The sequence below is a fragment of the Pinus tabuliformis genome, chromosome 9 (genome assembly GCF_031772625.1).
Source record: "Pinus tabuliformis cultivar Carrire ecotype Pingquan chromosome 9, CPIR1, whole genome shotgun sequence".
Taxonomy (NCBI): Eukaryota; Viridiplantae; Streptophyta; class Pinopsida; order Pinales; family Pinaceae; genus Pinus; species Pinus tabuliformis.
The window spans coordinates 1,412,099,120-1,412,387,477 of record NC_142307.1 but is presented as its reverse complement, the minus strand read 5'-3'; the positions used below and the strand labels follow the sequence as shown (position 1 = coordinate 1,412,387,477).

General features: G+C 38.5%; 1 protein-coding gene across 2 annotated transcripts; it reads left to right on the top strand.

The window, feature by feature from the left end:
- The first annotated feature begins 99,839 nt into the window (after positions 1-99,839).
- Positions 99,840-278,900, top strand: LOC149153837 (protein transport protein SEC24 C-like). Of its 2 annotated transcripts, none has more exons than XM_089438519.1 (27): positions 99,840-100,230; positions 100,630-100,716; positions 100,833-101,834; positions 140,156-140,437; positions 140,629-140,703; positions 140,926-141,024; positions 141,409-141,520; positions 151,061-151,188; positions 174,580-174,699; positions 181,200-181,280; positions 196,718-196,795; positions 196,943-197,035; positions 197,138-197,192; positions 201,009-201,085; positions 217,790-217,861; positions 218,048-218,131; positions 218,239-218,358; positions 218,477-218,545; positions 267,761-267,838; positions 268,056-268,194; positions 268,439-268,603; positions 270,917-271,062; positions 271,188-271,370; positions 277,795-277,883; positions 278,054-278,085; positions 278,331-278,478; positions 278,803-278,900. In XM_089438519.1, the coding sequence occupies exons 3-26, from the start codon at positions 100,902-100,904 to the stop codon at positions 278,435-278,437; spliced, it is 3,417 nt and encodes a 1,138-aa protein (XP_089294645.1). In that variant the 5' UTR covers positions 99,840-100,230; positions 100,630-100,716; positions 100,833-100,901; the 3' UTR covers positions 278,438-278,478; positions 278,803-278,900. The 2 variants fall into 2 exon arrangements, with proteins under 2 accessions (XP_089294645.1, XP_089294646.1); XM_089438520.1 differs by having other exon boundaries at positions 278,753-278,900.
- The last annotated feature ends 9,458 nt before the right edge of the window (positions 278,901-288,358 follow it).

The following is a 288,358-nucleotide window of genomic DNA, read 5'->3' as shown; positions in this document are numbered from 1 at the left end:
CAGCTCCAGTTTCTACTGTTCCTGCATCAACTCCTCAAGCATCTTTACCTCAGTCTGGACCCACAATTCAGACTTCGGTTCAAATATCTGCAAGACAACCTGGTCCAAGTACGGTTGTCACAAGTCAACCTCAATTTACTTATCAACCATACCAAGGACAATACCAATTCGGTCCTACTGTGCAGAACCTAGTCTATCAGTATCAACCGTACCCTGGATATACTTATCAGCAACCTCAACAACCCCAGTACGGTCCGGTTAATCCTGGTTTTTCGGGAGGATATAATATCCCAAATGCAATTCCAATTCCAAGTTATCCTGGATATCCTCCTCCTGGGGCTGGTCTTATGACCCAGGGTTTTCGAGACCCTAATCGTCAGTTACCATTCATTGCAACTTTGGACTTGCCTGATTTGTCGTGCCTTACGAACGATCCGATTAATTATCTTCCGTTTTGGCCGCCAATGCCGAATAAGTTGCCCAGTGATATCCCAAAGTTTGAAGGTAAATCAGGAGAGGATCCGTCAAACCATGTGATGACTTATCACCTCTGGTGTGCATCTAACTCCATTACAGATGATTCAATTCGTTTACGTCTTTTTCAATGCACTCTGATTGGTCTTGCGGCCAAGTGGTACATTGAGTTACCGCGAGCCTCTTTTTATAACTTTAGTCAGCTAGCTACTTCATTCTTAACTCATTTTCAGTTGCCAGTCAGATATGACAATGGCACGGAATTATTAACTTCATTAAAACAGTCAACGTCCACTTATATTTCAGATCACATTCATGAATGGAGACGTCGACAGCATTTAGTGAAAGTTTTTATTCCGAATCAAATCTTAGCAAAATGGTTTGTTAAATCATTATTACCTAAAATCACTGAGGATGTAGCTAAGGCGGGAGTTGTTATTGAAGAGCAAGTAATTGCTCAAGCTCAGTACCTTGACCTCGTTTATACGCAGTCGGGTACTTTACACGAGAAAATCCACGACCTTCCTAAACAAAATCAAATAACTGCAGCTCCTTCAGGGTCTCATGCCGCTGACGGTATGATTGGTTCAGTTAACACCAAAAGTAAGAAGAAATCTTCAAAGAATACTTCTCCTATCATAACTTTACCAGATTCCCCAACATGAGACTTTTCCGCGGAAATTCCCGCCGATATTCATGTCGTAGAATCATCTACGGCCAAATCAAAATCTGGCGGTAAAAAGAAGGAGAAGAAGAAAAATAAGCAAAATTTGAAAGAGAAATCGGATAAAACAAAATCTACTGATGAGAAACGTGAACCTCGTTATCCTTGTCTCATTTGTGACGAAGAGAATTTTACAAGAGACTGCCCTCATCGCGCTGAGGTTGCGAAAATCGTCAAAGGTTCTCAAACGCCTGCTGTCTTGAAGGATCCTTTTCCTAGTCAAGACAGTAAGATGATAGGTTCTTCCTCAAATGCCTCAGAAGAACCCATAATGATGATGTCCCATGTTAGGATTGCGACACAATCGCAAGATTATGAAAGTAAAAGTCCTGTTGAGTAAGGAAGCAGAATCTTCTAATTCAAACCCATCAACTTCAACTCCTGGTTCTGACCCGCTATAGATCGAGAAACCTAACCCAGACTTAGTGATCAAACCACCTGCAAAAGGTATACTTCGAAAGTCAGCTTTCAATCCGCATGCGAGAGCTGCTCAGAACTATAACATTGTTGAAGATTTAGCTATTTCACCTTCAGCAATGTCGGCTTTGGAGGTGCTGCAATCATGTCCATCACAACATAAATTGCTATTGTCGGCTATAGGAGCTGTTGATATTCAGGACTCGAACCTTATAATCTTCGATTTAGAAAATAGTACACCTCGCTTACCTCATCAAATGGCTTTCCAGATTCTAGTGTTAGTCAAAAATAGACCTTGCTTTAGGACTGTAATTGATGAGGGAGCCTCAACGTGTATTATGTCGATCCAGTGTTGGAGATCGCTTGGTTCTCCTACACTTAATCAATCCCCGATGATTCTAAAGGCTTTTGATGGCCGTGGGTTCCATCCTTTTGGCATTCTACAGGATTTGCCTATAGGGGTTGAAGGTAAAACTGTTAATCTAGATGTGGAAGTGGTTGATGCCCCTCTAGATTACAACCTTCTCTTGGGTCGTAGTTGGTCTTACGCTATGACTGTTGTTGTTTCATCGATATTTCGGCTTATAAATTTTCCTCATAATGGAAAGATCGTAACTATAGACCAGCTAACCTACTTTTCGTCTGACCCAGCCTCTTCTGAAAGTATCCAGCATGTCGGCAAAACAACTATCCCTTATAAGGATGTTGGGATAGGATTGGTTAAAGATTTTGGTTTACTAAGAACTTTTTCCTTTCCTCCTCCTAACGTATCACCTTCTACTGCAACCATTCATATGATTTCATCAGACACTATTGTTTATGATGATCCTTGGATCGTACCTTCCGAATCTGAGATAGATTCATTTGGCGATGCTATGCCTTTGAGTCCCTATGAAATTGCGTATCAGGTTGTACAATCATTTTCCGACCCTTCTTCAACCAAAATTGACCTAATGAATGTGGTCCATGAAGAGTCACTTTCAACATCAAACTCAGATTCAACAACTTTTTTCGAACTTGTTCACACTGACAAGCAGACTCGTGAAATTTTGTCTGTTGATGATTTACCATGGGAAGATCTTCATCATAGATCTTCATTCTTACCTGAGATTGATCATTTTGAAAATGATTTTTCATCTATTTTTACTACTGATTTTGTCAAAGAACCTCAAAATCCATTGCAAAATCCTGATTCTAAGTTAAATTTGGGAAATATTTCTCGAACAGTTCCTATTGATATTTCGGTTAAACCTGGAATTGTTGAAAACATTCATATAGGTGCCTCTTGTACGGAAGATGAACTTCAAACATATAAGGTCCTATTTCAAGAATTCTGCGACGTGTTTGCTTGGTCATATGAAGAAATGCCAGGAATTGATCCAGCAATTGTTGTTCATGAAATCAAAACTTACCCGGATGCTAAACCCGTCCGGCAACGTTTGCGTGAGATCCACCCGTGAAAAGTTGTTGGTATTAAAGTAGAAGTTGAAAAATTACTTAAAGCAGGTTTCATTTATCCAATTCCCTTAACGGATTGGGTATCAAATATTGTTCCTGTTAAAAAAAAGCAAGGAATGATAAGAATATGTATCGATTATAGGGATATTAATCGAGTCTGTCCAAAAGACAACTATCCAACGCCCTATATCGATCAAATCATTGATGAATGTGCCGATAGTGAAATATTCTCCTTTATGGATGGTTTTTCGGGTTGCAATCAAATCAACATTCTACCTGCTGATCAACCCAAAACGGCTTTTATTTGTCCATGGGGGACATTTGCTTATTGAAAATTACCTTTTGGGCTGAAGAACGCCGGAGCAACTTTTCAAAGAGCTATGTCTTACGCGTTTCATGACATCAAGCCCATTGGTCAACCTTATCTCGATGATTTACCTGCTCACTCATTACGTAGAGCCAATCATCTCATTCATTTATGAGCAATCTTTATGAGATGTAGGCATTATCGAATTAGATTGAATCCACACAAATGTGTTTTCTGTATAGAAACGGGTCGTTTACTGGGATTTGTTGTTTCGAAAACCGGCATTCGTGTCGATCCCTCGAAGGTTAAATCTATTTTCAAATTGCATCCTCCTTCGACTCTGTTAGCGCTTGAAATTTCACCTCAGGCTGAGAAAGGTAAACCTCAAGGCAACATCAAACCACTTAGCCTCGTAGCTAGCCCTACGGGGCTGGAGAGGGCTCTCTCTGGTCTATCTCGATAAAGATCTTCAATTGGTGAGATGACCAATGGGGTAACACTGATTTTAGGCTAGTAAACTGATAAAAGGGTTGATTTGGGATTTTTAGGGTTTTTGGTGGCAAATTGAGGAGTGGCAATTTGGGTGCGGGGATAGGACACAGTTTCTGCAGGGGGTTCTTTGGGGCGAGATAGGATACAATATTGATGCCTTAGATTGAGGTGAATGGATGAGAAAGACAGGTGAGGATCTAAGGAGAGCAAACAATAACTTTGAATTCTCCTTAAACAGTAGAAAACATTGAAATTAAACAAACTTAAAAGCAGAGCATGACAGTCATGAATTCTACTTTAACACTTCATTTGTTTAATGTGCAGAAGGAAAAGAAAGGAAATGATTCACATAAAACACTTACAAGTACATATAGAAACACACCATCAATACATGTAACCACAAGAATCCCAAAAAGGACTGCAAAACCCTGGTCTTCCTTAGGCAAAAATTGCAGAGATACAGTGAATAATACAATGATAGCTTATCCCTCAAAAGTCCAACCGTGAAAATGAGCAAGAAAGTACATAATATAGATCATCTAACCTCTTTCCCTGCCTCCATGGGTCGAGCTCACTATCCTAGGAGTTGTTTCAACCACTTCTAAACTAAGCACTACAAACTAGGCAGTCAAAACAGCTTGCCTCTATAAGCTAGGAAACCAATTCATTCATTTAATTTTCACCTTTTTCATGAATGAATCTTCTAGAAGAGGTACATAAGTGTAAAAGTGTCATAAAAGTACATTAATTACATCAAAGAGGATAATAATCCACCCCAAAAAGTCAAACAGGGTCAAACTGCGTTTTTCTGAGCTGTACACTGAAATTTGGAGAAATTTGCCTGACGGGTCACGCGCCTCTGCCTGACGGGTCGCGCACCTTTGGGACCGCTTTTGGGGCACTTACAGGTGTCCAAATTGAGAAAGAGTAGGTTTTTTAGAAAGGTTTGTGAGTCTACTTTCCCACCCAACTGGAATTTCTCAATTTGGTGGTCATTTGCCCCTCCAAAATTGCAATCTCCCAAGACTGCTTTCTGTGTCTCAAAAATGTGGCAGAAAGTCGATTTTTGCTTGTTTTTTGACTTTCTGGAGGCCCAAAACTTCATAAAATCTCTTGTCCATGGATGAGCATATGTAACTTCTCATGACAAATCTGGAAATGCTGAGTTTTTGCAAAATGGAGTTGCCAGGATGAAGGGTCGCACGGGGGGTGAGACCCGTTAATGGACAAAACCTGTAAATTGCCTGAAAAATCAAAATTTACCCAAAATGCTCAAAATTTCTTGGGATTTGTGCTGTGGCTAGGCTATTTAGTGCCTTGGTCCTTCAGTGAAGCCTCGGCCAAGATATGGAGGGGATCGGGCCTCTTTCTCCTTTTTGGTGCCTTGGCCAACCGCCTTTGGAACATCTTCATCTTTGCCTTGCACACGTGCATTCTCGCCCAATAGTGGTTTTTCATGTTCCGGAGCAGGCTCAACTTCTGGTGTTGACTCATGGTCATCACTTTGCTCATAGTCGATTTCGGTTTCTGACATGGTTTCAGGGGCAAAGTGGTTGAAATGTACTACTGCTTCTGCTTTGAAATCTACTTTTTAACTGTTTTGAAATGTTGTTTCAAGGGGACAAGTAGCACAAGGGAAATGTTAGGGAAGGGAGACTTGGAGGGGAAATTGGGAAAAATATATGAAACAGGGGTTAAAGAGAGGAATCATGACATCAACATCATCATACAATTTCATTTGCAAGGATGTTATGGAAGGTAGGGTTAGGGTTTGATTTTTACTTGTTAGGGAAGAGGGGTAGGGTTTAGGGCTTTTCACTAATTTTGCAAGGGAAATTTACATGGAATGTCAAGGAAAAAGAAATGGGAATGGGGAAAAAATGATTACAAGGGAATACCTTAAAACAGCATAAAACCCTAGCCACTTTTACAACTTTAAACCAAAGCAAAGTGGAGCTTTTCATTTGCAAATGAAGGCCTTTGAGAATGCAATCATGATTTCCTTTAACCATGGCAAGCAAGAATTGTTTAAGATTGAGGGCCTACCTTACGAAGTTTGGCGATTTGTGGCTCCTTGATGAATTTGCAGGCGGTTTTACAAAGAGGGCGCTGACGGGTCGCGCGCCTCACCCAACGGGTCGCGCGCCTCTAACAGGTCGCGCGCCTGGTCTGACGGGTCGCGCGCCTGTCCAGCTCACAAATTTCGCCCAATCTCTCTTGCAATCACTTGCTCTATGATTTAGATGCACAATGAGGCTCGATGGAGGGAGATTGGAACTTTTATAACCTTATTTGAATTAATTTCATGCCCAAACCCACTTTATAATGTTTTTTCCTTGACACTTTATAAACTTGACTTTTTGGTTTCCTTTTGCCCTGAAATTGATTGATTTGATGCGTTTCTTTGATAATTTTTGCAGGGATAGCATCTAAGGGATCTTGACAAGGGAGCCAGGGTTACATGCTGTCTTTTGAATCATTTTGAATATTTACAATTTTTACAAAATTTTGAGAAATGACCTTGGCTTTAAAAACAGGGTTTTTAAGTCCAAGGTCAAAATTAGCTGCACAAGATAGAATCTTTCAAAGAAACACTTTGAAAATCATCCCTCTGGCTTGCTGGGCACTTATTGACCTTCAGAGACATGACCTTGAAGACAAATTTGACCTAAACCCTAGACCTAGAAATTTTGACCTCAAGACAAGACAAGTAACCTTGAAAAAGTTTAATGACTAAAACAACTTGATCCAGCAGTGCCAAGAGGGGAATAAAGACACCAGCTCCTCCATCAGGGTTATGGCATGCCTAATGGAATGCAAGACACTGATGAGACACCTATTTATGCAGATGCAAAGAGCTTTGATCGCTGATGGAGGGCTACTAGACCGACTCTAACATTGGCTCCAATGGGGATGGTAGCTCTTTGGAGGTACCAAGAACCTCAGACCTCTGGGAGAGCAGACCAGTGTTTTCAACCATTGGGCAATGGAGTCAAAAACTCAAGCTGCAATGCATGACTAAAAACTGATGACTTGACAACACAAATTGGCTCTCACTCAACTAAAAACTGACTCAATACTTAAACACAACCGACCAACTGAAAATGATGCTCAAAGGGGAGCTTATTCATCAAAACCTACTCTAACAGTTTCATTCATCACCTGATCAAGTGAAATGAAACAACCAATGCAACCAAGTAAGTATTATGTCTGTTGGTTGAATTCTCCACAAGTTCTCGCTTATGAATAACAAGAGAGAACTACTGAAAGGCAACTCCCATGACAACTTAGAAACAGATCCGTTGAAAGATATCAATTCTCTATCCACCTCCAAAAACACTGCATAAGGATCTTGAAATTCAAGCACACTGGAACTTAGCTCATCCAATGGATTACTTCTCTTTCCTTCATACCATGAATGCAAACTTTGATCTGAGCCTTGTGATGAGACCTCTGTTGAAAATAAGAAAGAAACTGGCTGTCGGATCAAATTCATATCAGCACATGTTTCAAGCTCACATGTAGTCAATGGAGAAAGACTTTGACTGCAAACCTCATCCAAAACATCAGCTATTGGATCATGAAAAACTTTAAAAGACTGCTGCAATGTATCCATTGAAAATGTATGACATCCTTCTAGTTGTTCATATTTTTCTTGAGAGATTTTTCGAAGTTTCTGCCTTATAAACTGAAATGCTTCGAAACAAAATGGTATGGAATCATCTTGCTGAACATATGTTTCAGCTTCCAAGTCTTTATTTGCAACTTGAAAATCAAGGGCATTCGGGGACTGCAAATCTGGATATGAGAAGTCTTGAACAAGATTTTCATTGCTCTCAATATGATTCAAATCAAGACTTGTTGACATTTGATTTCTGATTGCATGGTAGTTATCTCTGATGAACTGAAACGAATCAAAACAAAAAGGCAAAGATCCTTCACTTACTTCAAACTTTGATGCACTTTCCTTGTCAATGTCATAGCTGATATGTGATGGCTGAACATTGTATTCAAGCTGCTGAAAATGAACTTCCTCCTCCCACAAACTAACTGCTGATTTGTCTGCAAGATTAGCTTCTGTTTGGAGAACATAATCATCATCATACTGATCAAATCGAGGCAAATCATCAGTATAAAACACATCATCAAGCATACATGTCATATCAACAGTTCTTTCTTCTTCACAATGATCTATAAAACAATCACTATGACAACTAGGATAAGAAACAAAATAATTTGGATCAGCAACTTGTTCTTCTTCAATCAGCGAGCCATGGGCTTGAACATCATAATCATTCCTTGCGGTGATCCTTTGCATCATCTCTTCCACTGCACTTACCAAAATGTCAAGCTTTACCTCTAGAGATGTCGATTTTTCCGGATCTATGGTTTTCATCTCTTCTTCCTTCATTCTTGCCCTTCGGATCAGCAGATGAGCCTCTACATTTACCGCACTGTTTTGCATCTCGTGAAGTGTTGCAATCTCCCTTTCTCTCAGCTGAAACTCCATCTCCGGATCAAAGGCACCCAGATAGTGCAAGAGAGCAGATTTAGGAGTAGGCCTTATCTCAACTGGCATTGAATAATAAACTTGGTTAAATCTGGCTGAAAATTGTTGTACTGTCTCCCCTGGTAGTCTTTTCAGCTGGTTATACTCTTCTACAATCAAGAAAAGGTTTTGTCCGATCATCCACCTGTCGAGAAAAACTTTGACGAAATGCTGGAAATCTGAGATGCTCGCATCAGGCAGGGCTTTGAACCAACTCTTCACTTTGGCTTGCAAAGAAAGAGCAAAAAGCCTTATACTGACATCTTCTTCATCAACTTCAAAAAGATCTAGAAAATTCTCAAAATTCTGCACATGTTGCTCAGCGTTGACATTCTTACTTTCACCATCAAACCTCGGCAAGTATAGATCATAGTTTTTGGGGAAAGCATGGAGAACAGAAGGTAAAACAAGAGGTTTATACCGATCTGGAATTTTACAAGGTGTAGGGGTATGTACAACAGGTATAGAATGAGTCGTGGTCTCTTGAGACTCATCAATCTGAAGATGGTCGTCACAAAATTTAGAAGAAAGGTCTTGATCAAGCTCAAAGGTATGCAAATCTTTGGTATTCACAATATTCAAAGGGAAAGAATCAACTGCAGGCCGAGGATCTCTTCTCAAATACAATATACTTTGCAAAGCCTTCTTGACATTCTTGGGAAAAGAGAAGAAATAATTTATGACAAAGAACAAAATGTCTTGGATGAAATTCCAACTTGAATACCTGGTCTGTCCATGTTGTCCTTTCATGTTTCTGCTAGTCAGGATCATCCTCCAGTGGAGTCTTTGAATCTGATCTCGAAAATGATTTAGAGTCGCCAAGTGAATGATTTCAGCCTTTCAAGTGTCTGATCGTTGTCCACTATCAACAATCAGATATAAACTTGATACATGTACTGGGGTAAAATGCAAATGAAGTGGTCGTATTCACAAGCTCACGGAGATGGACTGAAGCAGCGTTTATCTACTTCCGCTTATGCAAAGCAAAAGCGTTTCGAAGGCTACCTGGCATAACTTCAGGCTCCGTCTAAGACTTATGAAACCAACACATCAATCGATAAACAATTTGTTCTCCCCAGTATGGTCGCCAATATGTTAGCGCTTGAAATTTCACCTCAGGCTGAGAAAGGTAAACCTCAAGGCAACATCAAACCACTTAGCTTCGTAGCTAGCCCTACGGGGCTGGAGAGGGCTCTCTCCGGTCTATCTCGATAAAGATCTTCAATTGGTGAGATGACCAATGGGGTAACACTGATTTTAGGCTAGTAAACTGATAAAAGGGTTGATTTGGGAATTTTAGGGTTTTTGGTGGCAAATTGAGGAGTGGCAATTTTGGGTGCGGGGATAGGACACAGTTTCTGCAGGGGGTTCTTTGGGGCGAGATAGGATACAGTATTGATGCCTTAGATTGAGGTGAATGGATGAGAAAGACAGGTGAGGAGCTAAGGAGAGCAAACAATAACTTTGAATTCTCCTTAAACAGTAGAAAACATTGAAATTAAACAAACTTAAAAGCAGAGCATGACAGTCATGAATTCTACTTTAACACTTCATTTGTTTAATGTGCAGAAGGAAAAGAAAGGAAATGATTCACATAACACACTTACAAGTACATAGAGAAACACACCATCAATACATGTAACCACAAGAATCCCAAAAAGGACTGCAAAACCCTGGTCTTCCTTAGCCAAAAATTGCAGAGATACAGTGAATAATACAATGATAGCTTATCCCTCAAAAGTCCAACCATGAAAATGAGCAAGAAAGTACATAATATAGATCATCTAACCTCTTTCCCTGCCTCCATGGGTCGAGCTCACTATCCTAGGAGTTGTTTCAACCACTTCTAAACTAAGCACTACAAACTAGGCAGTCAAAACAACTTGCCTCTATAAGCTAGGAAACCAATTCATTCATTTAATTTTCACCTTTTTCATGAATGAATCTTCTAGAAGAGGTACATAAGTGTAAAAGTGTCATAAAAGTACATTAATTACATCAAAGAGGATAATAATCCACCCCAAAAAGTCAAACAGGGTCAAACTGCGTTTTTCTGAGCTGTACACTGAAATTTGGAGAAATTTGCCTGACGGGTCGCGCGCCTTTGGGACCGCTTTTGGGGCACTTCCAGGTGTCCAAATTGAGCAAGAGTAGGCTTGTTGGAAAGGTTTGTGAGTCTACTTTCCAACCCAACTAGAATTTCTGAATTTGGTGGTCATTTGCTTCTCCAAAATTGCAATCTCCCAAGACTGCTTTCTGTGTCTCAAAAATGTGGCAGAAAGTCATTTTTTGCTTTTTTTTGACTTTCTGGAGGCCCAAAACTTCATAAAATCTCTTGTCCATGGATGAGCATATGTAACTTCTCATGAAAAATCTGGAAATGCTGAGTTTTTGCAAAATGGAGTTGCCAGGATGAAGGGTCGCACGGGGGGTGAGACCCGTTAATGGACAAAACCTGTAAATTGCCTGAAAAATCAAAATTTACCCAAAATGCTCAAAATTTCTTGGGATTTGTGCTGTGGCTAGGCTATTTAGTGCCTTGGTCCTTCAGTGAAGCCTCGGCCAAGATATGGAGGGGATCGGGCCTCTTTCTCCTTTTTTGTCCCTTGGCCAACCGCCTTTGGAACATCTTCATCTTTGCCTTGCACACGTGCATTCTCGCCCAATAGTGGTTTTTCATGTTCCGGAGCAGGCTCAACTTCTGGTGTTGACTCATGGTCATCACTTTGCTCATAGTCAGTTTCGGTTTCTGACATGGTTTCAGGGGCAAAGTGGCTGAAATGTACTACTGCTTCTGCTTTGAAATCTGCTGTTTTAACTGTTTTGAAATGCTGTTTCAAGGGGACAAGTAGCACAAGGTAAATGTTAGGGAAGGGAGACTTGGAGGGGAAATTGGGAAAAATATATGAAACAGGGGTTAAAGAGAGGAATCATGACATCAACATCATCATACAATTTCATTTGCAAGGATGTTATGGAAGGTAGGGTTAGGGTTTGATTTTTACTTGTTAGGGAAGAGGGGTAGGGTTTAGGGCTTTTCACTAATTTTGCAAGGGAAATTTTCATGGAATGTCAAGGAAAAAGAAATGGGAATGGGGAAAAAATGATTACAAGGGAATACCTTAAAACAGCATAAAACCCTAGCCACTTTTACAACTTTAAACCAAAGCAAAGTGGAGCTTTTCATTTGCAAATGAAGGCCTTTGAGAATGCAATCATGATTTCCTTTAACCATGGCAAGCAAGAATAGTTTAAGATTGAGGGCCTACCTTACGAAGTTTGGCGATTTGTGGCTCCTTGATGAATTTACAGGCGGTTTTACAAAGAGGGCGCTGACGGGTCGCGCGCCTCACCCAACGGGTCGCGCGCCTCTGACGGGTCGCGCCCGTTATAATTTTGCACTGGCGGAGGGCGCCTGACGGGTCGCGCGCCTCTGACGGGTCGCGCGCCTGGTCTGACGGGTCGCGTGCCTGTCCAGCTCACAAATTTCGCCCAATCTCTCTTGCAATCACTTGCTCTATGATTTAGATGCACAATGAGGCTCGATGGAGGGAGATTGGGACTTTTATAACCTTATTTGAATTAATTTCATGCCCAAACCCACTTTATAATGTTTTTCCTTGACACTTTATAAACTTGACTTTTTGGTTTCCTTTTGTCCTGAAATTGACTGATTTGATGCTTTTCTTTGATAATTTTTGCAGGGATAGCATCTGAGGGATCTTGACAAGGGAGCCAGGGTTACATGTTGTCTTTTGAATCATTTTGAATATTTACAATTTTTACAAAATTTTGAGAAATGACCTTGGCTTTAAAAACAGGGTTTTTAAATCCAAGGTGAAAATTAGCTGCACAAGATAGAATCTTTCGAAGAAACACTTTGAAAATCATCCCTCTGGCTTGCTGGGCACTTATTGACCTTCAGAGACATGACCTTGAAGACAAATTTTACCTAAACCCTAGACCTAGAAATTTTGACCTCAACACAAGACAAGTAACCTTGAAAAAGTTTAATGACTAAAACAACTTGATCCAGCAGTGCCAAGAGGGGAATAAAGACACCAGCTCCTCCATCAGGGTTATGGCATGCCTAATGGAATGCAAGACACTGATGAGACACCTATTTATGCAGATGCAAAGAGCTTTGATCGCTGATGGAGGGCTACTAGACCGACTCTAACAGACTCTTCGCCAACTCCAAAGTTTGCAAGGGAAAGCAAACTTTTTACGTTGATTCATTCCTAACTACGCCGAGATAACAAAGGGTTTTACCAAGTTGTTGAAACAGAATACTCCATTCTTTTGGGATGAGATAGCTGACAAATCTTTTGATGCACTTAAACACACGTTGACCCATGCACCGTTATTGCATCCTCCCAACTACAACCAGGACTACTTCTTATATCTCGCCGCCTCTCATTCTACCATTGGAATGGTGTTAGTTCAGGAAGATGAATTTGGTAGTGAACATGTGATTTATTACCTTAGTCGAACTTTGAATCTGACTGAGCTAAAATATTCGAATGTGGAGAAATTTGCCTTGGCAGCTGTTCAAGCTGTCCAACAATTTCGTCATTACATTTTACTATGCAAAACTACCGTAATTTCCGACTGCAACCCTATGATCTATATTTTGACCAAACAATTACTAGGGGCAAGTATTCCAAATGGATTGTTATCCTACAGGAATTTGACTTGGAGTTTGAAAAAACTAAGTCAAAGAATCTTTAGTTTTTGCAGAGTTGATGTGTGACTTCCCGCGTGCTGATACTGAGACTGTGGCGGAAGAGCCCATTGCGGACAAATCCTTGTTTCTTATCAGCACTCTTGATCCATGGTATGGGGATATCATGGATCAAGAGGCTGATAAGAAACAAGGATTCTTTTGGCCTGAAATTTCAAGATCTCAGCGTCGGAAAATACGTTTCCAATCCCAATAATACAAGATTATTGGAGATACACTTTATTGTCGTAGGGTGGACTTTGTTTTCTGACGTTGTTTAACTCATGAGGAAGCTGAAAGGGTTCTAAATGACTGTCACTCTGGAGCATGTGGTGGTCATATGTCTAGGTATGCCACAGCCCAAAAGATATTGCGCGCTGGCTATTTCTGGTCGTCTTTGTTTAAAGATTATATTGACGCGGTCCGAAAATGCCACAATTGTCAAATTTTTTATCAAAAGATACGTGCTCCACGTACTCCTCTCCACCCTATAATTGTCATCAGTCCTTTTGCAAAGTGGGGTATCGACTTTATTACAGGTAACCCTCACTCGGCCGGGGGGCATGCGTATATCATCCTTGCGGTAGATTATTTTACCAAGTGGGCCGAGGCGATGCCTACATTTTTGGTAGACGGCAAAACTGCTGCGATTTTCGTTTTCAATCATATAATTGCTAGATTCGATGTTCCACAAGCGATTATCACTGATCATGGGCGTCATTTTCGAAACATCATGATGACTGAACTAACAGATAAGCTTGGCCTGCGTCACGATAGTTCAACTCCATATTACCCACAGGCTAATGGTCTAGTTGAAGCCATCAACAAAGTTCTAGTCATTATGATCCGACGAATCATTGGGATTCATAGGTCGAATTGGCATAACATGTTATTTTCAGCGCTTTGGGCGTATCGAACCTCAGTAAAAACATCAACTGGTTTCACTCCTTTCCAACTAGTTTACAGTTTGGAAGCTGTGTTACCCATTGAATGCGAAATCCCGTCATTGCAAATTGCCATAGAGTTACTTCCATCCACTTCCGAAGAGGAGAAACATTTGTTGTATTTGGCTCAGCTAGATGAGAATCGATGTGATGCTGCACTAGCAATCGAAACTCATGCCAAACAAATTAAAGCTCAGTACGATCGAAATGTTGCACCTCGTAATTTTTCAGAAGGAGACCTAGTCTTACTATACGATCAAGCAAATGATAAGCTAGGCACTGGAAAATTCTACCCATGTGGCATGGCCCTTATGTTGTTAAGCGAAAGCTGGCAAAAGGGGCCTATGAATTGGTAGATTTTGATGGTGTCTCTTTAGGTAAACCCAGAAATGGTCTTTACCTGAAGAGACATTATGCTTAAATCTGGGTGTGGAGATTTTAGTTAGACTAGTTTTCTTTCTAGCTAATGTGTTTTAGATTAGAAAAGTATACTTAGGTTAGAGAGTGTTTTTGTCATTATTCCTGCTTATCTTGACTTTACTCTTGATATTGCATATGTCGACGTCTCTTCAAACATACATTGGTTTTGTTGATGGTGCTTGTCGTAATACACAGAACATCTCTTCTGAAGTTTGGGTTATCTATTCACCCTCTGATGAGTTGGTATCTATGCATGGGGTAAGCCTCGGTCAAACAACGAATAACATTGCAGAGTATAGTGCAGTGATTGAGTTATTATCTGAATCCATTTCATTTGGGATTCAGAGTTTGATTGTGAGGTTAGATTCTTAACTCATTGTATTGCAGCTTAATAGAGTTTATGCCATTAGAAATTCGGTGTTATTAAGATTATTTTTGAGAGTTCGTCTCTTGGAACGTGAATTTGACTATATTGAATATTAGCATATTCCGAGATATTTAAATACATTAGCAGATGCAATTGCTTCTCGAATGTTAAGTAGACATTGTTGAGCCTCAAACATGCACCTTCCTATACACCCTCTCAGCCTTCTTTTTCCACTTACTTCATCCACCAAGCTATTAAAATCATTGCATTATAGTCTAAAAAGAGCTTTTTACATGGTTTTCTGACTATGCTTATGATTGTTGTTTGGTTTAGATTTTTGTTCAGACAGCTACGGAAACTTGTCAGTTTCCGCAGCCAACACAGGTTTCCGCAGCCAGCACAGGATTCCGCAACTATTTTGTTAAAAGCTATGCTACAGGTGTCCTATGAAGAAATGAGCCACATGGGCAAGCTACAGGTGACGGGTACATGGAACGTGTCCCTTCAAATCATCCAAATCATCCATAGAAGGTCACGGTCAACAAGGGTCAAAGGCAAAGCCAACCAAGGATTTTAGCGGTGGCACGTCTCTATTTTGAGCACGTGAATGTTTACGTGGCACAGTCCTCAGCCCACGAAGACACCGGCATACCTGGAGATCATCCCCGTAACCTGCTACCACTCCGAAGCTTTAATAGACATGATGACAGTTACGTTAGATCTCGGCTGAGGAGATCTACGCATCCTTGGCAACACAGTTAATAGCATAGGATTCAGTTAGTTAGTTTCAGTACTTTTTCATTATAAATAACGCGTTGATGAACGCTGTGTAGAAGCTTTTGCGATGTAATTTTTGGAACTGTTTCTATTAGCACCCCACTGTACTTTGTTTTATATATGTTGATGTTGCTTTAATACATGAGAAGACTACTTTGTTGAGCTCGTTATTGTGACTGTTCGTTGACTGGCTGAGGTGGCAGAGGGCCCCTGCGCACTAAAGCCCTGTATAGTTGTTTTCATTATGTTTTTGTCTTCATAATCATTAGCTTGTATATAACACGTTGTTTAGATGTTTTTAAATTCACTACTGTTTACATGCTCACTTCCGTTTTTATAGCTGTCAGCTGATCAATGTTTTTCTGCAGGTTTTCTTAGGCAGCCTGGGCAAATTTTCATCTTTTTCATAACTATTGACATATGAGATCATCTTGTCCTTCCTGCTAACTTTCATTTTCTGAAGTTTAATTCCAGCAATGTTCTTTTTTTCAAGTTGTGATTTGCTTATTTATTTTTCTGTTACTTGGACATCATACTACTCATCAGTTTATGGTTTCTTTCTATAGTCAAGTGACTCTATTAGTAAGAAATCAGAATATTACTTATTGTAGTGTGATTTAATTATCATATTGCTTAAACTCGTTCATGATTTCTTCCCATAAGGTAGATTGAGCTGAAGGGTAAAGGATCAGAAGAGTTGAAGTAGTGTGATTAGTTTCCTTTTCTGCAATTTAATTTCTTGCCATCTAAGATATCATATTGCTTGACTTGTTCATGATTTCTTCCCACAAGGTAGATTGAGCTGAAGGGTAAAGGATCAGAAGAGTTGAAGTAGTGTGATTAGTTTCCTTTCTGCAATTTAATTTCTTGCCATCTAGATATCATATTGCTTGACTTGTTCATGATTGCTTCCCACAAGGTAGATTGAGCTGAAGGGTAAAGGATCTGAAGAGTTGAAGTAGTGTAAATTAGTTGCTTTGCTTTTAGTTTGAGTTGCTTTAAGTTCAGTTTTTACTTTCTTTTTCATTCAGCAGCAAGGATACTGGGCCATTGTCATTAGTTCACTGTTTAATACATTGATTTCCTCTTAAGAATTGATTTCATTACAGTTGTTTTAAAGCTTTCTTTTTGAGCACTTTTAAGTTTTGGAAAATCACTGTAGAAATCACCATCACCATCCATAATTAACTTTCATTTTCGCCATCACACATTAGGGAAAGATAAATCCAAAAACAAACTAAAAAACTCAAAAACGACAAAAGATTAAGGAAATGGTTATCTAGTACATATAGTACACTTCACTTCGTCAGTTTATGAACCCCGGATTGACATTTTAAATAGCAATTTAGAACACACTAAATCAACCAAACAGACATTTGCAATAATCAAACAGTAAATTTAAAAACATTCCATAACATGTTTTACAAGATAGCCAGTAATAGTGATATAGAATAGCATAGAAGTGTGTCAAATATACATCGTCTTCGATCATAGGTTGAAAAACACCTTATGATCGGCAAAAATGATAGTACAAAAAGCAAAAATGTCATATGAGTCTACAACAGGCGATCATCCTATCACTGGTGATGATCACGATAAGAAACCACTGCACGGGCCACCCTACAGAGGAACCTTCTGAAAGGTCCTGGGACCCCAATCACATAGCATTGTAGCCTAAGAGGAATGTCATCTATGCTAGTCTCTGGAATATCTGCTGTCAAACGCTCTAGATGGTTTTCCAATTCGGCCAGGGTCTCTGTAGATTCGTCCCGTGGGGCTGGTACTGTTGCAGCTGGATGTTTCCTCTCATAAGGCCGGAGAGTGGTTAGTCGTCGTGGATCAACATCTACATTTGAAACTTTTTACTATCAATTTTGGGACAATTAAAAATAAAATAAAATATAATTAATTAATTAGTTAAATTAGAAAATGTTGAAAATGATTTTACCTGAGTCATCCCTTTGCTCTCCTGGTGGAAGAGCCATGTTTGGGTCACCACGATAATCCATCCCAGCATAAGGAAAATCCTGAATCGCGAAAACTTGGTTCTCCAACCAATGAAAATACTCAGGAGGAAATCGAACAACCTCTGAACCCTCCTCAGGATGACGGGCCATAACTGCAACCCAACGCATCAGCTTGGGCTCTCGGGGAAGTCCAGCTTCAACGGAAAGATGTTGTGGGACCAACATTGGGACCCTCTCTAGACCAAAACTCACAACTAAGAAACCATATCCAAAGTTTTTCAGTTGTCCGTTCTTTGCTCTAGTCAGTTGGCCTTTTACATTAGCCAACACAGCTTCGCACCAGTTGAAGACGGTGCCTCGATAATAGTCTACTGCCATCCGCATCTGGGTTCCACTTGCCATATGTAGTGCTGCGCTTCCGCATAGTCTGGTGACAGTAAATGCAATCACTTTGAGTTCAGGACGGGAGATGGTTTTGATATCAATCCCCTTGTCCTTGGTTTGGTCGTTACAAAACTCTAGCCGGAGGCTATCGACAGACTGGCCACCTGGCCTAGTCCCGAATAGAGTCAATTTTTCACCTCTCTTGGGCAAACCAGTCAAAAAGTAAATGTCCTCTGGCTCCATTTCGAGCTGGTGGCCACCAATAATGAAACACTGGTCCTATATATTCCATCTGTCCACCAGCGACTACAGAAAGTCTACTTGGGCCCTCATGCCAGGTATGGCCCAGAATTTAAATAACCTGCATGCCTTCAATGCATCTATTGAAGGTTGATGATTAATTGCGGCAAGATCCACATCTTCGTGCTCCTGTTCCCGCCAACTAAGCATGGTATATATCCTACATTGAAAGAAAAGGCGGATTAGAACATTTTAAATCAAATTTTTTGGGCGGAAATTGAAGAATTTGGAATTGTAAAACCTATGTCGCGGGGATCGCACTCTCCAGTTAGAGACAGTGCGTAGGTCTGCACTCCGCCCAAATAGCAGGTGCGGGCCCCTAGCTCTTTCCCGTGTAGGAAAAAGTCGGGGTCCGCAAGTTTCGCATGCGGTGCCTGCGAACCCCCGCGAGCGGACTTTTAAACAAAGTTCTTCCTAAAAATCAAAATAGAAGCTTAAAAACAAAATTCAAACAGTTGAAATGCAAGATTAAAGTGATGTGGATTACCTGGAGGTGATTATTTTCGATTCCAACGGACGGATTTTCCGCAGTCTTCACGGGAAGTTTCTTACCCAAAAGCTCTCTTTTCTCACTCTGAAGTCAAACGGTACAAATGAATTTACAAAAGCACTTTTTATAAGCTTTTTTCAATAAATGAATTTTTAATTTGTTTATTTTTCACTTTAAAGAGGTAACTTTTTGATGCATTTTTATTTGTTTTAAACATGTATGAGTAATGTTTCAGTTTTTGTGCAGGATATCGGATTTTTCAGGCAAAATTGATCATTTTCAACAAAAACATTAGAGTCATCTTTAAGCTCTTTTCTGACTCCTAAAATATGAAAAGATTGTCGAGTTTTTCTTTTTAAGCTCGTTAAAACGGAATTAAAAGGACGGTCCACTTACAGCTTTTTTCTGATCGTATAAACATGAAAAGATTGCCAGCTTTTTGTCATTTCAAATTCGATACTCGTTATAAAACGACATGTCGTTGATCGCTTTTCACTTTTTCGGATCAGAGACACTAATTATGAAAAGTACTCCTTGATTGTAATGGTCAAGCGGTTCTCTCAAGTATTATTTTATACTTTCTCGGGCTTGGGAGACACAAATTTACGAAAAAAGACAACCATGGAGTTTTCTTAAGTTTTTCTTCTGACTCCCTAAAATTGAAAAACGCCGAGTTTTTCCTATACTGGACTCGTTAAAATTTAACAGTAAAGGACCTGTTCAATTACAAACATGAATGGACCACTCCTTCTTAGGGTTCGAATTTAAACTAAGTTGGACTCATCCAAAGGATGAGCTTATAATCAAGCAAATGTTATCCTCCTCAAGCTTGTTAAAAAATAAAGAGGTACTTGCCAGAAATGGTGGGGGAAAAGGGAGGAAAATGAACCTATTTGTTATACTTTGTGTCTGAGAAAAGAATTCAACCACTCTTGAACACGACACTTTTTGTTCACTTGGGTTGGGAAATCCTTTGCCTAATAGTTAATCAAACCATATTGAAAGTCTTCAGCCGGTTTCTGGGTATTACCTTTGGGTCAATTGTCACCAAACCATCTGCAGTGACGTTATGTGTTCAAGAGGTCAATACAAATAAACCATTCATCTGCAAAATATCTGTCATCCATCTTGACCATCCCTGAGTCAGTCCTTGCAACTATATTTCTTCAAACTTGATCTATGATTTTGTGTTGTGGGCCTGCCTACGACGGATCGCTTTCTATCGACTTCAGCTCATTATCTAGAAAGATGATCTAGAAATCGTCAGTACCTTGGAATCTGCATGCCTCAATGGCAGGTTTCTCGCCTTCGACGACAGGTTGCATCATTGACCTTTGATCAAAGGATTCTGTGACATGTTCGACATCAACTCATCTATTCACATTTCATGGATTGTACTGAGTACTTTGAGAGCCATTGACATTACTAGTGGTTTCTCTCACACTTGTTAACAGTTTACATCATTGACTGGTAATCAAGTGGTTTCTACCATGTTCGACTTCGACACATTCATTCACATGGATAGAATCGTACTATTTTGGGAAGTAGAAATCAAGACCCTGGATCTAGTTTCCACCATCCAGGCTGCGAGGAATTTTGTTATTCATTATACAGTGGACTATTCATAAACAGATGGTTGCGTCCATACTGTGTTTACATATGTCTATACTTGTGATGTATTACAAGATCATTCCTATATCAGAGCAGTTTAGTTAGTTTTCTAGTCAGTTTTGATCTGAGTATGGGAATGCCTACCTCAGCGATGATATGATCTCATATATATATTTTGTATTGAATGTTTTTATAGGTTCCAACCAGGCTCTCCACAAGATGATCCTCGAAATGATAAAGTACTTCACTCTTCTTAGATGACAAATACTATCTATTACAGACTTCACACTTTAGGGGGCAATCTATTGCACAAAATATTGTCACCATGACATTCTGCAGTCAGTGTGAGTCTATCACCACTCATACTTTCCTCCTATGCAAGTCTTAAACCTCAGCTCTTCATGTCAAGCCTTAAAAATGAGAGAAAGTCCTTGAAAATCTCTAAAACTCTGGTTCCGCACTTTCTCTTAGCATTACCTGCGGTCCCGCACTCCTTGGTCATGTCCCCTGCGGATCTGCCCGCTCTGTCTCTAAAGGAAAGGGTGCGGACCCCTGTAAAGGTAAAAAAGGCGCAAGTTTATTATTAAAAACTCACTTTGGGTTAATTCTGGACGCTTCTAGAAGGAATCTTGAGGTGGCAAGTTCGCTCCTAGGTGGTTCATGCATCCCATAACTAAAGGAGCTAACCCCTTGATGTGAGGAGCTTATCCCTTTGAAGGAGGACTCTATCCCTTTGAAGGTGGACCTGGTAACTTCCTTCCTCTACACTATAAAATGAGGCATTAGGCTAATTGCTAGAGAGGTTGAAAGTTGAATATTTTTTAGGGTAAATGCTGTTAGAATTTAGACTTCCTAATTGAGCTTGAGAGGAGAGATTACATACCTTTTGATCTCATTGGGAAGAGTGTGAAGCTTGTCAAAGTAGAGGAGATTCCTGCTAGACCCTGGGAGGAGCTTGTACAACATCAAGGCACCAAGGTTGCAAAGTTCTTCTTTGTTTAAAGTTAATACAATCAAGTTCATTTTTCTCAATAAGTTGTCTTCTATGGTTTATTTCATGAATTCCTTGATCATCATGATAAATATGATTTATTATATTGGCTATGCAGGTGTTATTTGATGTGTGCTTGTTTGTGTTTGCAGGTTTATTAAAAGGAAACTCATTTGGACGGTCGGAGCGTGGCTGCCACAAACTAGCGTTGGACTTGAGGTAGGGTCTAAAACATCTCTTGGCTTTTATTTATAAATCGCAATATTTAGAGAAAGATAGAATTTTCTTGTTTTGCTTGTCGCTAAATATCTGTAGATACTAGGGAGATCGGTCTTGTCCGTAAGAACGATTTATCCGGCCGACATGCACTTAGGAATGTGCTATCCTAATCTCAAACGATGGACTGTGGGATCCCAAAGTGTACCCATACTCACTCAAAGAAGAGCTTATCAGTGGCCTCTACTGGGATACTCTTCTTGCAAGCTGCTAAAATGGGCATCTTAGAGAATCTGTCGATGACCACAAAAACACAGTTGTTTGATTGGTTTGGCAATGGTGCAGGCAGTGCAGGATTTAATGTACCTCCAAACATCCTGACGAAAGTTTGACACATAAAAATACTTATGCATTATTGTCTTTATTTTCTCTACTCCAAAATGTCCAACAACCCGACTGTAGTGCACCTCCCAAATCATCTTGGCACGCTCGCTTGAAGGAACACAGATGTGTCCCAGGTGGCATAACAGTGCACCCTGAGGTGAAATTTTGGAACTTGCTTACCTTCCAAGAGTGTCTGGTATGTGCTACCAAATTCTTGATCGATCTCATAAAGATGCGTCCACCCCGAAATATCGTGCCCACAGTGGTCGAGCACAGTGATTAACGCCATGACTGGTGGTCGGCTGAGGTAGTCTGCAACATTATTGGTGCTGCCCTTCTTCTACTTAATGTTCAAAGGGAGTTGTTGTAGGTATGTGGACCATTTCTAATGGTGATCGTTCTGCAACTTCCCTTGTGGTTGTATGAACTGCAGGGGTTGGTGGTCTGTGTGGATGACTGTTTCCTTCCCCATAATGTAATGCTTCCATTGATGATAGGCTTGCATAATGGAATACATTTCTTTGTCATAGGTGGGATACTTTTAGACTATGTCTGAAAGTGTCTCACTATGGTAAGCCACTAGATGCCCCTTTTGAGTAAGAACTACACCAATAGCATAGTTGGAGGCATATATCTCGATCTCAAATGGTTGTTGCAGGTCTGGTAATGTGATCACTGGTGTAGAGCAGAGGTGTTGCTTCAACTCGACAAATGCCTTATGTTGGGTTTCAGACCAAAAGCACTTTGCTTTCGCTTCGCCCTTGGTGACTTGACTTAAAGGGCAAGTGATATGAGAGAACCCCAACAGGAACCTGTGGTAGAAATTGGCAAGCCCAAGAAAGCTGTGGAGGTCTGTTAAAATGATCGGGCCTAGCCAATCCCGAATGACTTGTATTTTGGTTGGATCCACATGCACACCCTTCTCATAAATGGTGTACCCCATATATTGAGTGCATTTCTCCAGATTGGCACACAACTTGTGTTACCGCAAGGTTTGGAGGACCTATCGAATATGGTCGAGGTGCTATTCCCAACTCTAGTTGAAGATCAAGATGTCATCTAAATACACCACCATGAATGCATTAGTTAAGGGTCGCAAGATGTCATCCATCAATCTAATGAAGCTTGCGGGGGCATTCGTCAATCTGAAAGGCATGACCAACCTTTCGAAAAGGCCCTCCTTGGATTTCAATGTAGTATTCCACATGTCGAGGGGGTTTGATTGGAACCTGGTGATAATCAAACTTCAAGTCAATCTTGTTGAAATATTTTTCCCCCTTGAGCTAGTCCAAAAGGTCATCAATCTGTGGGATTGGGTACCTATTCCAGACAGTGATCTTGTTCAATGCCCGATAGTTAATATAGAGTCTCCAGGTCCCATCCTTCTTCTGTACCAATACTATCAAGCTCCCATAGGGTTACGAGCTTGACCTGATTATCCCTTTCTGAAACATCTCTTGAATCCACCTCTTGATCTCATTGTTCTCTAGAACAGAGCGTCGATAGACTGGTCCATTGGGTAGCGGCACGCCCGGGGTTAGATCGATGGAGTGCTTGATCTTATTTTTGTTGTGCGGAGGAGCCCTGTTTGGAAGTCGTGGCCACAGTATTCTTCTTGCCCTAAGGGAGAATCATCAGGAAAATTAATTTCCTAGTCTGTGAAATGATCTTACTGCATTGCTTTATTGAGATCAAAGAGATGGCGGTAGGAGGGGCTACCTCCGTGTACAACTTATTGTCCAAAGAAATAATCACAAAGCAAGGTATAGACTCATATACAACATTTTGCTTCCACAAGTATGGTTGTCCTAATAATACATCACAAACTTCAAGAGGAGCAACATCACATAATACCTCATTAGTGAAGGGCTTAATGTTGTAGGGAAGGCAACACTGTTGGCTGACGCAGAGTTCTCGTCCCTGGTGAAGCCACACGATGGTGTACAGTTAAGAATGTGTTGTAGTCAGTAGACTCAACCGTTTCACAACCTCTTATGAAATGAGGTTCTTTTGGCTTTCGCTATCGACAATGAACTGCAACAGAGAACCCTTCACCCACATCTGTGAGTGGAAGAGGTGTTCCCCCTCCTCTGGATCTTCAGGCTCATTCTTTTGGATCTTAGTGATGACCATGGTGGCACTGGGTTCCGCGTCAATGATCTGCTTCTCTTTGTCATTCCCCTTGTCGAGTTTTTACTTAGAGTCAGAATATGCATTTGATTCGAAAGCCTTCAACTCGACGACTAGTGACTACTTGGCCCGACACTCACTTGTGTTGTGAGTGGATCTCTTATGGAACTCACACCATTTTCGCGTGTCCTTCTTTGTCTTCAGGGTGTTGTTCTTTACTTGCGGCTTTGATAGGTTGTCCTGGGTCACCCCGCCTTGTCTTTGTCCTTTGCTCTGCGTTTGGGGGTGCATTTCCCTTGCTTTGGATTCGCTGATCCAAAGTCTCACTTCTTCTATTTAAACTTATGCTCAATCTTGACAGCGTATTGGTTCGTCGTGTCAACCAAGGAGATGTCCAGGAACTCCATCTCATCTTGAATGTATCTGTGTAGACACCCACGGTACTTGAGTACCAATTATCACTCAGAATCCTTGATACCTAACTTCATGCAAAGGGTATGAAAAACATTGGTAAACTCTGGCACGTCTTGGTCCCTTCCTTGTCGCAGCGTGGTCCACTTTATGTATATATCCTCGTAGCTACCGAAAGGGTATTACTTCTCCTTGATGGAGTCCCAGAACAAATTCTAAGTGGGTGCAGCTGAAAATAGTGAGGGTGTACTTTAGTCCTTCTTCTTGCAATAGGTTTCCCACCAGTCCTTGACGTGGGGGCAGCTTTGAGAAGTGCAAAAGTAATCTTTTCCCAACTGGAAAAATCATGAACAGAAAAATATCCTTCTAGCATATTTAACCATTTATCTACAACGTCCACATCTATCTGACCTTCAAATATGGGGATGTCAAAGTTAACTTGTACCTTAAAGGGTGTGGCGCTTCCAGAGTGGTTGTTGGAAGAAGATGTGTCGCCTTTAGGTAGTCGCTGAAGGATTTGGGCAAAGTTGTCCATCATTAGGTTCCTTTATCACTCGAGGTCTTCTTCGAGCAATATTTTGAAATGATCTCCTTCCCCCTCGTCTTTCTTCTCCCTGCCATGGGAGGCCGTCGAGATTTGCGAGGTTGGTCTTGCAAAGGTTCAACTAGTTCGAGCCCTAACTCCTTATATCCCGACCTCATTGGGGACATGCAAAAAAAAAACAGAGAAAGAGAAGACTGCTCTGATACCATTGATCCAAACTTACATAGGAACGCAACAAATCACATATATAACCATAAAAGATGCAACAAAAATAACACTTCATTTCATTAATATCACATACTGAAATATGCTTACAAATAAAATGGCAACAAACTAGCTTTTAGGTGATGGTAGCTTATCTTTGAGAAAATATTTGGTGGCTACATGCCTCTGAACTATGTTAAAATGAGGCTCGAAGGCCTATTTATTATTGAGGAACAATGGAAAACCCTAAACATCCAAAAACCTAACCCTAAGAGATGAAGCGCCAAAACTATGGGCCTTGTTTGGGTAAATTGGTACATCAACTTCTCGAGGTCATAACTTTGGCATACAATCTCTGTTTGATGCACATAATACCTTTTTAGAAATATCTATCCGAGGTCTACAATTTTCGAATGCAAACATCAATCAAATACTCATGTTTCCTAGTTTTCCCAAAAAAACGTTGTTTAGGGCCTCAAAACGACTCTGGAAGTTTAGGACCTAAAAAAATGCCAAAAATAGTAAATTGTGGTATAGTTAAGGATATTTAAAAACTAAATGAGGCAGTGGTGAGGATCCAAGTGGAATATATGGGTGGCCACCAATATCCACCTGGATCATGTATCTGCATTTTACTCATGACTAGACGACATCAACCTAAAAACCTCTTAGCCTAAGATGGTGCCTTCTGGTCCAGGGGCTGAACTGGAACTAAGTTTCAAGTTGGGAAGGGAGGCTCAGTGACTGTGCATTGTGCAGTCCGAGCAACCAGGGCTGAGGCTTGAGGTCTGGAACTGCGTAATGCGCAGTTCAGGCTGGGCTGAGAGGCTGTCTTCTGCACAGTTTTGGAGATAAGTGAGTTCGACTGAAGGAGAGGCCATTATGGAAGATTTATGCGCAGTTTTGGAGAGGAAGGTTGACTGAACTCTGCATAGTTCTAGGAGACAGTGGGTGAGGATGAGGGGAGGACTACTAAAGGAATCTTTTGTGCAATTCTGGAAGGGAATGTTGACTGACAAGATTGTGTAATTCTGGAAGGGAATGCTGACTGACAATATTGCATAATTCTGGAAGGGAAGGCTTGGTCTTGGGCCCAAGAATTTCACAATGCAGCAGTCCTAAGGGGCAGGAACTGCACATTGTGCAAATCCAGGGGTCAAGGTCATAGCTTGCTGACTCGAACTGCACAATGCGCAGTCCATGCAGGTTAGGTGAAGCCAAGTTGAAGGGTTAGGGAGCTTCTTCTTAAAACGCTTAAGTTTTGGATCAGTGAGACTGATAAGTGAAGTGATGAAGCTTCGATTATGTCCTAACACTTAGAATACTTGATTACTCAAAAGCATTGATCACCCATGACACATGAACAACACTTTCTCTTACGTGTGACTGCTTCATGACCAGCTATGACAAGACAAGTGTGACACCTAAGATAGACTTTATGACGACACTTGTGCGACAAAGCTCAAAATTTTGTGAATGAGTGCAATAGGTGTTTACATGGTTAGGAAAACTCATAAACACAAAGACAAGCCCTTGGAACCACCCAAATGATCTTATGCATAAAGTACGACAACCAACATGCAAAAAGATGACATCTTGCCTATCTTCCGAAAGGGAGTGAAACACTTAGCAAAAACAGATGGAATGACTTTCAGTGCTTGCGACCATACATGTCATTGAAGACATAATGATATGACAATGGTAAGTTGTCCTTCATACTACACTAAGAGGTGAATTTCAACTTCATGAAAGATGTGTTTTTTTTTCATACCTACCCTCCAAAGGGTTGCGAATCAGATGGAGTCTTCATTCGGTCCTGATCTCTGATCTTCTATCATACCTCAGGTTTCCTTGGTTTTCTTATCTGATGATTATCTTTTCTCCTTAGATCCTTAAGTGTCATTTAGAATGCCCTCCTTCTTCATCATCTTGCCATAGTGTAAGAGAGTACCTGCATCTGCAACTCACTCATGATGAGACGACATTAGTATGAAAACCCCTAGCCTAAGATAAAGCACTTGAATTCATGAACTGGGTCGGGATTGAGTGACAAGCCAGGGGAGAAGGCCTAGTGACTACGCAATTTTGTAGTTCAAGTAGCCAAGGGTTAAACTTGATCGTTGAGACTACGCAGTGCGCAGCTCAGGCCAAACTGAGGGAGATTTTTGCACGATCCTCATTGAGGGAAAAATTTGTACCATGCACACTGAGGGACATAATTGTGCAGTTCAAGTAGGTAGTGGTTGTTGCAGGATGGTGACTTGGGAGGACAAACTACGTAGTTTCAGGAGGCAAGGGGGACTAGGCAATTGAGAGGCTTGAGGGACAAAACTGCGCAGTTTCTGGAGGCATCAAGCTTTGGCTGAGGGAAGGACAGTGGAGGAAACATCTATGCAGTTTTGGAGGCCAAGGGAGGCTGGGCTTTCTATGAATTTCGCAGTTCTAGCAGACAAAGGAAAATCTTGAAGGTTGAAGATGCGAAGTAAACAGTTTGGGAAGGCTAGATGAGGCTAGGTTACTAAGAATCCTCTGGAATTTGACTAAGTGTGGGATTAGTGGAATCAATATGAGAAGTGATAGAACTTCACTGTGACCACACACTTGAAAACTTAGTGATACAACATAAATCATCTAGAACATATGAAAACATACTTCCCTTAATGCAACAACCTTTGTGGCAACTTATGAAAAGTGTGGCTCCAAAGATAGACTTTGTGAGGATAATGACGAGACTTGTGTAATAGTGCGTGAAACTTTGGAAATGAGTGCAAAACATGTCTATATGATGAGAAAAACTCATTTTCAAAAATGTTGCACCTTGAAGCAAACCATAACTCCCCTTTGCATGATAAGTGATAATTCCCATGCTCGAAGATGACACTAGCTATATAAAGATAAAAGTGTGGACAACACTTGAGATCCAAGAAGGGAGCTTGAAATCATCAGTTGACCAATAAGTGACTAAGGAATGACCAATCACAGGATCCACAATAGGCTGAGTGTAGGCCAAAATTTTGGAGGGTGTTGCATCCGATACAACACTTCCTTTGCTTATCCTTTGCTTGCTTGCTTGCTTTTTTCCAAGTGCTCTCTCTCTCCTCCCTTGGGGTTCGATTTCTTCCTTTGCAAAACTAAAGCTGAAACTGATCAAAAGTTGTCTATTATTTCTCAGATGCCTTTTTATCCTTGATGTTTGGTGTCTCCATACTTTTCCACTCCTAAAATACTCCATTTCCTCGTTGATGAGGAGTGGATATATCTCAAGGTGCACATCTTTTGAGAGCATAAAATAGAGACGGGATGAGGACATTTAATTTGGCGGGAGGTGATATTACTTCCCACTCAATCCATGGATTAGAAGATTCAAACCACTTAAAAATATTAAATAAGGTGCTATAATTCGAGTTCCATCAAAAATTTTAATGGAAGAAGATCTTGATTTTAATCAAGTCGTTCGTTAGCCATCATTCCGTCTTTCCATATATCAATCAATTGTCCATTCGTTGGAATCCAAGTTATGATGAATTGTATGATGAGAGAAAATACCTTCAAGAGTATCCAATTATGTGACACTCTTCTATTAATGAATGGATTGTCAATGCATTGATTTCAATCTCCGTGCAATATATTTTGATCATGACCATGATCCACCGTTCTAGCATGCTTGTGATAATCCTCTAAGTGAGATTAGCCACCAAAGCCAATTCATGAGTAAAATGTATTTACCGCCTATATCTTTTGGATCTCTTGTGGTCTTCTAGTTGATCAAATGAAATTTCCTTGTGTTTGTTTTTCCTCATTGCTATACCAATTTTTATGCTTCTTGAGTGATTTGTTACATTGTTTTAACTAGTGCTAACGTGGCTAAGCATTGAAATAGTGAGAGAGCCAAATAATTAATTTGATGAGGACAACTCAAGCTACAAGATTTGAAAATTCGTAGCCCCATTGCCAAATTTTAGATTTGATTTTGTTTATGACATTGTTCCATGACCATCTTGAAGGGTTGCTCAATGAGATAGGCATCACCAAATATTTGAATGAAGTTCATGGTTTTTGACAAGGGAAAGTAAGAATGCATAAAATGGCTCAAAGAAGTTGATGGCTAATATTCTAGCCAAAAATTTGACTTTTTAGATTATTGAATTTTCCACCCAAGGTGCGAGTAAAGAGATCCAAGATTTGTTTGAAACTCTCAAGCATGATAGAAGAAGCTCCACCCAAAAGCAAAGCATCATCTGCAAATTGGGAGTGATTTATGCTCTTGAATCCTCAAACATTTGTATCACTAGAAGGTATCCATATAGTCTTTCAGCTTCAAATTTTCTGCTAATTGATTCTACCATGGTAATGTAGAGTACATGGGTATGGGGCAACTGTGTCTCAACCCACGAATTCCTCTAAAGAAGGACGTGGGTTTTGCATTAACCGAGGATATCCAAGGAGTGCTAATGGATGATGAAAACCATTGTATAAAGTAATGACAAAATCCAAATTTAAAAAAGGCATCAACAAAAAAGGAGTGTCTTATTTTGTCAAGGGAATTTTGCCATCTTTATTTTTATAATCATCCATTTGTTTTTATTGTACCTAATTAGGTGAATAACTTCTTGTAGCATGATGACATTAACTATTATTTCCCTCACTTACATGAATCCACCTTGATTGTCAGTTATGACTTTGGATAGGATATTTTTTAATATGTTTACCATGAGCTTTGATATGATTTTGCAAGAGGAATTGTGTAGAGAGATTGGTTTAAATTTGGCAAAAGAAGAGGGATTGGCTACTTTATGAATAAGAGATAATGATGAAGAATTTGTATTACTACCCAACTTACAATATTTTTGGACAAATTGCAACATTATTATTAAATTTGTTTTTATTATGAACCAAAGAGCTCTATAGAAGTGAAGAGAAAAAATGCTAGGGCTTGGGGCTTTGTCAAGGTGTAGGATCTAGATTGCATTTATTATTTTAGCTTCTCCAATCTCCTTCATCAACTCAACATTATCCTTTTGGGTGATTGTCGCAGAAATGTGTTATAGCAAGGAGGTCGTGATTTATGGATCAACTCCCTCTTCTTCTATATAGAAAGCTTCATAGTGTGCTTTAACCACCTCTTTAATTCCTTTGAAATTGTTTAGCTTAGATCCATCCTTTAGGATGATTTATTTCACATTGCTTTTAAGTGTTCTCCCTTTGGCTTGTTAATGGAAGAATGAGGTATTCTTGTCTTCAAGTATTAACCATACACTACATGACTTGAGTCTCCACATTTCTTCTTCAATTTTGAAAACTTATGTAATTTGTGGGAGATTATGCCTTTTGTTTTTTGATTCTCACTACTAACCTCTTCCTCCTCCATTCTACTCTCAAGGAGTGTTAGTTGTCATTGGAGGCTTTCTTTCTCCACCTCTAGGAGGGATAGGAGTCAGCCCAATCCTTTAAAGCTAATTCAATATATTTCAATTTTGTTCCCAAATGTATATTTGGGATCTATTGATCCACTTTCTCCACTTCAATAAGATTATGTCTGTGGCCTTAGAATCTGCTAATAGGATGGGATTAAATCTGAGTAGGAGAGGCCTGTAATCTGGATAATTCTTGGATTTACACAACAATCTACATGTGTTTTGAGATGGTTGAAGGTATTATTTTTTATGTACCAAGGAATCGATCTAAACACATATCAATGTGGTCTAGAATAAGTCTCTTGTTCAACTAGTTAAATATTCCTTGATATAGTTTGATGTATACTAAGTCTCATTTTGCCACAAGGTCCTCCATTCTTTCTCATAGTGGATCTCTCACCATACAGCCCCCTTGTTTTTCTTTATTGTTCATAGTTGCATTGCAATTCCTTATTGTGTTGTTGTTTTGGGACCAATTTGTGTTTGTTAAAGCCATAAGAGAGGACCAATAGTTTTATTTTTCCTTGTATGTTATTGGCATGTAAACATTGATTACATTGATATGCTTTCATGGTTGTTGGTTAGGAAAACTTGACAGAATATAATGTCATGGTTGATATGTGAGTCTTAGAATAAGGAGAGAGTTGTTCCAAAGTACACAAATCTATTGAAGTTCCTATCAAACTAATTGTTTGTAACACCCCCTTTTCACCCCCAAGTTTTGTAACCTGTAATTAAGACTCATAATGTTGGGATAACCAATATGGATAGTTTGATAAGATTTATTTGGTTTAATATGAATTTTTATTTGATATGTTGCTAAGCTTAAAGAAGAGAGCAACCAACACAAATCTCTATGCATAAGGGGAAGTTGTGTGTTAGAGCCTAGATCGACCTCAGGCTGAAGGGAGGCAATCCTAGGATAACCACAAACCACGCTTAACCTGGTAGCTAGCCCTACCAGGTCGGGAGAGGGCTCTCTCCGTGTCAATCTCAGTTAGGATGACTGCAATTACAACTTGAGATGATTGAATTGAAATTAGATTTTAGGCTAGGTATAGTAGCTCTACGTTTTTTGGTTGATTTTGATGGTTGGTTGCTGGATCAAATGGAGCAGGCAGCTTGGGTCCGGGAAATCAAGTCAGAATTGCAGACATGTTCTGTGGGGCGAGATAGATAAGTGTTTATGCACTTGGAATTGAATGAGATGGTTGATTTAAGACTGCTGAGGGGCTGAGGAGGGCATGCAAAGACCATGAATCCTCTTCAGACTGCTAAAAACATTAAAAACTAAATGCATTCCCAAGGCAAAGCACTGTTATCAATGTATTTTGCCTATTTCTCTTGATTCATTTAGTTTAGAAGAATGGAAAGATTTTGAAACATATAACACATAAGAATAACTTATTACAGAAGAATAAATAATGCAAAAACATAGTATCACAAGAATCCCACAAAAATAGCCGCAAAACCTGGTTTTATTCCTTGCTAATCTGCTATAGTGATGTACAATATAGCTCAGAGCATCCACAAGAGTCCAACCTTTTCAAATGACTAAAAAAGTACATAATATAGGCACCAAACCACATGTGCTAGCCATCAGGGGTTGAATCCATGAGAAGATGGGTGGTTTCAACCATATCTAAACTAAGAACAAGAATATAGGCAGTGGAACAACTTGCCTCTAAAACCATGGAAACTGATTCATTCCTCCCTCAACCACCTCAAAATGATGAATTTACCTCTAAGAGTCATTTTGAAATTATATTTACATCCCATAGCATCAATTACATTCATAGATTTACCTAAAAAGAGCCCAAAATTCAAATTACAAAAAATCTAGGCGAAATTTTGATTTTGGAGCCAAACTGGCAATTTCCATCCAATGCGCAGCGCCCCTGATCCAATGCACAACGCTTTTTCCAAGCCAGTTTTGGGGACCTTCCTGGTGTCCAAATTGGGTGCAGGATAGCTCGTTGGAAAGCTTGTCGAGTCTACTTTCTGGAACAACTTGAATTTATGGATTTGGATGTCATTTGCCCCCTCAAAAATGGAATCTCCCAAGACTGCTTCCTGTGTGTCAAAAAAGTGGCAGAGAGGTCATTTTTTGATGGTTTTTTGGCCTTTAGGTGACCAAGATCTACTCCAAAATTGATGAAACTTTTTGGGTTTGCTTGTTTTTTCATGCTGAATCCAAAAATGCAAACCATTCTCTCAAAGGATGCTCCAGCCAAAAGGGGTTTTCCCGTGTTTCCAATTTCAAAATTTGAAAATTGCAAAATTTTCTCAAAATTGCCCCAAATTTGGTACAAGGCACCCTCAAGCACTGCTATGATGAGCTAATGAAGCATCAGCAAGAATTTCTAATTTGTTTTTCTCCTTTTGGCTTCTCAAAGCTTTCCTCAACTTTGCCTTTAGCTTCCTCATTCTTATATTACATATCTTGTTTCGGGTTAAATAGTGATAAGCCATGTGGTGAAGCATTTTCTTCTCTTTATTGGCCTTCTCAAGCAGCTTCTCAAGGTGAATGTTCACCCTCTCTAACCAAGCTTCTCGGTCATTCTCAATTTCTTGCTCAATGGAGGTCATCTTGCCCTTTGCTTTCTTTGCCTCTTGCCTTTCTTCCCTAATCATTTGCAATTCCATAATAGCTTGTTTATCAGTTAATTGCTTGTTTTCCTGCTCAAGGTATTTGATTATCCACTTTGCTCTTTCTAAATTGACTGATAGGGCTTGAATGTCAGCCTCTTGTTCCTTGATGATCAAATCCTTGACACTCCTTGGATTTTGAGCATCCAAGTCCAAGACATTCTCCTCTTATGCCACCTCATGGTCCACCGTGACAAAATATCTTTCTTGCCCCTCGCTAGGATCATCCTCATGCATCTTTTTCTTTCCTTTATCTTTTCCCTTCTATTGTTGCCCAAACTGTACCTGTTCAGTTGGAGAAAAAAGAAAAGCCCCTTCCACTCCTGGTGGAGATAGCATTTTCCTGTGGACTGTAGATGAAGGCGAGACCCCTTCCACTCCTTGTGGAGATAGCATTCACCCGGCAGCTGCAAAAAGCCTCCTAGTGCCTCTCTCATAGGTGAAAAACACTGGCACTCCCAAGGTTTTAGTTTCTTTGACTTGTTCATGTCCTGAAGGTTCAGTTTCCTCCTGATGCACTGATGAAAATATTTGAGGACCTTTGAAAACCTCATGAGAAATGAAGGTTTCCCATGGTATATTCAGTCTATTCAACTGATGCAACACAATGATCTTGATCAGAGAGAAGTGGTAGATGCTATTCATTTGTTGGGGATATGGCTTTTTCTTGACATAGTGTGCTATCTTTTCAATATTCTGGAACATGAAGAAAGGAAGATCCATCATTCTCACTCTAGTAAAATGCATCAATAATCTAATGTGGTAGGCATACAACCGTGAAAACCTACCTTCACAAGTAAAATATTTAATGATGATCTTCATGAGTGGGGCAAACCTGTCCTGCAAGAATTTAAATGGAAACACTCTTTTCAGCTTGCTGAGGCATGCAGCCTTGATGTAAGGCTCATAAAATTCCCTGTCAATGTACTGCCCTTTGTTCCATTTTTCACCTATGTTTGGAATGCCTGTAGCCTCTGAAATAATAGCAGGTGATAGAGTGAAAGTAACTCCAACAAGTTGTACTTCATTATTGTCCAGGTGTGTCACAAATGGCCTTGCTAATTCATGGTGGAATTTGACCCTCTCCACCATTTCACAAAAATCATAACAAGGTTGATGCTTGAAACATGTGATGGAAAATGAACAGGCAAGTAATTCGTTGAGGCTAATGGGCTCCTCCCTGGTTATCTTCCCTCCTTTGTGAGGTCTTCTCGGCTGTAATTTTGTTTCCCTAGAACTGTCACTGAGGGTCTCTTCCCCAATTTCATAATCATTGTCCATTGGCTTGATTGACTGTAAATGCTAGTGAGGAAAGAAAGGTAGTGTGGGTGAATGATGAGTATGAAGAGATTTTCAAAAGAAAGAGAATGAGTGGGATGGAATAGGGATATGAGTGAGATTTGATGTAGTGTAGGATTTGAGGGAATAGGGTATGAAGGGAATGAGTAGGGTTTAGGTAATTTAGGGTATAGGGGTTATGTATGTAAGTAGGGTTTTGGGGAGTGTCATGTGAGGGAATGAGAAAACATGAAGAAAATGAAACTTAGGGGAGTGTGTATAGGGGTTAAGTTTTTTAAGGGACAGTCACCAAGTATGAAAAAGACAGCTATGTAAACAGTGAACTTTATGGAAAAACTTGCTTTAATAGCAGCTAGGGTTTAGCCTTTTCAAAAATTAGCTCTAAGCACAAAAATTCTTATGGCAAGAGCAGCAACGATACTTACATGTAAAGGAAAGAAATCTTTGCAAATTGGAGGAAGTTTGAGCGATTTTGGGTTTGTTTGAAGGTTTCAGCACTGTGTGGGCAGTTTCCAACAGATGTGCAGCGCCCTCCAACAGGTGTGCAGCGCCAAACAAATGCGCAACGCCTTTGTTAATTTACACTGCGAGAAAGCATCCAATGCACAGTGCCAGGCAATAGGTGTGCAGCGCCTGCGTTTTTCTCCAATAACACCTCAACTTGCTTCTTTTTGTCCAATGACACCTCAAAATCGCCTTTTGGATTCTCCTTAGCACTTTGAACTTCACAATGAGGTGATATGAGAGATGAAAAGCCTTTTATACCCTTTCAAGCCTTTTGATTTTTCATTTAACATAACCCACTTTCTAATGTTTGTTTGCTTCCCTGAAATACTCTGTTTTAGCTGATATTTGACTTTTGGCATGTTCATAGGTGGAATCATTTTCATCTCTTTGACTTTTTGCAATGGCAGGAGTTGACAAAATTGGCAAGTGACCAAGAGCAACATATGAATAGTTGTTACATATAGGAACCATAAAATTACATTGAAATACATGGAAGTGAAATGATAAAATACAAATGCTCTGTTTTTTAACTCAAAACAAGTTTTGAGTTTAAAGAGCTTTATTTAGTTTACAAACAAAAAAATTATGATCTTTTACACTTTTGTTAACCTCCTCATGTGCCTGCTGACATTTATTTTTCATGTGAATGACCATGGTGAAAAACCCTAAGACCTAGTGAGACTAAAGTCTAATACTGATTTTTATAAATGATGTGAATGAGAATGACGATGAATGACTAAAAAAATATGTGAACTAGATCAGCAGGTATATAGCATGAGGGATAAATGAAATAAAACCCAACCACCAGTTGATCCATGACCTAATGGAGTGCAGCTCGTCAAAATGGGACACCTAATATGAAATGCAAAAGAGTAATTTTGATCACTGATGGCAGTGTGAAGACATTGACACTAAAATTGTGAGGGGTATTTGTGAAGTTTTCTATGTTACTTTAATTAAATGTCATGATTTTTTTATGTGGTATTTGAACTACCCAACTACCGACAATCATGGGAAGGAATGGGGAGTGGTATTGAAGTACTCCATATGTATGGACTATGTACCATTTAGATCCTTTTGAGTTGATAACATAACTTGAGGAGGGACCTTGAATTCTCATGGTGGGAATGTGCATGTGGGTGTGTGTGTGTGTGTGAGAGAGAGAGTGAGTGAGTGAGAGAGTAGTTGGGAATGTGAATATGCATAATAAATCCTACGAGTGCACACAAGTGAACCAACATAATCTATGTCCAAAAAAACTAAACCAGACGTGGCGCTGAAGGCGTGACTCTAATAAGAAAGTGGTAGAGAACCCCCTAAGTCAAAACAAGACTGGATGTAATTTGTAAGCTTGCTTAATTGCATGAGGAAAATAGTGTGAAAGCCTTCAACTTCAGCCAAGGGTTAGGAGAGTGTTTTGAACAGTTCGTCTTGACTAAGAATGTAAGGCACTAATAACATGGAAGTTCCAAGAAATTTCTATACTAATGAAGGATTCCCTTTGTGTAGTGTAGGCCTTTGGTGGCCATGGTTTAAGTGTTAATAGACATGGGATAAATGGGTGAAAGGTAGAATCCTAACACTTGGTTATGAAGGACAATGGTGGTCATATCCTCTACTTTGAATTGAACATATTCAAACCTGAGAGAAACTTCCTCTTCATGCATCAAATCTAGCTCAAGGTGGCCAACTATAAGAAACTTGTAGTGTAGATGAACTTGTGGTTAGGTGGAGAGTAGCTTTCCCTTCCTTAGTTTACAGTTAGCTTGTGAAAATTAGATAAGTGTATAAATCTCAATATCAATGAAATGACGTTGTTGTTTAATGTTTCATGGTCATTACTATGCTATATTACTAAATACATTTGAAACACTCGACTGAAAGTTATAGTGTCTTACATTGGGATTAATAGCTATGAAAATGCCCTTATTAATGAATGTTGTATGCAAAGGAATTCTTTGAAATATGTTACATGTGATGGATGTTCTTTAGTAGTAAAATGTTTAAGTTGATTTGAAGCTTGTGGCTTTTCATGTAACTTTATCAGTGTGCTTGGCCATTGACATGTTAGCAGTGGGATTAGACAACTATGTTGCATCCCTAAAGTGAAGTAGGAAGTCTGGGAGGTTCCCCCTTAAATTGAGACCTTGAGATGGGTGGCTAAGGCCCTGCTTGTGGCAGTTCACATTCTTGTTTTTGAGGGGTTATGAGGACCTTGGTTTCCTCACGCATTAAGCCAAATTGTGTGTTTTTTGTTTTTAAGATTTTGGAGTTGAGTCCTCGAAGTTTTGCAACCCCAAAGAGGTGTGAAAACCTCATTATTATTGGAGTGAAGTTGTGGAGTAGGCCTCTAGACATTTTTTTTCCTTTTGGAAAGATACCTGATCAAGGGTAGAATTTTTGTATGCCTCCAAATGTCGATGAAGACATTTGTGTTGTTACACAGTTTATGGGAATATTATTGCCTTGTTACAATCTTATTTATTCCTTAGATAGGGTGAGAAACACTCTCTAGAAACCTACATTTTCCCTTGAGAAAATTAAAGGATTGGATTCAAAATTTGTAGATTGGAGGATTTTATCCCCATCCCCTCGTCATGTGGGTTATTGGGGCTGTAAATAGGAGCTAAAAACATAAGGGCTCAAGGGTGGAGGGCATCGAATAGGCCTTTTTTCTTCAGAACAAGCTTTACTTTTCTTGGTGACCCGATGTTTCATCATCCAAACTCAATGAGTGAATTTGGATATCGTTAATTAACATAGATGGAAGGCATGCGATTTATCATGTGATAGGACCAAAGATCTAGAGTTTGTTAAGATATAAATGTTGGGACATTCAAAATTTCTTATAAAGTGCTCTTAATGGAGAATTTGGATCTAGATGACAGTGCAATAGGACACGCAAAACCCATCTGAGCACCATAAGACCCTCTAGGTAGGCAAGTGTTGATTTGGAAAGAAGAGAAAGTTCTAGGTGACATGTTGTGTTGAAGTGGTGAGATCATGTGGTGTGGTGGTGCAAGTGAATAGACATGGCAATTGATGTGCCAAATGTCATGGCAAGTGACGTGGAATCCAAATATACATAAATTCATAGTTTTATCAGATGAGATTCCTTGATGTTTTTTTAGATCTTGATGGATTTCGATAAATCCAAAAAATTCTAAAAACCCATATATCTAGTTAAGCAGGGATTTTCCCTCATGGACCCACTTGATGTTGGGTTGTTGTTGAGGACTAGTGTGATGTAGTGGTGTCAAGGTGGAGGTTAGGTGGAAACCAGGATAAGGGTAACATAAATGGTTGAAGGGTCTAGATAGTGGAGATCCAATGATTTCTTAAAAAGAGGACTTTCAAAAAAATATTGGATTTGGATGGATTAGATACTTCTGAAAGACTCATATGACTCAGAAAGTCAAGAGATCCTAAAAAACATTAGAGCAAGGGACTATTGGAAATGTTGCATCCATTTAAGAGTAGTGGGTTGACATACCCCCATTAAGGACATGGCCCTAAGTTGTGACGACATGTGGGTAGGGACTACCATGTGTACCACACATAGTTGACATGGCATTGTATGACGTAGACACCAAGGCAAAAAGGATTACCTTATCACAATGGCATGGATGTTGACATGGCACTTGGGAGTGCATATTTTCAAATTGTCATACCTTTGTATCTAGAGTTTGAATTTTGATGAAATTAATATCATTAGAAAGCCCTCGATGAGCAAAAGATAATGTCTATCCCAAAAAGGAGTTTTAAGGTGGTTAAAGGATGAGGAATTTTGATAAGCCCATTTCCATAAAGTAACCTTGGGTGTCAGGTCTAGACATCAATTCCCTTGAAAAGGCCTTGAGGGGGATGATGTCATTGCATCATTGTTCCTTTACACCATTTCCATTGTAGTCGGGCTTGTTGTTTAGGATTTTGATGCCTATAATTTGGTCCCTTGGAAAAGGAATATGGTGGGCTTCTCAGTGCTCACTAGGTCTCCCATTCTTCCTTGTACCAACTTCTCATTTTTTTGCAATTCTAAGAGACTTTTATCATCAGCTTCCACCTTACACTAGAGCACTTACATTGAGATTTTTGGAACTTTTGAATCTAGTTCCTAGGAACCTTTTTATGGTTGGTTGAACACCCAAAAAAATTTCTTTGTTGTTACCCCTTCTATATTTTCTTTCATTATTTCCTACTTACCTTTTAGGTGGTTTTTCCTTTGTTTCATCATCCTCTTTGTCCTCTTCCTCTAGTTGTTGATGGGCCTTTTTCTTAGTTGGAATGCTTGAAGGAACTTATTATTTTTAGGGCATTATCAATTTCTTTGAACCAATCTCGTAGAGCATCCTCGTTTATGATGGGAGACAAGATTTCCTAGTTCTCTACCTTAGTATGTATGTAGGTGGAGTTGATGTAGTTGAAATGGGTTTGAGGTAACTAATATTTTGGATAATGGAATTGAGTCCTCCTATGATAAGATTTTGTACTTGCTAGTTTAAGAGATCAAGCTTCCTCTCTCGATGTGCCCAGTAACTTTAGTGCTTGATTTGAGAAATTTTTAGGTATAGGTTCTATTGCTTGAGCCCACATGATTAAATGTTTAGAGTCAGAAAGTACGACTCCATATATGAAGGGGCCAACTTTGTAAGCAAAGAGGAGGTTGTTTTCCCAACATTCATCTTTTTCTTAAAGGTTTGCCACTGCTTTTCCTGATCTAGGATCAATTGAATACCTTGGATATTCTTCTTTAAAATCCTTCATGAAACATCCATATTTGTGACAAATCTTGCACTTAAAGGGCAAATATTTGTAGTCCAAGCATTGAATGTGCTTTTGGTTGTCTAAGGTCAACATAACTACTTTTGGAGGGCGTTTTTCTAGATCCACCTCCACACAAATTATTGACATGGAAACATACCATCCTTTGGTTTTTATTTATTTATGTATCAACCCATGGAGTCACCAATACTATGCATTATATCTTCATTCTAGCAACAGAGAGGAAGGTGAGAGAAACAAACCCAAATTGGTAGAGTCGAGGGAACATCATGTTTGAGATTAAAGTTTGGCTTCCATTAATTTAAATACATTCCTCTGGATTTGAAGAAGCATGTGCCATCTTTTTCAATGAGGTCCCTATCTTCCTTGGCTTTGAACATAAATGCATAGAAACCCCTTCCACATAAATAATGGGTTAGTTTTCCTTTTAGTGAACTTACCAGTTTCTCATAAAAACTCAACTAAAGAAGACTAAGTTCCAGCAACATTTCACCTCAAAAATACCAAGCTTCTAACTTCCTAGTAACCAGCCCAATGCTTCTTTTTATAGTGCAGAGGAGGAGGTTACAGGTCCACCTATGAAGGGATAAAATCCTCCTTCAAAGGGATAAGTTCCTCACATCAATGGGTTCGCTCCTTAAGGTATGGGATACATGAACCTTAAAAGAGCAAACTTGCCACCTCAAGATTCCTTCCAAAAGCTTCTAGAAATGACTGAAAGTGAGTTTTTCAAAGTATACTCGCGCCTTTTTAACTTTTACAGGTGTCCTCACCTTTAACACAGAGACAGAGCGGTCAGGTGCGCAGGAGACATGACCATTAGGTGCGGGACCGCAGGTAAGACAAAGATAAGGTGCGAAACCAGAGTTTTAAAGACTTTTGAAGGCTTTTCTCTTATTTTCCAGACTTGATATGAGGAACCCGTGCTTTAGACTTGCAGAGGAGGAAAGTATGTGTGGTAATGAACTCACACAGATAGCAGAATGTCAAGGTGACATTTTTTAGTGCAACAGATTGCCCCCTAAAGTGCGAAGTCTATAATAGATGAAGATAGAGTCTATCATTTATGAAGAGTGAAGTACTTTATCATTTCAACGATCATCTTGTGGACACCCCAGTGGGAACCTGTAAAAACATTCAATGCAAAATATATATATGTAGACATATCATCGCTGAGGTAGGCATTCCCTTACTCAGATCAAAACTGGCTTAAAAACTGGCTAAACTGTTCTGATACAGGAATGATTTTGTAATACATCAAGAGTATAAACATGTGTAGACACAGTATGGACACAACCATCTGTTTATGAATAGTCCACTGTATAATGAATAACAAAATTCCTCGTAGCCTGGATGGTAGAAACTAGATCCAAGGTCTTGATTTCCGCTTCCCGAACTAGTACGATTCTATCCATGTGAATGAATGTGTCGAAGTCGAACATGGTAGAAACCACTTGATTACCAGTCAATGATGTGGACTGTTAACAAGTGTGAGAGAAACCACCAGTAATGTCAATGGCTCTCAAAGTACCCAGTACAATCCATGAAATGTGAATAAATGAGCTGAAGTCGAACATGTCATAGAATCATTCGATCGAAGGTCAATGATGCAACCTATTGTCGAAGGCGAGAAAACTACCATTAGGGCATGCATTTTTCAAGGTACTGACGATTTCTATATCAACTTCCTAGATAATGAGCTAAAGTCGATAGAAAGTGATCAGTCGTAGGCAAGCCCACAACACAAAATCATAGATCAAGTTTTGAAGAAATATATTGGCAAGGACTGACTTAGGGATGGTCAAAATGGATGACAGATATCTTGCATATGAATGGTTTGTTTGAACTGTTCTCTTGAACACATAACAACGCTGCAGATGGTTTGGTGACAATTGACCCAAAGCTAATACCCAGAATCTGGCTAAAGACTTTCAATGTGGTTTGATTAACTGTTAGGCAAAGGATTTTCCCAACTCAGGTGAACAAAAGTGTCGTGTTAAAGAGTGGTTGACGGCTTCTTCAAAAAACAAAGTGTAACAAACAGGTTCATTTTTCTCTCTTTTCCCCCACCATTTCTGGCAAGTACCTCTTTATATTTGACAAGCTTGAGGAGGATAACATTTGCTTGTTTATAAGCTCATCCTTTGGATGAGTCCAACTTAGTTTAAAATTCGAACCCTAAGAAGGAGTGGTTCGTTCCTGTTTAAAATTGAACAGGTCCTTTACTGTTAAATTTTAACAAGTCCAGTATAGGAAAAACTCGGTGTTTTTCAATTTTAGGGAGTCAAAAGAAAAACTTAAGAAAACTCCATGGGGGTACTTTTTCATAAATTAATCCCTCAGGTCCGAAAAATGATAAAATAATACAAGAGGGATGACATTTCCAATACTTTAACGAGCTGGAAAAGACAAGTGCTCGACAATATTTTCATATTTAACGAATCTGAAAAGGGTTTAAAGAGGACTCTATTTACCAAATTAGTCAAACGAGTTCGAACAATCAAGTGCTCGGCAATCTTTTCAATTTTCGAGAGTCTAAAAAGAGCTTAAAGAGGACTCCAATGTTTCGTTTTTTCGTAAATTTTTGAAAGAGTCTGAAAAAGTGATAAAAGTATGCTCTTTGTTGAAAAATGATCAATTTCCCTGAAAAATCCAATATTCTGCACAAAAACTCAAAACATTACACATACCTGTTTAAGATAAATAAAAAATGTTTTAAAAATTTACCTTTTCAAACTAAAAAATAAATTAATTAAAAATTCATTTATTCGAAAAAACTTATAAAAGGGGCTTTTTTAACTTCATTTTTACCATTTGAGTTCAAAGTGAGAAGTGAGAGCTTTTGGGTAAAAAAGTTCCTGTGAAGATTCTGGAAAATCCATCCATTGGAATCGAAAACTATTAGCTCCAGGTAATCCACGTCCTCCTTAACTTGCATTTCATCCGTTTACATTTTGAGTTTAGGCTTTAAATTTGATTTTTAAAGGAAAATTAGGTTTAAAAATTCGCTCGCGGGGATCCGCAAGTGCAACACGCGGGCCCTGCGGACCCCGACTTTTTCCCACAAAGAAAAAAAAAGTCGTGGGTCTGCACCTATTGCTCACAACCCGTGCGGACCTATGCACTGTTTGTAAGCAGTGGGTGCGGACCCCACGAAATGAATTTTAAAACTTAAATTTCTCCACTTTTGCCCAAATTTTTTTGAACAAGGTTGTTCTAATATGTCTTTTATGCATTGTAGGACATTCAAAATGCTTAGTTGGCAAGAATGCAAGCATGAGGATGTAGATTTTGTCGCAATAAATCATATGCCCACATTGCAGGCATTGAGAGCATGTGGATTGTTAAAGTTCTGGGGCATACAGGGCATGAGGGCCCAAGTAGACCTCTTGCAATCGCTGGTAGACAGATGGAACACACAGGACCAGTGCTTCGTGATTAGTGGCCACCGGCTCGAAATCGAGCTGGAGGACATATACTTTTTGACTGGTTTGTCCAAGAGGGGCGAACAATTATCTCTTTTCAGGACTAGGCCAGGCGGCGAGTTTGTCGCCAGTCTCCGATTGGAGTTTTGTGATGATCAAGCAGACCCCAAGGATAAACGGATTGATATTAAAACTATCAGCCGTCCTGAGCTTAAAGTTATTGCATTCACTGTTACCAGACTATGCGGGAGTGCAGCATTGCATGTGGCTACTAGATCCCAGATGCAGATGGCTGTAGACTGTTTTCGAGGCACCATATTCAACTGGTGCGAGGCTGTGTTGGCAAATGTGAAAGGCCAACTAACCAGAGCAAAGAATGGACAGCTGAAAAACTTTGGATATGGATTTATCGTAGTCAGCTTTTCTCTAGAGAGGATCCCCATGTTAGCCCCACAGCATATTCCTGTTGATGTTGGTCTTCCTCGAGAGCCTAGAATGGTTCGCTGGGTTGCTTTGATGGCCCATCACCCTGAGGAGGGCACAGAGGTTGTTCGATTTCCGCCTGAATATTTTCGTTGGTTGAACAACCAACTTTTTGTGATTCAGGATTTTCCATATGTCGGGATGGATTATCGCAATGACCCAGACATGATTATTCCACCGGGAGAGCAATGGGATGATTCAGGTAAAAACCATTTTTAACACTTTCTAAGTTTTAATTTTATTTATTTTTTAATATTTTAAATCATCCAAAACTGACAATCAAAAGTTTAAATGCAGATGTGGGTCCACGACGACCAGCTGCTCTCCAGCCTTACGAGAGGAGACAACCAGCTGTAGCGCACCAGCCCCACAGGACCGATCAACAGAGATCCTGACCGACTTGGAGCATCATCTAGAGCGCTTGACACTAGATATTCCATAGACTGATATAGATGATATTCCGCTTAGGTTACAGAGATATGTGATTGCGGTCCCAGGACCTTTTAGGAGGTTCCTATGTAGGGTGGCCCGAGCAGTAGTTTCTTATCGTGATCATCGCCAGGGATAGGATGATCGATTTTGTAGACATTTTTGTCTTTTGTATTATCATTTTGTCGATCATAAGGTGTTTTTCAACCTATGATCGAAGACGATGTATATTTTTATGCTATGATATATCATTATTACCGGCTATCTCGAGTAACATGTTATCGAATGTTATTAAATTTACTGTTTTGATTATTGCAAATGTTTATTTATCATACTAGAAGCAACTGCATCTACTAGTGTATTTAAATGTCTTGGAATATGTTGATATTCAATGTAATCAAATTCACGTTCCAAGAGACGAACTCTCAAAAATAACCTTAATAACACTGGATTTCTAATGGCATAAACCCTGTTAAGCTGTAATACAACGAGTTCAGAATCCAACCTAACAATCAAACTCTGAATCCCAAATGAGATGGATTCAGATAATAACTCAATCACTGCACTATACTCTGCAATGTTATTCGTTGTTTGACCGAGGCTTACCCCATGCATAGATACTAACTCATCAGAGGGTGAATAGATAACCCAAGCTGCGGAAGAAATGTTCCATGTACTACGACAAGCACCATCAGCAAAACCAATGTATGTTTGAAGAGACGTCGACATCTGCAATATCAAGAGTAAAATCAAGATAAGCAGGAATAATGATAAGAGCACTCTCTAAACTAGGCAGACTTTTCTAATCTAATAAAAAATCTCCACACAGAATTTAAGCATAATATCTCTTCAGATAAAGTCCATTTCTGGGTTTACCTAAAGAGACACCGTCAAAATCTATCAATTCATAAGCCCTTTTTTCAGCTTTCGCTTAATAATGTAAGGACCATGCCACATAGGTACAAATTTTCTAGCCCCTAGCTTATCGTTCGCTTGATCGTATACTAAAACTAGGTCTCCTTCTGAAAAATTACGAGGTGTAACACTTCTGTCGTACTGAGCTTTTATTCATTTCGCATGAGTCTCGTTTTCTATTGCAGCAGTGCATCGATTCTCATCTAGCTGAGCTAAGTACAAAAAACATTTCTCTTCTTCAGAAGTAGCTGGGAGTAATTCTATGGCTAATTGTAATGACGGAATTTTGCATTCAATAGGTAACACTGCTTCCAAACCGTAAACCAATTGAAAAGGAGTGAAACCAGCCGATGTTTTCACTGAGGTTCGATATGCCCAGAGTGCTGAAAATAGCATGGTATGCCAATTCGACTTATGAATACCAATGATTCATTTGATCATAGTGACTAAAACTTTATTGATAGCTTCAACCAAACCATTAGCCTGCGGGTAATACGGAGTAGAACTATCATGGCGCGGGCCAAGTTGATCTATCAGTTCAGTCATCATGATGTTCAAAAGGTGACTTCCATGATCAGTAATAATAGCTTAAGGAACACCAAATCTAGCAATTATATGATTGAACTCAAATTTGCAACAATCTTGCCATCTGCCGAAAATGTAGGCATCGCCTCGGCCCACTTAGTAAAATAATCTACCACTAGAATAATATATGCATGCCCCCCAGCCGAGTGAGGATTACATGTAATAAAGTCAATACCCCACTTTGTGAAAGGACCGACAGCAATTATAGGGTGAAGATCAGTTTCAGTTGAATAGGAATCAAAAAATGACTGTATAGCGTGATATGCAATTTCAAAGGGACTCAAAGGCATCGCGCCACCAAATGAATCCACCTCAGAATCGGAAGGTACGATCCAAGGATCATCAAAAGTAACAGTATTCGATGAAATCATATGAATAGTTGCAATAGAAGGTGTGTAGTCTAAAACATGGATGCAAATTAGAGTTTAATTTAATGTCAACCCGGGAAGGTAAACTTAGAAGTGTTTATCTAAAATATATAGATCTAGAAAGATTCATAATTTGTCCAAGATATTAAAGTCCCCTTACAGGAACATATTCATTAAGATCTCTTTCAATAACTAATCAAGCCTAGATCTAACAATTGTTTGAGATCTATGATTCTCTTACAAGAACATATTCTACAAGATCTCTTCCAAAATTAGATCATCTAATTAGAACTTAAAAGCGGAAATGAAGTAAACCTAGATCTAATCATTGTATGAGAACTTATGGTTCTTTTACAAAAACACTTTCAAATAAGATCCTTCCAATATTAGAACATTTAATAAAACTTGAAAGCTGAAATAAAAAAAAAAAAACATAAAGTAAATTATAAACAAATAAGCATGCAAGTGAGGCCATAGGGGCCCTCCATAACTCCACAAGCACACCACTTCAATGGAGACTCAGATGTAGAAGCAAAATTGAAGTATGATCCTTTATTTCAAAATCTCCATTACAAACCAACTCTAAGATTACAACTCTAAGCTTCTAAGATTACATACTCCAAAATTCTAAGATTACAAAAACTTCCAGATTACAAATGGAGGAGATTGTACTCCTATTTATACAATGGGATGAGTAACAAACTCATAATGATCATCCACTAATATCTCTTTAGTTCCATAAATCTCGCAACCATTTTTAACTACTTTCCCATTATTACAAAATATGATCCCACAAATCTCTCAAGCATTTTTAACTACTTTCCCATTATTACAAAATGATCCCTTTGAATCCTCCATAAATCTCTCACATATCTTGGATAAGATATGCCAACCAAATCCTCCATGATTTTCTCCTTAGGAATAGGATAAGATATGCCAACCAAATCCTCCATGATTTGCTCCTTAGGAATAGGATAAGATATGCCAACCAAATTCTCCATGATTTTCTCCTTAGGAATAGGCTTGCATAATTATCTCCTTAATATGGTGGAGGAGATATTAATTCTTCACATATTTCCTACACATCACAAAACTCACATATTCTTGAGATATATATAAAAATATGTATATTTTCTAATATTTAATCATAAATTCACTTGTAATACAAAAATGAATAAAATGGAAAATAAGAAGGTGAAACCCAAATGTATTTATGAAAATGATATGATAAAAGGTTAATGGGATGATGAAATGTAAGGAATAGTGAAGAAAAAGGTGGATGAAAATATGACATTTCTGAGTCCCAACATCCTCCCCAACTGAACTTGTTGCATGTCCTCATGCAACCATGCATGGGTCTCTTTAAGAACATTTGGCATCTTGAACAACTTTGGCTTTACATGATGATGTCTTTAATAATGAATGTTTCCGGGATATGTGAAAGACATGAGTAACAACTTACATTTTCTTATGGTTGGTTCTTGTGTGACAACCATGAATACAAAGAATGTTGGTTCTTGTGTTAACAACATTCATTTCGTTTTCTGTTCTCTTTTCTTCAATAATAATGTAAAAACTCACTGGAAATCATAAGCTATCAATGTGCATAAGAAAGCCCTTTTGTAATATTAATGAAGCATGCCAATATTACGTATGAAGCAAAGTGCAACAAAGTATCATTGGAAAATAAATGTTGGTGAATGGTAAATGAGAAAAAATGGAGTGATAGTGGTGAAGAAATGGAATCATGGAAGTGAATATGTAGTGTGGTAAAGAAATGGAATCATGGAGGTGAATATAGTTCTCCCCCCCTCAACCGAATTGGTTGCATGTCCTCATGCAACTTGACATGGCTCATGAAAGGAAATGTAGTATGGTGAGGGAATTTTCCAAAATATTCAAGTTAGCATATAAGGAATTGCATGATTAAAGATTAGAAAACAACATACCTCTACTTACCCAAGAATGATGAACTATGCAAGAGGAATGTAGCTACTGCTGCTGCTGTTGGATCAGGAAAATGTGACTGATGTTGTTGTTACTGGATCCTGGGAAATGAAGGAATCTAAACTGCTGATGCTGAATCATGGAAAAGATAAATGCTGAAAGTGGAACTATGGTACTCTCATAAATCAGAATTCATGTTGCTGTAACTGCTGAGGGAGTCGTGAAAAAGTGTATAGTCTTCACCCGCTACAAACGCAATGGTACAATTCTAAACATGCGAATGAATATGTCGATGTTGAGCATGAATAGAAATCATTGGATTATCGGCCATTGATGCATGTCGTTAACCAATGCGAGGCAACTCACCATTGATGTCAATGAGTGCCAAGGTACCCGAGTTCATCTTGCGAAGTGTGAATGGATGTGTTGAGGTCGAGCCACTTGCAAGATCTGAAGATCAAGGGACATTGATGTATTCCCATGATCGTCAGCGAGAGAACTTGCCATTAAGGCATGCAATCCTCTAGGTACTCAAAAGGAACTCGTCTATTTCCCAGATAAGGTGCTGATGTCGATGGGGCAAGACTTGTTGAAAGGTGGGCCTTAAGGAATCCCACATCAGTCAACGCGAGTTTGTAAAAAAAGATTTGGTAGGACTATAAATGGAAAGAACTCACGAACAAGCAATGTGGATCAGCATGGCGAGGAAAACAAGGCAATGTAATCATGGAAAGGGAATGAGTTTTATTCAAAAGGAAGTAATCATGACGCAAAAGGATCGTTGTGTAGTGGAAAATGTCATGATATGTGCAGTGAAGAATCAGCTCCTTCAAGCGTCCAAAAATGGATGTAAGGAAATGCATGGTGTATGAAGATGAACTCTTGCTATGAAAAATGGATATGGAAATGTCATGCTTTATGGATTTACAATTGGTGGAATTCAAAATCTGCTTCAAAAATGGAGGTGAAAGGTAGTGGTTGTGGAGTTGGATTTGTCTTTAGAATTTTTCATGAATTTACTCTTTGGAAGACCAATTTTCGTCACTATGTGATCTCCTTATGATCACTTGATTATCCTGTAACCTGTAAAAAAACTTGGCAGGAAGAAAACATAAGTGTGTTCAAGAAGAAATGGCCATTTCCTTCATGATTCTTACGCAAAAATTTCATACCAAATAAAACATATTAAGGACAATCAAAGTGTTGAAATTGACTTAATCATGATATTATAATCAATCCATTCTTAAAATAACCATGAAAAGTAATACTCCCTGTTTGGGTCAGATGAAATATGCTCGGCAAAAAGATTGGCATTAGAAAGTTCTGTTGTGGTCTGCATATTAGTATGTGATATAAAAGCATTCAACAGAAATATGTTATGCCAACTTGAAGCTATTGAAACAAGATAATCATCATTTATAGAATCCTCCAAATGTTTGATAAATCGATCCTCAAAATTTGTTTCCAAGTGTTCCATTTTTTTATTTTCAGACCTACATGAATTTTGTGAGATTTTTTTTTTTTTTTTTTTTTAATATGATTGGATTCAAAGAATGTGCCCACACTTCCATTCCATATGGAATTATATATTCCAATGTAAATCGACATTTACAACGAACCCTTTCAATAACATTGACCCACACAAATTTACAAGTCTTTATGGCCACGTTTCAACACAATTGAGCTTACCTCCATAAACGCCCTTCAATTTCAATTGCACCTTCACAATGCTTCCACCTGGTAATCAAACTTTTTAAAGGTCAAAAACCTTACAATTCTAAAGAGGCTATGCCCATTACCCATTGCCAAAGTTCCGCTGCTTCTTATACGCAAATTTCCACCGGATCAATTGTGTTTCCACCATACATTCATTTCAAAACTTCTGGACTTAACTACAGGCTTTCACACGGTTTCAATCAATCAAACAACACATAGTAAGTGAATTCAAAACTGTGTTTCATTGATGTTTCCGCTACGATGTTATAACCTGTGGATTGATTTAATCGATCTCAAACTATCCAATTGACCAAGTTCAACGCAGATTTAACGTATTCATTTAATTTAGAAAACACTGCTGCTCATACCTGAAGTTTTCAACGTATTAAATTTCCAGCGCTGCTCAGATCTTCAAACTGTTGTTTCAAAACTGGAATTGGCTTGCTTTGAAGCTAAATTATACAGGCTTTTAAATTGATTTAACCCAAAAATTTAACGCTCTTTTCTTACATGGGCATTCTTTCTCTGCTGAAATTGACTTCAAACACATCTTCCTCTGTACTGAAATCGACTTCAATTGTTTTAAATTCATCAACAACATTTTTAATCGAACAGAATTTCTCAATCGATGCCACTAAAGGAATTGATTCCAGCAACATATAATTCAATACATCTTCAAAGTTCAGAGATTAGTTTACTGCGTCCCTCAGACATCAGTAATTCTTGTAAAACCCAGACTCAGTATTGATTTCTTCAAATCGAATTTCAATAACCCTTTGCAACGATTTTCATATATAATTCCAGAGTTAAAAATAAGAATTGCGCCTCTTTCAACTAGTGATTACAAAAGTCGATTTACATCCAAATTTTCCTTATATAGAATTGATCCAAATTTGTGATCGATTTACCCAGTTTCACAATTAAAATTAATGCACCATCTCAGACAGTCAATCAATCACCAACCAATTTTTTTTTTTTTCTTTTTAAACAAAAATCTAAAAAAAATTAAGATGATTTTTCGCTCATGCACATCAATTTTCCAGCAAGAGTATTTTTATTTGAAATAAATCAATAGATTTTCTGGTCTTCCAGATCGCACGAAGCGCAGGAAGAGAGCATACTAATCTCTTGATTTTTTTTTTATTTATTTATTTTTTTTATTTTTTTTCTTTTTTATGCAGGTTAACGTGGATGGATAAAACATTATTAAAATCTGCGACCAAAAAAAAAAAAAACACAATTAAGATCTGCGACAAAACCTTGCATTATCTACACTCTTTCTGCAATGTCGCGGGGGCATTTAGACTCTCGGAAGACAAATCTTTCCGATAATCAGGCTCCTGGCTCACCCATGATACAGAAACAAGACATAGAAATGCAAAGATGAAGCAGTTCTTTTTATTCATGATGATTTATTTTTGGAAAACAAAACTAAAAACTTCTAATGATAACGACTTCTAATGACTTCTAATGAGATCTCATTTTTATTTTTCTAATCTATTCTACATTAACTTAAAAGATGTTTTATTTTTTAAGTAAAAGCATGCTTCCAGTGAAGCCATCTACGGACTAAAAATTCGAACATGCTCACATCAAGATTTAAAAATTTTACATTATGTTTTGCAAGTATGTGAGAATCCTGTCTTAGAGTTGGCTCAAGGTTATTGTCCTTGCTCTCCAAGAAGTACATGTTCAACATTGTCAAAGCCCTCATCCGTAGATGGATTAGTGAGAAATGGGGGTTTTAAAATAAAAACTGAATTTAAATTATCTATGTGCGAAAATGAAAAAAAAGGAATGCTCCAAACTTTGAACTCCTTTATGAACCTGTTGTCACCAAGTTCCACAAATTAGCCCATTAAAACAAATGCATGAAATAATTACTAAATCCTTCTAGTTGCACTTCCCCGGCAACGGCGCCAAAATGTGTGGTCTAAAATGCGGATGCAAATTAGAGTTTAATTTAATGTCAACCCGGGAAGGTAAACTTAGAAGTGCTTATCTAAAATATATAGATCTAGAAAGATTCCTAATTTTTCCAAGATCTTAAAGTCCCCTTACAGGAACATATTCATTAAGATCTCTTTCAATAACTAATCAAGCCTAGATCTAACAATTGTTTGAGATCAATGATTCTCTTACAAGAACATATTCTACAAGATCTCTTCCAAAATTAGATCATCTAATTAGAACTTAAAAGCGGAAATGAAGTAAACCTAGATCTAATCATTGTATGAGATCTTATGGTTCTTTTACAAAAACACTTTCAAATAAGATCCTTCCAATATTAGAACATTTAATAAAACTTGAAAGCTGAAATCAAATAAAACATAAAGTAAATTATAAACAAATAAGCATGCAAGTGAGGCCATTGGGGGCCCTCCATAACTCCACAAGCACACCACTTCAATGGAGACTCAGATGTAGAAGCAAAATTGAAATATGATCCTTTATTTCAAAATCTCCATTACAAACCAACTCTAAGATTACAACTCTAAGCTTCTAAGATTACATACTCCAAAATTCTAAGATTACAAAAACTTCCAGATTACAAATGGAGGAGATTGTACTCCTATTTATACAATGGGATGAGTAACAAACTCATAATGATCATACACTAATCTCTCTTTAGTTCCATAAATCTCGCAACCATTTTTAACTACTTTCCCATTATTACAAAATATGATCCCACAAATCTCTCAAGCATTTTTAACTACTTTCTCATTATTACAAAATATGATCCCTCTGAATCCTCCATAAATCTCTCACATATCTTGGATAAGATATGCCAACCAAATCCTCCATGATTTTCTCCTTAGGAATAGGATAAGATATGCCAACCAAATCCTCCATGATTTGCTCCTTAGGAATAGGATAAGATATGCCAACCAAATTCTCCATGATTTTCTCCTTAGGAATAGGCTTGCATAATTATCTCCTTAATATGGTGGAGGAGATATTAATTCTTCACATATTTCCTACACATCACAAAACTCACATATTCTTGAGATATATATATAAATATGTATATTTTCTAATATTTAATCATAAATTCACTTGTAATACAAAAATGAATCAAATGGAAAATAAGAAGGTGAAACCCAAATGTATTTATGAAAATGATATGATAAAATGTTAATGGGATGATGAAATGTAAGGAATAGTGAAGAAAAAGGTGGATGAAAATATGACATTTCTGAGTCCCAACAGAAGGCGATACGTTAGGAGGAGGGAAGGAAAAAGTTCCTAGTAAACCAGAATCTTTTATCAAACCTACACCAACATCCTTGTAAGGGATAGTTGCTTTACTGATGTGCTGAATACTATCTATAGAGGTTGGGTCGGATGAAAAATAAGTCAGCTAGTCTATCATAACGATCTTTCCGTTATGAGGAAACTTGATAAGTCGAAAAACCGATGAAACAATAGCAGTCATAGCATAAGACCAACTGCGATCCAGGAGAAGGTTGTAATCTAGAGGGGCATCAACCACTTCCACATCTAGATTTATGGTTTTGCCTTCGACCCCTATAGGTAAATCCTACAAAATACCAAAAGGATGGAACCCTCGGCCATCAAAAGCCTTTAGAATTGTCAGAGATTGATTGAGTGTGGGAGAACCAAGTGATTTCCAACACTGGATCGACATAATATACGTAGAAGCCCCTTCATCAATCACAATCCGAAAGCAAGGTCTGTTTTTGACTAAAAATGGAATTGGAAAGCCATTTGATGAGGTAGGCGGGGTGTACTATTCTCTAAATCGAAGATTATTAGGTTCGAATCCTGCATATCGACAGCTCCTATAGCAGACAATAGTAATTTACGTTGTGCTAGGCACGATTGCAACACTTCCAAAGCCAACATTGCTGAAGGGGAAATAACTAAGTCTTCAACAATGTTGTAATTTTGAGCAGCTCTCGCACGTGGATTGAAAGCTGATTTACGAAGTACGCTTTTAGCAGGCGGTTTGGTTACTAAGTCAGGGTTGGGTTTCTCGATCTGTAGTGGACCGGAACCAGGAGGAGGTGTAGTTGATGTGTTTGAATTAGAAGATTCTGCTTCTTTACCACCAACAGGATTTTTACTACCATAATCTTGCGATCACATCGCAATCCTGACATGAGACATCATCATAATGGGTTCTTCTGAGGCATTCGAGGAAGAACCAATCATCTTACTATCTTGAGTAGGAAAAGGATCCTTCAAGACAGCAGGCGTTTGAGAACCTTTAACGAATTTTGAAACCTCTGCTCGATGTGGGCAGTCTTTGGTAAAATGATCCTCGTCACAAATGAAACAAGGATAGCGAGGTTTCCGTTTTTCGTCAGTAGATTCATTTTTATCTGTTTTATCTTTTGAATTTTGTTTATTTTTCTTCTTCCCCTTCTTTTTACTACCGGATTTTGATTTGGTCGTAGATGATTCTACGACATGGATGTCGGCAGAAATTTCAGCGGAAGAATCTCCTGTCGGGGAATCAGGTAAAGTTATTATAGGAGAAGAATTCTTTGAATATTTCTTCTTACTTTTAGTACTAATTGAACCAATCATACCATCAGCGGCATGAGACCCTGAAGGAGCTGCAGTTATTTGACCGTGTTTTGGAAGATCAGGGATTTTTTCATGTAAAGTACCTGACTGCGTATAGACAAGGTCAAGGTACTGAGCCTGAGCAATGACTTGCTCTTCAGTAACAACTCCTCCCTTAGCTACATCTTCAGTGATTTTGGGTAACAATGATTTAATGAACCATTTCGCTAAAATTTGATCCGGAATGAAAACTTTCACTAAACGCCTTCTACGTCGCCATTCATGAATATGATCAGAAATATATGTGGACGTGGATTGTTTCAGTGAAGTTAACAATTATGTGCCATTGTTGTATCTGACAGGCAACTGAAAATGAGTTAAGAAAGCAGTGGTTGACTGATTGAAATTATTAAAAGAGGCTCATGGTAACTCAATGTACCATTTGGCGGCAAGACCAATAAGAGTTCGTTGAAAAAGACACAATCGAATTGAATCATCAATGATTGAATTAGATGCACACCAGAGGTGATAAGTCATAACGTGATTTGACGGATCCTCTCCTGACTTACCCTCGAATTTCGGGATATCACTAGGCAACTTACTAGGCATTGGCGGCCAATACGGAAGATAGTAAATTGGATCGTTCATAAGGCGCAACAAATCAGGTAAATCCAAAGTTGCAATAAATGGTAACTGATGGTTAGGGTCGTGAAAACCTTGAGTAATGAGACCAGTTCCAGGAGGAGGATATCCAGGATAACCTGGAATTGGATTTGCATTAGGAATGTTATAACCTCCTGGAAAACCAAGATTAACCGGACCAAACTGGGGTTGTTGAGGCTATTGATAAGTATAGCCAGGATACGGTTGATACTGATAAACTGGGTTTTGTACAGTAGGACCAAATTGATATTGTCCCTGGTACGGTTGATATGTGAATTGTGGTTGACTTGTGGCAATTGTAGCAATCGTACTTGTACCAGCTTTTCCTACAGGCATCTGGACCAAAGTCTGAACTGTAGGTCCTGACTGTGGCACAGAGACTTGAGGAATTTGCACTGATGCAGGGATAGTAGAAACCGGAGCTACAGATACTCCAGAAACAGGTGTTGTAGGTTGAACAGAAGTTGCAGTAGTTGCAGCAGTTTGAGGCAGAGTACAAGGTGAGCTAGGCCCAAGCTGCTGAACTAAACCAGATGCAGGGATTTGAACAGTAGGTTGGACAGGTTGTTGGGTGGAACCAGAAACCAAAGGTTGTCCAGGTTGATTAGGTAACTGCACAATAGGTTGCAAAGTCTGTTGAGTTTGAGATAGATCCCACACCATGTTCATTCCAAAGTATGGACCCATAAAAGGTTGTGCATATGGAGGACCATAACCTGGTTGAACGTAGGGCTGATAATTAAGCGGTACATTTCCAGCTCCTTGTAAAAATGATTGACCAGAAGGCGGTTGGAAACCTTGAGTTGGGTACTGACCTTGAGGTTGATAACCCTGAGGCACGTACTGAATCTGGGGTTGACCTTGGGGTATGTACTGAGTTTGGGGTTGACCTTGAGGTATGTACTGAGTCTGGGGTTGACCTTGGGGTATGTACTGAGTTTGGGGTTGACCTTGGGGTATGTACTGTCCTGAAGGTTGAAAACCTTGAGGTAGACCTCCAGGCAGTAACTAACTACCTTGAGGTTGCCCCCCAGGTGGTAACTGACTACCTTGGGGTTGCCCCCCAGGTGGTAACTGACTACCTTGGGGTTGTCCCCTAGGTGGTAACTGACTACCTTGAGGTTGCCCCCCAGGCGGCAACTGACTACCTTGAGGTTGAGGATTTGGAATACTACCAGACATCGTAAGGATTTGCTCTGCGTTCAATGTTTGAGTTCCATTACTACCAAATGATAATTCTTGTTCAATCGGTCGAGGAGTTGCTCCTGAAAAAGTACCAGAGAGTGACTGGTACGCCAAAGGAACAGAAGGACCACCGGATAAAAATGTTTCTGGTGATTGGGAAAACATAGATGATTGTCTTGACATGATCGATGAAGGATAATAACCTCTTGATGTAGGATGAAAAGGAATTCGAGGTGGTGAAAAACTAAGACTCGGGTTTTCTAAAAAAATTGTTAATGATAAATACCAAGCATCACTCCTAAAAGGACTGTAGAATATTGATTCATGCTCCCTAAGATTTAAAATCTGATGGTTTTCAGGAAGAGTTACGTCTTCGTCTGGACTAACAAGTTCTTCAATAGAAATGAGGCCAGAAGGAAGATTTTGAGTAATGATATTTCTTACCCTAGGTGAACCAGGACCACTAGAAGTTGGAGAAGCAAATCCTGAAGTTGGAGTAATAGCAGGTTCAGTGTCCGGCTCAGAAATTTCAAGTTCTTCAGCTAATTCACTGGAAGGAGAAATACTACCAGTAACTTTGGAAAATGAAATTGGCTCTTGAATATACTCTGTTGTTTGTATTTTATAATCAAGATGAACAATTAAAGATGATTCTCCGGCTTCTGGTGATCCAACTCTACTGTCACTAGGTGATACGAGAGCTCATCGCCCTTCAAGTTGGTTTGGTGTATACTTAGGAGGTTTCCCCTGAAGTCTACGAGATTGTCTCGGTAATTCGGCCACGATTAAATATTAATTAATCACACGCAAACAAAGAAAATTTCAATAAAAACACCTAAAGTCTCTAAAGAAACAAACAACTGAATCACACGCCTAAAAAATCTAAGAGTTCAAACCACACACAAACAATAACTTCCCGTACTAAAAACACTAGTTGGTGATGAAATCCAACTTAGTAGAAGTTTAATACAGAAAGGGCGGTTGGAACAGTTACCCTGACAACCTGCTTAATGAAACAGACTGGCACAAGTTTCTTCACAAAACCATCTCGAGTGAAGAGAACCCCCTAGAGAGTCCAAGTGAGTCTAATCGACGTCTGCTCCAGGTACAGTGAGATCTTCCTTCACCGTCACCTTAGGAAATAATCTTAAGTTTATGGACACTAAGGTTACCAACAACAAAAAATACAACTGGGGGAACAGTCTACGATTCGATCTACACGCAAGGGCAGAGTAACAAAGCTCAATCTCCTTGAATGTTCCTTGACATGGTCAATCTGAGGTTTACCAACAAGTGACCCCAGGCTCCTCGACAATGGTTAATCCGAGGTTTACCGTTTATAATACGCGCAAATCTTCTATCTTTCCCAATGAAACAAAATTGATTGTCTCAAAGGTTCGGACATGATCTCGTGATTGAATCCTTTAAGAGAAGCTTCCCAGAATGTATCGATTACAATTGGATTTATTTCCTACCGCAAGATGTATCTACTTGTTTGTTTTAACTATCTTGGAGAGTTAATTACTCCCTACTCCAAGATACTAGCCTAAGCTATATTGGTGATAACAACCCTAGAAATAGAAAAGATTACTAAATCAATTTTAGTTAAGTGTTACTTTTATGGGTTGTTCTTTAAGTCGATAGGTATGGAAATGAAACTTTGATGGTGTGAAGACTCGACTCCAAACACGCTAAAAAAATGAACCTAAAATGATAAGCAATTCGTTTTCCTTTCAATGAAATTCTAGCTAAAAGAAAGAGTTCGAGAATGCAATTCTTTAAGAAACAATTCTTCCTTTTAACATGGAAATGGAAAGAAAATCTTTTTGTTTTTTTCAATAAGAACTCAAAGCGAAACAAATAATTAATGCTCACAATAAATCCCTTTCCCTTTTCAAAACTCGAAACTACAAAAAACAATTTGCTTCAAAAGAGATCTACAAGTTCTAGAAAAAATACTCAAAACTACAAAAACTAATTTTGAGATCTAAAAACTTTTAAAAATCTAATTGAATAAAAGCTTCAATTCTTTTTGAGGACATTTTACTTAGTTGTTTAGTAAACTAAGGATTCAATTGCTCAGAATAACAAACCAATCAAAAAACATCCAGATATGTTTTCTTTTGTAAAAATGAAATTCAGAACTTATAACAAAGTTTGTTCAAAGATTTGCAACGAGAAAAGTAAATCTATTTCTTACAAAGGATAGATTTCACAACCAAGTCAGAGTCATCAAGAAGACGAAAAGACACCATGGTGATCTAAGGTTTCTCAATCTTCTGATCTTTGAGTCACTACAGAGACAAAGTGAAAACCACTCCAAGCATGCAAAACTTCTAGAAAATCATTCAAAACAAAAATACTAATGGAACTTACTCACAAGAGATTTTTTACAGGAAAAATACAGATCTGGGTAGACACTAAAAATCCTAAATCAAACCTAAACTTAACTGGAAGAAGATATTTTAGGTTTTTCAAAAAAATTTAACAGGGTCCGCAGGCTCCAGAAGTAACAGGTGCGGTTCCGCTTTGTTTACTAAAGGAAAAGTGCGGAGATGCCCGCACTGTCTGTAAAGAGAAAGTGCGGTCCCCTAAAAACTTCGAAAAAAACAAAAAATACTTCCAGATTTTAAAAACTACCCAAGCCAGTATACATCAATCAAAAACCAGAAAACAAAACAATTTTCTCAAGTCAAAACAAAGGAAAACCAAAAATCAAATACCCTTCCCTAGTGGAGTCGCCAATTTGTTGGCCGGATAAATCGATCTTGTGGACAAGGTCGATCTCCCTAGTATCAAAAGATAGTCTAGCAACAAACGGACAAACAAACCTATATTTCTCTAGACATATGTGATTTATAGGTAAATACTACAAAGGTGTTAAGATAATACCTTAGATCCAATGCTTGTTCGTAGTGGTCATCCCCTGGTCGTTCGAAAGAGTTACCTTTGAGGACCTGCAATCACAAACAAGAAAACATTAAATAACACCTACATAGCAAATATTATAAATCATGTCTATTATGGTGATCAAGGAATCCATAAAATAAACCATGAATCAACAGCTTATTGAGAAAAACAAATTTATTTGTATTAACTTTGAAGTAGAAGAACCTTACAACCTTTTCAGCCTTGATGTTGAACAAGCTCTTCTTGGGGTCCGAAACAAGAATTTCCTTTACTTTGACAAGCCTTGCACTCTTCCAAATGAGATCTTAGAGGTATGTAATCTCTCCTCATAAAAACTCAACTAAAGAAGACTAAGTTCCAGCAGCATTTCACCTCAAAAATACCAAGCTTCTAACTTCCTAGTAACCAACCCAATGCTTCTTTTTATAGTGCAGAGGAGGAGGTTACAGGTCCACCTATGAAGGGATACAATCCTCCTTCAAAGGGATAAGCTCCTCACATCAAGGGGTTAGCTTCTTAAGGTATGGGATACATGAACCTTAAAAGAGCGAACTTTCCACCTCAAGATTCCTTCCAGAAGCTTCTAGAAATGACTGAAAGTGAGTTTTTCAAAGTATACTCGCGCCTTTTTAGCTTTTACAGGGGTCCGTACCTTTAACACAGAGACAGAGCGGTCAAGTGCGCAGGAGACATGACCATTAGGTGCGGGACCACAGGTAAGACAAAGGTAAAGTGCGGAACTAGAGTTTTAAAGACTTTTGAAGGCTTTTCTCTTATTTTCCAGACTTGATATGAGGAACTGATGCTTTAGACTTGTAGAGGAGGAAAGTATGAGTGGTAATTAACTCGCACAGATAGCAGAATGTCAAGGTGACAATTTTTAGTGCAACAACATTATATCTTCATTCTAGCAATGGAGAGGAAGGTGAGAGAAAAAACCCAAATTGGTAGAGTCGAGGGAACATCATGTTTGAGATTAAAGTTTGGCTTCCATTAATTTAAGTACATTCCTCTAGATTTGAAGAAGCATGTGGCATATTTTTCAATGAGGTCCCTATCTTCCTTGGCTTTGAACATAAATGCATAGAAACCCCTTCCACATAAATAATGGGTTAGTTTTCCTTTTAGTGAACTTACCAGTTTCTCCAAACCTAGTCTCCCATAGATCTAATTGATGGCTATATTCTAGTGAACTGCTAGATCAAGCTGTGCTTCATCAAAGCCAAAGCCACATGTAAAGAGGAGGAGGTAAATAATAGGGCTTTAAGAATACTATCTAATTTATTCACAAACTATAAAGGCTAGGGTTTTCAGGAATTTCTCAACATTGAGACTAGTGCTTGAAAGGCAAGGGATCTTGGATTCGGAGGGCGAGGGTGACCTCTTGTAGGACTAGAATCTATAGTTGAACCCTTGGTTGATACAAAGGGCACATGCTTGAATAGGGTTTGTGATTTTCCCAAATATACAACATGTTTATGAGATAAATAATAAATTACCCTTATTATTATTAGAATATATTTTTTGGGGGGTAAGCTAGGCAACCACTTCATATTGATTGATAAAAAAAGTACATTCCCCTATATATTGGTCTACCACTAGGGAAACTAGACTAGTAGCACAAGTACAAAGCTTTTGTCTAAATCACAAAATTAAAAAGTATGACATAGAAGTAATAAGAAGAGCATGGCATTGTTTGTGGATATACCATATGCCACATGTTTAAAACTAGCACGAGAAGTTGATTTACTATTAAATACTAAAAAACAAAAATCATCAGGCTAAACATATAAGCTCAAAGGAGGGTCCACACGTATTGCTTTTGGATTTTCATCTCCTCCTTTGATGTTGGAAAGTCCAAATTTGCTATTTTTTTTTGCCAGCAAAGACACATTGTTGTCCAAATTACAGACTTGTAGTTGAAAGACATCAATGCTGTTGAGATTGCAACAAGATGATGGAGCTTAGTGAAAAGAGTCGCCTTCACTAAGTGGGCCCGCAGGCTATTTTTGGCGCAAGTCTATTTTTAGACTATGTCTATTTTTAGACATATGGATCATGTCTATGTTTATGGATGATTGATCAAGTTGGGAAAAATAGATGGACTTCTATTTTTGATGAAAGTGTGAGTGATCACAGTGTGAGTGATCAAGTCTATTTTTAGACTGGCTGTCAAAAATAGAAAAGTCAAATATTATTATCTCACAATAATATTTGGACTATAAACTTAATCTTATTCTCTTGGAGCACTTCAGTTTGAGCTACGGAAGTGGCACATGCAGCTGTCAGAAGGAAATTCGTTTTTCTTATGAGTCAGTTGAGTTGTTGCATGCATGACTTCAGTTAGAACTCAAGTGAGTTGAGTTTAGTGGACTGGAGGTACAGTTGATGGAGTTGTGTTCAGTTTAACTTAGTTAAACTGGTTGTAGTTAGTCTAACTGCAGATAGACTAATGATGAGTTGTTAAACTAATTATTAACTCATAATACAACTAAAGAATACATCAGTTAACTCAGTTGCATGTCAGTGCATGTTCAGTTCAACAGGGACAGGTGGTAGAGAATCAGATTGCTATCAGTTGTGACTATAGTTGTGCACCAGATCTTGCACAATCAAAGGATTGAGTATGCCAATGAGTTTGCTCATGTATTTGGCCCGCATTTTAGCCTTTGCTCACGTCCACAAAGAGTGAGTGACTATTTTGCAGGTGAAAATCGAGTTTGGGAAGCAATTCTCATCAGTTCTTGAGCAGGTATTGAGCAGTGGAGGCAGGCAAGCAGTGGAAGAGATTTGGAGATCAGATCTGAGTTGTATTGTGTGTCACAGAGGTGGAGATACTTGTGAGAAGTATTATGCTGTGTAATGTTACATGACTCAATCATTAATATACAGATAGTGTGGGGTTTTTAGCGAGATGCTTTCCCCGTGATACATACTGTGTTAATGTGTGAATGCTCTTGATGTTTTATTGTTATTGATGCTGCTATATTCTTGATCAACGTAGAGGAGCTTATGTATTGTGTATGTTTTCCGCATTAGTACATGATCAGGATAATCTCCATTGAATATGTGTTAAATTATTCAAAATTTCTACATGGTATCAGAGCTAGATGATTTGTAGAAAAAATTTCTACATGGTATCAGAGCAGCTTGATTTGTAGAAGAGATTTTTACAGGATATCAAGCGAGGGTTGATCGGAAGCAGTTGAGTTGGTTGCTGGTGGAATTCGAATTTGCAGCAGTGTTTTCTTGGTGACAACGCAGCAATGTCTTTCAACGGATTGCGATTGGAGTATGCTCTTGAGGGCAGCTCAAACTATATTGCATGGAAGGACAGGATGGAGGCAGTATTGGATGATAACGGGCTAAAGGAATTCATAGATACGGATATCCCAAAGCCTACTGATGCTACTCAAGCTGATGCTTGGCAAAAGAAGATCGCAAAATGTAAGAAGCTGAGCGACTGGCTCAAGATGCAGAGAAAGTTGTAGGACCACCTACAGCCCAACGCAGGCAGAGACAGTCACCTGATCGGTACACTGGATACATGGCTCTTATGAGCAAGTGTGTTGTGACTGAGCCATCCTCTTTCGAGGAAGCTGTGGAGGATCCCGCATGGGTAGACGCCATGGTGGAAGAGTATGATTCTATTGTCAGAAACAGTGCATGGGAGATTGTTCCTAGACCGGAAGGGAAATCAGTGGTAGGTTCGAGATGGATCTACAAAGTTAAGCAGGCAGCTGACGGGAGTGTGGAGAAGTACAAGGCAAGATTTGTTGCCCGAGGCTTTTCACAGATTGAGGGGATCGATTATGAGGAGACCTTTGCACCTGTCGCAAGGTATTCTTCCATACGGACGATTCTTGCTCTCTCAGCGCAGATGGGATGGCACATTCATCAGATGGATGTGAAGACTGCGTTCCTCAACGGAGTCATTGAGGAGGAGGTGTACATTGAGCAACCCGAAGGCTTTGAAGTCTTCAGCAGCGAGTCGCATGTGTGCAGGCTCAAGAGAGAGCTGTATGGGTTGAAGCAAGCACCACGTGCTTGGTACACACGGATAGACAGCTATTTCACAGGACTTGGATTCTCCAAGAGCGAGGCGGATCCGAACCTATACCAGATTGTGGTGGAGGGTAAGTTGCTTATCATTGTACTGTATGTTGATGATTTGATTCTAACGGGTGATGAGGTGTTGATACTGTCATGCAAGAAGGATCTTGCTACAGAGTTTGAGATGAAGGATTTGGGCCTCCTTCACTATTTCCTAGGATTGGAAATATGGCAGCGCAGTGGTGGACTGTTTGTTTCTCAGGGCAAGTATGCTCGGGAGATACTGGAGAAGTTCAACATGCATGGCTGCAAGCCTGTTGATACTCCTCTTCCTGGAGGTTGGAGGAAGGAGGATGCCACTTCGGGAGAAGAAGTGGATGCCACTGTTTATCGACAGTTGGTGGGGTCGCTGATGTATTTGGTCAATACACGACCTGATATATGCTATGCAGTTAACCAGCTTTCACAAGCTATGGTTAAGCCTACCAAGCTCTTCTGGAAGGCGGGCAAGCATGTATTGCGCTACTTGAGAGGCACATCGGGATATGGTTTGTGGTACAGACAGGAGGATGAGGTGAAGCTATGTGGCTTCACGGATGCAGATTGGGCAGGGAGCCCAACAGACAGAAAGAGCACATCAGGAGGGGTCTTCAGTATCGGATCGACAGCAGTTTCTTGGTACAGTAGGAAGCAGAGATCTGTGGCACTCAGTTCAGCGGAGGCCGAGTATATGGCAGCAAGTTTGGCTGCATGCGAGGCTATATGGATGAGGAAGATCCTGGTTGGTTTGTTCGGTTCTCATTTGGATCCTACTGTGATTTACTGTGATAACCAGAGTTGCATTAAACTCTCGGCTAATCCTGTATTTCATGATAGATCTAAACATATTGACATCAGGTACCATCATATCAGAGATTGTGTGCAGCGGAGGATCATGTTACTTTCGTACATTCCAACGGAGGATCAGGATGCTGATATTCTGACGAAGGCTCTCACCAGGAGCAAATTTGAGTACCACCGAGGCAGGATAGGGGTTGCTGATAATCCATATCTTGTCGAGAGGGAGTGTTGAGATTGCAACAAGATGATGGAGCTTAGTGAAAAGAGTCGCCTTCACTAAGTGGGCCCGCAGGCTATTTTTGGCGCAAGTCTATTTTTAGACTATGTCTATTTTTAGACATATGGATCATGTCTATGTTTATGGATGATTGATCAAGTTGGGAAAAATAGATGGACTTCTATTTTTGATGAAAGTGTGAGTGATCACAGTGTGAGTGATCAAGTCTATTTTTAGACTGGCTGTCAAAAATAGAAAAGTCAAATATTATTATCTCACAATAATATTTGGACTATAAACTTAATCTTATTCTCTTGGAGCACTTCAGTTTGAGCTACGGAAGTGGCACATGCAGCTGTCAGAAGGAAATTCGTTTTTCTTATGAGTCAGTTGAGTTGTTGCATGCATGACTTCAGTTAGAACTCAAGTGAGTTGAGTTTAGTGGACTGGAGGTACAGTTGATGGAGTTGTGTTCAGTTTAACTTAGTTAAACTGGTTGTAGTTAGTCTAACTGCAGATAGACTAATGATGAGTTGTTAAACTAATTATTAACTCATAATACAACTAAAGAATACATCAGTTAACTCAGTTGCATGTCAGTGCATGTTCAGTTCAACAGGGACAGGTGGTAGAGAATCAGATTGCTATCAGTTGTGACTATAGTTGTGCACCAGATCTTGCACAATCAAAGGATTGAGTATGCCAATGAGTTTGCTCACGTATTTGGCCCGCATTTTAGCCTTTGCTCACGTCCACAAAGAGTGAGTGACTATTTTGCAGGTGAAAATCGAGTTTGGGAAGCAATTCTCATCAGTTCTTGAGCAGGTATTGAGCAATGGAGGCAGGCAAGCAGTGGAAGAGATTTGGAGATCAGATCTGAGCTGTATTGTGTGTAACAGAGGTGGAGATACTTGTGAGAAGTATTATGCTGTGTAATGTTACATGACTCAATCATTAATATACAGATAGTGTGGGGTTTTTAGCGAGATGCTTTCCCCGTGATATATACTGTGTTAATGTGTGAATGCTCTTGATGTTTTATTGTTATTGATGCTGCTATATTCTTGATCAACGTAGAGGAGCTTATGTATTGTGTATGTTTTCCGCATTAGTACATGATCAGGATAATCTCCATTGAATATGTGTTAAATTATTCAAAATTTCTACATGGTATCAGAGCTAGATGATTTGTAGAAAAAATTTCTACATGGTATCAGAGCAGCTTGATTTGTAGAAGAGATTTTTACAGGATATCAAGCGAGGGTTGATCGGAAGCAGTTGAGTTGGTTGCTGGTGGAATTCGAATTTGCAGTAGTGTTTTCTTGGTGACAACGCAGCAATGTCTTTCAACGGATTGCGATTGGAGTATGCTCTTGAGGGCAGCTCAAACTATATTGCATGGAAGGACAGGATGGAGGCAGTATTGGATGATAACGGGCTGAAGGAATTCATAGATACGGATATCCCAAAGCCTACTGATGCTACTCAAGCTGATGCTTGGCAAAAGAAGATCGCAAAATGTCGAAGAATTCTGTTTGAGGGCGTGAAGGATCACATTGTGTCCAGCCTCCATGGAAAGGCTACTCCATATTTGATGTGGAAATCATTAACAGAATTATTCCAAAGCAAGAGCGATCAGAGGAAGCTGGCGCTCAAAGATAAACTCAGAAACATCAAATGCGAGAAGGGAGACAGTATTCCCAAGTATCTCACGAAGTTCACTCAGTGTCGAGATGAGCTGGGAAGTGTGGGGGTTACTGTCGATGATGAGGACTTGGTGAGCTTGGCTCTCCATGGTCTTCCGAAGAGTTGGCATTCCTATCAAGACTCTGTCAATGGTCGGGAGAAGTTGCCAGGATGGGAAAGACTATGGTCAGATCTTGTGCAGGAGGAGATCAGGCGGAGTACCAGGGACGGATCTTCGTCAAAGGGAGCTGATGAAGAGAATTGTGCTTTGGCTGCCAAAGCAAAGAAAGGGAAGAGCAAGAAAGCTTCTCAGTCTGGTGCGAAAGGCAAGAAGCAGGATATGTCCAAGGTGAAGTGTTTTCACTGTCACCAGCATGGACACTATGCCACAAATTGTCCGCAGAAGAAGAAGAACAAGCAAGCTGCTGGATCTGCAGGGGGAGAGGCTTTAGCTTCTCAGTTTGAGCTTGATTTTTCATTGATCGCATGCTTGGTTTCAAGTGTGATGGGATCAGTGTGGTTTCTGGACAGTGGTGCGTCTTTTCACATGACGGGAGATAGAGATTTGTTCTCTGATCTGGAGGACAAAGATCTTGGAGTGCACATCGAGATGGGCGATGATGGTAGATACAGTGCGACCGGTATCGGTACCATTTCCTTTGAGAGGGAGTCTGGTAAACCCTTTGTATTGAAGGAAGTCATGCATGTTCCAGGATTGAAGAAGAATCTCATCTCAGTGGCGATGTTAGAAGACAAGGGGTATGATGTTGTTTTCAGCGAGGGAAAGGCCTTCCTGCGCAGCAAGACAACTGGTGAGACCCGGAAGATAGGGGTTCGAGTGAGGAACCTTTATCAGTTGCATGTAGATGGATGCGCAGCAATGGCAGGCAAGGCAGAAGGATTGGTGAGCCGGGATGATGGCGAGTTGTGGCACAGGAGATTGGGTCACCTTCACCATGGAGCCTTGAAGATACTGCAGCAGATCACTACAGGGCTTCCTAAAGGCACACTTGCGCAGTCAGATCAATGCAAGGGGTGTACTTTGGGGAAGTTTGTGAAAGCCACCTTTCACGAGAAGGATAGTCGCGCCACGACGATCCTTGAGAGAATTCACACAGACGTGTGTGGACCTTTCTCAGTTGCTTCGACAGCAAAACACAGGTATTATGTGATTTTTGTTGATGATTTCTCTCGTAAGTGTTGGATCTTCTTCATGCAGAAGAAGAGCGAGACATATTCAAAGTTCTGTGAATTCAAAGCACTGGTCGAGAAGGAGTCGGGGAAGAAGGTGAAGGCTCTTAGGAGCGATAATGGTGGTGAATACATCTCGGACGAGTTCAAGGATTTCTGCAAGGCAGAAGGGATTCGTAGAGAGCTCATAGCTCCCCATAACCCACAGCAGAACGGGGTAGCTGAGCGGAAGAACAGAACGATTGTGGGTGCTGCACGGGCAATGTTGCATGATCAGGGCCTACCCCTTCACTTGTGGGCGGAAGCATGCAATACAGCAGTTTATGTGCAGAACCGTTGTCCTCATAGGATACTTGGCATGAGTACACCCGAGGAGGCTTATTCTGGTAAGAAGCCTGATCTTTCTCATTTGAGGATTTTTGGTGCTAACGTTTACATGCATATGACGAAGGATGCCAGAAAGAAGTTGGAACCGACTGCAGAGGTTGGGATATTTGTGGGGCACACTGATACGCCCCACAACTATCGTGTGTATTTGCCAGATAGTGGTAAAACTGTTGTGCGACGGGATATAAAATTTCAGGAGGAGAAAGCCATGAAGTGTTCGCTTGAGAGGGAGCTACACTTGCATGCAGATGAGGAGCTATTAGTTCCTAAGGATGAGCTTCAGGACGTGGATCAGCCACAGGACGAGGTTCATGGAGTGGAAGAGACCACTCATGCAGCGCCAACCATCAGAGGGCGAAAGCGCTTGACAGAAGCTGAGCGACTGGCTCAAGATGCAGAGAAAGTTGTAGGACCACCTACAGCCCAACGCAGGCAGAGACAGTCACCTGATCGGTACACTGGATACATGGCTCTTATGAGCAAGTGTGTTGTGACTGAGCCATCCTCTTTCGAGGAAGCTGTGGAGGATCCCGCATGGGTAGACGCCATGGTGGAAGAGTATGATTCTATTGTCAGAAACAGTGCATGGGAGATTGTTCCTAGACCGGAAGGGAAATCAGTGGTAGGTTCGAGATGGATCTACAAAGTTAAGCAGGCAGCTGACGGGAGTGTGGAGAAGTACAAGGCAAGATTTGTTGCCCGAGGCTTTTCACAGATTGAGGGGATCGATTATGAGGAGACCTTTGCACCTGTCGCAAGGTATTCTTCCATACGGACGATTCTTGCTCTCTCAGCGCAGATGGGATGGCACATTCATCAGATGGATGTGAAGACTGCGTTCCTCAACGGAGTCATTGAGGAGGAGGTGTACATTGAGCAACCCGAAGGCTTTGAAGTCTTCAGCAGCGAGTCGCATGTGTGCAGGCTCAAGAGAGCGCTGTATGGGTTGAAGCAAGAACCACGTGCTTGGTACACACGGATAGACAGCTATTTCACAGGACTTGGATTCTCCAAGAGCGAGGCGGATCCGAACCTATACCAGATTGTGGTGGAGGGTAAGTTGCTTATCATTGTACTGTATGTTGATGATTTGATTCTAACGGGTGATGAGCTGTTGATACTGTCATGCAAGAAGGATCTTGCTACAGAGTTTGAGATGAAGGATTTGGGCCTCCTTCACTATTTCCTAGGATTGGAAATATGGCAGCGCAGTGGTGGACTGTTTGTTTCTCAGGGCAAGTATGCTCGGGAGATACTGGAGAAGTTCAACATGCATGGCTGCAAGCCTGTTGATACTCCTCTTCCTGGAGGTTGGAGGAAGGAGGATGCCACTTCGGGAGAAGAAGTGGATGCCACTGTTTATCGACAGTTGGTGGGGTCGCTGATGTATTTGGTCAATACACGACCTGATATATGTTATGCAGTTAACCAGCTTTCACAAGCTATGGTTAAGCCTACCAAGCTCTTCTGGAAGGCGGGCAAGCATGTATTGCGCTACTTGAGAGGCACATCGGGATATGGTTTGTGGTACAGACAGGAGGATGAGGTGAAGCTATGTGGCTTCACGGATGCAGATTGGGCAGGGAGCCCAACAGACAGAAAGAGCACATCAGGAGGGGTCTTCAGTATCGGATCGACAGCAGTTTCTTGGTACAGCAGGAAGCAGAGATCTGTGGCACTCAGTTCAGCGGAGGCCGAGTATATGGCAGCAAGTTTGGCTGCATGCGAGGCTATATGGATGAGGAAGATCCTGGTTGGTTTGTTCGGTTCTCATTTGGATCCTACTGTGATTTACTGTGATAACCAGAGTTGCATTAAACTCTCGGCTAATCCTGTATTTCATGATAGATCTAAACATATTGACATCAGGTACCATCATATCAGAGATTGTGTGCAGCGGAGGATCATGTTACTTTCGTACATTCCAACGGAGGATCAGGATGCTGATATTCTGACGAAGGCTCTCACCAGGAGCAAATTCGAGTACCACCGAGGCAGGATAGGGGTTGCTGATAATCCATATCTTGTCGAGAGGGAGTGTTGAGATTGCAACAAGATGATGGAGCTTAGTGAAAAGAGTCGCCTTCACTAAGTGGGCCCGCAGGCTATTTTTGGCGCAAGTCTATTTTTAGACTATATCTATTTTTAGACATATGGATCATGTCTATGTTTATGGATGATTGATCAAGTTGGGAAAAATAGATGGACTTCTATTTTTGATGAAAGTGTGAGTGATCACAGTGTGAGTGATCAAGTCTATTTTTAGACTGGCTGTCAAAAATAGAAAAGTCAAATATTATTATCTCACAATAATATTTGGACTATAAACTTAATCTTATTCTCTTGGAGCACTTCAGTTTGAGCTACGGAAGTGGCACATGCAGCTGTCAGAAGGAAATTCGTTTTTCTTATGAGTCAGTTGAGTTGTTGCATGCATGACTTCAGTTAGAACTCAAGTGAGTTGAGTTTAGTGGACTGGAGGTACAGTTGATGGAGTTGTGTTCAGTTTAACTTAGTTAAACTGGTTGTAGTTAGTCTAACTGCAGATAGACTAATGATGAGTTGTTAAACTAATTATTAACTCATAATACAACTAAAGAATACATCAGTTAACTCAGTTGCATGTCAGTGCATGTTCAGTTCAACAGGGACAGGTGGTAGAGAATCAGATTGCTATCAGTTGTGACTATAGTTGTGCACCAGATCTTGCACAATCAAAGGATTGAGTATGCCAATGAGTTTGCTCACGTATTTGGCCCGCATTTTAGCCTTTGCTCGCGTCCACAAAGAGTGAGTGACTATTTTGCAGGTGAAAATCGAGTTTGGGAAGCAATTCTCATCAGTTCTTGAGCAGGTATTGAGCAGTGGAGGCAGGCAAGCAGTGGAAGAGATTTGGAGATCAGATCTGAGCTGTATTGTGTGTAACAGAGGTGGAGATACTTGTGAGAAGTATTATGCTGTGTAATGTTACATGACTCAATCATTAATATACAGATAGTGTGGCGTTTTTAGCGAGATGCTTTCCCCGTGATACATACTGTGTTAATGTGTGAATGCTCTTGATGTTTTATTGTTATTGATGCTGCTATATTCTTGATCAACGTAGAGGAGCTTATGTATTGTGTATGTTTTCCGCATTAGTACATGATCAGGATAATCTCCATTGAATATGTGTTAAATTATTCAAAATTTCTACAAATGCATAGGATGATTTTTTGTTGGGTCTCACTCCTCTCCATTTACACCTTTCCCATTTGTCTTACTTGCTAATAGAGATTGACACTCTGAAGATATTTGTTGTAATGGACATGACTGGAATCTGAGACCTAGTGTCCTATATTTTCTTTAATCTCTGCATCCACATGGATACGTCTCTCCACTTGAGCCTCTACCTTACTATATTGATCTCATTCTTAGTTGTAAGGGGGTGTGCTGGGAATAAATGGTAGTTGAGTTCTAAACATTTTTCTAAGATCAAATTCAAGGTTTCTCTCATCAACCACTCATCCTCGATGACCTTGGCTTGTTTTGGGATGGGGCATGGTGATGAGAAGGCACACAGTGATAAGGAGGATACTGTGTGTGCAAGGATGAAGGTACCACATAATTTCCAAGCTTAGTTTAGACTAGGGATAGGGATGTGAGAGATTCAAAAGAGGCAAACATAAGTGGTAGACTAATGGGTTGAGGGGGAAAGTAGAGTCATAGAGTCATATAAGAAAGGTTGAAAAGTATAATTCACGGACTAAGAAATCAAAGGAAAAAGCAACACATAAAAGTAAGGCAAAGCATAATAGATAAAACACCAAGCCTAGAGTTGAGAAGGCAAATGTGGACAAGTCTACGTGCCTTGCTTCTTAATGCATTCATATCCCTTGTCTGTATCCATCACCATTGTGGTTAAGCTAGGGAGTAAGGGCACCCTATAATGATGAGTTGATTTTGGAGGAAACAACTAATGAGCCTCATCATTGGGTAATTATATGGGCCTTAATTCACCTCCTAGCTTAGTCAAACCAACTATTCTCACAACTTATTGCATACTTTTGATTATATTTTGTTTATGAGATGAGTTAGAGTTGGATATTTTGCTTTGTGGTCTAATGTGCATTTAATGCAGGATTAAAGGATAAAAGTAAGGAATTTTGGCAAAGACCTTCATCAAAACTTGAATGGGACAAGGGAGAGGAATTATAAGAGGTAAATCCTCCCCATTTACTACCCCTCCATTCAAATATTCCTCCATCAACTCGGAGTGCAAACAACCAAATCATGAGGACTAGAAAGTAGCCGAGCAAGTGAAAGACAAAGCACTAGTTTATCTCGAGTTTGGGAGCCAAGCCTCCCTAATTTTAATGAAGTCGTTGGATACTTTAGATGTATAAGTAAAGAGGCCTAGGACCTCCGTAGGATTCAGACTTTTCTATTGTAAAACTCTACTCTATTTTCGAGCTGCAAGACTTGTGACAGTTTTTTAAGTAATCCATGGTTTTAATAATAAGAATGACTTTTGTTTTGAGCCAACACTGAGCTAACTTAGAGGGTTGAAGCTCTTGGGTTAGGGCCCAACCCTAGCAGCCAAGGCTCCTCTTTATTGTACATGTATGCTAGCATAGATTCATGGTTTAATTATTCGTTTGCTTAAGTATCTGCATTTCCATTACAGCAGCGTAGAGTAGATTGGTTGTATTTTAGTTTGCTTCCATTTGTGCCTTCTTTCAATTAGCAGGTTAGAAAGGAGAAAAAGATAACCGTAAGGTTGTCAGTAGGTGTCTCAGCCTCACCTCCTCCTTCTGGGACCATGACTTGAGGAAGAGACCCTTCAGCAACCCCAAAAACACAGTTTTTTAGTTCTTGCATGAGCTTTGGAGTTTGTTATCTTGATTCAATACTTAGTTCATTGCATTGTCATCTTTTTCCATCACTTTCTTTCTGAAAAAAGATCGCACTCATGTTCTCATTCCCTTCAACACTTTCTTCATGCATAATATGGGCAATTGATTCATGCTTTTCTAGTTTATGAGAATGTATCTTGTTGCATAATTATTGGAAGACACACACGTTTTAAGCATTACAGGCACTTCAGGAGGAGGTCTAGACTTCATCACCATCATCCATCTTCCACCTCAACCATCTCTTGTTCCAACATCACCCTCAGTAGTTTTTCTGTCCTTTTTTTATTATTGAAATTCCCCTAGACACATTGAGTGAATCTAGCCATCTCTTCTCTTGGATATTGACTCATGAGTGTTCCTAGACCTTCTAACAGCCTATACCACTCATTACACACCCTTTCCAAGATTCCCAACACGTCACAATTAGCTCTCGGCTGTATCCTATAGGTTTCTAGTACATCCTGTAGGTTTTCCTGAAACGACTTGTTTTGAGGCCAAATTGATGGGGAACCTCTAGGAAGTCACAAAAAGCCTCCTAGGACCCTCCCACACCATCCAAACACTCCATAGACCTTCTAGCCATCCTCAACCACCTTCCATCCACCTGTCACATCCACAAGAACAATTAAATTGCATGCTTGATTTTACCAAAGAAAACCAAAAAAGTGAAAACAGATTTAGTTTAGTTTTCTTGCTTACACATTGGGATGGTTTGATGCTCTTTACTTCTGTAACTTAGATAGCAGCATTAGGTTAATGTTGATTCAGCAATTTTGCTTAGCATAGTTGTTTAAATGGTTAATTAGGATATGGTGTGATTTAGCATTACATGTTATTTTCTTCATTACTACAGTAGAGTAGCTCTCTTAGAATAAATTTGCTCTTCTTCCATCAAAGAATCAAGCTTCTTCTAACTCTATATAAGTCTGGCTTGGAACCCCTGGGGTCTCTCGTCGGATGAACAATGACAACAGGCAGGACCTTCACTTTTACTTGTGCATACAACACTGTCACCTCCAAGTTTGTACGAACCTCGGGTTGATAAGTAAAGTTGGTAGCCCAGGAGTTGCAGCATCCTTGCTGCAATACTCGCACTCATCACTTTTTGCCGCCGTTGCCGAGGAGGTGCCTAAGTAATGTGATTACTGCTTTCTTTTTTTCTATTTCTAGTCTCCAATTTTCTGCCATTAGTTTATTTCTGCAAAAGTAATCCAACAGCTTCCTTTCTTTCATCTTTCATTATCTGCTTTCCTTTCCATTCTACAAGTAGAATTTCAATTCAGCAAGTAGCTTCTTCATTTTGTCAGTGATTTTTCATTCAATCAGCAATTTCATTTCTGCAAAGTACTTTCCAACTTAAAAAATCTTACAAAAACCAACCCAAAAACATTTCCTTTCATGCCTCGTAGGAATAGGGACAATTCAGGGAAATTCTTGCCAAATTCCCCCCACTGCATCCAACAACCAACCTTCTCTCTTCTTCGGTGGCTGTGAACTAGAGGAACCTTTCGGTGAGCAACGTGACATATTTGAAGAACCTACAAGGGAAGAAGAAGAAGAAGAACCCATTCCTGCTGAACCAATGGCTGAAAACTGAATTGATAAAGGGAATAGAGAGAGAGTTGAGGGTGCCTTTCCCATCAGGGAAACCAACGGGGACACTAAGATGAAGAATATAAGCCCCTTTGCCCTACCTCATTTCCATGGCCTAACCACAGAGGACCCCGACACTTTCCTATTTGAGTTTGTTGTTATATGTCGAACCTATGACTATACAGATGATGAGCAAAAGTTAAAATTGTTTCCATCTACCCTCAAGGATGCAGCATTGCGCTGGTTCATGGGTTTACCTGGAGATAGCATCACAACTTGGGCTCAGATGCAGTAGGCTTTTAACAACAAATATCGAGACTATTGTAGGTCAAAGGATACTAAAGAAGAAATTTTCAGGATGACCATGGGCTAGGATGAATCCTTAGAAGACTATGAAGAAAGATTCCAGCTCAGTTACAAAAGGGCCAGGTGCACACTTGACCTCGAATCACTAAAGTTGGTCCTGCTCAGACAAGTAAGGGAAGATCTTTTGAATACCTTACATTTGTTAGCAGGAGGAGATATCTACCAATTACCGTATGAGGATATCAAGATTGTCTTTATAAACCATTCTAGGGTAGCCAGGAAAAAGGGTAGGAGTAGTCAACATATGGCCAGTACATCATCTTCCAACTCATCCATCAAGGGTGAAATTGGAAATATGCTGGAAGATTTCAAAAGTGAGATGTTGCAAACCATTTCCTTGCAATTGGACACCATGAATATCAAAAGGAAGTAGGAGGAAGCAGACAGAGCACTGGTCATCTTTTGTCTTAGATGCACCAAGAGGCATCCTAGGAATGATTGTTCATTGAACTGTATTGAAATTTGCTCAGTCTTTGAAGAAAACCACTCCACGGACAAGTGCCCTTCTTTACCCGGACTCAAAGTTGTATATCAAGGAGCTGAAGGGGTCACGGAGCAGCTTTGCTACATCAACCAAAGGAGACCTCCTGGGCCTAGACCATCCTAGCAGGGTATGCAAGGGTCATCCAATGCATATTACAACCCCAACCAAACCACAACTATACCTTCCTGGGGACCCCCTGCTTATCCTTCCTGGTCTACACCCCCTCCTTGGTCCTATGCATCTCAATATCATTCTCAGCCAGCCAACCAGTCATTTCAACCTTACGCTCCGCCACAACCTCAGTGGAGTCCACCACTCTAGGGGTGGAGGCCCCAATACAACAATGCTCCAATTCTATTGCCTCCACCACCTACCCAACCACAACTCCTACACTCTGCTCCACCCAAGCAACCCCAGATGCCTGCCCAGCCAAATCCAAACCCGAACAATAGGTAGGCTCAACAAGTATACAATGGAGAGACATTATACCCAGCTTATGTTGTAGAAATCCAGGAGATCAACCTAATATCTGGGAGAATTCTCCTGGATAACCAACCTCTCTCTCCACATAGGGAGGTTGAGGAAGAAGAGAGGAAAGCAACCTTAAAGTAAATCCACCCTTTCCTGAGAGATTAGCCCAACCACTCCAGCCCACCCCAGAAGAAACTGAACTTCTGGGAGAATTGAAAAATCTATAAGTAAAGATCCCCCTTCTCCAGGCAATAAAAGATGTCCCCATTTACAATAAGTTAATTAAAGAGAAGTGCTTCAAGCATCCAGGAAGAAGAAAAAGGGATGCCCCTACCATTAATTTCATTTGGAAGCTGTCTGACTTAATGCTGGGGCAGGTAATATGTCTAAAATATTTGGACCCTGTAAGCCCTGTAGTAGATGTGCACATCAATGGCACCGTCATCCCACACACTCTGATCGATCTTGGGACTGCCATTAATGTGATGACCAAGGACACCATGCTCAAGCTCAACCTCTAAGGGTCATTGAGGAAGACCACAATAGTTCTGCAACTTGCAGACCGTTCCATAGTCACCCCTGAGGGAATTGTGGAGGATGTAATGGTCTCCATTGACTCCTGGGAGTACCCTGCATATTTTCCAGTTCTCCAGCCTAAGGCTAAGCTTACTAGTCACCCTCTCATCCTTGGGAGGTCATGGTTGGCCACAACCGATGCTTACATTAGCTGCAGAGCTGGGAATATGACCATTAAGAATTGGCATATGTCCAAACAATTAGTCCAATAACCTCCTGCTCAACCTTCTCTAGAGCATGATTTACCTTTATGGTTGGAGGAGGAGGAAGAAGATGAGGTTTGTTCCGCCCAACTTTATGCTTTGGAAGAAACCATAGGAGGAGGACAACAAGATGAGGATGGCTTAATTGAACACCTGCTCCAAAGTCCAACTCCTGGTTCGTCACCACTAGAAGAAGAAGTAAGGGAAGCCCAGAACAATAATCCAATTGACTTATGCTTGGCCGATTCTAACCCACTCTGTGTCAAAACCATAGAATTTGGCCCAGAGAAAACCTTAAAAATTAATCCATCTCTTTCTGCTCTCGAAGAGGAAAAGCTATGCAACATGTTGAGAGAAAACCTAGAAGCCTTCGCTTGGAGTTACAAGGAAATGAAAGGAGTACACCCCTCAGTGTGTACTCACCACATATACATCAAAGAAGGTTGCAAGCTGGTCCGACAACCACAAAGGAGGATGAATCTAGCTCTTAAAGATATAGTCAAAGAAGAATTGCAAAAACTGCTAGATGCAGGATTCATTTACCCTATCTCTGACAGTGAGTGGGTCTCTCCTTTAGTGCTAGTTCCCAAGAAAAATGGTAAGTGGATAATTTGTGTCGATTACAGGGAGTTGAACAAAGCCACAAAGAAGGATCATTTTCCCTACCCTTCATCGACTAAGTGTTAGATGGCCTGGCAGGGAAGAAGTTTTTTTCTTTCGTAGATGGATTCAGTGGGTACAACCAAATCCAAATCTGCCAAGAAGACCAGTATAAGACCACATTCACCTGTCCTTTGGGTAATTTTGCCTATAGGGTCCTTCATTTTGGTCTATGCAATGCTCTTGCCACTTTCCAAAGAGCAGCCTTGAGTATTTTCGCCGAATTAGTACATGATGTAGTGGAAATTTATATCGACGATTTTACACCTTATGGCTGTGATTTCCAAGAAGCCTTGACTAACCTAGGCAAAGTATTGCACAAATGCATTGAAATGAACCTGTCTCTCAGTCCAGAAAAATGTGAATTCTTAATGACTGAAGGGACCGTGCTAGGTCATTCAATATCTCAGCAAGGACTGCAGGTGGACCTAAACAAAATAGCAATCATCCAAAGGGTCCCACCTCCGCAAAAGCAGAGAGATGTCAAGAGTTTCTCAGGGTTAGCTGGATACTACCGAAGATTCATAAAAGACTTTAGTAAGTTGGCCTCTCCTTTATTTGGGTTGCTGGCCAAAGATTCTGAGTTTATATGGTCAAAAAACTATCAAGAGGCCTTAGACATTTTAAAGGGTAAGTTAACCACGACACCTATTCTCTGAGGCTCAAACTGGGCCCTCCCCTTTCGTATTCATGCTAATGCCTCACACAAAGCCATAGGAGCAGCCTTAGGTCAGGCAGAGGAGAAATTGCCATATGCCATCTATTTTATCAGTAAGAACCTGTCAAAGGCTGAGCTAAATTATACTGTGACTAAAAAGGAACTCCTGGCTGTTGTGCATTCATTAAAAAAATTTAGGCATTACATTACAAGCTATCAAACATTTGTGCATACTAACCATGCTGCAATAAAATATTCAATGAACAAACCATATGTGAATGCTAGAATTATAAGATGGTTGCTTTTATTACAGCAGTTTGATCTAACCATTGTTGATAATCTTGGTAAGGAAAATGTTGTTGCAGATTTTTTTCTAGGGTGAATCTGCCTGCAGGTGACGAAGGAATGGAGGATGACCAGTTACCAGACGAGCACTTGTTTGCTATTTCAGTTCTCTCTCCATGGTTTGTTGATATAGCAAACTATTTGGTATCAGCACAATTCCCACCAAACTTTCCCTCCAAAGAAAAGAGCAAGATAGTCAGGAAGAGCACCCCCTTCACCTGGATTAGGGGCAATCTTTTCAAACTTGGCCCGGATCAAATCTTGAGAAGGCATGTAAGGGAAGAGGAAGTTTTTGACATCCTTCTGACCTGTCATGATGGGCCTTGTGGAGGTCACTTTGCAGCAAAGAGGACGACATTCAAAGTGCTACAAGCAGGCTATTATTGGCCCACTCTTCATCGGGATGTGAAAAAGTACATTAGTTAGTGTGATCGGTGCTAGAGGATGGGAAAGCCTAGTCCAAGAGATGAAATGCCCCTACAACCTCAAGTGACTTTCGTGCCATTTGGCAAGTGGGGCATGGACTTCATTGGGCCTATTAACCCTCCTTAAAAGCAAAAACAATATAGCATTGTGTGCACTGATTATTTGAATAAGTGGGATGAAACCAAAGCAATTAAGGGAGCAACAGAAGAGAAGGTGGTTGAGTTCCTAAGGGACAATGTATTCTACAAATTTGGGTACCCAAGAGAGCTAGTCACAGACCAAGGCAGCTAGTTTACCTCCAACATGATTGAAGAATTGCTCAGCCATCACAAAATCAAGAATAGGACCTCCATTCTTTATCATCTACAAGCTAATGGGCAAGTGGAGGTGACCAACAGGGCACTGGAGAGCATCTTAACCAAGGCAGTGAGCAGTAGCAGAAAGGATTGTGCAGAGAGACTAGTTGAGGCCACCTGGGCCTATAATACAACATGGAAGACCACCACTAGATTTACACCCTATGAGCTAGTCTATGGGAAAAGGCTTTGTTGTCCATTGAGTTTGAATATAACACATTAAGGATGGCAGCCCAACTAGATTTGGATCTTAGTCATGTACAGAAAGAAAGATTGTTCCAATTGAATGGCTTGGATGAATTCAGAATGCAGGCCCTCCTACATACAGAGATAGTTCAGCTTTAGAGGAAGATCTGGCATGATAAACATATTAAGGAGAAGCAATTTCAAGAGGGCGATTGGGCATTGTTATATGATTCTAGGTATAAAGACTTCAAGGGCAAGCTAAGGACAAGATGGCTCGGACCTTATATGGTGGAGAGATGCCATGATAATGGTTCAGTGCAAATCAGAACTATAGATGAAGAAGCCATTCCATTGCTTGTTAATGGACACCGATTGAAAATGTACAAGAGGCCTTTATCAAAGCAAGAGTTCATTGACAATATCAATAAAATAGTGATGATGGTGGAGAAAGTTCCAGCTCCTCCCTCGTCAGGCCACTGAAACAAAAAACAAAAAAACAAAAAAACAAAACAAAACAAAACAAAAACAAAAACAAAAACAAAACAAAAACAAAAACAAACAAACAAACAAACAAACATGCAAATAAAAAAAAAAAAACAAAAACCCTGGGTGAAAACCTTCCTTGAGGCGGCCATGGCAAACATCTAGTGTGAAAACCTCTCTGAGGCAGCCTAGGTGTTTTTCAAAAAAAAAGAGGTAAAAAGATGTAATTGTTATTTGCAGGTGGATGAGAAAGACAGTTAAGGAGCAAAAATAGGATCCAAAGGGAACCCTGCCTCACACCTATCCATCTCCTCCACTCCTTACCATGCATCCCTCCATCATTTCTATCATTTTTTCACTCCATTGCTTCAATTTAGGCTAAGACTGTGTTTTCTACAGGATCCCCTAAAAACCTACAGGATGATCCTGTAGGAATTACATCGGCCCGGAGAACCTACAAGAAGTAATCTAAGGGTGAATGGTAGGGTTGGTAGGTCCCTAAAATTAATTCATTCTAGAGATGATCTAACACCTCACCTCGTCCATTATCATCATCCCTGCAATCACCATCTAAAACAAAAAGAGATCAGTTTCCGCTAGTTATGAAAAATAAAAAATAAAAAAAAATAGGAGAGTAAGAGCATTACCTGAATATACCTTGCTCCACACACACTCCTACTCCCTCTGTCCATTCATTGCACCATCCTCACAACCCCGGTCAACAACATGATTAAGAAATTCTAAAGGAGAAGCAGCTAGAGGACATCTTGTAGGAAATCCTGTAGCAACCTATCCCACAGAATGTCAATCATCAGCTACAGCTCTTCACTAGGATGATCCAAGAGATCCACAGCAATAGCAGCATCAGATCTTCAGCCACAGACACCTGCAAAAGCCAAGAAATCGTCAGCAGACAGTAAGAGGAGAAAGAAGAATGACCATGCAACAAATAAACAACGTAGCACCTATGATCTTCGACAATTGCAGCATGGCATCGAGACCACAGGTAAGTATTCTGCTCACTCACTCATATGCATCATTTGATCAAAAGTTGTAAGGGTTATGAGATAGTTGGTTTATAAGTGAAAAGGTGGCCAGTTAACTTGGCCACCTTCCTTCAGTCATCACATGCAAAACCGAGTGTCCTCTCACACGTGGCTACAGTCAACTCAAAGACAGAGGAGGAGTAGGACAAGAGGTGGTTAACTACAAATCTACGAGGTGGGAGCTTATTACAAGGAGAGGAAATGATGAGGTGGTAGTGAGGACCAATGGTCCAAAAATGGCAACGTACCTTTGCTGCGAGCACACCACCTCACCCCAAAACACCATAAAGGAAATAAAACATCGCTTGCATGCATTCATGCATTCCACCTCCTCGAAACTCCCTCACTCAAGTCGCTCTCATAACTCTGGCCACCCACCGGAAGCAATGATCCATCATTCTGCAAGAGAATTTCTATAGAAGCATGCACAGGAATTCCTACAGGAACAGTCTACAGGAGCAGTGTACAGGGTAGGTAGAGAAGAGTTCAAGAGGGGATATCACGGGAATTGTCCACTGCCACTATTCTAAGGAGGTAGGATCTAAAAATCCATCCCCATTTACAAGCAAATGAACTAGAAATGCTCTAAAATCTAGTGGAGTTAGCAACTATAGGAGGTGAATTACATACACAGTAAACTCTGTTTTCCTCCTGAACTTAAAAATTTTGTGTCAAACCTCTCATTTTCTCCTCAAGCCTCACAAGCAAGATGACAGGAGGGTTTAATAGGAGAGAACCCACAAACACTGTGAGGATACAACAACACCCCCAAGTGCTTGAAATCTTTACAAGACACAACTGGATGGGGTTTTTCGAAAAAATTCACAGGGTATGATGATGAGGTGGCTCAAGAATTTGCTCATTCCCTCACTCCACACAACAGAATCCATGCCACTATTATAGTTAGAGGGCTCACTATATATCTCACCCCAGAGCTCATCAGTAGGGTCACAACACTTCCCCTAAGAATTCTATGGAGAAAAGAAGACAAAGCAGACAGTCAGTGGCAAAAAGGAAATTCTTTTTAGAAGGTGAAGAACCCACAGAGGATAAAAATGGAGTGAGGAGGGACAGTCTGCCATACCCATGGAGTGAGATAGTCTACCAAATCATCAAATATATCTCATGTGAGGGTAGATACGGTGTTGTTTACGGCTACCACTTTAGGATCCTTGAAGAATTAATATTTGGGGTAGAGACACCAGTTCACCAAAGACTCAACATACCCTATTTCTTAATGCAATCACTCATAGACTCCAGCAACAAAGTAAATGAAGGGAATTCCCAACAATTGGCTCACCATGGGTTGATCAAGATCCTCATTGAGGATGACCTCCAAAACTTCAGGATCCCTATAACATGGTCAGTCTTCAGAGACTTTCCAGCAAAGGATGACATCAAAACCCTCACCTATGATGTTAGTCCTTCTGTCAGTGAGGAGGAGGCAAAACAAGAAGAAGAAGATACAGAGCTAGATGGGGATGAGATGGATGAAGAAGAAACTAATACAGAGGAACATGATGAAGCAGAAGAAGAAGAGGGAGAAGAGAAGGAGGATGATGCTAAAATAGAGGAGGAAACTAAGGAAGAAACTGATGGAGATGAGGAAGAACAACAAGAGGAAGAAGATAAGAAAAATAGAGAGGAAGAAGGCATTGAAACAGAAGGGGAAGAACACAAGGAGGAGTCACCTAGGGTGTCTCCAAAGGCCCCTGAGAGGGAGGCAGCAACTGCCCTCACTGCTCTCAGCACCCCAGTCAAGCAAAAAGGGAAAAGAAGGAGGCAAACCCCTCTATATTTTAGAACAAGAAAGAGCACAAGAATCAAACAAGGGAAGCCACAAATATCAACAAAAATCCCTATTGAGATTGAAGATTCCCCTACACCAAGAGACAAAATGCCTTCCCCTAAGTCACCAATCACCTATGTAAGGAGGCCTAGTACCAGATCAACTTCCTTAAAGGGTAAGGCCATCCTACAAGATCCACAACAAAACCTACAGGAAGCAAAAACAATCCTACAGGATACTCTGCAAAAACTACAGGAAGCACAGAAATTGGAAAGCAAGGTAGGGGAGCAACAAGAAACAAAAGAGGAAGACCCTGAAACAAAGGAACCAAGTCCCCAACCTAACCTAGACTCCTACTACCGATTTATTGAAGGAGGCAGGGTGATACCTCAAAAATTTGCCATCCCATTGTTTTTCGAACTTGAGAAGGAGAGGGCCAGAACCCACTGATGGATGCAAATCGCCAAGTCAAAAGGGGTGGAAGACATTGGGCACATGGAAGAGAAGCTCAAAGAAATGGGCAAAGAGCTAAGTGGCTTAAGGGACAGAGAAGCAATAATGAGAGATCAACTTGAGAGGGAAAATGCATGGCTGAGGAGACAGCTGCAGGAAAGGGAGAACCAACTAGCATGTATGGCCAGCCTCTCCTTGGAGGCCATCCAATGTAGGATGCCAGCTAAATCCTATGCTCTTTACCTCAAATAACAATGGCTACAATTTCATATTAAAACACTAGCACAAAGGGGCACCATGCCATTTCAGGACTACAGGCAGTTTATTGATCTTTGTGATCAAAGTACACTAGAGGATAGGGCCAAAATGGCTGAGTTCTACTTGCACAACATGGCCCTCATGGACATGAATGTTTGGGATCCTAATTCCAAGCTAGGAGACCTACAATTAATGGCTTTGGCATCATGGATGAACAATGAGGAGTCAAGGGTTGCATAGATGAAAAGAATATTGGCCAGAGAGAAAAATGAACCTCTTTTCATCAGAGCTGAACAATCAAATCCCATGGCCCTAATCAACACCCACAATTTGATTGCAAATGATCCTCAGCTGGCACCTAGATATCTTGTTGCCCAAGAGTAAGCAATTTCACATTTTGAGGATATGTTTAGGCTACTAGGAGATGATAGTATACATGCCTGCCTAAGGAGATGGAACACACTGCCACACAGCTTGAAGATCAGAGAATACCACTCCCCTCAAAGGTTGAGAGAGGCACTCAACAAGACACCTATGTATAAGCAATCAATGCAAAGGTTGAAGGTCAATTGGATAGGCCTAAAACTCAATCCACCACTACTCCTAGGGATGCTAGAAGGGAGAAAAGAAGAAGAGGAAAAGAGGCAGTGGGAAGAAGTAGAAAAGAAAGCAGGCTTCTATGAACAAGAAGAAGAGACCACAACAGAGGCATGGGATGTCAGAGAGGCTACCAGAGCCATGAAGGACATGGACATTGACTAAGTTTCTCAGAGGATAAGCAACACTTTCAGTAGGGGGGTGATGATGAGCCTCATCATTGGGTAATTATATGGACCTTAATTCACCTCCTAGCTTAGGAAAACCAACTATTCTCACAACTTATTGCATACTTTTGAATATATTTTGTTTATGAGATGAGTTAGAGTTGGATATTTTGCTTTGTGGTCTAATGTGCATTTAATGCACGATAAAAGCAAGGAATTTTGGCAAAGACCTTGGTCAAAACTCAAATGGGACAAGGGAGAGGAATTATAGGAGGTAAATCCTCCTCATTTACTACCCCTCCATTCGAATATTCCTCCATCAGCTTAGAGGGCAAACAACCAAATCATGAGGACTAGAAGGGAGCCAAGCAAGTGAAAGACAGAGCACTAGTTTATCTCGAGTTTGGGAACCGAGCCTTCCTAGTTTTAAGGAAGTCGTTGGAGACTTCAAATGTATAATTAGAGAGGCCTAGGACCTCAGTAGGATTTGGATTTTTTATTGTAAAACTCTACTCTATTTTTGAGCTGCAAGACTTGTGACAGTTTTTGATGTAATCCATGGTTTTGATAATAGGAATGAGTTTTGTTTTGAGCCAGCACTGAGCTAACTCAGAGGGCCGAAGCTCTTGGGTTAGGCCCCAACCCTAGCAACCAAGGGTCCTCTTTATTGTACATGTATGCTAGCATAGATTCATAGTTTAATTATTCATTTGCTTAAGTAGTTGCATTTCCATTACAACAGTGTAGAGTAGATTGGTTATATTTTAGTTTTCTTCCATTTGTGCCTTCTTTCAATTAGCAGGTTAACAAGGAGAAAAAGATCACCGTAAGGTTGTCAGCAGGTGTCTCGGCCTCACCTCCTCCCTCTGGGACCATGACTTGAGGAAGAGACCCTTCAGCAACCCCAAAAACATAGATTTCTAGTTCTTGCATGAGCTTTGGAGTTTGTTATCTTGATTCAATACTTGGTTCATTGCATTGTCATCTTTTTCCATCACTCTCTTTCTGCAATAAGATCTCACTCATGTTCTCATTCCCTTCAGCACTTTCTTCATGCATAATATGGGCAATTGATTCATGCTTTTCTAGTTTATGAGAATGTATCTTGTTGCATAATTCTTGGAAGACACACACGTTTTAAGCATTGCAGGTACTTCAGGAGGAGGTCTAGACTTCATCACCAGCATCCATCTTCCACCTCATCCACCTCAACCATCTCTTGTTCCACCATCACCCTCACTAGTTTTTTTGTCTTTTTTTATTTATTGAAATTCCCCTAGACACATTGAGTGAATCTAGCCATCTCTTCTCTTGGATATTGACTCATGAGTGTTCCTAGACCTTCTAACACCCTATCCCACTCATCACACACCCTTTCCAAGCTTCCCAACACCTCACAATTAGCTCTCGGTTGTATCCTGTAGGTTTCCTGTAATTCCTACAGGATTATCCTGTACGTTTCTAAAACATCCTATAGGTTTTCCTGAAACGACCTGTTTTGAGGCCGAATTGATGGGGAATCTCTAGGAAGTCACAAAAAGTCTCCCAAGACCCTCCCACGCCATCCAAACACTCCATAGACCTTATAGCCATCCTCAACCACCTTCCATCCACCCGTCACATCCACAAGAACAATTAAATTGCATGCTTGAGTTTACCAAAGAAAACCAAAAAAAGTGAAAACAGATTTAGTTTGGTTTTCTTGCTTACACATTGGGATGGTTTGATGCTCTTTACTTCTATAACTTAGATAGCAACATTAGGTTAGCGTTGATTCAACAATTTTGCTTAGCATAGTTGTTTAAATGGTTAATTAGGATATGATGTGATTTAGCATTACATGTTGTTTTCTTCATTACTGCAATAGAGTAGCTCTCATAGAATAAATTTGCTCTTCTTCCATCAAAGAATCAAGCTTCTTCTGACTCTATAGAAGTCTGGCTTGGAACCCTTGGGGTCTCTCGCCGGATGAACAGTGACAACAGGCAAGACCTTCACCTTTACTTGTGCATATAGCACTGTGACCTCCAAGTTTGTATGAACCTCGAGTTGATAAGTAAAGCTGGTAGCCTAGGAGTTGCAGCATCCTTGCTGCAATGTTGGCGCTCATCAACAACATCGACACAAACACTAGCCTTCATGAACTCCATGTTAATTCCATGAATAGTTGCATGGTAAGGCTGGTGCGATTTGACGCCACCTGTCCAAGCCTTTAGAAGGATGGGGGAGACTGATAATTATGTAAATTTATCTACATGTAGGAAGTTTATCTGGGGATTATAAGAAGAAGATTAAATGATTGATTTACACTTTTTTAAATTGCCATTGTAAAAATTTGATCACCCAATTTTGGTTGAAGTTGTAATTTTGGATTTGATGAAATTAATATTTTTGGATGAAAAATAAATTCAACACCCTTAAATATTCCTAACACAATCAAATTCTACAATATCCACATGTAATATTGATTGTTCCATCATTTCAAAATAACCCTTACCAAATTTCAAATTAAAAATATCTATTTCCCCTCCATTAATTTTGAATCACAAATAAAAAATTGTCTCATCTTTTAATATGCTTAAATTACTTATGTATCATGATATATCTACTCCATCCAAATTCTTATTTCTCATTAAAAATTCCATAATGTTGTTGTTGTTGTTGTTGTTTTGGTTTTTAAACCATTGAGACCATAACATAACTTAGTTGTTAAGTCGCAAAGGGGACAACCATCAATCATTGCTATCCACAAATGCAATTCAATTCATCACCAATATTTAAGGGAAACCAAGCCACTTGGAATACTTCATTGGTGGTTTATAAGGTGGCTTTCACTCCTATTAGATGCGTCTAGGTCTTGGTTAGTAACCTATTTGTAATACCCCCTCCTCCCAGGTCCACCCAAGCAACTAGCTAGCTGGGGTAAACATGCGACGAGAGAGGCTACTATAGGGATTCAACTTCCTTGGTGACCTTAAGAAAATGGAATCGACGGAAAACCTTAAACAAACCCATCCAAATAAGCCACAACACCCTCATGAGACGTGTCATCCACTCAAACATCCTGTCCCTGAGTCCCACTAATGTTTTAAGCCTTTTAACCCACGATCGCTCTCATGTTATAGGTAAGAGAATGACCAGAAGCCAAAGTTGCTCTCACGGGCCTATGTGCCAGTGTCCCTGGACTCTTTTTAGCAGACCTGTGCACGTGTCCCTGAGATTTGAGCCACCTTTCTAGCCAAGAATCCCAGCCTCTGCCCAGAACTTGTTACAACCTCCACAATCCATCAAAGACATGATGACAAGATAAACAAATCAAAAATCAACCTCAAGACTAGGCCTGAGCATCCCTAAACAAGATTGACATTCTCTCAAACACTTGGCATCAATGCAACCTACAAGTTTAGGATAAAAGGCAAAGCATAAATGACTAAAAGAATGTATGAAACATAACCAGAAGGATCACCAACTTCTCCATTGAACTATTATATCCTCAATTAGGTCTTGCATCCATCCATTTAACAATTACAAGTAAATACATGAAATAACCATGACATGAACCAGTGATATAACCATGCTTATAACCAACATAAAACCATATAAATATTAGAGATATGAAAGCCATTAAATCCACATATAAACAAGTGTCAAAGTAAGAGAACTTAGCTTTTATTAATCATAGGCAAATCCGACAAGGTTCAAGACTTCCACGTATCACCCGACCAAAGACATGGTTGAACCAAATATCTCTTTGAGCCAATCACCCCTGTGCCATATTCCAAGCATGAATGTGGGATCTCATAGAACAACCAATCCAAACACAACCAAGGGAATATAGAGGTTAAACTACCTCCACCCTCATCAAATCGTGATCACACAAAAACTGGTGCTCCGATCACAACTGAACAGAACTTGGAATTCCATCTTGAATCCATCACTATCCTTGAGGATTTTTTTGTCTCCTTGCCTCTCAGGCTTTACCGCAATCCAATCCCGGATCACTAGGCCATAAATCGAGACTAGTCTCTCAGGCTTTACCACAATCCAAACTCAGATCACTAGGCCCTAAACTGAGACTTCTCCCTCAAGGTTTACCGTGTATCTCGCCAAAACTAATCAACGGATTCCTAGGCCTTTGGGAATGAAACTTGAGACCACCTTTGCCTTGGATTCGAAATTCCATCTGGCCAACCAAAGCTCAAAACCTAGATAAACATCATATCATACCATGGCATCCGGAAAAAGGAAAGGCTAGGCTGAAAACCACTGTCATAACCCGACAAAACCATGCCACCGACAACAAGAGAACCATACACCAACATGCAAGGCCATGCATGTCCAAACCAACTAGGAAATCACACATGGAAAAGGTTACCTGCAAGCATTCTTGTTGAAGCTGCCTGGTCCTACTCTTCTCCCTTGATCCAAAGCTAGAGTGCTCCAAGAACACTCTAAGTCACCAAGAGTGAGAGAGAGAGAATAACGAGAGAGCTCCAAACTTGAACTTACGAAGAGCTTAACACTGACTAAGCTTGAGCCAAGAGCTTGCCCCCTGATCCTTAGAAGCCTTTTTATTAATGAGGCCTCTAATTTCTTCATTTTCCATTATTTTCCTTCAATTTCCTCTTCACATGCAACCTGTGACCTTTCACCTTACTTTTCTCCTAATTTCCTTTATTTTCATAAATAAATGTGCCAAAAATTCCTTTTTTCTTTTAATGCCTTGGCCAATTTCCTTAGCCAAAGACACACATCCAGTGATGGCTACTAGGATATCTTTGCCCAACATTTAGCTTGGAACACGTGTCCCTTACTTGTGGTCTTATTTTGCATTTATTAACTTTTATAGCATGAACTTTTCACCAAGGCTGTTACAAAACCCTCCCCCCTGGGAAATATCGTCCTTGGTGTTAAACCACACCAAGACCTCAACAAAAATCATTGAAAAGCAAACATACTATCCAGTCCATGGAGCTTTATAACTTAGCTCGTTGCAGTATTTGCAATGAAAGACCTCCTCAAAAGCAAAACATGTTGACAACATGACCAAATAACAACCATATCGCATACTGGAGCTTTATAACACAACTCATTACTGTATTTACAATAATCACATATACACATATGCACATTTGTTAAACCAGCGAATAAAAGGACACGATACCGATATCAATCAACAAGGGAATCCAGGGGATCACACATCCACCCTCAAAGTAGTACCAAGATTCATCTCCTTCCCAAGAAATCTAGAATCCACTGCACCGCCACGGTGAAAGTTGCATCCAATGTCAGGCACTATAATCTTGCGCCACTTGTCCTCTCAGTGAATAGTTACTGGCTCATTGTTCCCGGGTGCACTCCCAATGTGCATTTGATTCCATCTAGAAATGCTTGTGACCAAAACCAATATATTCGCGACCTTCCCTTCATTGCTACACAGTCCCTCGAGAAATCCAGTCACCCCCTTCTGTGCAATCACTCGCCTTCCAAGCTCCCCGACATCCCCTATCCCAGGCGATCCATCCCTTTGCAAGGCTTCCTCGCATCAGAATATCAAACAACTAAGGAATATACCTGCCAAAACCATCATACTCGTCATAGCGTGCTCATGGAAATCAATGGAAACTATTGGGTACCAGTGTCCCACAATGGCCCTACTCCTGAAGTGCTTTACCAACATATTCTGCATGTTTCAATTTCTTTTGTTGTTGCTGCCAATTCTTGCAGTCGATTTCAACCACCCAAACGAGCATGTTCATGCATTCCTGTTCCAAGCACATAATTTCCATTAGATTCAAATAAATTGAAATAACCTCAAATCATTCCTCATTGGTATCTCATAAATAAGGTATACTTGCAATCATGTTTACTTCCTGTCACAACAAGTCAAACTAGCATCTTTGATCAAATCACCATGTATAAACATATCACATCAGGTTAGCTCAAAACACAACCATCATAGATCAACATCATAAATCACATGTAACCATCATAAACCAAAATCATAGGTCACATATAATCATCACATACCATAGTCATAAATCACATGCATAATAAAACTGAAATAAAATGTTGATAGTTATCCTTTCATCAATTCTTAGCTTCTACCTTTGTCTTTATTCCGTATGCACTCTGGATTGGTTTCCACACTCGACAAACACCCAGTGCCTTCTCCTCAACCATGTGCACATACACATAGTGTGCTTCACACACATACAACCACACACGACATATAACATCATGCACCTAGTACCGTGTGCCTTCAACACAACATGTATGACATGTGCACAATACCCACACGTACACAAGTACCATATGTACAAAGCACCACCTGCACAACATGTGCACAACTTCACATGTACATGGCACCACCTACACAATGTGTACATAATGCCATATGTATATTGCACCACTGTACAACGTGTACACAGCACCACACACACAACATGTACGCGACACCACATGTACAAAATGTTACATGCATGACATGTACATAGCACCATCTACATACCACACCACTTGTACAACATGTGCACAACACCACTTGTACAATCACGCACACAACACCCTATGTACATAGCGCCACATGTACAACATGCACTCAACACCACCTGTACATAGTACCACATATCCAACATGTACATAGCATCATATGTACACAATACCACATATCCAACATCTACAAAGCACTATATGCACAACAATGGTACCACACATTCCCAAAACCACATTTTCTTTACCAAGCAACCTTGCTTCCAGTGTCTTATCCATGTTTGTCTTAGCATGTCGCAGACCACACTACTTTCATTTTGCTGTTGTATCCCTCGGTATAACTTGTCCATAACATAAACATAATATAATCACATAATATCAACTCATAACCATATGATACTGACCTTGTATATTTGTCATGACTACTCTTCTCAATTGATTCCTCGTAAGGCTAGGAACCTCTTCATGCCATTCACCTGTGTAAGCAATCATTCCTCCACAAGGACTATTCTTGATGACCTTGTGAGACAATGACCTAGATACATACATATATAATCATTAGCATAAAACAATCATCATTTTGTCAGACAACGACATACATATATACATGTATACATATATAACATCAACATAATCATGATCATAACATAATTAGTAGATAACATAAGGTCTAGGTTAAGAAAACTTCCTTTATTCATGCACAACATGCACAACATTGAGAACAATCGTTCCCAACATAGCCAAGACATCCGACACCTCAGATCCATTTACTCTATCTTTTATGGTTACCTTTCTCATGTCTGTCTTGTCATCGTCCACTTACCACAATGGACTTGTTGACGGTGCTAGACCCGCCAACATGTCAGGGGATCTCCCCGATAAGAAGTCCCAACTAGACCTCAGACCATTTGGATTAGGAGTCCTAGTAGTGGGTAGTAAAGTTATTCCTTGACTGCGATAGCGCACAAAGGTAAGCAAGATATCCTTGTTGGAAGCAAGTGTGAGACCTTGCAACGAGTCAAGAGGGATGCATGGGGAGGTTATAACACACGAAGGGGGAAAGAAGTGTATCCCTTAAAGGCCTATAATAGTACACAGCCTGAAAGGAACACACAAGTTGAATGACATCACAAGCTGGAAAGCAGAATAGTCGACAATCCAAAGTGATGGGTTAAACCAACAACACGACTTCAACAAGATTCATACAATCGTATACAAAATAGTTCATACACAAATGTGTAAGTTAAACAACATACATTGCTAAAGTAACTAGAATAGTCGAACTACAATAACAACATATGCATGAAGACATGTTGGCTCTGTTATATTATATAAAGTGAAAGTTCCATCCATACATACAACCATGACAACCACTAGCCCCAATAGTGGAACGTTACAGTCAACACCGCCTGCTCCTCCAAAGAGATGTACTCGCTCTGCACTGTGGAGAAGCCAAGGCTCGTCACAATACTCTCCAAGCCCTCTCTAAGCAATGCCTAGCAAAAGCTTGGCTCCCAAAAGCCCTTTCTATGAGTTATGAGGTTCTATATATAGCAAAGGGTGGGGTGACCCTTGACATTCCCCTTTGACTCTTGGACTACCCTCATGACTCTTCAACTTCATTACATATAACTCTTTACATTACATATGATTGTTTGCATTCCACTAATGACACTTGGAATTTCACTTTACATTACATTGGATTACAACAGTTACAACTCACAATAGTGAGGTGGTCGAGACAACTCGACATGACACTATTGACATGTACTGGCTAACTGTGGTGTCCATGTCAAGTTGTTGTGTTGTTAAGTGATGATTGTGTCCTTAAATGTACTTTGTCTTCATCTACGAACAACTTGGTGATGTGGGGTCTTCAATGGTCTTGGTCTTCGCAATATGGTTCCATGCATGTGTTTCTTTCGCTTGTTGCTTGATGTGCTTTGTTCGTTCATTCAGATGTGGACAAGTCTTCTAGCATGCGCTCCTTCTTCAAACCGTTCATCATCGCGCCATGTTCCATCAATGTACCTATTCTTGTAATCAGTCATGATGAGATGACATCAAATCCAAAACCTCCTACTCTTGCATGATGCATTGTTCTCGTGTTCCAAATGACAAGGAGGGAGGACAATTCACTGAGACAATTCAAAGTGTAGCTCAGGCCGGAATGAGGCCTTCTGGGAGGACAACATACATTGCCACGAAAAACAGCGCAGAGATCACTGGGAGGCAAATTTGCGCAATCTGGGATGGTAGTGATAGCTGTAAGGTAGAACCTTGTTGGGCAGAACTACGCAGTTCCTGGGAGGAAGACATGGCAAGGTGTTGGGAGGAACAACTGAGCAATTTCTAAGCAATTTTCAGGATGAGGACTGGGCAGGTCATCTAGGGGTCCAACTGGGAACCTGTGTAGTTTCTTTGAGGACAAACTGGGCAGCAAGAAGCATAGCAGACATTTTTGCGCAGTTTTTCAGAGCAAGCTTGGATTAGATTGTGGGGATCTACGTGTCACAACTGTGCAGTTTTGAGGGGCAGTAAGGGACATGCAGCAGGGGCATTCCCGACACAACTGCACACTTTTTGGGATGAGTGTTGAGCGGGGCAGCAGGGAGAGTGCCAGTCAAAACTGCACAATTTTCAGAGGCAGGGCAGAGCAAGCCAACAAGGGGGCCTGCCAGTCAGATCTGTGCAATTTCTTGGAACAATGCAGTGCCAGGTAGCAGAGGCCTGACTCACATGTCTGCGCAGTTTCTAGAGGCAGTGTCAAGTAGGCAGCTGGGCATGTCTGCGCAATTTTGGTGAGAAACGCAGCCTTGGGTCACATTGCAGTTCAAGTTTTAGGTAGCATAGAGGGAGGCTTGATGAGTGATCTTGTGGGAAGTGAAAATTGGATCGGACTTGGGGACAACTTCTGCGCAGTTTTGGGAGACAATCAACTTGCTCACTTCCAGGATTGCGCAATGCAAGCTACCCCGGAGGACAACCTCAAGTTCTGCGAAGTAGAGCATGGTCACTAAGAGCTGAGACTGCACAGTGCAACTCAATCGGGGTCCAGTTGAAGGAGGGTTGTATGGTCGACATATTTTTAGGAAAAATGGCTAAGTGTGGGAGCAAGTGAACTTGTGCATACATGACATTGTGATCACACACTTAGCATGACTCAACGACAAGACACCTCAAATCAACAAGACAAACATGTGCTCAGTGGGATTGTCTAAAGGTTAAGAGCGACAAGTGCGACACTTGAGATAGATATTCAAATGACCGTGACGACACTTGTGCGACAGTGCTTACAACTTTGTGTGTGAGTACAACCGATGTTCACATAGCGAAAACAACTCATGCACACAAAGACAAACCTTCAAATTGCCAGAACAAGATCGCAAGCATGATATAGCAATCACACAGTTGGTCCAACAAGCGAAAATGAAGTAAGACACATAGAGGGAACACATGGAATGACTTTTAGTGCTTGCAAACATGCATGTTATTGAAGATAGAATGATATAACAATGATAAGAAGTACTTCAAGCTACACTAAGAGATGTACTTCAAAAGGATGTACTTTACTTACCATACTTACCCTCGAGATGATTATGCATCTAATGAAGTTTGCATGTGGTCCCAATCTTTTGTCATCACTTGGTTTCTTGGTCCTTCTCCTCAACTCCTTGAGAGTGATCTAGCATGTCATATTTTCCTGTAGTCACTGAGAGATAGATCTGCGCAGTTTCAACGGGCAGTGACTGTTGCCAAGATGAGGCCCTGGGAGGCCCATCTGCGCAGTTTCTGAATGCAAGACAGATTGGACAACTTGGACAACACTGCGCAGTTTTGAGATGCAAGACACTGCTATGGGATGGGGTCCTGGGAGGACACGTTTGTGCAGTTTTTGGATGCAAGACAGACTGGGCAACTGCGGGACAATACTGCGCCGTTTCTGAATGCGAGGCACTATTACGGGATGGGATCTCGGGAGGACACCCCTGCATAGTTTTTGAATACAGGGCAGCTGAGGGGCAATATTGTGCAGTTTTGAGATGCAAGACACTGCTGCGGGATGGGTCTCGGGGGCACACATCTACGCAGTTTCAGGTTGCAATACAGACTGGGCAGCTGAGGGACAACACTATGTAGTTTATAAAGACAGTGGGTTCCGGTTGGGGGAAGGACACTAGAGGAAACCACTGTGCAATTTTAGATGCCAAGGGAGGCTGGGGTCTCTACGCATTGCATAGTTCCAACAGGCAAGGGAAAAAGCTTGAGGGTTGCAGAAGCAAAGTGTGCAATTCCAGAAAGCTGGATGAGGCTAGGTTGCTCAGGAAACTGGCTAAGTGTGAGATCAATGAAACTGATGTAAACAATGATAGAACTTGACTATGATCACACACGAACACTTAGTGATACAACATAGACCATCCAAAACATATAAAACATACTCTGCTTGATGCAACAACCTTCATGACAAGAGTGCGTGAAGTGAGTGTGAAACATGTCTATGTGATGAGAATAACCCATACGCACGAATATTTCCCCTTGAAGTAGAACAAACTTCCCTTTGCATGACAAATGATAATCCCTATGCCCAAAGATGACACATGCTGCATAAAGATGAGAACGTGAACAACTCTTAAGATCAAGGAGGGGGATTGAGATCATCAGCTTACCAATAAGTGACCAAGGAACAATCGATCACAGGATCCACGGAAGGCTCCGAAATTTGCATGCAAGCCAAAATTTTGGAGGGTGGTTGTAGCCGCTACAATAAGACCCAACCAGTTCAACCGATTGTCATAGTATTACCTTCCGTTGCGCTTACTCATGCACAAAGCTTCATTTGAGTCTTACATTACCTGTTGGGTATGACACAACTCTCCTCGAGCTCCATTAACTTTCCTATTTCCCAAACAATTCCCAAGACTCAAGACATAAAATGCAATACCAAGAAACAACCAAGAAGAAAACCATGAAAACCAATAACAACACGACACTGCAATAAGGTGGCATAACTATGCACCAGACACACACAAAATCACAAATCAGGTGCAACAATCGCAAAAGACCAAAAGAACTATACTAACAACAGATACCATGACTCAATCCCCATGGTTCCCGAGGAAAGCTAAACCAGAGCCTTCTTCAAAATTTCATGGAAATTTCTTTGCCATGCAATCCCCTGCATCATACTGCCATAAACACATAACTGTCAGTGCATAAATAAATATAACAATACACTAGATACCTTACCTTGTTGTGCCAAGCACGTTGCCTTGTAACTGAACACGTCCATGCCATCTCTCAAGGGACTCCAATTCCCTTGACAAATCCACCTATAACTAGAGACTAGCTAATATACCTATCAGTTACATGTTCATGAATATAGCACATATCCATACAATTTCATATAAATCAAGGTTAAGAAGAATTCCTCTGTGCAAAGTACTCATTTGTTTGGAATTAGGGTTTCCAAATATAGCCAAAGGAATTCTTGCCCAATTCCTTTCCTTTACCTTTTTACCCCGTTGTAATCGAGACTTACTATGTACTGTCACATCACCCAACTGTTAGTTATATAAACACATCAACTATTACCTTGTCATGCTAATACCAAGCATGTTTCTTGCAACTGCTCACACATGTCAACCACATGTTCCAAATATTAAGATAATCATATCTATCAATTTGAAATCAACTTTTACAAACAATCATGTCATAATCCATAGTCAACTCAATGTCGTTAGACATAATGCTACAACTATCAACTACATTCAAGTACATATCAATTGTCTCAACACATATATGTTAGTACAATCATCTTAAAACAAAATCATTTGAACACATACTCATATTATGCAATTCATCAAACATTCAACCAACTTGCAACATACCATGTTAAATAAATTAACTAGACGACATAATCAAACAATCAAGCACCAAATATACGACATAAGCAAACTCGTACCTTACTATATCTTAGGGGAGGCTAACTTGTCTTCACAATCAAGCTAGGTAGCATAATATAACTTCTCAACACATCAGCTTAAACATAAATAAGATCATGCTATCCATAACAATCACTAACTAACATGTTCACATCCTAACTCATAAACAATTATCATTTATGCATAGCAATCACATATGTACGATCAGTCTAGATTAGTACCACACAATGCAACACAATAAGTCGACTCATACCTGAATGTCGTAACCCTAACCATCTGCACAGGATAATCCAATTTAGCATGATACATATGACATCGAGATCTTAATGTAATAACCCTAATCATCAAGTTACTAGCATATAACAACAACAAGTTAACCTTCATGCTCATCAATAACATATAATATAATCATCAAGTTATCTAATATAAAACAACAATAACAATGCACACAATTACATGTTACTATCATTATTAACAATGTGATACATGTGCATATAACTACACTAATCAACTAACATCTATCATGAATGTAGTCATAACATCACAAGACATATACATAAACCTAATGTATATAAACCTATCGCATATAACAATCGTATAACTTACATACTTGCATGCCAAGCATATAATACATGTATGACGATCTGCTCTTATCCCAAAGTCTAATGTTGCAACCTCATTATGATGATCTGCATCTCCTACTCTATCTCAGCCAACACATTAGCATCATAACATACAAATATCACCCCGATGACCTAAATTGCATACCATGACTTCACAAGGCATGTTTGACCTATTATTCATGCATAACTATAACCAAGACCATACATGCATGACAACTGCATATAAACATATAACACATGAGTACCAAACCATATTCACATCATTCTAGTTATAGTCTTGTCATCAATGCATGGCCATATCAATTACACAAACCATGACCTCATGCATGACAACAACCATTACTCCATTGTACACATTACCACATGCATAAGCAATGCCTAATCAACTACACGTATGAACGCATGTAGTCGAGCATAATCAATCAATTATTGTAACCAACCTACAAGATTGATACATGTAATCAAACATCCAAGAAGGCAACCTAACATACAAGGATGTAATCAAGCTGCATATAATCATATAACCACTCATTTACTCGTGATGATGCATTCCACAAAATCACATCAACTTCCTCATGAGAACCTTACTACAACCATGATCAATCATTATGCAATGCAATAAGCACATGGAATGCAAGTGTAAGAGACACACATGCAACTAACATGCAATCATGACTAACACATTCACCCAAGGAGAGTGCAACCGCGTTTTGATACCACTCTGTAACACCCCCTCCTCCCAGGTCCACCCAAGCAACCGACCAGCCAGGGTAAACATGCAACGAGAGAGGCTACTATAGGGATTCAACTTCCTTGGTGACCTTAAGGAAATGGAATCGACGGAACACCTTAAAAAAACCCATCCACATCAGCCACAACACCCTCAGGAGACATGTTAGCCACTCAGACATCCTGTCCCTGAGTCCCACTGATGTTTTAAGCCTTTTAACCCCTGGTTGCTCTCATGCTATAGGCAAGACAACGACCAAAAGCCAAAGTCGCTCTCACAGGCCTATGTGCTAGCGTCCCTGGACTCTTTTCAGCAGACCTGTGCCAGCGTCCTCGAGATTTGAGCCACAATTCTAGCCCATAATCCCGACCTCTACCCAGAACTTGTTACAACCTCCAAAATCCATCAAAGACATGATAATAAGATAAACAAATAAAAAATCAACCTCAAGACTAGGCCCGAGCATCCCCAACCGGGATTGACATTCTGTCAAACACTTGGCATCAATGCAGCCTACAGGTTTGAGAAACAAGACAAAGCATAAATGATTGAAAGAATTTATGAAACATAACCAGAAGGATCACCACCTTCTCCATTGAACTATTATATCCTTAATTAGGTCCTGCATCCATCCATTTAACAATTACAAGTAAATACATGAAATAACCATGACATGAACTAGTCATATAACCATGCTTATAACCAACATAAGGCCATATAAATATCAGAGATATGACAACCATTAAATCCACATATAAACAAGTGCCAAAGTAAGAGAATTTAGCTTTTATTAATCATAGGCAAATCCGACCAGGTTCGGGACTTCAACGTACCACTCGACCATAGACATGGCTGAACCAAATCTCTCTTTCAGCCAGTCACCCCTGTGCCATATTCCAAGCATGAATGTGGGATCTCATAGAGCAACCAATCCAAACACAACCAAGGGAATCCAGAGGTTAAACCACTTCCACCCTCATCAAACCGTTATCACACCAAAACCGATGATCTGATCACAACCGAACCGAACTTGGAATGGCATCGGAAATCCATCACTATCCTTGAGGATTTTTCCATCTCCTTGTCTCTCAGGATTTATCGTAATCCAATCCCGGATCACTAGGCCCTAAACCGAGACTAGTCTCTCAGGCTTTACCGCAATCCAAACCCGGACCACTAGGCCTTAAACCGAGACTTCTCCCTCAGGCTTTACCTTGTATCCTGCCAAACTGATCAAGGGGTTCCTAGGCCTTTGGGAATGAAACTTGAGACCACCTACGTACCGCATTTCGAAATCCATTAGAAAAACCAAAGCTCAAAACCAAGATAAACATCCCATCATATGATGACATCCAGAAAAAGGCAAGACTAGGCTGAAAACCACTATCATGACCCGACAAAACCATGCCACTGACAACAAGAGAACCATACACCAACATGCAAGGCCATGCATGTTCAAACCAGTTAGGAAATCACACATGGAAAAGGTTACCTGCAAGTATTCATGCTGAAGTTGCCTGATCCTGCTCTTCTTCCTTGATCCTTGCCTTCCTTCCTTTCCCTTTGCTTGCTTTTCCTTCCTTGATCCAAAGCTAGAGTGCTGCAAGAAGACTCTAAGTCACCAAGAATGAGAGAGAGAATAATGAGAGATCTCCAAACTTGAACTGACCAAGATCTTAACACTGACTAAGCTTGAGCTAAGAGCTCGCCCCTTGATACTCAGAAGCTTTTTTATTAATGAGGGCTTTAATTTCTTCATTTTCCATTATTTTCCTTCAATTTCCTCCTCACATGCAACCTATGACCTTTCATCTTATTTTTCTCCTAATTTCCTTTATTTTCATAAAGAAATGTGCAAAAAATGCCTTTTGCCCTTTAATGCCTTTGCCAAAAACACATATGACCTATTAGGATATCTTTGCCCAACATTCAACTTGGAATACATGTCCCTTACCCATGGTCTTATTTTGCCTTTATTAACTTTTATTACATGAACTTTTCAGGAGGCTACTACACCATTTCATTGCTTACAAAAAATATGAGCTCTTAGCCAAATAAAAGTAGTTTTAGATAAAAAGTCTATAATAGTTTTTTTTTTAAATGAAGGAAAACCTATTATAACCTACTTGTCAAACTAGGAGTGAATATAACCACTATTAACTCCTATTCACGAATATACATTGAATCATCACTATTATTCGATAAAAACCATGCTTATAATCCATAAAGAGACATACTTTTACTCTTTCCATATACCTCTAAGTCCTAAAGGGTTAACCTATTTCCTAAAATTAGAAAGAAAGATTAAAAGAAAATTAACTCTTAACCAACTAACTTTTTCTTTATAATTTTAAGTTTAAAAAAATCTTAACATTATATAAAAATGTCGTACCAAATGCGAAATGAAAATACCATTTAAAAATAAGAATAAATTGATATTTTTATAACTTAATTTATATGATTAAAATATTTATGTGAAGGGAAATTGCATGGATGTTCCTCACATTTTACTGGAATCATTGTCATTTTGAAGCTTATGTTCAACCGGATGTCAAACACATATTAAATTAAATTTTGCTCGCAGCGCATTGTCTTTTCATTTCCTTAATTTTTATTTTCGTTTTTTTGACGTTCTAACATATTTACCTCCCCTGTTAATACTTCTTGCCGGTGATTGCCAGAGCAACAGTAGCAGTGACGGGCGGGATCATTTGCATGTTTCAGATTACCGTCAGATTGCTGAAATTGGCGTCAAAATCACTGGATCTGCTCACAGTCCGTACTTTGGACCGCAGATCTCTGGGAATTCATTTTAAACTGGATCTTCAACTGGGCTATCCTTTCAATTTGAAGTAGGTTTCTGCCAGATCTTGGTGAACTGCGTCTCCAGGAGTAATTGTGCGTTTTTTCTTTGAGAATTTTCTGCGATTGCGCTGGACGAAGTATGCTTATTTTCCCAGGTACCAAATCTCTGAACTTCGCAATACAATTTCTACCATTGGGTTCTTCTAGGGTTTGATTTAGTCCTAGATTCGATTCCGACAGTCTAGTCTCCTGATTTAAATCATGACAATAACCTATCGAACAAGACACCGTGCTATAGTTTAGTGAAATTGAGCATGATATGAATATATCTGCGTGGTTTTGCTGTTGGGTTATCCTAGTTTCGTTTTGGTTCCTGTTTTTTTTCACACAACTGGTTTTGTTAAACTAAACTTGTCTATTAGATTGCACACCCACTGACATGTTTGCGAATCATCTTTGACATGATACATACGTTCGTGTCTTTATTGGGTGAATGAATATGCCGGTCGGCTACTCAAATAAATTTTATCTGGTATTGAATCTGCGTATTACAGGATGCTGGAAACTCTGAGAGAAGTATGATTAGAAAGAGGATTTGAAGTGACGATGCCCATACATTAGTTAATCAATCAACCAAGAAGGTAACATAATATCTTTGCTTTCCTGCGAGGAGTTTTCAATTTGAGTTTTTCCGGGTTTATTCCAGCTGAATTTTGTGAGACAATAAATAAATGAAACTCCCGATCTTAATTTGCAGGTATCGCATTGGCTGTGGCGAACGAATCTTGCAATAAGGACGAGGGGATCAATTTAAGCGGGCAATACAATGTCTTCTCAAGTTCCTCCAGGCGAGCGGTCCCCATTTCCGGGGACCGGTTATCCTCCATCAGGGAATAATTCTACGGGTTACAACGCACAGCGGCCATTTACACCTATGCCTACAGATTCTGCAGGATCTCTAGCAGGTAACATGCAAAATCTTCATATTGCTAGGCCTCCGCCTCCTTGGGCAGGAGCGCAAGCCCCAAGACCAGGTCCAGGACCTCAGGCTATGCAGAATTCTGGACCTTCTCCATTCACACCAGCTGGTAGTCGTCCCATGGGCATGCCTTTCTCAGCTCCAATTCATGCACCACAACCAGCTGCTCCACCATCTGGTATGCCGTCTACTACTCCTCCATCATTTAGCAATGCAGCAAGGCCTGGCCCTGTTATTCGTCCAGCGCCTGGTCCTGCAGGACCGCCTTATGGTGGTCCACCACCTAATTTGGCACCAAACATTAGCATGGGAAGGCCCATATCTGCCCCTTTTCCACAACCAGCTAATGCTTCTCTTAGACCCCCTGCAATGTTGTCATCATCTGCACCGGGACAATTGCAGGATCGGTTGAGGCCCCATTTTGGTCCAGCAAGCGATGTGAACACATCTGCTGAAGCGAACAATGGATCTTCTACTTTTAATCAAGGAACTCCTGCAACTCGTCATCCTTTCTCTCAGGGACCCAATAGCATGAATCCACCAGTTGGCCCATCACCTGTTCATATTAGAAGTTCTGGGTCAGTGCCTCCTTTCTCATCAGGCACAATCCCAATTGCCCAAGCACCCCCTTCAGGACTTCCACCACCGCCATTCCCCTCTGCAAGCTTTTCTCAATCTTCAGGTCCACATAGTGTACCCCCTTCGGCATCTTCGTTATATGGAACTCAGACGTGGCGGCCTTCATCTCAGCAGCCTAATTATCCAGACAGCTATGCAAATGTAAGTACCTGGGCATCATTTGACAGCCTGTTATCGATAGGGATATTGGAGAGGCTTGTTATGCATGGCTGCGTGATAATTTCATTAGAGAATTTAAAGTAATGAACTGGTTAATTTTTTGAGCATTTCATTTCAGAGAGAAGAACATGCAGAGAGATTTTGAAATTTTACCCAGGCAAAGGTTTCCTACAGCAAACAACAAAGTTAATCAAATTTAGGTTTGCATAGACAACATATTAAGAGTCAATAATTCTACATATCAAACATTTTAAGAACTAGCAGTTTAGATTTGGTTGTTAGATAGATGAAATTGGGCCTACCATGTAGATTAAATATTTTATTTGCCTTCTATTGTCTTCTTTTGTCCCAAGGAAAACCTCACAGGGATTTTTGCCACATTCGTTGACGACATTCCAAGCAAACCTGTAGGTGTAGACTAGTGTGCTTAACCAAATAGCATCCGAACCAGGCACCTTCTGGCATGGGAACAGCCAAATGGCCAGCAAGATTGGTGACAATCGGTGAGCTAACCCCTTGGGCCATTTGCCTTACATTATCTTTTCCAAAGTTTATTTTTTGTTAGGTTGCCTGCTTTTGTTTCAAAATCTGTCATTGCTGATGTTTGTTCTTATTCAAGCAATTGATTATTAGCCTACCTGTCTTTATCCTTATAGCTTCCCAATTTGTCTGTTTCTCTTTCATTGTCTTGTATTTTCTGCTACTGTGGTCTAAACTCCACACTTGTGTAGCATGCACTAATTTATCTCAGCTATTTCGTTATTTCCCATTTTGGTGTTCTAGTTTGTCTTTCTTTCAAATAATATTTCTGGTTTTTGAATTATTTCTGTTTCAAATCCAATTTCACTCATTGTTTAATAGGATGTTGTTTAATCTTTATGAATGTTGCCCTATAAATTTGTTTGCCTTGAATTTTTCTTATATTCACAATTATGTCTTAATCCAGTTTTCTTTGCATTTTTTTCTTCTTAGGTTTTAAACATTTCAATTGTTGTCCTGTTATTATAGGTTGTTTATCCAACTTTTCAATCAGTTATAATTTTGATACAGCAAATTGAAATGCATGGGAAAAACGATATAATATGTGTTTCCAGGGGTATACCGTATGAATAGACAAAAAATTGTAAAAAGATTAAATACAACTTAGATAACACTCATGATGCACTTCTCTGTGAAGGCTTGGGGATTGTTTATTATCTATTTTTATTTATTTTTATAATCTGGGAATGCTTACAATTAACCTTGTGGGAAGCGTGCAATTTCCTTTTTATGGGAATATTACGATGAAGCATAGTCTGCTTACAATTCTCTAAAGTGCCCCTTAGCTAAGGGCTGTGACAGTGGGGTGCAGGGAATCTACTCCACCCAATTCGCAGCTAAGGACCATGAGTTCTAGGTTTGTTTCATCCAATAGTAGACATGGGTGTTTTCATGTTTGATAAAGTAGATCATGACAACTTCAGTAGTACAAGGATCTTGGTTTATAAAGTTTCATTTTATTTTCATGATGTGTTGCATTGATAAAAAGTTGAAGTAGGTGTTTGTTCGAAAGGTTAGCCATGAAGACATGTAGAGCCTTATGCCACTTGCAAATAAAGGTTGAGTTGGTTTCCTTGTTTGCTTGTATAATGTTGAAGAAGGTGTTGTCTTGTTTAGATATGTTGAAATTTTGGATGAATTGCTTGATGTTCCCCTGAGTTTCCATGGTGGTGGGACATGGTAATGTGGAGATGTATAGTGGGGACATGTGAGATCACCCACAGATTTTAGGGAAGTTCAGTGGGGACATATGCATACATATATTATAAACGTGATTCAATTTCAAATTCAATAATGAAATACATTGACTTAGACATCATAAATGATTTAATGAAATAGAAATAGTAAAATATTGTAAACATCAATTTAAATTCATTATTCATCATTCTAGAATCTACATTGATTTAAATTCATAATTCATTTCTCTAGGATCTGATTAGTACTAAACAAAATAGTAGATATTCATGTCTGAAAATTGGAACAGTAATTTGAATATACTCAATTTCAAAAGTAGTAAAGAGTGACAAGTCAAAGACTCAGTATGAGGTCATGAGTATTTAGAGTCAAGTCTCAAAAGTTAAAAATGAAAATGAATGATGGACGATGAACCAATATTATCAAAACTAGACCAGTCATGGAATTGATTGACCCCAAAACCAGGAACTGGAAAAACACTAGACCAAAAAACCAGTAAATCAAAAAATACATAAATATTCAAAATTTGAAAAAAATACATAAATGTTCATGTGCATACCATATGAATCCAAACCATTATACCTAAGTCACAAGACACGTCCCTCAAGATCTCGTGTCCCATATTCTTTGTGTCGGACACGACACAAGTGATAAAATGTGTCAGACACGATTTTCATTGTTTCCTAAAATCATGACATGTTTTTGGACCGTGTCGAAAATGCGACCTAGTGTATTTGGATTTTAGGACACATGTCCCAAAAAAATCCCCAATTTAAAACGCTGTGCCTTGGTTTTCTATCATTTTTTGTCTCTGTTCTTGAGGTATTCCAGTGTCCATTTCGCGATTTGCATTTTCACAACTTGTTGGAATTGAAACAACACTTTTCGGGCGGCTAATCGAACTCGATACATATTTTTTATAGAGTAGCACGAATCAACTAGGTAAGATAATAATTTTATTTACAAGTTAAATGAGTCTGGGAATGAATGTGTCTAGTTAGGACCAAAGAGCACGATACCTCGAAAGTTACCATATGCGCATGGCTTGGTCTTGTTCCTTTTCGTTTGGGTGTAAGCACAAAAAATAAGAATTGAAACCAAAACTATAGAGTTTGTACTATGTGGGGAGTTATGAACTTGAACCAACAATGATAGAGAAGGGTTTTCTAAACCTAAGTCAATGTTATATAACTTTGTATAGAATGGTTATATAACTTGTATTGGTTGGTTGGTATATAATGTTGTATCATTGATGTAGTAAATTAATAAACTAACTAGTTCTAAAATTGTAAAATTGTAAATACTAAATTACTAAATAGATATCATCATGGTTCATATTTGTAGATGTTTTAATTTCTAAAAAATATGGATCAGGCACTATATATATATATATAGATAGATAGATATATCCCGCGTGTCTTGTTTTTGGGGTCGTTGTGTCTCATGTTGAATACTCGTATTTGCATGTCCTTCGTGTTCCGTGTCATGTGACTTAGCATTATGCACAAATATGCACTTTTGCATATATATAACAAGAGTGAGTGCATATGACCAAAATAACAGTGAGTGCAATCCATATTTGGTCCAAAAGTACATCAACAAAGAGGCTCTAGATAGCCTCTGTAATCCAAAAAAATCATGCTACAAAAATACCTACATGTCATCAAAATCATTGCTTATATTGTGATCCTGATCACGAATATCACCTTCCAAGCATTAAAATAAGATAGAAAAAGCTTAACATGTTAAATCAAGATTTTGTTTGAGTGATGGGTACATTTTTACCAAGGTCATGACAATGGAGTTCAATAATTGATGCAGCCAACATCGAGGTACAAATAGGCTTGGTGCTTTTGGTTAAATGCTATTTCCTCACCCTTATACATGATAAAATCCAAATAAAATGTTGCAATCCCCCCAATCTTGAAATCCTGGAAATCTCAAGTTTGCTAGATTTTGAGTGGCATATAAAATCCTACTTTCTCCATATGAAATCCAGTGAGGTTGGAACTACTTTCAAACACCCTGAAACAATTAATGGCAATGTTAAAAAATTAAGTAAAAGGATGTCTTGACTTTAACAAGTTTACATTATCTTTAATTACATGGCATTAGTAAGGCCATATGGTTGAATAGTAGGCTTCCCCACTCATAAATTATTGTTTTAAGGCAAAATCTAGGTGGGACACCCAAACATCCCCTTTTAAAGGGGGGACATCCACAAGCACCCCTTTTGGGGAAACACATCCCCCACAATGGGGAAATGTTTTCCCTTGCGTTTCCCTGAGTTTTCGCAACAGGAGGATGTGGGGAAATGTTTCTCTAGGCGTCCCCCCATCTTAGGAGTGTGGGAAATGTGGGGAGCATGCCTCCCATTCTAGGGACTTGTTCTCCTGAAACACTGGAATTTGCTCAATAAAGTTGTTGGAAACACTGAGAGGGGAGTGAATAAGTGTTTCGCTTCTTTTTATTAATTTTGCACTTACAAAGCACTAAATATATTAGTATCAAAACAAATCACATAATCAACATCACATCACATGAACAGTATAGAAGAAATTTTACATGGAAACCCAATGCAAGAGAAAACTACGAGATGCTTTCTAATATATATGATGAGTACAATAATTTATTAGCACGAACTGAAGGGAAGCACCAACCCCCTAGTACTCAGTTAGAGAATAATTCAGTTTTATCAAGAAGCACCAACTCCTTGAAAGGATGCATCAACACCTTAGCTTTACCAACACCAATTAGAAGGATGCACTGACACCTTGCTAGCATCAATCTGTTGCCTAGCACCACCCTACCACCTTGAAGTGTTCTCAGGCACCAACCTAAAGGAGACTTCAATCTCCGCCTTGTATCACCCTACCACCTTGAAAACAAAAGATGGAAGAACAAGGATTTGTGGGCTCCCATACCAGGGATAATGACCCACCTACAATACTAATCAGTTACTGTCAATAGTCACTTCAGTGCTGTCTCTGCTAATACTTCAGATTAGGTTGATCACTTCAATACAATCTTTCAAGTCTTCCTAGTCTTAACTTTTAATACTTGTACAAAACCTTGTCCAGGCATTCATTCAATCACTGCCATATATAGTCCCAACATTTTAACAAAAGAAGAAACCGCTAGTTCATACCTCATACCTTTATATGAATTGTGAAAGGGGTCTGATCATGCTATAGCGGGAGATCAAGCTTGGTCTTGCTGTCACTGTTTATGTGCCTCCTTGCTCACTTTCTTGTCTAGAGATTTGTCTTTAGTTATGCAATGTGAAAGTGGCCTAAATGATCCTTAACTTGGCCTTTTAATTCCGTCTTCAATTTTGCGCTAAACCATGTACTAGAATGCCCTTGACTGTGACATGAATAGGCCTTACCTTGCCCTCTGATTGCTGCCCAAAACAGGTTCAGGCTGTGGCTCAAAATAACCTCAAAATGTGGCCTTAATTGCTCCTTGCGGCCAGAACTCGACCTCTTGCTTGTGGCCTACATATGCTTATCGACCCTTATTTGCAGCTCAATTTCACACTCAAACAACCTTATGCGCAACCCTAACTGGACCTTCTTAATTTCATATGTGCCCTAAGGTCAAGCTGAATTTGCTTTTGACATGGCCTTAGATCAGGTCCAATTTTGCCTCTGAAATGGCCTTGTTACCCCTCTGCAACTTGGTCTAGCCCAGTGAGTCACCTCATAAAAGAAAACAAAAATAAAACCCAAAACAATTTCCATTTGACATTGCTTTTGATTTTCAACTACGCCCTTAGCCTCAGAATTTCAGAGCTTGTTTTCACAATTTTCCTATGAGAAAAATGATACCCTTAAGGGCTCACGGCTGCCCTTATTTATACTTTTGTAAGGGGGCTAAAAGGAGGGCCAACCTATCCTAAACGCCCCTAAAATATGGAGCCGACTTGATCTTAAACAAAAAATTGAATTTATAAATTCCATTTTACGGGGCTGACCTTAACACCACTTCTCGAAACTATATTCAAAAAGGTAAATTTCTCTTTTAAGGGCGGACTTCGTCAATGTTTTTGTGACTGTCAGGACCCGTATAATCTATCCAAAGTCCAAATTAATTTCATTAAATTTTAAGCTAATTTGGACCAAAACATCATTTAATTGGGGCACCATGAACATGACTTTGGGGCTTCATCTTTAGAGAGGTCATATCTCCTCAATCGTGAGGAGTTACGTGGTGTGCTACCTACCATTGGAAACAGTATGACGAGTACTCTCAAATGATGCATTCTCACGATCATATGCCATAACAAGAGTGGGGAAAGTGGGGCTTCTTTTGGTTTCTGTTGGAGTTGACATCAATGAAAACCAATTTTCAACAAGCTCCCCCTTCGACATTGATGGCAACACTCAATCTTCCCTTGCGATTACTGCTCCCCCTGTCTCCATGCATCTGATCTTTCTCTCCCCCCTAACATCAACGACAAAGGTGACTCCCCTCGAAGAAGTATTTCCCTCTGCCTTTTTGCTATATTCCTTTCTCCCCCTTTCGTCTTGGCTTGTTGGAATGCAGATCAATGTGAATGCGGAAATACTCTAAGTTTTGTTCAAATATACTCAAAGGTTTCTTGTGGAAGAGGCTTGGTGAAGATGTTAGCTATCTGTTCCTTTGTCCCAATGTACTCTACCTTGATATTCTTTTCTGCGACTTGTTCTCAAAGAAAGTGGTATTTGATAGGAATATGTTTGGTCTTAGAATGCATTAGAGGATTCTTGGAGAGACTTATGGCGCTAGTGTTGTCACAAAATATCGTACTTCACTTGTAGATCTTGCAGAATTTGCTTCATCTAGGGGACCTGAGTTCAACACGCTGCTGCAACTATGTATTCTACTTCTGTTGTAGACAATGATACGCAAGATTACGTTTTACTCAACCATGACACTAGACAATCTCATGAGTAGAAGGTTGTTCCACTTCTGCTTTTTCGGTCATCAACACTACCTCCCTAATCCGCATCTGTATAGGCTGTCATAGTTAATTTGTTCCCTTTCAGATACCATAACCCAAATTCTGCTGTTTCTTTGAAATATTTGAAGATCCCTTTTACTGTTGAAAGTTTGAAACATGTGATTCTTTTGGCGCTGCTTGGAAATCTTGGCACTTGTCCAACTGTCTGCATCACATTTGGTCTTGAAGCTGTCACAAATAGTAGGCTACCGATCACCATGGGAGTGCTTATAGGTTTACAGTCTTCCATATGAAGCCTTCTCAACATTTCCTTGATGTACTTGGTTTGGGAAATGAATATGCCTTCATCTTCCTGAGATATTTGGAGTCCCAAGAAGAAGGCCAACTCTCCGGGTGGAGACATCTCAAACTCATTCTGCATATCTTTGGCAAACCTCTGACTTAACTTGTCATTGTTACTTCCAAAAATGATGTAATCCATGCATACTTCAATGATAGCCAGACTGTCTTGATCAACCTTTATATATAGATTGCTATCTGCACATCCCCTTTTGAATCCTTATTGCTGTAAATATCTGTCCAATCTTGTGTACCAGGATCTAGGTGCTTGCTTGAGACCATATATGGCTTTCTTTAATTTGCAGACATAATCTTTCTTTTTGGTTAGCGAAAACCCATCTGGTTGTTCTATGTAGACTTCTTCTTCTAACTCTCCATTCAGAAAAGTTGATTTTACATCCTTTTGATACATCTTCATCCGTCTCGAGCAAGCATAAGCCAAGAACATCCTAATTGCTTCCATTGTTGCCATAGGTACAAGTGTCTTTTCAAAATCTACCCCTTCGACTTGCGTATATCCTTTACATACCAATCTTGCCTTGTTCCTGGTTACTTGTCCATCTTCGTTCAACTTATTTCTGAACACCCATTTTGTGCCAATGACATTCTTATCCTTAGGTCTTGGAACCAATTCCCATGTCTCATTATTCTCAATCTGGTTTAGTTCTTCTTCCATGGCCTTGATCCAATGTTCATCATGGCTAGCTTCTTCAAAGCTACTTGGCTCAACTGTGGATAACAATGAAAGATGTCTCTGTTTTGGCATGCGTGTTTGTCGGTTTCCTTTGGTTTCTATTCCTGCATTCTTATCTCCAATGATTTGCTCCGTTGGGTGGTTCTTTTGATACTAGCGTTTAGGTGCTTTGGAAGATACCTGGATTTCGCTGATTATTGTATGTTTCTTCCTGGTTGACATTTGGCTCTTCTTCCTCTTTGATTCCCTCATCCCGTCCTTGTTCGTCTATTTCTTGCTCTTTTGAACCCATGCTTCCTTGCTTAGTTTCGTGCATTTCATCAATTGTTACATTAATGCTTTCTACTATCTTGTTGAGTCTCAGATTATAACATTTGTACACCTTGCTTTTGCTTGAATATCCAATGAGTATACCTTCATCTACCCGTGAGTCAAATTTTCCAACCTTTTTATCTTCCCTTTTTATATAGCATTTGCTCCCAAAGATTATAATGTACTTGACATTGGTCGAGTCTTCCCTCCATAGTTCATATGGGGCGTTGCGGTTGTTACTTCTGAGCATTCCTTTGTTTAGAATATGAACAACAATTTCTACTACTTGTATCCAAAATATATCACTCAGTTTGGAATTGTTCAACATAGTTCTAGCCATTTCCTGTACAATTCTGTTTTTCCTTTTAGCGACACGAGTTTGCTTAGGTGTCCCAGCGACCGAGAATTGTCTTTTTACTTGTTCTTCACAAAAATGTTAGAATTATTTTGATGTGAACCCTCCTCCATTATCTGGTCTTAAGCACTTGATTTTCAAATCAGTCTCGTTTTCAACCATATCTTTGTAATTCCTGAAACATTCAAATGCTTCTTACTTTTTCGTAAGAAAACAGACCCTTGTCATTTTGGTGTAATTGTCGGTAAGTAGCATGAAGTATTGTTCACCATTCAATCCTTTGGTTCTTATTGGTCCACATAATTGGTGTGTACCATTGGAATGGTTTTGAAGTGGAGTGTTCCTTGGTTTTGAACTCAACCCTTGTTGGTTTTCCATGCTGGCAATGCTTACACATGGTGTGTTGAAAATTGTAACTAGGTTTGGTCTTCATAATGACTTGATTGTAATCATGTCATTGTATATTCCTTCTAAAGAAAGAAAAAGAAAAAGAAAGAAAAAGAAATTATATTTTATTTTGGAGTATGGGTTTCATACTCAAGTTTGAGTAAAAAACATGTTCTTCGTGCTTTTAGGTTTTCTAGGTCTTTCTAGGATAGAATAATATTGGTCATGTATCATAGTCCCATTTGGACTCATTGTAATAAAGAAAGATATTTATTTTATCAAGAAAAAGCCATTTTGTATCCCAAGACCAAGTCGGCCCAAGAGCAGATCAAGTCGGCCTAAGGTAGGGCTATTCGACCCCTCAAAAAGGCTATAAATACAAGGAGCTCGACCTCATTTGGATCACTCACTCATCACAAGTTTGTTCTGCAGTAGCAAAGGCGAAGAAGAGCTAGAAGGACGAAGGAAGCAAGGAAGAATCAAAGTTTCTTAGGCTAAATCTCTCTCTCTCTCTCCTTGTTCACACGTGCGAAGTTAGTGTTTTTGTGCAGCTGCAGTTGCAGGAGGTCGAAATTGCAGGGCCAAAATTCTGAGGAGTAGTTGCGAGACCGAAATTCTAGGACGAAGTTGCAATAGGTCGATGTATGGAAGCTGCCTTAGAGACGATCTTGCTAGGGGTTGACTTGGTGTTTGGTAGGGTTGTTGGCTTTGGTCTTCGGGTCTTGGAAGTCTCTTTGTAAGCAGATTCTATATAAGAAGAGAAGCATGTTTCTGGGTTTTTCCCTTGGAGGGGTTTTGCCTTGGCCTAGTGAGCCAATAAGATCTAATAAAGTAAAGGAAAATCATCTATAATACATAAGTCTCCTGATTTTCCAACATGGTTTCAGAGCTAAGGTGTAACAAGGAGACTGAATATCACATCCTAGTTGGCACTATGACAAGGGTTTTGAAGAAGGGTTTCAAGGTTCTTGGGCTACATCCATCAAGGATTGCATATTGAAGATCATCTCCAAGCTAGCAAAGAATGTAATAAATTGAAGTTTGTTCTTCGCTTTATTCGACACTTTCAAGGACGAGAATGTATGGGTTATTGACAATGGTGCATCCAAACATATGATGGGAGAATGCAGTCAACTTCAAACCCATCTAAAGGAAACTCCTCTCACGTAATTGAACTTGGAGATAAGAAGAGCTATTCAATGAAAGGCATTGGATCTACTTCATCGGAGCTCGAGTCTGGTGGAAGCATTCACCTCAACAATATTTTTTATGTTCTAGGTTTGAAGAAAAACTTAATTTCTATTTCTTGTTTAGAGGATAAGGGTGATAGAGTTGCTTTTGTTGATGGCAAGGTTATGGTTTGGGGTAAGGGCTCTAGTATTGATGATGCTAGGGTGATTGGGATTTGTGAAGGGACATTATATAGACTTTTTACTCCTATCTCATACCAAAGTCCACTTGGATGCGAGTCCTTCCGAACTATGGCATAGAAGGTATGGAAACCTTCATTATAATATTTTTCCATCTCTAAATCAAATGGTCAATGACATCCCCAAATTGAAGAAAGAACATGAAGAGACCTGTAAGGGATGTGCTCTAAGCAAGAACGTGAGAAAACCATTTGCAAGAAGTGATAATAGATCTAAGGGAGTTTTAGATCTCATACACTCAGATGTATGTGGACATATGGCAGTTAAGTCTCTTGGTGGGCATTAATATTATGTAACCCTCATTGATGATTTCTCAACGAAGATTTGGTTATACCTTCTCAAGAACAAGGACCTGGTATTCGAAAAGTTTCAGGAATTCAAGAATGAAGTGGAGAACCTAATCGAGAGAATGATCAAGACTCTGAGGTCAGAGAATGGTGGAGAATACACCTCCAAAGAATTGATTGCTTTCTGCAAGGAAGTAGGGATCAAGAGGGAGCTTATCATTCCTTATAATCCTGAACAGAATGGTGTGGTTGAAAGGAAGAATAGAACTATTGAAGAATGTGTCAGGGGAGAGGCATGTATGACAAATGTTTACTTGCAGAACCGAAGTCCTCCCAAGATTCTCAACAACATGACTTTGAAAGAAACATTTACATGAAAGAAGCCAAGTGTGGATCATCTTCGAATATTTGGGTGTCCTGTGTATATTCATACAAGAGAAAGAAGTTGGATCCTACGAATCTGAAGGGCATTTTTGTTGGGTATAGTGCTTCATCAAAGGCGTATAGAATCTATATTAAGGAGGGTTGTCGAATTGAAGTAAGCAGGGATGCCATCTTTGATGAAAGTATAACTTACGAGAAATCAAAGGATGTTCCAGTTGACTCTGATGAAGAAGAGAAACCTATCTTTGAGGATATCTCAAGGGACAAGGATGGTCAAGATCATACATCTATGAGTAGAAAGCAAGATACAGTTGCTTTGAGTATGCTGACGCAGAGTATGTTGTTGCAAGTGAAATCTGTCGGGAAATTATTTAGCTTGGGAAGTTATTATCAGATTTGTTTGAAGGACCGATTAGCCCTACGCGTATACACTGTGACAATGGAAGTTGTATAAGATTGATAGAAGGCCGGTGTTTCATGCTAGAATGAAGCATATAAATAACAAGTACCACTACATCAAAATCCTGGTATGGGATGGGGTCGTAGCGCTGCATTATATACCTACTGATGAACAGGTAGCAGATATATTGAATAAAGCATTATCAAACCAGAAGTTTGAGTATTTAAGAGAAAAGATTGGTTTGGTAGATAACACTTACCTAATTGAGAGGAAGTGATATTGTATAGTTCTTGTCTTTATGCGTCAGACACTAGACTAGGACTATCAACCGTAAGTCGTAATGAAGGCCATAAAGAAAGAATGGAATCTGGAGGATTGGATAAGCATCTAAGATTGAAACTTTTTATGGATTAGAGAATCCAAGAAAAAGAAGTTGTTGACCAATACACTTTGAGGATGAGGTAGGGCATCCAAGATAAGAATAGTCGAAGAGGACCGATATTCTTTGAGGATTTAAGATTGGAAATCCAAGATAAGAATAGTCCTAAAAAGACATACCAGGTGAACATTCGGATGGGGTATGTGCCTTAGAGGTAGTGTGGCAACTCACGTAAAGCCTCCCAATATAATGTTCTTGAATAAGGATGAGCTTGTCTAGTTAAGGCCTTCAAGGACAGTGCTGGTTATGATAAAGATGCTTGACAAAGATGGCTTATCAATCCAACTCTTCTTATGAGAATGCTTCAAGATTGAGATTCTTTGTACCATGTAATGGGATTATGAATACCTCCCTAGTTAAGAGGGAGTGTTGAAATTTGTAACTAGGTTTGGTCTTCATAATGACCTAATTGTAATCATGACATTGTATATTCTTTATAAAGAAATTAAAAGAAAGAATTTTTTTATTTTATTTTGGAGTATGGTTTTCATACTCAAGTTTGAGTCAAAAGCATGTTCTTTATGCTTTTATCTTTTCTAGGTCTTTCTAGGATAAAAAATAATATTAATCATGTGTCATAGTCCCATTTGGACTCATTATAATAAAGAAAGATATTCATTTTATCAAGAAAAAGCCATTTTGTATTCCAATACCAAGTCGGCCCAAGAGCATATCAAGTTGGCCTAAGGGAGGGCTATTTGACCCCTCAAAAAGGCTATAAATACAAGGAGCTCAACCTCGGATCACTCACTCATCACAAGTTCGATCTGTAGTAGCGAAGGAGAAGAAGATCTAGAAGGACGAAGGAAGCAACGAAGAATCAAAATTTCTTGGGCTAAATCTCTCTCTCTTTGTTCACACATGCGAAGTTAGGGTTTCTGTGTAGTTGCAGTTGCAGGAGGCTGAAATTGTAGGGCCGAAATTCTGAGGAGCAATTGCCAGACCAAAATTCTAGGACAAAGGTGCAGTAGGTCAAAGTTTGGAAGCTGCCTTAGAGAAGATCTTGTTGGGGGTTGACTTGGTGCTTGGTAGGGTTGTTGGCTTTGGTCATTGGGTTTTGTAAGTCTCTTTGTAAGCAAATTCAATATAAGAAGAGAAGTATTTTTTTGGGTTTTCCCCTTGGAGGGGTTTTACCTTGGCATGGAGCCTATATCTTATGTATTCTATCTTGTTTTGATCTTCATTATTTTGGTAATTGATTGATGAACAAGATCTAGTAAAGTAATAAAAGGACAACACACATCACAAGTAATTATCAACTAAAGGAAAATCATCTATAATACAAAAGTCTCCTGATTTACCAACATGGTGCCTGTTGGTTTTGAAATTTCTGGCATATCTCTTACTGCTTTTTGCTAATCTTGACTAGATTGTCAAAGTGCATGTGACCCATTCTCCCGTGCCAAGTCCAACTTTCATCTTCCTTTGCCAAACAACAACTTTCCTTTCCAATTTTATATAAAGATGTATATGTTATTGGGTGTCCTTGTTATTGTCGCCATAATCTACATGATCCCTTCATTCTTATTTCACATTTCTTTGAGTTGAATAGAAGCGTGTGTCCTTGGTCACACATTTGACTCACACTTAGCAGGTTATGGTTCATATTTTCAATGAGCAAAACATTTTTAGCCATGGTGTTCTTGCTTCCAAGCTTGATTGTACCCTTTCTAAAATTTTTGGCCGAGTCATCATTTCCAAACGAAATTGATCCATCCCTTTCCTTTTGCAAGGTTACAAATCTGTCTCTATCCCCTATCATATGTGTTGAACAACCACTGTACAACTTTGTGCCTAAAATTGTTGCAAGAATAACACAAGCCAAGAATGATAGTTGGGTGGTTGAGAGTGGAGGATCTTCTAGGTGGTGCAACTCTCTAGAAAAGCTTCTTCCCGAGTCCTTTCAACAGTGGATTGTTGATTCCATATTCTCTTAATTAATTGATCTTTCACCTTTTATTGGTTGAACATGCTCTTTTGAGGGCTTGCATTCCTCCTTAATTAGACCCTTGATGACACCTGCATAACTCTTTTGTTTCGCTTCTTCTCTTGTCGTCATGGAGCTTGAACACTTCCCAACATGGGTTGGCTCATATCCTAACCTAGATTTGTCGTTGCATGGCCTTTAACCGCTGATGATTTCATCCAAAATTATAGAGCTGTTTACAAATTTCTGTTGGATGTTTTACTTCTGAAATTCCTTTCTTAGTGAAAATATCTCTACTTCCAAACTTTCCTTCATTTTAGCATTTTCTTCCAACTGGTTTTTGAGTGTTTCTTCAATCATTCTAGCTTCCTCTAACTACACTGTCAAACTGTTGATGGTCTTCTCTTATTCTTCATACTTTTTATTGAGACTTTGAGAATGCTCTTTTAGTTCACTTAGCTCTTTCTCCAATGCCTTGACCTTTTTTCTTTCTACTTTTAAATCTTTTAGGGCATTGACCAGTTCTCTCTCAAGATCTACTTCTCCTTTGACTTCATCATCTTTAGGGGTTTCCTTTTGATTCTCCATTGCCATGAATAACACTCTTTAGGAGTAACAGTCACTGTTGCTTTGCAAATTAGATGAAGAACTGTATTCTTTTGAATAGAGACTTTTCTTGAATATTTTTCTTTTACTTTGCTTCTTGTCTCCTTTGTGATTTTTTTTCCCTTTGTAAGAGCTTCTTCTTCTTCATCATTATCTAAACACTTTGCATAAGGACATTTCGAAGCAAAATGACCAATTTTACCACAATTAAAACATTTTAAGGGAAGCTTACCTTTGTACTTGCCAGTTCCTTTCTTTAGCTTTCTCATAAAGTTGGCTATTTCTTCATCTGAATCATCGCTACAGCTACAACTGGAACTTGGCTTTGACTGTTGCTTGTTCTTTCTTGTCTTCTTGGATACTTTGAATGCTGCTTCTCTTTTGGATGGATTTCCTGTTCTGTTCTCATTTTGTAGGCTGTAAGTATTCCATGTAGCTCATCCATGCTGACCGTAGCTAAGTTTGATATTTCTTCTAGAACTGAGACCTTAGAATCAAATCTCATCAAAAGAGATCTTAGTACCTTTCGAACAATCACTTTGTTCTCTATTGGTTCTCCCAATCCTTTCATGGCATTTACTATTTCATCAACACAGAGAAAGTAGGCTGCAATATTTTCGTCTTCCTTCATTTTCAACTGCTCAAATTGTCCTTGGAAGGTTTTAAGCTTGGCCTCTTTGCTTTCTTATCTCCTACATATATACTTTGAAACTTGGCCCAAATCTCTTTTGTTGATTTACAATGCATTACTTTGACATAAACTGAAATTGTTAGATGGCTTAAAATAACATTTCTGGCTTTTGCATTGTTATCATAGAGTTTCTTATCAACATCATTTGTTGGAAGAGATGCAGGTGCATTTTATCCACTTTCTACAACATGCTAGACATCAATTCCATGGGCTTTCACAATTGATCTTATCCGTTTGCTCTAAAACTCATAGTTTTGTCTGTAAAACAATGAGGTTCCATTTCTGGTGTACTCCATGATCTACCTTCCAGTTGTTAGACTGTTGTGAAGGAACTTGCTTGGATGCCAATTGCTGGAAATATTGGGGGGGGGGGGTGAATCGATATTTCACTTATTTTAATTAATTTTTCATTTACAAAGCATTAATATTGTTAGTATCAAAGCAAATCACATAATCAACATCACATCACATCACATCACATGAACAATACACAAGAAATTTTACATGGAAACCCAATGTGGGAGAAAACCACATAATGCTTTCTAATATATATGATGAGTACAATAATTTATCAACACCAACTGAAGGGAAGCACCAACCCCCTAGTACTTAGTTAGAAAAGCATTCAGTTTTATCAAGAAGCACCAACTCCCTGAAAGGATGCACCAACACCCTAACTTTACTAGCACCAACTGGAAGGATGCACCAACACCCTGCTAGCATCAATTTGCTGATCTAGCACCACCTTGCCACCCTGAAGTGTTCTCAGGCACCAACCTGAAGGAGAATTCAATCTCCGTCTTGCACCATGCTACCACTCGGAAAAGAAAAGATGGAAGAAAAAGGATTTGTAGGATCTCATACCAAGGATAATGACCACTTACAATAGTAATCAATCTTTGTCAATAGTCACTTCATTGCTGTCTCTGCTAATACTTTGAATTAGGTTAATCACTTAAGCACAATTTTTCAAGTTTGCACAGTCTTGACTTTTAATACTTGTACAAAACCTTGTCAAGGCATTCATTCAATCAATGCAATGTACATTCCCAACATTTTAACGAAAGAAGGAACCTCTAGTTCATACCTCAGATCTTTATATGAATTTTGAAAGGGGTCTAATCATGCTATAGTGGGAGATCAAGCTTGGTATCACTGTCACTGTTTATGTGGCTTCTTGCTCTCTGCCTTGTCTAGAGATTTGTCTTCAGTTTTGCATTGTGAAAGTGGCCTAAACAATCCTTAACTTGGCCTTTTAATTCTGCCTCCAATTTTACCCTAAACTGTAAGGTCATATTTTGCCTAATATAAATCTATCCTAACAATTATATCAACATCCTTGATTTTGCTTGAGTTTATCATAAAGCAGACATAGAATTTGAAAATTAAGTATAGAGGAATACCTGGAAAACACCTTGGACAATTCCAATTTGTTCTCGTTCTCGTTCCGTTACCAAAAGACCAAAACCACCCAGCCAAATTGGGTACAACCTAGGTACTCAATTCCAAAGTGCGGCTCAATTGACGCAATCTGGTCCCCCGTGCCCAAAAACTTAAGAACAATGAAACTCTTCCTCTCAGCAAGAAAGACTCTCAAAAATTTCCTCTTCTTAGCCTCCTTCCCCTTCCTCAAGATTTTCTTCCTCCTTTTATTTCTTTGCCCACTGCCTTCCTCCCATCTCCATGTCATTGTTTTTGTTACGTGTAACTTTTATAAAAACAAATATCATTTGATTTTATGAATTTTATTTGAATACGTAGGATTTGATTTAAGTTTTATATTATTTTAATAAATTAATTTAATTTATGTAGTTTATAATTTTAATTATAATTTTATTACTTTTAATTTTAAATATAATTTGTAAATTAAAATTAACATTTTCATTTTGTTTAAGGGTTTATCTCTCTCTCTCTCTCTCTCACACACACACACACATATATATACATGTATATACGTATTACCTACTTAATTTGATGTATTCATGATATTATGGTGAGATAGGGATTTATTTCGATAATTTATTCGTTATCTTAATTTATACCTTTCCTTGTAGTAACCAACATATATAACATATATATAGTGCAATATATGTGGGTCCATGCATACGTAGCTACCATATGAAGGTCTCATATGTATGCTAATATTCGTATTTTATTTATAGTTGTAGGTGGGTAATTACATAAACCTTGTCCTGGAATTGCCTTGACTGTGACCTGAATAGGCCTTACCTTGCCCTCTGACTGCAGCTCAAAATAACCTCAGACTACAACGTTAACCGTTCCTTCTTTGCGGCTAGAACTCGACCCCTTGCTTGTGGCCTACACAGGACAAATTTGATCCTTATCTGTAACTCAATTTCACACTCAAACAACCCTTATGCACAACCCTAACTCGATCTTCTTAACTTTTGATGTGGCCTCAAGCTAGGCCTTAGATCAGGCCAAAAGAGCTCCAAATATGTCTAAGATCAGGTCGAATTTTCTTTTGACATGGCCTCATATAAAGCTGAATTTGCTTATGATATGGCCTCAGATTAGGTCGAATTTTGGCTCAGAAATGGCCTTGTTACCCCCCTACAACTTGGTCTAGACCAATGAATCACCTCAGAAAGGAAAACAAAAATAAAACCCAAGAAAACGACTTCCCTTTGGCCTTGCTTCAGATTTTCAACTATGCCCTTAGCCTCAGAATTTTAGAGCTTGTTTTCACAATTTGCTTGTGAGAAAAATAATACTCTTAAGGGCTCATGATTGCCCTTATTTATACTTTTGCAAGGGGGCTAAAAGGAGGGCCGACCTGCCCTAAACTCACCTAAGATATGGAGCCGACCTGATATTAAACAAAAATTTGAATTTATAAATTCAATTTTATGGGGCAACCTTAAATCCACTTCTTGAAACAATTTTCAAAAAGGTAAATTTCTCTTTTAAGGGCCGACTTGCTCAACATTTTTGTGCATATAATTTATCCAAAGTCCAACATATTTTCATTAAATTTTAAGCCAAAATTTGGACCAAAATACCATTCATTTGGGGTACCATGACCATGACTTCGGGGCTTCATCTTTAGGAGGTCATATCTCCTCAACTGCGAGGAGTTATTTGGTGTGCCACCTATCATTGGAAACTATATGACGGGTACTATCAGATGATGCATTCTCACGATCATATGCCATAACGAGAGCAGGGAAAGTGGGGCTTCGTCTGGGTTTTGCTAGAGTTGACATTAATGGCAACCAATTTTCAACAAAGGTTTTGAAAGTTGTAGATAGGACCTTAAAGGGCATGGAACTAGTGAAGAGCATCTCTAGTCATGGAATGCAAGGAGAATTTTATGATCATGTTGTCATGGAAGAATTTAACATAGGCAAGGGAGAATCTTCAATGTGATGCTTTGGTTCTCACTATGATTGCCATTGAATTTAAATAGCTTTGGAGGGAGAAAAGTTGTTGCATTTTGCATGGTGAAGGATTCCCTCAAAAAGTGTGCAATATATTGTTTAGAGAGGGGCATTTAGACCATCCTTGTTTTGATTTCCATTGTTTTGGTTTTGCTTTGGAAAGTTGTCAGAAGGGTTGTGGTTGTGGCTTGCTTGTGATTACCACTTGGGATAAATGAAGGTTCATGGCCCATGGGGTGGCAATGTTGAACATTTTCACACTTGGATTGTGGCCTTGGCATTATTGGAAGTTTGTATTTTGTAGGTTTTCATAGTTGTGATGTAATTTTGGATGAATGGTTGTGTGTTGGTTGGAATGCATATTTGGCTAAAGGCTTGTGTCATGTTTGGATGAAGAACAAAACTTGGAGGGGCATTGAGGTTTAAGGTGGCAAGTTGAAATTGGGATTAACTTGTACTTGTGTTATGAAGTTGACATTTCCTTAGCTCATGGTTGGAAAGTTTTGGGGGTCCATTTGGTTGGTCCAAATAAGGTGGTTTTGATTAATTGAGTTCTGATGAAGAACTTGTGGGTGTGATTTTTTTGTAAATGTTTGTGGGAATCATTGTAGGAGCTCTTAAGCTCAAGGAACTAAAGCATGGGTCATTGTTAAGGTAGAGGGTTGGATGAGGGCTAGTAGGCAAGGTTGTGGTATACCATTGAGAGGGCTATCTGAGTGTTACACCGAGGCATAACAGGTTGGGCATTGCTACTTCCCTCCTAGTCTTTTAGTAGGTTAGAGGATTGGGTTGAGCAAGGGGGAAGGTTGAAAAAGGGTAAAGGTAGCAACATCCTAGGAAGAGGTTGGAGATATCTTGGTAATTGAGTAATGGGCATTGGTTTGGGTTAAGGTGTTGCCCTTTGACTATGGGGGGAAAAGGTGGCAAGTCAAGGAATAAGGTCAAACTACCCAAGCTTTGAGCTTGGAATTTGGTAGGGTTTTGGACATGAGGACCCTGAGAAAAGTTGAGGCCCTAGGAAACTTTAGGTTGAACACCTTGAAGTTGTGTTGAATGTTGGACATTGGGGCTAATATGAGCAACATCATAACTAACCATCTATATTTCTAACTTGTAGAGTTTCCATTGCAGAAAGGTAAGGGCTAGGGGAAGAAACTACTAGTAGAAGTAGCCGTGGGCAAGGGTGAGAAGGTGGAATAAAAGCCTTTCTACTTGGAGGCAAAGGCAGGAAGGAAAGAACCTCCCTTGTAAGGAAATGTAAAGGCCAAAAGGTAAGGGAAACCCTTCACTCATGAAAGGGAAGGGTTGGTGGAACTTCCTAGTGCAGTTGTCAAAATGTTATGTGATATTTATATTGAGTTACCACATTACCACCAAAAGGAAGGCCCAGGCCCCACACTATGGTGGTTGGAAGGAACTCGAAGTTGCTACCTAATTTTGAGAAGGTAAATTAGGAGGAGGGAAAAATGAAGATAAGTGGTAGGCAACCAGGTTAATTATGGGATTAAACTAGTACTTAATGTTCTACAACTACTATGAGGGGTTGTATGCACGCTGATTCGTCGCATGAGAAGTAACTAAAGAAATCATCAAAGCAATGAAACATATCTTGTTCATTTTACCTCCTCATCTTTGGTGTTCTAATCCGTGTTGCCCTAATAGCCAAAAAATCGCGATAAAATCGTTTTATCGCGATTTAAAAAAGAAGAACATAAAATCGAGTTTTTTTAGCCGATTTTTTCATTGCGATTTTTTTTTTTTTTTGTTATTTTTTTTTCTTGTTTTTTGTTTATTTGTAATTTACCTATGAGGAGGAGGAGGTGACCCAATTGTTTTTTGTTTATTTGTAATTTACCTATGAGGAGGAGGAGGTGACCCAAGCTACCCTTGTCACTAGTAGAGGACGTGGTCTACCTCCTGTAGCTTCTAGTTCTTTAGCTTCTAGAGCACAACAGAGTCTACTGGCAACTACACTGACATCTACATCTTGAGGGGCAAAGGAAATCAGTAGTATTAGACTTTAGTTATTTGGTTCATTTCATTGTATATGACATTATGACTCATGATATGAGATACATTATTATATTTTTTGTTGATATTTTGACGCTGAGTTGGGAGTCATGAGTTAGGACTTACTATTCAGGACATGATTCACTGTCATGTGTGATGTGGCACTAGAAATGATATTAAACATCTTATATATTAGTTCTTTTATCATATTTATGTGTCAATGTATTTATTTTATGTTGTAGATGCTTTTGCAAAAAATGAATATTTTTGTATGTTACGATTTTTTCCTGATTTTTACCGATTTTTCCCTGATTTTTTTCTGATTTTTCCCCGCGCCGATAATATCCCGATAACGATTAGTGCAACATTGGTTCTAATTAACTACTTGTGCAAATCAAAAATGAAAAAGAGATAACAATATATGCAACCTTTTTTTTCCCATGTAACAAAGCATCCCATCCTCGAACCTGCGGGGAAGGATAAGATATTCTTCAGGATTCAAGGTTGCACAACATCAAGGCTTGAAGCCATTACGATATTATACTCTATATGAGTTCAACATGTCACTTGCGGGAATTGAACCTAGGTGGGGAGGATAACAATCATTCCTCCCAACCACTTGAGATAAAAGCAATTGAAAACAATAGATGCAACCTAGCTAACCCTTCAACTATATGCAAAGAATGGAAACAACAAATATTAGACTGGTCAACCCTAGTCCTTTTGTGATCAAACAATTGGGAAGGGATCCTAGGGTTTATTTGCCTCTTAGGTGGGTGAAAGCCATTTATTAGGCATGGATTATCTAGCCTATTCTTCTCCACTCTACAACAAGCTTCTTGGGCTTAAATGAAAAGGAACAAACAACATGCAACAAAGAAGATTTAGGGATCAACTTTACATACCTTTGAAGTTGGTTCTCCTCTTATGAAAGGAAACTAGGAAATGCTATTTCCAAATGCAATGCAACAAGAACATAAGCAAGCATGCACACAACTAAAGATAAAACAATAATATGCAAGTATGCATGAACCTTGTGCCCTTGGTTGAGACAACTAGCACCTCACTCATGGGCTTGTGTTGAACCTCCCTTTGAGATGGAGATGCTGAATGACTACATGTAAACTATGGATTGATCCAAATACATCAATCAAACAAACTACTGCAACAAAGAAGATTTAAGCCAAATAAAGTGGGAAGTATCAATTCTAGCAACATTCAAAGAAGTGGAAGTTTGTTGAAGACAACAAATTATATCAAGTCTGAGGGTGTGGAAGGTGGAATGAGAGCGCTGGATAATTGTTAAGCTAATAATTCAATAGAGTTTTGGCATATGAGAAAGTGAGATTAGGGGGTTTTAACGATGAATATATTTGAGAATGTTCAAGGGGTGTAGCCAATTGTTGAATTGATCATTGGATAGTGGGTGAGTATTCTTTCTAGAAAAGTCAGCCCATGGGTTTCAAACCTTGCAAACTATTAGCATGAGAGCTATATCACATGTAATTTCTAAGAAAAATTACCCTTTGTATTGTAGGAAAGTGCAAACGATGGGTAATAAGCATGATATAAACTAATATAGTAGTGATCCAAAGGAAAATTTGACTGTTTAAATACCTCAGAGGGCTTGCCCTAATGGGTTCAAGGTGTTTGGGGGCCAATGGGAGGCTCATCAACTAACCAAGGCTCCATGTAGTGCATGAGGTCCAAGAGAGATATGATTAGGAAGGGAGTGATCCAAGCTATGTTGCACTGGTTTTGGGGACGGGGGAATGACAGGGACAGGGTTACGAGTCCCTGGAATGGCTAGAGCACACCCCCAAATTTTCAGGGGATGGGGGACTAGGGACGACAATCAATATATATATATATACACAGAATTCAATATTAACATTTGTAGTTGTTTCAAGCTAGTATTATGCACAACCCTTACACTCGCCAATTAAAATCTCAAACAATTTGAAAAGGGGTTGAGTGACATTCCATTATTGGCCACTAGACATGAGCTTTAGCTTTAGGAAACTTAAGTGTAACTACTTTAAATTTGTAATAAGGTCTATGAACAATCTATCAAGGAGAACTGTCTTTATATTAGTTTTTTTCCCTCATATTTCTTGTTAATGATGACTATGTTAAACACAAAAGGCATTCCCTTTTCAATAGGTTTTGCAAACTTTTATAGCTGTGTTGAAAACCACTATAAAATAATTTGGTTTTCTAATGATATTAAATTCATATTTCAGATTAAGAAGGGGATTGAATAGGAATTTATTTAAACATTTAGTACTCAATCCAATTCACAACTCTGATTGTTTTCACAATGCTTGGGGTTGGGATGATGGAAGCACTGAACTTGAATGAGTCCTCGAAACCCACATACAATATGTAAAAGTTGAGATGATCCTAAGAAAGAACAAGAAAAATAACCACAAGGATCATCCTTTTAAAACGTTGTATTTTCTGTTTTCTTGACATGGAGGGTGCTTTTTGTAATTTTACCATTGAAAATCCAATATCTAAATCACTAGAAATCCAAAATGAAACCCATCATACAAAACCCATGTTTTGAGCTGCAACTTGTACAAAAAATTTAGATTCAATGCATTCCAAAAAAATGAATGGGAAAAATGATCATGCTGTTCAATCATCAATGTCCATGATTGTCAAAATTGAAGCTCTGTGCTTGGATTATACCTAAAACTTTCCCAAAACATCTTTGAAATCTGCTCAGAAAACCCTTGAAATCTACCAAAAACATCCTTGAAATCTGTCCGAAACATCCCTGAAACCTGTCCGGAATGTCTTGGGGACAGCTAGCAAGTCCCCAAGTCCCCAATGGAGTCCCCAACAGTTTGGGGACGTTTCCTAAGGGTCCAAAAGTCCCCGGAACGCGGGGATGTAGGGTATGTGAGTATTTTTTGGGGGGGACGGGTCCCCGTGCAACATAAGATCCAAATGGGTCGGCCCATGTGTCCATATAGCCAAACATGCGATCAAGGGGACAAAAGACCATAGTATAGGCATCATTAGCAAGGTTCAACAAATTTCATTGACGAAATTGAAAATTTGCTGAATTTAAAAAAAAGCAAAATAGGAAAAAGTAAAAGAAAAAAAGGCATTAGTAGCGAAGGTTCAACAAATTTCATTGATGAAACTCTAAATATGTTGAATTTAAAAAAATTGTTTTGATTTGATGAACAAACTTGTCAAATCATATCCATTGATTAGAATCAAATTGAGCACAAACTCTAATGCAAATTACAAGCTGAGTTTGACAAGGTTTTGTTGTTTTTGTTGTTTACACTTGATAAATTCATCATGTCTTTGTAGTGTTCTTCTGAGTTCCATAATATCTATGTGGTCCAAGATTTTTAGACTCAATTCAAAATAAATTGAGTGTCAAGCATTGTTTTCAAACTTGGACTTGGAATCCAAATCAGTTGAGGGTCAACTCAAGCTTGGACTTGGCTTAGTTGAGGGTCAATTCAGATTTGGAGTTAGAATTGGACTTGGACTCAGACTTAGATTGACACAGACTGATCTGATTTCAATCACTTGACTTACTAAAAAATGTTATTTTTCTAATCCCCAACAACTAATTTATTATTTGAGCAGTATTTTGAGATGCAAGAACTAGAAAATTGAGCTGCGAAATTCACTGATCAAATATACTGAGTATTCTAATGAATTTGCAGTGGAAAATAAATTCATAAAGACACAAGCATACAATTAAAAAAACACCAAACATACCCAGGAAACCGCAATTGGGGAAAACCTGCTAATTTGTGTTTATATTTATCTGCTCAGAAAATTTTCAGTATTAATTACAAAATTACAAATCACTTGGGAAAAATTCCCTTCTTACTCTTTGTTCCTCTACACAATATCTCGCACACCCTAGACCAATTCGGCCTCTCTTGTGCGCAGCTTTACCAATTGTACAGGTTGAACTGCCTCCTTGCGCAAGCTATCTCGGCCTCCTTAAGTGATGCGCTCTCCCTGACCTCATGTGCTGATTTGGAACTATTTTCCTGAGCTCAAAACACAAATTCTCGCTAGTGCATAATCATATGGCTTACCAAGTTTGCGGCCTTCTCTATATAGAATTGAATTGCCCTTCAACTCAAGCGAATTGGCTTTCTGAACCCAAGTCGAACTGCCTCACTTAACTCAAGTCTAATGGACATCTTGAACTCAAGCGAACTCGCCTCCTGAATTCAAGTCAAATTGCCTCACTGAATTGAAGTTGAATTGAGATAAAATCTCGATGCATGCTGAGTTCGATTTACTATTTTTGACTATAGGAAAATTATTTAAGTCAACACCGAGAGAAAGTAAGACTGCGCCTTAGCATCACATGCGGGTTTCTCTGCCAAATTTAGCGAAGTTATAAATTTAGCAGAACCCTTCCATCTCTAACTTCAATTAATAAAAAATACATAAAAATTTAAACTTTAATTTTTTTTGTTTTTTTTGTTTTATATTTTAGAGATTCCAACCCATAATTCCAAAGAATTATTGAAACTTTGATAGAATGCATTATGAATAAATGAGCGATGACAAACATAAATGACAAGCAATGTTCCACCATTGTTTATATTGGGATCCTCATCTTTAGTATTACTCTTTGCCCCTTGTTTGCCCTTTGCCTCTACCTTCATTCTCTAGGAACATCAGTCAACACCATCCAATTTTGATGAAACTACCTAATCTAAGCCACTTAAGGTTTAATATGAAGTGTGGAAAAAGTCGCGATAAAATTGACAAAGTTCGATTTTTTGGACTAGCCGATTTTATCGGCCGACTTTTTGGTGATTTTTTCCCAATCAAAAGAGTCAGGATTAAGTCGGGAGTTCTTCCAAAAAATCGTGAGTGAGGTAGTTTCTTTAACGACTTTAATTTTTTGTTGTTGAAAAATTTGGGATTTTATCGAAAAAGTCAGGATAAAATCGGGAGTTTTTCCAAAAAATCGTGAGTGAGGTAGTGTCTTTAACAATATTTTTTTTAAATGTTTTTTTTTTGGCCTACTTTTTCAAAAACCTCCCGACTTCAACGAATTTTTCAATTTCTGGACCCTTGCCAATTTAATGCCGACTTCGACTTTTTTCACATTGTTAATATAGTGAAAGTTTTTTTTATAAATTTTTTTATCAAGGCAACCATGGTTTGTCCACGGGCAGTGATCCACACAGATCCATCAAAGGCAGCGTAATATATCAGGCCTAACCTCAAGGGCATCGAGGAGATTTGACCTCGTGACCTCCCAATAGGCAAGGTACTTAGCAATGAGGGCTCGACCAATTGAGCTATCCCTTGGGGCTATATGGTAGTGAAAGCCTAACATGCCTAATCAATGATTTTGTTTCAAGTGAAGGGTATGCTTTTATTAAGGCCATGATAAAGTTCAATAATCAATACCGCCAACATCAAGGTACATAAAGTTTTTGGGGCCCTTGATATAATGCCAATCCTTTAAGTCAGTTGAATTTTGATGAGGTATGAAATTATACTTTCTACATCTGAAGTCTGATTAGGTTGGAACTGCTCTAAAACATCCTGAAACAATTCATCACACCTTTTCTTTTTATCCTTTTGCTTCAAGAATTTAACATTACCATTAATTTCTAGCATTTCTTGTCAAATCCTATTAAAAGAAAACTGATTTTGCATTTCATTGGGGTGATCCAGTGCCTACTTGGACGAGTAGGGCTAGTTTGGTATGCTTTGATTTGGTTGGTTTGGGTTTGCTTCCAAACTGGCTCTTCGAGTCGAGCAGTAGGTTGAGTTGATATGATTGTTGGTCCACTTGGATGAGTTGATCAAGTCCAAGTTGACTTGAACCGCTTTTCAAAACACAGGGGTAGTCAGATTGGAAACAAGATTACCAAATTAGCTCCAACACACAAGGGCAAATCTTTGTCACACAAACCTAGCAGAAGGATGACAAGCACACCGTTCTTCCACAAATGATTGTAACATGAACTGAGTCCTTGAACACATACTATCCCAAATGTGGTTGAGTGGATGTAATTCATACATTTAAAACCCAGGGTGCATAAAAACAACAATTGAATTCTTATGAAGAACTAAAGGAAAACAATACAATTGGTACATGAAATCAAGAAAATGAGATACCTTGCCTAAGCACCTTTCCTTGAGCCAAGGCTATTTATACATCTTAAATAAATATTTGTAAGAACAATTGCTACAGTGCCAAAAGGAATTTTTGATACCTAGATGGAGAGTGAGAATGCTTCCAATCACAATGATTAGATATGAATGAGATGCAAATGGTGAAGAATTTGGTACCGACTGAATAGAAATTGCAGGATCTTGTCCTTGTGCAACAGATTGGAGTGTTAGTAGAGAAAAATCATATGACGATGTAAGGTCTAGTTTTTAAGAAACAAAAGTGGTTGAGAGACCAATGTGACTTGCATCTGGTGAGGTTTCTTAACATACCCAATGCCTTTTTGTAGTAGTCCCATCTCATGCACACTAGGAATAATAATTCCCCATCTATGCCTGCCAATTCCACCACCAGCGTAACCCATTTGATGAAGCAATTGTTGATTTCTGGTAGCATCAGATGTGCTCTAAGCCTCAAAATTTGCAGGGAGGCTTGGACACATGTATTCCATAATACCCATAAATTGTTTTGGTAAATTCCACCAGGAATCAGTTTTATTAAAATAATTAATTATTTTTAATGGGTGACTAAGTCTAAACTTAGGAAATTAAAATAATTAAAGGGCATTAATCTAATTGTGGATGAAACTTCTAAAAGAAGACGAGGATCAAGCCAAAATGATTTGAGCCATTGATTAGAATCTAATCTGGGCTGTTGGTTCTCAACAGGAGGATTATAAGAAAGACATTGATGGGCACTTGGAGAAGACATCGAGTGGAGATCAAAAGATCGAAAATATGAAGCACAATAGTTGCCGAGAGAGAAATTCGAAGTGATTTTTTTGTAGTGAGGGGCAGGGATAGTATTTGGTGGGGAGTTTTCCTGGGGCGGAGAGTATAAGGCAGAGAGGGCAAAACAACATCCAGAGAGGCTGACACTGGGCCACGTAGAGCCTGAAGGGAGATTGAATTCCTGCTGAGGAAATGGAGTTTCAGAAGCCGGGAGCTGGGGTGTGAGACCGGGAGGTAGAGAGCTGAAGTTTCCAGCCAACAGAAGGTCAGAAGGAAGAGTAACGCAATCCCTAATAGAGGTGACATAGAGACTGCATGGGGTTGACGCAGTTCTGCGCAGAGGTTGACGCAGAGGCTCACTTCCAGCATATCAGAGTTGAATCTTCCAGTGACACGGTGAGACATCTCATTATTTCGTTTTGTCCAGTTTCTCTCTGTATTAGATAGCTAGTTGGGCATCCAACGAATTGTACTCAAAATTACTATTGCATAATAAAACCCTCAGCTTCTACATCGATTTTCCCGCATTAGGTTTTTCTGGGGACTTTTGTCAAAAAATAACTGTGTAGATATGTGTGATGTTTATTTCTCTCTTGTGTTGTATTTAGTTTTCGCGATTTTATTTGTATAGGCTGCAGTGTATTTAATTCGATATTTTCCGTAGCACACAACAAGTAAATTGGTTAATCGAATTAACAATTAGAAGAATTAACATCAGTTGCTGCGGTAGGAATCGGGTAACTGATTTTTCACAGCAATTAGAACCAAAGTCTTTAATGTACTTGTCAAAATAAAGACAAGATAACTCATGAATATTTTAGTATGAATATTTCCACAATCATTAATTTGATGTAGATCAAAACTTCTAGTGAATTGTGTTGTCATTTATCTACCCGACGTTTTGTGTGGACACTTACCCATCTTTAGGGACATTAATCTTTTCTGATGATGTGAAAGTTAATAAGAAGATGGAGTTGGGATATGTTGATAAATCAATGCTTATAAAAATTAGGGTTTCATTCATTTTTCTTGATAATTACTTGTGATTTATGTTGTCTTCTTTTACTTCTTTGTTAGTTTATCTTTCATCAAGCAATTATCAAATTAAATGGATATGAAGATCACAAAAACAAGAGACACAAGATGTAGGCACTTAGCCAGGGCAAAACCCCTCCAAGGGGAAAACACAGTCTAACTCTTCCACTAGTAGATTCAAATCAAGATGAGACAATCCAAGACCCTTTAGACCTAGACAAAGACCTCCTCTAATCACCAAGTCAACCCTTCCTTCCAATAGATGATCTCTACCAAAATCTCTAAGTGTCAGCTTCTCAGTTGCAGCTACAATCCATAATTTCGGCCCCCCAGCTAAAACTTTTCGACCCCCAACTTCAGAATTTCGGACCTGTAGTAGATTCACAATTTCGGCCCCAACAACAACCTAGAAACTTCGCATGTGTGAGAGAGAGATGCCCAAGAACTCGATTGAGGTCTTCCCAACTCCTCCTTTCCTTCTCCTGGAACTTCGTCTCCTTTTCTGCTTCTTTCTCTTGTAGATCAAACTTGTTGAGTGAGTGATTCAAATGGGTCGAGCTGCCTCTCTATATACAGTGTTTCTGCTAGGTCGAATAGCCCTAATCTAGGCCGATTTCATGAGGACAAGGCTGACTTGGTGTGGAGGTGACAAATGACCTTTTTGACTCAAAAATAATTCTTTTTACATGATACAAATGCCCGAGAAGGGTTTAATAAAAATGACAATGACTCTATTGACTCAAGACAAAAACTATAAGCCTTTAATGGAGGCTTTGACCTAAAAATCATTGACCCTAGCATGAAACCCATGCTTTAATAACTCAATTTCTTTAACAACAAAATTTCTTTTGACAAATACAATTATGAAGACCAACACTAGTTGCATTCTTCAACACTCCCTCTTAACTAGGAAGGTATTCATAATTACATACATACATAGGTACATGGAAGATCTCAAAATGATATGAACTCTGAAGAGTTCTAGCACACACAACGCTACAGATTAGATACCTGACCAGGGTAATCTAATCGGGTGGGACTAAGGTAGTCTCAAGCGTTAGCCTTTCTAGGTACCATCAAGCTTTTATGCTCTAACACCAACACAGGGATTTAGGTGCGTATCCAAGGTCGGAGCTCCATGACCAAGGCTGGCCAGATGTCCTCCTAAACATATTGTTGCCACAAGATGCTTCATCTCTCCCTATCAACTAAATCTGTAACATCAACCAATCCAAGCATGCTTATGAAATATTCGAACTTCTTATTCGGAAGAGATTTCGTCAACACGTAAGCTACTTGTTCATCCATCTTAATATATTGTAGCTTCACGACCCCATCTTGTACCAAACTCTTAATGTATGGTACTTGTTATTGGTATGCTTCGTCCTGGCATGAAATACGAGGTCTTTAGACATCTTGATGTTGCTTTGATTATCACAATTTATCACTGTATGATCTAGAGGCTTTCCAAACAAATCAGAGAATAGTTTTCTTAACCAAAAAGCTTCTTTTCCTACTTCACATGCAAAAACATATTCAACTTTAACACTACTTAACGCAACAGGATCTTGTTTTCTACTCCATGAAATCATTGCATATCCCAAATTGAAACGACCAGTGGTAGTGCTTCTTCCATCAATGTCATTGCCACCCCAATCGGAATCGTTAAAACTTTTTAACTTAAATTCCTTTCCATGATACTTCAGACAATGATGAATTGTTCCATATAGGTATCTCAAGATATGCTTGGTAGCTATCTAATGGTCATGACAAGGCTTCTATTGAAATTGACTAAGAACATTTACAACAAAGCATATATTAGGTCTAGTATTTACCAAGTACATCAAAGATTCCATCAACTTATGATAGCTTATAGTATCGACGAGACTAGAGTCACAACTTCTCAACTTCTTGAGATTTGTGATCATGGGAGTAGTAATAGGCTTGGAACAATGTTACAAGGATCTAACCAGACCAACCGGTCCGATCGTTTTGAATCGAAAACCGGTTCGAACCGGTGACTTGAACCATTTTTGTTTGGTTTGATAGGGTAAAGTGATGTAGAACATAGCTAGTGGAGCCTGTTTTACTTTTTCCCCTTTTAATGCTTGTCTTAGTTGAGCACTAGCCCATAATAGGTGCCTAATATTCAAGTATATGGCCCTATTCTTGATATGCATTTCATAGTAATGTTAAATTCTTAAAGTAAAAGTGACATTCTCCATTATCTTTCATTTTCATCCTTTTACTTAAATTTTTAACATTACCATGAAATGACTTAGGATTTTTGACCTTATTGGATTTCATATGGAGAAAGTAGAATTTTAGATCTCACTCAAAATCTAGCAAACTTACAGTTTTCCAGGATTTCAGGATTAGGGGGATTGCAACGCTACATTGGATTTTTTCATGTACTGGGGCATGGAACTAGTATTTAATCAAGAGCACCAAGCCCTCTAGGTACCTTGTTGTTAGCGACATTGGTTGCTGAACTCCTTTATCATGAGCCTACTAAAAAAATTACCCATCACTCAAACAAAATCTTGACTTGACATGCTATGATTTTGCTATCTTATTTTAATGCTTAGAGGGTGATGTTGATGACAAAGATCCAATATAGGAAATGATTTTGATGATATGTAGGTATTTGTTGTAGCATAATTTATTTTGGATGCTAGAGGCCATGTGGAGCTTGTTTGCTAATGTATTTTTGGTTTAGAGATGGATTGCACTCGGTGCTATTTTGGTTATGCGTACCCTTACATGCTATATAAATGAGAACTTTTGATTATTTCTATATAAATGGTTTGGATTCATATGGATGTACATTGCACATGAATATATATGTTTTTCTTTAAAATTTGAATATTTGATGTGTTTTTGGTTGACCAACTTTCCGGTTTGGTTTTTTTTACCGGTTTCTGTATGGTTTTGACTTGTTCCCAGTCTGGGGGGTCTACTGGTTCAATGACCGGCCCAATTCTAATAACTATGGCTTGGAATCCATCATACCAAACTTTTGTAACATCTTGATTATGTACTTTCCTTGACTAAGATATATCTCATCGGGTTTCTGCCCAACTCCCAAGCCCAAGAAATAATGCACGAGTCTTAGATCTTTCATTTCAAATTCTGCTACCAACATTTTCTTGCATTTTAGGATGTTGTGCTCCACACCTGTAATGAATAAATCATCCACATATAAAAGTATAATAACTAGTTCATTCTTCACTATCTTGATGTAGAGGTTTTCCTCAACATAACTTTTGATGAACCCAATCCTTAAGAGATATGCATCCAAAGGGCATACGAAGCCCTAGGAGCTTGTTTCAAGCCATATAGAGCTTTCTTCAGTCAGCAAACATGAGCATCTTGCTATTTATCTCAAAGCCCTCTGGTTGTTCAATAGATACTTCTTCATCAATGGTTCCATTTAGATTCTAGAAATGTTGTTTTGACGTCCATTTGATGGATATTCCATCCCATAGTAGCAGCTAGTGAAACCAAAGATCTAATAGTAGTATACCTGGTAGTAGGATCAAAGGTTTCTTCATAATCTATTCCTTCTTTTTGAGAGAAATCCATTGCAACATATCTGGCTTTGTATTTGTCTATGCTTCCATCTACGACATGTTTGATTTTGTAAATCCATTCGAAAGTGACAACAAATTTGTCACTAAGTCTAGGAATGATTTCCCAAATCCCATTCTTCATGATAAATTGATATTCCTCCTGTGTTGCTTTCTTCCATTCTTCTTGATGAGCGGCTTCTTCAAAGGTAGTTGGTTCTGCTACGATTAACTTCGTCATGTATGTTGCATATCTTGAGTATCTTTTCGGACTTTTGCTTTCTTTGAAAGATCCTTTAGTTGCTCCATGTCCTTAGGCATCTTCAAGTGTAGATTTTAGTCAATTTGGCCTCTTCTATGTTTTGGGAATGACTATAGGTTGAATAGGCTCACTTGGGCCTTCTTCTTCTTCTTCTTTTTGGTTTGCAGGTGCTTTGTCATGTTGCATTCTTCTTCAAATAGTTGTACATTTTCTTCATAGGATTCGATTGGTATATCCTTGGATCTTTTGTAGGCATGGTTTTCATCAAATATAACATCCTTGTTAATTTTGATTTGTCTTCCTTCCTTGTTGTAGATTCTATAAGCCTCTGATGAAAGGCTATAACTAACAAATATACCTTTTATACTTATGGAGTCTAGCTTCCTTCGCTTGCCTTTTGGAACATGGATGTATGCAGGACACCCAAAGATTCAGAGATGGTCTACACTTGGCTTCTTCCCTGTGAATGCTTCTTCTAGTCTCATATTGTCAATGATTCTATGAGGACTTCTATTTTGTATGTATACTACTGTCATGGCTGCTTCTCCCTATAGAAATTTTGGTAGATCTTCATCAAATATCATAGTCTTTATGCACTCTTCAATGGTACTATTCTTTGTTTTTGCTACTCTATTCTATTCGAGGTAGTAGGGAACAATGAGCTCCCTCCTAATACCCACTTCTTTACAATATGCAATAAGTTCTTTTGAAGTGTATTCCCCTCCATTTTCGGATTTGAAAGTCTTCATATTTCCTTCAGTTAGGGTCTCAACTTCAGATCTAAATTCTTTGAACTTTTCAAATACTTTGTCCTTTCTCTTGAGAAGATAAAGCCATGTCTTCCTCGAGTGATCATCAATGAAGGTCACATGGTAAAGATGGCCTCCAAGATATTTATTAGACATGGGTCCACACACATCAGAATGAATGAGGTCTAATATCTCCTTAGAGCTTGTGTCACTGCTTGTAAAAGGTTTTCTAGTATTCTTTCCCAAAGCACATCCCTTGCATATTCCTTCATGATCTTTCTTGATGTTGGGGATGCCCTTTACCATTTGACTAAGAGAGGGTATTATCTTGTAATGAATATGCCCATATCTTCTATGCCAAAGTTCAATAGGATTGATCTCCATGTGAACTAGGGCTTGAGGAGATGGTGTTATAACTCTATATAGTCTTCCTTCACGAACTCCAATAACCTTTGCCTTTTCAATACTTGAATCCTTTCCCCAAACCTGGGACATAGAGGATGTTGTTGAGGTGTAGCTTTGCTCGACTTTCTAGCTTCAATGATGTAGATCCAAGGCATTTGACTGCATAACTGTTGTTGTCTCCTAGCTCCATTGCATGTGATGATGATTCTCTTGATAGAGTATAAAGTTGTCTACTTTCTCCCGTCATATGTCTTGAGGCTCCACTATCAATGATCCATGCATTGTCATCATCAAGTGTACCTATAAGTGCAACCAAGAATTCATCACTCTTGACCCTCCTAGATAGATTGTAGATGATCCTTCCAATCTATCTTGCTGCATTTTTCATGATATTGAGTCCCATCTTCAAATAACTTGCCATTGAGTGAGGAACCTTTTTTTCCAAGACTGCTTTTCCTTCCTTCAATAAAGTGATTTCCAACTAGTCCTCCTTTCACCTTAGTGTTGAAACCATGTTGAGAAATTAATGCTTATAGAAATTAGGGTTTGATACATCTTTCTTGATAATTACTTGTGATTTATGCTGGCTTCTTTTACTTCTTTGTTAGTTTATCTTTCATCAAGCAATTACCAAATTAAAATGTATATGATAGCCACAAGAACAAGAGCCACAAGATGTAGGCACTTAGCGAGAGCAAAACCCCTCCAAGGGGAAAACTTTGTCTAACTCTTCCACTAGTAGATTCAAATAAAGATGAGACAATCCAAGACCCTTTATACTTAGACAAAGACCTCTCCAATCATTATGTCAACCCTTCCTTCCAATAGATGATCCCTGCGAAAGTCTCCATGTGTTGGCTTCTCAGTTTCGACAACAATCCATAATTTCGGCCCTCAGCTATGGATTTTCGACCCCCAACTTCATAATTTTGGACCTGCAGTAGATTCAAAATTTCGGCCCTAGCAGCAACTCAAAAACATCGCACGTGTGAGAGAGATTGCCCAAGAACTCAATTTAGGTCTTCCCAGCCTCTTTCCTTCTCCTGCAACTTCACTCTCCTTTTCTGCTTCTTTCTATTGTAGATCGAACTTGTTGAGCGAGTGCTCCAAATAGGTCGAGCTGCCTCTCTATATATAGCATTTTTGCTGGGTCGAATAGCCCTAATCCAGGGCGGTTTCATGAGGACAGGGCCGACTTGGTGTGGAGGTGACAAATGACCTTTTTCACTCAAAATAATTCTTTTAACATGATACAAAAGCCCAAGAAGGGTTTAATAAAACTGACAATGACTCTATTGACTCAAGACAATACGTAGAAGCCTTCGATGGAGGCATTGACCTAAAAATTATTGATCCAAGCATGAAACCCATGCTTTAATAAGTCAATTTCTTTAACAATAAAATTTCTTTTGACAAATACAATTATGAAAACTGACACTAGTTACATTCTTCAATATAGCCATTAAGTAGTGAGAATGATGGGGACGTTGATTAAATTTTTGACTATAATTAAATAAAACAATTATTAGAGATTAATGATTAAAGTTAAATTGGTAAAATGAAATTAATTATTCAAATTGACTATAGTCAATTTTTTATTATTTTAAATTAATTTGATTTATGTTGTAAATATTAATTTATTAATTATTCAATTTGATAATAGAAAAATAATTATTTTAAAATTGATTAGGAGTATGAAATTGAAAATGGAATATAATAATAATAATTAACATGATTATGATTATGATTATGGTCAAATTTGAATTAAAGAATTAATAAATAAATAATCAAATTAACAATAGAAATTATTTTAAATAATAAAGATTTGAAATCAAATTAGTTAAGAATAGGTATAGCAAATATATATATATATATATATATATATATAAGTTGCACAAAACGCCGAAACGTTTCGGAGTTTTTGAAACGGGTACATTTAGAAACGTCACCTCCCAAAAATGGAAACTTCGATCGAAATGTCATATATGTATATATAAAAAAATATATATAAATAAATAGGTGAATAACACATTATCTTGCAAGAAAAAAGGGAATATATATATATAAACAAAATAATGAAATTATTCAATTATTAGGTATAATAAAGGGATAGGATTAGAATGATATATATTAATTTAAGATTGGTCAAATTAGAATTAATGTGGAAAAAAAAGTAATGAAATTTGAACTAGTTCAAAAATATATATATATATATATATATATTTATTTATTTAATTTATTTTCATTTTAATTTTATTTAGATGAAAGAATATTAAGAAATTAAGAGATTTTAGTTTAAAAGAAATTAATAAAATAATAACCCAGAAATGATAACTTAGATTGGATAGGAAAAGAAGATGTGAATATATGGGACTAAAAGATATTTAATTAGAAGAGGGAGAATTGAATGAATAGGAAGGCTGAGAAGAAAGAAGGATAGAAAGAGGAGATAGAGATGATGAAGAGGAGCAGGGGTTGGGGGGGAGCACGGTGATTAAGATGGATTAGAATTAGTATTAGAGGGACCGGATTTGGAAGATAGGAAATAAATAGTGGGTTTCCAAGAATGGCTTAATTGGTACCCATCTTCTCGATTAAAGTTGTTAGGATGCTTTTCAATCTCAAGAACTTCCCTGATGACACGGATGGAATGGAAGGGGGCAGAGGCAAGGATTTTGGTTTTATCAAAACAAATGAGATGCCTGGTATTATGAGAGTGTTCAGCTATGGCGGATTCATGAGAAGTAGTCCAAAACCGTCAAGAACTTCTTCGTTTCTCTTGTATTTTAGAATCAAGAAGTGATTGCTCATGGGTGGCCTTGAGTACTGGACTTGATGTAGAGGTAGATGCAAAAGTAAATGCATCAGTAAAGGAGGGAGAGAATTTTGCTTTAGGAGCAGTGAGAATTTTTCTCCGAACAGTCGAGCAACACTTTATGCTGCTTTGATTCATACAAGAGCTTTTCTTCAAGCCGATACTCAACAAGATTATATCACTTTCATAAACAGAAGGGGCAGGAATTTGCAATTTTCTAAGACAAGCCTCTATACTTCTCAAATCACTTATTTGCTGTTCAAGGTCTCAGTTGAGGTCATGTAGAGTTTGCATGAACTTGTCCAACTGAGGAAGGAGGAGATCATAATATTGCTTCAAGTCCTTATGCTTGTCAAAGAGTCTTACATTAACATTCTGAAGTGGGATATCTTCCTCACAAAGCTGTGAAACAAAGTCCTCAAAAAAATGATCTCATCTTGTAGATCAGATTTAGAGCGATTGTGGACTTGGGGGAGTGTTCCCTCTCTTATCTCTCGGCCTTGGCCTCTACCTTCAGTACAACTTAGCATTCTCCTTTTCAATGGTGGTCATTCTCTTGGATTCATTTCTTTTCATGTACCTTTCCTTGTCCACTCTTGGACTAATTGCTTACCTTGTGGATCTTTGCTTTTTGCTTCTAAATTTTATCTCTAATTGTTGCTGCTAGCTTAGATGTAGTAGCTGCTATAGCACTCCCATTTTCTATTATGCTAGCCTCACTGACATACTTTACTGGCCATTCGTTGGACATGAATGATTTTAATATTTTATTGTATTGTATCTTATTACATACCTTTCCCCCAAAATCTCACTCAGCATGTTCTGCATACCTTTCCGTAAAATCTCACCCAGGATGTTCTGTTTATCTGTCTGTCATGATTGGTTGTGAGTACCCATACGAGTAACACCATTGTAAAAGAGGATAATGGCATTGACAAAATGAGGGCCTTTGCAAGAAGGAATGGAAAACGAGTTGTTCAAAACAGATAATTGAAAGCTGCAAGTGCCAAGCAGAAATTAACATATTGCTGTGTAATGTGGCAAACTGTCTGAAGCATCTGCACTTTGAGTCAATTTATGGGTTTATTGATATGAATATAATTAAGAAGACAGAGTCATACAAGTTGTACGATGTATAGAGAATGAAAAGTGAATGCAAGAGTAATGAATTGCTATATGGACTTAGCGTGTCCTAGCTGGAACCAACCTTCAGATACTGAATGGCACAGTTGTTGCCTTCTATTCTTTGTCCATCTTTGTAAAGCCATATTCTTTGTGCACCTTTATAAAGCCACTTGGATTTGCTGAACACAATGCAAGGTCATTTACATTAAGGTTTTGACTTCATTTATGGCAGTAAGCAACCTTGCTCTGCTGTATCTCTGATGCTCATAGTAGAATTTGCTATAAGGCACTGTAGGCTTGACAACTGTTTGAGCCTGATCTAATAAACGAGTTTCACTTATCACTTAATCTACCTAAAATACGTAGCTCTTGGATCATTACAAGAATTGCAATAGTAGAGTCATATTATAGCCTGTCAAGCTACTTATGTTGTTGTGTTATTCTCGTCTTTTATTCTCCTTTTGTTTTTTAGGAAGGTGAGATATAATTGTCGGAGTTTACTACAACATTAATTTGAATGACAGCTGAAATTTACTGGGGTCCATCTAGACTAATAATTAATAGACTGGCAATTATTCTCTATCGGTGACTAAAATGTTTTGTATATCAATTCCCTTTTGATTTAGTTATCTTTACTTCTACATAGGTTGTCATGCTACTTAAACATTGTTGTGTTATTCTTGACTTTGGTGCTCCTTTTGGTTTTTTTCCTTGAGGAAGGTGAGAGATAGTCTTTGGAGTTTACTACAGTATTAAATAGTAATTTTAATGACAGCTGAATTTCTCTGAAAGTCTATCTAGACAAAAAAATTATATGGTGGCAATTACTTCCTCCATCGCTGATGAAAATGTCTGCAATATTAATTTCTTCTTTTTAATTTAACTTTCTCTTGATTCTTAATAATTTGCTTTCAAGCTTGTCTTCTTAAAATTTTATCACCATAAATTGAATCTTCTGGTTGTTTAATTTTTTTTTCTTTTCTTTATGGAGTAAACAATATCATATTTGGTTATTATTTTATTTTAAACTGGGTTATGGAAATGTAGATTGACAGTTTGCTGCATTTATAATTTGTTACAGGTATTACCCCCTCCACCAGCAACCGGGATTCAAACTCCAGGGATGTTTGGTATGCCACCACCACCTAGAGCACTGAGTCAAACCATTCCACCTGTGCCTCCCGCCATGGGTCATCCTTCTGGATCAGGGGTATTGGGTATGACACAGCCAGGATCACCTGCAACAGGATCACAAACATCGGGCACTTCACGCATTGATCCGAACCAAATTCCACGACCTCTATCAACTTCTACTTCATTAATATTTGAAACCCGTACCAATAACCAAGCAAATCTTCCTCCTGTACGTTATTCATTCATTATTCTGGTGATTTACTCGAGATATATTGGACTGCCACAATCAGCCTTAACTTATCATGATAAATAGTAGAAAATATGCATATCATTTTGTAATTCTGTTGTTTCCTAAAAATTATCCATAGTGAGCAGGCACGTTTTCTGATTTTAAACTGATGTTGGGTTACTTATCTGAAGTCGGCAACAAGCGATTTTATTGTTAAGGACACTGGCAATTGTAGCCCACGCTACATGCGGTGTACTCTAAACCAGGTACTCACAAACTTTCATTTTACAATTTCCTTATTAAGTATATCTCTTTCTTAATGGATTGAATCATGCTCATCCATCGGCATATATGTTCATACATCTCCATTGATTCAAAGGAAGCATCCTTTTTTTCATAATTAATGGAGATATGGCGTTCTATGTTTGTAATCAAATGATGGTACAATTGAAATGTTTCACTTTTTGACTTTGCTTGGTACACAACAGATCCCTTGCTCAGGTGATTTGTTAAGTACTTCAGGAATGCCTTTGGCTTTGATGGTGCAGCCATTTGCTCTCCCTCATCCTTCAGAAGAACCAATTCAGGTAGCGGTTCTTGTGTTTTCTGTTGATTTCTTTTATAATGTTAGTCCTATGTTGATGATGCACACTGGTGTCAGATTCTTCTATTGCATCATAGTTTAAACAGCCAATATTATCTTAAATTTAATTAGGTGTTTTGTTTTGTTTTCATCTTGAACAAGATAGTGTTCATCTATAGCATGTTTGGCATATTGAAAACATTCTGTTGGCAGACTCTGCAATATTAAAACAGGACTTAAGATTCCAAGTCAGATAAATTGAAGCTTATGATTTTTTTTTCAAGCTTCTTAGTTCAGTGACTCGTTCACCTATTGTAAATGCTATATAACATTGTTTTACTCAACTCTAACCATTTTGTCCTTTTTCATGTTGGTTGTATTAATGCAGGTAGTGGATTTTGGAGAAAGTGGTCCTGTTCGATGCTCTCGTTGCAAAGGATACATAAATCCTTTTATGAGATTCATTGATCAGGGTAGACGTTTTGTCTGTAATTTGTGTGGTAGGTGCATGTTTTAAAATTTTGTATTTGTTTTTATGTCGTTTTACTTCTGGTTTGGCTTTACTTTCATTTTCAGCCTGTGATCACGTGTTGGTTATGAAAATGTGCAATGGTTTCAAAGTCAGTTATGCTAGAACAAGTTGAAATAGTGACAATATACACCCTACTTTGTTTCAAAATGCAATTTATTTTAGTACATGCAGAGCCATCTGGAGTCTGTAGTGGTCAGATGATGTTATTATCTCTCTCTCTCTTAAACTCTCTTTGCTTCATTGGATGCTGTTTGTTTTGATATTTAATCAAACTTGTCTATGCATTGTCATGGGCAGGGGTTCTGTGGAAGATGCCAATAGTTACCCCATGTATGGGATGCAATACCATATTGGAATGCCTTCAGATTAGTCTGTGATTGGTATCTCAGGCTGTCTGATTATAGATAAAATCTTATTCCTTGTTTCAATGTGACCAATTGAATACTTTTGGTCATTCCTAGACGGAAATATAAATTCGTCTGTAGCTCATAGATGAACTTATTGACAGGTGTAATGATTAATGGTTTGAGGAATCAAAGGTATTTTAAGGCAACCACGTCTTGTAAAAAAGATGTCTAAATATCGTATTTGTGGAGGTTCTCAGTTCTCATGGAATGAATCTGCCTGATTGGATAGCATCACTAGTCCATGAAAGTATTCACGATCTTTTTTCTCACATAGGCAGCTGTTGAGAAAAATTAAATAGCAGATATAGATTTGCATTTTTTTAATACATACAATCTGTGAAAATTTCTGAATCTACACATCAGAAATCCTACTGCAATCACTGGTTTATCATCTCCTACTTGTTTTTTTTCATTCAACAAATTATTTGATTATTTAAACACTGATGAAAAACACTACTGCAAACTACATTGGCATACACATCATAAACTGAAATAGATATGAGACAAACACACAAGGGACACTGTTATTTTTCGACAAAAGTCCCCGGAAAAGCACAATGCGGGAAAGCCGGTGCATCAGCTTTGAGAGTTTTCTATTATTAAGCAATAGTTCTGAATACAACTCTGGATGCCCTCTCGGTTATCCAGTTACAGAGATAAAATATACTAAGCAAAAACCGAAGTAAGATTACCTCACTTCACCCAGCAAAATCCCTTTGATCCGACTATCACCGGATACAACTGCGCTGCCCCTTCGCAGTAGCTGTGTGGGCCTGCGTGGAGCACTCTGAGACTCTGTGTTAGCTCTGTGTTGCCTCCTGGAGTTTTGACGTCAGTCTTCTCGACTGATCCTGTTGCTCCCCGACTGAATCCAGAGTTTTGCAGGAGGGCATCTCTTCCCCTGCGCTGGCACTGCGTCAAGCAATACGTGGGCCCTCTTGGCCCAGCGTCAACCTCCCTTGGTCTGCGCTGCCTCCTCTGGCTTGTCTCTGCCTCTTTCTATTGTGTATTTGGGGTCCTAGAGAAGATCCTCCAACCCCAACTATCCTTGCCCCTCTGCTGCAACTCAGATCACCAGTTCGATTTTCTCAGCAAACCACGCCCCAGAAAAATCGAACTTCTTTGATCCCATGGTATATCTCCAATTGACCCTCAAGCCTTCTTTTATACTTTTCCTGTTGATGAATCAATGATTGAGATTAAGTCCCTAATCAACGGCTAAGATTAAAGCAGACTTGATCCTTGTCACTTAGAAGTTTCTCACCCATCTTCTTATTAATACCCATTAGTATTTTTATTTTCTTAAGTTTAGAATTAGGAACCCATTAAAAGTATTAATTATTTTAGTAACTCTTCATCTGGTTGGAATTTCTCCAAACGATTTCTGGGTCTTGGAGATCTCATATGTTCTAGCCCTTCCACAAAGTTTCGGAGCTAGAGCACATCCGTTGCTACTCAAAATCAACACTCCCTCTTAGCGAGGAATGTGCTCTAGCAATACTTCTCAATAGAAGTATTACACTGATCCACTGCATTGGTCCTCTGTGCTGCTGATGCTTGGCCTGTTGCATTGGTCCTCTATGCTATTGATGCTTGGCCTGTTGCCCTTCATCGACTGCACTGTTGCATCCTGTACTGCTACCCATGATTCTGTCACTGTCAGTGCTACATCTATACCGCAGCTACCTCTCAAAATGCAGCATCATGCTGCCCATAGCACTGCTATTACTAACTGCTGCAGTGCAACTTAGTTACTGAGAAATAAGTAACTGAAACTTCACCCAAAAACTGACAAGCTGGTTAGTATGGATACCTCGTGATGCTGAAGCTACCTCTGCTGCTAATATGTGCTGACTCTCTGCTGTTGCTGCACTGCTGCAATCTGCTCTTGTGCCTCTCGCACTGCTACAACATCCACTACGCTGCTTCAAACTTTGGCACTCTAGCTCTGCCATTGTTGCTCCATCACACCTCGCACCAACCAACACCCGTCATGTTGCTACAATTTAAAGGTCTTCCGTAGCCGTATGTGATCCAAGAGTTTGGGCACCTCAAGGATCTTGTCCCATTGTGTAGTCCTCTCAATTATAGCTCTATGTCACCCCACCTCTTCTCTAGAGGTGCATGAGCACTCATGGCACAATCCTTGTCATCATCCTCCTTGTCAGCTTTTGTTGGAGAAGCTGTTGAGTCAGAAACCTCTTCTTTGCCCTTCTTCCAGGGGCACTGAGTGGCGAAATGTCCTAGTTCACCACACCTGAAGCATCCGACCTTGGATATCCTTTTTCTTCCCTTTCTGCTGCCCATTCTGTCTTGATGATGCGTGCGTTGCATCCTCCTCCTCCTTCTTGACCCAGGCTTCTTTGCCGCTACTTCCTGCCTTGGTTAGCCTCTTGATCTCTCCCTGTTGAAGAGCTGTCCACATTTTCTCCCAACTGGAGAGAGAAGCTTTGCCCAAGATACTCTGGACAAATGTCTCCCAGTATTCTGTGACTACATTCAGGGCAGTCCTGACCATGAACTCAGGATCTTGTGTAGACCCCATGAAAGTCAACTGGTCTTGAATCCCTTGCAACCTGAGAAGGAAGGGATCGATCTCTTCTTCCTTTTGCATCTGGTACTGTTTTAGCTGATTCTCCAATATAATCTTTTGTTGAACGAAAGTACCTTGGTACAAGGCGATCAACATTTCCCACATCTCCCTTGCTGTGTGTCCTTCTCAGCAATGTGTGGGACCACATGATCTTTGACCCCGTTTAGAATCATGCATTTAGCCTTTGCCTGGGCCTCCTCGTACTTCTGTAGCAGACCAACGTTGATCGGAACAACAACTACCTTCAAGGCATAGTCCTTGATGCGATTCTTGTCTAGGACTGCCATTTTCCTGGCCTTCTAGATGACAAAATTGGATGCTCCATCCAATCTGTCCTGATCCCTCAGTCCATTGACTGCCATCCCTGCTCAACAAATATAGGACTGGTTCTCTTCTCCCTCATCGATTGTTTAATCCATCAAGACTTGGATCTGGGTTTATTTGTCGCTAGTAATCCTCTAAGGAACAAGCTCCTCTAGACTCCCTCTGAGTCTTGAGTTCCTTCAATGGAATCCTTCGGCCAAATGTCGAATCACTCCTCTCCAAACCTCTTTTGCTGCTGCAAACCGGATCTAGATTTCTTTTGTTAGAAATTTGTCAAGGCAGTGACTCCCTCTACCTTGGCTTTGGCTCCACAGAAACTGTTCTGCACCAACAACAACAACGTCCCACCAGTTCCACTGATCAAATCTGCTCTGCTCCTCCAGCCCCGACAACTAATTGATTTGAGTCTCTCAGGCTCTATGCTGGCCTATAAAGCTGATGCAGTCACTGTGTGAGCTCCTCTCGGGTACTGTGTCACCCTCTACAGGTTCGAAATGCTGACGCAGGCAATCCGTGAGCCTCTGCTTCAATTCTCTGGCTCTGCCTCACTCCTTCCGCTGCTCTGCCTCTGAAACAACGCTGTCACTCGGGACAACTGCTTTTTTGCAACAAATTCACTGGGTCTCCCGATTGATGTCCTTAGTGTCCTATGATCTGCAATCCTCTGACACCATGTGAAAATTTCTGAATCTACACATCAAAAATCGTACTGCAATCACTGGTTTATCATCTCCTACTTGTTTTTCTTCATTCAACATGTTATTTAATTATTTAAACACTGATGAAAAACACTACTGCAGACTACACTAACATGCACATCATAAACTGAAATAGATACAAGACAAACACATAAGGGACACCGTTATTTTTGGACAAACGTCCCCGGAGAAACCTAGTGAGGGAAAACCGGTGTAGTAGCTTTGAGGGTTTTCTATTATTAAACAGTAGTTCTGAATACAACTCTAGATGCCCTCTCGACTATCCAGTTACAAAGATAAAATATACTAGCAAAAACCTAAGTGAGATTACTTCACTTCACTCGACAAAACCCTCCGATCTGACTATCCCCGGCTACAACTACATTGCCCCTTCACAGTAGCTGCGTGGAGCACTCTAAGACTATGCGTCAACTCCATATTGCCTCCTTTGCCTCCTGGAGCTTTGACGTCAGCCTTCTCGACTCATCCTGTTGCTCCTCGACTGAATTTAGACTTCTGTAGGAGGGCAACTCTTCCCCTGCGCTGGCACTGCGTCAAGCAATGCGTGGGCCCTCTTGGCCCAACATCAGCCTCCCTTGGTCTGCGCTGCCTCCTTTGGCTTATCTCTGCCTCTCTCTGTTGTGTATTCAGGGTCCCAGAGAAGATCCTCCAACCCCAACTATCCCTGCCCCTCTGCTGCAACTCAGATCACCAATTCGATTTTCTCAGCAAACCACGCCCCAGAAAAATCGAACTTATTTGATCCCTTGATATATCTCCAACTGACTCTCAAGCCTCCTTTTATACTTTTCCAGTTGATGAATCAACGGCCGAGATTAAGTGCCTAATCAACGGCTAAGATTAAAACAGACTTGATCCTCGTCACTTAGAAGTTTCTCACCCATATTCTTATTAATACCCATTAATATTTTCATGTTCCTAAGTTTAGACTTAGGACCCATTAAAAATATTAATTATTTTAATAACTCCTCATCCGGGTGGAATTTCTCCAAACGATTTCCGGGTCTTGGAGATCTCATGTGTTCTAGGCCCTCCACAAAATTTCGGAGCTAGAGCACATCCGATGCTACCCAAAATCAACACAATCTTCTATGCAAATTGGGAGATAGGCTTCTTTGTCATATAGCATGTGTTTCTAGGTTTGTTTCACATGACTTGCTTCCTGTCTTTCATGTTAATCTTTGAAAGAAGGTGTCTGCTTCCCAAGTTAACATGTATTCTGTATTTCTAGCTGATGCTTTGTGGTTTGATGGCCATCAATTACATGACATGACCAACCTAAGCACATTTATGATCACTCAACCTTCATGCAGTATTTTGATTCAAAAAATGTTTTCAACGCTTTGTTTGGACCACATTTAACCTGCTTGTATTTTTGGTCAGTCTCTGAGGGGTTTCTTGACTGCATATTATGTATCCCGGCACTGCAGCTGGGAGGTGGTTTTCTAATGTTCCTACAATTAGGAAACTATTGGAATGATGAGGGAGGTTGACAGTTTATTTCAAGCAAGCAGTTTATATTCATTAAGCATAATTCTAGTTGTCTAATGTTGAAATACTGAAGTGACCTGCTTTTGTTAAGAATTTTTATCACCAGTCTGATAAATAAGGTCTTCATGCATTTAGTGCAGTAGGCTTTAGTATGGTTTGACTGAATTATTCCGTCATAATACTGTTTGCTTTGGTGGCTCAACTAGTGGACATTAAATAGTATACCATGCTATATTAAATAATACCAGAAAAAATTAAATAGTATATCATGATAATAGCATATCATGTACGCGATTAAAAGTAAAATCTACATTAAAGCATCCATGACAGATAGGTGATTTCTATGAATTCATGCTACACGTACAGTGAATATCATTATGGGGTTATTGTACTAATATCAACCATGCAGTACAGAATATGAGTACAATAAACATGAGCGGTGCAGGTAGGTCATCAGAGTTATTTGTACAGTAGTTGCTTTTGTGTTAACATTCAATGCTTTTTTCTTCATTATTATAAATCTGTACAGTATGAAATTCATTGGAATCTCTGAATCTGATTCTGAACATGGAAATAAGTAAATAAATAAATAAAAATAGTTTGCAACTTTTCTATCTGAACTTTTCTTGATTTTTTTCCAAACTGGAATTTTTCCATGGGACTTTTTTATGTGGTGAACCAAATTGAAATTCAAATTTAGTAACTATGGCATGAGCATCCAATCTGAAATTTGCCTATAATTCATGTAGTTAGAAGTGAAATTCTACCAAGCTAAATATTTTGGCCTTTGTAAAAGGAGGTAAGAAAGAGGTTGAGGAGGAAACAATGGTTAATCCAAAAAAATTCATGTTAAAATTGGCAACTAGGGCCAAACTCCATGTGGGTCATCTTATTTAGGACAACTGATATTTTTCTTGGATCCCTCTCATCGAGAGGTGTAGGATTGATCTAAAGATCATCCGATTCCGATAAATATTCATGGAGTTATGAATTTATTTGTGTTATAAGACAATTCGTCAAGGTCGGCCAGCAACTAAATAACACTCGCATGTGCTCAACGTTTTAGTATAAAAGGAGATGACTTGAAAGTCATTTCACACACACTTCTCTCTTGATTTCTCTCCACTTGTCTTGGGTTTTAGTGTGAGATAAATCTAGAAGGAAGAAATCCTAGATGCAGTCCTAAGGAAGCTCTAGATGCAGTCCTAAAGATGCCCTAGATGCTGTCCTAAAGAAGCCCTAGCCGCAGTCGTAAGGATGCCCTAGCCGTAGTCCATTGTGCAACACACAATACATAGAAAGGAGCTCGTTGCGGAGGATAAGTTCTGAGCTATGCTGCAGCAAAGAAAGGAAATTCCAGCGTGGATTTCAGGACTATCTTAAGTGCTAGCAGCAATAGGATGGTGATGCTAACACATTGGAACAACGACAATAAGATTGGCACATCAAACACATTGGGATAGCAAACACATTGGAACGACAAGCACGATTGGGACAGCGGCAATGACATGTGGCAGCAAAGGCACAATTGGGACACCAGCAAGGTACATCAAGGCTACAATGTGACAAGAAGTAATCATAGGATCAGCGGTCACTAACAATAGGACAACAGTGTTAGGAATGGATCCCTCTCATCGAGAGGTGTAGGATTGATCTAAAGATCATCCGATTCCGATAAGTATTCATGGAATTATGAATTTATTTGTGTTATAAGACAATTCGTCAAGTTCGGCCAGCAACTAAATAACACCCACATGTGCTCAACGTTTTAGTATTAAAGGAGATGACTTGAAAGTCATTTCACACACACTTCTCTCTTGATTTCTCTCCACTTGACTTGGATTTTAGTGTGAGATAAATCTAGGAGGAAGAAGCCCTAGACGCAGTCCTAAGGAAGCCCTAGATGCAGTGTTAAAGATGCCCTAGATGCTGTCCTAAAGAAGCCCTAGCCGCAGTCGTAAGGAAGCCCTAGACGCAGTCCTAAGGAAGCCCTAGATGCAGTCCTAAAGATGCCCTAGATGCAGTCCTAAAGAAGCCCTAGCCATAGTCGTAAGGATGCCCTAGCCGCAGTCCATCGTGCAACACACAATACATCAGAAAGGAGCTTGTTGAGAAGGATAACTTCTGAGTTAGGCCGCAACAAAGAAAGGAAATTCCAGCGTGGATTTCAGGACTATCTTAAGGGCTAGTAGCGATAAGATGGTGATGCTAACACATTGGAACAACGACAATAAGATTGGCACAACAAACACATTGGGGCAACAAACACATTGGAACAACAAGCACAATTGGGACAACAACAATGACATGTGGTAGCAAAGGCACAGTTGGAACACCAGCAAGGTACATCAAGGCTACAATGGGACAACAAGCAATCATAGGATCAACAGTCACTAATAGTAGGACAACAGTGTTAGGAATGTGACAACAAGGTGACACATGAAGTTTGAATGCATGATGGCGCAGCAAGACGCATGGGCAACATGATAGCAATGATGGCATGGTACAACAATGTCACTAACAGTGGGACAACAGTATGCCACATGGCACAATAGTGGCTAGCATGGTGCTGCTATGGCACATGGGACAACTGTGGTAGCTGGTGCAACAATGGCACATGGGACATCAGTGGCAGGCTGGCAGCATAAGGTGCAACAGTATGATGTGTGCGGCATGGTTATCAGGTTCAACTTATATTTGAAAAAATTGCATTTGGAGGGTCCTTGGTTGCATTCTACAAAACCGGCTGATTTGGTGAAAAAAGGTTGGTTTCATATAGGAACCAGCTGGTCTGGTACTGAACTGACCTTTTCTGGTTTTGTGCCACATGTCGGACCAGTTTAGGCATCAAAATGATCAAACTGTCTGGTCCCACTGGTTCCGATAACATTGGTTATATCTGCTATCTATACAGTCCCTTAGGGCCTGCTGAATAATGTCCTATGGTTGCAGAGCATCTACCATCCATGGTTGTCACCTGTATAATGGCTTCATAGAAGTTTGTACAAGGACACAATCTTTTTGTATAGGTCCTACTTTCATTTTTCTAGTTTTGATGGGTTGCCTCATTTCAAGTTATGTCTGAATTTGCAAAATTTGAAATTGTTTGGAGTTCGTTGACCACACTGCAGAGTTCTTGCTTTTCTCGACTGGTTCTACAGATTTCTGGTTCATAGGCATTACTTCTGGTTCATTTTTATCTTCTATTCATGACTTGTTCATTCTTGAAATTTGATACTCATGGCTGGGTGATACAGATGTTTAGATTTATTTGAATCACCTGAAACACTCCTTTATAAACATACCAATGGAGATTGAAATGCGAGGACAAAACTGTAGGAAAAATTAGTGAATTTAGTCCAAGGATCTTAGCTCGAGTAGTTTGGTGAACAATTCGTTTCCCCAGCTGCGTGGGTTCAAGTCTCTGGAGACGTTTTGTAACTGGCCCGTTTGTGGCATTTATGAAATAGTTGTCTCTGGTGTAATAGTGGCAGCCGATCATTAAAAGTTCCCGATTCTTTATAAATTATTGTTCTGCTTAAAAAAGATAGTGAATTTGACATCAACATGAAGCTTTTTTTGGGTTTGAACGTTGATTCCGTGCACAAAAACCTGATGTTGTATGCTATGACTGCATTCAGTCTTGTCCATGTTTTTAAGTTAATGCTAAAGGCATTATTTAGATTTACGGACTGATAAGTTTAGAGACTTGCTTTGAATTTTTATCTTAAAGTATCTGTTTGCACTTGAACTTTTGTTGCCTGCTTGTTCAAAACCACCAATTGTATATGTTCTGCTTCTTGAGTTCTATCAACTTCAAAATTGTGTATCGTTGCTATGATTATTCCAAAGGAATCAAAATTTATCATATATTCTATGGTCTATACGTAAACACTATTTAATTGGTAGATGTGTTGTATAATGTATACGCTGATTGAGGACAGTTACATGATTTGTATGATCAAATTTGGCAGGATTCAGCAATGAGACACCCCGAGAATATCATTGTAATTTGGGTCCAGATGGAAGGCGTCGTGATGCGGATGAAAGGCCAGAGCTCTGCAGAGGCACAGTTGAATTTGTTGCCACAAAAGAGTACATGGTCAGTTTCTTTGTAATAATTTGTAATTTTTATTAGTATGGATCAGTGACAATTTACTTCTTTGAAATCAATGTTCTCGATACTACAATGATGTTGTAGAATGCTCATTGTTGGACTTTCTTCTATGTTTATATGATTGCAACTCCATTGCCTGCTTTGCTTCCACTCTAAATGCACATGAGTTGTTTATGAATTTGTCTATATTGAACAAGGTTCTTGTGATCAACAGGATGAGGTTATGTCTCTTTCAGGTTTTTACCCTCTTATTACCAAACTGTCCCCCTTTTTTGTCAATGCCTAATTCCTCTCCCCCAATTAAATTGTATGTACATGCTCTTATCCCCTTTGGGTCCACCTGTATCCGTTATAATAGAGTGGTATTTGTGCAGATCTATTTGAGGTTGCACCGTTGCAGATATCGTTATTGGCAGGGGTCAGAAACTAGGGATCTTGGAAACATGGGGATAAAATGGAAAATATCAGCAGACAACAAAAAATGCAAAATATATCTATTTTTCATTTAAAAAATAGAAGATAACAACATCTAATAAATATACATTGCCATATAGATATGAAAAAGAAACTGATATATATGATGTTAAATGTCAAATGATACAATTACACATTAACTGTCCACAGTTTCCAAGTCAAGATTCAAAACTGAATACACAATACAAAATTACATTAAAAATATATTAAATATATCTCATGATTCATTTACATTAATCTATTCACTATCAATTTACTTTTTCCCTTTTATGAGCAAGGTAATGGTTCATTCTCTAGCATAAGGTCTTTGGGTTATTTAAAGTTCAAACTTCAACTAATGGGTATCTTAGCCTATGCAGATATTGAGGCTGGCACCTGATTGCCCTCAACCTCCTCCTTTCACTGCTTTGAGACATTCTTCCTTGCCACTTGCTCCTGTTCATCCTCATCTAACGGTTCATGTGACTTGTCCATAACAGTGCTCTTGCCCTCCACCAACCACTTAGGTGTCAGTATCATCCAAGCAAATGGCATCGGCCTTTTTTGTGGTTGTTTAAATCTGCATTACCTGCAACTGAAGAATGTAGTGGATGTCGACTATATCAATAAGTGGTAGTCTAAATATTCTATGATTTCAACCTTTCAAGTTGCTTAAGAATAGTGGGAAGGGATACTGGCATCTCTGACCTGAAATCCAGCAAGAATAATTTTGGATTCATGGAACTGCAGATGCCAATTGTTAACATTGCAAAATCACATTGCAATAGGGGCATTCAAGGGTCCTGAATCCATTCTTCATTAAAAACAACAATTTCATCAAGTCCAAAATTGCAATTTGAGCAAAAGATTTTATAGCTGGATTCAGGTTACTGCAAGCTGAAAAGGGTCAAAATTATAGAATGTTTATCCTTCCTCTATCATTAAGGCGTTGATATTCTAAACCATTGCACTCTCTGAGTTCTTTTTCAAACACACTCTAATTGTATTCGCAACTTGAAGCACTACAAGTTTGGAATCACACGAATTCTAAATATCTTTAATTGCTGTGCTTTCCAAATTCTCACCATAATCTCTCTGAGAAACATCTACAATAAATAAGAAAAAAAAGGGAACACTCAAATGTAAATTACATTTCCATATGGTAGCAAATAGAAAAGAAAGAAAACAAATAATACAAAATAAAGCATCAAAGCACGTAACTAAAATTTTAACTGCTTACCTGCCATTTTAGTTTTCCTTCCATGAATTGCCATGTCAATGGCAAATACTCAAGTGACCAAGTTATGCATCTCCATCTCTCCCATAATGGTTTAGTGGCTAACTGAATTAGACACTATTCTCTGAAGACATGTAAGTAATTCTTCCATAACATTGCCATCAAAACTAAAATTGCACGATTAAAAAAAAGCGTGGTTGAGGTAGAGCCCTGCTGCATGACTGGGACGTTAGATCATATTCTTCCTTTCTTGATCAATCAAATCCCAGATCGTTATCTGTTTTGCAAATCACATCTCACCCTAATCCTCATAATAAGAATGCATAACTTTTTTGGCCCTTAATGACCTCATGTTGTCCATTGCATGCTTTATCACCATCAACTAGGTGAAGAACCTTTACCAAAGGTTCTCTAACTTTACGAACTTCCTCTACTCCTTTCCACAGTGAATCTTCACCACTTTAACAATAGGCCCGACCTTTCTGTTTTTGTGTTAAATTGTACTCAACACACTACTGATCTGAAATAAAAATACTATTTATCTCCAACATACAACTCAATGGAAATTGAAGATAAGATATGATAATCATATTAATGTCTGACAAGTGACCATTAAGGTAGTTCTTTGAATTGAAAAGAAAGTACAATCAAAGATAAGCATCTATAACATAAGGCTACTTCAGAAGCATGCAGTAAGACAAACTATCATATACATGAAATATACATGTAAGAACATTACTAAGTAATGCTGGAAGAAAAATGGGAGACGAGGAGAGGGGTTACAATTGAAAATAAGCATCTATAGGAGTACATAAGGCTACTTCAGAGGCGTAAAGTAGGCCAAACTATCAGATACATGAAAAATACATGAAAGGACATTATTAAGTAATGTTATAAAAAAGGAGAGAAGAGGAGAGGGGCCTAGATATCAACAACACAGATGGAAATATGAATAAAATCATTGGGAGGAGAAGGAGCATTGCTGTTACCATTAGGGATTGAGGAGGAATCAATGCGAAGCCTGACAATTGTATCTAAATAATCTAGAGAAGGTCCATGTGGTCTGGTTGTGAGGTTGTGGTCAGGCATTTACCTTCCACGAAAACTCTCTTATGAGCATCTTATGTGGAAAGGATTAGTCTCATATGTGCATCAGCCATCGAATAAAAATGACAACATTATTTATCCTGGCCAACAGAAATATTTTTCCCTCACAGTCCACATCCATTATCAGATAGATAAGCTTTAGATCTTAGTACTTCCGGATCCATCACACTGAGAATTTAGAATTGACATTTTGAGCCAGCAAGTGGGGCTCATCATCAGGATAGAAAGTGCTTGAGGTTGATAGAAAGTGTTAGAGAAAGTGATTGCACATTTGAGGTTGGCTCTAATGAGCTTTAGATCTCCTAGGAAACACATATAAGGTATTGTTAGCGCCTAGATTGAGTGATTTTTGTGTGCAATTGTTGAATCCCACCTTGGCCATTTTCCATTGTTCATAGTTTTAAAAGAATTTTTCTCACTCTTGGACAAACACTCCATGAAGAAATTGAGCTTTGTTTTTCGGTGATTTGGTTCTTAAATAGTGTTGTGCCCGGTGGATTGAACATTTCCTCTTCATATAGCCATTTTTGCATCACATCTTTGTTGGCTTTGAGGTTGGCTCTAGTCACAGGTCAAGTATAGGGGGAATTTGAGATTAACATGATTGCACTTTTGAGGTTGGCTCCATTGATAGATATGATCCACGAGTTGTTTATAGGTCATCCAACTACAAGTTAGCTTGCACATTTGAGGTTGGCTCCATTGACAGGTATGATCCACGAGTTGTTTTTAGGTCATCCAATTATAGGTTAGTTTAAACACCAAGTCAGCTCTGTTTACAATGAGCACATGTGTGTGTGTATGCCTTGAATTGTAGCAGTTAAACTCCTATACATAGGGATTTAGAGAGTTTCTTTCGAGCTCCTCTCTGTGCATAGACATATAGAGTGTCTTCTCTCTACTTGCAAGGTTTACCCTATTTCCAGAGCTTCAAACGTCATAAAATTTTAGGATGTCAACGAAATATCCCTGTATGAGACCCCCCCCTTTAGCTTTAGATTGCAGTTCTCTCTGCTTGTGAGGTTTGTAGAGCTCATGAATGAAACAATGGTGTATTCTACCCCAAAAACCTCACACTCACCCTTCCTTCCCCCTGTCCATTGCTCCTGTTGTCCCCTCATTTAAATTCTCCCTTATCCACTCTCTTGCACAATCCCATTTGTCTCCTCGTTGCCATATCCATGAACTACCCTATTCCCAATACCATCACACATCCATATCTGCAATGGAAAACAATGTGGAGGAACAACGGTAGACGCCAATATATACTCCAATAGTTAAGAGTTTGAGGCATTCAATAATTGCAACAATCATTGAGGACCAATTTACAGCCCCATGGATATTTTCGTGTAGATGGATTTCTCGGATTTCTCATATTGGACATCCTAGATTAAAAAGAAGAATGAAATTTCATAAAATGGAAAACAACTTCACTTGGAGGTAATTGATTTGAAACAATTGGTGTTGAAAAGGAAACACCAAGAAAACATACACTCTGAAAATTCCACACTTTGAAGAGATGAGTTCACAATAAACCTTGTTTAAACAGGGTAGAAAGACACAACAACAAATCCTAAACTCTTGGGGTTTAGGTGGGTTTGGAAAAGGGAACAACCCCCTGGTTGAGGACATGATACAAAATAGGTTGAATGAAGAATGCCTTTGCTTGAACTTGAAACTTAGCCTCAGAGTACATGGGCTACTCCCTAGTGGCCTCAGAGGACTTCTACAGATAGGCGCCTCTTTCCTTAACGACACATTGGGCTTGAAGGGAATTAATATTGCATGTGCTTGGATGGGTGCCAACTCCAAATTTTTCCTCTGTTACTCGCCTACAAGGAGATCAACTTCGAGTCCTCCATGCAAAGAGATGACTAATTTTCCTCCCACACAAGATCTTCCTTGACACTTACCTCACCAGGGCCAATAGATGGAGATCAAGCAGTCTAGGTACCAAGTCATAATGATGAGGAAAGAACGAAAGTGGGCCATTGTTCAAGATCAGAGAGTCATCATTTGGGATTTCCACCCCCTCCTTTGGGATATTGCAATTTGTGATCTAAATGGTAAGGTCATCTAGGTGGGGCATAAGTTAGGGTATTTTACCTTCCATCTCCGTTAACTATTGTAACTGTAATGGAGTGTTTTGGTCTTCACCGGGAAATATTGTGATGTTGGGTCCTATGGCTTTCTCTTCCTCACAAAGACACATGTGAGCCCCATGCAACATGACCTTAAATCTATGGGTACCACTAGGCATAGTCTTGTTAGCAAGAGACATGGTTTGACTATGTTAGAAGCTTCATTGGAGTAACATGTCCCATATGTGAATGCCTCCGTATTTGGGTTATTATGGTGGCCTCTGATGAGAATGATAGGTTCTTGTGGGTTCGGATTCATTGGTGGGCCCCTCACTTCAAAAGGGTTACATTACTTTCTGTAATTCCCGACAACCTCATCACACTTTGCATTTCATAGGGAGCTTTAGGGGGATCCTTTGACCTTTACACCAACTTCTCCCACTACACTCTAGGGGAGGTCATTCTTATGGGGAACTTTAATGGCTGCACTTGAAACCTACAGGTGTCCCTACATGACAGGGTTGAGGTTGCACTTGAAAAGTTGAAACCTACAGATGTCCCTACATGACAGGGTTGAGGTTGCACTTTGCCTCCAAGAGATAGAGCCAAAGTTTGTGGGCCTCCATAAGAGTTTGAACAACATAAGTGGGGCCGTTAGTATATTGGAGAGATCATTTAAAGGTTGTTGAATCCCGTGATTTGCTGGTCCTAAATTGCCTCCTCTGTTGCCTTGGGTTAAGGGGCTTTACTTGCTTCACCCATAATGAGGAGGCCAATCTTGTGGACTATGTCTTGGTCAACTAGGACCTCCCACATATTTGACAATTTTTTGTATCTCCCCTCCCTTTGCCAGACTATGACCTCCTCACCTTTGCCCTTTCTACATCCTATCCCCATTCCCCCACCTTCCTCGCATTGTCACCCCTTGCACCATTTTCCTCTTCAAAATAGAGTATGTTGACTCCTACACCATTTGACTTATCTCTATTCATGCCACTAAACATAGCCACAATTAAGTATGAGACACTCTCCAAGGTCTTAGAGGAGGCAACTCCTGATTCCTACCTCCACTTCATTGACACACACACACACAAGCTCACCCATGGCTTGTGCCCCATGAAATGTTAGTTCAACGAGCAATGCAAAGCCCTCCACAAGCATCTTTGCTTCACCCTCACACATGACCCACTATTTTCCTCTCGCCACTGTTTCCCACCAAATGGTTAACCCCAGAGGAGAAATTTTTTCTTTGACATTTGATGGCTAGTCGATCAAACAGACAAGTAGCAACCCTTTCTAGGCACAATTAGCTCATGATATGCCACATATCTCCTCCACTTGCATCAAACATATGCTTCTCACCCATCCTACATTAACACTCGGACGAAGGTGGGTTGCCATTCAAAAGGTACTTTGGTCATTTTGTAATCGGGTGCCTATACTTGTTTGTTTTTGGGCATTTAGTATGAATTATGGGGTGATCTGGAAGATTGACATAACTTGACCGTGGGCATTAGTCCTTATTCATCCCCAGTGGTCATGGTGCTCAAGAAATATGGGGAGTGGCGGATGTGTCCCGACTTCAGGGCCCTCAATAAGTTGACAGTCAAAGATAAATTTCCCATCCCGGTGGTTGATGATTTGCTGGATGAACTCAATGGGGCTCAATTCTTCACTAAGCTGGATCTTCGCTCAGGCTACCACCAAATTCGCATGAAGGAAGTCGACATCCCCAAGACTGCTTTCCGAACTCATGAAGGCCATTATGAATTCCTGGTCATGCCATTTGGTCTTTGTAATGCCCCCTCTACTTTTCAGAGCCTTATGAACCACATTCTCAAACCATATCTCAGGAAATTTGTCCTTGTCTTCTTCGATGACATCCTCATCTATAGTTGCACTTGGGTCGCACATCTTTAGCATGTAGATCTACTCTTGCAACTGCTCCGCAAGCATAAATTATTTGTCAAGATGTCCAAGTGTTTGTTTGGCATGGCAGAAGTAGAGTATTTGGGCCACATTGTGGGGCGTGAAGGTGTCAAGGTGGACCCCAAAAATATCCAGGCAATGCAGGAATGGCCTCAACCTAAGACCTTGAAGAGCTTGAGAGGATTTTTGGGTCTCACAGGCTATTATCGTAAATTTGTCCGCATCTATGGTCGCATAGCGAAGCCCCTCACCCAACTCCTAAAGAAAAATTCATTCTTTTGGAATGAGGAAGCACAACAGGCCTTTAAAGCTCTAAAAATTGCCATGTGTTCCACTCCAGTCTTAGCACTACCTGACTTCACCAAATATTTTGTCATTGAATGTGATGCTTCGGGTATAGGTATTGGGGCGGTCTTAATGCAGGAAGGGCGACCGTTGGCCTTCACAAGCCAACAACTCAGTGGGAGGAATCTGGGCCAATCTACCTACGAGAAGGAAATGATGGCCATCTTACATGCAGTCGAGACCTGGCGACCTTACTTATTGGGGCGACGTTTCCAAATCCGCACAGATCATCACAGTCTTAAATATTTTTTGGAGCAACACCTATCCTCCCCACAACAAAATAAATGGCTAGCCAAAATGCTGGGATATGATTATGAGATCATTTACAAGAAAGGGAAAGACAATAGTGTAGCAGATGCATTATCTCGCCAATTTGAGGAGGAAAGTACTCTGCTAGCAATTTCCCTCCCCATTCCAGAATGGATTGAAGAGGCTCGCAGGGAATGGTTTTCACACCCCGGGCTCTCCCAACTCATTTCTCAATTGCAGGTAGATCCAAATTCCACCAAGGGCTACTCGTGGCAGGATGATATTCTTCGCTACAAGGACAGAGTCGTAATATCACCAACATCCACCCTCAAAAGTCGCATTTTGGCAGAATTGCACTCATCTCCCATTACAGGACATTCGGGCTTTCAGAAGACGTATGCTCGCACCAGAAGATCATTTTTTTGGACAGGCATGAAAAAGGACATCCTTACTTTCGTAGCAAAATGCGATGTCTGTCAACGCCACAAAGGGGAAACCGTCAACACACCAGGCACATTACAACCATTGCCCATTCCGGCATCAATTTGGATGGAGGTTTCTATGGATTTCATTACAGGTCTTCCAAAGTCAGGGAACAAGTCAGTCATCATGGTGGTTGTGGACCAACTGTCGAAGTATGCTCATTTCTGCGCCCTACCCCACCCATTTACACCAACTTTGGTTGCTCAATCTTTCATGGATCAGATCTTCAAATTGCATGGCATGCCCACTTCTATTGTGTCCGACCGCGACCCGATCTTCACCAGTAATTTTTGGCAGGAACTCTTCAGAATACAAGGCACTCAACTAAAGCTCAGTACTTCCTATCATCCGCAAACAGATGGTCAAACCGAAGCCGTCAACAAATGTCTAGAAACCTACCTTAGGTGTTTCACTTCAGAAAAGCAACACCTTTGGGTACAGTGGCTACCTCTGGCTGAATGGTGGTATAACACCAACTATCATGCCACCACCAAAATGACTCCCTATGAAGCAGTATATGGTCAACTCCCGCCTTCACCTACTTCGTATCTCAAGGGATGCTCAAAAGTACAAGCAGTCGATCAACTCCTACAACACTGCGTAACCATGCTCGGCCATCTTCGAGAGAATCTTCATCAAGCTCAGAACCGCATGAAGCAACAGGTAGACCAGCATCATTCAGAGCGCCAATTTCAAGAAGGGGATCAGGTCTTTTTACGGCTCCAACCATATAAGCAAACATCACTCAAAGACAAGGGGTGTCAGAAACTCTCTCCCAAATTGTACGGACCATATCAAGTACTTCAGTACATTGGAGAAGTGGCCTACAAGTTGGCCTTGCCACCTACTGCAAAAATCCATCCAGTTTTCCATGTCTCATGCCTCAAGAAAGTGATTGGGAACAATTGCAGAATTCAGACCAGTCTACCTGAATTGGACGAAGAAGGGTCCAACTCGGAGTTTTCGAAACAGGTACGTTTAGAAACGTCACCTCCCAAAAATGGAACGTTAACCAAAACTTCGACTAAAACGTCATATATATAAAGTTATAAATAAGTGAATAACATATTATCTTGCAAGTAAAGAGGGAACAAGACCCGTATATGACAGTTTAGAAGGAAAACCAAGTCTATATGAACTCTCATAGATGATTACATGATGATTGAGTTTCGGTCGAGTTCTGGCCGAGTTTCGAAGTTTCGGGTACAGGTACAACCCGAAACACTGGGATCTTATAAGTTTCGTGCAACATAGCTTTGGAGTGATAAAGGCTTGTACATGCATTCTATCTTGTAAGTGTGCCTTGGATTTTATAAATTTTTATTATTGTGTCTAATGTATGGAATGGTTAATTATCAAGGGTTTCGATTGTGCTAGTTATTATCGAAAGTCAATAAATGGAAACTAGATGATAGCATTGCATGCATTACTCAGAAGTAGAATGTGAATGGGAATTCCATTGATGAACCTTTAAAGTTTAAACTAGCTCTCCCAATTGATTTTTCTCCCTCATAAAAGTAATAGTTAGGGTTTTGAGAACTAGGGTTTCATCATTCCCTTACTCCTTGCCAAGATTTAGCATATTTTACGGTCCCTTAGACTCCATCATCCCAAGGACTAGGCACTAGCCTTGTCATTTTTTTGATCACTTTCAAAAGTCACCTCAAATATGATTTTCTCTCTCTAATTGATTTTCAGCCCCTCAAGGATAAGTTGCTAGCAAGGGCTAGGGCACAAATTGGACTAGGGTTGAAGTCTTTGGCTTGTGGAAGGATTCAACATTACAAAGAGCATTGGTTGCCTCAAATCATCCCCCTTTAGTAGCTAATTCATCCACTTAAAGGCTAAATTCTTTTGCCCTTCGTAGATCTTGCCCTAAAGAAGCCCTACTTTGCCCTGGGCTTCAACTTAGGGCTTGTTGAAGGCTTATTGTTCCATTGGTTTCTAATAGTCATTGTTTGGAAGCCTTTTCTTGGCTTTGTGATTCTAGGTTGCTCCGTTAGGCTTGCTATTCATCAAGCCCTTGATCATTTGTGACCTAATTAGGCTACATTGGAGGGGATGTAAATTGCCTTATCTTGTTTATTGAGCCTTGTTCTTAGGAAGAGTAGTCCTCTATAAGCTTACCTTGTCACCTTATCCCTTGAACTTAGCATATCTCTCATAGGTGACCTACTAAATGGAAGCCTTCCCATTGGTGAAAGTCCACAAAAGAGCAGGAGGTAATGGCTATGGTGATAATGGGCCACACGTCATTATTGTCCCTTGGTTTAGTTTTTGCCTTGTGAGTTTTCCCCTCACACAACTTGCTAGATTTTGAGGCAGTAGTCATCACAAACCTTACGAATGTCCACTCTACTCTAAGAAGCAAGTGTTGCTATTCTTGAGGAGATGTGAACTTTGTGCGTCTCTTTGTTGATACATAAAAACCTTTTGACATACCCTTTTTCCCAAACAACAAATGACCCCCCTAGACCTAGACCATAGTCCATGTTCTCTCACACGACCTCCATTTATGATTTTCGTTAACAACATCCAACAAGTATAGACTCTCCTTGCTTCTTGTCACCTTTTTTCAGAGAGTGACATTAAGAGAGTAGCTAGAGCTATGAGCACCAATAGAGCAACATGTGGGCATGACCTCAAGGTTGAATTCCATAAAGATGGCATTTGATCTCTTTACTCATACATTGTTGATTTATTTAACAATGTGATATGTTCTGATTTCCCCCACTCCTGGATTAGACACATCATTTACTTGATCCACAATTCAGGTTGCAGCTCTAATTTGAGCAACCACCAATCTAAAATGGTTGTAGATACATTGTCTAAGCTTTATGCCATAATCTTGCATCATTGGCATTCAAATGAGCTAGATAGTTCAACTTTTGCTCAAAGTACAAGACGATTAATCACATCTTCGCACTTAAAGTCATCATCCAAGAGGTCTACCAGTGCTCTTTGGAATTCTACTATTGCTTTCTAGACTTCTAGAAAGTGTTCCACACGGTATTGGGAGGGCATTATTCTAGAGTACCATTGGAGTAAAGTAGGGTTTCTTCGATTCTCTTTGGGATCTATATTGATGACCTAGAGTTTTTCCTCTATGAGTGCATCCAAGAGTGAGATGGGTGCCTTCTACATCACTTGTTGATTTCCATACTCCTCTTTGCTAATGTCTTGATCTTGTTGGTCTTAGCTCTTGAGTGCTTATACCGACAAGTTGATACATTGGCTAACTTTTGTGATCTTTGATAATTGATAATTGACCTAGGTGAAACGAAGGTTATGATCTTCATGCATCAAATAGTGTAATGCCCCTCTTTGAGAAGAGAAGACATGGGACAATTAGTTTAATTATTTAATGACATCTCTAAGGTGATATTGAGTATTTAAATTAAAAAGTGATTATTAAGTGACTTTTAATTAAGGGACAAAACCTTACTAATAATTAAAAATGGGAAAAAATACCCTTGGTATTCAGATGTCCCATGGTAATTACCCATGGTATTTTGATATCCCATGACATTAAAAAGAAGATTAGAGCTTGCTCATGAGGAATTTGGTGTTGGAGAATGTAGTAGGGCAGCTATTTAAACTTTTTCTCCTTATCCTTGATAAAAGCTTGTGAACTTATGTTATATTCTTCTGTTCTTTGTTAAATTCTTTTTATCAACCAATTATCAAGAGCAAAAACAATAGAGACAATAGACACAAGAATTAGGCTCCAAACCAGGGCAAAACCCCTCCAAGGGGAAAACCCAAAAGAACTTCTTCTCTTTTTATAGAATTTGATTAAATGAGAAAATCAAGACCCAAAACTCTAGACAAAGTCCATCCCCAAGCACTAAGTCAGCTTGATCCAAGTGGATATTGGTGGGCACCCGCCTATTCCACTTGGATCCCCACCATTGTTTCTTTCAGTTTCCTTAATTTTTGATGAGTTTACTATTTTTGGTAGTTTTTTGGGGTCCCAAACTTCCAGAGCCATTTTGAGACCCTAAACAATGTTTTTTTGGAAAACAGGCAAACCGTAGCCTACGGTAGGGCGTTGCAGTCAAAAGTTGTAGTCCTTGGATATATATTTCTAACGAGGTATCGCGTCAAACAAATATTGTATGCCAAAGTTACAACCCCAGGAAGTTGATGTACCAATTTACCCCAACGGGGCCCATTGACTTTTGGCGCGTCATCCCCCTAGGGTTAGGTTTCTGAATGTTTAGGGTTTTCCATTGTTTCTCAATAATAAATAGCCCTTCAAGCCTCATTGTAACACAATTCAGAAGGCATGTAGCCGCCACATCTCTTCTAAGAGATAAGCTACCATCGCCTGAGCTAGTTTATTTACATTATGCATGTAAACAATTTTCAATACTTTGTTATTAATGAATGAAAGTTCTATTTCGTTGTATCTCTGTGTTTCTATTTAATCTCTATTTCATTTCGCTCCATCATGAATTTGGATCAGTGGTATCAGAGCGGTCTGCTCCTTTGCTTTTCAGAAAATGTCCCTAATGAGGTTGGGGTATAAAGAGTTAGGGCTTGAATTGGTTGAACCTTTGCAAGATCGACCTCGTCGACCTTGATGACCTCCCATGGTGGAAGAAAAGAAAGATGAGGGAGTAGGAGATCCTTCAAAATATTGTTCGAAGAAGCCCTCGAGCGACAAAGGAACACGATGTTGGACAACTTTGCCTAGATCATTCGGTGGATACCCACAGGCGACACACCTCATCCAGCAACCACCCTGGAGGCGCCACTCCCTTTAATGTACAAGTCAACTTTGACATTCCCATATTTGAAGGCCAGATAGATGCAAATGGTGTAGATATATGGTTAAATCTGTTGGAAGGATATTTTTCGGTTTATGATTTTTCAAATAGGGAGAAGATTACTTTTGCACTCCTCAAATCCGCACCCCACGTCAAGGACTAGTGGAAAACCTATTGTGAGCAAAGGGACGAGAGGGAACCCTTGCTGTTTTCAGCTGCACCCACTTGGAATTCTTTTTGAGACGCCATCAAGGAACAATATTACCTTGTCAGGAGTTATGAAGATAAGTACATAAAGTGGACCACTCCACGTTAGGGAAGGGACCAAGATGTGCCGAAGTTCACAATATTTCTCATACCCTTTGCACAAATTTGGGTATTAAGGATTCTGGGCGGCATCTGGTACTCAAGTACCGCAACTGTTTACACAAATACATCTAGGTAGAGATGGAGTTCCTAGGCATCTCCTCGATTGGCATCGCTTATCGATACGCTTTCAAGATCAAGTAGAAATTTAAACAGAAGAAGCGGGACTTTGGATCTGCTAATCTGAAGCAACGGAAAGGTGCCCCCAAATCGTAGAACAAAGGACAAAGCCAAGGCAGGGTGACCCAGTACAACCTGCCGAAACAACAAGCAAAGAACAAGACCACGAAGACAAAGGACACAGGAAAGTGGTGTGAGTTCCATAAGAGCCCCACTCTCAACATAAGTGAGTGTCGAGCCAAGCATTCATTGGTGGCCGAGTTGAAGGTTTCAAAGTTAGATGCATGTTCCGACTTTGAGTCAAAACTCGACAAGGGGAATGACAAAGGGATGTAGATTATTGATGTGGAGCCCATCTCCACCGTTGCCACCACCAAGATCCAAAAGATTGAGCCCGATGATCCAGAAGAAGGGGAGTGTCTCTTCCACTCACAGATGTGGGTGAAGGGGTCTCATCGCAGTTCATTGTCGACAGCGGGAGCCAAAATAACCTCATCTCAACAGAGGTAATTAAGCAGCTGGGCCGACTGACCACACCACACCCGCAGCCATACACCATCAGGTGGCTCCACCAAGGACGAGATCTTCATGTTAGCCAATAGTGTTGTCTTCCCTACAACATCAAACCCTTCATGAATGACATACTTTATGACGTTGCTCCTCTTGAAGTTTGTGATGTATTGTTAGGCCAACGATACTTGTGGAAGCATCATGTTGTGTATGAGTCGAGGCCTCACACTGTTATTATTTCTATGGGTAGTAAGTTGTACAAAATATTGGAGGTAGCCACACTTACTGCCATCTCTTTGATCTTTGGTAATCAGTGCAATATGATTATCTCTCAAACCGGGCAATTTGTTTGTTTTTTATTTGCTCTCAAAGTAAGGGGAAGAACGTGGCCACATCCATGGCCCCTCGGAAGGGTTCCTCCACGCATCTGAAGCAGGTGAATAAGGTCGTGGATGAATACATGGACATTTTCTCCTCACCCACAAGGGTACCCTTGCACTGTCAGGTCAAACATTCAATCGACTTGACTCTTGGAGCACCTCTGCCAAATGGGCTGATATACCGCCGTTCCATTATGGAAAATGAAGAGATAAAGCAGCAGATCCAAGAGTTGCTGCAAAAAGGGCACATTTGACCAAGTTCCTCACTCTGTGGGAGCTCGATTGTACTTGTTCGTGGTTGTTTATCTGGACGACATCCGCATCTTCAGCAAGAGTTGGGAAGAGCACTTGCAACACATTCGGCAGGTCCTTCAAACCCTGCAGCAGCACAAGCCGGGTCAGGTCCAATATTTAGGCTACATCATTGATGAGCAAGGTGTGCATGTGGATCCGGCTAAAGTCCAAGTCATTTGGGATTGGCCAACCACGACCACTCTAACAGAGCTTTGCAACTTACCAATTTTTAGTGGAGGTTCGTGTTGGGATTCTCTCATATCACTTTGCCTTTGAGTCAAGTTACCAAGGGTAGAGCGAAAGCAAAGTTTTTCTGGTCTGAGTCCCAGCAGAAGGCATTTGTTGAGCTGAAGCACTGCCTCTGCTCTGCACCAGTACTCACATTGCCAAACTTGCAACAACCATTTGAAATTGAGACAGGCGCCTTTAACTATACTATTAGTGTAGTTCTCACCCAGTAAGGGCATCTGGTGGCCTATCACAATGAGACACTTTTCAACACCATTCAAAAAATGCCCCACCAACGATAAGGAAATGTAATCCAACGTGCAAGCTTGCCGACAATGGAAACATTACATTTTGGGGAAGGAGACGATCATCCACACAGATCAATAACCCCTGCAATTTATACAGACCCAAGCGGAGGTGTAGAACGATCGCCATCAGAAGTTGTCCACATATCTGCGACCATTCCATTTGAATATCAAATACAAGAAGGGCAACACCAATCATGTTGCAGATTGCCTCAGTTGCCACCAGTTGCAACATTGACCATTGTTCTCAACTCTTGTGGCCACGAGACCTCTGGATGGACGCAACTATATAAAAATGACCCAGAGTTTGCTACCACATACTAGATGCTAGTGGATGGCAAGCAAGTTCTAGATTTCCACCTCCAGGATGTATTAATATGCTCCTTGGGCCACCTTTGTGTTCCTTCAAGCGAGCGTGCCACGCTGATTTGGGAGGCGCACTACAGTCGGGTCGCAAGACACTTTGGTATGGAGAAAACTGTGGCCATACTACAAAAGTATTTCTATTGGCCAAATCTTTGACAGGTTGTCTGAAAATACATCAGATCTTGCATTGCCTGTGCCATTGCCAAGCCAACTATTAAGAAGCAAGTCTTGTATACTCCTCTTCCTACTCCTAGCCGACCCTAGGAATCCATCTCCATGGACTATATGTTTGACCTTCCTTCTACCAAGCATGGCAACGATTGTGTATTTGTGGTCGTCGATAAATTTTTTAAGATGGCCATATTGGTTGCCTGCAAGAAGAGTATCATAGCAGAGGCCACTGCCAGACTCTTCTTTGAATGGGTGTGGGTACATTTTGGGATCTCGCTGACCATTATATTAGATCGGGATAGCTGGTTCCTAAGCGCATTTTGGTTGAGACTTAGGTCATTGTTGGACACCAAGCTCACCAAGTCAACTGTAGTCCACCCCAAGACTGATGGGCAGACATAGGTCGTCAACAGGATGATTGTGCACATACTACAGATGTACAACTCTAAGCATTCGTGAACATGGGATGGGAGTCTTCCCTATGTACAACACAACTACAACAAATCTCTCCATAGCTTGATTGACCACAACCCCTTTGAAGTGGCCCCGGGATTTCAACCATTATGTCCCCTTGATGTTGCACTTCCTTTTGCAATTACACAAGAAGAATCCGCCCATGTTCAGTTTGAAGTTGATAAAGCCACCAGATTTATTGAGCGCATTAAGCACATCCGCCAACAAGTACACGACATCTTGGAGAAAGTCAATGTCAATTACAAACGACATGATCAACATCAGGTGCCCCATAAGTTTTAGGTTGGTGACAAAGTTTGGTTACATCTTCAAAAAGAGCGGCTCACTGAATCCTGTCGTAAACTTCGACCACTCCGATACGGGCCTTACACCATCACCAAGGCTGTGGGAGATAACGCTTTCGAGCTTAGTATCCCTCCATTCCTTGGCTTGCACCCCGTATTCAATGTGGACTGCCTTTGACCGTACTCTCCACCATTGTTGGACACATTAGACATTACTGAGCAATTGACACCAACAAAATTCAACCCAAATTGCATTGAAGAGGCCACCACTGATCGGATCATGGACACACAGATCAAGAACACTCACAAACAGAGGATCCAACTATATCGAGTTGTCAAAGCTAGCTAACTCTTGCACCAGGGTAGGTGACTCACCAGGGATCAAGTTCAACAAAAGTTTCCCAGCTCATGGAGGCACTCAACGCAATGGGGACCATTGCTTCCAAAGGGGGGAGGATTGATCTAGGTGGATATTGGTGGCTACCCGCCTATTCCACTTGGACTGCCCCATTGTTTCTTTCAGTTTCCTTAATTGTAGCACAGTTTAATATTTTTGGCACTTCTTAGAGTTGTAGGGTGGCATCACCATTTGTTCCCCATAGACGTGTAGGCATTGGATGCATTCACTTGAGATCCCTCTGGGCTTGGTTCGGGTTAGCACTCATAGACTTCGGTTAGAGAATGAACACCATATTTCTTGATTAGACGATATTTTCCGGATGTGCCACATGTAGAAGCCAAAGATAGAGTTGTACCTCATCTTTAGGTGCCCCTTCTACTACAAGATCAAAGGTTGCTACCACAACCTCTATAGGGACTCGAGGGGCTCCCTCTCTAGTTTCATCCAATATAGCAATTAGAGATGCCAAGTCCTCTACATCAGAGAGATTTTCAGCCACATATCTTAATTCTTGGATAGGTCACCCTTCCATGGACTCCTATGAGGATAACCTTATCCTTTCATGTTGCACCATTTGATTGGGGAAACAAGAGACAGGTAGAGCGCTAGAGTACTTCATATTATAGAGCGGTGAGACCTTGAGCTCCATTCAATCCTTTCCCTCGAGAGATTGATTGATATTCTCAAGGTTAGTTTGGAGGTGCTGGACTAGGCATTAGAACACACATACTCATAGTGATAGATGGACCAACTCTAGATGGATCTAGAGCAGGGTGCCTCCCACCCTTTAGATTACCTCTAGCTTCATTTGAGCAAGCATAGATCTATTCAAGCCCCAGGGTTTCTTTCCTATGCCCCCTCAAAATCGTATAGTTGAATCCCATCATGGTGCTTGAGGACTCTAACAGTGAGCTGACCTCAAGATATATAGTTGAATTCCACTATGGTGCTTGTGGACTCTAAAAATGAGCTGAAGGCCCATTCAACCCCCTTATTCTTGGTCATCAAGCTGAGGAGATCTTGATATCGTGGGCATATTCCTTGGATTATCTTGAATATGCTTCCACCAATAATTTGTTAAAAGTTTGTTTCGAATTCAACTGAGTGTGCTATATTATATTCCCTTCTTGCAAGCAAATCAATTAAGTTTTGTTTGAAATGTATAGGGTAGTTTTACGGTTGGATATTATGAAAATATTCTGGGAGTATGAGGGAGTTTTTATTTCTATTTTTTACAAGCAACATCTCGTCCCACTTTCAAGCCTTTAAGTTAGAATAAGCTTGTTGTTAAATTGCCAACCCCAATTGGCACAGGAAGGGAAAACATGTCTCAAGTGAGATTTGAACCGGGGTAGGGAGGATAACTATTTGTCCTTTCAATCACCTGTGCTAGACACAATTGGCTGAGTGTGTATGCTTCTATCTTGGGCATTTTCACTTTAAGTAATTGTCCTTGTTTGGTGAATATGCTTTGTTTTTTCCTTGAAGGGGAGCAATTGATCTGGCTGCTAAAAAGAGAATTTGTGTTATAAGGGATGGGAAGCTTTATATGGCTATGAAATTCGTAATTGCTTGGAAACCATTGATGTTTAGTTGGTGTAGATTCTATATTATCCGATCCTACCCCCTCTTTCCTAGATATGCCTTGATATGTGTCAGACATAGATCCTTATTGGATATGTCTTTGATCTTACATGGATCTTTGCCTCCAAAGTGATACTGCATGGATCTCTATGGCATGTATTCTATATACTTTCGAGGCATGTTTTCATGTTGAATCTCCCCATCCCCTAGAAAATTGAAAAGAAAGAAAGAAAAGAACACAAAAGAAATTAAATAAGTGAATGTTCATGACAATTTCAACGATTGGAGAACCCGATATGAAGAATCCGAATTTCAACAATTAGAGTATTGAATATATGTTACAAGGTTTGTTCGGTGCCATGCAACCACTGAGCAAGCCATCGACTAGAGCTCCCTTTGTGCCACAAATATATTTCTTCCTGAGAAATATATATCAAAGGGAAACCCGCTGGGCACTTCTCCTCATTCTGAGGATGATACCTGGGCTAATTTGGATTCTACAGAAACATGAGGTTTTGTAAACTCAAGGTTCAAGTCTGTTACAACAACATATTCATTAAGAGCTCAACATGTCACTTGTGTGACTTGAACTTAGGTGGGGAGGATAACAATCATTCCTCTCAATGACCAAGCTAGACCCAATTGACACTTTTTGTGCCCCAAATTTTAGCATGTATATCCAGTGAATTAATGGCATCATGTTTGAAGAAACCTATAACAATATTTCTGCTTTTTGTTGCTTGGAAAGCATTTACTGTGGCTCGGAAAGCATTTATTGTGGCTATGAGAAGTTATTAGGCAAGCCTTATTGTCTATTTACTTGACCATTCTTTAAAAATAATCATACATGTTACAGTACTCAAAACGACATAAAACTGCATAAAGGCTTATGCATAAGGATGCCTTTTAGCAAGTCTTGTATTATTGTGTTGACAACTATCTCTGCTTATCCATGAACTCTGATTTTGTTCTTGTTGTTGTGCATGTGTGTGTCTCATATGCAGTACATTTTTTTTATATGACATGTCCAGATATCTGATATCTGAAAATTTCCTGATAAACTAACTTATCATTGCTGTTTCCGATGTGTATCCATATTTCCAATGTGGAAAAAGTCGAAATCAGGATTAAATTGACAAGGGTCAAAAAATTGAAAAACTCGTTAAGGTCAAGAGATTTTTGAAAAAGTCTGCAAAAAGTTGGCAAACTTAAAAAAATACAAAAATATTCATTTTTTAATTTTTTTTTTAGCATCTAAAGTATCCCCAACATCAAATAAATGCATTTCCAGATAAACATGTAAAGAATCTTGAGTCCTGTCTTAGTCTCAACTCTCAAGAGTCAAAATATCAACAAAAATAATAATAAATGTATATCACGAGTCATCTACATGTCATAAAGTAATTAGTGATTGAGATCCTCTACCCCTTTTACGGGAATAGGGAATGGATTTGCCTTTTCCTCTAGAGGAAGAAGGCCCAACTCCTGGGGATACAAATGGACTTAGTCGTTCTCTAGAAGCCAATAAAAGAGGTGGCCTCTGTCCTATGCTGCTGCTGCCCATCCTAGATGGTGTCATCTCCTCCTCCTCATCCTCCTCCTACTCTACCTTTTGACCTTGAGGCTGCTCCTCCTCCTCTACCTCTAGCCCTCCCTCCCTTGCAACTACTACCTCCTCTGCCGCTAGTGCCTCTGGATCCACATCTAACCAATTGGGGATCGAGTCCATGGTCGACCTCTCAGTCTCGACCCTCCATGCAACAATGGTATCATTATTGTTTAATGAGATGGCTTCCACATCAGGAGTTTTCTGAAGTTGTCTCACCCACAATCGAAGATTGTAGTAGACGTAGACCATGTCATCGAGGCGTTGGGACTCCAATCTGTATTAGGGTCATAGATTAAAAATAGTAAAATGAATTCAAAAATTTAATTTGAATTTTTTTACTTCTTGTGCTTTTTGCTGTGTATTTTGTCAAATACGTTGCGCTCACACCTAGAGGAATTGCATGTTCGGATGAGCACTCGAATGGCAAGCTTTTGGAGATGGGTTACTCTGCTACCATAGCTTGTCCACCAAGCATCCACAAGTTAAAAGAGAAATGAGAAACATAAAAAAAAGTTAAAATGTTGAAATTCTAAACTTGAAAGTTTGAAACAAACTGAAGCTTACCTGACATTTTGGTTGTCCTATTCTTAATAGCCATGTTAAAACCAAATGTGCCACGTGCCATCCTATATACCTCCATTTCTTTAGAAATATCTTCACGTTCTTGCTTAGATGCCACCATCCTCTCAACACAAGTGAAGAATACATCCATCACCTCGACATCAAATCCGAAACCACAAGAGTAAGCAAATGCGGGGTTGAGGTAGATACCTGTAGCATGAATGGAGCGATGGTGGGTATTGTTCCAACGATCATCAATCACTCCCCATATGACTTGTTGTTTCTCTAACCCCTCTTCTCCCTTATCTTCATAATAAGCATGAATGGATTCTTTGGCCCTATCCATGGCCTCATACAAGTAGCCCATTGTGGGCTTGTCTCCATCAACCAATCGAGGAACCCTTACCAAAGGATCGGAAATGGCACACACCTCCTCTACTCTTGCCCAAGAGCTCTGATCATATGAAACTAGTTTGCATATGCCCTTTCCCTCTTGTTTGCAGCTAATAGATAACACGCACCAATTCTGTGAAAGAAACATGCTCTTCACATCCAACATAGAATTCAATAGAGACTAGTGGAAAATCATGTAATGGAAGGACGCACCAACTCTTTGTTGTTGGTGAATCTTCTCATCAAGCTAAGCACAGATGCATGATTATATATAAATTTTGTTATGTTCTTGGATGATTCAACAATATCCCTCACGAGGAATCTTACCTATATCTTCCAACATCAAGTTAATACAATGAGCAACACAAGGTGTCCAAAACAAGTTAGGATACCTCTCAATAAGTAACTTGCCAGCTACAACATAATTTGCAATGTTGTATGTTATGACTTGGACAAGATTTCATGGGCCTACTTCCTGAATGAAGACGTCCAACAACTCACATAATAAACATGCATCTTTAATTTGTGTAGATGCATCAACAGATTTCATAAACATTGTCCCCTTGGGACAACTAACCAAGAAGTTAAGAAGGGTCCTACCCTTCTGGTCAGTGCAACCATCTGACATGAGTGTGCATCCAATGTGTTCTCATGATGCCCTAAACTCCTCCAATCTAGAAGTGCAATCAATCTTTTCATCTTGAAGAAGAGGCCCTCTAAATTCTGCAAAGATAGGGACTTTGTACCCGGGCCAACGACAACACCAACATCAAACATAGGTTGGTGAAATGGGTTTGTCTTGGCAATATTGAAAGGAACATCACTCCATAGAACACACTTAATGACCAACTTGTCAACTTCTGCCTTTTCCTTTTTTTTCAAGTGCCAATTTGATGCCAGGTTGGGCACCAGGTGTGGTTCTAGGAACAAAAAAAGTTGAGAAAGCTGAGGAGTTGGGGCATGCGGGTGTGGAAGGTGATGCTAAAGAACCACTCTCACATACCCCCACTCTTGAGCCCCCTACAAGTTGGATTTTTAGTGCTGCCCTGGTGTCTTTGCTCTCCTTTTTATCCATCAACGAGTTAATGGCCTGCCAGATGATTTCTAGAGATGGATCTGGGCAAAGGTCTACATTTTGCCTTGGAATTTGCCCCAAATGGAATTTTAGTCTGTTGATACCCCTTGACATATGCTTGCCACACAACTTGCAAGTCAAATACATTCTATTGACCCCCCAGATTCGGGTATAGTATCAAGTTCACCATATTCCCACATAGGGTCCAAAAGCCTTGGCATTTTGTTTGGAACTTTGAACCTGGGCACAAAAAAAATTGAAAAAATTAAAAATTGCCCATCACATAAGAAGCAAACACAAATGTAATTGTTGATTTTAAATTTTAAATGCCTCTTCTCACTCACTTGAACACACTCAGATTCACTAAACAAGAGTTTGAATTTTTGTCATTTGATTCTTGAAAGTTGAAGTTTTGCTTCAATCGATATTCTAAAGAATGTTTTGATTCAAAATTCTAAGCAAAATTAAGATAAAAACAAACTAATAGAATTATAGAAAGATTTAAGAAGCCATTTGTGTAACAAAGACTAAGAGAGAAATTAAAATACATACCTGGCAGCAGCAAATCGGCACTTTGAATTTCTCACGTTGAGCAGTGGACAAATCTCCAAATCCCCAACCCAAAACCAGCAAATCTCTTCCTCTTGGGCAATGTCAAACAGCTCCTCTCTCCACAGGGACGAATGGGAGCAAAAACAGCGAAAAATGATGGGTTTTTTTCCACTTTTCCACCTCTTATCCGTAGCATGGGAAGTCTCGGCGACTTTTTGGTCGACTGCCGATTAAATCAGGACTTCTACAATTTAATCCCAATTTTTTTGGGAGTGAAAAAATCGGCTGATTTAATTGGCCAGCCAAAAAAATCAGATTTTTGGGATCTAATCCCGATTTTTTCCCGCAGTGCATATTTCTATCCCAGTGACTTAGTTTAGATTTGGGTTGTAATTATGGATATTTATTGTTTCTTAACTAAAGTTAGCTACCGAAAAAGATAATTTGGTCTGTTACAGGAAAGGTTTTGGATGATCAGTTACAACCAAACTAAAGTTTTTTTAAGATAATTTACATGCTGGCCTGGGCAGTCAAGAAGTAGGGAGTAGATGTAGCTGGGAAACTTTATTATATTATTTTTATTTCTCCAATTAGATTTAAGTTTCTTGAAAACAGATTACTTACTCAGAATTTCTTTTTCGAACTGTTCTCAGATACCGTTATGGAGCTTTGCTGTTCTAGTAATATTCTTGATTCATTATTTCATTTATTTGCCGAAGTGTAATCTCAACACAGAAAATAAAGGGAGTTCTGAGTTTCGTTCCATTAGCTAGGCATCATGGAAGATTTCAAATGTATTTACTTCTAATACATGTTTCAAGTATCTTATGTGTTGCTTGTGTACACTGTATATTCATTTGACAAAGCTTCAAAGTAGTTCCTTGCTTCACAATAAGGACATGCATGCATTTTAAATTCTAATATATTCAGTTTTTTTTTGTTAGAAATGTGTTTGCAATGCAAATGGTGATGTATCAAAGAAACAATGGAATTGTCCTTGCAAAACAGGTTTTATTGCTTCTGAACCTACACTTTTCTGTCATTCCAGGTCAGGGATCCAATGCCTGCTGTATTTTTCTTCCTCATTGATGTTTCCATGAATGCTATAAAGACAGGAGCAACCGCTGCAGCATGTAGTGCGATCAGTCGTACAATACCAGACCTGCCTGTAAGTTCATTAATAGATCTTTCACCCAGCAATCTCAGTTAGAAGTTGTTTGGTTGATTTAATTCTTTATTAATATGTATGGATACCAAAGCATTGAAATTAGGAGACCCAAGTTGGATGAAGCATTGAGTATGGATTTCATATTTCTTTTTGCTTACTGCTCATGTACATTAGTGTAGGGCATAGTATGCAACCTCCAAAACTTCACAGGTGTGGCAAGACTCTTCCAAAGGGCAAATATTATTTTGATAGGTTTCATTTATGACAAGGATGCTAAAGTTACTATTTGTTCCTGATATGTTGATGATTTCATTGCATGATGCTTTGATTATATTTTTTGCTGCTTGGAACAGACTCAACTATGACCATCTTTTCACCTATAAGTACCTTCAGCTTTCACTAAAATAAATAATAAAGTGTACCACCATTTTTTCATTCTGTATGGGATATTAATATTAAATTTCCATGAAACTCTGCAACTACTTAGATGAATAACTGAAAACTGAAACATAATAAAATGTACCACCATTTATTCATTCTGTGTGGGATATTAATATTAAATTTCCATAAAACTCTGCAACTTCTTAGATGAATAACTGAAAACTGAAACTAGTTTACTTTCACCAAGATACAGAGTCTCTTAACAATTCAGATGGAGGGGAATAAAAATACTAATAAAAACACAAGCACAAATTGACACACTTTTTCTCAGAAAACCCAACAGGGAAAACTTGCTTGCTTGATGTGGCTATTTGATTGATTGTCCTTGGAGCAATTAAATCTACTACAAAGCTCTCTGTCACTCTTGAAAAAGCATTCTGCTTCTCACACAAAATTCAGCTAATACAATTGATCGTGACCTTCCTTGATCACAACATGATCTTGGTTCCTGCACACAGTTGATCCTTCTGCTGCCTCCTTGACTTGCTCTGCACACCCTTCTATCTTGGTACCACCATTTATTCATTCTGTATGGGATATTAATGTTAAATTTCCATGAAACTCTGCAACTACTTAGATGAATAACTGAAAACTGAAACTAGTTTACTTTCACCAAGATACAGAGTCTCTTAACAATTCATTTGGAGGGGAATAAAAACACTAATAAAAATACAAGCACAAATTGACACACTTTATCTTAGAAAACCCGATAGGGAAAACTTGCTTGCTTGATGTGGCTATTTTATTGATTGTCCTTGGAGCAATTAAATCTATTACAAAGCTCTCTGTCACTCTTGAGAAAGCATTTTGCTTCTCACACAAAACTCATCCAATACAATTGATCTTGACCTCCTTGATTACAACATGATCTTGGTTCCTCCACACAGTTGATCTTTCTGCTACCTCCTTGACTTGCTCTGCAAACCCTGCTATCTTGCCTCAATTCTGCTCCTCCTTGGCCGCAATTGATTTTGACCTTCCTTGATCACAACATGATCTTGGTTCCTGCACACAGTTGATCCTTCTGCTGCCTCCTTGACTTGCTCTGCACACCCTGCTATCTTGGTACCACCATTTATTCATTCTCTATGGGATATTAATGTTAAATTTCCATGAAAGTCTGCAACTACTTAGATGAATAACTGAAAACTGAAACTAGTTTAGTTTCACCAAGATACAAAGTCTATTAACAATTCATATGGAGGGGAATAAAAACACTAATAAAAACACAAGCAGAAATTGACACACTATTTCTCAGAAAACCCAATAGGGAAAACTTGCTTGCTTGATTGTCTTTGGAGCAATTAAATCTATTACAAAGCTCTCTGTCACTCTTGAAAAAGCGCTTTGCTTCTCACACAAAACTCATCCAATACAATTGATCTTGACCTTCCTTGATCACAACATGATCTTGGTTCCTGCACACAGTTGATTCTTTTGCTGCCTCCCTGACTTGCTCAGCACACCCTGCTATCTTGCCTCAATTCTGCTCCTCCTTGGCCTCCATATCCCTTGTGTTGATCTCCTATTTCCTAGCACACTTCTGGGCCCTATTTCTAAGCGCACTTGAGCTCATATTTTTTTGGTACTCCAACTCCTTTCTGTGCACAACCAATCAACTCCTAAATCCTAGTGCACTTGTGCTCCTATTCATTAGGACACAATTGCCACGCTCCACAATCAAAGCTCTCTCACACTAACTTGTGACTTCATCCTCTCTTTTATAGATTTGATCCATGCTAAATTAGGCAAGTACAAATTTATAACATGAGTTGTGATTAGCAAGTTAACTGAGTCGAATTGGTTCTCTCTCTAATCATCACTGGAGTTATAAGTCCTTCCTTAAATCAAAACTGAAGACCCAACTCATTCTAAATAAACTTGATTTGCCAACTGGTCCTGTAGTCAAATTGATGAGGACTTCCACTTAACTGAATCTCCAACACTACATAGGTACTCGTGATGATTATTCCCATAAACTAGAAATTAACTCAGCACAAATGAAGTCGATCCTATGAGCTCGTACTCAAATTGGGAGAAGGGAAAATTAAGGTCTTTAGTCGCTAAGGCACAAGACAAAAGACTTTTCTTGCTACTCTTTCAACACTCCCTCTTAGCGAGGAAGGTATTGCTGGAAGAGACTCTTCCACCTGGATCTGTCTCCAACACTACCACATTCTTTGCTGCTGGAGCTGCTTCCTCTGAACTAGATGACTTCCCTAAAGACTACAGGAAAACATCATAGAAATCATGAATTTGACGATGTGACAGGGGTTGGATCTTTGGCATTTGAACCTTGAGGAGTTGGTGGGTTTTCCTCACACTGAAGGTGACTCTTCAAGTGAGCAATTCTAGCATCCAAGCACTCCAAACACGATCGTTGATATATCAATGCACACTTGATATCCTCTAGAGAAGTGAAAATGCTGTACTACTTTTGTTTTTCTTTCAAAATTCTGTGTAGACGAGTCTTGAGTTGCCAATGCAAGGTAATAGAGTTGAGGTATTGTTTCCGTCCACCCTTGGTGTGACCAGGGTTGGGAGCCCACTGGGAAACCTCCTCAATAATATCTGAATCAGAAAAAGCTTGACGGTCAATGATAGTTAAGGATTCGAGGTGGTGGATTTCAACACGTATTTCAGAGGGGCTGGCCAAATTATATATAATGCAACTTCCTTTGCCTCAATTTTGGCACGAGTTCTACCTTGAGACTTGTGACCTCCCCCACCTCAACAACACATACCTTGAGGCCTGTGACCTCCCACCCTCCCTTGGTTGCTGCGCATGCCCTATTGAGGCATGCTGTTTTGGATAGGCTTGGAGATGAACACGAGACAAATGGTCGAAGGAAAAGGAAAGAGGATTGAAGGAAAAGGCGGTAATGCAATAGATTCACCTAGGAGCTGGAATGAAGTCTGGATAGAAAAAGGCAACGAGGAGAGGATAGACCAGGGAGCGAGGGAACCATAGTTAACTTTCGGGCCCGATGGAGAAGAAGTGAGGCGCACGAGCAAGCTATCAAATAGTTGAGTCTGGTAACAATGGAATTGCCACAAATATACACAAATTTCAAAACAATAAGCTTAGAATTTGGCCCAATATTCTCTCCCTTTGCTGTCTGGTGCCGAAGGAGTTGTTGACAAGAAGGCAAAGAGGTAGTCACTATCAAATTACTGTCCAGGTTGGGGGGGGTTAATGCTGCAACAATCGAGTAGCTTCATCCGTATTCTTGTCTCTGTCTGAAAGAGAGCTTTCCCACTCAAAACTTGGTTTTCCAACAACCCAAACACCATACACCATCTAAAACTAGGCTTGATGCCAAACTTCCACACCGTCGGGTTCATAAACTAATAGGTGTCATGTTGAGAGATTTTGATAGCAAGTCAATAGTGATTTTGCAAGAATTTCGTTCACTAGTTTCTCAACGCAAAGTTTCCATAGATATCCCACCTGCATCAGGGGTTGGGCAGAGTACCAACTTAGGAATCACAACAACACAAATACATTCATGGAGGATAAGCTAGAGAGGGGGTAATTCGTATTCAAACCGACACCAATGAATGGTCACATGCTTTTGCATGTGAGGGGGTGGCCCCTCTTAATTGTCCTGTGAGGTGATGGGATGGCAGGCTCGCCCCCCAAGCAATTGCTCGTTGCCAATTGCCACCCCCATAAGGGAGAAGTTTTAAGGGAAGTTTAAAAGAAGGGGGAAAAAGAATAAGAGATTATAGATATATTACTTAAAAAATTCAAAGTTCTATTATTTAAATAAAAAATTGAAAACAAATACACAGACATACGAGAAAAATAGAAAACAAAATAAATTGAAAAAATTATGAATATTAAAGTTATTTTCAAGGAAACAAAAATTGACTAAGTGAATATAAGATTCTTTATAAGTATAAATAGGTGTTATAAGATTCTTTATAAGTATAAATAGGTGTTATTTTAAACAAACGCACAAAATGGGTATATGGTATAAAGGAAAAATAGGGTAATTCAAATTTATAAAAAGTATTGTTATAAGATTAAAGAGTGTTACTTTTAAACCTTAAGCTCATCTCGAAAAAGAAAAATGGATAATTTGAAAATAAAGGAAAAGATTCTTTTATAAGAGTTCTACAATTGGAGATCGTAGGTTATTTACATTAAAAAGGAGTATCCAAGGAAAATAGATTAATATCGTTATTAGCGTAAGAAACAAGAAAAATTAGATCGGTATTAATTTGGCAAATCAATTATCAATTCCAGAACCAAATATTGGTGAAAAAAGAAGATATTTTCGGTAAGAGACATTATGAAATTAACAACTTACAAATGACAATTGATTATTACGAATGTATATTCGAATCCACTGTCATAACTATGTTTGAAGAGAAGATCGATGTAATTTTCGGTTTACCCTGGTTTGAAAAACTAGGTACCTTAATATTAAACATCGAGAAAAACTTTTTGACCTTTCTCCATAAGCAGAAGAAGGTGAACACTTCCGGACATTACAATGAAGCTAGGTCCAATAGTACCTTCATGCAAAGACTTGAATGATATTTCAAAGGTAATCACTCAGGAAAGTCAAAAGTCAATATCAAAGATGTAGAAAGAATATGACAAAGTTATCTTCAATAAAAACAAAAAAATTTCTCACTTAAAAGATAATAGTTAGAAACTGCTTGAACAAGTCAAGAAGTATAAAGCTATGAAGCATAAATTAGAACAAGCTAAGAAAGCTCTTGAGAAGAAACTAAATGGAAACTTATTAGAACAAAGATGAAGAAACTTATTGGAAACTTAAAAAGCCTTAATCAAAACTTGTTGGAAGAATTAGGCCATTAAAAAGTAAAGTCGATGAATCAAAAGCTCAAGAACTTTCATGTCTCTGACATCATAACCAGAATTTACTCATTCGAGTTCAGAAACTTAAGATTGACAAGCAATCACTGGAATAGGAAAACTTATCTAGACAGAAGTTTCATGTAAAAAAGCTCAAGATGAAAAAAAGGGAACAAATACTAATCCAGATAATATAATGATTCGGAAGCATTTCCGTCCAATAAAAATGAACACATATTGGGATGCTGCAGTACAAATGACATAAATGCCAAGTGAATATTCTGCGATCTACCAAGCAACGTCTGTGTGTGAAGGTAATGATATACTTGGAGAAAATCAGGTCACACAATAACAATGATTGCATTTAATAACTGGAGAAAAAGTAGCATTAATTGCATAATAAAACCCCAATAATAGGGCTGATGTCATCTTTGTTATTGCTGTTTTATGCATGTTTCAGCCATAAAAACTCAATTTCATATCCTAAACCTTGCATGCCTAATTGGTAGCATTATTACTTTGTTGACCTATACTTGTAAGCTATGTTGCACGAAACTTCAAAGAACCCGACGTTTCAGGCTGTGCCCGTACCCGAAACTCCGAAATTTGGCTGAAACTCGACCATCATGTAATCATCTATTAGAGTTAATATAGACTTGTTTTTCCTTTTAAATTGTCATCTATGGGTCTTATTCCCTTTTTTCTTGCAAGATAATGTGTTATTCACTTATTTATTTATATATACATATAGGATGTTTTGGCTGATGTTTCAGCCGACGTTTCCATTTTTGGGAGGTGACGTTTCTAAACGTACTGTTTTGGAAACTTCGAAACGTTGCGACATTTCATGCAACTTGTGTTCTTCCTTATGTCTTCAAAGAGATGACGTTCTACTTTGTTACCTTATTTATTAGTTCATTATTGAACAATAATAGTGTGCCTTAACTTCGATAGTATAGAATTTGAGCTCTCAGAAATAAAATTTGCTGAGGAACGAAATTGAACTGATGTGCATGGCGAGTGTATTTGATGGATATATAGGCAACTAAATTTATAAGCTCGTGTGCATGCATGCAACTGCATACATCCACACACACTCATAGACTTAAAAAAGTTGGGCTTCCAACTTTCAATATTAAAACTAAATTGCTAAAAAGTCATTGTTGAGATTTACCATTGGCTTTGAGAAGAATTTAACAAACTGGCTTCATGCTTTTGTTTTTCACAGGAAAGTCCCCAAACTAGGGTGGGGTTAGCGACATTTGACTCAACTATTCATTTCTACAATTTGAACCGTGCTTTGCAGCAGGTAAATCCCTTTGGTAATTCTGGTTGTGTTAACTTCTATTTTCCCCAAACATATCAAAATATTTTTTTGCATCTAATAGCTCATTTTCTCTGATTAACTCATGGAATTAATACTGCATCAAGCACAACAGATGTTTAGAATCACCTTTCGGAGTTTATTGTGGGTTTTTTATGCATTATATGTGAATCCCAATTGGAAATTTTGTGACTTTAATCATCAGTTATTATATTTTCTATAAATGACATTATTTATAATTTGTCTTGCCCTTCTTATGGATTGTAGTATTTGGGCTACGACAACATGCCGGTTTATTTTGAAGTCAGATAACCTAATTTTAAATTAAACATTTATATTTTAAATTTTTTAAAGAAAGAATAGTGCATTTATTTATTATACAAAATAGTACTAATTGTCCTCAGCAGCTTTAGAAAAACCAATATTGTAAAACTTGAAAAAGTGACATTTAGGCAGGTTTCAGGGAAATGCTATATCCCCATGGACTACACCTTCATCTCTTGGTTGACAATAATTATAATAGATGTTGGTGTCTTAGAAGACAATTTAAACCCAATGGCATAAAGAGAAATATAACAAGTGTTGCTCCAGTTGAGATGCTGCAGATTCTATTTGGGGTACCTGCCACTGTTCTCCATGCTGGCAGCCGGGTACTCACTTCATTGAATTCCAATTTTTTCTCTATTATGAGGCTGAACTGCTCCAACGTGATTCACATTGGAGCCTGTAACCAATGTCACATGGTTCGTATTCGAGTTCGGGTTCGGCAATGATTGAGTTCGGTTTGAGTTCGAATTTTTTGATGAGGTTCGCTATTAGGTTCGTCTATATATATATATATATATAAACATGTATTAATTTAAAATGAATTATAGGATAAAATAGTAACAAATCGACATCAATAAACATAAAATATGCTATCCCAAACTTGGAAACTGCAAGGATAAAATACAAGCTTGAGTTGTGACATGAATTTATGAGTTTTGATCTATGGACTTGGTCATTGGCTATGAGGTTCAATGAGATTCGTCGAACCTCAAAACATTTTTGAGGTTTGCCAAAATTCGAACCTCAAGGTTAAAGTTTGACGAACCTTCTGACATAGTCTGTAACTGCTCACACCATTGACCAGACTTCTAAATGCAAGACCGAATGCTCTTAGCTAGACATTCAGTTCTTTATTGTTTCCTATTTATATTTTCTTGCTGCTGGTATTGATGGATGAGTTACTTTCAAACGTCAAAAAAATTATGTTATCTTATCTGATCATAAACAGAAATCTAAATTTACATGTCAAATTCACCCGATTCACTCATATGTTCAGTAGTCATGTGTAAAATGTATCATTCTACAGTGGCTATATATATATGGATTGCCATAATTTAAACACAGTAGTGGTAGTCATTCACAGTATTTATACAGATTTCACATACGCATTCATAATGAATGGAATAAAGATGAAATTTCAAAGACATATAGCAGAAAGACCATACTGTTCACATGGAAGCCAATTTCATATGGGCAATTTTCCTCCAAACTTGAGGTGTTATCTATTGACACCACCATGGGCCACACTATGAAACAAAGGCAAAATCTGCCTACAGAGAGTCTATATCAGAACCAACCTGTCTATATTGCTGTAGATCTCATGTCAATCAAACATGTTCTCCTCAGATTTTTCAAGTAACACTGCATCATCATCCCCTGGGCAGCCATTATTCCTAGGTGTGTCTCTCTACATCACAGTCATTCCTGTCCTAGCAACAACATGTTGATTCCTATACAAGAGTACAGTAGAATACTGTTTTCTGATCTGATAATTACTACCTAATGATTTTCAATCAATTTATCTCATGCCATTGATATTATTGAGCAATTATACAAAGAAAATATCAACAGTAATTGCAACAGAAACAATAAAGATTATAGAAAGGCAGCCATGCACAATAGTGACAATATTTTTACCCTTGGAAACCAACCGTGGGAGAAAACCCAACAACTTTTCTTTAGGAAAAATTATTCATTAGCAAGGTTTACCAATCCAATTTGTCTAGAAATCTGTGCCAAGTACAAATCCAAATACCGGTCAAAACCTGGTAAATGTAGCAGCAAGTCAATACTGGTCAAACCAGCCGAAATGTTCATAAGTCAATGCTGGTCAAATAGTCAGCGTGCTGTGCCTTGCAGCTCCTGTGCAATGTTGCATGAAGTGGGGACGAAGTGCGGATTTTTTTGGAAGGGAAGCGTCAAAAGCGCCATTTTCCAAAAATCTAGGAAGCGAAGCATTTACTATATATGTATATATATTTTATATATTTTTTTTGTATTTATGTTAAAAAAATCCAAAATGCCAAATTAGTTGTAGAAGATATGAAAACATGCATATTTGTACATAAATCAAGATAGATATGACATCCATTATACATCAATGATTAATTATTGGAGCATCAACCATCTAGATTCTAGCAATTACAAACATACATCAAATTTTTAAGCATATCGTAAATATAAAACATAAAACATTGAGAAGAAAAAATCATAAAACATTCAAATAACTATCTAGCAAGTGAGCAACTATCAACATGAGTTATGTCCAAAATTAAAAAAATAATGTTTACAAAGTAGGCCACTTGGCCACCACCAAGCACACACTGATCTAGGAAGAGTAAGACAAAAATGTTCAAATTCACAAGAGGTCTAATCTATGACAAAAGTAGTAAACTGTGAATATATCTACTAATCTCTCTTCCTTCCACCACGACCACTACATGAGCCTCCATGTGGTGGCTGTGAAGAAGATGGCGACAGTGAAGAAGATGGTGGCTATGGATGTTGTGGAATTGATGAAGATGAAGCCCATACTGTTGGTGTTGAAGAATGGAACATGAGAACCATGGGACTGGATGGGGGTGGCAACTCAACTTGATCATCATCTTCCTGGATAAGGGCATCCTCCAATTGCTCTAATTGCAACACTCCATCCTCCAAATTGGCATCCTCTGTATTTTTGTCCCAAAGTTGAAGGTCTTTATTATTCTTTGCATTCTCACAGTAGTGGTACAACAATCGCAAGTTGTAGTGAACATAACAAAACTTTCTGTTCAATTTAAATTTAACCTGTTCCTTTTAACATTGTGGAGGAAAGAATAAGCGCTCCAATACCTCTCTGTAGAAGAAGTGTTTACCACCTATGATAGCACTCATAATGCCAGAGTTTGTAGAAGTGGAGTAGCACCTCCATGCATGTTCCACCACTCAAGAGGAGAAATTCTCTTGATCTTTAATTGCATGATTGCTCCCAAATGGACTAGTGCCAAGCGTATAGTTGCTCAATTGTTTCTATAGCATGGCATACTCCTCCTCATTAGGGACTAATCTATCTAAAGCTTTCATATAACTAGATAGAACCTGTGGATTTAGGTGTGGTTTTCTCTTGCTCCCCCCCAGGTGCTGGTGTTGAAAGCCATGATGGATGATAGTATTTGGGTGTTAGAACATATGCTAAGGCATGTAATGGAATGTTTAGCATTTCCCATCGTTTTTCCACCTTTGCACGAATATAATTGTACAAGGTGATATCTATAGGCTTAATTTGCCCCAACATGTTATCCATCTCCTCATACACCTCCCCAATTATTGGTCGATTTGAATTTGCAGAATTGATTATGTAATAAATGGGTTTGGTGAAATGCAAAACATATTTAATCTGTGACCAAAAGTAACTATCAAGAGTAGTGGCCTTGACTACATTAGCACCATCTCTATCAATGTTAATGTCATCCCATGATTCACATGTCACCATATTAGTTAAAGCTTGTCTCACCTTCACTATCCGCCTGAAGGTGAGGTAATAACTTGCAAATATTGTTTTTGAAAGTTTAAGCAATTGCAACTTGGGGTAAGTGCCATAAAAGTAGTTTACCCTTGTATGCCTTATGACAAATTTAATGAGTTGCTTCCCTTTCTTGTAAGGCTCATTAATCCATCCACATTCTTTATGCTCTACAATATCAAGCATCAAGAGGTTCAATGTGTGCACCAAGCACTCAAACCAAAGGATGTGTGGATGAGTACGCTCAATAATTTTTCCTGCCGCCTTACAATTTGCTGCATTATCAGTGATCACTTGAACCACATTATTAGGACCAACATCTTTGATTTTTTTAAAATAGGAGATCTACAATGTTTTTGGAAATTGCACTTATGGAGGAGTCATGACTTGAAAGAAATACTACACCGCTAGCAGAAACACCAAGAACATTTATCCCAAGTTAAAGCAACACCTCGAGTTGCTCTTTCTATCCTCTGCATTCCCGACCCAATTTGAATTTGTATATCCGTGCAGCCTCAATTCACCACCTGAGACATATCTCAAACCATGTCCAATTGTACCATATAGGTACCTCAACACATGCTTCGCTGCATGCCTTCACTTAACCATAAATTGGCTAGCTTCCTTCACTAGATCCATCACCACAACTACTTTCTAGTCACTTTGTCTATGTGTTTTGTTTGACACTGAAGCAAATCCTATAGCGGCAATCATGGTTGACCCCTCTGCCACTGCTACTCCCTTTGTCATTGAAGCGTATCCTGCTGTCTGGCACGACCCCTTCATGGAAAGGCATACTGCCCCTAGAGACCTCCTCGTGCCTAAGCATTTGACAATCTCAACTCATGACAACCTCTTGGAAGGTTGCTCTTTCCATTCTGATTGACTATTTTCTTCCTTGAAATTGGAAGCTCTTCCAACCTTGTAGGTTGTGGAAGGCTAGGAGCAACAACACTTCCATCTTTATAGTTGTGAGTGTTAGGCTTCCTTGTTGCCAAAATTTTGCTTTCAACTTTTCTTGCCACCCTGAATGCTTTCTCCAATGAATCAAGTTCCCAAAGGCGAACCTCATGTTGGATGTTATCCTTTAAAGTCCCTATGAAGACATCAATCCTGTGCTCCTCTTGAATATCAATTACCTTGATATTTAGATTTTGGAAGTCCTCAACGTGCTCCGCCATTGAACCCTTTTGTTTGAGATTCATCAATTGGCTAAAGAAGGTGTTGCTAGCACATTATGGTATCCTCATAATGTGCTATCATTTCCTCCATAAAAATTGACCAAGATGAGAACAACGCCATCGATACCATACAAACTGATTGGGTTCTAAATATAAAGATGCTGTGCGTACCATTTGTGTGTGTTGCACATCATGGAGATCAAAATATTGCTCCATCTGTAGTATTTATGTTACCAGATCCTTGCTATCAAGCTTCCTCATATCGATCTTTGGAATCTGGTGTGTTGTTAATTTTAGTTAACAATGGTATGTTCTATGCTTAGCACAATTACTTCAATGTTCCTTTAGCAACCCAATGTCAATTCCCAATTTAGTTTTCAATAGCAAACACATTAATCACATGGACAGTGAAATTAGATAGAACATGAAACAAAATGTAGAAGACAAGCCAAGACTAGAGGACACATAATTTCTTGAAGTTGAGTTCCATTGGAGTAGATACAGACTTGCAATCCACGATCCCACATCTCTTGAGTAGCTTCACAATGTATTTTCTCTGAGAAAGAAAAATCTCACTTGGCTTTTGCCAGACCACCAAGCCTAGGAAGTAATGCATCAGATCTAGGTCCTTCATTTCGAATTTGGAAGCCAACGCCCTCTTGCATTGATAAAAGAGAGTGTCTGCGCTTGTCAGAAAGAGATCATCTACATAAAAGACCAAAATGAGAGGCATGTCCTTTTCAACCTTGAAATATAGGTTAGGATCAACATCGCTCGTTGTAAATCCCAACTTCATAAGATAGCTGTCAATCCTCTCATACCAAGCCCTAGTGCCTTGCCTCAACCCATAGAGGGCTTTCTTCAACCTGCATATGTATGTCATTTGATCTTGTACTTCGAACCCCTGAGTTTGTTCCATGTAGACTTCCTCCTTAAGCAAGCCATGTAATAAAGAAATTTTAACGTCCATTTGATGTAGGCTCCATCCTTGAGAGGCAGCGAGAGCAATAATCGATCGGATAGTGGTATATCAGGCAACCGATGCAAATATCTCGTCATAGTCTACTCCTTCCTTTTGAGAGAAGCCTCGAGCAACGAACTTGGCCTTATATTTTTCAGCACTCCCATCAACTCCATGTTTAATTTTGTATAGCCATTTTGAGGTGACTACGGACTTGTCCTTCGGTCTAGGCACCACATCCTAGACATCATTTTTCAAGATAAATTAATATTCCTCATTCATTGCATCCTTCCAAATTTGGTGCTTTACGACTTCTTCGAACGTGCATGGCTCAGATTGAACAATAGTACTCATAGCAACTAAGTACCCTTGATACCTGTTCGACTTCTTGCTTTCACGGAATGTCCCTCTTGGAGCAGTGTCTTTCAGCATCTTCGAGAGTATCTTTAAGCCCCAAAGGTCTTTTTCTTGAGGTAGAAGGATCACTAGGACAAGGATCAATGGGTTCCATCAAGCCTTCAACATCGAGCATAAGCTTATTTGTCGAAGGTTCATCTTGCTTTTCTGCATCATCATCATTATCCTTCCTTGGAATGGGGAGATCTCTGGCCTTCCCAATTGTAGTGTCTTCATCGAAGGTGACATCATGGCTAACTTCCACATCTCTTTGTCCGGATACATAGATTCTATATGCCTTTGAATTTTCATTGTAGCCCACAAATGTACCTTTCTTCCTATATGCTTCTAGCTTATTTCTTTTCCCTTTAGGCACATGAAAATACACGGAACAACCAAATATTCTAAAATGAGAAACATCGGGTTTCTTACAAGTGAAAACTTCTTCGGGTGTCTTGAAATCAAGTGCTTGATGAGGGCTCCTATGTTGAACATATACAACAATGTTTGCAACTTCTCCCCATAAGAACTTTGGTGAACCTTGATCATGGAGCATGGCACGGGTGGCTTCCATGATTGTTCGATTATTTCTTTCAGCAACTCCATTTTGCTCAGGAGTGTATGGAACAATTGTCTTCTTCTTAATGTCAACCTCCCTACACAAGTCATTGAATTCATTTGATTCATATTCGGCTATGTTGCCAGGAAACGTGGGTTCGGGGATGGGGATGGGGACGAGGACGTCATTTTTTGAAACAGGGTGTGTGGGTTCGTCGGGGGTATATTATAATTTATATATATAATATATAAATATTATATTTTATAAATTATAATATATGTGAATTTGTATATTTTTCGACTTACAAGAAAACTAAAATACTTATGATTTAAACTTTAAATATTTAAACATGCACATCATTGAACATTCAACATTCACAATGAAATTTCAAAATTTCTAGTGTTATATCAAGTGCATATTGGAGTTTACATATTAATAAGAATCATGATATATGTCCATTGTCATTCTACATTCAAAATTTGCCTTAAGGCATCTCCAAACAAAAACTAGGAAATTTTAAAATATTAAAATAAATATAGCTAATAGTGAACAATGGCTTCCTCAAGCCATGTCATCAACATCACTCAGATCTTCAGTTAGCATGCTCTCCAGGTAGAAATCACTCTCATCTTGAGGCTCTTTCTCATCCATAGCAATTGGAGGTAGCTCAATAAGGCCATCTGGTTGTACCTCCTCGCCCACACACATAGCATCATCTGTGTATTGGTCCCATCTTTTTGAGATATGAGACAAAGTGTGCTATGAATGTACAATAAGTTCTCTGCCTTCTTTGAGCCCAACCTATTTCTCTTTACTGAATGGATAAAGGCATAAGTACTCCAATTCCTCTTGAAAGATGCATAACTAGCTACTTGGAATATTAGGGAAAGCCCATTAAATTAATTAAAAATTTAAAAATAAAAACTAAAATGAACTCCAAAGAACCCGATTTTGGGGTTCCAAGTACCCATCATCAGGGTTCTTCGTACCTGTCAAGACAAAAGAACCCAAATTTTTTTAATGGAGAACTCGATTCTTCATAGAAGAACCCGGTTCTTATGCGTTCTTCTCAGAAGCACCCATACCAGAATCCGGTACTTGGGTTCGAGAACCCCAACCCCGGGTTCGGGAACCCATGCAACATAGATATTCGGTTTCATTGTTGGTCTTTAATATTTTGATCTTCTTATCTGTTTGATTTTCCACCAAGGCTTTGAAAGAACAAAACCATTTGAACACTTCATCCTTCTTCTTTAAGAAATAGATCCATGTTTTGCGAGAGAAGTCATCCACAAAAATTGCATCGTATAAGTATCCTCGCAATGATGTTATAGGCAACATTCTAGATAGGTCAGAATGGACCAATTGAAGAATATCAGAAGTTTGGATCTCACTTGAAGGGAATGGTCCCCTTATAAGTTTTCGAGCTGCACAACCCTGACAAACTCCTTCATGATTCATGTTGAACTCGGGCATACCTGTGACCATCTGCCTTACCCCAGGTAAGGCTTTGTAATGAAGGTGAGCAAATCTACAGTGCCATAATTCAGATTAAAGAGAAGTATCACAAGCAAGGCTCCCAAAGGTCTTCTTCCAACTTTTTAGAGACCTTCAACCCTAAATCCAAGTGTAAATGCATTTTTAGGGTTTATTTGCCAAATATATACCTTTCCATCAATGAATGCTACCTTGGAGCCTTTATCTTCCATCGTAGAAATAGACATGAGGTTCTTCTTCAAATCAGGTACATACAATACTTCTTGTAGATGAATGGTTTGACCTTGATTCAAGTGAAGAGTGATAGTACCTATTCCTTTCACGAGATATGTGGCATTATCAACAAGTATGATCTCCAAATTAGTCTTCTTTTCAACCAAATTTGAGAGGGCCTCCTTGTACCCAGTGAAGTGCCTTGAGGCTCCACTATCAATCAACCAATGATCCAAAGTATCCAGAGGAGAGGCAGTAGATAAAGCGGAAATACGATAAAATTCCTTTTGTTTTTCTACAACATTACTTTCCTCATACCTGGAATTTCTCGTCCTTTTGGGAGGTCGACCATTTCCATATCAAGCAGCAGGAGCATTTCTCTTTTCTTCATTGTTGAGCATGTTGTTCCTTTGATTGCCATTGTCTTTGAAATTGTTGTTGTCATCATCCCTTGGATAATTCTTATTGTGAGGGCATTCTCTAGCATAATGGCCAAACTTGTTACAATTGTAGCACCTTCCTTTCCTTCCTTCTTTGAATCCCTACTTGAACCCTTGACCTTGTCTCTTTGGACCAACATTATTCTTCCTATTGGAATGAACGGAGAAGGCAATAGGTTCATTTCCATTTGAGGGCTTGTTTCTCTCCATCATCCTCGTCTCTTCTTGAGTGCAACTAGCCAATAATTCATCGAAACTAGGAACCTTTTCACTGTTGAGAATGGTCGTGTTAAACACATCCCATGCTCTTGAAAGACCTCCAAGTGTAATGAGAGAAAGCTCCCTGTCAGCAATAACTTCGCCAATGGATAGAAGGTCATTCTTGATTTGTGTGATCCTCATGAAGTAGGATTGGATAGACTCCCCTTTATCCATCTTGATGTCCTTCAACTTGTTCTTGAGAAAGAGGATTTGATTTGCATTGTTTACTTTGAACATCCCAATCAACTTATCATACATCTCCTTAGATGTTCCCAAATCAGAAATATAGGCAACCAAATGCTTTTGAATGGAGTCTATGATAATTTTTTTTATAGCTTTGACCTCACCTTTCTTATACTTCACCTTTGTAGCAGTAGGTGCATTTGAAGGAGGCTCTACAATCTTCCCTGCATATAGTCCATGGCATCATATTCTTCTAAAGTCAAATCCAAAGTCATTTTCCATGCATGATAGTCAGATTTGTCCTTGAGCTTATCCTCAGATTTGAAGTAAGATGTAGTAGCCATTGAAGCAAGTCCAATAATTTTGTCTAACAACTTTCCCTTAGTGATTGCTTTTCTCTCTCTTGCTTGGGCTTTGTCTTCACCTGAGCTCTGATACCATTTTAATTTTAGTTAACAATGGCATGTTTTATGCTTAGCACAATTACTTGAATGTTACTTTAGCAGCGCAATGAAAATTTCCAATTTAGTTTTCAATAACAAACACATTAATCACATTGACAGTAAAAATAGATAGAACATGAAACAAAATGCAGAAGACAAGCCAGGACAAGAGGACACTAGATTTGGCGGATGCTAGGGAAAAACCCCAATGTGTGGAAAACCCTTTGATCAATTCTTCTTATTATTATATCAAATGTTCAACAGAGAGAGAGTACAAAAGTGAAAATTTGACTTGCCAAACCACAGTGAAAATAAACTTGTCAAATCTGTAGCCAATTGCAGTCAAATTCAACCCTAACCAAAAAGTCGAAGATGGTCAACACAACCACAAATCTTCTTTTTTGGAGCTCGGTCATACCCAGTCAAACTCGACCTGATAAGGTGGTCAAAGTTAGCCCAAAACAGTTCTGAAAGATGTGGTCAAACTTGGTCAACTCTTGGTCAAGTCTGCGATCAACCCTCCTGTCAGCCCTGTAGTCAAAGTGCCTAGAAATTCTTGGTTTTTATGCCAAATTGCATGGCCTGCCAAAACAAAATTTTCCCACAAAATTCACAGTCAAAGGATGAGTCAAAGTGCTTGGTCAATGTTGGTCAAACTCCTGCAACAGTCCTGAAATTCGACCTTGCAATTTGGCCAGAAAATTCGTCCTTTTGCCACGTGTGAAAGAGAAAAGATCTGCCCAATAGTTGTACAAACCAATGAGAGAATGGGAGAGAACAAATGTGTGTGATGATGATGCCAAATGAGGTGAGAGGGCAGTGGTACTTATACAAGTCGTTGAGGGTGAAGAGTCATGTCCATTGGGCTTCATGAGCCTACATGATGATGTCGCTGACTTGAACAATTTGCACATGTGTGGGCATAAATTCAAAAACGCACTTCTACTTGTCCAAATTGGATGATCTTTATGTCAATTTTGGTCCTCTCAAAAAGAGGAATTTAATGCAATCATCATCTCCATCAAATGAGTTGTCCCAAGGTGGAATTTGGCCTTAGTTTCCAATTTTAACACTTAAACCCAACATTGGTGTCTCTAAAATCATAATTCAGATTCCTTTTGTCCCCATCATGATTTTCATGGATTACCTTGTCACTACTGGGAAGCCTTTCTTGTAGCAACTTTGTCAGCCCTTCCATCTTGACATTCATCATTGCCTCCACGTCTACTTTTAAACCATTCATGTCCCCTTTTAGTTCATCCTTGTTGGTTGTTTGTGAGAGCGAGATTTGTTGCTCTTGGTCTCGTAATTTTGATATATCATGTTGCAATTCTTTCTCTTCATGCGGCATAGTAGAACTTTTTGAGGGCTTAATGGGTGTAGAATTCTTTTATTTGGGAGACATTTTAGAACCAAACACTGATATCTATGCTTCAATATGCTCTTCGAATCACTTCAAACTGATTTTTAAAACAAAAGTTATGCAAAATTGAAAAAAATACACACCTTTTTCTTGCTCGTTAGGAGCTTGATATTGAAACTGTTGTATCTTTGTAATTTTGGATCTCCAAGGTCTGAAATTTCGTCTTGTGGTAGCTCTCTGAGTCATCTTTCCAACCCTACAAGTCAGAGCGAGATTGGATTGTTTAAGAAAGAGTTATGCCCAATCTCCCACGATGACTTGATTATAGACTGGTTCAGTAGAGAAGGAACTTGTACGAAATTCCACGTGTCACTGTTTTCACCTTCGACATTGAAAATGATAGCGGAGAACTATAGTCTGTGCACTTTCAATCACTTTTTAAAAAATTCAAATGTGATGCTTGAAGAGGATGTTATGATGATTTTCCCTAGGTCACCTGTTTGAGATTGAATTTTTGAGCCTACAAAAATCCCAACTTCTTCAAACCATATCTAAAAACATATAGTGAACCAAGATTTGAAACTTTTACACCAAGTTCACCAAGATTTTAGCGCCACGTGGTCGAAATTTAAGCTTCTGAAGCCTCATAGAAAAAAAATTTATAGCACAAATGCCAAGATGACTTGTTTGAAGCAGTGAAACCCTATAATCCAAAGCTCTGGTACCAGTACCAAATATTGTGCAACCAACTCTCAAAACAGAAGAAAAGATAGATTAACAACTTAAAAATTATCCTCTACGAGGGGGAAACCTCCTTTACGTTACATAAATGAACAATTCTTGGACTATACAAATGATAAGACCTCCTTGGTATATATAGGAGTCTAACGGGTCACAATATAATCAAAGTCTACATATCAATAATAATGTAAGGGCACAACAATAACAATAGTGGGCTTCTATGGGGCACAACAATAACAATATGGGGGATACACGGTCACAACCATAATAATAGGGGGTTACACTAAAAATAACAATAAGGTGGGTACACTAGTATTATAGGGACCTAACATTGTTTGGTGGTGTAAGTGATTTATGTCTTCTTTCCTAAGTCTAACTTAAGAAAAGTACAATAATTAAAGTCAATTAATTATTGTGGACTATTGAGTCATTTTCTAAGGATAAATAATTTAATTATTTAAGTGACTTAGAAATAATTTCAACCATTGATATCCAAAATGGTTCTAGAAGGGAGATCGGGGTTAGGAGTAGGCCGAGTTGCTGTAGGGCCAAGTTTTCGCTAGCGCACATTAGTGGCACACAAGGAGGGCACAGGTCAAGTTGCTGGCTGAGTATTTAGGCTGAGTTCTCCAGGCCGTTTTCATCCATAGGCTAATTTCCTTGAGGCCGAGTTCCTTTGGCCAAATTCATTCTTAGGGAGTTGTGCTATAGGATCAGGGTTTTGTATTTTTCTTTGTATCTCTGTGGGTCAAATAACCTATCTTTTCAAGATATTTAAATCATGGAGAATTGTTGTGGGTTGATTTTATTTTTCAATGTGTGATTGATCTTTCTTGTTTATCTCCACTGCATATATTTTATTTTAAAAGTTAAAAATACTATTGATTTTATTTTTAAGTGATTCAATAATTATTTGGGTAAATAAATTGCTGGGGATAAATTAAATTGCCATGAGAAAATATAACTGGCTGGTATTAGAAATTTAACATGGAAAACATCTCTATGTTGCATTAAGAGATAATTGCAATGTTGGGCCCTTTTAGGGCACAATATTAGAGTAACCACCCTTTCCTCTCGCTAAGTTAAGATCTCAAAGATGTTTGCCTTAACACTTAGCTGGGAACATTAGGAGTATTCTTTGTTTTGGATGGGTTTCCTTTCCAAGACCCCTGGGTTTCTTCTTCACCTCTTTATTTTTGGAACTGTATCTTGCTAGATGTCTGTCTGCATTGTATGTTCAATAAATGAAGTGTAAGTTCTATTGGTTGAACTGTTTTTCCCATATAATATGCTTAAATTTAGATTAACTGCCTCTTGGAGTTTTGGTCAATTTGTATGAACAGTACATAAACTCTTGCAATGATAGTCATATTCCTTCATGTCGTAGCTTACTTATTTTCTTGAGCTTGTATCTAATATTTACAATGCCTTCCCAATTTTCTAGTTATCACATTTGAAAAGTAACTTTATTGTGAGTATTTGCATAATTCAAATACACACATGACAGATGGTATTGCCTTTTTGTGCTGAAATTCTAGAAGCCAATATTTCATAATGACGTCATTATTGCTCAAGAACCATGGAGTCCCTTCAAAGCTATTTTGTTTGAAAATAATATGGAAATCATTTTATACTTGTTTATTTGGGCTCCCCAGTTTTTTTAATGCCCATACATGAGTTTTTGGCAATGACCATGTATCATTGAATTCACAAATCAATTGACAGTCCTTCAATATTAAGATTTTATAACTTCACCCAAAGCAGATCTGTTCCATGAGATTCACTCATGCTTTTTAATGCAGCCACTGCTAGTTTTGGTTTTTCAGTATTTTTCCCTCTCCTCTCACTATTTTATTGAGATTTTCAGAGTTTCTAGTTAAAACTCTTCTATGTGTTCCTTCTAATAGTATCACTGTTTGAAATTCACCTTGTAGGGAAGTTCCTTCCACCTTTCTTTTGACTATTTTATATTTTTTATTATATTGTTCAAATTAAATTTGTATTTTGGAAATGCTTCTTATATCAACTTACATTTGTCCTTTGTCTCAGCTGACATGCTATGAGGGGCATTTTTATGCATAGAACCGAGTAATGGCACTTTGCCTAGTACTCACCCACTTGGGGAGGTTTGAATCTGGGTCTCAAATTTAATACAATCACTGCTTTCTGATAGTCCACACACCCATGGGGGAAGTTCCTTTTACTCATTCGATAAGGTTCCATCATTTATGATATGTATCTTTGATTCTCGCTTTTGATATCTTTTGATGATTGCTACATCATGTAGTGATACAACAACTTGTAGTTCTTGCTAAATTTCATGATGGGTAACAATTATTAATATGCATGTTATTAAGATCTCTATTCCAACAATCTAGGTAAATTAATTCCTTGTGATTTCCTTACTGAAAAATTAATTTAAATTGAATTTTTCAGCTAATTGTTCAGCCTATTGAATCAGTGGAAGCTACATGAAACGAATCCTCAAAATACACACAGAAATTGCTGCTCTTCATATATCAGCTTCTCATTAAAATTACTCAAAGCTTACAAGGGCTGCCAAACTGGAAAAATAACGCATTAGAAAACAATAAAAACTGTCTGTTCTGGTGCACCATACAGTTAGTCCAGCCCTGCCAAAACTGGCTGTAAAAAGTTAAAACCCTTCCGTTGCTTCTGAAATCTATTTCAGAAATTTGTATGGCCACCCTTCTCTTTTGCTGGGTTGTATAGCCTCCGGAAGTTGCCTATGCACCTGCTATGTACGGCCTTCCCAATTTCTGAGTTCTGGGTTAACCTCCTTTTGCTGGTCACACTGTTAACTTTTTTTTTTTTCCTTTGGAGGTGCACATTGAGTAAAAATTCTTTATTTCTCTTACACTTGTGTTTTTTAACACTCTCAATGTCTCTTCCTTTCAATTTGACTTTCTTTTAAAACATTGAGTTGATGGTCATGTCTTCATAACCATAATGTCTCATGGAGATTGAGATCCCAATCAGCAGTGGAGATTACATCTAAATCATTAATGTAAATACTTTACATTTTATTAGACATTAATCAAGTTACTAATGAAAATGACAGACTCTTCACTTTAATAATTAATTTGAATTAAAGTGAATTACAAAATAGAAAGTACTTTTCTGGATGACTTTGGCATGTCCAACACTAGACCTGTACAGAAGTTTCTACTGGATGCTATAACATCAACACATTTGCAAATATACACTTCTCATTATATATTGGTGCATTCCATTTCATGCATATCATATAACAGTGCTTTTGTAGGAAAGATGAAATGCAGGTTTTGCAGATTGCTAGTCTTTGCATTAACTCTTCCTATATTTTTTGCAGCCTTCAATGCTCGTTGTTCCTGATGTGCAAGATGTTTACACCCCTCTCGAGACAGAGCTCATTGTGCCTCTCCATGAGGTTAGTCTCACCATGATTTTGATTTCATTCGAGTTAAGTGTTATAATGTAAGGATTTTGAATGTAGTTTGTTAACCTCAATTTCCATGGGCTTATTATTACGTAATTGTTGTTTTTGAAGCAATTTTAAATAATTCTTTGAATACAGTGTCGTCCACATCTAGAACAACTTCTTGAAAGTATTCCAACTATGTTTCAAAACAACAAAATTCCTGAATCAGCATTTGGTGCAGCTATCAAGGTTGGGTTCTTCTCATTTTGTGCAGTTACTTGTCAGTTTTTTGTACCTTTCTCTTTCTGCTCTTTTATGATTTTTAAGGTTTTGCGTGTTTGTTATTTTAAGGGAGCCTTCCTAGCGGTGAAGTCCACGGGGGGGAAACTGCTAGTTTTCCAGTCAGGTTAGTTGACATGTTAAACATTCATCAAAGTTCATATGAAGGATTAGAGATCTATATAAGCAATCAAACAGAGGACCCAAAATGTAGTTGGTTTTTATTGTTTACTTTATTAGTCTTTTTGATTTTATCACCCAATTTTGTATTTTAATATTTATTATAATTACTGAGATTCGAACATGCATGTCAATGATTATGTCAAAAGCAAATATATATTTCTCCATTGTGTACAAAGAGTCTCTTAAGACAAAGTTAGATATTTGTTATTTATGGAATAATATTGTAGGCAGTCCACTTTAAGTCAATTATAGGTCCTGCTGTATCGAGACTTCTGGTGTTAATGGGCACATCACTTAGCTGTGATACATAGAAGCAAAGTACCTATTATAGCAATTAATTTGATTTCTGCATGAACATAGTTGCATACCTTTCTTTAGATAATTTTCACGGGGCATCTGATTCCTACTAAGAACTGCTTATATGAGAACTTTAATGGCTTCTTGAAGGATGTAGTGATCTTCATCATGCCCTTAGTCCACCTTACCTCTGATACGATGTTGAGAAATCAATAGGGCTACAATTAGGGTGATTTATCATTATTCTTGATAACTGCTAGTGATGTGTTTTTACTTTTCTTGATTATTAGCTTCTTCTTTTATTATTATGTTGTTCTTATTATCAAACAACTACCAAAAACATGAATATCAATAGTACATAAGAACACAGGATGTAGGCTGCAAGGCAGGGCCAAAACCTCTCCTCTTGAGAGGAAAACCCACAAATCTCTTCTCTTCTTATAGATTCTTCAAATGACGAATTCCAAGACCTTTAGAGCAAGACCAAGACCCTTCCAAGACCAAGTCAGACCTTCTTGATGATGTACTTCTTCTATCCAAGTCAAACCCAGTCAAATCTCTTCTAGCTGCACAATTTTGACCCCCAACTACAGAATTTCGGTCCCCACTGCAGGTCTGAAATTTTTGACTCCTGCAACAGTTGCTGCATCCACACGTGTGAGGGAAATTAGGGCTTCCAAGGCTTCCTTGCTCCTTCGTTTGAGCTTCTTCTTCTTCTAGGGCTAGTAGGTGACCTAATAGTCCTTTCTTCAACCAGTTTCGACCTTATTCTGCAACTTGGAAACTTAGACCTTGTAGCTGCAAAACCCTAGCCTTATCTTCACACGCGAGAGAGAGAGAGAGAGAGGCAACCAAAAGCTTCGTCCTTCTTCCTTCTTTCCTCCTTCGCTAGCCTTTCTTCTTCTTCTTTGCTTGGATGATGAGTGAGTGAATTCTCTCCACATGATGAGTGAGTGAATGTCCATAGGAGGTTGAATTCTCTCCTATATATAGGCTTCCATGGAGGATGACATGCCCTAATGAGGCTGACTTCTTAGCTGCTACGCCGACTTGGTCTTGAAGGGGTATTCTTACACTTTAGACACAAAAATAATTCTTTTAACATGTTACAAGATGCCCAGTGGGGTCTTCTTCATATGACAATGACTCTATAGACTTCTTGACTCTATGACAAACCCTAGAAGCACTCAATAACTGCTTGACCTATAAATAAAATGACCTTGAGCATGAAACCCATGTTACGAAAGATAACAATAATAATTTGTTCTTTCTTTTTACAACATACAAGAATCAAGAGTACATTTCATATTTATGAAGACCAAACCTAGTTACATTTTTCAACACCATCAAGTGTGACTCTCAACACACATGCAACATATGAGGACTATGTAGAACATCCCTCCTAGTTTCACTAAGTGATACCACATCATCATGCAAAAGTCACTAGGAGGCTTCAACCATTTTGAAACATATATCTCCTAACCATCATCAACTAATCCCTTGGGGGGCTGGAACCGTTATCCATGCCCACGATAAGATTATATACCAAACTACCATAATAGATAGCATGTTACACATACATCAAAAGTGCAACCAAGCGATGATTAACAAGGCAAGCACACGTGAGACTATCATCATCCAACAAGGAGAAGCTAGACTCCCCCAACCAAAGATCTCCATCAAATGATATAATACTATGAAGAGAAGACTCTCCATGAGGATGAATTCCCCCCAGGTCGATGCAAAAGCTCCAAGGAACCAGCGTCAAATCTCCATCAATGTGATGAAAATTATGATGTGGAAGCTCTTATATTATGTGGTGTGACAGGCCCATTTTTCTCTGTTGGAGATTAGTAATAAAGAAATTGTTGAGTTTCAGTGTCATGGGTTAGTGAGGTCCAGTTTAATGGTTCTCAAGTCGGCTTATCAGATTTCATCATGAATATGCCCATTTATGCCTCACTTTGACAGGTTCTAAGCATTGTTGAATGTAGTAGGTGGGTATTTCTACTTTCCAAATGGATGATTTGAAGGAAATCTAGCCACTTGTGTACACTGTATGCCATTTGTACGTAATCCTTGTCTGGGTCTTGTAATGGAGGAATGAAGGGCTACCTAAGGATATGCCTCTTCCCACTTATCTGTTCGTCTTGGAATGGAGTTCATGGACCATGACTACTAAATTGATTAAGGATGTAGTACAGGCTGGGCCAAACTAAGCCAAGATCACAAATTGTGAAGCACTTTTCTTGCGTTGAATGTTGTTGCATAACATGAGTATCGCCATAAGTACATGACTAGTTGGAGTACCACAATCTAATTCCCGAAACCATCATGGACACATGACACCATCAATGCAAAGGTTTTCCTGATGCATGGATCTTGAAGTGGCAGCACTGCCTTTCTGGTATGTCAGAGGCAGCAGGGCCCTCAATTTATTTCATCTTTGAAGTGGGGTGCATTTAAAAGGAAGGCCCAGTGTAGAAAATACATAGGTAGTATAGGAAGCTATCATGAAAACAATACCTCTTTGATAATTGTAAGCCATTGTCTTGGATTCCTTCTTTGACACTTGAAAGTAATGATTTGTGTTTTGTGACCAAAGTTATCCCGAAATGGACTGGAGTGTTAAGCTACCACTGGAGACCTGCTAATGTTGTTGCTATCATTTTAATGTGATCAGCAGAAAGAATAATGGTAGTAGCAACTTTGAATGGTACACATTCACTGTCACAATGAATGCCCGTGGAGTCTATACCTCTAGCTTATCAATGTGTAATCAAATGGCCGTGGGTAAGAGAAAACACCTCCGATTTACTTTGAAAGTGCTTTGGATGCCACCTGTATGTTTTATTGATGTATGATTCTATGAAACAACCCTCTCATAGATGGTGATCACCACAGTGATAATCTCCCGGGAATGCTCAAATCTCCTTGGTACTATGTGGACAGATTTGTAGATGTCTAAAAATCAGTATAAAACTTAAAAGATGCCATGGCTCTACATACCTTGCTCCAAAGAGAACATGAAGATGCTTGATGAGGACACACTATTTCTATCATGCATTGTGTATTTGATGTTAGTATTCTGTCACAAGGCGATAAGAAAAAGAATCTGTGTTTGTTATTTTGTTTGGTAAATTGTTTGCATTCTTTGATTTGCTTGCTTCCTTGTTAAATGGAGAATAATTGCTTTGATTTACAATTGGATTCCCTTCCCTTCAATCTGATCTATTTTGAAACCTTTAGGCTTTTCCAAGGATGTAAATTTCAACATAATTTCTGTCCCTCCAGCCCTCATTAAGATGTAATTTTTTTTTTTTTAACCATGGATACAGATCTTTTCATCTAGAATAAACTGGTAGCTCTGCTAGGTTAGTCTTCTTGTTATCAATCACACCTTATATTTTGGGAGTGGAATTGTGTCTTCTAACTCTTCACCTGTCTTACAATTTATGCACAGTCCTACCATCAATTGGCGTTGGAGCTCTCTCTGCTAGAGAGGCAGAAGGGAGGGCAAACATAAGTGCCGGGGAAAAGGTATGAACGGAGTTTCTCGTTATGTAGCTGGTGTTAAGATCATGTCAATGAATTTAAATTTACTGTGTTAGTCAAAATCAGAATTCTTATTGTTTGTGTGTAGCGGAATTTAAATTTTTTGGTTTCTTAAAAGAATCCGGAAGATGATGCACATTGCATTTATAGAACACAAGTACTGAGTATTATGTATATTCATCTGTTTATATGTTATGAATATAATATATAAAAATAATAAAAATAATATAAAGAATATAAATAATAATAATCATAAAAATGATTAATTAAATAATTAATTATTAAAGAGACTTTTCCCAAAGGACTTGACTAATCGTAAATGGGCATGTTGTCTAGTATATAAGCAGGGCCCTAATTTGTCACCACAACATCTCATATCTCTTGTACATTTAACATTCTTTATATAAATATCCTGCTGGTCTTATAATGGATAATTACATATTCCAAATATTCTGAATATTCCACTGCATATAGAAACTTTGTTCGTAATAGTGGTATTAGAGCTATTTGACCCTCTGGCCACTCAACCGTTGCACAGAGAGTCTGATCCGACTTTTAGGTATCAATTCTTTGTCATTTGATAAGGCCTTTTAGCCACATAAAGTGTTTGGATATTATTGGAAGAATTGTTGTTATTGATGTCAAAGGAGACACCATCTTGAAAAGATCACGGCATAAGCTTGTATAGGATTTCAAGCCCTGTCCAACGAGCACTTACTCGGCTTCTAACTCCTTATCATTGATGAGATATGAAATTTTCAAATTGGGAACCCATATTCTTCAAGTCGGCTTACATGAGCCTACATGACCTCAAGTCAGCCTTATTGCCAAGAGATGTGTCACTTCATGTAAGGTTCAATTCATATAAATACAAGTTGTGGCTCTCTATTTCATCCATCCCACTTGGTCAATCATAAAAATAAGACATTTGATTTGAGGTAAGATATAAAAGGTTCACAACTCGTGAACTAAGGAGCAGTTCAATAAGGCAAAAAGAGGTATCAATGAGTTTTCTTTTGGGTATTTGGTGATATCTTTCTGTGGTTTTTGGATTCGTTTGGGAACAGACTTCGACTCCTCTTGGGGAGCAAATTTCAGCCTTCTTGAATCACATTCGGCCCCTCTTTGGAAGCATATCTCAACACCCTTTTTGGAGTTATTTATTTTTCCTTGTTGATCACTACAAACCTTTGTTTGAGCATACATTTCAGTCCTTGGAGCAGACATATTTGGCCTATTATCTCAGATATGTGGCTCGGGTCTGAGGCCAAACAAACCTCAGATCTGTGACATATTTTTTGGGCTTGCGAAGCATTTGACCTCAACTTTAAAGAGAAGAGTCTCAGCCCTGTGGGAGCAGAAGGACTCAACGCTGTGGGAGTAGCAGGCCTCGACTCTGTGGAACAACAGAACTTAAGCCTTGTTGGGAATAGAACTTAGACCTTTTTCTGGAACAAACCTTGGGCTTCCTTGATAGCAGACCTTGGTCTCACTTTGGGACTGTTTTTGAAAGCAGATCTTGACACCTTGTTGAAGTAGATTTCGAAGGCAGGCATTGCGGTTGTTTGGAAACCTGGTTGGAGCATATTTTTGTGAATCTTGTTGAAGCTATAACAAAGTTTCAGATTAGTCCTTGCGTTGAATTTGAAGACAATCTTGGAAACTATAGTTGGAGCATCTTTGAGGCATTTTTAAAGCATTGTTGGAGACACTTTTTGAAGTCTTGTTGGAGAAGCTTGTAGAGGACATGTTGTGAACAACTTGAAGCCATCATTGGAGTAACCATTGAAGAGTTTTTGTGCAACATCGGAAGCAAACTTGAGACACTTGTTGAAGCCTGTTGAAGATATTCTTTGGAGTAGCCTAGTTGAAGCATTATTGAAGACAATTTTGGAGAATTTTTGAAATAAGTATCTTTGGTAAAGTTGTTGTTAAAAGTTTGACCAAGTTGGAGCTTGGAGTTGTTGAAAGGATTGAGTCCTTATTTTTGACCAAGATGGAGCTTTGAAGTTGTTGAGAGCTTTGGAGTCCTCATTTTGACCAAGTAGGAGCTTGGATCTGTTCAGGGTTGGAGGCTGATTTGTTGTAAAAGAGGATTTGTTTTGTGATAAAAACCTTAACTAGTATAAAATAACAATTGAAAGAAATACCGGTTCACCCCCACTCTTAGTTTTTCCAACAAAGATTATCTATTTTTCTATTAAGGCTTTGGTCATTAAATTTTTCTACATATATATCTATGTATATGTATATAAGGAAAATAATATTATAGGAAAAAGATATTATATATATAAAAAATAGAAAAAAACAATTTAAAAAAATAAAAAAATAAAAAAAAATTTAAAAAAGATGAGTAAGTCAAAGTCTAAACCCAAAAAAAACAATCGGCATGCGATGACTGCAAACCTCATGCAACACTTGCAGAACGACCATCATTGCGTACCCTACTGTTGTCGCTGCAACCAAATAGTCGCATATAGTCCACATTATTCTTCCAACCCACAACCACCATTTGCCATCTACCATCCATCCTTGCTCCCCCGTGTATATTTGTAGGAATTCTGTGGCTGTTTGCAGGAATTAAACATATTCTAGATCTCAATTATTAAACACTGCCACTATAACTCTGTCGATCTCTGACCACCTCCGATCGCCGATTAACGCTTTATCGCTATCGGTGCATTGGCATTTCACAGTCCACCAACCTTTGACCTCTGTCTAATGTGATTGCGATTAGATCGCGACTGTTGATTGTTTCTCGATCCAACGGTCGATATCCTTTCCCGATGCAAAGTTGCCCGACAGTCCTCCATCGTTGATCTACACTTAGTAGATCCAACGATCTACCATGGATTTGGATAGACAACAGGCACGGGGGTTAACCGCCCGATAAAGCGGTTTCCCCTCATCCCTCCACTGCTACGTGTCCTCTGATTAGTGGAATTGGAGCCAAACGGTAAAAACCGCTTACGACTTTCCTTCGGCCCGAAATCCACTTCTCTGCCTTTGAGCACTGCTCTTCGTCGATTATCCTTCTTGCCCCTTCAGCATTCGAAGACCGTCGATCTATGAGATCGATGGGTTTCGTTCCTTGTCGCCTATGTCATCGATCTTCGAGATCCAATGGTTCTTATGCTTCGACGACTCACTTCTTCCTTAGTCCTTTTCTTTATGGTTTTCACTGTTTCTTTAGCGTTTCCTCTGTGGTTTAGGTTTCTTTAAAGGGTTTCATTCTTCCACTTTTGCGATTCAACTTCTTTGAGCTTAACTCCTCAGTGAATTCTCACTTCGCTACCTCTCCAACGCTTCACTCTGTTTCCTCAGTTGGATTCAAAGACCCGTGATGATTCCTCTAAATCATTCTCTCCTTTGCGTGTTCTGTAGAATTCTACCTGCAACCTTGTTACAGTACCTACGAATTCATATGTAATTCATCCATAAAATACTCATTTTACACATTTACACAGCTAGGAATAAACCTCTATATACATAAATATAAACAAATGATTACATTCGAGCCTCTGTGTCTCTCATAGGCTTGATCTTCAACTATCAGTGGCCTCCCCCCTTTCACTCTGCTCGTAGGCTTACATTTATACCAGAAATGTTCTTTGAACTAATTTTGGTTTAAATCCTAGATCTACTGAACTGACTCCTAAATGTCCTCTATCCTCTATGTTCACTTCTAATTTCATTTAATTCCTAAGAACTCTCTTTAGTTTCTCAAATCATGAACTGCTTTAAGAGTTATAATTGACTTCTAACTCTTTTGTCATTACTAACCACTCATGTTCTCCTTTATTCGAGAGCATTTACAAGATATCTCACATTATCTAATTAATTCCTATTATATGCACTCCAAAGCCTAAATATTACATTAATTCATCACTTAGGAATCCAAATTCCTTAAAATACATGACCCCCCTATGTCTACTAATTTACAATGATTTTCCTTGGGTTGAATGCTCCTGCATCAAGAGCCAACCAATATCGGCTCGTCAAGGATGGAAAATCGTTCATCATCAACGTGCACAAAGGCAAGTCGGAAATCTCATTGGTAAGTGCCAACCAAGCCAAGAAATTGATCAGTTCCAACAATAGGAATTTTTTATTGTTTTTAAGAGAAAAGTCAGTCATCCTTGGAGGGGTGTACTAAGAAACATAAACAACAATTGGAGGAGTTGTTACAGGCATAACAAGGATGTGTTCCGAGTGCCTAAAGGGTTACCACTTAAGAGAGAAGTGGAGCATGAGATCCAACGATTGCAAGACTCCCCATTGCCAAATATTGGTCTATACAGGCAGTCTGTTATAGAAGCAAGTGAGGTGAAGAAACAATTGCAGCAGCAACTGGTACAGGGTGTCATTCAACTGAGTACATCACCATGTGGGTCACCCATCATCATTGTGCCGAAGAAGATGGGATTTGGCAGATGTGTATAGATTACAGGGCGTTGAACAAAATCACGCTCAAGAACATATACCCCATGCCCAAGATAGATGATCTGCTAGAGCAATTATAGCAAGAAAAGTACTTCACCAACTTGGACTTGAAGTCTGGATATCATGAGGTTCGAGTCAAAGAATAAGATACATGGAAGACCGCCTTCAAAACTAGGCAAGTTTTATATGAGTGGTTAGTCATGCCATTTGGCATATGTAATGCACTAGCTACATTTATGAGATTAATGAATGATGTACTGCGCCCTTTATAGATTCATTTGTTATTATCTATTTAGATGATATACTGATATATGGTGCTACCTGGGAGGAGCATATGTCACATTTGACACAAGTGCTGGAAACATTGAATAAGCACCAACTGCTAGCAAATCTCAAGAAGTGCGAGTTTGCGCAACAATTTTTGGTGTATCTGGGGTATGTGTCCAGTGGAGGAGAACTGAAGATAGATCCTTCCAAGATGGAGGCCATCGTGAAATGGCCGATGCCTACTAATGTTTTTGAGGCCAGGAGTTTCGTTGGGGCAACACAGTACCTAAGGAAGTTCATAGGCTCATTTTCAGCATGTTGTCACACATAATGTTTAAGCACTGCGACAACGACTTAGATCGTGAGCTGTTACCCTGATCCCCAATCTCTCCGTTAAGCTGTCTCCCTACAACAGGCTAGGGGGTAGACCTTATGGAAATGGAATGAAGGAGAACTAGTTGGGAAGCAATCAGTTCGGGAGACACAGTGAAGCCACCAAGTATTTGATTAAGATTTAGCAAGACTTATAAGATTTGATTAAATTTAAATGATTGCTACCAGTGCCATATGGAGTCAACAATCTTGCCAAGAAATTTACAACCGCTGCTTGGATGAGTGACTATCTTATATGAAATGCAAATCCTAAAACTAATGTGAGATGCAGGAATCTTGGTTAATTTTAGTTAAATGTGTATCTAAGTTTAAACCCATCGATCTTTTTTATATTGAGCCCGATTTCGTAGTAATTGGCAGAGAGAAGATAAGGTGAAGCACTTTAAGGTGTGATTAACGATACCTCTCCCGAAAATCTGACATACCCAGTGCCTCCGACACTACAGAGAGCTATGGCTCTGACGATTGCAAGGTCACCATTTTAAGTACCATTAAAAGTAGGCTTCTCAAGCAAAGATAGATGGGTCACTATCTTTCTATTGACCAAGCTTATGCTTGGAAGTAAATTTTAGTTATGCAAAACTAACTTAATATGAAAAGGCACGATATGATTAGAAAATGAGATGAAGTTAGCTTCGAGGATTAGAAACGCTTATGTCACAAAAGCCTTTAATCACCAAAATGAAAATTTCTCTTCAGTAGACAAAGATTTAAAGATAAACCCCTTAAAATATCACATTTAAACCACAAGCTTACTTCAAATCTTTTTGATACAATTATATCTTAAAGAGAACAAAAATTTCTTCACATTTTAATATCAATGCCAACAAAAATACTCAGCTTAGGAAACAAAAGATATGCAATTTATCACAATTCTATGACAGAGTACTTTAATAATTACTCGAAATATTTAACATGGAATAAACATAAAATAATTCAAGCAATTAATATGACGATCAATTTCAATAGATGTAAAAAATACTCAAAACCTTAACATGCAAATTATTCTAGCAATTAAATTTCGAAAGATCTAAATACCATGAAGAACCATGAAATTCAAATGCTAAGCAATTCACAATCCTATAATTAAAATGATTTTTCTTTAATTTTCAAATCTAGAAAAAAAATTGTCTGTAGTCAATCTTTAGAGACAATTTGAAGGATATTAAGAGTGTTTGACTATAGAGATTAAAATTTTTAACACTACAACATCTTCCCTTTAAATTTGAAAGTCCAAGAACACCTAACACAAATAAAAAACCAAGAAGAAACTTTAGATTAAAAATATAATTATTCCTTAGGCAAAGTTTAATGTGCTAAGTTTTATGAAAAAATTTAAGGTGGCAAATGATTAATTACGTTTTTAATGTGACAAATGTAAAAAAAATCAAGTCTTAATGAATTAAATTTTTAATGGTCCAAAGGCCACATTAAAATTTTAACGTGAAAGCATAAAGTTCTCTCTTTATTTAATTCGCTAGAAATATCAAGGTCATAAATAAAAACTAGAAATGAAGATTTTTTTGTTTGTTTGTTTCAAACAAAATTAAAACATCATAAAAATCAAAACCAAAAGGAAGAGCAAAAATTAAACTATGAAATTGGATCAAAGTCACACTAAAAAAATTTAAAAATCAAAAATAAAAAATTTAAAAGATTGTAAAAGTAAACTCATAAAAATCAAATGTTTTATAAAAATTGCTAACCCTAACGAATTTCAAACAAAGTAAATAAAAAAAGGAAAATGAAATTGAATGAAACTTTTTGATGTTGGTTTGGCGGTTGCAAGGAAGGATGGATCTAAGGAGCTCGAAGAACTTCGAAGGATGCAGGACTGTGAGAGGGAAGAGTTGTAGGTCGAGGGAGGATACTGGTAGCGTGGGTTAGGAAAGGCAACAGGATAGGGAGCCGAAGTGTAGGCCGCAGGAAAGGAAAATAACGCAGAGAAGGGGGCGCGAAATAGCTAGTAGGTTTGAGGAGATAGCTCATGCGGAGAAAGGGACGAGACATAAAGAGGAGATGGGTGCTGGAGGCCACGGGACACAAAGGAGAGGGAGAGTAGGAAATAGAAAAATGTAGGTCGAAGAAGAGAGATGGGAGGAGGAAAAGGATTGCGGGAGAGGGAGGAGCAGCTCACGTAGAATTGTGATTTTTGAAGAGCTTTAGGGCAGCAGAGATAGCCCAAAAACTTAAAAAAAATTCCTAAAAATTTATTTTATTGAAATGATATGCCTTTGCTTCAGATTTGTCCTCGAAAAACTTATAAAAATTCTCAAATCTAAATTTTGAAATGCTCAAACTGGAAAAAATTTGGAATAATGCCCTTGAAAAATGATATTGAGGCCAGATTTACCCTCCAGTGCCTAGATCTGACTTTAAATTTTTTTCTCTTTCAGACTTGCATCTGCAGAAAACGAAAACAAAAATACCCAGAAACCAGATACACAAAAATAAATAAAACCCCAGAAACCCGAGTCAGAAAACTAAAAAAGTTATTGATCTATGCACAAAGATGGTAGATCTATAAGATCTGAGGAGTATGAGTCCAACTCCGCTACTAGATTTGATAATCTAAGACTCTCAATAGCTAGATCTATCAATTTTCCATATTTTTAAAAATAAATTTTGAAATTTTGGAGTGGTACTAGCCCAAAAACACCCTACAAGAAAAAATAATTTAATCTTAAGATAAGTCCCAAAGCTTATGTGAAATAGGCTCTTCATAAAATATACGCTGAGAGTTGGCTGGTCCAATCGAGAACTGTCCCCAAACGCTCAACGAAAACTCGAAAGATATCCTGCAAACTAGATCAATCATCAAACCAAGTAGAAAAATAGAACAATAATGAAATTTTGAAGAAATAGAGATACCTGTTACTTCGGTCAAAATTAGAATGTCACCTTAGATCCAACAAATTGAATAAGGTATCTGTATTCAGATTATTCTAAAAGAGCTATTGATTGATAGTTTTAACATAACATTAAGCATAAATTAAAAGAGTGTTACCATAAGTTCATGAAGAGGAACACCACAACACGTTGAAACCCCAAAGACTTGCATTAATTCAAAAAGTATACAAGATAGCTTGAGAGCTTAGTACATGATTCAGAGATCGGATGAAAAGACAGACTGACACTGACCTCTAATTTATAGGTAAAATCTCCAACGACTAGTTGGCTTGATCCCTGTAAAATTAATCTCAATTGTTCATAAAGATTTAATTAATATTTAATCATCACTATCGAAATTATTTAATTTTTGAGGAAAAATCGAATTTATCATTTAATTGATTTTTAATTAACTCAAAATTAATTATTTTGAGTTAATTTCCTCAAAAAATTGACTTTGACTTAACCACCAAGGCCCAAGGGTCCAAAATTTCTTGATTTCTTCAATATTCCCTTGGTTAGGGACCTCCAAAAATTAACTTCTTTGAAACCCACGAATTTCACCTTTGGCGAAATTAATTTTAATTTTTACCTAGGACACAAAATTAATTAAATTTCTAGCTTAGGATTTTTAAATTAATTTGGCTTGAAAATTTAATTAATTGACCTATAAGGGGATTAATTATTTTTCCAACCCTCTAATACTTAGCCATGATGTCTAATTATGAGGGGCCATGCACTAGTTATTTTTTACATCAAGATTTTACATTTTAATACATGAAGGGGCAAAACCCGTTCGTTATAGACCCTCAACATTTACCTATTTCTGTGACACAAAATATAATCCAGTAGACCAAGTGACTTGTAATAAAATAATCTAGCCAATTAGCTAGGATTACTTCCGAATCACTTTTACATAGACTTGATCTAAAACACTAGGACTCGCCTAAGATCTTAGCGACAAAATCGACCTTAGTTCAAGTGAGGTTGGAGGGAAAAACTCCACTAATCATCTGTATCTAGAGACACAAATGAATCAGTGAGACAAAAGACCTCTCAGAATGAAGATTGTCACCAAAACCATAGGTTGACTTAGGCTGTTACATAAAGATGCGGTCATACTAAGATTATTTACATTTTACATATGCAGAATGGGCTGACATATTCAAAAAGTGTCAGTTGATGACGAAGTTTGAATGGCATGGACACTCAAACATGATGGATCCCTTTTGCAAAAAAAGGGGTGTACTGCTATGGGGTCGTTGACATCGAGTGGTCAACATAGTGGTAGCAACATAGCTCCCCGCCATAACAACAAGTGGCAAGAGTTTCCAGTGAGGAAAAGGTCAGCAAAAGGGCTTTCGAAGAGCTAAATAAGAAGATCAACCAAGCACTAGTTTTAGCATTACCAAACTTGTAGCGACCATTTGAAGTGGAGACAGATGCGAGTGGGTATGCTATGGAAGAAGTGTTGATCCAGGGAGGAAGGCTTGTATGCTACCATTCTGAAGTATTTCATGGAGCAGTCCTTAACTACCCTGCCTATGACAAGGAGCTCTATGCCATGCTGCAAGCTGTGAATAAGTGGAAGCACTATCTGGTGGGAAAGGAGACAGTAATTCACACAGATCACCTACCGTTATAGTACTTGCATGCCCAAAGTAAGCTACAATGGACCAACCATTACAAGTGGATGGGGTTTTTACAGCAGTTTCATTTGGTGATCAAGTATAAAAAGGGAAGCACAAACAAGTTGGCCAACATGCTTTTAAGGCCACCCACATCAAAGACCACATCTTTGGGGACTTTTATGCACATGGAACCATTAACCCATAATGCATACATAGAGGCATATTCAGAAGATGAAGACTTTAAAGAGGTGTATCAGTAGTTGTAGAGTCAACATCATGTGCACGACGACGATAATACGGTTGATTGCCATCTCTAGGATGGGTTACTCTACAGGCTAGATAAGCTATGTGTTCTTAAACGTGAGCGATTGTAGCTAATCAGAGAGGCTCATACCTCCAAGGTTGCAAGGCACTTTGGTATAGGGAAGATTGTGGCTAACTTGTAGAGGTATGTGTATTGGCCCAAGATGCATGAGTGGGTAGCTAGGTTCATAAGAGGAAGCATGCTTTGTTGTACCAACAAGCTTAGCAACATGAAACAAGGTCTATATCATCCCTTACTTGTAACTACTCGTCCTTGGGAAAACATTCCATGGACTTTGTGGGAGGTTTACCAACAACTAGGAAGGGACATGAATACTTGTTCGTGATTGTTGACAACTTCAGCAAGATGTGTGTTCTGATGCCCTGTAAAAAGACCATCAATGGGCAAAAAGAAACAAACTTGTTCTTTGGAAAGGTCTAGGTGCACTTTGGGATACCAACAAGCATCATTTCAAACAGGGATACAAGATTTCTTAGTGCATTTGGACTACATTATGGGAGAATATGGACAAAAAGTTGAAGAGATCTACAACATTCCATCCACATACAGATGGGCAAACAAAAGTAGCCAACAGGACTTTGGTGCAACTTCTGAGGGGATACAACTAGAAGCATCTGAAGACCTGGGATGAAAATTTGGTATATATACAACATTCTTACTTCAGAGCAGTCCACACTTCTACAGGAAAGTCCCCATTTGAGACTTGTGTTGGATATTTGCCACCTTCACCTTTAGATATTTCACAGGCAACAAGGAGGAGTGAGGGAAGATCTTATAGGAGATGCTTTGAGGGCTGAAAATTTATAGAGAAGATCAGACATTTCCATCTACAGGTACAAGAAACACTGCAGAAGTCATAGGAGAAGTATAAGGCCAGGCATGATCAACATAGAACAGAGAAGTCAATGAAGGTGGGATACAGAGTATGGTTACAATTGAATAAGGAGAGGCTATATGGGTCTGGTAAGAAAATCAAGGCTCTGAGGTATGGTTCCTTTGAGATACTGGGAAAGGTTGGTAATAATGCTTATCGACTCAGTTTACCACCATATATGCACATTTAATTAGTTGTGAATGTAGAGAATTTGAAACTCTATGAGCCTTCCATGCTAGATCAGGAAGAGGAACAAGTCCTACCTTCTGTGGAGGATTTGGCACCAGATGCTTAGGCAGAGTTGATAGAAGATACAGTTTTGTAGAAGAGGTCCAGAACTACAAGACAAGGGTAGCATGACCTTTGGCAGATTGGATTGAAGGGACAACTTCCAGGAAAAGTTAAATGGTACACCAGAGAGAAGGTGGAGGAAAAAATTCCTCACCTCATTCAGTAGAAGCTTTTGGGGACCAAAAGCCTCCCAAAATGGGGAGGTGTGATCCAGATTGGATCATTATATTGTTTTTCATCCATCTTGATGCATTTGGAGTGGAAAAAGTGGAGGAATTAGCTCACGGGACCGTTTTTACTGGCGGGACTCAGTTTGGCAAAACGGGGTCTGAAACCTTCCGAGAGCATTTTGAGGCATCAAGCAATTTTTTTGGGGGTAAAACTTGCCACTTTAGTGTCACACCATTTTATGTTATTCTACACACAAAGATCTTTCCAACGGCGCAAGACACGCGTCAATCGGAGTCTGTTTGCAAAAGTTATGCCACTTAGAAGTTGACCTTCTTGTTTTCACACCTATAGTTCGGGAGGATGCTGCGTCAGCCCCCATTATTCATGGAAAAGGGGCTAGCCACATGATTATTATGTAAAAGACTATAGAAGAGCCTATATTGTAACTTTAGTTAAGAGTTGATGCAGTCAAAATTAACCACCAGGAGGCTATCGCGCTGTGTAATAATCGAGCCACTAGGAGGAAGAGGCATTCCATTCTTTCGAGAGCATTTTGTTCCATAGTTGAACAAAGATAGCCAAGAGAGATAGGAGGTAGAGCACACATAGAGGATCTGTGCACTGTAGCAGCCCACGGGCCATAAACATTACTTCTTTGTACCTGCAACATATTTCCAGACAGAGAAAAAGAACGAAGCGACCTCACCTTCCAGCTAGGTTTTCTCCTGAGGGGTTTCCCAGAGAGCATTTCTTGTGTCTTATGTGTGTGTGTGAAAACTTATTTTGTCGTTCTCTACTTTTCTGCATAATTTCCATTCGCAGACATGCACTAATTACAGTGAAATCTACAAATCTTAAAGTTTAATAAAATTGTAATAGTGTAGAATCTCAGATTTTTAATATAATATTATCGATATGTTGTGACGAACTATCCAGTGGAATATCTACAGTAGTCTACAGATCAATTTTTCATCCGTACTGTGATTATCTTGGTGGATACATTGCCAATATTCCTACATATTGGCGTGACCCTACATAACGAATGCCAAGAAATATTTAATCAATTCATTAATTAACCCAAAACTTAAAATTTAAGTTTGGTTGGAGGTAAATGCCATAAAAAGTCAAGTAAGGAGTATTTAATAAAAGTTTTTAATCTGTGAGATATTTAATTCCATTAAAAGTCCATATATATATATATATATATATATGAGAAACTTTATTAGATGTCAAGGAGCTTGTTCGAGTTAATTGAAAAAGGGTATTATATTATTAAAAAAGTTATTATATTTTGGAAAGTGACTTTAGTAAGAATAAATAGGTTAAGGTCTCAAGCTTCAATAAAAGGGATATATATATATATATATTTTTATATATATTTGAGGAGTTAAAATGAACGAAGAAAGAGCAAACGATGATATTCATAAATAAGTCAACATTTTGGACTAAATGTCCTTTTTGTAAAATGGAATTTATGTTTCTGTCCATATGTAAAAATAAAAAACGTGGTTATCCAACATGTGGACAAATATTTAATTTGGAAGAATATCAAGGTGATGTGCAAATGCAAATAAAAGGATTAGAATACTACTCACAAAACTTTAACATAAAAACAAGGTATCAGAAAAGAAACATAAAGATTTTGAAGATATGTTTTACTATGAGTCAAGATAAAAGGATGAGGAAATTTTGTGTCTAAGGGACCATAATAAAAAATTGCTTGAAAAAGTCAAGCAGTCCAAGGCTACAAATGAAATTCTCTGAGAATCTTTCAGAGAAGGAAGAAGAAAATTTGCACTTAAAAACCCTTAATCAAAGGTTATTAGAACAAATCAGAGGTTTAAAAGATGAAAATTTTGAACGTCAAAACACTGAAAATAAGGTTGATGAATCAAAAACTGAAGAACTCTTACGTCTCAGAAATCATAATCAAAGTCTACTCACTCAAATTAAGAAACTTAAAAATAACAAGAAATCATTGAAAAATAAATTAGAAGAACTTATCATCAAAAAAGCATTGAAGCCTTCAAACGTAACAATCCAAGTTGAAGAAGAAGGAACGAATACCGATCGAGAAAATATCACAACTCACGAAGATGACAAAACAATGGAACTAAAAACATATTTGGATGTTGTAGTTCAAATGACGGAAATTTCAAGTGAAGATCCATCAATTAGCGAAGTAACTTCCGTACATGATGGAAATCAAACACTTCCATGTAAATCAATTAATCACCACAAATAGGATAAGGGGAAATCAGATCATAGGAACTCCTTATTGACACCCAAATCATAATAGTAGACATCTCAAACAGGCTGGAAATCCATATCAGTTAGATCAGAAACAAGGGGCTTATGTTCCAAAGAATGTCAATGTTATCATAATTCAGTCATATGATAACAATTCATCCCAAGTTTCTAGTAATCGCATGTTTCCACCGAAGATCTAAGTTACCAGGATTCGGATATGGATTCGGATCCGGATCCAGATTCGGATACGGATCCGCCAGTTTTTTGAAAAGCCAGGATTCGGATACGGCAAGTACAAACAATATAAAATATTTTATAATTTTTAAAAATTAAATTTATATAAAAAGAAAATACAAACATATATTAATTTTTAAATATATAATTTTTATATAGAGTACTTATAAAAATATATATTAGATATATTAGATAAATAGTATCATAATTAATATATTATTTATAAATATTAATTAAATTTGTATAAAATAAAAAAAAATTATAATTTCTGTTTAAAATTTTAAATATAAAACTTCTATATAATATTTTTAAAATAATTATTAATTTCAGATGGAAAAAATAATTATTAATTTAATATATTAAAATTAATGTATCATAATATTGAAACATTAATTACTAGTTATTATATTTAAATTAAATAAACTTACTTTATGAAACTTTTAAAATAAACATATAATTTAATAGTTATTATATTTAAATTAAATGAAGTTACTTTATAGAACTTACTTCATCAAACTTTTAAAATAAACATATAATTTAATTAGAATATCCCAACATCTGTATCTTATAATCTTGAAATAAAGTTTATACAATGGTTAACCGCAGGTTTATAATCTTGAAATTAATGAACTCCCTTGTTAATTATTCCCACGGCTGATTTTTCCAATATAGCGTTATTCATCAGCTGACATTTTCTTTCTGGAATTCTGCGCTGAGATATAATTTGAAAATATGTGCTGACGTCAAACCATATTACACACAGATTAATGAACTCCCGCACGGCTGATTTTTCCAATATCGGGTTATTCATCCACTGATATTTTCTTTCTAGATTCTGCGCTGAGATATAATTTGGAAATATGTGCTGACGTCAAACCATATTATAGACAGACAAATGTTGGGCGGGGCGGATCTTTGTGGATTCGGATCCGGATCCGTTTCTGATCCGGGGATCCGCGGATCCAGCCACTGGGCCTGACGGATCCGGTAACATAGCCGAAGATTAATCTGGGATGGCTAGATCACTTCTCAGTTCGAGAATTTTGTTTATCACTCAAAGGATCTTATCATCTTGTATCATCGAAGAATTCGTAAGAATGTGAATAGATTACAAGACAAAGAAATAGATGGCATGGCCTTGTGAACAATAAACTTTGAGGACAAAGCTTTTCTGAAGAGTAAGGCAATGTTATGAACATAATATATAAAAACAATATAAATAATAATAATCATTATAATGATTAATTAAATAATTAGTTATTAAAGAGACATGTCCCAAAGGACATGACTATTTGTGAATGGGCACCTTTCCTAGTTTATAAGGAGGGCCCTCATTTGTAACCACAACATCTCACATCTCTTGTGCATTTAACATTCTTTATATAAATATACTACTTATCTTATAATTGATAATTACATATTCCAGTTATTCTGATTATTCCGCTGCATATATGAATTTTGTTCATTACATATCTGAAAATAGTCTACTATATTTTTTCTATAAATGTGCCTGTCCTTTAGATTGTTCGTTGTATCATAATCTTTTTCCTAGGAAATTAACAATATCACAATCTGCCAAGCTCGCAAACACAATTTCCCAAGGGTTGCTGCTTCTTTTTTTTCACAAGGTCAAAGAATAGCTTTTAACCAACATATATTTCTGTACAGTTTTCTGAATATAGGATATCGATGTTGTTTGGGAGCCTGTGCTTGTATCTTCTTAGAATTCAAGGAGTATTATATTGGTTGGCAATAAAGGTGATGTTTTGAATACGTCAAACTCTAGATGGTTAGAACAACACACCCATGTAGAAAAGTAGTCAATTGGGCTTCTTCTGCTAAGCTTCTTTCTTGTGATGCTTTGTAAATCTTTCAAGGGAGTGTATTTGGATTAATCCACTGTTTAAATTGACTTCATTCAAGAGAATGTACCTCTTTTTCCTGGCTAGTTAAGCTAATATTTTGTTTGATATTATATTATGTAGTTATGGCTATGAAGTGTTGACTAAAATGAAGAATCTATCTGGGACTTAAAGGTTGATCATACAAGTCAAACCTTAGGCCAGGGTTCTATCTATATTCTGATGAACTTTAAATTATTGAGTTGAAAACTTTTTAGGCTACGGCTGTTTGACAGGCTGCTTCATTGAGATGCCTATTTAAGCTGATTTATTTCAACAGTTTCAAAAATCATATAATGGTGAAAGTTAAGTTGGGTTCCCTACATCGTCCACTAAGTTGGTATCATATCCACCTCACATACTATAAGATAAGGTAACATTGATAGTATATTCTGGTCGATCATATCCAAAATGAACAAGTTAAATTTTTTCCCCAAGGAAAAATCGTAATTTTCATTAATAAATAAGAAAATTACATGCTGTAGATGCCATATAAGCATGTAAAAAATGTGACTTTTGATCATACAACAATCGCTGTAATAATATGTTCATATAGTAACCGATAAATGTTATACATATAAAAAACAGTCCTTTGGTGTCTCAAAAAATATATACATCATCATCTGATACCATGCTGCCTGTATAATACCAAAAACATGTCTGTCATAACATCAAAACTGTGGATCATGAAGTGGCAAAAATATCCCAGCAATTTGCAAACATAAATATGTCACCCAAGTATCATATCTGCCTGAAGAAAATCTTCAAATGGGTGGTGGTAATACTGATAGGATCATATCCATTATGCTCATCTATCTGCCATATCCCACGTATGAACAAGTTAATTACATTCCATTTATATACACATTAAAATGCATTTTATCGAGGTCTTATAATACATAGAGCGATGTCTTGTTACCACAAATACAGGACATTCTTTCTTTTTAAAGAATAATTAATACGAGTTTAATCTGCTGATGTAGTCATTTCCGTTATCTGGTGTACTTGTCTTAATTTCAGGAGGTACATAAGTTGCTTCAACCTGCAGACAAGACCTTGAAGACTATGGCAATAGAGTTTGCTGAGTTTCAGGTAAGCATGGTCTATGAGATTTGAAACAGGGATCCTTTCAATTTTGTTTATTTGCTGTCAAAATACTCAACTATGTGCAGAACAAACTTCTGCTAAGTTTATTTTGATTCTTGAATAAATGCATTGTTATTTGCCTTCTGACCAACTTGCATGCCTCTTGATCCAAGGTTTGGCTGTTGTTTTCAGGTTTGTGTAGATTTGTTTCTAACCACCCAAAGTTATGTTGATATTGCATCAATATCTGTTGTTCCAAGGACTACTGGGGGACAGGTACTGCTGTTAACTGTGTTATTTATATACCATGCATGTCTTTCTTTCTTTAATCGGAATTGGATGTGTATTGAATATTCTGTTGATTAACTGTGTCTACTCTTCAGGTTTATTACTGTTATCCCTTTTCAGCTATTGCTGATTCTGCAAAACTATACAATGATTTGAGATGGAATGTTACAAGACCTCAAGGGTTTGAGGCAGTTATGCGTGTAAGATGCAGTCAGGTAAAAATGGAACCAGAATCACTCTTTATTTCCTTGATGCATGTGAATTTCAAGGAGTCCTTGGTATCTTTAAGCTAGATTTATCTGTTGTTACCTTCTTTATGGGTTGGCATTGCAGGGGTTGCAAGTCCAAGATTACTCTGGCAATTTTTGCAAGAGAATTCCAACAGACGTGGATCTTGCAGCGGTTGGTATATCTGATACCTGCAGACATTTTTCCCCATTTCAATGAATAAGATTATGTACCCATGAATGTAACCTGGAGTTTCTGATAGAGAGTGTTGCTGATATATTCTTCATTATAAGAAGTGATATATTCAACATAAGTCTCATGAGAGAGATGACTCCTGCTGAAAACCAACATTACAAGTAACAATATAGCTCATGTGACTAAAACACATTATTCACATTCAAGTGGCCTCATTTTAACTAACTCAAAAACTCTTTGCTATATGATCTAAAGTACGTTATGATCTTATCATTAGATTAATAGATTCCATCACCCTCTCTTGATGATATTTTTTGAAACTCTACCAGGCGTATCTCCAAGTTTTGTAAAGTACTCTAGACCATCAGGACTGGTAAAAATATATGCAGTTCACTCCTGAGTTGTACAATATTGCGGCTCAATTTCGCTACTCTCTACAAGCTACATAATACAATGGCAATGAACCTTGACATGCTTTGACTGCTCATGAAACACCACATTCTTTGCCAACGTCAACACATATTCATAACAAATTACCATTGTGTTAGTTGTTTTACTTGCAAAGCAAGAAATATTCTCGGCAATCATACTGGCTCACAAATTGTATTTAATGCTTCTCTATATCCTGCTTTGGAGAAAGAGAATTCCACAGTTTTATGCTTTTAAATTATCCAAAAAAGTTAAAAACAACACCTATATTGATGTTGAAAACATAATCTCTAGTATACTTCTCATCAACTGAATTTGTTAAATCAAAATTTGCCAAACTTGTCAATTGGAAATCCGCTACTCTACCTTATAAGATACCATATTCCAAAATCCATTATACAAATCTCATAACATTCATGGCTATACTCCAATGTTCATCCTTTGGAGCTGCAACTGACTGCAAAAGTCAACTGTGACCTGGTCACTACAAGATAAATCAAGCAACCCTCCAACTATCTCTACATTGACTGTTAGAATTTTTACCTTCTTTTGCTTGGATATTCTTCTCAACAGCACCAGGACCCACACAATCAGCGGGTATGGTAGCAAAGGTACATTTAATGCATGTTCGTACATCTTTAGTTGTTGCAGCAGTTTACCTGGGTTCATGTGTGCAGCAGAGTGGGAGGAAGATGTTGAGAAATCTAGGGACAGTTAGATTAGGTGATTTCTCTTACTTTGATAACAGCTTGTGATGTTCTTTCACTTAACTTGATGTTCTTGTTATTAGCTTCTTCTTTCACTTGATTATTATTGTGTTTTCTATCATCAAACAGCTACCAAACAATGAAGATCAATGAGACAAGATGACACAAAAGGTAGGCTGTTAGCCAGAACCAAAACCTCTCCTCTTGGGAGGAAAACTCACAAGAATTCTTCTCTTCTTATAGAATGTTCAGATGACAAATTACAAGACCTATTACCCTTGACAAAGACCCCTCCAAGACCAAGTCAAACTGATTCTTGATGAACTTTCAACCCAAGTCAAACTTGCCTCATAGCAGATACAAATTCTCCTTTGACCAATATTTCGGACCTGCAACTTCTTGACTGCAACTCGGCCTTACTGCAGAAACCCTAGGCCACACGTGTGAGTGAGAATATGGTGAAATAGTCCTTCTTTCTTCTTCGCTTAGTGAGCTGCTTCTTCTTCAATAACTCGGCTACCTTCCTTGATCCTTGGCTTCCAGATTTCGGCTTCTTTAAGGAGGTCTGCAATTCGGCTTTCCTGCAACAGATTGATGCCCTAACCTTTCTTCGCAAGTGTGAGTGATTCTGCTAAAAAACAGATCTTAAAAATTCGGATTCTTCTTCCTTGGAATCTTCTCTTTCTTCGCTGGTCTCAAATGAACTTCTTGTGAGCTTTACGGATGATCTCAAATGTGGTCGACTTCCTTATATATACCCTTCCCTTGGAGCCGAATTATCATCATGAGGCCGATTTGTCCCTCTTTGACGGCCGACTTGTTGACTGCATGTAGACAAGGTCTTGGTGGGACTTTTATGACACTTTTGACTTACATAAAATTTCTTTGACTTGATACAGGATGCCCACATGGGTCTTATACATATTACAATGACTCAATTGACTTCTTTGACTCAATGACAAAACCTAGAAGCACTCAATGGGTGTTTGTCATTTGACCTACAAATAAAATAATCTTAAGCATGAACCCATGCTACCAAAATAATAATCTTTTTTTTTTCTCTTTTCATCAAGTACAGAAAATCATGATTACATTAGACATTATGAAGACTGAACTTAGTTATACATTCAACAGAAGACACAGTTATGTAATAGGGGAGAGGGCACATGCATGCGCCAATCTGAGTGTAATGCCAGTTTTGCTACCTTTAGTTAAAACTCAGTTCACTGCAGTTGCATATAAGCAAATTCTAGTTACTAGATCAGTTCAGCTTTCAGTTTAGTTCTGTCTTTAGAAGTACTGTATTTCCTACTGAGGGTCCAGGCGCTTTGCATGAGAATAGGGTTGGTTATGGTGCAGCTTCTTAGGAGTTAGATATCTCCATGAGAGTGCACTTACTTGGGCATTTAATAAAACAGTGATGCAGATGTGAGAGTTTTGTTTTACAATGTATTTTCCTTTATTGTTTCCAGCAGCATGTGTTTTTATATTCTAGTATTCAGAGATTGCAGTTTTGATAGGTTTCAGTTTTTAATCTGTCTAGGGTTTTACTATTCTTTAAGTGCAAAGCCTGCTTACCATAGTTTGAAAAATTTCAACATGGTAACAGAGCACATTTGCTGAAACTCTCCAAGAATCTGTATATGGACAAGACATTGACCTATAAGAGGGAGTTGTCTGAGGGTTTTAGGGGTGCGATGTTTGAGATTCAGTAGTGAAACAGATCCATTCCTGAGAATGGTTGAGAAGTGAGATGCACAGGATTTTCTAGTGATTGGAAGGTTGTGCTTGATCTTAGTTCCTTATCTGTTTTTGTGTATATTTGAAGAGTTGCAGTCATGATTAGTGACAAGGGGGGGGGGGGGCAGTCCACTTTGTTCCATGGGAGTGCCGGTTGTAGATTCTCTTTGAGGAGGTTGAGCTTAGGTACTTTGTGAAAAAGGATGTCGTGTTTCTTACGGATTCCAAGGATTTGGCCAAGCACACTAGGAGATTGGTCAAAGCAAAATGATTTGTTTTGGAGTTGGTGAAGAATCATCTGATCCCTCATACTGCAGAGAGGATGACAAACAAGGTATATGTATGACTCCTTGGTCAGCTTTTGTGAAAGTGAGAACACATTGTAGAGAATGCTTTTGATTGGATAAGATAAGATAATTTAATAAATGTCTAGTGAATAATCACAAAAGTAGGTCAATGGGATTGAAGAGTACAACTAATAAGAATATAATGTGGGAGTGCAAAACATACAAAATGCCCAAAATAATATAAAGAAAGAAACCTACATAACATCGAGAACATATGTATAAACCATGACATAGGTATAGTGATACAAAATACTAAATGAGTTTGTCCAAGACTGGAAAGGTGGACAACTCGAGAACTTGTCAAGAGAGGGAAATAGAGAGAGAGATATTGATTAATGGGGCCATTGATGTCGAGGTCTCCTGAGTTTGATGGCTAAGGGTGATGGGGTCGAGTTGGGCATTGGCTTATTGTTGGAGTCTTCTAGAACCATCGGGGAGTTTGATTGTATGATCTGGAACGAACAAAGTTTGTTTTTCAATTTAAATACTCCAGAAGACATGGAATATGTAGATCTCCATTTAGAATCCAAGAATGTATATTAAAAGTATGAATAAGAATGATGTTACAATTGAGAGAGAGGGCTTGCATATATACCCCCAGGCAGGTACCTTTTCATGGAAGGTCATGTCCCATTTAGACATGCCTCTTCAGTACTAACTACTAATAAACTAATCATTATTATAATTATAATTATAATTATTATTTTTATATATTTTATTCATAACATTGCCTTCCTCCTCAAAAATATTTGTCCTCAAAGCTTGATCTCTTTTTCGGGTTTGAATGTCTTCTCGTCTCAAAACTGTCATCTTCGTTGAAATAAGATGATATGATGTTCTAAGCGATAAACAAAATTGTCGCACCGAGAATGGATTTGACCTAATCTTCTGTGGAATCTTGTGGTTATTGGATACTTCGTGTGAATTGTTATCACAAGGCTGAATTGTACTGACATTAGTAGTCTTCAGAACATAAGATTTATGTACAGATTGATACAGATTGGTGGACTGATTGAGATGTATGTTCCTGTAATGCAGATGTAGATAAGGGGTTCTTTTGGTTTGTCTTTCCCTTATCATGTGTGTGGCAATATTCTGATTTACTTCATGTGCCGATGTTGTTGAGTTGGATACAAAGCCTTCACTTGGGATGTTCATTGTCTGGACTGCGACATCTAAGCAGTGTTGTTAAAATCCCGATAAAATTGAAAAAATCGCGATTTTAACCATAACCCGATCAAATCGCGATTTTTATCCATAAAAATCGCCAATTTTTTTTATACCCGATTTTTTCGAAAAAATCGCGATTTTTTGTGAAAAAATCGCTACAGGCGCGGGCAGCGGGCTTTTATATGCAAAAATCGATTTTTTTTTTTTATTCATTTGGCTGTCCGCGCGGAGGAGGAGGAGAAGAGGTGAGGGAGAGCAGCTGAAGGGTTTCCGTCGGATTTGGAGCGAATCCAAGCGTTTTTAGGAGGAATCCAAGCCAAGATCACCAATTTGTCCGTAAAAAAGGTATGTAGATTAATTTTTTTTTGTTTTGCTTCTATAAAAACTTTGTTTTTCATTGTTTTTAAAGAATTTTTTGAAAATTTTCATTGATTTGGGATGGGTTATTTGTTATGACTATGAGAACCAATTTTTTATTTTTATTTTCTCATTGTTTTTTGGCATTTGCCATTGGCATTTGGTTGGGTAACTTGGGTTTGGAAATTGGGATTTTGGAAATAATTAACTTGTAATTTTGTAAATGCTAAATTGTAATTTGTATTATGTAATCCTAAATTCCTATTTCCTAATCCTTATTTTTCCATAGGTTTGCAAATTCAAAATTCAAAAACAAACATGCCAAGGAAATTGGATCCTTTCTGGGAATATGGTGAACCTAAAACTCCGAATGATAGACAAAACTTGTATTGCAAGTTGTGTGGAAAGGAGATATTCGGGGGGGTGTACAGGTTGAAGTTCCACCTTGCACAAATCCCTGGACGTAATGTGGAGCCCTGTAAAAATACAATTGCTGAAATTATCCGAAAAGCCATGAAATCATTGGGAGAATTAGAGCACACTAAAGAGGCCAAAGAATAACTTTTGAGGCAACTAAAAAGGCCAGCTGAAGGAAGTGGGCCAAGTGGCACTGGTTCTACTGCAGCGTCAGTCAATCCGGTAGCTGCATCATCATTTTTTGTTCCTCGAACCACACCTGGTGCACAACCAACTATCGGTTCAATGCTAAAAAGAAATGAAAAACAACAAGCTGACAAGTTGATGACAAAATTTCTCCTCTGGAGTGATATTCCTTTCAGCATTGTAAGGAATAATCCATTTTTCCAACCTACTGTTGATGCTATTGCCAGTGTTGGCCCGGGGTACAAAATCCCTTCTCTTCATGATTTCAGAGGCCGACTTCTTCAAGATGAAAAGCGTGACTGCACCCAAATATTGGAGGATTTTAGGGCATCATGGGCACAAACAGGATGCACTGTTATGTCAGATGGTTGGACTGACCAAAAGGGGAGAACCCTTATAAACTTCTTGGTTAGTTGTCCCAAGGGGACTATGTTTATCAAATCTATTGATGCAACTCATCAAATCAAAGATGCAAGAACTTTATGTGATTTGCTGGATGTGTTTATTTTGGAGGTGGGTGCAGAAAATGTTGTCCAAGTCATAACGGACAATGCTGCAAATTATGTTGCTGCTGGTAGAATGCTTATGGACAGGCATCCTACTTTATTTTGGACACCTTGCGCTGCCCATTGTATTGATTTGATGTTAGAGGACATAGGGAAAATTCCCTTTGTCAAAGAGACTGTTGACTCATCAAAAAGCATCACAAAATTTATTTACAATCACACATCTGTGCTTAGCTTGATGAGACAATGCACCAACAACAAAGAGTTGGTGCGCCCCGCCATTACATGGTTTGCGACGAGTTTCATATCTCTTCAATCCCTCTTGAAATCTATGTGGGATTTGAAGAGAATGTTTCTTTCAGAGGAGTGGCGTTCTTCGCCAATGAGCCGCAAACCAGAAGGAGAGGCCGTGTGCAGACTTGTTTCATACCAAGAAGACTTCTGGGCGGGAGTGCAGGAGGTGTGCGCTGTCACTGAACCTTTGGTAAAGGTTCTTCGGTTGGTAGATGGTGAGAAGCCCGCAATGGGCTATTTGTATGAAGCCATGGACAGGGCCAAAGAAGCCATTCGGTCCTACTATGATGACAAGGGAGATGATGGGTTCCAGAGACAACTCCTTCTATGGAACGTCATTGATGAGCGATGGAACAACACACTCCATCGTCCCATTCATGCTGCTGGGCTTTTCCTGAACCCTGCATTTTCTTATGCATGTGGGTTTGATTTTGATACTGAGGTCGTGGAAGGATTATTAACCTGTGTCCAGAAGATGGTGAGATCTCCAGAACAACGTATAGAGATCTCTAGACAAATTGAGACATATAAGATGTCAGGTGGCACATTTGGCTTTGAGATGGCTGTCATTGATAGGACGATTAAAATGCCAGGTATTTTTTAGTTTGTACTTTGTAACTTTGTTTCAAATTTCATTGTCTCTTCAAATTCCATTTTTTTCTTATGTTTATTTAAAATTTTATTTGTAATTTTGTTGTAGACGCATGGTGGAAGATGTATGGTGGCAGAGTACCCCTTTTGCAAAAGCTTGCCGTACGCATCCTCAGCCAAACATGCAGCTCCTCGAGATGTGAGCGCAATTGGAGTGTATTTGAAAAAATACACAACAAGAAGCGCAATAGGTTAACAACTTAACACTTAAACATTTAAAATATTGCAAATTTCCAAATAAATTTTTGAATTCATTAAACAATATTTTTTTTTATAATATTAATTATTAATTATTATTTCATGAACTTTGTACAGGTTGGAGTCCCGTAGACTTAATGACATGGTCTATGTCTACTACAATCTTCGATTGTGGGTGAGGCAACTAGAGAAGACACCTGATATGGATGCCATCTCATTGGATGGGATTGACACCACTGCTGAATGGAGGGTTGAGACCGAGAGGCCTCTCATGGATCCCACTGAGGATTGGTTAGTGCAGGATGAGGGGGAGGAGGAGGGGGAGGAGGAGGAGGAGGAGGAGGAGGAGGAGGAGCAGGAGCAGGAGCAGGAGCAGGAGGAGGAGGAGGAGTTGGAGGAGCAGGAGGAGGAGGTGACACCGCCTACCCGGGCTACCACTACCACCAGTAGAGGACGTGGTCTCCGTCTACCTACAGTAGCTGCTACTTCTACAGCTACTCCTTCAGCTTCTAGAGCACGTCAGACTCCACTGCCATTTCCACCACCACAGGCACCAGCATCTTCATCTAGGGGGAAAGAGAAAGCAGTGACATTTTCTCGCAAGAGGGGCAGAGGAAATCAATAGGATTAGAGTCTTAGACTTTCATTTTATTGTATATGACATTATGACATGATGAGATACATTATCATATTTTTTGTTGATATTTTGAGGCTGAGTTGGGACTCAGGACTTACTATTCAGGACATGATTCAATGTTATGTGTGATTTTAGCGCTAGAAATGATATTAAACATCTTATATATTAGTTTTTTTTATCATATTTATGTGTCAATGTATTTATTTTATGTTGTAGATGGTTTAGATATTAAAAAAATTGAAAAAAAATGAAAAAAAATGAATATTTTTGTGCCAAACGATTTTTTCCGCTTTTTTCCCGATTTTTACGATTTTTTCCGCTTTTTTCCCAGCGCCGAATAAATCCCGATCGCGATTTTAACAACATTGCATCTAAGTGTGTCTTTTCTTCAACTGGCCTGTCTTCTTCTTGAGTTGTGATATTCACTGGATCGATATTTATTCCTTTCTCATCGACTGGGATTTCTACATTCGATGCTTCATTCTGAATAAATTGTTGCACCTTGTTTTCCAATGACTTCTTAAGTTTCTTAATTTGCATTGCTAATTTTTCACTATGGTCTTTAAGCTGAGAAACTTCTTCATTTTTGTCAACAGTGATCTTGTCAACCTTTTTTGCATATTCTGTAGTACTTTTATACCTTCTTGAAAAGTTACTTTTGAAATATCTTGGATGTCTTCTAGTGTTACTGAATTTGGCTTTACAGTAACATCCTATAGTGTTATTTTTTTTCTTTTTGTAAGAAAATGTCAAAAACTTCTTTTTCGTATTCAAGATGAAGGAACCAAGGGTTTCCATCCAAGCCGAACCTAAAATAATGTCACCTCGATCATTCCATAGGGATCGAACAAAGAATTGCGATATAAAAGTATAATTGCCAATGTTTAATTGTAATTCGGTTATGTCATATTGTTTTCTACCCAAGCAGTCTAATTTTTCAATTATATTTGACTCCGGAATCACCAATTGGTTAGCAAGGTTAGAGTTTATATAATTTTTCCCTTCGGTGGGAGAGATAGAAATAATAACATCTTTTCCTGCAAGAGTCCCTTTAATTTTGAATAGCACTAGAGCAACACAACGTGAGGCTCCTAAAAATCTCCCTTCCTTCAATTCTGAATTAGATGTCATTTTTCTTTGTCAAGATAAACTTACTTCAAATTCCTCCAATAGCCTTTTGCCTTCCTCAAATATCTCTCTTCAATATTTCAAAATATCCCTTTTAATAATTATCTATATATATATATGTATATTGATAGTAATAATATTATAATAAATATGATTATCTCAGGTATATTTTCTTTCTGATATTCTTTTTAGTAATCCGTACTTAAAAGTACAACACCCTTTGATATATTTCTTTTTTATTGAATTTTGAAAATATTATAAACCGAGAACCTTTGACCACCCTTCAAAAATTTAAAATTGAAAAATGAGTTGTGTAAAGTTGTGACTGTTCAAATAGATTGTGACTGTTCAGATAGACATGTGAAGAATCAGGGGTTTGGATGGCCAAATATACAGATTTGTACAAAAGCGTGAATTGTTTTAGCATGGGAGCAAGCAGTGTGGTGAAGGCGGCTTGTAGCGGCGTTGTTGTTTGATCAGGGCGACTGTCGGAGAGTTGCAGGTAAGTTGTGGTGATGGCTTCAGTGTTGATCGTCAACGGTTGATATGGTGAGCAATGACGAGGTAAGTGGCTGAGGTGAAGACAAAATAAGTGTTGTAGAAAACGGTTGAACGGGTTGTGACTCTGTGAGCGTGGGTAATATGGTGGTGGCTGGGGAGTCGATAATGAGGGATGAAATACGTGAGGCAAGAAATGGCAGTGCGCGAGGAACGATCCTGTGGTTGTTGACGTTGCAGGGTTGGTCGACTCGAGATGGAGGCCTACGACGATCGTGGACATGTTGCAATGGCGACACTGATAAACGACAACAGTCGTCAACGAAACCACGAACTGCACTAGATGACTAGGTGATTTTTTTTTTATATATAACCCGTTATATTTTTGGTTGATATACATCGCTTCCTTCTTCTTCCTTTTTTTTTTAGAAGTGTATATTGATTTTTGTTTTAATTTAATTTAATTTTTGTTATATATATATATATTTTCATTTTATTTTTCCAATCTTTTTTTTAATGATATATATATATATATTTTTAATTTTTTCTTGTTTTTTTGTTTTCCTTATTTTATTTTATTATAATGGCCAATGCCAACTGGTGAATTGGAGACCCTCAAAAAGCTTGTAGCAAAATGCTTCAACGGCAACGAAGTTGACAAATTTCGATGGTCAAAGACCTGGATCGAAGAACGAGGTTTGTGCAGCGGTGAAGCGGCCAAAGGATCAAACTGCTCTGATACCAAATGGAACGAACAAAGTTCGTTCTTCAAGTTAAATACTCCAGAAGACTTGGAATATGTAGATCTCCATTTAGGATACAAGAATATATATTAAAAGTATGAATAAGAATGATGTTACAAATGAGAGTGAGGGGCCTACTTATATACCCCAGACAGGTAGCTCTTCATGGAAGGTCATGTCCCATTTAGACATGCCTCTTCAGTACAAACTATTAATAAACTAATCATTATTATAATTATCATCATTATATATATATATATATATATATTATTTTTATATATTTTATTCATAACATGATCCTTGGGTGGTATGCGAGTGAGGGAGATTCCTAGCATTTGAGGTCGAACAAGGGAAACTCCAAATGGATCATTGGATTCTCCTTTCGAATTGTGAGGTAGTTTGATAGATGTGAGGTGCTCCACTTTGGATCCATTTGGAGATTATCTCTCTAAATCATTGAGAATGTGTGGTCTAATGTATGATACGCCATCTTCGAGTCGGTCGCGATAATATCGGTTGGTCTCCTAGATGGTGAGGTTGAAGAGAAACCTGAGGTCTCACTGTTCTACTGTCTTGTATAGTTTGGAACTTTTTCCTGCTGCTTGTTGCTTTGATTTGACTGATCAATAGGGAAGTATGAGGTGACTGACTTGGTCATCCCAAGGTGGGGCATGGCATGTAACATCTGAGATCTGTAGTTATCGATGTCCTTGATGATGAGGGCTAATCATCTTTGGTCTTGGTATAGGAAGAGAGTAGAGAGGGAGCCCCTTGAGTTCATATAGAGCTAGTGATAACATCCTTTGATCTCATAGTATGGGGAAACTTAAAAATGAGGTGCATCTTTGTCTTCGGTTCTTGAAGGTGCCACACCTAGTAGATCATATCAAATTGTGGTATATGATGATCTTTTTCTATCCAAAGTTGATAGAGGTCGATTAAAAGCTGTCCCAAATGGATCTTGAGTGAGTGCATCCTATAGCTACATGTATAAGGGGGGTGAATAATAATGCCATCTTGCGGTTCCCAAAAAGGCTATAGGTAGAAGGACATCTTTGAGTCCAGGCTGAATGAAGGTAAGGTCTAGGTGACCTGAATGTACAATACACAGATATCCTCTTGAATAGGGCGACTTAGTACCTGTCTAGTTGGCAAGAGATGGCTCAACACATCAAGGGAGAATTTGAATGGGGGAACTCTCTTTGATAAACCAAGGATAACTCACATGTGTAAGATTGATACAATGGCTAGCTACCTCATTAAGATCATAGAGTTGAGAGATCAACTTAGTTGTAGCTGTTGACAAGGTATAATAGAATGAGCTAGTTTAGATCTCTCTAAACAATTTTGGTCTTCCTTGGCAACATTTTGTACCATGTGTATATGCTTGTGAAAATCTATGTCATCGTACATGCCCCTAAGGGGTCTTGTGTCATAAATCCCTTGTGTCAGACATGAGTTTGTTACTTATCCTATTCACAACACACATGCTAAATTGTGTTTGCCATGTGCCCTACACATTTCCCAAGTTTAGGATACATGTTCTAAGAAAAAGTGCTAAAATTACAATGTCTTTTTCAGTCGTTTCAATCAGAGGGCTGGAGCATTAAAGGGTTTTGGAGTGTAGCTAAGGGTTTTTAGGGAATTCCATTTTCTTCCTCATTTCATAGAAATCATGGCTCACCCAACAAGGGCACTATCAAAGGAAAGGGAGGAATGCCCCTATTTAGGTTGCCTTCCTCCAATTTCATTAGCCTCTGCTAGTGTTCCATTTGTTGGAAGTGAGGTTGTAAAGTGCAACTTCAAGTACTATAAAAGAACATTTTTGTAGCAACATAGCAGGTTCAAGAGTAGGGGTGCTAGAGACTGTCACTTCTGAGGGGTTATTCTCCACAATAGCAGATGCACCGATTGGATTTGATATAGAGGAGAATTGAGGAGAGCGCAACCACAATGATCTTGATTTTGTTGATTCTGATATGGAGGAGGATTACTAACAATCATGATCTATGAGATTCTTCTATCTATGGTTCTAGTATCTACCCTATTTTATTTTTACCCTTGGAATTCCTAGGTATAGTAGTAGTGACTTAGTATCTTTGTAATACATTTTGATTTTAATGACTTAATGAAATTGTAGTTTATGGTTATAATTTCTTATGTGTTTGTCATTTGATCATCATTGATATAGTACTAGTAAGTACTAAGTAGTAACTAGTTGTAAGCTTGTATAGCTGAATTTGCATCATCATCATCATCATGTAAATGGTTTAGTTTGTAAATTCGCGCAAAATCTGAATCTTTTATATTTATATTTCATTTTTGCATGTATGATTCGCTAATTTGTTTTATGTATCTGTGTTATGGTATCCTTTGTTTCGTGCTTTTTGGGTTGCCATGTCTTGTGTTAGACAATCATATTTTCGTGTCCTATGTTAGGTGACTTAGGTGAGCATCTATTTGGAGGTCTATGGGATGCCCTTTTTAGGGTGTTGAGGAAAGGGTTTTGAATATTGGATCAATGCACAATTTTGATTTCTTTGGCATAGAACTAGGAGGGATTTTATAGTGCCTTACAACCTGCAACAAAATGGGATTGCATAATGAAACAATAAGGTTGAGTAGAGATTGCTTAGTTAGTGGTTCAATACTTGGATTTGCCTATGTTTATTTGGGCAAAGGCATGTTGTACATTATTCGACATACTGGATAGGTGTCCTTTTAAATCACATGACATGAAGGACATGGAAATACGAGGGTTTGATACAAGAAACTAATTAAGAAATTAGACACAAAGGACACATGAGAGAGAGAGAGAGAGAGAACCAATTAGTGAATTAAACATACAAAGATTCGTTTGTGTTTAGAATTTAGAAACTAAATCATTTACAATTTTACATGACGATGATACAAATTTAATCATACAGCTTTTGTTCTTGACCCTGTTGCCTTGCTAAAACAATGCTATTTTTCAGCATTTGCAGTTGCTGTTGCAACCCCACTTTTGGCAGATGGGCACTAGTAGACCCTGAAGAAAATGGAGGGGGGAACCCTTGATGATTGAACCATGATTTCTGTAAAATGTGGAAGACTATGGATTGTAGTAGTAAACAAATTGAAGATTGGTGGATAAATCCACTTTCCTAGCACTTGAAATTGTTGAAATACTAAGAGGCGGGTGAATCAGTGTTTCATTCAATTGTTATAATTAAAACCAGTTAAGATTTTCTACAATTACAACTAGAAAGTAAATAATAGGAATTTTATTAAGAATAGATGAGGACACCAATCCTCTTTTTACAATAAATTGAGTACAATAATGTTGAGGGATCCAACCCTTCAATTCACCAGGCTCCAACCTGTTGCCGAGCTCCAAGTTGGGCTTCACGAGGCTCCAACCTATTGCTAAGCTCCAACTTGGGCTTCACGAGGCTCCAACCCTTAAACTTTTAATAAACAGAATGTATAAATGACTTACTTCAAGACTGCTCCAGACTTCCAATTTGGCCACTCTCCAAGATTTGAATGAGAGTTTTCTTCACTGTTCCAAATACTTCACTGTCCAAAGCTCCAAATACTTCACTATCCTAAGATCCAAATGATGTCAATGGGCTGCTTCAAAAGATACTCTTCAAGATCTATTCCTACTGCTCTTCTAGTACATCAGGAATAGGTCCTATACAGGTTGAGGTTCATCAACAACTCTGAGCCTTCAACAATAAGCCCAAGGTCCACGAGTCTGCAATCTTGAGGCACCACCACAAATCTGCAATCCGAACTGTCCGAGCTCCAAAAGTCAAGTTACCACAGGTCCAAGTGATTGTTTACAAGTCTGTAATATAGCATGGGCTCCCACAATGATTGTCCACACACTTGTCACAGGTCCGAGTGACTGTCCACACACTTGTCATAGGTTCGAGTGATTGTCCTTAAAGTATACCACTAAGCTTCACAAATGAGCTTCCACAGGTCCAAGCACTTGGAATGGTCACTGTTCCGAGCCTTCCACAAGTCCGAGGTATATAAAAGCACTGTTCTTTAAGGTATACGAATGGAAGGTCTAATCCGAGTTGCAATGGTGACTGTAACTCCAGATCACAGGGTCGATGCCTTGCAAATCTCCACAAGGCTGTAGGTTCGACCCCTCACAAACTTGCAGATCCGAGTTCTTTAGGTCATTGTTTTGTAGTCCAAGGTCTGCACTTCTTCAGGTTCAAGTTTGTATTTCTAGCTTGAATGACAACTCAACACAGAAATTTAGCCCAAACAATAAACTTCTATGTCCTCCTTGTCCTCCTTAGTTCACGAGATGTGAAATCTTCACACTTCTATCTTGTGTTTGATCCGAGATGGTGGCTAGAACGATGAGATTAACCTCGTATTTATACATGTTTTTGAGTTATAATGAAGGGACACGTCACTTAATGAGGAGCCGACTTGTACATGTAGGCTCATGTCGGCTAGCATAAAAAATCATTATATTTCAACTTGTAAAATCATTTTCTCTCTACCTATGAGGGAGATAGAAGGCGTGTAATAGCTCGTAGGAGAGAGCTTACTGTCTTCAACGAGCCTATGCCAATTTCATCCTTAAATAAGGTCATTTTACCATCAATAAAATCATATTTGTGAACTGCCATCATTATTTTATTCATTACAATCATATGTTTTTCCATGGTAGCTAGGGCTTCTTCTTTAGGGTTCCAAGTGTATTCATCATTTAGAGCATCTTCAACAAGGCTAGTGCTTCAACAATCACCCATGCATCATTATCTTCATCAATGCTCATATTGACATTAATGACAATTTTGACCAATAGAAATCCCTTCTGACATTGCATAATAACCCTCAGTTGCACTCCAAAACATCTCACCTTCAACCCGTTAAATGAAATGAGCTCAAATGAAAGAGAAAACAGGACACGAGCCTTGTTTGGAATCGTTTGCAACACGTGCCAAATATGTGTTAGAGACGTGTCTTTCTATATTTGTGTTCAACACCTAGGATACAGAAGACAGTTCTTGTTTGGATGTGTCGTGTTACTTAGGTGACCTCCTAGAGTGTTGAAGGACAAGACATTGGAGGAAGCCTTCATAGGGAAGAAGGTTGATGATTATCATTTTAGTGTGTTTGGGAGTCCAATTTTTATTCATTTTCTAGAAAATGGGTCGAAGTTGCACCCTCTAGTTTGAATCGAGATGTGAACTATAATGAAGATGCTTGATCATCAATGTCATAAGATCACTAATAAAGGTTGAGGAGGTAGAAGTGTCAATCGTTGATTCTTATATAGGATTTGCTTAGGGAGAGGGAGACTATGAGGATACCTCTGCTCCAATTGCTAGGTGTACTTTGATTAGGATTGTCATGTCTCAAGCATTAGTTTTTCTTGTCATTAGTTTTTAACAATGTTTGGGTCAAACAAACTTTTCCATAACACCAGGGTTCACACAATTAGTAAGTATATACAACATCAACAAAAAAATCACATTTAATGTAGGTCCATTCAACATTAGTTATGGTAATAGTTTGCCTAGGTTCTTGTGCACAACAAATTGCGAGGGAGGCATAGCTATGTAGGAGAGAAAAGAGCAAACGTAGTTCGAAGGTATGCATGCACCAATCTTAGTATATTTCTAGTTTTGTCACTTTCAATGAATCTCAGGTTGTTGTCGTTTCAAATTTAACAAGTTCTAGTTTCTAGTTCAGTTCTAATTTAGTTTGGTTTTGGTTTAGTTCATTGCAGTTCCACTTTCAATGTCATTCTATTTTTAGAATGAGTTCTGTTTCCTTCTAAGAGTCTCAGTCCTTTGTATGAGAACAAAGCTAGTTATGGCACAATTCTCTAGTAGTATAGATATTTCCATGAGAGTGGACAAACTTTGGTATTGTCATAGGCAAGTTAGGGTTTGTAATGTAGGCTAGCATTAGGGTATTAGGTTTTGGCTTTTGTACCTGATCTAGAGAAATTTGATTTAGGATTTTGTGTTATAAATCCTAATTGTGTTTTATATTCTTTAAACAAAACATAAGGTGCACTGTTGAGATGGTTGGTGAGTTTATGTTTTTGAGCCTAAGTCACATGCTTCAGGTTCAAGTTCAGATTCAACCATGATTAGGTTTGGTTCAAATACAAATTTTTTGACGAGGTTGGACATTAGTTCTCTCTCTCTATATATAACATTTTAAATGAAGTATAACATAAATTAGCAAGAAATCAACATTAATAAACATAAAAATTGCTATCATTAATTTGGAAACTACAAGGATAGATTATGAGTTTGCGTTATGAATTGAGCTTACACGCTTGAGACATGACTCAACCAATGGCCATGAGGTTCGACGAATCTCGATTTTTTTTAGGTTCACCAAATTTCGAATCTTAAGTGTGTGTGTGTACCATAAACTAGTAAGCAATATCAATAAACATAAAAATTGCTATCATTAATTTGGAAACTACAAGGATAGATTATGAGTTTGAGTTATGAATTGAGCTTACAAGCTCGAGACGTGACTCAATCAATGGCCACGAGGTTTGAAGAATCTCGTTTTTTTGTTTTTATTTATTTATAATTTTTGTTCCCGGTTCACGAAATTTTGAACCTTAAGTTTGAAGTTCGGTGAAGCTTGTGACATAGTTTTGAACTATGGCATTAGTGTTTATCATTTCCAAATTAATAAAACAATGATATAGATTTGAGAGCTTTGGTTTTTTGTTTCTATTTTGTTAGTGTTTCTAGTAGCACATGTTTGTAGATTATAGGATTCAAAGTAGTTTTGGTAGGTTTCAGTTTTTAAGCTATCTATAGTTTAGTTCTTCTCTTCGCAAGCAATCAAAGCTGCTGGGATGATATTATGCATTTAGCAGGTGGAAGTCAAGTTGACCTTGCTCTTGTATAATTGTGCCTTCTTTGTCATGTTAATGACACATGCATTGCCTTCATTAAACTAGTATGCAAGGTATGTTGTTATCATTTATTTAATGGATTATTGAGTCGGTGATATAATATGCTATCCTTTATTTGACGGGCATCTTGTTAATGGTTGATGATTTTATGTTGTTTGCCTACTAAGACTTTTTTTAATGTAGAGATCTAAATGGAGAAGGAAGGAGTGTGAGAGGGATGAAGGAGAATGAACACAAGGCCAAAGCCTAATGTAATTCTCTTACATGCATGGAACAAAGAAGCATTCCCCAAAACAAAGTAGCATGGAGGGATGTTAGTAGTACTCGTCAAACACAAAACAAGGATGTCACTGAGAAAGCCTCGTACTTGAACAGGGATGGATTAAAGAGAATAATATGTCATCATCACAATTGACCAACAAACACAAAGACAACACAAGTTCCATCCAAAAAACAAATCATAATAGACATAAAAAATCAAATGTTGGAATCATGTAGGAAAACACAAGACATATATCGAAGCAATATTTTAATATTCAGACTCGATTGAGGACCCACTTGGATTCAGCTAAGGAATTAAACTAATTTGAACTTGATGACTTGATTTACTAAAAAATGCATCAATTATTTAAATTTTATGGAAATAATATTGTAAAGATTCCAAGTAATTAAGAGACAACATATGCAAACTTTGCTCTACGTTATAAGGGTGAATATCAAAATGTCACTCGAGTGCAATGCATATTAGAAACAAAATACATAATCATTGAGGCTCTAAATGATCTTTAGAGTCCAAAAAACATGCTATAAGTTACTAGCCTAATACATATCACTAATCAACATGACCAATCCTCAAATCATCACTAGTGCTAGAATGGGATCAGGTGGAGGAATTATTTGTGTGGATGCTTAAATGATAAATGGATGTTCAATGTATGCCCTTGTTTGTTGATTTTTGGGTAATTTCTCTCTCTAAAATTTTGTGCTATTTGCTATTGGAATAGTTGTGGTGATATTTCTCAAGGCTTAATTGAATGCAAAGAACACTCGTGACTATGCCAGTAGAAAATACGATAGAATTTTAGAGAAATAACTTATTATACACTAAAAATTTATTCATCAATTAAGCATCCACACAAATAAGTCCTCTACTCGACCACTGTAATCAACCATCCATAGCTTTAAAATAACACCTAAACAAAAGTTTTGAGAGTGTACTCTCCACAAGCTTCTAACAAAGTTTACAATGGGAGGAGCTTCTCTTATATAGAGAAGAAAACCAAAAACCTCCTCAATAGAGTAACAATAAAAATCTTAGATCTAGCCTAGGTATTCCTAAAGAACTATTAAATATTTAACCAACTATTGAGATATAGTCAACAATACCTGAAAATATGAAGGAATTCTTTAAAAACTATTATTTCCTTAACCAACTAGAGAGATATAGTAAAAGAATAGATAATATTACAAGGTATTCCTAAAGAACTATTATCTCTTTAACCAACTAGAGAGATATTGTCAATAATACATAGAAACATGAAGTGTTTATGCCATATTTACAAAAATGTCCAAGATAGAGCACGTCTCCCCCAAGAAGAGGAAATAAGTAGTCAAGATTCCCCAACATTCATCCACCAAGCAAGATAACCACCTCAAAAAACTCTACCAAGCAAGGTCGACCTCTCAAAAATTTGGAACAACTAACATGTGTGGTACGCAGGATCCCTTCCTTAAAAGTGGACGACTCTCCTACGATGCTCCAACAAATTCATGGGCATAAAAATCTCATAAATTCATGCTCGTGGCCTCTTTTGTGGACCAATACCATACTCCAATTGTTAAAATTGGCAACTAGGGCTAAATTCCACCTTGGGATAACTCTTTTGATGGAGATGATGATTGCATTAAATTCCTCTTTTTCATAGGTCCAAAATTGATATAAAGATCATCCAATTTGGACAAGCGGAAGTGCGCTTTTGAATTTATGCCCATGTGCAAATTGTTCAAGTCGGCCACATCCACATGTAGGCTCGTGAAGCCCAATGGACACGAGTCTTCACCCACACGAATTGTATAAATACAAGTGACCTCTCACCTCATTTGGCATCTTCATCACTCACACATTTCTCTCCTTCTCTCATTGGTTCGTACAACATTGTGTTGGAAAATGTAGTTAGGTTCGGTCTTCATTAATGTATCTGAGTCATCATGAAATGTACTTGTCAAAAGAATAAAGAAAACAATTTTTATTATTGTATCAATAACTTATTAAAGCATGGGTTTCATGCTTGGGTCATCATTATATTAGTCAAAGTCCCCATTGTGGACTCCTAGGATTAATATTGAGTTTATAGAGTCGTTGTAGATTCAAAGAGACCCTTCTTGGGCTTTTGAATCATGTAAAAAGGTTTACTATTGAGTCAAATATAATTTATGTAGTCTCCACACCAAGTTGGCCTAAGGACATCAATTCGAACTCACTTGGAGCCTATAAATAGAAGGAAGTCAAACTCATTTGGAGCATCTCATCTCAAGCTAGTTTGATATCTCTAAGGAAGTTGGAGAAGTGCGAAGTAGGTCTAAGGAAGCAAAAGGAAGTGCGAGTTGGGTCAAGTCTAAGGAGAAGAAGAAAGTCGAAATTTTGGAGCCTCTCTCTCTCCGTTTCATGCCCTAGTTTGGAGATCGAAGTCTTCCAACTTTTGCTGCTGCCTGATGCCGGAAGTTGCTGCATAGTCGAAGTTGCTGGGAAGGAAGTGCTGCTGGAAAAGGGGTCGAAGATTTGGAACACTGACTAGGTGTGGAGGGAAGGTTTGGTCTTTGCCTAGGGTGAAGTGTCTCAAAGAATACAATTGAAAGGATGGTAATTTTTAACTGAGTTTTCCCCTCGAGGAGGGTTTTTTCCTGACATAGTGCCTACATCTTGTGTCTCTTGTTTTGTGATCTTCATACACACATAATATGGTAATTGCTTGATGAAATATAAGATAATAAAAAAGTAAAAGAAGCCAACATAACTCACAAGTAATAATCAAGAAAGGGAAATCAAACCCTAATCTATTTGCATTGATTTTCCAACATGTTATCGGAGCTAAAGTCAGGGAGAGTTGAAGGACACTTTGTTGGCATGGATTCTCCCTCTTTGATGAACTACATAAGAATGGGTATCAACATTGTTGGAAGCTAGATCAAGAAGGTCATCCATTACTTATTCAACAAGGTCAAAAGTTAAGGACTCTTGGTTGCGCTTACAGGTTCTCTTGTTTTTCCTTGGCATAGTGCCTACATCTGGTGTCTCTTGTTTTGTGATCTTCATACACACATAATATGGTAATTGCTTGATGAAAGATATGATAATAAAAAAGTAAAGGAAGCCAACATAACTCACAAGTAATAATCAAGAAGCTAAGGTTAGGAAGAGTTGAAGATCACTTTGTTGGCATAGATTCTCCCTTTGATGAACTACATAAGAATGGGTATCAACATTGTTGGAAGCTGGATCAATAAGGTCATCCATTACTTATTCAACAAGGTCAAAAGTCAAGGACTCTTGGTTGCTCTTACAAGTTCTCTTAATGATGACAATGCATGGATCATTGATAGTGGGGCATCAAGACACATGATAGGAGAAAGTAAACAACTTCATACACTATCAAAGGAGCCATCTTCTCATGCAGTGGAAGTGGGTGACAACAAAATCTATGCTGCTAGAGGCCTGGGATGAACATCGTTGAAGTTGGAAAATGGATTGAAGCTGCACCTCAACAACATTCTATATGTTCTAGGTTTGAAAAAGAATTTGCTTTCTATTTATTGTTTAGAAGATAAAGGGGAAAGAATTTCTTTTGTTGATGGAAAAGTATTGGTCTAGGGAAAAGACTCTAGCATTGATAAAGCTAGGGTTATTGGAGTTCGTGAAGGAAGTCTTTATAGATTCGTTACACCATCTCCTCAAGCTTTAGTTCATATGGAAATCAATCCCATTGAGCTATGGCAGAGGAGGTATGGTCATCTACATTATAAGGTCATCCCTACTCTTAGTCAATTGGTTCATGGAATCCCCAATATGAAGTTAGATCATGAAGGTGTGTGCAAGGGATGCTCTTTGGGAAAACATACAAGAAAGCCATTTTTGAATAGTGAAACTAGGTCTATAGAAATATTAGACCTCATCCATTCTGATGTGTGTGGGCCCATGTTTGACAAATCACTTGAAGGTCATCTCTACTATGTAACATTCATTGATTACCATTTTAGAAAGACATGGCTCTACCTTCTCAAAACAAAAGATGAAGTATTTGATAAGTTCAAGGAGTTTATGTCCGAAGTGGAAACCCTAACCAAAAGACTAACCAAAAGAAAGATAAAAACTATAAGCTCTGACAATGGTGGGCAATACACTTCTAAGGAATTGATTGCATATTGTAAGGAAGCAGGTATTAAGAGGGAGATCGTTGTTCCCTATTATCGCAAACAAAATTGATTGGCCGAAAGGAAGAATAGGTCAATTGAAGAAGGCATTCGAACTATGCTCCTTGATCAAGACCTACCAAAATTCTTATGGGGAGAAGCAGCAATGACAACCACGTACATTCAAAATAGAAGTCCTCATAAAAGTCGTAAATAATACAACACCCGAATAAGTATTCACAGGAAAGAAGCCAAGTGTGGATCACCTCCGAATCTTTGGAAGTCCAACATATCTTTGGAAGTTGGACTCTACAAGTATCAAGGGAATATTCATGTAGTCTCTCCTCAAAAGCATATATAATATACATTAAGGAAGGTAGACACATTGGAGTAAGCAGGGATGTCATATTTGATGAAAATCATCCATACAAGAAATCAAAGGATATTCCTATTGATTATGATGACGAAGAAGTTCCTATATTTGAAGAAGAAGTTCATCATGAAAACCCTACTACAAATCAAGAAGAAGAAGAAGGACCAAGTGAGCCTATTCAATCGGTGGTCATCCCAACCACAAGGAAAATGCCAAATTGGTTAAAAGCTACATTAGAAGATGCTGAAGGACATGAAGCTGCAAAAGGAAGCTTTAGGGAATGTAAGAAACCGAAAAGATATTTTGGTTATGCTGCAGACATGACAAAGTTAATTGAAGCTGAATCATCTACATTCAAGGAAGCTACTCATCAAGAGGTTTGGAAGAAAGCAATGCAGGAAGAATATTATTCCATCATGAAGAATGGGGTTTGGGAAATTGTTCCTAGACCTAGTGACAAATTGGTTGTCACCTCCAAATGGATCTATAAGATCAAACATGTTGTTGATGGAAGTATAGACAAGTACAAAGCGAGATTCATGGCAAGGGGTTTCACTCAAAAGGAAGGCATTGATTATGAAGAAACCTTTGCTCCCACAGCAAGGTACACTACCATTAGAACCAGTGTTACTAGGGAGCGGGAGCAAAAGCAGGGATCGGGAGCAAAAACGGGTGCGGGAGCGACGTTTTCAGAAGCTTCCGGTTTGGGAAAGAATCTCGGAGCGCTTTTTATATAATATATATATATATATATTTTTATATTTTTTATATTTTGATACATATATGTCAACAAAAACATGTAGAATGATGAATTATATATAAAAAACATAAAAAACATAGATTGAACCATATAACAACAATCATCTAGAAGTTATATTCTTCATCAACGATGTCCACAACTTAGTAACATAGTAACATACAACATATTGAGTCTTATGATTCATCAATATTAAAGTTTCAAGCTTTCAAAATTCAATATATAACATTTATCATCATTGATCACCAAAGTTGTACTTGTAAGCTAAGTGTAACCATTACAACAAATAATATCTAACGTGAGATGAAATGAAACAACTTTCAACTTTCATGAAGCATCATATTCATAATTCATTACTAATGAGTTATAATTGCCAACTTCAAACTTAAACTGTCATATTTTATTTTAAAAAATATCATAATAAATATGAAAGAGTCAATAGTTATAAAAACTACTAGAAACTAGAAAAGACTAGTAAATCTATTATCAATTGCTTATGCTTGGGCCTCTTGCCACCACAAGAAATGTCTAATTTTTTAGTGTTGTTGGAAAATCGAGATCTTTGTCATTAATATCACCCTCTAAGCATTAATATCCAGAGGTATCTTTGTCATTACCTCTGTATCTCTATAGGGATCTTTGTCATTAATATCACCCTCTAAGCATTAACATAAGATAGAAAAAGCATAGCATGTCAAGTAAAGATTTTGTTTGAGTGATGCGTACATTTTTAGGAGGGTCATGATAGAGGAGTTCGACAACTAATGTCACTAACATCAAGGTACATAGAGGGATTGGTGCTCTTGATTAAATACGAGTTCCATACCCTAATACATGACAAAATTCAATGGAAACATTGCAATCCCCCAATCCTCAAATCCTGAAAAACTGATAAGTCTGCTGGATTTTGAATAAATCTAAAATTCTACTTTCTACATATGAAATCCATTGAGGTCAGAACCACTCTCAAACATCCCGAGTCATTTCATGGTAATGTTAAAAATTTAAGTAAAAGGATGAAAATGAAGATTAAGGAGAATGCCACTTTTACTTTGAGAATTTAACATTACCATGAATCGCATATCAATACTAGGGCCATAGGCTTGATCATTAAACTGCCCCACTCAAAACTTTTTTGCTTCTTTGAAAAAAAATGTATGTGGAACATTACTGCAATTTTTCTTTTGCAAAAAAGGCTACACGCTCCCGAAAAGTCAGGGAGCATTTTTTTTAGGGAGCGTGTTCTCGAGGTGCTCCCGATCGGAGTGCGAATTGGGAGCGGGAGTGAGAGGGGGGGGGGCGCTCCCCCGCAACCCTGATTAGAACTTTGGGTTTCATTGGCTGCTACAATGGGTTGGAATATCCATCGAATGGATGTGAAGACCACATTTCTGAATGGGACCGTTGACGAGGATGTGTATATCGAACAACCCGAAGGCTTTGAAGTTAAAAGTAGGGACTCTCAAATTTGTAGACTTAAGAAGGCCCTATATGGCTTGAAGCAAGCACCTAGGGAATTGTATGCAAGGATGGGTGCATATCTACTTAGATTTGGCTTCGAGAAGAGTTTTGATGATCCGAATCTCTACATCAAGGTCGTGAATAATGACCCTGTCATTATTTTACTCTATGTGGATGATCTATTCATCACAGGTGTGGAGCGAAGAATTCAAGAATGCAAGAAGATGTTGGAAGCTGAATTTGAAATGAAGGATCTAGGAATGATGCACTATTACCTGGGTATAGAAGTATGGCAGAAAGTTGGGGATATATATTTGGGGCAAGGAAAGTACATCATCAAGCTATTGCAGAAATTCGGGAGGATGGATTCCAAGTCGATGACTACTCCTATGATCACCAATCTCAAGAAGTTGAGGGGCTTTGACTCTAGTCTCGTGGATCCTACCTCCTATCGACAGTTGGTGGGTTCCCTGGTGTATCGGGTAAATACTAGGCTAGATATATGTTTTGCAGTAAACATTCTTAGTCAGTGTCAATTGGAGCCTTGTCATGATCACTGGATGGATGCCAAACATATATTGAGGTATCTTCGTGGCACTATACATCACTGCGTAAAGTATGATAGTAAGGAAGTCAAGCTAATTAGCTTCACAGACTCTGGTTGGGGTTGTAGTGAGACCGATGGAAGGAGCACTATCGAAGAATGTTTTAGTTTGGGAGCTGCCACGATTGCACGAATGAGTGGGAAGCAAGACTCTGTTGCTTTACGTAGTGCTGAGGCAGAATATGTGGCTGCATGTGAAGTAGGAAAGGAGGCTGTTTATTAAGGAAGCTTGGTCTCTGGGTCCTACTGTGATTAATTTTGACAATCAAAGTTGTATCAAGATGTTTGGAGATCTTATGTTTCATGCTAGAACGAAGCTTATCAACAATAAGTTACACTTTATTACAAAATTGGTGTAGGATGGGATCGTAAAGTTGGAGTATGCCTTGACAGATGAGGAGGTAGTAGACATACTAACAAAGGCTCTCCTAATAAGAAGTTTGAATATCTAAGGAAGTTGCTTTGTTTAGTAGATATTGCTGATTGTATTGACGATAAGAGATTGGAAGAGATTTGTTAAGGCTTTGCAAGTGAAGCATTTCTTGGGAGGACATCTGGCTAACACTTTGTGATGATGTCTAGGTCCCAAAGTAGGGAAGGTGGTGTGGATCGTAGAGTTCTGACCATGGATATGCACCTAGGTCCCTGGGTTGGTGGTTAGCAAGTAAGCCTCATGGTACCTAGAGGGGCTGAAAGCTTGAGTCCACCTTATTCCCACTTCAATAGATTGCTCTGGTCAGGAATCTAGTACACAACATAGCTGTGCCTAAATTGATGAGAGACCAATGGATGGATTACCCTGGTTAGTAATATAGTCCATGGCATTGCGGTGCCTAAATTTCTTCATTGTTCATATAGTTTGAGATCTTCCATTGTATTTGTATACTATGAATACCTCCCTAGTGAAGAGTGAGTGTTGGAAAATGTAACTAAGTACAGTCGTCATTAATGTATCTGAGTCATCATGAAATGTACTTGCCAAAAAGAATAAAGAAAAGAATTTTTATTATTGTATCAATGACTTATTAAAGCATGGGTTTCATGCTTGGGTCATCATTATATTAGTTAAAGTCCCCATTGTGGACTCCTAGGATTAATATTGAGTTTATAGAGTCATTGTACATTCAAAGAGACCCTTCTTGGGTTTTTGAATCAGGTAAAAATGATTACTATTGAGTCAAATATAATTTATGTAACCTCCACACCAAGTTGGCCTAAGGACACCAATTTGACCTCACTTGGAGCCTATAAATAGAAGGAAGTCGAATTCATTTGGACATCTCATCTCAAGCTAGTTCAATATCTCTAAGGAAGATAGAGAAGTGAAAAGTACGTCTAAGGGAGCAAAATGAAGTGCGAGTTGGGTCAATTTTAGGGAGAAGAAGAAAATTGAAATTTTGGAGTCTCTCTCTCTCTCTCTCTGTTTTGTGCCCTAGTTTGCAGGATCGAAGTCTTCCAAGTTTTGCTCTTGCTTGATGTCGGAAGCTGCTGCATAGTCGAAGTTGCTGAGAAGGAAGTGCTGGTTGAAAAGGGGTCGAAGATCTGGAAGGCTGACTTGGTGTGGAGGGAAGGTTTGGTCTTTGTCTAGGGTGAAGAGTCTCAAAGAATACTATTGAAAGGAAGATAATTTTTCACTGGGTTTTCCCCTCGAAGGGGGGGGGGGTTGGGGTTTCCCTAGCATAGTGCCTACATCTTGTGTATCTTGTTTTGTGATCTTCATACACACATAATATGGTAATTTCTTGATGAAAGATAAGACAATAAAGAATTAAAAGTTGCCAACATAACTCACAAGTAATTATCAAGAAAGGGAAATCAAACCCTAATCTATCTGCATTGATTTTCCAACACATTGGGCATTCTCTCTCTCCCACGTGTGGCACAAGGAGGACGAAATTATAGGACAAAATTGCAAAGCTGAAAATCGCAGAAATTTGACCAATGTTGACTTTGACCAGTGTTGACGAATGTTGACGTTGACTTTCTGGGCATCACTTGACTTCAATTTTCTAGGTATATTTTTGTCTCAACAGGCCGCATTCTTGGGCACAAAAAATGAGGAAAAAGGACTTTGCCCTGTGTTGATTACAACCCTGTTTGACTGCAGGGTTGACAGTAGTTTGACCAAGTTTGACTGTTGACTTTATCATTGTTTTGGGCTGATTTTGACATCTTGATCAGGTCGAGTTTGATTGCAGAAGGTTGAGCTATTTTAAGGACATTCTATCGTTGCTTTGAACCAGAGCAAAGTTGACTTTCTGGTTAGGGCTGAAGTTTGACTGCAAAAATTTACAATTTACAATGCTGTTTTGACTTTGAATTGGGCAAGTCAATTTGACTTTTGTACTCTCTCTCTGCTAAACAATTGATATAATAATAACAAGATTTGATCAAAGGGTTTTGCCCACATTGGGGTTTTTCTCGGATGTTCGCTAAATCTTGTATCCTCTTGTCTTGGTTTGTCTTTTGCATTTTGTTTCATGTTCTATCTACTTTTACTATCAATGTGATTGCTACTGGAAATCCAAATTGGAAATTGTCATTGGGCTGCTAAAGAAACATTGAAGTAATTGTGCTAAGCATAGAACATACCATTGTTAACTAAAATTAACATGGTATCGGAGCCCAGGTGAAGACAAAGCCCAAGCAAGAGAGAGAAAGCAATCACTAAGGAAAGCTGTTAGACAAGAATCTTGGTCTAGCTTCAATGGCTTCTACATCCTACTTCAAATTTGAGGATAAGCTCAAAGACAAATCTGACTATCATGCATGGAAGATGACTTTGGACTTGACTTTGGAAGAACACGATGCAATGGACTATGTAAAGGGAAGAGTGGTGGAGCCTCCTTCAAATGCACCTGCTGTTGCAAAGACAAAGTACAAGAAAGGTGAGGTCAAAGCTAAGAGAATTATCATAGACTCCATTCAAAAGCATTTGGTTGCCTATATTTATGATTTGGAAACATCTAAGGAGATGTATGACAAGCTGGTTGGGATGTTCAAAATGAACAATGCAAATGAAATCCTCTTTCTCGAGAACAAGTTGAATGACATCAAAATGGACAAAGGGGAGTCTATCCAATCCTACTTCATGAGGATCACACAAATCAAGAATGACCTTCTATCTATTGGAGAAGTTGTTGCTAACAGGGAGCTCACTTTCATTGCACTTGGAGGTCTTACAAGAGCATGGGATGTGTTTAACACCACCATCCTCAACAATGATAGGATTCCTGGTTTCGATGAATTATTGGCTAGATGCACTCAAGAAGAAACAAGGATGATGGAGAAAGATAAGCCTTCAATTGGAAATGATCCTATTGCTTTCTCCGCTCATGCGAAGAGTAAGAACAATGTTGGTCCAAGGAAACAAGGTCAAGGATTTACGCTGGGATTCAAAGAAGGAAGAAAAGGAAGATGCTACAATTGCAACAGGTTTGGCCACTATGCTAGAGAATGTCCTCACAAGAAGGATAGTCCATGGGATGATGACAACAACAACAACTACCACAACAATTTCAAAAGCAATGGAAATGAAAGGAACAGCAAGTTCAACAATAAATGAAAGAGAAATGCTCCCGCTGCCCGATTTGGTAATGGTCGACCTCCCAAAAGGATGAGAAACTCTAGGCATGAGGAAAGTAATGTTGTAGAAAAACAAAAGGAATTTTATCTTATTTCTGCCCTCACTATTGCCTCTCCTTCGGATACTTTGGATCATTGGTTGATTGATAGTGGTGCCTCAAGGCACTTTACTGGGTACAAGGAGGTCCTCTCAAATTTGATTGAAAGGAATACTAATTTGGAGATCATACTTGGAGACAATGCCACCTACCTCGTGAAAGGGATAGGGACTGTCACTCTTCACTTATATCAAGGTCAAACCCTTCATCTACAAGAAATATTGTATGTACCTGATTTGAAGAAGAAATTCGTGTCTATTTATGCGATGGAAGATAAAGGTTTCAAGGTAGCATTCATTGATGGCAAGGCATGTATTTGGCAAAGAAACCCGAAAGATGCATTTACACTTGTATTTAGGATTCAAGGTCTCTATGAAGTTGGAGGAAGTCGTTTGGGAAGTTTGACTTGTAATACTTCTTTTCAATCTGAATTATGTCACCAAAGATTTTCCCACCTTCATTACAAAGCCTTACAGGTATGCCCGAGTTCAACATAAATCATGAAGGTGTTTGTCAGGGTTGTGCAGGTAGAAAGCTTACAAGGGTACCATTCCCTTCAAGTGAAAGTCAAACTACCGACATTCTTCAATTGGTCCATTATGATATATTTGGTATGTTGCCCATAACATCACTAGGAGGATACTTATACTATGCAATTTTTGTGGATGACTTCTCTCACAAAACGTGGATCTATTTCTTGAAGAAGAAGGATGAAGTGTTCAAATGGTTCAGTTCTTTCAAAACCTTGGTTGAAAATCGAACAGGGAAGAAGACCAAAATATTGAGGACCGATAATGGAACAAAATATAAATCAAATGAATTCAATGACTATTGTAGAGAGGTTGGCATTGAGCGCGAGACCACCACTCCATATACTCCTGAGCAAAATGGAGTTGCTGAAAGGAAGAATCGAACAATCATAGAAGCCATCCGTGCCATGCTTCATGACCAAGGCCTACCAAAGTTCTTATGGGGAGAAGCTGCCAACACTGCCATATATGTTTAAAATAGGAGCCCACATCAAGCATTGGATTTCAAGACGCCCAAAGAAGTTTTCACTGGTAAGAACCCTGATGTTTCTCATTTTAGCATATTTGGATGTCCCATGTATTTCCATGTGCCTAAAGTGAAAAGAAACAAGTTAGAAGCATCTGGGAAGAAAGGAACATTTGTGGATCTATTTCTTGAAGAAGAAGGACAAAGTGTTCAAATGGCTGAGTTCTTTCAAAGCCTTGGTCGAAAATCAAACAGGGAAGAAAATCAAAATATTGAGGACCGATAATGGAACCGACTATGAATCAAATGAATTCAATGACTATTGTGGAGAGGCTGGCATTAAGAGGGAGACCACCACTCGATATACTCATGAGCAAAATGGAGTTGCTGAGACGAAAAATCGAACAATCATAGAAGCCACTCATGCCATGCTTCATTCGAAAATCAAACAGGGAAGAAGATCAAAATATTGAGGACAGATAATGGAATCGAATACGAATCAAATTAATTCAATGACTATTGTAGAGAGGCTGGCATTAAGAGGGAGACCACCACTCCGTATACTTATGAGAAAAATGGAGTTGCTGAAAGGAAAAATCAAACAATCATAGAAGCCACCTGTGCCATGCTTCATGACCAAGGCCTACCAAGGTTCTTATTGGGAGAAGCTACCAACACTGTTGTACATGTTCAAAATAGGAGCCTGCATCAAGCATTGGATTTCAAGACACCCGAGGAAGTTTTCATTGGTAAGAAACCCGATGTTTCTCATTTTAGAATGTTTGGGTGTACCGTGTATTTTCATGTGCCTAAAGAGAAAAGAAACAAGTTAGAAGCATCTGGGAAGAAATGAACATCTGTGGGCTACAATTAAAATTCTAGGGCATATAGAATCTATATGCTTGGTCAAAGAGAAGTGGAAATAAGCCATGATGTCACTTTCGATGAAGATTTTACCCTTGGAAAAGCTAGGGATCTCCCTATCCCAAGGAAGGACAATGATGATGTTGCAAGAAAGCAGGATGAACCTCTGACAGATGAACCAATCCCTGATGGATCCCATTTATCAACCTCTTGGTCATCCCTATACCTCAAGGAAAAAACCTTTATGGCTCAAAGACACTCTCAAAGATGATGAAAGACATATTGTTGCAAGAGGGAAATTTCGTGAAAGTAAGAAGCCAGACAGGTATCAAGGGTACTTAGCTGCTATGAGTACTATTGTTCAATCTGAGCCATGTACATTCGAAGAAGTCGTTAAACACCAAGTATGGAAGGATGCCATGAATGAGGAGTACGAATCAACCATGAAGAATGATGTCTGGGATGTGGTTCCCAGACCCAAGGAGAAGTTTGTGGTCACTTCTAAATGGCTTTACAAAATCAAACATGGAACTTATGGGAGTGCTAAAAAATACAAGGCCAGGTTCGTTGCTCGAGGCTTTTCTCAAAAGGAAAGAGTGGACTATGACGAGATATTTTCACCAGTTGTTCGATATACCACTATCCGATCTATTATTTCTCTCGCTACTTCTCAAGGATGGAGCCTACACCAAATGGATGTTAATATTGCTTTCTTGCATGGCTTGCATAAGGAGGAAGTCTACTTGGAACAACCTTTGAGGTTCAAAGTACAAGATCGAAGGACACACGTATGCAGGTTGAAGAAAGCTCTCTATGGGTTGAAGCAAGCCCCCAAGGCTTGGTATGAGAGGATTGATAGCTATCTTATGAAGCTGGGATTTACAACGAGCGAAGCTGATTCTAACGTATATTTCAAGGTTGAAAAGGAAATGCTTCTCATTCTGGTCCTTTATGTAGATGATCTCTTTTTGACAGGTGCAGACCCTCTCATTTATCAATGCAAGAGGGAGTTGGCTTCTGAGTTTGAGATGAAAGACCTAGGTTTAATGCGTTACTTCCTAGGCCTAGAGGTTTGGCAAAATCCAGGTAAGATTTTCCTTTCTCAAGGAAAATACATTGTGAAGCTGATCGAGAGATATGGGATGGTGGATTGCAAGTATGTGTCTACTCTAATGGAACTCAACTTCAAGAAGCTATGTGGAAGTGCTGCTGGGCTCGAATTGGCAAACCCTTCTGAATATAGACAACTTGTGGGGGCCCTGATGTTCAAGGTAAACTCCTGTCCTGACATATGCTTCGTTGTGAATATGTTGAGTCAATTTATGGTCGAGCCTCATCACACACATTGGATTGCTGCTAAGAATCTCTTGAAATATCTTTGAGGCACAATCAATTATGGACTGAGATACACTGTTGGGAATTTGAGGTTGCATGGATATACAAATGCTGATAGTGTGGTGGATTGTAAAAGCAGGTTTGGATGTTGCTTCTTATTAGGGTTTGCTTCCATTTCTTGGATGAGTAGGAAGCAAGAATCTGTTGCTTTAAGCACTGCAGAGGCCAAATACATTGCTGCTAGTATGGTCTGTTGTAAAGTTGTTTTGTTGAGAAAGCTCTTTAGTGAGCTATTTGAGCACGTGCTAGATAGCACCGTAATCTTCTGCGACAACCAAAGTGGGATTCACCTTTCAGAGAATCTCGTGTTTCACGACCGCTCCAATCTCATTGATATCAACTACCACTTTATCTGGGATATGGTACAATGGGGAGCAATAAGGCTCCAACACATCAGGACTGATGAGCAGGTCACAAACATCCTCTGGCCAATGAGTTGGTAAAAGTGGATAGGGACCATAGCACTACCGATGGACGCATCGTGTACTGAGGCATTTCACTGTGTTTTTAAGGCCAAAACTATAGACCTCCTGTGGCAGAGTGCTGAGGCCTATTCGGCCCTTTTGGCAGACTTCTGTTGACATGCTCTGAGGCTCAATCTGAGGTATTTATTCGCACTTATTTCAAGCAATCTTTGGATCAATTTCAAGGACAATCTTTGGTTTCTGTTCTGCGGCATTTGAAAGTTTATTGAAGCCTGTTTTGAGGCCTGTCCTGGAGCAGATATGGCACCTTTTTGAGATCAGATCACAAACATTCAGTTGAGCTCTTCCAAGGCAAATTTCAGATATACTTTGACGTTTGGACCTGCTTCCTGAGGCCTAATCCGAATTTTGGCTTGTAGTCCTTATGGGCAGATCTTAGAGCGATTTCTGATGCAATGTTTATGCCTAATACAAGCCTGTCTAAGACCTGGTGTGACGCTCTCCTTTTGTAACAATTTCAAGGGCTCTCATCAGCCTTTGCATCTCTTCAAGGCAGAAATTCTGAGGCAATTTTCGGAGGAAATTTTCATAAAAAATCTGTGGTTTTGAAACAGTTACTGTAGCAAAGTTTAGAGACTCCCTAAGGACTTTCTGGCACATTTAAAGCTATTCTGAGGACGGTTCTCGGTGACCATTTCTGTTCTGTGCTAGACTCATTTACAGGGCTTGATCAGAAATCTAATTGTAAATTATTTATGGCATAATCTGAAGGCTTGCTGAGCTTATCATTGTTGAAGTAAATCTCAGTTTGAAGTGGCTTCAAAGGACTGTTTTAAGAATGTATTAGTGCTGACTCCAGAAATGGTTTTTGAGTCTTCTTGAAGTCTGATCAAGGCCCTTGTGACATTTGTCCACATTGTGTCAAAAGCTTGTTCAGGTCAGCTTGCTAAGGCAAGGTAGAGGACGTGGTTAAAGAATATGGTCACAAACTTGTTAAAGTAAGACCTGTAGTAAAGGTGAAGTTTCAACCTGATCAGTGACATCATCAAGTATCGTAAACAGAGCCTATTTTGTATTATTCTCAGAGAAGTGCTGCAACCAGGAGTTCATAAAGGACATCTTCAGCAAATCAAGTAACACATCTTTTCATCAGAACACTTAACTAAGGTATGGAACAAGAATTGAAATTGCTCTGTTCATGATTGAGTTATTAGTTTCCAAGGGGCAGTTCTGTAGCTTGGCAGTTGACAAAGTTTGGACATCTTAAGCATGCATCAACAGAAAGGGTTGTTTGCATTTTACTATTGCATACATCTAGGGAAGAAAAGCTTTGAACATTTGCCTATTTGTGACTGATCTCTGGTTGAGTTTGCATGAGAGTGTTTGCTGGCATACACATCTTTGTCTACTGATCTAAATGGATAATCAATGAATGTGTGGCTGAGATGTTTCCAATAAGAAGGATTGGTCAGTACATCTTGATAACAGAGAATGGAAGTTTGTTGCGGTTGGGTTTGTGTACTGGTTTTTGATAAGTCAGTCTTATTGACGACAGTGTTTGGCAATGCAAGAAGAGTTGATAGTGTGATGTATTGTTGAATAAAAGGTTTATGGACCAAGCACGACAGGTTGATGACAACAGTGTTGTGACAAGTGTATATAACAAGTGACTATTGGGCAAAGTAGAAGCAGTACAGTGACAATGTGCGTAAACAACAATGATTGAGCAGGTTGATTTGACAAATGGTTATACTGAGATTATATTACATCTGGAGAGCTGTAGCATTGTGTTGTTGTTCTGCTGATTGTTGACCAGAATCGTTGAGTTAACTATTTGTGGCCAAGACAAAGTATTATAGCGTTGATACCTCTATGGTTGTATGAGCTTTGTATTGTAGTACTATTATTGGTTATATTGATGCTACTAGGGCTTCAAGCTACAAAGAGAGTAAGAGAATTGTGCAGGTCTATTGCATGATTGAGGAGGAGTGTTGTTCATGATTGTATTGCTGATTTGAGCAGCTAGGGTTTGAGATTGATTTGACAAATGGTTATACTGAGATTATATTACATCTGGAGAGCTGTAGCATTGTGTTGTTGTTCTGCTGATTGTTGACCAGAATCGTTGAGTTAACTATTTGTGGCCAAGACAAAGTATTATAATGTTGATACCTCCATGGTTGTATGAGCTTTGTATTGTAGTACTACTATTGGTTATATTGATGCTACTAGGGCTTCAAGCTACAAAGAGAGTAAGAGAATTTTGCAGGTCTATTGCATGATTGAGGAGGAGTGTTGTTCATGATTGTATTGCTGATTTGAGCAGCTAGGGTTTGAGATTGCAGAGAGGACCTGTATGATGTTTTGTTTCCTAAGGCAATTGTATAGTGTCGGGTTGACAATGCAATAGTGTTATTGACAATTGTGCTTGGAGCAGTAAGTACATTATAATCTATCTTATTCCTTTATCTATTTTAGAGTGAAAGGGTGGTGCAAGGCGAAGAGTGGAGTCTCCTTCAGGTTGTAGCCTGAGAACACTTCAGGGTGACAAGGTGGTGTTAGGGCAGTTCGGAGCCTGTGTAGGGTGTTGAAGCATCCTTTCAGTCAGAGTTGATAAAACCCGGGCGGTGGAGCATCCTTCCAGTTGGATTTGTTAAATCGGGGCATTGGAATGTCCTTTCAGTTGGAGCTGATGAATCAAGGGGTTGGAGCTGATTAATCAGGGGGTTGGAGCCTCCTTCCAGTTGTTGTTGGAGAACCTTGGAAGTTGGAGCTTCCCATTGATGTAATCTTTAAAGTCCTATATTAAGAAGTGTTCAGTGGTTTTTCTCCCGGAAGGTTTCCACCTAAAATCTCCAGTGATTTTGTGCATTGTTGAATGGTGTTGTGATGATGACTTATGTTTGATCCGATGCTAATCTTAATTAATGCTCTGAAGATTAAAAATTAGCTAATTGAAGTGAACTACTGATTCACCCCTTTGAAGTATTTCCAACAAATTTAACCCCTCTAACAGTAATAAATGCACTTAGACATCTCGATTTTCAGCCTAGCCGGCCTTGAAAATTGCGTTGGAGGTCAGTCAAACACTCAGGAAGATGCCTTAGTATGTTTGCCTCCTGTTGTCTTTGGAATACACGCTGATTTCCTTCCTACGGTAGCTGTTGTACCATCCTTGCTTTGTTGGACCTTTTCCTCTTAGCCTCCTTAGCTCCTTGTTTCCAAATCTCATGAAGAAAGTGTATAAATGGTGCCTTTTTCCCTTTTGTTCTCTTATTAAGAAGAGAGACCTAATCGTAAGATCTAATTGTTGAGATTAGATCTTAGCCAAGTAGATCAAAGGTGGAGATCTAATCTCTCATTGACTCTATGACTTTATAAAGTCACGCTATGACTTAAAGTCACTTTATGACATTATACCTTATAATCTCACTTTGACTCTATTTCCCATAAAGTCAAGGGGGTTACATTAGGACATTGTTTCCTAGGCTAGACACCAAGCATTAGGAATACTTGTCCTTGATATGCCTTTTCAACATATAGGAGAAGAAGAAATTTGATTGGCCATTATAGGAATTGATTTAGCTAGATTGAGGAAATCCATTAAAGGAACTATTTTCACCAAGTTGAGGAAATGGATTTAGCTACGATTTTGAGGAAATTGATTTGTAGTCTTTGATGAAGATCAGTGTTGACTTTGCACAAAAATTGCCCATTAGAGGAATCAATGAACAACAAAGGTATTATGTTTTGGGATTAGTTTAGAAGTTTGAGTTCATGATGTGGCAATTGAATTAGTGAAAGAGAACTAGAGCTAGAGTAGAGAGATTGACAATATCTTAGCAAATTCACAAACTTGTACACAAAGCCAAAAAAGATAGTGTAGACAATATTGATCTTGCTAATGTAGAAGAGGTCTATTTGATTTGAAGAAGACAACCAACCTAGTGTATAGATGTCACTAAGAGAAGTCGTTGCAAGATATCTCAAAAGTCGTAAATTCTAGAGGACAAGGTAGCTTTATTGGTTAGTGTCCATATTAACAGTTAAATTTCCAATTAATTGCAAATTGGATTGAGGATCCTTCTCCCACCAGACAATAGAGGCAAGATTGAGTTGGCTTGGTTCAGATAGTTAAAATGATTGGTTCATTGAGTTTAGATCAACGATGAAAGTGATTCTTAGAGTCAAGGACAAACAAAGTTAGAGCCAAAGAGGATCGAATGTTCGGAATATTGTTGTCATTGAGGTCAAAGATAGGGGGAGACTACATATGTTCAAGATAAATATTACAAGATGAAGATTGTTGGAAATATTGTTTGGATGCCTGGTTTTTCGATGCCAAATTTGGATACCCTATATTTGAAGGCATTTTTACTTTAAACTTTTAAAGAGCTAGCTCAAATGGGAGTGTAAGATATATGGTTGAAAAACTTATTCTAATACCTTTCCAACTATATATAAACACTCCCTCTAACGTCATAAGAATGAGATATGAAAGATTTTGTCAGGGTGGCTCGGCTAGAAAGTACAGGTCGACCCAACCAATTTTACAAGTTGGCCCCATAAGTGAACACATAACACTATAAGTAAAGGATAGATTAGTGCATTTCAAGACCATCCAAGCAAGAAGAGATATGAGGTACAAGGGAGAAGCTAGGGAATGCCCTTGGGGTTTTAAAGGTGATGCAAAAATGTGATTTTGAAGAGATAGAGGCGAGATCTTTGTGTACGTGTGCAAAATTTCAGATATACCTAGTGGAAGCTAGAGTTTGGCATTTTTTCTTTAATTTGTTTTTGGTGATGTTTTAGAGTATGAAATTTCCGAACCTATGGAGACATACAACAATACGTTGGGTAAAAATTTCAGATTGTGGTTCACTATACTTTCAGAGATATGCCTTGTGGAAGTTAGGGTTTTTGAATGATCCTGAAATTAGTTCAAACAAGTAAACTTGGAAAATTTGCTATAACTTCTCTTTTGGGGACTTTTCAAACTATGAAATTTTCAATGGTTCGAGGAGACATACAAAAGTGCCTGGGTCAAAATTCTAGAATCAAATTTGCAAAAGTGGATATGTGGTATGTTGTATAAGTTCGTTCTTGGGAAGACACAAAAATCATGTTTTGGGAGAAGTAGACCTGGTGAAGGTAGAACCATAAAGCAAACTTGGTGAAGTTAAGTAGCAAGTAGGTTGGTGCTTATGAATATTTGCAACAATGGGGATTGGTGCCTATGAATATTTGCAGTGGTGGGAAGTGGTGTCTCTAGTAGGTTGGTGCCTACGAATATTTATAGCAGTGGGGATTGGTGTCTCTAGTAGATTGGCGCCTACAAACATTTGTAACAATAGGTTGGTGCCTACATAGAATTATAAAAATAAATTTTTTGGTTTTTTCCTGAAAGGGTTTCCACATAAATCTTGTGTTCCATGTTCTGCAACTGATAGATCTCGTATGTGATTGTTTTCTTATCATTCATGAATGTTTGAATAAGTAAATAATTTCTTATATGGATTCATTCCCACCTCAGTATAAGTATGTGTTCAACATTGAAGCTAATTGGTGGTTCAATTGTAGATCCTTATTCTAAGAGAAGATTACAGGCAAAAGAAAGGAGTTTAAGCTAGTTTGTCGTTTGATAGCTATTTATTTTGAGTAGAATATCAAAGATAAAAACAAAGGAGGAAGAAGTTTGTTGTTGCATTCTTGAGTCTTATGCACGATAATTTTCTACTCGTTCGAGTTGTCGTAATCTTTTCAGTTCCAGAAGCTCGTAAAGAACCAAGTTGATGCTCTATTTGAAGTCAATGTTTGACATTGGGTTACCAGGTTTGTGCATTTGTTGACTAATTGTATCATTATTTGTTTGCATTCTTTATTTAATTACAAAACTGTGACAAGTTAATTAAAGTACAAGGGAAACTAGAGCATCCATTGCGACAAATTGTTTACAGGGCTACTTGCTACAAGTTATTGATCATTTTAGGATCTTGTAGTTGCCATCTTTTGTTCAAATGTGGGGTAACATTAGCTGTGTGTTGTTCTAGAGCATAGTTGTCCTTTGCTACATGATGTAAGATGACTTGCTACATCTGTGATCCCTACATAATGGACTTGACCTAACATTTTGAATGGAACTGTCCATGAATCATACAAGAAATGCTCTCAAACAACTTGGTCTAAGCAATTTAGTTTTTAGCTTCAACTTAGATCCATAGTATTCAAAACCAGCTGGTTTGAACCGTAAACCGATCAAATCGGTCGGTTCATTAGCCTAGGCCATCAAATCGCTTGAAAAATTGGGTTATCTGAGTGGACCCCTTGATTTTTTTGGTCTGACTGGGTGTAAACCAGCTTTCCCATAAACCGGTCGGTTCCATCATAAATTGGCCAATTTATTTCCAGGCTGGCCATGGACCCCACATAATGCAGTTTTGTGAGTTTTGATGTGATTTTGAGGGAAACATGGTGTTGTTTCCCTCCATAAACAATCCCTCCAAGAAAAGCATGCCTCCCCTCTAATTTTCCTCGCACATCTCAACCCTAGCAACATTTGCAATCAATGGTAATGGTAAATTCTTAAAGTAAAAGCGACATTTCCTTTATCTTTCATTTTCATCCCTTTACTTAAATTTAACATTACCAAGAAATGACTTGGGATGTTTGAGAGTGGTTTCGACCTCATTGGATTTCATATGGAGAAACTAGAATTTTAGATTTCACTCAAAATTCAATAAACTTGATGGTTTTCAAGATTTCATGGTTTGGGGGTTTGCAATGTTTCCATTTGATTCTGTCGTGGGTGAGGGTATGAGATTGGCATTTGATCAAGAGCATGAAGTCGTTTAAGTACCTTGATGTTGGTGGCATTGATTGTTGAACTTTGTTGATGTTGGTGGTATTGATTGTAGAACTCCTCTAACATGGCCTTAATGAAAATGTGCCCTTCACTCAAAGGAAAATAATTGGTTAGGCATGCTAAGATTTTTCTACCACATTATAAGGTTGAGGAGATGAACCCTTCACTCAAAGGAAAATAATTGGTTAGGTGTGTTAAACTTTTTCAATTTCTATCATATTATAAGGTTGAGCAATCCAAGTTTGAAGACTTTGAGCTAGATGATGTTTATGTATCTCATATTGATGATTCCATTTCTAGTAGCACTAAATCAATGATGAGTTTCATGAGTGATCATGTTGATTAGTGATTTGTAGTGTTGACGTCTAATTTTGTTGCTACTACTACCACTACTATTGAGGTTGCAGAGGAGTCGAAGGAGTCCTCAAACTCTGAGCTAGATTATTTATGTAGCTCATGTTGATGATCCAATGTCTACTAGTGGTGATGAGTTTGAGTTTGATCATGATGAGGAGTGATTATGTTGATCATTGATATGTAGACTTGTAGTAGGCCAGTGGTCCCATAGCTTGTAGCATAATGAAAATGTGCCCTTCACTCAAAGTAAAATAATTGGTTAGGTGTGTTAAACTTTTTCAATTTCTATCATATTATAAGGTTGAGCAATCCAAGTTTGAAGACTTTGAGCTAGATGATGTTTATGTATCTCATATTGATGATTCCATTTCTAGTAGCACTAAATCAATGATGAGTTTCATGAGTGATCATGTTGATTAGTGATTTGTAGTGTTGATGTCTAATTTTGTTGCTACTACTACCACTACTATTGAGGTTGCAGAGGAGTCGAAGGAGTCCTCAAACTCTGAGCTAGATTATTTATGTAGCTCATGTTGATGATCTAATGTCTACTAGTGGTGATGAGTTTGAGTTTGATCATGATGAGGAGTGATTATGTTGATCATTGATATGTAGACTTGTAGTAGGCCAGTGGTCCCATAGCTTGTAGCATTTTTTTTGGTCTCTGGAGGCAATTTAGAGCCTCATCGATTATGTATTTTGTTGCCGATATGTATTTCACTCTGTGCCATTTTGATATATTCACATTTACATGGTATATAGATGAGCAAACTTTGCATATTTTGTCTCTATTGGTTTGGAATCATGGTTTTAAATCTTAAAAATAGGTTTTTCCATTAAAAATTAACTATTTCATGTATATTTTTAAAGACTGGTTCATTGCGATATGACCAGTGCCGATTTGATCAGTTTCGGTTTGAAACCTGGTTTTATAGGTGGACTGGTGCGGTCATTGGTTCTGGTTTTGAATACTATGCTTAGATCACACCACCTATGATTTCACAAGTGATTCCTAAAGAAGAGAGCTTTCTTGGCCAATATTTTTCTAGCATTCATATTCAATAAACTAAGTTGATCACCAGGAGATTGAAATGTCTGAAACGGCATTGATGTCGGATCCCAATCATATCGAAGTTCTTCATGTTGCCATCTGAGGACACCTAAAGTTATTTGCTACACAATCTACACCTTTTTGAGTAGAGATGAACATAAAATTGCAAACGCCTTAGCATTATTAATTGTGCCACACATCGGTAAGGGGCCTTTTATAACCTAAATATGATGGGTATGCTGGATTTAGTGCCAAAATAGGGGGTTTCCAAAGAGGATTTTCCCCTGCTACTCATACTACTAAATCGCTAGCAAGAGAAGTAGCTTGAGTTCCTATGTTTAGAATGGCCTAAACTTACTGGTATTTTAGAAGAGTGCAAAAATCCTAGGCCAACGAAGAAATCCCATTTCCTTGCCATGCTTTCCCCAAAGAAAATTGTTGAGATTATAAGTTGCTTGAGATGGGAAAATACAAGGAATAATAGATGTGTGGTGGTATAGCCGCCAAATAATTCTCCTTTGTCACACCCTACATTCCCCAAAGAAACTTTTTGAGTCAGTCGTTCTAGAAAATGGTAATATTGGATTGGGAGGCCAAGGATCATGACCCAAATGGAGGAGTACAACTAGACACAATGTTACTTGGGAGCGGGAGCGACCATTTTCAGAAGCTCCCGGTTTGGGAGCAAATCCGGGAGCGATTTTTTAAAAATATATATATTTTTTAATTTTTGATACATATATGTCAACAACAACATGTAGAATGATGAATTAGATATAAAAAACATAAAAAAACATAGAGTGATCATTGAACCATATCACATCAATCATCTAGAAATTATAATCTTCATCAACCATGTCCACAAGTTAGTAAAATACATATTACAACTGCAACATACTGAGTCTCGTGAATCATGATTCATCAAATTCAATCTTAAAGTTTCAACTTCAAGCTTTCAAAATTGAAAATTCAATATATAACATTTATCATCATTGATCACCAAAGTTGTACTTGTAGGCTAAGTTTAACCATTACAAGAAGTAATATCTTAGATATTTCTGAGTCCTAACTTCTAACTGTTAACATGAAATGAAATGTTATAAAATGAAACATGAATAATGAAATGAAATGAAACAACTTTAGTCTTTCACGAAGCATGATATTCATAATTCACAATCATTACCAATGAGTTATAATTGCCAACTTCAAACTTCAGATTTTCATTGTCACAGTGATATATTGTTTACAAAAAATATCATTATGATATGAAAGAGTCAAGAGTCAAGGACTCAAGACTCAACAGTTATGAAAACTAATAGAAACTAGAAAAGACAAGTAAACTGTAAATCTACATGTGGCCCTTGCCACGAGAGTCTCTAGGAGTATAAGCAGGTCGTGGTGGTCTTCTAGGAGTCTCCCGCACAGACCGACGACCAGAACTAGAAGGCACATGCCCTCCACGTGAGGGTGTAGATGGAGGTGGCGATAGCAAAGGAATAAGACTCGGACCTCGAGCACTGCTACTGGATGGTGGAGGTGGAGGTGGCATCGCTGCTACAGCTACAACTGCTTCATCTTCATCCCTTATAAGTTCCTCTTCCAGTTCTTCAAGATGCACTATACCATCCTCCAAATTATCATCCTCTAGGTGATTGTCCCAAATTTTATATGTGGGATCCTCATAAGCCCGATCACAGTAACGACTCAACAACCTCAAGTTGTAGTGCACATAACCCAAGCTTTCTGCTCGGTTTTGATTGAGTCTGTTTCTTTTCACATTGTGTATGAAGCTGTAGGTGTTCCAACATCTCTTTGCAGAAGAAGTATTCACAACCTATGATAGAACTTCTTTTGCCAATTTTGGCAAAAGTCCATGGCCGCCATATGTTTCCCACCATGTGAGTGAATCAAATTTGTCTTTGTCTTCCATTGCATGGAAGGTACCAAACAAACCAGTGCCACTGAAGTATTTGCACTTCAAGGCGCACAGCTGCACATTCCTCCCTGTCAGGTATCAAATTTTCTAATGCTTGCAAATATCCACTAGTTACCTCTGCATCTAAATGGGGTTTGGTCCTAATCCCACCCCCTGGTGCAGGTTGGCCCAACCAAGATGTAGAGTAGCATTTTGGCGTAAGGATATACGCCAAGCAATGTAGTGGAAGATTAAGTCTATTCCACCGTTCACACACACAATCATGAATCAGTTTGTACAAGTCAGGATCTCTGTTATGAACAATATCTTTTATTTGCCCCAACATGGTATCCATCTGCTTATACACCTCGCCAATCACTGGTTTTTCTGTATCTGCAAACCGAATCATGTGATAAATGGGCTTGGTGAAATCCAATACTTGCCTCACACTTGTCCAAAACTGATCATCAAGAGCGGCCTCCTCCACCAATTCAAAACCTCACCTGTCAGCTGCATTTGTAGCCCTTTCCTTTAATACCTGCCAATGTGGACTTGATACCATGCTAGCCAATGACTCTCTTACCTTCAAAAGGCGCCTGCAGGTGAGGTAATAACTACCAAATCTGGTCTTCGCAATCTTCAACAACTCCAATCTCGAGTGACTGCGGAAAAGGCCATGGGTATTGCTATGATTTGTAATAAATTTTATCATTTGTTTGCCTTTCTTGTACAAATCACCAATCCATTTGTATTGTGCATTTTTGTTCTTGACAACATCATGCATCGGAAGGTTCAATGTGTGAACCAAACATCCAGACCAAAATATGTTGGGGTATTTATCCTCAATAAGCTCCCGCTGCCTTACAATTAGGAGCACTATCAGTGATGACTTGGATGACATTGTATGGCCCAATACGGTCAATTGTTTCAAGTAATGCTTCTGCAATGTTGATGGCGGTCCTAAACTTGTCTAAGTAATCATGTGCAGTTAGAAAGATGGCACCACTAACAGACACATCAAGAACACTTATCAATGGCTTGCCTTTTACATTTGTCCATCCATCAGATACAATGGACACCCCATGGTCAGTCCAAGAACTTGTCATTCTATTCAAAGAATGTGATATTTTTGCTTTTTCATGATCAAGTCCAACGGTTCTTGCCTTGTCATACCCAGGGCTCTTGTATCCTTTAGGGGCATCATTTATGGCAGAAACCATTTCGTGCCAATAAGGTGAGCGAAGAACATTGAATGGTATCCCACATGCATAGAGAAACCTGTAAACCTTTGAATCCACATCATTCCTACACCCCTCATCAAGGAAATCTGATATGGTTCTATGCCTTAAAGCTGATGACCCTGTGCCTCCATATCCACTGCCTTGGGAGGATGTTGAAGGAGTTCTTTGTGCTTGTGATTGTGAGCTTGGTTCAAAGAAACCCCTTGATTTTTTTTGATTTGTATTGGGCTTCCTCCTCTTCCCTTATGTATTTGGCTCTATCCGTTGCTGACATCGCTGGACAAGTTTTGATTCCTATTTGTTTGTGTCCATCCCATGGCCTTTTCTCGCAGAGGTGTTTTCTGGCACGGGTGTATGAACCTGTGTAATCATTGTTGCAAGGGGGCAATGAAATTTAGTGGTTCCACCCCCTCTCCCTGCTTCAAGCCTGTTAACATATTTCCACAATGGGGTTTGGTCTTGTTTAGTTTTTTGAGAGTCATGTTCACCCTCCTCCAGCTCCTCCTCACCGGGGTTTTCATCAAATCCACTTTCTCCAGCTTCTTCATCCCCCTCTTCATTTTGGCCCCTCCGTTTCCTACTCTCCAACACCATAATAACCATAAAAGGGACCAAGAAGAGGAAAATGCCAAGAAATATAGCCAGGTCCATGATGTTTGATATTTGTAGGCTTTTGAATCTGCAAATTAATTTAATTTATTTAGATTAATTAATTTGATTTATTAATTTAATTTAGATTCATGATTTTTTTACTAAATATAGCTAATAAACTAAATCAAACTAACTAAACTAACTAAATTACTAAGTTACTTACCTCTTTGCAGGCTTGCTACTCGCTTCTCCTCGCTCCTTTGCTCTTGCTCTCATTCAAGTGATAATGAAATTTTTGTTTGCCCCATTGAGTTTTTAAAACATAATTTTTTTTTTTTTTAAATTGGATCTTTTTTTTTTTGTTGTTTATTTATTGTGTCGCGTCTGCGGCTTTTTTTCCACTCGGATCGCTCCTGGAGCAAAAATTTAACGCTCGGGAGCGATCGCTCCCGAGTTGTAATTTTCGCTCCGGGAGCGATGCTCCCGATGTCACTCCCGAAATTCGCAGTGAGCGCAAATTTTTTTATCGGGAGTGCGCTCCCGAGCCGCTCCTGCGCGGATTGGGAGCGGGAGTGGGGGGGGGGAGCGCTCCCCCGCAACTCTGACTGTTCGGGAGCGATTTCGTGAGTGCGCTCCTGCCCGGAGCGTGGATTCGGTGCGGGAATGAGGGGGGGGGGAGCGCTACCCCGCAACTCTGACTAGACATAATACTTAGTAGAGAAGTCTTTGATACATCAAGTGAATGCACAAAGGTATCTCTACAGATCCATGGACCCCACTACATGATAGAGTCACAACTAGTAAAGTACTGTTACCCACTAAGTGGGTAAATTGCAGGAGAATGTTTTTTCCAGTGTTCCACGGGGACTCCCCCCCCCCCCTAGGGGTCTAGTTTCCTCGCTCCCCCGTGCTTCGGGGACTTGGGGACTAGAAGGGGACGTTTCCCCACGCTCCCAAAAATGAGGAAACTCAGGGGGACGTGCCAGGGGGACGTTTCCATTCCTTGAGGGGGCGTTTCCTTGCTGTACAAGATGTTTGTACTGGCACTGAGATTTTACCGAGATATCCCAGGACTGCTGTGTATAACACTGTCCGTTCGTCCGAGATTTTCATCTTCTAATCACTGTTATATTACGCTGTCCAACATGCTTAAATTGCTATAGAAGAACCACCGAGATCAGATGTCAAGACTGTTATAAACAACCTTGGATTTACCACGCTGTCATCTACAACTACGTGCCATTAATGTGGGACCTTGTACCTGAGTTTATAACTTTGACTGCGGCTGCCACACCTGTCATTTTTCAGCGTGAACAGTTCTTCTTTTGGCTGTAAGTTACATGTCTCTTAGACTGCGTAGAAGTTTCCCTGATCTGCGTGTAATTTCCCTTCGTGACTGTGTTTTAAATTTCTTTCCTTACTGCGGCTATATGACAAATGATCTGCGTGGCTGCCATCTATGCCTGCGGCTGTATCATGTCAATGGATCTATTGCGTGGCTCATCCTCATCAGCAGCGTGGATATCCTCATGACTGTGTATGACTGCGTGGTGTATTATATGAATGCCCAGCATATATATTCAATGTATATATTTCCAGCGTATATGCCATGTATGGACTCCATATTGCATTAACGTGGTTCCATATTCATATGACATGAACAACATTTGACATGTGAATAGCGTCTAATATATGAACATCGTTTGTATACATATCACACCATGAACAGCCTCATGAACATCATTTAATATATGAACAACGTTTGATATATGAACAATGTCTAACACATATCTCACCATGAACAACCATGAACAGTTTAATGCATATCTCACCATGAACAGGCCTACGCTATGCTTTGCAGCTTTTCAATTCAAACCAAATTGGCAAATTGTCATAGTGGACTCAATTAATAAATTATATTTTATATCTATAAATTTTTAAGACCTGGCGCTCCCCCACGTTTCCTAAAAAATGTAGGGAGCTTTTGCATAGGCCGCTCCCGCGCCCCCTCACTCCCTTGCCCCCTCGTCCCGGAACCTTGGTGGAACACTGGATTTTTCCTTCCTTGGATAACCATCCAACAACCCTATTTGATCAACACATAACACATAACATGATGCTAGGATCCTCCACTTCTTGCTTTGGTCAGATGTCTCTCCCATCCTGCATTCCTTCTTGAAGGAAGGTAGGTCATCCATTGATGGATACTTTACCAATTATGTAATCATGTGCTTTCACTTATTGTTATGGGCACGCTAATATGGATCAAGGGGAAAACTAGATGATTGATCATTCTTGACTGTATTCTTGTTCTCTCACTTAACTTGGGAGGTTAGTCTTTGACTCTTTTTCAGTGGGACCTCCTTTGAGGCCTTAGGGTTTTAGGGAGGGCATTACTAGAGAGGCTCTGATTGAAGTAGCGTGTCCATGATATTCCATAGTAACCTCTATCCATCTTTCCCTTTATTTCGTCTCCATTCTTTGGGTTGGTGGCCATTGGTCATGGGGATCCTCATCCTTGAGTGTCCGGGTTAGAAAACTTTGCCTTGGAGGTTGATGCAGCTAAAAGAAAGATAAAAGCATAAGAATGCCATACTGAAAGAAAAAGATAACATGCAAAAGATGGGCAGGACATTTAATTAGAGCAAGGGAAAAAACCTCCCCAATGAGGTGACAATGGCAACCCTTTCTGTTTCCATAAGGACTGGCCCCACCTAGTGAGGATTTGCACCGAGTCTGCTAGATTTTGCGGCAACAAGTACCTAAATCAAGGCATGAACAAACTTTTGGTCAAATTTCTGATACATGACACATGCCTGTGTCATGTTTTTTGAAGGTGCATGGTCAACTAGATAACTAGCAAAAGCTTCTTCATGTTTAACAGGGATTTAGGAGTTAGTTTGAAAGTTTCTTCAAAAGGAGCAAAGCTATTGCTCTTGTGAACAACTTGGCTAGAAAGACATGAGCCTTTCTGGGTGCCATCGTACTCCTTAACTTCTGTAGAATGGTAGTGGTGGTAGTGTGTGATATTTGAGGCTTTCCCTTCTGGTGGGAAGTGCCCAACCTATGGACAAAGATTTAAATGCACTAACAAGGGAAGAGGTCTACATCTGAGGCATATTCCCAGTGATCACATAAATAATCTGACAGTACCATACAAACCCTTAGAGCCTCAAACGATCATTTGAAAAGCCTGATATCTTGATGGTGAACTGTTGTAGTAAACAAGCAATATTCTGTTTGATATTGATGAAGAAACATGTTTGTAGAAATGTTTTGATAGTTATGATTGATAAAGTGATAGAATGATGATGTTACAAATGAGGGGCCCCTGTTGTAAATACTAGGAAGGGTGCCCTTTCATATGAAGAGGCATGTCTCTTTGATAAGACACATCTTTACACCTTTTCATAAATATATATATTGTTATGTTTGTTACGTTTCTGACATCTTAAGAAATCCTTTGTCCTCAAAGCATAATGAACATGATTCTCTCGAGTCTCTAGTTACATACGTCACTATTTTCATGGGTTTGGCTTTGGTTGATTTCATGTGTATTAATTATCAGTTATGGTTTTAACCATCAAATTATTGGTTATGGAACATGGATGGCTAATATTGATATGCATGAGAACCCTCTTTTTTGGTTGTAACTTATAGTTCTACTCTTGTGATTCCTGAATAATTTCGATTCTTAACTCTTTGTTATTTTACATACATACATATGTACGTACATACATACATGTATGTATGTATGCATATATTTGTTTACTCGCCATTTTCCCAATGTATCTGGATCTTTGCTTTTCAAAAATCTCTGGTGGATCTGTATTCAGATCCAAATCCAGATCTGAATCTGTATCTGTATCCTGGTAACTTATATATTTATATATTTGTTTACTTGCCATTTCCCCACTGTATCTGGATCCTAGCTTTTCAAAAATCTCTGGTGGATCTGTATTCAGATCCAAATCCAGATCTGAATCTGTATCTATGTCCTGGTAACTGATCTTGCAATTCCATCGTATTTTTGCTGATTTATTAGAAAAATCAGCTTGTGGCAGAGCTCCATTCTCACACTAAAGTTAGAATTCATTTTGCCCATTTTTCCTTGCTGTTTTTGTTTCGAAGAGGTGGAACTTCTGTTCCATGTGTTGAGGGAGGGGAAAGTAAAATTTGATTGTTTGATGTTGTTTTAAGTTTATATTTTAATTGTTAATTTGGCTGAAAAACCAATTTCCATGCATTTTATGTGATTTTTTTCTAATCTTGTCGAGGTTTTTCCTTAGTCAGCAATTTAGGACTATGGCCGGAGACATTTCTGAGTCTGTTTTCTGCAATACTGCTATTAAATGCTCCAGGTTCCACTTAGCTGTGAACCTGCTAGAACACGTCTTTGCTGGCAATATGCCGATTCTTAGCTTGGTGTGAGACTCAATCTATAGGTGTAAATTATTCATTTTAGAAGGTTTTGTGTGCATTGAATCTTTTGTACATCACGATAATACAATGCAAGTCACAAACTTTTTTGAAATTATTATTGTTATTTCACTTGATGACATTTATCTACAACTTTTGTGCCAATTGTGAGTGTTCCAGTACATGACATATGTGGCAGTTAGAGAATCACCAATGTGCATGGATGCTAGATTTGAAAACAAAGGTTTTGTGCACCTTGTTGACACTTTAGAACACATATTTGCAAGCACCATCTTGCTTAGAATGGAAGAGGACAGAGGTCAGTCAAAAAGTTCACCATCCATTGGGTAACCCAAAGATACAGAAAATCTCATAAGAGAAGATGCCACCAATGAGGTGTTTCATCTCGGATGGTGCTGAGCACTCAAATGTGTCTCCAGCTTCTTTTTCCCTTGCACTGCCAATGCTAGGACAGACATTTCTGCTTTCTCGATCTTTTGCCACCACTGGACCAGGCATTCCCATTGCCTTTTCGGGTCTCTCTGTTATACACATATTAATTTATACTACACATTTATTACGGCTTAATCATTCTTAGGTTAAATTTCTTAGATGTGGCAGGAGGTCCTGTTCCCTCAGTGTTGAGACAGATGTAATGTAATGATGTTCTTTCAAAACCCCATTAAGTCCTTTCGGCTACTTGTGGATATTCATTGTTGATTCTTATTAGTCTTCATTTGATGAAAGGCAACAAGATAAGATAGGTCCATTTTATGTTATGGTGAAATGTGGTATGGTGCATATATTCTTATTAGAAATTTGTCAAATGCAGCCTTTATATTAGATGCTTATTAAACGTATTTGAATCTCATGAACAGATTGATTGTGATAAAACTATAATGGTCACATTCAAGCATGATGACAAGTTTCAGGAAAATTCTGAATGCTCATTTCAGGTAAATCTCTATGGGATGTTTATATCCTTGATTGTATTTAAAAATGCCAATGCATTTGTTCTTTGTTATGGACATTTGTTAAGATAAAGATACCATAAATCATACATCGCTATGGCAGGAGCTGCTTTGTTATATATAGAGTGGCGAGCATGACCACTTTGGAAGTGGAGATAGTACTTGCTACCTAATTTCATATATTTCTGTTATTCTGTTTTAGTGTGCAGTTCTTTACACAACAGTGTTTGGCCAACGAAGAATACGGGTTACAACTCTTTCACTTCCATGTACAAGTGTGCTGAGCAATCTTTTCCGTGGGGCTGACCTGGATGCTCAGTTTACTTATTTCTTGAAACAAGGTAAGGTGGGGTGTTTTGTGGATGAAGTAGGTAGATTCTGGGGAACATTTTTGACAATGATGTTTACTAGTCATTGTTTTACAGCAGAACTTTTTGCTAGGAGAAAACATCACTACAAAAAGCAGTTACATACATTGTTTTTATGTTTGCTTATTCAGTTTATTTTTTGCCTTGTATCATGTATGCTTTTTTAATATATTTTTGAATAGGAAGCTCCTCAACAATGTGTTTTCTCTTTTTGCAGCTGGAAATGAAATCTCAAATACACCACTTGCTCAAGTAAGAGAACAAATGACAGGCCTTTGTGTTAGCATTCTTCATACGTATCGCAAATTTTGTGCAACTGCTTCATCCTCTGGACAGCTTATTCTTCCAGAGGCTCTCAAGCTTTTACCACTTTATACACTAGGTACATGCTACAGAAATCATCAACCATTGGAAGGATTATCCATTTCATAGTTATCAAGTTCCTTTTCTGCTTTTATTTTTAGAATATCCTTTGATGTTTGAACAATCAACTCAAAGTTAAAAATAATTGCAGCATAGATTTCATGTATTGCTTCAAATTGTAAGTCCAATGCATTGCTTTAATATTGGATCCTCTCTATAAGTGGGATGTCTTGTTTAGGGTCTACACTATAAGGTCAGCTTTCATCTGTGTGACCGAGTCTGGCACCCTTCTATCGGATCTGGATTTTCCAGGATCGACCATTGAAATGGATCCCTAGGAGGAGGAAATGGATCCTGTGCTGATGAAATATATACTGTGGAAAAGGAAATGGAACTTGAAATTCTGAAATGAATCCTGAAACTTCCAGTGCTTTTTTGAGTCTTTGAACTGATCTCTAAAAAAATGTTTGTTTTATGAAAAAAAATTCAAAAGCTTGAATTCCTAAACATGTAAACCCTAAATGCCATTCTTAGTCAGGGTCTGATCTATTGTTATGCCAAGACCTGCTCTCAAGGTCTTATCTATCAAGGTCTACTCTCAAGGCTTGTTCTATCATTATGGTCAAGGGATGCTGTCGAGATCTGAGCGATCCTTATGTGCTACATTGTTGCTCACTTCTCCCACACTATTACTTAGCCCTGGCATAGCCTTCGAGAAAACCACTTTATTAACTGCTGATATGGATATGTGAATGTGACTTACAAAAACGCTGTTATGACCTGCCAAGACCATCAATGGTGGCTAACTTATCAAACTATCAGTTATGGTACATGGATGGCTAATGGTAACATGTATGAGAACTTTCGTTTTTGTTTATGACTTAAATTTCTACTCGTCATTATTGAATGGTCTTGATTTTTTTTTTTAAATTTATCATAAAAATATTTTGATACTTTTTTGTACTACTTGTTTCTCTGCCCTGTCTGGATCTTGGCTTTTCAAAAATCTGGTGGATCTGTATCTGTATCCTGGCAACTTAGGTTTTATCTAAGTTGAATGATATGAGGAATTGGGTACGCATTTCTAAAACTGAAATGCATTGGAAACATTACCCATTAAAAAATTGAAAATGGGGAATCATATATATTACTTTATATTGAAACTTGGAAAGAAATCATTATGAATAAATGAGCAAGAACATTTAATTTTTTAAATGACAAATATAAATGACAAACAATGTTCAACTTATATTGGGATTCTCATTGCTAGTGTCACCCTTTGCCTTTACCTCAATCGTCTAGGGACATCAGTCAACACCATCCAATTTTGATGGAAAGTACTTAATCCAAGCTTTAAAATATGCTACAAAAAGTCTAGCATGCCTGATCAATGATTCTGGTGGAAGGGTACATTTTTGCTAAGGCCATGACAGAGGAGTCCAACAAGCAATATCACTAACATTGAGGTACATATGTCATAAAGGGCTTGGTACTCTTGAGTCTTGATTAACTACCATTTCCATACCTTCATACATCATAGAATCAAATGAAAACAATCCTGAAATTCTGAAAATTGTAAATCTGCCAAAGTTTGAATAGGATATGAAATTCTACTTTCTCCATATGAAGACTGAAGGTTGGAACACTTTCAAACATTCTGAAACAATTAATGGTAATGTTAAAAATTTAAATAATACTTAAGAATTTAACATTACCATTAATTAACAACATTTTGTTTCAAACTGAGAGTGAAATCCCTTTTAAAGAAAAAATCCCGGTCTTCAGAGGTTTCTAGAAGTGTCTTAATACATAATTAACCTCTGACTAGGCAATAAAACAAAAAATGTGGGTCCTAACAATTAAATCAAGGCAAAATCAGACAAATTTCATTTGGGAATGCATTGTACAGACATTGAAATGCATTTCAGTTTGTTGGAAACACATTTCCGACATGTGAAATGTGTTTTGTATGAACTAAAACATGTTTCCATCAAGTTCAGGGTTTCGATACGGAAACACAGCTGATACGTTGGCTGGGGGGTGCGCAAGATTCCTGCAACATAGGTTTTTATGTATTCTTCTACATGATGATAGTACATAAGCCTGTTTTGTTGCAATAAAAAGTAGTTGTTAAATGTATTTTGGAAGGTGATGATTGTGAGCATATTGGGACTATTTACTTTCTTTCTGCAAAATTTGCGAATTCAGAGCACATTGTTTTTCTCATTTGGCCTGCAGTTGTTAAGGTATATTGTTTTTTCCTCGTCTTTTTATTTTGTTAATACCCAGCACAGCATTTGGCTAATTTCTACTTGATTTTGCTATCCTACAGCATTAACAAGGAGTATTGGGCTACGTCCTGATGTGCGCATTGATGATCGCTCTTATTGGATAACTCGAGTGGCATCAATTTCTTGCTCTTTGGCAGTTCCATTAGTGTATCCTCGAATGTTTGCAATTCATAACTTGACACTGAAGGTTAACTATGTGATATTCTTAAATCCTAACTGTTAGACTCTTGACCCTTAAATGAGCCTGAGACTTTATTCTTGTTTTCATATATTTGGTGTAATGAATCATTGTATGCTCTGTTGCTTTTGCAGGACACAGATACTAGTGTTGTATTGCCATCATCACTCCCACTTTCAAGCGAACATATAGATAATAGTGGAGTCTTTATTTTGGAAAATGGGGAAGATGCTTTAATATATCCGGGAAAGGCCGTAAGTGCTGATGTTTTGCAACAACTTTTTGGGGTGTCATCAGTGGATGACATTTCTGACCAGGTGGGTGCTTCATTTTCTTGTGAAGTTGATTTTTCAAGTAAGATGAAGTTACATGATGGGCATTTAAATTTCAATTGTGAGTCATTATTGAGTTTTATACTAAAAAAATGAGGGGCTTCGTATGGCATCCTGTGTCTCTGTTTTCTGGTATGAAATTATGACAATATGTACAGATAGCACACTAATAAATACAGATGACAGAAATAGGTCACTTCCATAGTCTTAAAGGGCCGTTAAAGACCTATTACCTTGAAATCACCAAATCACAGAAGCCTAAGTTAGGCATTAAAACAAAATCCCCTACCAAAAAAATCATTGGCTTCGGGCCAAATCATTCTCCAAATTGTAAATCCTTGGACCTATGGAGAGTCGAGGCACCGCTGCTGCGTTAGGGGGTTATCATCCTTAGGTTTGAAGGTAAGCCTGTTGTTTGAGGTGGCCCATCCACAGCTAGGCCCCACCAACCGTCATTCTATCCTTCCAAGGATTTGGTCACATTGGAGATCACAAGGGGGATGCAAGGTACTTTTTTTCCCTTAAGTGACCATGCTGCCACATTACGCTGGCCACCTGGTTAACTCTGCCTTCTCTCCAACTGCTCATAAACTTGCCTGCCTGTATGGTGACAGGGTAGGTGATGGTGAAACAGGATTGAGTCTGGTCTGGAACATGATCAATTGATGTTTTTTATTGTGTCACCATGATAATAAGTGTTAAAAGTAGATTACAGTGGACCCATCAGCAAGCCCTAATGCAGAAACAGTGTAACAGCAGCAAGTATAACAGCACTAATCACAAGAGTAGATCGTACCAATAGGTGGCCCCAAGGGAAAACAACCAGTACTTCAAGAAAGGTCAACTATTAAAGAAATATCCACAAGAAGAGTGAAATGGAGAAGTTACCTTAGGCGTTTATCATACATCCGATTAGAGTTGTAGTGCTAACCCCAGAGGGGGACTAGGTCAGCCTTAAGATGAATAGCCATAAATATTAAAGTGGGTAAATTATCCATTTTTAGGTTCATTAAAGCCATCAATACGCCCAGTAGTGGGTCAGTATGTGGCCTCAAGTGAATATCACACCATCGTTTCAACGGCCCCAATTATTCTGTTCATGGAGTCATGGAGAAAGATGATGAAACAGAGTGGCCATACCCAACTGAATAGAGAGACAGCTGTAGCTACAATAAGAAAGAGTGTGTTTTTTGGATACAAAACGTGGAAAGGTTTATGGATACCTAACCATCATGGACATAGGATTGGGCAACTCCTGAATAAATGCCATGTTTGAACCAGTGTTCCACGGGGATGTGTCCCCCAGGGTCGGGTGCACGCACCCCATGCACCCGGGACGAGGGGACGTCTGGGGAAATGTTTCCCCACGTCCCCCTTTTGGGGAGACGTGGGGAGACGCAAGGGGGGACGTTTCCCTAGTGTGGGGGATGCCACTCCCCACTCAAAATGGGCTATGCGTCCCCCCTTAAATTTGCTTGTAAACAATGATTTATGACAGGGGAAACCTAGTATTTGATCATATTGCCCTACTAATGCTATGCAATTCATGGTAATGTTAAAAGTAAAAGTGACATTCTCCTCTATCTTTCATACATTCTCCTTTATCTTTCATTTTCATCTTTTTACTTAAATTTTTAACATTACCATGAAATGACTCAAGATATTTGAGAGTGGTTCCGACCTCATTGGATTTCATATGCAGAAAGTAAAATTTTAGATCTCAGTCAAAGTCCAACAGACTTAACAACTTTTCAGGAATTCAGGATGCGATGGATTGCAATGTTCCATTGCATTTTGTCATGTACAAGGGTATGGAATTAGTATTTAATCAAGAGCACCAAGTCCTTTGGGTACTTTAGAGTGACTTTTAGACTCATCACTCCACTGTTTTTGAGTTTAGTTATATCAATTTGCTATCCCAGTCTTTAGATTTCAGTATATAATATAGCTATTTTGCTTAGTACTAATTAGATTCTAGAATGATGAATGATGAATTTTAATTTTAAATCAATTTAGAATCTAGAATGATGAATGATGAATTTAATTTTTAAATCAATGTAGATTCTAGAATGGTGAAATAATGAATGATGAATATGTATCAGAGTATTTCATTATTGAATCTCGTGGTCTACGGATGAATCATGTATGTATTAGTAAGGATTGGATCAATGTAGTTCATTACTTAGTTAAATTATGTATGTAGCATTGTATTTATGCTAAGTTACCAGGATCAAGATCCTGATCCGGATCCGCCAGTTCTTTGAAAAGCCAGGATCTGGAAACGGCAAGTACAAGCAAATATAATATTTTTTTTATGATTTTTAAAATTAAAATTTATATAAATATAAAAATAAAATTAAAATTTATATAAATATAAAAATAAAAATATATGTTAATTTTTCAATATGTAATTTTTATATACAATAAATAATTATTATATAAGTAATTCCTAAGGTGTCATTTATAAATATTAATTAAATTTATATAAAAATAAAAAAACATATGGAAATTTTTAAATATATAAATTCAATATAATGCTTTAAAAATAATTATTATATTAATCATAATATAATTAATGCATCATTTATAAATATTTAAACATCAATTATTAGTTATAATTACTTTTTAAACTTTAAATAAAATATCTTCTAGATAAATACGAGTAGATTATAATCTTGGCGTCACATGTATTAAAGTTTATAATATGTATTTGTATTAAATAATATAAAGTTTATAATATATCTTTGTATTAAAGTTTATAATACTGTCAACATAGAAATAATAAATTGTGGCCCGCCAACTCCCTCTCGGACTTCATATCCGCTCGTTCTTATTATTAGCTTCATTCACTTGAATTAAAGTTTATAATATATTGTATTAAAAATAATACATTTCAACGTAAAAATAATAAATTTTATGACATCCAACAACTCCCTTGTTTATTTTTGCAGAGGGATTTTTAATCCATTTCTTAACACTGGAAATTGACTTGCCTTGATATTTCTGTTTAGAAATTTGTGCTGAATTACAGTTTTTTACCCACGGATATAAATTTTTGCTGGCATATGGTATTTACACATGGAGAGAAGACGGGCATATCTCTACGGATCCGGATTCGAATCCGTCTCTGATCCAGGGATCCGCGGATCCAGCCATCAGGCTTGATTGATCCGGTAGCATAGTATTTATGCTTTCATTATTGAATATGAATTTAAAATATATATATATATATATATATATATATATATATATACCCCGATATCCCCCTGTCCCCCCTAAATTTCCCTAAAATGTGGGGGCTAAAATTTGAGGGTACTCCCACACATCCCCCTTGTGTGTCTCCCCGCCCCCGTGTCTCCCCGTCCTAGAGTCTTGGTGGAACATTGGTTTGAACTGCCCATAATTTGGGGAAATATGACCCTGGTCTGTCCATTTGATAAATAGGTGTTGTAAAGAGGCATTAACACAAGAGAGAGAAGGTACAGAAGTGAGTGGTCTTATCCAACTTAATGTAGAGTCAGCCATGGCTGGAAGAAGAAAGAGCGGGTTTTGTGATGGCAGAACTCAATACAAAGGTGGACCCAACAATCAGCTGGAAGAATGCTGCCACCAAATTCCTCATCATCTGGGAGACTACGATATTGAACTGCCCATCTGATAAAGGAGTGCAAGAACAATCCTATACAAGAATCAACTTTGAGCCATGCATCTCTTGGAAATTTGTGACAACTGGATTGCTTATCCGCCGAAGCAAATTTTCCACTGAATTGTTCATTTGCTAGAAAATACTATCACTCACCTGCTCATGCAGGTCTGGAAAACATTCCAACCATACAGCACATCTACTAGAAGTGAACATAGGCTGGCAAGAATCACCATGAACCCCAAGTTCAATAGCTGAGAACTGTGTCTAAAATCACCAACCAAGTCATCCAATACAAAAGTACCAACCCCTATAATATGGAAAAGTTTACAATTAATGTGCTGTCAATACAAGGAGCATAATCATTTAAAACTGTGAGGTCCTGATTTGCAAAATATCAAAGAATAAAAATGGCGAGGTGGGGGCCTCGGATACTAGGGGTGGGGGTGGGATTTCGGAGTCTCTGTGCAAGCTGTATGCAGTGAGAGTCGCACGTACGGTTATGGGGGGGGGGGTTAACATCTATACATATAGTGTGGTGGCCTACCCCATTTGTTCCATGATCTATGGGTCTACTGGAGTTACCCACTTCGATCAATTAGCCAAGATTTTGAATCCATCTGATTCAGTAAAAGGAAGCCTTTGTAAAAACTCGAAAACGACCTGCTAGAGGGGCCAGGAAAGTGATTGAAACCCTACAATAAAGATGATCTAGAAAACCTAGTTCTGTAGCCTTCAGGGCAATGCTACTAGTCTGTAGTGTCACAGATCAAAGAAGCCTTTGTAAAAACTTGAAAAGGACCTGCTAGAGGGGCCAAGAAAGTGTTTGAAACCCTACAATAAAGATGATCTAGAAAACCTAGTTCTTTAGCCTTCAGGGCAATGCTACTAGTCTGTAGTCTCACAGATCAACTCTGTAACCAAAAAAGGTCTGACATGAAGCAATCATTCGGATCACAATGTGACAGGTGGGCTCCCCGAGAAGCGCTGGAGAATAAATATGACAAACATATAGGGCAATGGCTCTTGCTAATAGTGTGCTGGATCTCTTGTAAAAGAACAATTATCTACTCCTGGTTCTGCAATGATAATTGCATTGTCAAAGGCCCCAAGAAAATTCAAAAAAGCCTGGAAAATAGGAGAAAACCACACAATAACAACACTTTTCCAAAAAGCAGTAGTGATTTTTTGTTGAAACAGAGAGGAAGATAGGGTGCAGTGTCTTAGAAGATTACCAATCTGCAAAACTAACCCCTTAAATATGCTGGAAAAACCCAAAGATACCAAAAAGAGGAGGATGTTTGTGGTGGATAGGGTTATTCAAAAAAAGAAAAATAAACTAAAAGTACTGTAGTTTCAAACCTGAAATAGCCCTAACTGGCACTGGATAGAAAGGGAAAAGCTCACACTAGCTCTGGTATCACCAGCAACCCCTACCTCAGAAACTGTGTAACTGCAACAGGTACAACAGCACTAATCACAAGAATAGATCATAACAATAGGTGTGCCCAAGAGAGAGAAGGATGGAGAGATCATCACATAACTAAAACAGCAAAGACTCCAAGAGGATGACTAGGTTGGCCTTTTAGCCAAAATAGTCATCCTCTTTGGGCAATAGCCCCAAGAGGATGACTAGGTTGGCCTTTTAGCCAAAATAGCCATAAATGGTGAAATGGGTAAATTACCCATCGCAGACTCATTAAAATACTTGATCCACGGAATAGTAGTTTGGTACATGGAAGTGAAGGTTACAACATCATTTTGTCAGTGAGTCCAACAGATGGAAGTAGAACTGAAGACACTATGAATTCATAAGTACTTACAAGTGTGAGAACCCAAATTTATACTAACCAATTTCATTACAGAAGGCAGAGTCAAATTCTTTTACATAAGATACGAGGAAAAGATTAACCTTTTGGAAGCTTGATTTTCCGATGTTTGATGACAAAGTTGCAGGTAAAATGTGATAATAATATTAAGAAGGGTGCAAGTGATGTCCTATTTTTCTGTGGAATTGTGAGGTGCAGTTGATCACTAAAAAAAAAGCTCTTTGAAAATTGCAACTAGAGTTACAAAAGATATTAGATTGGCTTACCTTTTTTCAAAGTTTGCATGCTTTCATACTGGTTGATATGCTACAATGTTCTTTTATGAGCTTCGTAATTAGTATTAGCATCTTAGAACATATTAACTGATCAAACATTGCAAACCTTTCCAGTTTATCACAATCTTCATTTTCTGTCACATTTGCTGATAAAATTGTTTGATCATACTATTCTGCGTATCTTTCCATGCTGGAAGGATTGCAAAAAATTATTTTCTTCCTGATGGGATTATACAATTTCTTTTTCTCCTGATGAATTTTGGACGTTATTGGTAATATAGACTATTATCTCTTTCTGTGAATGTCTTGTAGTGGATATAACGTAATAATGTTTTGGTAAACACCCGTATTGAATTTAGTTCATATTAGATTAGCTGGAAAATTCAATATTGTTCAGGGGAAAGTGATTTGTTATTTCTGATTGTGGCTACACAGACTATTTCACAGACTCTTTATGTACTGATGCTTAATATTATAATGATCATCAAAATTCGTGTGTTGAAGATTGCCTAGGAGTGTATAGATATTAACTATCAAATAAACTATGATAAAATGCCATGCCTTTCCAGGATAGAAATGAATTCTATTTTCAAATTAATTATAAAATTAATTGTGTATGTTAGACTGTGCATAATGAATGCCATATATGTGGTTCTTTGCAGTTCGTGTTGCAGGATTATGGGAATGACCTTTCAAGAAAACTTAATGAAGTTATTAATGAAATTAGGCGTCAAAGGTGTTCATACTTACGGTATGGATTTTTTTGTTATTCTTAAGAATGATATAATATTTTATGATGGATTATGTCTTACAATAGAAAAGCAGAATTGACTAATGCAACTGTAGTTATTTGAAAGTGAGGTCAATTATATTTTGCAAGCTAAATAGTGCATAATTACTTGGTAAATTTGTGTTAAACAGATTACGAGTATGTAAGAGGGCAGATCCAACAGGTAAGTTGAACCGAGCTTAGCTGATATGCTTTTGTAACCATTTTTCATGGATTACTTTAAGGGGAACCATCCTAGGAGTTTTTGTTAGCCTATTGATCGAATTTGAACAATTAAAATGGTTAATATTGGTGTTTATTTTGTGGCTCCTATTGTTTTTTACATCATGGTTTCTCCTCTAAACTTTTAATTTGAATTAATATGTCCTGGTTTGCTTCTTGAATGGATATTTTTCTTTTGATTGGCAGAGTTCTTATTCTTTTCATTCATGGTGGAGGACAAAAATGCTCTTGGATCGTCTTATGTGGAGTACCTTGTACATGTTCACCGGCAAATTCAGAATAAAATGACCTAAGAGGAGTGAGATTGGTTGTCGGTAAATTTTGACCAATTTTAGTGAGTGTTCTCAAAATTTTCCCATTGTGTTTTCTTAGCTTATTTTTGTCCAGTCAATTTGTATTTAGGCAAAGTGCCGTTCAAATTGTTGATTGGAAATATCAATCCTATCCTTTTGAGAATTATAATGTTGTTGATTTAGACATTGTAAGCACAAGTAATTTCATATCTATAATAATGGCTTTCAGTCTGAACATTCTGTTTCAATTTTCATATTGTGAATTTCATTCTCCATGACTGATTCCCAATCATTCTGTTATTTTTGTCTTACCAGTTATAACAAGCGCATATTATTTATATTGTTCCTTGTATTTATTGTTGTAGCACCCAGCTGCATTCAATACTAAATGCTGGCAATATACGAAGTGAAATCAGATTTGGTCCCGTTTATTCTGCATTTGATACAGTTGATGGTATTGTAAGGGTGCATTTAATGTAAACAGGTGGTTAATAAATTTTGCATGTGCATGACAAGCCCAATGTCAGCACGGTTATTTATGGTCATTGAGATTGATTTGAGGACCAGGTATTAAATGTTTCTTTGTTAAAGGAAATGAGTAGTTAACTCCACTGATCCACAGTTTTACATTTTAAAGTGTGGCACATAGGATAATTAATCATTAAACCACGTTTTATATAATAAAACCTTGTGATATTGACCTTTTGCAGTTAAATATGGTCCTATCAATAGAATGGATGACATAAGAAATAGCAGGAGCAGAGTAGCTTTCCATCTTTTAGTTGCATATATATATTAATTTTTTTTTCCTTTTTTGGTTATTTTATTTTTATGTCAATGGAATCCACATCCCGAGGAAATCCTCCAGGCACTTTTCATCTCGTTTTGAGGATGGTACCTGGGGTAAATCAGCCAGTTGCAGTTTTAGCAACCATATATGGTGGGGACATTGGGTGAGGCCCTATAATATTCACGGAGACAGTGAGCGTAGGGACTTGAACCTGCAACTTCCTACTTGTAGTTCACAGCACTCAACCACTCGAACTAACCCTACTTGTAGTTCACAGCACTCAACCACTCGAACTAACCCATTGGGATAATTATATTTGAATTTTCTGAATGCATTTAAAACTAAATTGATATGCACAGACTGATTTTTTCCCTTGGTAATAGGTGGGTGGTTCTTTTGAAGGTCCTTTATTTCTATAAAACACATGATCCTTTGGAAAGCATTCCTTACTGTTTTGTGCTTTGTGCTTTTATGCCATTTGATGTTTAAGAGCACCTTTTTTCATGATGACTTAACCTAGTTCTTTGTATGAATCATTGTAATTTTGACTTTAATAACAATTGCAGACATAAGAGCAGCAAGGGTGTTATATTATCGAGTTGTAGCTTGAGTGGGTTTAATGGTTAAGAATATGTGTTCTCTCCTAGGATGTCACAGGTTCAAACCCAGAGTATGGCAGGTTACATAAACTTCCATAGCTTATGTAGTTGAATTGGTGCATGGACGGGGTCCCTTGATCCATAAACAAGAGGGTTTGATACATCAATTTGGTGTCTGGCTCGGTTGTGGCACTAAAATTAGATACATCAATTTGGTGTCTGGCTCAGTTATGGCATTAAAATTAGATTATTATTATTAATATCATTACATTGAAGTTTACTATAATAATTATTCTGTAATGTTATTCTTTTAGCTGGAACTAGTCTTTGTGTTAAATACTCAACTTTGTGCTACTGAAGGCAATGCTTCATTTTCGAATTTAAGTTAAAATGAAGATTCTCTACATACTTCTTATGGGGAATTATTTATCTATATATTACTATAAATTGCGGTTTACTATATATTGTTATGTACGTGTTATTCTTTCTTTTCGAACTAGTTATTGTCTTTAAATACTCAGTTTATGGTACTGAAGCCAATGATTCTGTTTTCTAGTTTCTGTCAAAACCGAGATCAGTCTATACATACTGTATGGAAAAGTCTAATTTTTAATATTTTTAATCATCCTCATTGTGTGTTAAGAATTTATCTATACATCTTGATATTTAATTTGCTTATATGTTCTATTTTTCAAAGGATCGCGAACTTTTTTTTTTAAAATATTTATTCATGTTTGATTGACTTCCTTTTTTGACATTCTATAAATCAAGCAAGCTCTGACTGGACTACATGTTAAATTTCTAATACAAGTCATATTTATTTTCTCACCTGTTAAATTTCTAATACAGGCCATATTTATTTTCTCATGGCAAATTAATTTATCCCCAATAATTTATTTATTTATTCACATAAACATTGATTTGCAAACAAATAAAATCATTGGTATTTTAACTTCTATAATTAAAAATATGCAGCAGAAATAAACCAAAAATCAATCACACTGCAAAATTAATTAACCCACAACAATTCTCTGTCAGTTCATTATGTATGAAATCAGGGTGAAAAACTTGACCTCCAACGACTCGATCTGTGTCCTTCCACTAATGTGCACTAGGAAAAACCCAACACTCTAGTAACTCAACCTCTTCCAAATAAATACAATCTTCCTTCTACAACTCGTCCCTGCAATCTCCTACTCGGCCTTGGTTGGATTCACACAAACCCACCGACACTTCTTTTCCTTAGCGCACTAGTCCACTGAGCCACTCCCACTTCAAAGAAAATCACTCTCTTTGTGATGACTCGCTCACACAACTTGTGCTCTTTGTCTCGTGTCTTCACCTCCTCACTAGGCTCTCTTTATAATCGTCATTGAGTCCAAATCCCTTACCCCAATCTCTCTTTTAGAACAATCTTGGAGATCAACGACTGAGATTATTTTTGTCACTTAAATAATTATATTACTTATCGTTAGAAAATAATTCAGTAGTCCATAATTTTTGTACTTTTGTTGAGTTAGACATAGGAAAGAAGACATAAAATCCTAGAAGAGGCAAATAATGTCTTCTACATTTTAAGACACCAAGTTGACGTAGAAGACCTTCCAAAGCTATTCACATCAACACTCCCTCCAAGGACGGGATTCCCCACTACCCCTACTTTATCTTTGTAGTTCACAAACTTTCTCTTTACTAGAGGCTTAGTGAGAACATTTGCCATCTATTCCTCTGTAGAAATGTACTGCAATCTTACAATACCCATCTTGACCTTGTCTCTGATGAAGTGATGGCAGATCTTGATATGCTTGGACTGATCATGAAACACAAGATTCTCAGAGAGCTTAATGCAACTTTGATTATCACTGTGGAGAAATGATGGCCCTATTTGCAGATCAAATTACCCTGCAAGCATCTTATGAAGCCATACTACCTCATAACTTGCTAGACTCGTTGACATGTACTATGCCTCCGTTGAATTGAGTGCCACCAAATACTGCTTCCTGTTGAACCATGAGATCATGGTTGATCCAAAGCTGAAACAACATCCATACATGGAATTTTTGTACACCACACTCCATGCCAAATCAGAGTCTATGTATCCATGCAGCTCCAGTCCTGCTCTGACATACCTTAGTCTAATGTGTTATATCGGGAAGGGAAATTTTTATGTGAAACGGATTGAAATTTTGGTGGGGAGCTCCCATTTTTCTGTGAAACAAACAAATCGAAAAAATATGTAGCGGGGAAATTTTATGTGAAACAGATTGAAAGAATGTGTTACATATATGATATCTTTTCAAAAGAATAAAAGAATGCATATAAAGGAAGGGACGCATCTACAGGCATAGTGGATGCCCCTTCTTCTTCCTACGCCTAAATGTAGGCGTGCAATTACAATTATAAAACAAATTATACCAAAGGCTGGCAAGATTTGGTAGCTGGATCCCACATAGCCGGCAGCAGAAATGGCCGTCCATTAACTCCCCGGGCATCATTGGGCTTCTTGTACTTGATACTACATTGAGATTGAGAGTGGCATGGAATCCGCAGGAGCTCATGCAGAAACCCTCCACGGTGACATCCTCGGAGGTGAGCACCAAGTACACAGCATTGGCATTTCCGGGTGATTTCCTCGGTGGCAGAGCACCCGACTTGAGGGCAGCTTCAACCAGAGCAGCAATGTCAGTCCTCTTGAGTGACTTGCCGAGGGAGTATTGTTGGTCCACCTTCTGTTTTCCAAGCATTACAACACTGGATGTGGATGTGGATGGGGCGGCCTTGTTGTTAGAGTGGGTGCCCTCGTACTTGTGCGTGGTCTTCCACCAAGTGGAGGCGGGGGCTGATTTGCTTCCCCCTCTGACGTCTTTGCCCCAAGAGATTGTACAAAATGAAGAAAGAATGAAGCTACAAAAACTGGTAGTGGGATAGAGCAGGGAAGAAAAGATGGTTGTGAGATTGAAGAGCAGAGTAGAGGGATTAGGTTTAAGTAGGGGAGTTGTGGAAGCGAGGACGCGGTTACGCAGAAGGAGGTGGTGACAGCAATGGACAGAGGAAATCTAACCATTCCTGTACGGTAATTAACTGTAGATGAGGCTTGACTTGTCTATGAGCAATTTTGTGTTTTAATTATAATTATGAGGAGTTCCATAGGCACACAACAGAGATTTAGGAAGTCTTCCTGTACAGTAATTAACTGTAAATGCTGACTGTCTTTGAACAATTTTGTGTTTTAAATGACTATGGTGTGCAAGTCACAATTAACTATAAGATCCATAAACATGAAATATATTCATCACTTTCATTACCCTGATTCATACTTCCAAAATTCCACCAACCTGGACATCGTTGAAGTCATCTTGTCCTTGTCTTCTCTATGACGAAATTCAATCCACCCTCATTCCTATACATTAAAAGCTTTTATGATAATGAAGAACCGCCATTTCCAACAAAATCTATATACAGATTCCAAGTGGGAGAAAAATAAGTATTTGTTATATAAAATAGATATATTATATAAGTATTTGTTATATATATATATATATATATATATAAATTTAAAACTGTAAAATTTTTTATACACCTATCATTATGACATTTTGAAAAATTATCAGCAAGTCGACAATTACTTGTTTATTTTGAAATAACCCATATTTGATGGCTAAAAATGGTAAAATGTGCATATGGGCGTTAATTTTAAAGCCTGGTAACAGCTCTTTCTGCGTAACTCCTTTCATTGTTTGTCAATTATTAGGATGCGGTATTCCAGGGAGTTTCCACACATTCACAGTTTTCTCTCTTTTAATAGAGCCATTTCTAAAATATTTGTCCACTCCTCCTTCTGTCCTCCATAACACTTGAGATCAACCTCTGTACCGAAAATACTTATTCACCCTCTTTCATGAGAATTGATATGGATCAGCTTCCCTACACTTCGCAGCAACAGATCCTTTTACAGAGAAGGGAATATCAGTTCTCTAAACTCATCAGCTTCCATACACTTCGCAGCAACAGATCCTTTTACAGAGAAGGGAATATCAGTTCTCTAAACTCATCAAGAAACGCTCCATGTTTATGCAATCTGACGAAAATATGGAACAATTTTTTTACATACCTCAGTTTGTCCATAGATATAGTCTCCTTGGGTTTAAATTTTAATTTTGATGGTAGATAATTATAGTCAGGATCTAACTTGGTACTAGATATTCTTCAAACTAAGCATGTCATGATAAGCCTTATCATCTTTATTTCAATGGTAGATTTTGAAAATTTTAGAATCTAATTTACTTTGTTAAATTCTAAAATATAACAATGACATCATTGGATTACCATAATCTATACCATTATTAAATTATAATACTTAGACTCATTATTATAATCAGGATCCCACTTGGTGAGAGGCATTCTTCAATTAAACATGCCAAGGCCACTCATCTATAACCATGTATCAGCCATAATAGAATAAAACGCTCCATTTGTTCTGACTTTCGAAATATACATTGAGAACTAAATTGATGCATGGAGTCTCTGAAAAACACATGTATCAAATAAGTCACACAATAAGTCATCTATAATTTGATCGTTTGAACTTTGAAGTCACGTATATGTGAAGCATTCTAGTTCAACTTATTGTATTTACATAGGCTGATCCGGAGCATGTTAATATCTTGATAAGAATGCAGTCAGTATGGTGGTGGAGGAGGATTGTTGCCTAATATCTCTTCTTTTGGACATGGTGGGCTGTTATTGGCAGGAGTAGGAAGACCAGGAGAGGCCAATGGTGGTGAAGGACCACAATTTGGAGGCAAATGACCTGGAGGAAGGGCGTAGAGATCACTCAGTTCAGCACATGATAATGGTTTCTTTAATGGGCTCAAGGACAGTTCCATAGTGCGCTCAAAGCTACTACCATTAACAAAGGAGATGCTCTTTTCTGTGGTGATATTGCAACTTGCATCCGGGCTGCTCCTCAACTGGGCCATGCATACTTGCTGGTCATGGTAGCCATCTAAATTCACATGGAACCTTCCATTTGAATCGCTCACTACTTCAGAGTATAGAACTTGGTTGCCACTACTGTTTTTGCATTGAATGACCACCCTGGCTCCTGCACTGACAAAACTAGGATCATCCTTTGAATGAAACTATGATTTCAACATACTTAAAATCTACATGATTTTTTCTAAATAGGGAAAGAGAATTTAGTGGTAATTTTGAAAGATTGGTTGATATTTTTACATTAGTTATAATTATTTTATAAATCTCACAAATTTGATTTTGGAAAATTAATACTAAAATTTCAAATATTTTTTATAATAAAGAAGAGAATATATTAATTATTTTGAGAAATTGATTAAAACTATTACACTAGTTACAATTATTTCATAAATATTACAAACATGTAAATTACAACATGTTTATAAAAAATTAAACACTAGAAATAGTTTTTAACCACCCATACCAAACAATTAGAACTAAGATATTTTGATGTTAGTACAAACTCATTTTTTTACTAACTTTTTAATCAAAATCCAATCTAAACCAACTTGGTTGAGAATGTAAGAATTATAGATTGCTTCTTGCCTTGTAAGAAGAAACTAAATTGGGTTACGCGCCCAGCAGAGCATAGATCGCAGTAAACACGACCTCTCACGACGCGTTTTTCACCTTGTTTTCCCTTATCCAGTGAAGTGATCATGTCAGCATGAGAAAAACTGAGCAGTAATAAATTTAAGCAAGCAAAAACCCAATACAGAACAAGAATTTTGGGAGCCATTTTGCTCTCAACCCCGTTAGTTGGACAAATATTTTAGAAATGGCTCTATTTAAGGAGAGAGAAAACTGTGATTGTGTGGAAACTCCCTGGAATACAGCATCACAATAATTAACAAACAACAAAACATTCAATGCTTGATCCAGCTACTTAACTCCCTCATCTGTGAGCTTCCAGTTTAAGTAGGGGGAGTTGCAGAGACAACTATCATTATAATGAACGCATCTTCTTTTTCAGCGGTCGTGGGTTTCTACAGTGGGAGGCGCGTGGCGGGCATCTTATTAATGTGGTTGTTACGCGGAAGGGATGAGCTTCCAGTTTAAGTAGGGGGAGTTGCAGAGACAACTATCATTATAATGAATGCATCTTCTTTTTCAGCGGTCGTGGGTTTCTACAGTTGGAGGCGTGTGGCGGGCATCTTATTAATGTGGTTGTTACGTACAAGGAGCTGCAAATGACGAAGGGAGTTACGCAGAAGGGAGTTACCACAATAACTGCCACCGAAAAGGACATAGCATCTTATTACTGAAAACATAGATATATTAAACATAAGGTTGTTCAAATGTACTATCCATCATTAAACACAAAGGTTGTTCAAATGTACTATCCATCTCCATATCTTTAGGATTCAGCTTTATTCACATTAATTGCTACCAAATAATATACACGTGTATTTGATCAAAATTTATTTTGTTTATCCATTTTAAGCATAACGAAATTGGAAAAGAAATTTTCACAACTATCTGTACATTTTTGTACATTAATTTTGTTATTACTTAAAATTTTATGCAATGTAAAAATCTCTTTTTAAACCTGTTTTTATTTTGCTTTAATACATTGTGATTTCAAAGTAAAATTAATATAACAGCACTAAAATGAAACATATTTAGTTGATTATTTTGATTTAAAGATACTTAATATTGCATTTTTTAAAATTATTTTAGTTTTAATTTTAAATTTTTGTAGAATTTTTAAAACTGAATAAAAAATTAAAATAATCGTTTTAATATGATTTATATTTATTTTGATCGTCCAATGAGTTTGAGGTTTTCTTTTTAAGTTTGAAGTTGGTTTAATTTTATAGTATTATAAAAAATGCATATATGGATAGCGTTGTTTAGTCAAAATGGAAACCAAATTTCCATTAGATGTTCTCATTGGAAAATCAAAATGAACTAAAAAGTATTATCAATGATATCATAGTTTGACGTCACTTTGTTTCCTCAGTTGCAAAGACCCGTTCCTATGAGATATCTAATTTCTTATGTTCCTTAAGCTCATTGTCTATGATGATGGGATTGGAGCTAGTTCCTTTGGAGGTAGATGTGATCAAAAGCTTCACAATACCCTCCTCTTTATTAGATCCTTCACCATAGCCTTTGAAGTCGAGACCAAAGACAACCCAACAAAGTATGGTGAATTTAGCCTCTAATGTTTGTAGCTATACAACTTACCATACAATAGAGTTAATAAATACTGCGCAAGGAGAGTTAAATTATACACAAATAATAGAATAAACACATCACAAAAGTATTTTTTTTTTTATAGGAAAGCCTATTTTGGATGAAGTGTTTGTTTTGCACCAACAACCTCATAGTATCTAAGTTGAGCCAAAATAGATCTAATTGCTATGAAAAGGTCATAAGAAATAACTTGACATCATTTCAAAGAAGATTTGTTATATAGTCATGTATCACATTTTCCATTGGTTGGTTAGTGCTCACAAGCATTCTTTCTTCCCATAAGGAAGGGATGTCTACAAGGGCACTTCTCTTTTCATACTACTTATTTTTGTTTGAAACAATAGTTAGTGGTACTATTATTTTCCATCCTACAATGATGGTGGAACCATTATCAATGGTAGTATTATTTGAGATCACCCCATTTCCTTTTAATTTGCAATGACATATGCCTATGAGATATCTAAATATAATCCACATACCAAAAACCACAAGATTTTATGAGAAAGGAAACAATTTACAATTACCCAAGAGGTAAAAGAACTATTTTTTCTATTCACATTGAGCAATTTGTCAAGTTCTTGTGATTTATGTATCTTCATATGTATGTGCAATTTTTCTATATTATTTTCTCAAACATATATCATTGTATATTAAGTATACAACCATTAGTTTTACCTAACAATTTTAAACTAAAACCATATATATTTTCATGCATATGTATCTAATACTTGGGGCATTTAAATTTTTTGAACCTACGAAAAATGGTTTAATTTTTTCCTCTAGATAGGTTGTACCTATCACAAAGTTCCAAAAAACACATTGGTTCATCCATATACAATGGAAATAGGTGGCTTTCATTATATCCACTATTCAAATATTCTTTGGGACACCCCAATGCACTTTTGTCACTCTCTTAAATAGTATGCCATATGTGCTTGAAGGACGATTCAATCAGGCGTTTCCTTTCAACAACATTCATCTTATGCGTGGTCAATCATCGCTCACCTCCTCTTCGTTAAACCTACTCTCTAGGTTTGAGGCATGGGAGGGAGGAAAATTAAGTCCATGTAGGTAAATAATTTTACCTTTATTGGACACAATTGAAAGATTTGGAAAAATTCCAATAAAGTATATAATTCACAAATAGTTTTACAGATTTTGCATACATATTTTATTATAGAGAGAAGAGGTAAATTTTGTCGATTAGCCTAATAGCCTGCTCCCAAAAATCAAGAAACCTAGTTCAAATTCAAAAGCAGCGTAAAGGGAGCATATATTCTAGCATTCCTAAAGGTCGTG

Bases quoted from the DNA above. Each gene is read 5' to 3' on its own strand.
- LOC149153837 (XM_089438519.1), top strand. From the start codon at position 100,902: ATGTCTTCTCAAGTTCCTCCAGGCGAGCGGTCCCCATTTCCGGGGACC. The intron at 174,700-181,199 runs GTAAGTTCATTA...TGTTTTTCACAG, and splicing joins GTACAATACCAGACCTGCCT to GAAAGTCCCCAAACTAGGGT. The intron at 197,193-201,008 runs GTTAGTTGACAT...ATTTATGCACAG, and splicing joins ACTGCTAGTTTTCCAGTCAG to TCCTACCATCAATTGGCGTT.